The sequence below is a fragment of the Pelecanus crispus genome, chromosome Z (genome assembly GCF_030463565.1).
Source record: "Pelecanus crispus isolate bPelCri1 chromosome Z, bPelCri1.pri, whole genome shotgun sequence".
Lineage (NCBI taxonomy): Eukaryota > Metazoa > Chordata > Aves > Pelecaniformes > Pelecanidae > Pelecanus > Pelecanus crispus.
Window position 1 is genome coordinate 50,434,079 of NC_134676.1, and position 288,358 is coordinate 50,722,436.

General features: G+C 40.6%; 3 protein-coding genes across 13 annotated transcripts; 1 reads left to right on the top strand and 2 right to left on the bottom strand.

Moving 5' to 3' along the window:
* Positions 1-49,037: 49,037 nt before the first annotated feature.
* On the bottom strand, positions 49,038-156,678 carry LOC104036471 (CDC42 small effector protein 2). 7 transcript variants are annotated; one of them, XM_075726376.1, is made up of 8 exons: positions 138,292-138,331; positions 137,369-137,420; positions 126,303-126,381; positions 122,478-122,549; positions 85,270-85,587; positions 56,687-56,788; positions 51,423-51,540; positions 49,038-50,984 (listed from the first exon to the last, which is right to left on the bottom strand). In XM_075726376.1, the coding sequence occupies exons 5-7, from the start codon at positions 85,321-85,323 to the stop codon at positions 51,442-51,444; spliced, it is 255 nt and encodes an 84-aa protein (XP_075582491.1). In that variant the 5' UTR covers positions 85,324-85,587; positions 122,478-122,549; positions 126,303-126,381; positions 137,369-137,420; positions 138,292-138,331; the 3' UTR covers positions 49,038-50,984; positions 51,423-51,441. The 7 variants fall into 7 exon arrangements, with proteins under 7 accessions (XP_075582491.1, XP_075582492.1, XP_075582494.1 ...); XM_075726377.1 differs by lacking the exon at positions 138,292-138,331 and adding an exon at positions 137,892-137,907; XM_075726379.1 differs by lacking the exons at positions 137,369-137,420; positions 138,292-138,331 and adding an exon at positions 156,643-156,678.
* Positions 156,649-185,197, bottom strand: LYRM7 (LYR motif containing 7). Of its 5 annotated transcripts, none has more exons than XM_075726374.1 (5): positions 185,169-185,197; positions 181,927-181,999; positions 181,190-181,260; positions 173,078-173,220; positions 156,649-156,686 (listed from the first exon to the last, which is right to left on the bottom strand). In XM_075726374.1, the coding sequence occupies exons 1-4, from the start codon at positions 185,184-185,186 to the stop codon at positions 173,113-173,115; spliced, it is 270 nt and encodes an 89-aa protein (XP_075582489.1). In that variant the 5' UTR covers positions 185,187-185,197; the 3' UTR covers positions 156,649-156,686; positions 173,078-173,112. The 5 variants fall into 5 exon arrangements, with proteins under 5 accessions (XP_075582489.1, XP_075582490.1, XP_075582488.1 ...); XM_075726375.1 differs by lacking the exon at positions 156,649-156,686 and adding an exon at positions 163,787-164,150; XM_075726370.1 differs by lacking the exon at positions 156,649-156,686 and adding an exon at positions 178,028-178,109 and having other exon boundaries at positions 173,105-173,220.
* Positions 185,198-189,712: 4,515 nt separating this feature from the next.
* On the top strand, positions 189,713-193,637 carry HINT1 (histidine triad nucleotide binding protein 1). The gene is made up of 3 exons (XM_075726136.1): positions 189,713-189,834; positions 192,550-192,654; positions 193,433-193,637. Exons 1-3 carry the CDS (start codon positions 189,724-189,726, stop codon positions 193,595-193,597), a joined length of 381 nt encoding a protein of 126 aa, XP_075582251.1. The 5' UTR covers positions 189,713-189,723; the 3' UTR covers positions 193,598-193,637.
* Positions 193,638-288,358: the final 94,721 nt, after the last annotated feature.

Below are 288,358 nucleotides of genomic sequence, written 5' to 3' on the forward strand. Positions count from 1 at the left end.
TTACAAGCTTTCAAGCTTGCTGATTCAAACATGATAAAACCCTGCACAGTTCACACCAGCAGTAAATTAGCTCTTTTTTGTTAAATTTCTTCTTATGATTACCCAGCCTACCTCAAATATATTTTAGGTCTATATTAAAAAAGATTGATCTGGTACTGCCAGAGAAATGAACTAGGATTATCAGATCTAAACAGAGTTACATACTTTTAGTTTCAGTAGCTCAAATTTTTATTTAATTAATTTTTTTTTCCCTCATTACCCACTCTTGCAAAACAATGATGAATTGACTTCATTACATCAGGATTAACTAAGGACTTTTCTGTAAAATTGGTGTGGTAATTTTTTGCCACTAGAGAGCAGATTTGCAGTATAAAGTGTAGTGTATTCTCACCAGACATATCAAAGGGCTAGGAATAGCATCCTGTAAATAAAACTTTCAAATACAGTCACCTGGTAATATGCATGTATGACTGTCAGCTTCTCAAATGGACTGTAGACTCCTTCCTGACTATTAGAAATTGCTTCTTTCAGAAACTGTAATGGTTAAAAATTATGTGTGTTTGCGGACTTCAGTGGAACTCTGCAATTCACTTCATGTTGCCCTGAAATTCAGGAAAGAACAAAACACTCATTCATACTGTTTGAAGTACACTACCCTGGTAAATGTTGTATGAACTGATGGAAACTGATCAGCTCAAATTAGTTTATGTCTAATACTTAAATGTTTCACTCCCTTAAATCAACCTTCCTTTACTTGGACATTGCATTAAGCCAAATTTAGTAGCAACCTGGAAGCACCTCTTGGCTATTAAGGTATTGGAAAATATGTATAGTGTGGGGGGGCTTTCATAGTATGTTTTCAAGCTCTTTAACTATCTAAAAGGAACAAAGACTTTGCAAAGCCAGAAGAGGGAAGCTCAGAAACCCTGTTTATTGTCCAAATATACCACAAAACTGTAATATTTGGGGTATAATCCTGAGTCCATTAAAATTAGTAGTTGTGTTAATTCCTTTATAAAATAGGTGTAAGCCCAAATTTTACTGTGGGGCAAATACCCTTACACCTATTGCATCCCTTGAGGACAGTTAATAGATATCAAAAGTGGCATTAGCTTCAAGGTATTTTTCTTGCTTCACTAGCACAGCATGGGGAAAAAAGTGCTGGTGAACAAGGTCACAAATTGACATGGTCAATGTAACAACCAAGTTTCATGGGCCAACAGTGATGTATCCCTTTAATTATTCTATGTGTGCAGTACTGTCCTGGTTTTGGCTGGGGTAGAGTTAATTTTCTTCCTAGTAGCTGCGATAGTGCTGTGTTTTGGATTTAGGATGAAAATAATGCTGATAACACACTGATGTTTTAGTTGTTGCTAAGTAATGCTTATGCTAGTTAAGGACTTTCCAGCTTCCCATGCTCTGCCAGGTGCACAAGAAACTGGGAAGGAGCACAGCCAGAATAGTTGATCCAAACTGACCAAAGGGCTATTCCATACCATATGACGTCATGCTCAGTATATAAACTGGGGGCAGTTGGCCAGGGGGCAGTGATCACTGCTTGGGAACGGGCTGGATATCTGTCGGCAGGTGGTGAGCAATTGCATTGTGCATCACTTGCTTTAAATAATTTTATTATTACTGTTATTATATTGTTATTATTATCATTACTGTTCTACTTTATTTCAATTATTAAACTGTTCTTATCTCAGCCCAGGAGGGTTTCTCACTCTTACTCCTCCGATTCTCTCCCCCATCCCATTGGGGTAGGGGGAGTGAGCAAGCGGCTGCGTGGTACTGAGTTGCTGGCTGGGGTTAAACCATGACAAGTACATATTCTTCACGTGCAGTTTGTTAACTGGGTTAGGAGCACAACTTGTAATATCCTGTGATCACACACTGCAGGATGCTTGAAGAACTTCAATAGTGAAGTTTTCTTGTATTCAAGTTTCTTTATTGTGTTCTGTTAACTCAAACACGCATACTTCTGATAAAAGGCAGTATTAGAGCTCTGAAGATTTGAAGAAAGATCTGTATCACAGGCAGCGAATGTTTTAAATCTCCCATTATTTCAGTTAGCATTACCTTATAGATTCTAAGAAGTACACAGAGGGTCTAGCCCATATTTCAGTTCTGTAGCTGTTTGAGAGGTATGGCTTGAATAGTAAGAGCCACAAAACCATCAAGTTAAATTTTAGTAATCTGTAAGCTGTGTGACAGATCCCCTCTGTAAGGGGAATGAGAGAAACATTCATTTCACTTAACCTTGTTAAACTAAAAAAATGGATGAAGGTATTCTTGTACATTCTCACCCATATGCTTGTTCTGTTCCATGCTCTCACTGTTCTTTCCTTGGGGATATTGACTTGCTAGTGGAGAACAAGATGACTGGGAACAACAGGCATCTCTCTCTACTGCCCAGGAAGATACAACTTGTTGGCTGCTGTACAATAAATAGCAATTATATCAATGCTGTTTAAATATCATAGTTTTACATGATATCCTAATAGCATTTTAAGCAGGGTTGAAGGTTACCATGAGTAACAGAGCAGACTGTTGAGATCCAGTTCTCTTCAGCAGTTCAGAAAGAAGGCAAGAAAAAGATCATTGGGTATGGCTCAGTCTTGTCATATGAGGTGCACTGAGATGGTGTCTCATTTGCTTTCTTCCTAAACCATCAAACAGTATGTCCACTTTGTCATTCCATGTGGTTTGTTTCCCTAGCTGGCCTTTGTAAAACACCTTAGAGGTGTAAATAGACTAGCTGATGTCATTGTCCTTATCTAATGATTTCTCCACCTCTGACTGGGATCTGATTATTCTATAACCAGCACTGGCCTCTCACAACAGTAACCCTTGCTGATGTCAGCTAGGGTTCACTGAGGGGAGAACTGGCCTGCTCAACAGCTCTTGACAGAATTCGTGGAGCAGCTCATGTGGTAGCTGTTCTTATTCCTGTAAGGCAACTGTATCATTATAAACATTAAGGAAGGAGAGAAGCTTCAGCAAAATTTATGCCCATTACGTCTAATTTAACCATATTGGGACTCTCAACTTGATGATACGGTTTAAGTTTTAGCACTGGTTACTTGCCATGCATACAGCCCTTACTGCAAGGATGGCAGAAGGGACAAGTAATTTGCATTAATCTTGTGCCAAAGGTGACCAGGCTGGTCCTAAGTGTAGCTAACTCATCAGAAACCAACTGTTGCCCTGAAATACTTACAACAGTAGAAAGTGTTTGGTGTAAGTCAAAATGTTTTTTTAACAAGTTCATGTATTTTTTTGTGCATTTTATTGTGCACCAATAAAATTTTATTGTGCACCAATAAAATCAGACCTATGATGTTGAGTAGGCAGCATATTACTGGGCTTAATTATAGTTACATTATGTGCAACTACCATTTCTTCCCCACTTTAACATTAATTACAAGAAAGTGGGACAAGAGGGACAGTGTTCTCTGATTAGAGGCTTTATAATTGTAATTCTATCTATGGCCATCAACACAGTGGGAAATTCTGATTTCTCATATTAGAACAGAAAAAAGGAAGCAAAACACAACTTCCTCCTGTCTTAGATTATCCAGCTGAGTTTTCCAATGGTTGCTACTTTGCAGAAGCAAATATGCTAAGCCTTATGATTTACTTCCAGTGACATAATACTGCAGGTTTTTTAGGGCTGCTAAAAGTCAGAATACATCTTCTAGCTTTTGATAGAGTAATGCCAGCCTAGATTAATTGACTGTTTAGATATTCATGTTTACAACTTAAAGGTAGGTTGTTATGCAGAGTGATGGTAAGTACTGAGATGCAGTGGTTCATGGAGGGTGAACCAGTGTGTGCAGTAAGTTTTGAAGCAAACTGGAGTTCTTGCTGCTCTTCCTTCTACTCCATTTGCCATTTCTGTCTGTCCTCCTTAGTGCAGGTTTTGTCCTGAGATGAGCTTAGAATGGAAATGCTGAGCTCAGACACCCACAGGTTTTGGAAAAATAGATCTGTAACTAGTCAGAAGCTTCTGCAGGGAAGTGTGATTTCTTCTTGTAGTGTCAACTCTTGCTATTCCAGAATTATCTTTGGGATTCAGGGAAAAAATAGTAGGGGCTATTTTAAACTTTTGAATGTTAATCAAGAGCTATCATCCACTGACCTACTTCCAGCTGAGAACAGTCTTGAAGGATTTCTGATTCCTTCTAATATCCCTTCTTTTGCTATGTGCAAGAAATTTCTAGGAATATGTCATAGCACTGACTTTGTGCTTCTGCCTTAGGACATATGATTGCACAATGTGAAACAGTATGTTATGAGCCTCCTAGTAACAGCAATTAAAAGTTAGAACCTTGGTTTTCTTCATGGAGTAGTGGTCTTCAAGAGTATCTTCAAACAGTAACTAATATTAAGATAATCAAACCAAGACATCTTGAGGTATTTCTACTGTTAAAATGCCAAACTGCAAAGATACACTGGCAATGCAATATATTAATGTATAATCTGTTGGAATATGTTAACTAGGCAAAATGTGTTGGAGATGTTAAAATTTAATCAGAATAGATAAACTTTAGTTGATATGACTTATGCAGTGTCTTTGGGTTGGTTGAAGGTTGTTATCTGTGTTTATTTCTAAAACCAGGGAGGACTCCAATAGAAACTTAAGTAAGGATCCTGGCCTTTTTTCTGGCCCTCCTCTGAAGGCCTTCAGTTCTCAAGCATAGTGAATATTGGTATGCATATTGATATAGTGCAATACTTTGTTACAGTACTGATGGCATTTTTTTTAGCCTTATGGTGATGTTAGATAGAAGAAGGTCTGTTGTGTATGTGATATTGCTTTTAATTGCTGTGCAGCAATTAACGCATTAGCCTGGAACTCAGGAGACTGAGGTTTGGTTCTCAGCACAGCTGCATACTTGCAAGTGTCTCAATCTCATTTCCCTCTCAGAGAATTGCAGGTAATTTTACTTCTCTGGGGAGACACATTGTATGACTTTGATGCCCTCACATGCTAAAGCAGCAAAGATATTTAACATCGACTACACAATTTAAATATCTGCACAGAAGAGCTAGCATAGGAAAGATCATTATTCTCTGTTTACCTCATAGATGTTTAAGTATGTTGAAATAAGCCTCCTATATTAAGTGTGAGAAGAAACATCTCCACAGATGATACATTTTCGGCAAATTTGCTTAGTATTCATAGCATACAAAAAGAAAATTGTAGTTTTGTTTATCTGACATACTGGTATATATTTACAGTGTTTTTCAAAGATTAACAGCAGGCTTTCTATGCAATATTTCTAAAATATTTCCATTCCAGGACAATTTCAAATAAACTTAAATAAGTAGTGTTATCTGCCATTACCAGCAGTCATATTCCTAGCATACTTTCATCACTTCACCATTTACTTGTTTATGTGAGCTTAAAATGCTATATGTTTTTTGCTGAAAATAGAATCTAGGCCACTGTTTTGTTCTGTATGTTAGACTTATGTCGTGGTTTAACCCCAGCCAGCAACTAAGCACCACACAGTCGCTTGCTCAGCCTCCCCACCCCAGTGGGAGGGGGGAGAGAATTGGAAAAAAAAAAAAGTAAAACCCGTGGGTTGAGATAAAGGCAGTTTAATAGGACAGCAGAGAAAGAGAAAGTAGTAATAATAATAATAATGATAAAAGAATATACAAAGCAAGTGATGCACAATGCAATCACTTACCACCTGCTGACTGATACCCAGCCAGTCCCCAAGCAGTGATCGCAGCCCCCCAGCCAACTCCCTCCAGTTTATATACTGAGCGTGACATCATATGGTATGGAATAGCCCTTTGGTCAGTTTGGATCAACTGTCCTGGCTGTGCCCCCTCCCAGTTTCTTGTGCACCTGGCAGAGCATGGGAAGCTGAAAAGTCCCTGACTAGCATAAGCAGTACTTAGCAACAACTAAAACGTCAGTGTGTTACCAACATTAATCTTACGCTAAATCCAAACCACAGCACTATGCCAGCTACTAGGAAGAAAATTAACTCTATCCTAGCTGAAACCAGGACAACTTAAACAATTGCATAGTATCAAAGTTATTTGGTACTTTGTGTAGAGCTAATGAACTTCTCAGATGTCATGATCTTTTTCCTTTGAAGCTAATGGAAGAGTTATTTTTAAACTAGTAAGATATTTTAAAGGCACTGTGAACTTCCTTTCAAACAATTCTGGTTTAATTTGTCTACATAGCCTCTCTGTTCTTTTTATCACTTGTTAAACACACTATTTACAGTATTTAAAGTTGTATAATGGTGCTTTTGAAGAAATGCATTAGACTTTTAGAAGTGTAGTAAAAGCGTGATTTCATGAAATAAAAAGTCTTCTGCCTACTGGGGTTCACTCATAACTTTAGAAGTTGAAACATTTTTTTTCTTCTTCTTCTACACACCTCTGTTACCTCCACATGTCACAGGGCCAATTCTTGCTTTGTCTTGCCTAAGTTGCTTGTTCCAGAAGAGACCTTGGAGGAGGGTCAAGCCCACACAGATAGCTCTGGAAAAGTCACTATAAACTTGTGGTTAGGCCTCTAAATACAGGTTAAAAAAAATCATGATTCATTTACATAAACCTGGGAAAAATGAGAGAAATCCTTGTTCTCTTAGCATTGAGCTCACTTGAACGAGAGACCTGAAAAGTTTGTTTTTTTTTTTTTTGAGAATCCATGGTTATATGCTTTAGCCCTTTGTTGCATTTAAAATAAGACTTAAACATAATTAGCTCTAAAATCCAGAGCCATCTCCATCTGAATGCTGTGTAAGTGAAAAGGTGACCTCCCTTGGATGCTTTCACAATTAAGCACTTTAAAACTAGAACATACATTCAAGAAATGCACCAGTCCCAATGGCTCAGGTGGTGTGTTGAATTGAACTGGAAAGCTGGCATGGTATACCTGCTCTAAGATTATTTAATGTGTAACATTGGGAGTTTATGGCAAACTGCAGGCTCAGCCCAGCTGAAAGCAGGGGTGGCTTCTAGCTTGATGATAGCAAGGTCCACCCACCCAGAACTTTATAACTGTCAAAAAAAAAAAAAAAAAAAAAAAAAGAAGTCTTCCTAGTCTTATTTACCTCTTGTGCTAAGCATAGACAGCAAATGCATGAAGCCCAGAAGCCCAGCACAGCAACACACCTTGAAGTATACGCTAAGCCAGGATTTACACTGTGGCCAACAGTGGGGAAGAGGATTCTGCCAACTCAAAAGCGGTGAAGCTGTTCTGTGTGGCTGATGCTGCTTGCTACTACTACAACAGGGTGTTGGTGAAAACTGTCATCAAGAAGACAGACATTCAGGACCAGATCCACCTCTGTATTTCCTGGAAGATCATTACCAGGAGAAGCTGAATGCAGAGCATTCTTCTACCTTGTCTGGTGCTGCCACTAAGCAAGTGGAAAAATTGTTTTAGTGCCAAAAGAAAACACAAGAAGGACCATGACTGTTCTCTAATACTGGTTGTGAGAAACCCTGGATTATGGTTCTTGTTTCCAGGCTCTGGTTTTGGTTTGTTGTTTTTTCTTTTGTTTTTAGAAATGTCTGATCCAAAGTCAGGTTTTAGGGTTAGATTGGGTGGGCTATGAAGGACGGAGTGAGCTTGAAGACATGCTAGAGCCTTGATGTGTATCAGAGAAACTAAGAACTGATTAGAGTTTTGGTTGTCATCCTGCTTTTCAGTAGCCTGTCAGCTATTACAGAAAAAACAATAGGATCATCCTTGCGTCCTCTAGCCTATTCCTTTGAGAAACTGTCAAAAGTGGTTTTATTGCACTGTTAACCTGGAGGACCTCCTCCTTTCTTGGGTGCCAAATACACGTGTTTTGTTTGGCAGCCTTCCAACCTATGCTGGTTTTGAAAGGATACTTGCTGAAATTGAATCTTGTCTTACAGCAGCATTTAATTACTTTGTCCCTTTGAGATTAAGATTAAAAACTGTCAGTAAATCTGTTATCTCTCTCAGTTTTCACAGGCAATTTCTACATGGAGCTGACAAAATAGCCCATCAGAATTCTGGTAGAAATCTGTGAGAAATTCATCATTCCTAGTAAGTCTGCAGGGGTAGGGACTAGTAAAACAAACATAACCATCTCACTCTTGAACATCTTGTGTTCAGCTTGTACTGATGAGTCAAAGCTCTTTTCCTACACAGAATGAAGTCAGGATTATTAGCTAAACCGCACATGTCCTTTCCCACCAGGCAATGCATAGTATTGTAAGTACTGTTTAATGCACAATCCACAGCTTAAAATACTGCAAAGAACAAGGCTGTCTGTCTATTCCTTATTTATCCTAGCCAAACCACATGAAATGCTGGGTTAAACGCTACATCAAGTTATTCCCAAATTGTGTCACTGTTATGTTATAGCCCCATCTCAGCAAAGATGACTCAGCATTTTTAATGGTGAAATAATTCCCTAAATTGTAACTTAGCTATAGAAAGTGACATAGATTGCCCAGAAATTACAGTGGGAGGCAGGAGGAAAGAGGAGTGATGCAACTACTCATCTTCCCCAGGTTTCTCCCTGTTTTTTTGTTTGGTTGGTTTTGCCAGTCTCCCAAAATGTTTCTGTTAAGCAAAACACTACTTATTTTAGTTGCCAGTGTGCAAACCTGACTCAGGTGACTTCAGGCTTCATCTTCTCAAAAACTCTGAGGCCAACAGCCAGCTGCTGATCTTGGTGACAAGTCTGTGAACCCAGAAGGTTTCTATCAACCACAATGGAGCCATTCCAGATAGAGCATGTTTTAATACCACAAAGGAGCCATTCCATATAAACCCTGTCTTAATAGATGGGAATCTGGCCTGCTTACTGTTTCTTTTTACTATTTGTGGGAAGTGGAAACAGAAAGTGAGATAAATCTTGTCCGAGCAGAATAGTTCCCTTAGTCACCTGGTACAAATATATAAAGCAGGTAAGTAGCAGGACCCATTTTTTTGCCTCAGTTACAGTACCTCAACGATGTTGACTGATGCAGAAGGAGGACAGGATTCATCACACAATATATTAATGACTTTCTTCTAAAAAGAAGTTTTACTTAAGGACTTCATTGGGTCACATAAAAATGCTTGATCCTTGAATTTATATATTGCTTCCTTTCCCTGCAAAAAAAATCTCGACACACATTTTCACATAGACTTTCAAGGCACTTGGCTGTCTCAAGAACTTGTAGCAACATTAACAATAAGATTGTGTGTCTTCTTTTTAAAAAGTATTTTAAAATATATATTTTTTTAAATATATTTTAAGTATATTTTTAAAAGTATGTTAAACTACATAGTAAACAAAGTTTTATGGCTTGTGTTCATTCAGGCTATCAGATTATATGTCTACAAAGGTCTTTTCTGAATCTGAATCAGTCATCATTACAAAGTTAGCTAATTCTCTGTTTAAGGGCAATGGAGAACTTCTCACTAAATGTACTGATCTGGCAGCACGTTAGTTGTGTAATTTATGCAGACAGTGGTTTAAAAGTGTCCAGGTCTGTTGACTTAACTTGCATAGAACTGGAGCTGTTGCTGGAATATGGTATAAGAAACTGCAGGTGCTCAACTTCAGTGCTTAGTTTTTATGTATATTCTGTGCATACATTACGTTTATACATAGGGTCACAGTATAATTTCACATACAAATGACAGATATGATGTTTTCAGTGTGACTCCAGCATTGAGGTACAAACTGTACAATTATACAGGTGTTTTGTAAAACAAAACAAGAAAACAAAAAAAACCCACAAAACAACAAAAAAACCCCCCATATAATTACTTTGCAATGCTACATAGCAATTAAAAACCTCTACTGGAAGTTGAAGGGCATTATCCTATCCTTTCTTCTACCCATGCATCATTTTCTTGCTACATTTTGGTGATTTTTTCCCCCACTCCTCTGTTATACATGGAATTATTGTATTTGTAATGAATTTTGGTATTTCAGATTGGTTTGCTCCTTTTTAAAATCTTGATATTCACAGGATTATAAGGATTTAATATTTTCCTTGTTACTTCTTCAACTTTCACCAAGAAATAGCACTTAAAGAAACATTCTGTTTTCACACTGCTCTTTGATTTCTCTTGTCTAATTTTCACATAATATAGAAAGCCTAGCTGACCATTATCTGACAACTGCAAATTTTAAAATAAAATCTGTAGAACTTTGATTCAAAACTGTTTCTAGTTTGTAAGAAACATGTGTGTCCTGTGGCTCCCCAAAATCCTAGATGCCAAACTCTTTCCACTGGTGAACTTTGCAGAAGATGTAGTCCAATTCTATAAAAGGCTTTTGTTTTCCTCTTTAATGATAAGCTAAGGAAACAATTTCTGTAGTGATGTCTCATATTCAATCTTTAATGCCAACAAAGAAAGTGTGTGTTGTGTGCCTCCACTCCCCTGTATTTATAGTTCTTGACATTTTTAAGTATACATTTCAGTACAGAACTATGATATGCAGGAAATAATGCATAAACATTTTAGAGTGTCAAGTCTTTGAACCTATCTGTGTAATACAGTGTGAAAGTGCTCCAGCCATTTTGCAAGATTCATATGGAATATTTTCTCCTCTATGTTAATGGTTTGAATAGTGAAAGGGGAGAGTCTGTCTTCCAATCATCTTATAAGGGTTTTTTTCCCCCCAGTAAAATTGTTAATAAGCTATTTACTTCCAATAGAACATAATATTTTTATACCAGGTCACTACTTTCACAGTAGAGTAGTATCAATTTGGGTTGTCCTGCCTGAAATTTTGAAATTGTTATTTCAGAAACTAGTTGCAATACCTGAAAATCATCTCAAGTAATCTCTAAAATTACCAGTTAATTTAAATAATCTTAGCAACAGGATATGTGGATTCCCAGTGCCCTTTGTTAGTCTTCTCAGGATGACTCTACAGAAGATGTGACTAGAGTTACCCTGCAGCTTCTCTTATGCAAAATATTTAATTAACTGAGGAGCTTTGCGTATGCTAGAATGATGAGAATGGAATTAATTTCTTTGTTATATAGCTATGCTTATTAAAAGTTCTGTTTAAAGGAATTTTAGCACTTATTTTGACTGTCACACAAAAATACATGCAGTCTTAAAAGTTGCAATCTTGAACCTGACTAGAAGTAAATTTTTTTTGATGTATCAGACTGCTCCTGACTTGGAATCATACATCACGCCTAATTACTGTTTCTAGAAAGAGGTTTTTTTCTCAAGTAAAAAATTAATTCATGCTACATAAATAAATAAACCTAAATTTTAAAAATGTAAATAGTAACAATAATAATTAGTATTAAGGTGGGAAGAGAAATAATGCAAACCACCCAAAACTAGTGTCCTAGAAGGTCCCAGTACAGGCAGAAATTATAAAGATAAGATCTTACAGCAACTTGTGGTACCTGTTTAGCTATTTAGATGCTTATCTAAACTCAGTTCTAGTAGACTTGCTCATCTCTGACCAATATTAGATTCCATCTCTGCAATGCATCTCTTAGAAGTTCAGGCTGGACGTTAGGAGAAGGTTCTTCACTGAGAGGGTGGTCAGTCACTGGAACAAGCTCCCCAGGGAAGTGGTCATGGCACAAAGCCTGGCAGAGTTCAAGGAGTGTCTGGATGACATTCTTAGTCATATGGTTGAGTTTTAGGTAGTCCTGCGAGGAGCACGGAGTTGGATTATTATAGGTCCCTTCCAACTTGAGATAGTCTATGATTCTATGTTTCGATAAGTAATATTGGTCCAAGGTAAAGATGCTGTGTTTGTCAAGTAACTTGAATAAAAAATAGTCTTTAACCTACTTGTAAACTATGAGTTCTTTTTGATGGCATATGAACTCACTGTTCAGCTCTGAACTTTTTTTCTTTCTGCAATTTTGGGGCAGCAAAATACTTAACTGCACACTTAATTCTAAGCATAAATCCATTTCTGCATCTCTCAGTACCCTGCAAAATCAATGCCTAGTGAAATGAATCTTATGCCACCTTTTGTCATAAAATCTGTCAATCTCCCAAGAAATAGTTGCTTCTGATGTAATCCTGTCTATAGGTAAACTTTATAGGACAAAGCAAAATCATTCTTCAGCTGACTACTGCTAGCTGAGAAGAAAGCATACAAGCTCTTAACTAGCATATTATTTTTTTGCATATGAAATATTTTTCCTTAAGTATGTAAATTGCAGTTGACAGTGGTCAAATTTCAAATGTTTTATAAAGGCTGATTGGCATTTTTTACTTAAAATTACAAGGATTACCAGAGAGACTTTCAAAAGCAAACATTGCAAAAAATCCTTGAATTAGAAAAGCCTTCCAACTTTTGTGATCACTGATCTTTGCTATGACTACGTACTTAGCCTTCTACCAAAAGAAAACACTCCTTTAAACAATAATTGGTTAAGGGAATACCTTGTATGCTCAGTGCTCTGTAGAGACAGAAACTGTAGCTCAGGTATAGATCTCCTGTTACTTTAGAGAAGTTGAGAGTTTATTTTGCTTATATGTACCAGTGAGGTCGAAGTTTTACTGCAGTTTTGTCATTAATTGTTTAAGATGTACAGCCAAAAGTGGTTACCTGTTTTTCAACAGCTACTACTGAGATGCTCTGCTTCCTGTTGATGTTAACTCCCAGGTGTCCTGAAGGGTAGGACTGACTCATAACCCCCATTACGATCAGGGTGGTTTTGTCTTGAAGCCGCATTTTACACTAAATTTGCTGTACTTGGAGTATTGAGGCAATCCCAATCACCATACCATACCCTTCAAAGGGCACTATGCCACACATGAGCTCAGGAGTCCTGCAAGTTTTTGCCCTCAGCGCTTCAGTCTTCACTATTTTGCAGCAGGCTTAAGTGGGCTGACTTTACTCAGACTTACTTAGAGTTTCTTTTTACCTCACTTTATTTTTTCAGCAAGTGTCTCTTGGCTTCCCAAGAATAAATCAGGGCAATTGCTACTGTCTTCTCTAGCTCTTTATCACAGAACATGGAGAAAAAGGGCAATTTTAATTGCTGCTTTCATATCCTGCTTCCTTATTCATAGCATGCAGTGTTTCTCCCTACTAGTCCAGGAACAGGTGTCTGTTAGAATCTGCAAATGTCCTTTCTCAATGAAAACTATGGGAATAGGACCTGTTGAGGTACAATTGTGCATTCCTTACCTTCAGGTATTTAATACAAGCTATATATTTTTTTGCAGTCCTGTACCTGTCTCCTTCACCTTTCCTTTACTTGATGCTAAGCCTCTGCAAATTCATATTGCCCAGTTTGGAAACCACTTTAATACTTTGGATTCAAAAGGTAGATGATTTCTTTAGTGGATTTGCACTGAGCTTAGCACAGAAGAAAGTTAAGGAATAGAAAAGGGAAAGAATAAATATGAAGCCCTTGAACCAAACTCACTTTAAAGTTACTAAATAGTGAAACTAGTAGGTAAGAAATGCCTCTTTCCTGAACCCATTTGTGGCAGGAGAATCCCTGGCTGGAACGCGGGTCTCCTCTGCCTCTGCCCCATGCCATTCTCATTGTTGCTCAGAAAACAACTTTATTGCTCTTAAGAAGTATCAGCCTAAAAGCCTCAAAGAGTGTCTGTGCAGCACTACTGATTTTCTACATACTGCTGCATGTGATGGGGAGTACCAACCTTATGTTGAACCTGATGCATGCCCTACAGGCAGGAAAATTGTATATTTCAGATGAACACACAAGAAAACCCCCACAAAACCCAACCCCCAGCCCCCTCACTTCTCTCTCATGAAATTCAGTTTCTATCAAATACACTCTTCTGCATGTAAAGCACTTTTACTGGTAAAGTATGATCTGGTGATTTACATTGATGTGCCTCACCTTTTAATAAATATAATAAAGTTCCTGACCAATGCCAGCAAATTGGACTGCCATCTATTTTTCAGATAATGAATCAGAAAAAGAAAATATTAAAACATAATGCTGAATTTTTATAGTCCTGGCCAAGTGTTCTTATTTTAGATGTAGTTCTCAGGATCACACAGGGTGGTGTTCTACTACAGGAGAAAATCAGTTACCATTGGATGGGAAAAAATACCTCTTTGCACCTTCCTCAGTGTGATCAGGAGAAAAAAAGATTCTTTACAAGGAGTAATTTCTTACTACAAACTCTCATAAGCAATAGTTTAGAAATTAGGCACTCCCATGAATGATGAAACAGTAGAGGTAGTTGCTTTGTACATACATTTTGAAAGGGGAAAAAATAGGTTTTTCCTAAATAAAAAAAATACACACCTTGTGCCTGTATTGACATTTAAGCAACATGGGTGGCAATCAGACCAGGGATTTTGTTTCTTGCACTGTATGTGGTATACAATGACAAAAATATAGAACATTTCCATTCTTGGCAAAGCACATCCACTTAGTGTGATGGAGCACAGAGCTTCAGATTCCCCTTGAATGAGCTTAGGCCTTACAAACAGAAATTAATTGCCTGCTGCTGGAATATGGATTACTTTCAATAAACACTTCAACACAATTTGAAAGAAATTCTGTTGAACTGTAGTAAGCCTTTGTCTGCAGAGAGTGAGTTTTTGGGAAACAGGGAATATATTTCTCAGACTCTCTCAGCACGGAATTGTGAATCAGGAAAGAAATCCCCAGCTGTCAAAAGGCTGGGCTTTTAAGTCTGTTACATGAATACTCTGTTCAAGTGGCTGCTGTAGCAGACAAATTGGTAGAAATGACATCAAGTGGTCTGTGAACTGTCTGTACCAAAAGATGTAGTAAAGAAAAGGGGAGAAACATTGGAAAAGAGATACAAAAGGCCCATAGTATCCTGCCTGGAGTGGTGAGAAACAGTACTACTGACTTGAAAATATTCCTGAACAACTTGGTTTAAATTTGAGACTGCTTGCTAGGAAAGACCATACCACCCAGGAAAACCAGACTTCCAGCATGTATAAATACATTTTCTTATGATTCATCCACTCCTATTTAAGTAAAGCATATGTTAATTTAACTGAAGCAAATGTACACATCCTCAATTAGTCTGCTCAAACATGAGCTGCAGCTATAGCATGGGTAAACCTCCTAGTCAAGTATCTTTGACATGTCCTCTGTTCTAGGGTAGGGTGTTAGTCCAATTTGTGAATCAGTAAGGGAACTGATGACTGAATAGGATTTCATTTTCAAATAGGTGTTAGATATTTTTAAATACCAAAAAACATTGCAAAATACCTGAACAGTGCTGGAGTTTCATTCCCAAAGGAACCCAAAGTTACCTTCTTTGTAACTGCTTCTGAAACATAAGGGGCTGATGAAATTAACTTTTTTGGGGTGAGAAGAAGGTAAAGGAGGAGAATCTTTTATAGGCATACATCCTTCACATAGGCCCAATACTATAGCCTTGCTGTTCCCACTTAGACTCTTTGCGGGGAGAAAAGCAGCATGTGACCAGCCTAGGTCCTGGGCAGATGAAGAGCAGTCTGGTTTAGTCTCCTTTTGGACTGCCACAGGGCAACAGATACAGGGAACCACTCTAGCCATTAGCATGGTGAGAGAAAAAACACATAGCTTTCAGTTTCCTCATAAACAAAAATCTCGGACATGCTTTCTTTGACTTGTTGATTTGGTCTCAAGAGTAATATATCTGTGCTTACTTTGGCTCTGAGTTGTGTTACACAGTAAGCTATGGACTGTGCTAAATGAATTCTACCATAAAGCAAAGTAAACGCTTGTCATTAAAAAAGCAAAGCAGTTTTTAACATACGCTTGCCTTCTCAGAAGATTTCTCAAGTCTTAAATTGCAGTTCTTTAGAAACATGTTGTTGTCTAACATGACTGTTGTAAAGTTGGAAAGCCAGTTCTAGAGCTAGGTTTTGTCTCAGTCATTAGCTAAGCAATAAAAAAGCCAAGCATACTTCATGGTAGTTATTTCAAGAAATCCATTTCAGAAACAAGAGGCCTAAGACTAATAACTTCAACCACTTGAGAAGTGTAAGAAGCTGTGAGAGATTAGCTGCCTGGAGTGTTTTGCTGCTCCTGTCAGACAAATGAGCTTTTACTAGAAAGTTAACGTCTACTCTCACTGACTACAATAGCTGTGAAGTTTACTTGCATCTTGCTTTGCATTACTGGTACTTGTCTTTGAAGCCCAGAAGGCAGGAGAAGGGTTAGTTAAGCTGTTTCTGCTTCCCTTCCTCATACAGAAGTTTTTGATCAAAGTCTCCTTTTTTGTGTGTGAGAGAGATGGTTGAATTTGTTTTCAAGTCTTTCCCACCTACATGGTCATGCCAGCTTTCTTTTCCCAGGTGCATCTTACCTCATAGTAACATGCATCATCCTCAATTTTCCAGCAGTTAACTGTTCTTGTTGTCTTTGCTCATCCGCAATGACAGTTTTACTGCCAATTACTATTATCTGTTGCTGCATGAATTCTTGCTGTGTTGTACACTGCTTCTATGCATTTTTTACTTCCTAATGGAAGTGCTGTAAAAGTCACCAACAGCTGGACTGAAGCACTAACAACAGACTGCCAGGATGGAAACTGGCAGGTGGCTGTAGGTATGTAAAGCAACTCCAGAATGCATAATGGGCATAAAGTTCCTATTTGAAGGGGTTGGTTTGTTTGTTCACAGGTTTTTTCTTAACTTCTGTCATGAATAGTTAATGTTGGAGAAAATACGTTTGTTTCATCAAGATCACTCACTGTTTATGGTTAAATTTTCTCCAGTCTGTTGGCTTTCAACAGAGCCCTGTCTTACCCTTTCTGTCTAATCTCTGGCAACAGAGGTCCTGAATGAGGCAGAATGTGAGAACAAGCAGCACAATGAGACTGTGATGCTTCCTGAAGATTTGACTAAGCCTTTATGGCACCTAAAAAGCCGTAGTTGTCTCTTTGGTTCAGGTAAGTCCCCTGGCTAGAAAGTTAACTTCTTTCCCAGTAGGTTGCCTGTGCTAAGCTTTTGCATATGGATAGCAGTTGAGTGGATAGTCAATTGACTACATCATTTGCACAGCCATTTCTATTTATATCCAGATTTCAAAAAGCATTTAACAACTACATATCAAATGCACTTGAATTTAAATTTTTCATGTTTAGTAATATGAATGTGCATCAACATGACTCATGTTGTTCATTGTCTTTAGAAAAAGTTCCAGTTGTCAGCCAAATGGAAAAAGTCAACTAGTCAAACTTTTAGAGGTAGCTTTATTCTACTGAAATGCCAGCCTGTAACTAACTTAAAGTCTTTTCTATTTAGGAGCTACTTTCTCCAAGCACATGGTTTGTGTTAGGTTAGGGAGTTCACCCTGGCTGCCAAGTTTAATAAAAGTCAGTGTAATATTCTTTTAACCAGTGGAGTTGAAAACCCCAAATTATAATGTCAGTTGGACAGCCTTATTGGAAAAAAGCCTTACTTGCCACAGGGTTTAGATAAGCATGAGGGAGATGAAAATCAACAGTATCCTTGAATTTATGTCTGAGATGTAAAGTGGGGTGGTTTTTTTCAAATTACTACTGAAAACACCTAAAATTTAAAAGCTTCAGCTGGCTCAGATTTTGAGCCTCAGCCAATTGTACTTTTTAAGTCTTGCTTTATTACTAGTGAGCTTTCACTGCAGCTAGTAGTTGGCTGTTTACCAGTGGGCTCAGTAATGAAAGTTGGCTTGCATTTCCCTACAGAGCTCAGACTTCCTTTCTCAGGTGAATCTCTTTTAAGCTCTTCGTGGGGAAGCTCTGTCACCCTCTCATTGATAATGTCCAGCATTTGAATTTTTTGGTCCAAATCTGTAGTAGTTTCAATATAGCTTACTTTCTAAAGAAAAGAAAAAAAGTAGAAAGAAACTTCTCTACATTACTTAATAGAACTTTTTAAATTCAAAGGTTATTTTAATACTGAAATGCACCTCTCCTTAGCATCCTGTTCAATTCATTACGGTTGAGAAATTCAACATTTACACAGAGAAACATTCTTTGCTAGATTATTTTTGTTAGGTAAACTACCATTATTAGAATATTAGTAATGCATTTAACTCCACCATAATTTGGAAGAGATGAGAAAATTAGTACAAATTTGCCTTGATTTCCCACCCCCACACACACCACCACCACAGGCATTTTGTGGTGTCTTGTAATTTCAAAAAAAAAGTCTGAATTTTTGTGCTCAATTACTGGCCTTATGCCTGCTTGTTCTTACAAATTGAAGACGAGTCTGTATACTTAACCGTATTTTAGAAGCCAAAGAACTAGCACAGTTTTGGTATCTTGGTTTGGTTAGAAAGCTACAGTGCAGCCAATTTAAAATTAATCTAAATTTTCATCCTTGAATGAGGCTAAACATCTCTCCAAATGGAAAGCAAAGCTTCCTTTTCACTGTTGGAGAAGAGAATAGAGTGGGACTACTGCTTGTCTTACAAATTTTAAAAAATCTAGCTTTAGAAAGTCTAAAAACCACACCAGGTACTGTTACTCTAAATCAAGAGATCTGCCCAAAGCAGTAAAATGGGATTGTTACTAAGTGTCATGCTAAACTGGGATTCTAATCTATAAAACCTAGTCTATAACATTTCTTCATGTATAATATCTTCAGCTTTGCCTTTCCTATATTGATTTCATTAAAAGTACTTTGAAATAGTTTCAGAAGGATAAATACTACATGGAAAACAACTTTTAAAAAATAATAGTGAAAAGTATAGAATGACATTAGTTTGCCAGATTGCTTGGCTTGATATTTTTTTCCAAAAGTTGTCTTGTGTATTTCCAATTATACATACAACTTATCTATTTATATGCTGTTTTCCTTAGCATTATCATTATTCACTGTTGGATTAAATCTAAAAAAATACGTATAAAATTTGGGGGAGACAAAAGTGTAAGTTGTAGCTACTCTCAAGGACATAAGTTTGACCTGATATATTTATGTTTGGAGGAAACTACTCTTTTTTTATATATCTGAAAAAGATTTGGTGTGCTAGTTCAAGCCCCTGTATTTTTAGGAATGAAACTAAACTATGTTTTAAGTAAGTGCACTAAAATGTGTCCTTCTTTCTGAATAATTTATAAGAGTAACTAGAGAAAATCCAAGCCATTTATCTTTCCACCTAGTGGTACCTGAAGAGAATTTTGAGAGTGACCTTTTCTTGGAAGTGTATTTGGAGGAGGCCAGAGAGGGAAAGGAACGGTACCGAGGGGTGCCTGTAGATATCAATAGTAAGATGTCTCCCAGTAGCTTTGCCATTAAATGCAAACACAATGCAGGAATCCTTGTGGGAGCAAAACCAGAGGGTTAACCCTCGTAATCCTTTTCTTCCATTCCTCCCAGCACTGTACATTCAATTCAGTATTCCTTGTGCCAGCCAGAACACCTCTCCCTCTCTCCCCTACCCACAGGTGGGCTTTACAGCATGCCCAGAATGCTTTGGACTCAAATTGCTTTGTCTGGGGCTGTGCCTGTCAAATAAATAAAAAAAGGGATGCAGGAGGAGGGATGCCCTTCAGGTATTCTCTTTTTATAATCAGGGCGAGTATGGCTTGACCTTAGCTCAGCTGCGTAGCAGAGTAGTAACGAGACATGGTCTGTAAGGAAGGATGATGCCTAACTGTTTAGACTTGATTTTAATAACAGTTAAGTGGCTGTGAATTTTTTGAGGATATAACTTCTGGAGCTTTGTAGAGCAACATTCTGGCTCCCTACAAGAGAGATACTTGGTAAGTAGTATTACTTTGGCTATGGTAGGCAGTGTTACTTTGGGGATAAGTGCCACGTATTGCTTAAAAGTTATGGAGTTCTATTACAATTCATCTAAAGTGGCTGTAGACTTGATGAGGAAAGAAGGGTGGGTAGTGTCTATTTGTTTCTTCCATGACGGGGGTATTCTCTACATGTCTACAAATGGTTTATATGAATGTCATAGGTACAACATTGTTCACTGCTCTTCAGGTAACTAGTAAGTCATGTTGTTGTTTCTCATCCCTGGATGGATAAAACCCTTATAGCAAGACCATTTAATAGCATGAAATCAATATTATAAAATTATATTATTTGGAATTGTTTCCCATTTTGTCCTCTAAACTCGATGATTTGTACCTTCAGTATCACCCAGCAATGCAAAAAATATGAATGTGGCTGAGACAATTAAGAAACACAGATATGCTCAGGTTTATTCTGCCTTATAGATCCATGTGTAGGAAGAATGATTTTCTCCTTTCCAAATGTCAGAGTGCTTTCTAGAACATGAGGCAACAATAAAATAATGTCCTATTCAGTAGCTTTAAATAGGGTCCAAATAAGACCTGGTTTTCTGATGTATATGGGAGCAGACACCAGGATGCAAGTGCAAACCACACTCTTGCAGATCACCACGCTTCACCCTAACTGCTAATGGTGTGCCACAGTGTTCCTGGGCAGGAAGTAGCTCTGTGGATTACAGTCTGCTAGTGGAAACATTCTGGCACCTGATTGTTTTATATCAAACATCTTAAAAATGACAGAATGTAGACTTTAAGGGTACATGCAGGGCAGAAAAAAATCTATATGGAGTTTTATGCATGGTGTCAATTAAAAACTTAATTAAATGCTAATGTTAGTTAATGTTAGCAAATGTTGTTAGTTAAATGTTGCTACAGAAAATCCAACCAAAGACATGTGAATGTTCCTCAGCCTTTAATTGTAGAATGAGAGCAAATAATGTCTGAGTACGTGCCACAGCATTTGGTCATGAGTTCAATTCTCTGCTTTCCTTAGTCAGTTCCTTTAACAGTAAGATTACTGTTTTAGCTCTTTTCATGCTGCCATTGTGTATACTGTGATTTTTGACAATGGACTGTAAAATTCACCTGTAAGATTGGTACAAGTAAATGTACCTGTAAATATTTAGCAATAATATTTCAGCTTAAGGAACAGCCCTAGATAAGATCACTAGGTTATACCCAGAGCAAACTATGTAGTGTCAGTTCTGAGGATTTTGTGTGTATGTCTGCTCCTTTATCAGAAACTACTATAAACTGAGCTTAGGTGGGTAGGTGCTGACATTGGGTATCACCCTGCAACCAATGTGAATTGAATAGATTGAGCAAACTCAGTTTTCCTGAACAAGATGTCTGAGCTGTAAAACCCACAATCAGGTGGCTTTACCTCCCAAATGATTTGAGCAGAATTATGAAAGACTGAATAAGCAGTGAAAGTTAATGTAACCTCAACACTAGGAATAAATTTGCTTTTGACTAGGTGTGGTAGGTTGACCTTGGCTGGCTGCCAGGTGCTCATCAAGCTGCTCTATTACTTCCCTCCTCAGCAGGACAGTGGGGGAGAAAATAAGATTAAAAAAACCTCCTGGGTCAAGATAAAGACAGTTTAATAAAGAAAAAGCAAAGGCTGCACATGGAAGCAAAGGAAAATAAAAGATTTATTCTCTACTTCCAATCAGCAGGTGATGTCCAGTGAAGTAGAGCCTCAGAACACACAGTAGTTGGTCCAGAAGACAAATGCCTTAATAACGAATGCCCCCCACCCCTTTGTCTTAGCTTTTATTGCTGAACTGTTGTCATATGGTATGGAATATCCCTGTGGTCAGTTTGCGTCAGCTGTCCTGCCTATGCCCCCTCCCAAGTTCTTGCCCACCCCCAGGCTACTGGCCTTTGGAGGCAGGGGGTTGGAGGACAGCCTTGATGCTAAGGAGCACTGTAGCCAAAACACTGGCGTGTTACCAACACCTTTCTAGATACAAGTACAAAGCACAGCACTATCAGGGCTGCTGTGGGGAAAGTTAACGCCATCCCTGGCAGACCCAGTACACCAGCTGTGCATGGTAGAGTAGTGAGACAGTGGTGGGAGTTTGAACTAGTTTTGTTTTAGTTTTCGTCCTCCTAGTTTTGTGAAAGATGAATTATTCCAGGCAGTTGAGACAAATTAGATTCGTAGACAATCCAAAAATTAATCTAAGCCAATAAAATTCATACACCTTTAAAGGAGGGGTAGGGAAGGTGGTATGGGAGCTAATGGAAAGTATTAGCTGAAAATAATGTTTTCTACATGTATTACTTGGAGTAGTATAGTTCTGCAACGGGCTGCAGTGTAGGGAAGAATGAGTAGATCCATACCCTGGAGCCAAACATACTACACTGTAACTGAGCAAGCTCTGTTATTTGTCTGAGAGTAACTGCAAAAGCATACGAAAATTATAGCAGTAAGTAACTGAAGAAATGTTATGTAATCTGATGGTATCTGAACCAAATTGGTATCTAGTTGTATGAACATAATACTGTCCATATGCATGAATACTGAAATAATCCCCAAGGAGTGCAAAGGCAGTCTGCATTCAGCAGAGCAGGAACACAGTGTGCACTGGGATGTAGAGCTGTAGAGGAACCTTCCAGCTGGTGGGAGTGCAGTGTCAAGCCAAAAACGCTGACCTCTTTGGAATAAGAGTAATGTCAGTGATCTGCATGTTTTTCTATAGAAGTGCAAGAGTAGGGGAAAAAAAGAGTATCTGAAAGAGACTGCAAAGCAAGGGGAAACAAAATATTATCTAACATGAAAAACATATGTAGTGCACCTAATTTAATACTTAACATAGCAGCTTACCAACTTGTGTCCAGAGCATAGCTATTTTGTCTCTCATGGAGGCACAAAGGGTTTTTACAGTTTTGCTCACTGGGAGCTGTCAAACTGGCCTTAATAAACTCTGTAAGGTACTCCTTTCCCCACATAGAGTTATATCCTCTAACATGTGACCCTCTACAATCATGTTCAGCCAAAAAAGTTTGGAAAACTCACTGGGCTGAATTCACTAACTACCCTGTTCTCCAACAGAGCAAGCAAATGCATATTGTAAAGATGAACGCTATGCCTTTTTACCCTGCTCTGTTTAGCTCTAGTGAGCAGAACAGGGCCTAGCCTGTTAATTTTTTTTTTCAGATCAGTCAGTCTTTTGATGTGTAATGGTACCTTCTTGTACCAGTAGTGAATTGCTTTAACAGGTATGAAAGCCAGAGCTGCTGATGCGAGTTCTGCTGGCATGAATGTGAATGAATAAGGGGCCTTCAGAGCAAGTGCTTACCCATGGCAGATCAGGAAATAGGGAAGACTCGGTGCTATGGTCATGAAGCAAGGGTTTAGTGTTGTTCCGGGCAACAGCTAATGCTACACCTGTATGAAACCATAACACTAAATTTCCCAAAGAGATAGCAGCACGGAGATGTATCTCTCAGCACCTCCTCTGCTACGTCTGCTCTAAAGCCCTAAACAGCCAGGTATATCCTGGAATACTAAAGTGACCGACACCATCTAAGCTGACATTAGAGATAAGACTGTAATACCCAAGCAGTATGATTATTTGCAGTTCTCTGTACATGTGTAAGGAAAGTTGTACCATCTTCCTACATTTATAAACTTAAAAACAGTGTTCCCTACAAAACTATCACAGACGGATTTTGGTGGTTTATTTCTGGTGAGCAATGTTGCCATTATCCCAGCAGAGGGAAATCTGGAGACATTGTCAAAGCAGATTTAGTTTTACAGAATTAAAACCAGCTTGTTGTCATAAATATACTGGAATTAGTTAGTGAAGGCCTTTCTTTTTAATTATATGGCTGCAGACAACGATTAACTGATGTTATTGGTTAGTATGCATTAGGGGATGTTCGGTTTTAAGCTGTATTCCCAAGAATAAGATCTGGGGCATTAAATACATTAGTGGTGTCACTTGTTTTTCTATAAAAATTAAGTTAGTTTTTGTAAGTTATTTAAACTTTTGAACTCTGGATAGAACCAAGATATATTATTTGGGATTTTTTTTCTTCTTGTTTAGGTATTTTATGTGTGCCAAAATTAATTAACAGATCTTCACAAAAAACCAAAGAAGGTATGAGTTAATATATTAAAAGCATCAGGCTTAACTGAAAGGGATACATGCTGCTTAATGAAAACTTTTCTGGTGCTTAACAGAAAGTTCTGTCCTTTACAGTAACAAGTGGAACAGTGCCAGGAAAATGATGAAAGCATAGACATAGCTATATTGACAAAACTATACATGGTAATGGTAATGTAAAAGCTTTTTTTTTTTTTTTTTTCCATTGCTCATCTCCTGCAGAAACAAGAGAGACCAATGTAATGGTACCTCCATAAGGGGATTCTGCTGACCTACCTGTGTTAGCCAGTGACAGGAACTTCAGATGCCTGAACAATGTTTAAGTGACAGAAGTCTGTAATGTAAAACTAATCAGAGATTCCTGTTTAGTCATGTGAGTGAAGAAAAATAATTACTTGATTATTATTGAATGTATAGGAACTGGAACAGAAATCACCACTACTGAGTGGCTTAAGATAAATTTGGTCTCATGTTCTAAAGGGATGAAAAAGTCTGCTAAAAGCTACCCAGTACCAAGCCAGAATTATTCTAAAGTGATAGGAAGTAAAACATTTGCAGAAGCAAACAACCACAGACTCCTACCCAATTTACTGAGCAAGTCTCCTTGGCTTTCTGCACAAGTCCTTGCCACAGAATTGCACTCCAGAGTTTGAAATTTTATTTTAATACTGCTATTTCTGAAAAGGAAAAATAAATATGTGAGAAACTGAACCGGATACATACCTCTACTTAAAGCCTAAGTGTGCTGACTCACCATCACAAGGAACTTCAACTCCAGTGGTTGATTTCTCTTCCTCCCTCCAGCCTTCACCAGAGGCTATTGTCCCCAGCACTGCAGGAGCAGCCAAAAAGAACATGTATCTGCTCCTTATTCTCCTCAGTTCATAATATAAGCTAAGGTCATCAGCAATTTATACATGTCAGGCTGGAAGCAATGGTAGGACTGTAAAGAATGCGCCATCCTCACTATAGAAACTGTGGGTCCATGGATATCTGACCCCAAAACAAAGCTGCTGCTTTTTATTTGCTTATTTAATAGTTATTTTTAACCTTAGTCAGTCCCTTGGTTTGGTTAACTCGGAGCTTTAGAAGCAGTCTCACAAACTTCACAACTACCACAACTGGGGGACAACATGGCAGGGGGAAAAGGCCAGAGGACAGGGAGGCAGGAGCTGCTTGCATTGGTTTGGCCAGGAAATGTCTGTCACCATAGCCAGCAGCAGGCCGGGGGACAGTCTTGACTGTGGGAGACAGGAGCTGCTTCTGTGACTGCAGCTGAGCCTACTGCACGTATAGTTAAATGATGTCTGTCTAGTCAGCGTGTGAACTCCATCATCTGTCTCAAGGATGAACTAACTCAGCAGTCCGTAGCAATTTGTGTCTCCAGTCAGCTGTTCTGCAGAATACCCTGTTAATCTTCCTAGCCCCATTCACAAGTGCTTTCTTAGATGTTAAACTGTTTCCATTTATATTGAACTCAGAAGACGGGTGTTTTAGAGCACCATCTTTAGGATTTCTGTGTCAGAGTCCCCATCATCAGTACATAAATCTGCACTGAGATAAAAATACAGATGAAAAAAGACCACCGAAACAAATCACATCATTGTATGCTTCAATTTAAAAAATAAGCTACTGCATTTTTAAAAGTGTCTGAATTTCTATCCTGTAATGTTGGGGTGACTTTTAATCATCTTAAGCAATTTGGCTTTACCTGAGACCTTGAGCCCTGGTTAATACAGCAAAACTCTGCCAACCCAGCTTCCTATAACCTGGGCATCTGGGAAATTTGTCTGACATGTAAATGCTGAGGTGCTCTTACACCGAGATGCCCTTTTCCTGGGGCCTGCTATCTGGCCTCCATAGCAGGGCATAGTACATCATGCTTATATAAACTCAAACAACTCTCAGCTTTGCATATACGTTAAGTAGATATGTAAGTATCTATAAATACATAAGTATTGCCCTTTTTAACTGCTGCTCCACACCGTGTAGGTGATGAAGATGCCGAGTATCATGCAACTACTCATGAGAAAATGTCATGTTTCCGCATCACCTGGAAACATCTAACTATTAAATTATCAAAAAATGGGCTACAGGTGAGTCAGGGGACAAAGAGGATTTTACACCTGCCAAGAAAACCATTGCCAGGCTAAGTCAGTATGGTGTCAATTCCTTTTGCTGGTGTCTGAATCCTTTGGGCAGAATAGTGCTTACTCCACAATTGTTGGCAGGAAACAAGCTATCTTGCTGTGTGGCAGTACCACAAAAATTATCCAGAATATGGACTTTAAGATACAGAAGCTAGATTACAACCCTTCCTAACTCACAGTGCTGCCCAGAGCTTTGATTTACCTGTACAAGGAATGAGAGCAGTGTTAGCACTAACGCTTATATGTGGTTCCACAAGATAACACTTTGCTATCCTGGACAAAGCCTTTATCTGATCAGTAATTCAATCCTAGCTGCAAGTGCTAGGTCAGCAGGTTCATTGGAAATTTGTGACTGGTTTGATGATTGAGGAAGACTAGAGTGATGTCTTAGAAGTTTGTATTTGTAAGACAGAAGTATGTTGAGGTCAGTAAGTCAAAGGGCTCAGAGAAGCATCCCCAAATTGGTTCAATTCCGGTGTCAGCAGAGTGCTGTTACTATTTAGTATTTTGAGATTTACTGCCAACAGGAAACGTCTAAAGCAAAGACCCCTGGGGCTTGTGATTGTATAATTCTAAACAGCATAACAATACTTTCTGTAGCTTTTATCACTCTTCTGCCTGGGGCCACCAAACTGTGGTTCTGGGAGGTTTGCTTCATCAGAATGATTTAGGGCAGGGCATTTGAGTTACAGAGATGCTCAGAAGCCACGAAGAGAGTGATTTATATCAAAAGAGAGAACCAAAAGGAAAGGGGTTTGCTTGGGCAGACATCTCATTCTGTCGTTTTCCTCCTGCTGCTGCTACTGTTACCCCATGCAAACCAACAGGTTCCTTCTGCACACTGATTTGCTGCTCCCATAGCTGTCACAGCACGTAATTCATTGTTTCTGGCACATCTTCTCCAGCTGTTCCTTGGCAAGAGCATTCCTCTGGCGCTGCTGGTGGTTTGGTGTTTAGTGGAATGATTGAAACATGTATGCTCTTGGAAAGGCATATGTAATGATGGTCCAGGCAGTCCCTTGGTGGTAGCTTTAGGCAAAAAAAAGGACAGTGTGTGACTAATACCAAGTCCACATTTTGTGCTCTTGCTATACCACAGAACACAATAATGCTTCCAAATTTTTGTCTTTCTGCCTTTAAAGAAAAATATTTTAATTGCTTTTACAAGCTTCCAGGATGTTCTTTTTCAAAACTTTAAAAAACACTTTAAGCCTTTTGCTTTAAATTTCTTTTCCTCATTCTGTGTGGGTTATTAACTTTGGTTGTCTTTAACACCATGAGGCAGATACCATAAATTGTTTGGGGACTAAACACATTCATGCTGAGATGCAAATTCTCCTCTCTGCTGCTAAGCTTCCTGCCTCATGCTAGGCTAAATTCTTTGTCAAGAAGTACAGAGAAGGAAAAAACTCCTGTGATGCATGCAAAGACAAACTGATGCTTTAAGTCAGATGCTTTTTAAATCTGCATTTACACTTGCTTTAAAGCCTTACCCCATTTTCTGTCTGTAGTACTTCTGCGCTTCAGAGCAGTAACCACATAGGAAAATGTTTCCAGTACATGTTCCATGCTGTGACATACCTTATTTCTCAATAACGGAACATGGAAGAAGATGTAAGTCTTGTTACCTGCTGAGCTTGCTCTGTAGCTTTCGGCTGTTTTGGAGTAAACCTGTTTCCTGTCCCCTCCTTAATGTTTCATTAAATCAGCAGTTTCTGCTAATTCTTAGATGTTGTATCATATTTGGTTAGCAAAAGGGAAAACAGATTTATTTCTGTTGAATGAGATTTTCTCTGATAAGTTCCATGTACAGAAAAAAAGGATCTGCTACCTTCGCTGTCAGAAACCTCTGTTCAGGGCTACTAAAAAATTTACCATCAAAAATAATCTCTCAGTTCTTGGAAGACAGTACATTCTGGGTGACGAGAGTGAATGGCTGTTGGTGTAAAATGTATTTAATGTCCCCATTTTTATCTTTCATGCTGAAAATAAATGCTCTATTTTTAATAGTGTTGCTGGGAATGCATAATAAAAAAAAGACATTTTAGGTGGAAAACATTACTGCTCTTTCACCTGTTGTGCATGATTTTAACAAGTATGTTGATATCTTCATCCATCAAGATAAATAACTCCATTATTGCTTGGGTTCTCTGACCGTATCCTTTTTATTATTCTGTTGCCACATAGGAAGCAGACACTGAGACATCTGATTCCTCAGGAATTCTGTCTTCACCAAATGCCACAGGATCATTTCTTGCCAATAATGCAGCAAATATAGTAACTTAATGTATCTCATTATAAACATAGAGCTTGATGATGGTGACAATAGGGATGAGTGTTTATGGGTAAGAATCAGGGGGAAGGCCAACAAGGTAGACATTGTGGTGGGAGTCTATTATAGACTGCCCAACCAGGATGAAGAGGCAGACAAAATATTCTCTAAGCAGCTGGGAAAAGTCTCATGATTGCTAGCCCTTGTCCTCATGGGGGACTTCAACTTTTCAGATGTCTGCTGGAAATACAATGCAGCAGAGAGGAAGCAGTCTAGGAGGTTCCTGGAGTGTGCGGAAGATAAATTCCTGACACAGCAGGTGAGGGAGCCAACTAGGGAAGCCGCCCAGCTGGACCTGTTTTTTATGAACAGAGAAGGACTTGTGGGTGATGTGATGGTTGGAGGCCATCTTGAGCATAGCATTCACAAAATGATAGAGTTTTTGATTCTTGGCAAAGTAAGTAGGGGGTTCAGGAGAACTGCTACCTTGGACTTCTGGAGGGCAGGCTTTGGCCTCTGTCCAAGGCTGGTTGACAAAATCCCTTGGGAGCAGTCCTGAGGGGCAAAGTAGTCCAGGAAGGCTGGACATTCTTCAAGAAGGAAATCTTAAAGGCTCAGGAGCAGGCTGTCCCCACATGCTGAAAGACAAGCTGGCAAGGAAGAAGACTGGCCTGACCGGCTGAACAGAGAGCTTTGGCTGGAACTCAGGAAAATAGGAGTTTATGACCTTTGGAAGAAGGGACAGGCAACTCAGGAGGACTACAAGAATGTCATGAGGCTATGCAGGGAGAAAATTAGAAGGGCCAAAGCCCAACTAGAACTTAATCTGGCTACTGCAGTAAAAGATAATTAAAAATGTTTCTATAAATACATTAAAGACAAAAGGAGGGCTAAGGAGAATCTCCATCCTTTACTGGATGTGATGGAAAACATAGGGACAAAGGATGAGGAAAAGGATGAGGTACTTAGTGCCTTCTTTGCCTCAGTCTTTAATAGTAACACCAGTTGGTCTTGGGGTACCCAGACCCCTGAGCTGGAAGACAGGGATGGGGAGCAGAATGAAGCACCCATAATCTAAGGGGAAATGGTTAGTGACCTGCTACACCACTTAGACACACACAAGTCTATGGGCTGGATGGGATCCACTCAAGGGTACTAAGGGAGCTGTCGAAGTGCTGACCAAGCCACTTTCAATCCTTTATCAGCAGTCCGAGCTAACTGGAGAGGTCCCAGTTAACTGGAGGCTAGCAAATGTGACGCCCATCTACAGGAAGGGCTGGAAGGAGGATCCGGGAAACTACAGCCCTGTCAGTCTGACCTCGGTGCCAGGGAAGGTTATGGAGCAGATCATCTTGAGTGCCATCACACAGCACATACAGGACAACCAGGTGATCAGGCCCAGTCAGTACGGGTTTATGAAAGGCAAGTCCTGCTTCACTAACCTGATCTCCTTCTATGACAAGGTGACCCGCTTAGGGGATGAGGGAAAGGCTGTGGGATGTTGTCTACGTAGACTTTAGTAAAGCCTTTGATGCTGTTTCCCACAGCATTCTCCTCGAGAAACTGGCTGCTCATGGCTTGGACGGGTGTACTCTTCACTGGGTAAAAAACTGGATGGATGGGTGTGCCCAAAGAATTGTGGTGAATGGAATTAAATCCAGTGGTGTTCTCCAGGGCTCAGTACTGGGCATGGTTCGGTTTAATACCTTTATCAGTGATCTGGATGAAGGGATCGAGTGGACCCTCAGTAAGTTTGCAGATGACACCAAGTTGGGCGGGAGTGTTGATCTGTTTGAGGGAAGAAAGGCTCTACAGAGCGATCTGGACAGGCTGGACCGATGGGCTGAGGCCAACTGTATGAAGTTCAACAAGGCCAAGTGTCGGGTCCTGCACTTCAGGCACAACAACCCCATGCAATGCTACAGGCCTGGGGAAGAGTGGCTGGAAAGCTGCCTGGCCAAAAAGGACCTGGGGGTGCTGGTTGACAGCCGGCTGAACATGAGCCAGCAGTGTGCCCAGGTGGCCAAGAAGGCCAACAGCATCCTGGCTTGTATCAGGAATGCTGTGGCCAGCAGGAGCAGGGAGGTGATTGTGCCCATGTACTTGGCGCTGGTGAGGCCGCACCTGGAATACTGTGTCCAGTTTTGGGCCCCTCAATACAAGAAAGACATTGAGGTGCTGGAGCATGTCCAGAGAAAGGCACCAAAGCTGGTGAAGGGTCTGGAGCACAGGTCTTATGAGGAGTGGCTGAGGGAACTGGAGTTGTTTAGCCTGGAGAAGAGGAGGCTGAGGGGAGACCTTATTGCTCTCTACAGCTACCTGAAAGGAGGTTGTAGTGAGGTGGGTGTCGGTCTCTCTTCCCAAGTAAGGAGCAATGGGCCAAGAGGAAACGGCCTCAAGTTGCACCAAGGGAGGTTTAGATTGGATATTAGGAAAAATTTCTTCAAGGAAAGGGTTTTCAAGCATTGGAACAGGCTGCCCAGGGAAATGGTTGAGTCCCTATCCCTGAAGGTATTCAACAGACATGTAGATGTGGCATGTAAGGATATGGTTTAGTGGTGGACTTGGTACTGTTAACAGTTAGACTTGATGATCTCAAAGGTCTTTTCCAACCTAAACAATTCTATGATTCTATGATCTCAAGACTTAGAGCAGCTTTGTTCATGTTGGTAAAATGCAAATTTTTCAATAGTTTCAGAATTATATCTAATAAAATTAGAGAAAGAGGGGGTTTTTAAAGCTAATTTTTTTTTTCTCTTTAATCTTAGAAATTAGAAATTTGAAATAAAACTGGCATATTGAATATGCAGCACTTTGTGAATGACCTAATACAATGCTTTGGAATAAACTGTGATGGCCCTCATGACCTCTTATCCCCTGCTGGTTGCTAAAAATTTCCCTGACAAATTTGAAATGTGTGCATTTCCGCATGTATGGAGAAGTTTGTGTTTCAGCAACTGACTCCATGTACTTTCATCAAGCATTTTTTATATGCATGGAAACTCTCTCTTGCAGACATGGGAGTAATTAAATCTATTGTTTGCAGTATCATTGTTTTGGTAACTGAGAGGTTCAGCATTCGACAGGCTTCCTCCAGCCAGTGATAAACTTGCCAGTCAACAGGACAGCTGACTTAAGGTGCAAAATAAATAAAACCATTAGTAAGTTAATGTTTTTCTGCCTTTCTGTACATATTCTCCATTATTTGAGTAAAATCTACATATGACTGTTTGTTGAGCCTTTCTTCAGCCTTAGGACTTGACTCAGGAAATGCCACAGTTACCCTCTTCTAGTCTCCTTATAGCAGAAACTCCTTACTGGTACTATTTCTGCATGGATGGCCCTATCTGAGCTAGGCAAAAATCACTTCTTTAAGCAAAGGGGTGTCAGAAGGACAGAATTGCTTTTGGTGCCTCTGACCAAGAGGAGGGTGATACACTGGAACTCTTGATATAGTAAGGGGACAGGGAAGAGAAAGATAAAGTAGATTTTGTTTGTTTGCTATGAAGATATCCTAACACCATTGTGTAGCAACATAAGGAAAGAAAACATAAGGAAATTCTGTGTGGAATGAATGCACGAAGCACGTTTTTTACTCCAGGTCTACCAGATATGAACAGATACACTTCTGAAGAAGGCATGCTATTTTAATATGAGAAAGCACCTTGGAATGAAGATTGTCTCATCTATTTCCTACTTTTTAGTAGCTTTCTTCAAAGAAATATTTTTTCATAGGAAAAGTTCTCCAAGAGCTATTTGTAGGCGGAATGGCAGAGAAACCATTGTGGTTTTCCTTTAAACTAGCTTTTTAATTACATCAATGCCATCTACAATGTACTAAGTCCTCTGACTTGCATTTATTTCATTACTGTGAGTTGGCTTGTGGAAAAAAAAGAACTAGATTAATGCCAGTTTAAAGCTTGGACTGGCACACCTCTCACCTAGAGAAAAACCTATAGTGATGTAAAACTTATTTATCCAGCAGTTCTTGTTCAGTGTGGGCATCAGTTATATTCTGTGAAATAATAGAAAGGGAGGATAAAGCCTGTAAATGTGACCTGTTTTAAGGACTGATGAAAGGAATTTATGCACTATTTCTGCAGAAGTATTTCTCAATTTGGTGTGTTGCCTCCTTCACAGGAGATTCTGCCACAACCTGAAGGCACTCAAGCGTTTTTTTGGGGGGAAAAAAGGGTGGGTTTTTGTATTTTTGGTCTGACACCTGAAAGTAATATTTTATCTCTTGCTTTGTTGATTCAGGTTTCCCTGGAGAGCTTACAGTGACTACTCTGACTATGCAGAGCCTATTGACTGAGCCCATTCAGTCTCAGCTGGAGCCTCTAGGCATAATTGTAATACAAAAAATTGTCCAAGGTACTACATGAATGATTTTGTAGATGTCCTAGAGCCCTTATTCTCCCTTGAGAGTAATTTTTAAGTATATTGATTATTTAACATGATTATTAAGCATGACATCGCAGATGTAGTCTGAAGATTGCTGGTAATACACTTCTCTGTCCCATGCATCGTCTATCCTTGAGGGAAAGCATCCACTATGCATGCTTGTAAGTCAGGGTTGCATCCTACTCTTCTGGCAGTGTTTGAAAGTATAGTTGGCTTGAGCAGTTAAGGAGGATTTATACATAAGCAGAGACTTCAGAAGTGTACCAACCCCATTGTTAGCTTGTGACACTAAGCTCCTGTATTTTGGGCTTGCTTTTAAATGGAAAGGAAGAGTGGAAAAACACAGAAAAGGTTAGAATGACCTGACCTTGCTTGTAGTTGTGCTCAGCTAGCCAGATACAACCTCCATTCCTCTCTCAGTCTTTGCCCTTCTCTTCTTCCTCCACAGTCCCCAAAACTGTCAACAAGAAACAGCCTTCAAGTTTCACTTCAAAATAACTGTCCCTTCTCAATCTGCTCTCATTTTAGAGCCAATATTGCAGTGTTCATACTTGCACATGGCAGTGATTTTCTTAATTTGGCAAGACTGATAATGAGCTTTATAGCTATTTGTTAGCACAGGTATTGAAAGTGTTAAGTAGAAAAGTACAACCCACCAAGGAAAGGAAAAAGCAAACCAAACCAACTACACTTCTCTCATTCTTGGGGGGCACGTATTTTTCTGACCCTCTGGCTCCTCTTTCGACACTATTAAAGACTTTTCTGTCAATATATTCTTGCCACTCTGTCCAAAAGCATCACAAAAGATGTGCAACACTTTCAGAAGTGTCTATAATTAGGATCCACTGGTATCCAGTAGCTAACCACTTCAGAGTGTGTGCAGATCACACGCATCTGTTTCTTACTGTATTTACTGCTGTGAATCATGGAAATGAAATGAATGGGTGCTCCAGCATGTTGTCCAAAACTGCAGCAACCAAGTTCCTGTTGCTAGTAATTGTTTGCTTGTATATGCATATTGCATATAGGCAGATTCATTTTAGTCTGATAAAGTGGGTGAATATCTCATGAAAGACAGAAAGCCAAATGGAGGAATATCAAACACAGGCATGTGGTACCTGAATTGTCTCATCAGCTACTGGCTGATGAGTGTACACTTTTCACCAAACTGCTCAATCTTGGCCCATAGTGGCAAAGCTATTTGTGTATGAACAGTTCATTCCTATCGTCATCATCATCTGCAGTGTTTGAGGAAAACACCGTATTCTGCGCAAATGCTTGAAGTTCAAGTGCAAAAGTAGTATCTACAATGATATTTTCTTGTCAGTCTCTGTGCTCTGTTGTGGACTTGAGAGCTCTTAGTACTAAAACTTCAACTTTCTTGCATCTTTCCTCAAGTGTCTAACCACTTCTCGAGCACTGAAGAAAATCTCATAGATTTAGTATGGGTGATCAGGGCACCCATAAATTTCTACCCTTGATATACACCCCTTCCTGAGACCTCGCAGCCCACAGAAGCTCCCCTACAGCAGATGAGACCCAAGAGAAGCTTACCCAAGTGAGGTAATGAGCTATGGAAATAACTCTTAACACCAGAGGTCAGGACATGTTTCACCAGAGATCAAAGTGTACTAGTAGCTAAAATATTTCTCTTCCATAACTCTGCAGAGCAGCTTTTCCAAGTACTTCATTGCTATTGTGAAAAACCTGCATTATACAAGCAAGGGCCATGGGACATCTCTTCTAGAGAATCTAATCATCTTACCCTAGAGGATATAGTTGCTGGTAGCTACGGCATGAATCTGTGTATATAGTGGTAATCACAGTTATGGGGCAGCTTACCAGTAATTGCAGTTCCAGATGTGTTGTCCGTATGCTCATTCATTATTCTTGCCCTGCTTCCCCACCCCACCCCACCCCCCATCAAAGGTTGAGAAAATTGAGTGTTGTCTTTGCACTACCCTTTTGTGGTCATGCACAGAGGAACAGGAAAGAGGGACACACACCACAGGGTGCTGCAACAACACAAGGCTAAAATAGTGCCAAAGAGAGGGAAAGGAAAATCATCATGAGCAGCACATGGAGGAAAAAAGTAAGGGACTATGAGAGCAGGGAGGCAGGGCATGAAGAGGGTAAAGCGGCAGCAGTAGCAGCCTTGCCAGAGCTTTGGCCACAGGGTCGGATATGCAGGGCGGCAGCATCACACAGGGACTTGAAGGGGAGGGAGAGAGGACTGAGAGAGAGGCTCCTTCTGACACTGCTGACCCAAGCTCAGAGCTGACATTCAGACTTCAGCAGAGCTTTAAAAATGCTCCTGTTCTGGTGCCTTCATTCGAGCCTCTTCAGTCACGTTTTGTGCAAAGCAGCTCGAGAGGAAGATTGGACTGGTTTTACCAGTGTAGGAGGAGTGTGGGAGCAAGTAGGAGGTTGGGGGAGAAACCAATTGCTGCACAGATACCTTGAAGTTTGCCTTGCTACAGACTGGCACAAGAAAACAAGTTTTATAGGTAGATTATCTGCATGTGTGACATTTTTCATGCCCTGTATCTGCAGTGTACATTGCTCTGCTTCTTATTTTACAGTGAGCTATCTTTATTTTCTCTTTACTGCAGGGAGCAGAGGCCTCATCTGCGTGATAAATGTGCCTAGCACCTTCTAACGGTCTAAGGCATGCAGACGTGTGTTTAACAGGGAGTGGAAAATTGGGTGGTGCATAGATTGATGGAGCAATTGCACGCAGCGGTGGCACTGCCACTATTTTCAGCGTGCAGAAAATGGCCAAGGCAGCAGAGCTGCGTGAAGCACAGGGCAGCTATTGCCTTTGGAGCTGACCAGAGTATCCTAAATGTAAATGGCTTCATCAAGAAGCACAACAGTGGTTGCCCTGTAAATTGGACAGGCACCTTTTGCATCTGCTCTCAAAATAATTGATGTGTCCGCAGAGCTGGTTTCTCATCCTAGGTGACAATTTGGAGAAGCGTGCCTGTGAGCTTTGCTGTTGTACAAAGTGTACATTGCCAGGGCTCAGGGCTGTGGGGTGGGGAAGTTTCTGGGTGTTGGTAGGGAACTATTACATGTGGTGCTAGAAACCAGCTTGTCCTCATGGAGGAGCACTGCAAGGCAAAGCAAGTGCAGGGGCCCAGAGTGGGAGAGGTACGTTTGCTCTGCCATCCTGAAGCAGAGAGGGACTGGAGCCTTCCCAAGGGAAATGGCAATGCTGGAGCAACGCGAGGCTCTTCGGGCTACTATGGATCTGATGTGCTTCACGTGGTGCCCACTCCTCAAGCTTTGGGCTGTTCATGCCATGCTGGTACTGTGTGTCCTACACTGCTAGGATCAGCTTTGGGGCAAGAAAGTTGGAGAGGGATGTGAGAACAAAGCCCTGTGCACAAGACCTGAGCTAAGGCTGGAAGCTAGTTGTGCTGTCTGACTACTGAATATTGTCTCATGTAACCTCTCTCACAAGCAGCTTAGAGCCAATGAGTGTTTTGAAAACCAATACCAGGCTGGAGCATGACCTGAGAACCAGGCATGCTTATGCATGTATTGTTTTGTCCTGTGTACGCTCTTCTTGAACAGTGTATTTCAAAACCAGTGTATTTCCTATCTAGTTCAGAAGTGCCTTTTCTTCCACCTAGCCAGAATAAAGGTGGTTGCATACAACAGCTCTTTAAATTTATTTATAGGGAAGTAACAGAGATGGAAGTTGTCCAAAACCAACAATGGTTTTCACCAGTGCTTGCCAGGTCAGCTGCTTGCCGGGTCTAAGAGGAGGCAAGAGAAGGAGATCCAGAATTTAGCCAGACTTGTTCATTGGATAGCATCATAGTCTGAGTTATGCATTTTCTTCTCCCTCCCACATATTTTTGTGCTAACTAGTGCTTATTTCTGAGTGCCAAATGCAGCAGAAAACATAGCTTCTTTCTTGGTTATGTATTTGTTAGAACTTGTTACTGTCTTGCTCTGGGGAAAGGAGAAAAAAAGCAGTGTCTCTAGTAACTTCTTTGGTTTGGTCTTCAGAGATTTTTGACAGTGATAAGGGACATGCAGAAGATCTTTTGCATTTCTAAGGTAGTAATTAACTTAGGGGAGTAAAAGGCTTGCTCTCAGTGTGTCTGGTGGGAAATGGGTTGGTAGGTCTGTCTGGTAGGTCATGGGCTCTGGCTGGAACTGGTGCTAAAATGCCCAGGAGGAAGGCTTACAGCTAGAAACAAGGAGACAGAGTGCAACAGGAGGTGGGGTTGCCCGCAGAAAACCATGGGCCCCAGCCAGTTAGGATTTTCAGTTTCAGCTGAAGCAAAAGAGTACAGCAGACAATAATATGGCACATATGGCACCGTGTCAAACAGCAGCTCTGTTTTAACCTTTAGAGGGGACACTGTTTTCTGCTGCCTTTTTTGCCTCTCCTGTGAGCTGAGGCCTCAAAGACCATCATCACAGAGCTAGTCATAGTGAGTTGCTAAAATCTGACTGCTCTGCTGAAAGGTACAACCCAGAGGAAGAGGGACTCACAGTGCAGATGGGAGCACAGGAGGTTCACTCAGCTCAACCGAGCCAACCATTTTAAGCTGATTTGTAGCAGAGAGTTGTTTAATAAATGTTTGGGATCTAGCGGATAAGCAATATTACAGTGGGGTTTTTTTCTTCACATATGTGATTTTTCAGGACTTTGGACCTTTTAAAGACTGACAGCCAAATGCTCAGTGAGAAATGGGGTTGCCCTAAGTTTGACATCTGAGATAACCCTCACTGAAGCTGCAGAGTGTTCTGCAGTGGCAAGAAAGCAAAGTCGAGGCAGGGAAAAAACATACAGAGTTTTATTATTTTTTCTCTAGATTCATGTGTTTCTATTTTTTCTTACTTGGAACAAGAAACCTATACACCATGTCAGTGTGCTTCTGACTATTTTGTGTCACCTTCACCCAGAAACACATGTAGAGGACCAGGGGTAGCAGCACACTGCAGGGACTTACACAGCAACTCACACCACCACTCGCAGTGTGCCAGGAGACCTCCAAACCCTTGTACACTGCTTTGCTAGGTGAAGTCACCAGTATACTCTCAGAGGGAGGTCAGCTGTTAGCCAGTATGAAGGGGGGCAGCAGACATCTTACAGCACCTGTTCTGTGCAGTGTCTTGAAGAATGTGAGGCTTAGCACTCACCAGTCCATCTTTTGTGAAAGAGGGTAACGTCTGCCCACCGCATTTTTCAAAAAAGCTCTCAGGCATAAGGGAGAGATTAATACCAGAGATGTACTGGTCTATTGAGTTTACGTGGCAAGGTTTTGATAGCAGGAGGACTGCAGGGGTGGCTCCTGTGAGAAGATGCCAGAAGCTGCCCTCAAGTCAGACAGAGCCAGCTCCAGCTGGTCCATCTGAGATGGACCTGCTGCTGACCAAAGCTGAGCCTGTCAGCGATGCTGGTGGCACCTCTGTGATAACATATTTAAGAAAGGGTAAAAAACCCCACTGTGCAACAGCAGCTGGCAGAGAGAAGTGAGAACATGTAAGAGAAACCACTCTGCAGACACCAAGGTCAGTGAGGAAGGAGGGGGAGGAGGTGCTGCAGACACCAGAGCAGAGATTTCTCTGCAGCCCCTGGTGAAGACCATGGTGAGGCAGGCTGTGCCCCTGAAGCCCATGGAGGTCCATGGTGGAGCAGATATCCACCTGCAGCCCGGGGAGGACCCCATGCCGGAGCAGGCGGATGTGCCCAAAGGGGCTGTGACCCCCTGGAGAGCCCGTGCTGGAGCAGGGTCCTGGCAGGAGCTGTGGCCCTATGGGGGACCTACACTGGAGCAGTCTGTTCCTGAAGGACTACAGCCTGTGGAAGGGAGCCACATTGGAGAAGTTTGTGGAGGATTGTCTCCCATGGGTGGGAGGCCCCCACGCTGGAGCAGGGGAAGAGAGCGAGGAGGAAGGAGCGGCAGAGACAACACATGATGAACTGACCGCAACCCCCATTCCCCGTCCCTCTGGGGGATGAGGTAGAGAAATCAGGAGTGAAGCTGAGCCTGGCAAGAAGGGAGGGATGGGGGGAAGGTGTTTTTACATTTGTTCTTATTTCTCATTATCCTACTCTGTTTAATTGGTAATAAATTAAATTAATTTCCCAAAGTTGAGTCTGTTTTGCCCATGACAGTAATTGTTGAGTGATCTCCCTGTTCCTTATTTCAACTCATGAGCTTTTCATAGCATCTTCTCCCCCCGTCCTGTTGGGAAGGGGAATGATAGGGCAGCTTGGTGCGCACCTGGCAGCCAGCCAAGGTTAACCCACTTAACTGGCAAACAGACACAAGGGTCAAGTGCAGCAGGCATGGAGCAGGACTAGAAAGCTGGTTTTCAGTGTAATGAATCCTCAGACTACATGGCAGGGCAAAAGGCAAGTTGATGAGGAAATCTCAGTTGCGCAAAGGCTCCTGCTGTGGACTGTGTCTTTCAGTTCATCAGCAGACATCGCTGTGTCATTCAACTTAGTCACTTCCGCACCAAAACCCAGCCCTTTGACCCTTCTGAAGGAGGCTGCTGCAGAGTTCAGAGCCGGTTACTAGGTTTCCATGAGCTAGAAGCAGCTCACATCACTTTGCCTACCATCTTCCTTGCACCCTGGTGCTGACAGTCATCTGCCAGCTGAGGCTTTGCACGCTGCCATGTTTTCATCAGGACAGGACTAGGTGTCTGCCCCAAAAGTGTTCTTTCATTCAGGGACCAGCCATGGGACCACTCCAAAGACTTTTCCCGTTTTCCTCTAGCTAGGCAGGTTTTCCTGACCAAAGAAAGCTAGTGGAGCCTGGAAGTTCAGAAGCTCCTGAATTTTCCTTTTCTCATTCCCAAGAACTGCAGCCAAAGCCTGCTTGTATTTGTGGACTTTTATACTGAGCCCTGTGTTCAGCCTTGGAGCAGCTGGGCAGCCACACTGTGGGTCTGTCTTTTAAAAGAACCACTGATGCTGCAGCACACACCTTTTTGTGCACTTTCACCTCCAGGCAGGCTGGGATTTTTTGTTGCTCCCCATAACCCATGAATGCAAACATCAAACCCACTTGCTGATCAAAGAACCACAAACAATCAAAATCAATATTCACTTTTCATTTAACTACAGGAGCAAAGTGGGAAGACCTGAAGGATTTAGCTCTAATGAGGATATGGTGTTATGGTCACAATAGCATTCCTCCATTATTACCCTGTCTGTAACAAAAATAAATGGTGTGGTTTTGGCACCTCTATTCTCAGAGATAAGGGCTCAAGATGGTATTACATCAGAGTGACAATGTTGTATCAATGGGGCTGAATAAGGGGGCATCTCAGTGCTGTAACCACCTCTCCAACGCTCACAAGCAGGTGCTCTCACAGACAAAAAGATGTTTGTTGAAACCATGCAAGGTTGCACAGTCAGAGACCGCTGCGTCTTGCAAAGAGCTGATATAGCAGGTCAGAGTGTGTGAGCAAAATGCCAGGTGAGCAGTCTTGTGGACAGAGCTCTCAGTTACAGCAGGCATATGACAGCGACAGCTCCCCTTCTGCTCTCCTCCCCACTTTCCTTAGAGGTGTTGCTTACAGGAACCAGAGGAAGAAGAATTATCCCGTCTAGCTGTGCAAGTTCGTTAGTCTTTCCTTTTGTGGTTTGGTGTTTATTTCACCATGTCTCTGCAGCAGCTTGGCAGAGAACAGATCTTGTTCTTATGTCCCATCAAATGAACATGTGTGATAGAAGTGACTAAAAGCTGTATCTGAAGCTGTATTAGAAGTGAAAGGTTCTCTCTCTGTTCACTCAGGCAACCCCAGAGCACTTGCTCTTACTGACATAAATTAGTGAAGTAAAAGTAAGTTGCAGTGACCTCTGATGAGACAAGTTGTCCTATCCTGGCTTAGTTCCTGCAGTCCTTGTTCCAACAAATTATTTCATTAAAACAAATGAGGCCTTTTGACAAGGGTGCTATGACCCTTTTTACTTTTCTCAGAAGATCTATTTTTTCTTACCTTGTGGTAATTGCTTGAAGCAGTAGCGAACTCTCTTGTTACCCTGCTGCTTCTGAAATGGCCTTATCTTTCTGGGTACAGAACACAGGCAAGGGATAGGGCAATTAGTTTATGAAAAAAAAATATTAGCTGATTTGTATAATTGTTAATAAAAAATAAATTAGTTTTTCTTCTTCAAAGTGTCTATTGTACCCTGTGTGCTTGTGCACCTCACTAGAAAGCTCTGAAGTGACATTTCAATAAGTAACCTTTCAATAAGTGTTACTGACTGAAGTGAGGATGAGGCCTGTGATGTCAGTCATTTGATGCAATGCTACAAAAGCAAAATGTGGCACTGCTGTTATCCTTTAGAGGATGTTAGCCCCAGACCAAACATCAAAACACTGCTGATGCTACTTCAAGAGCATTCTAGGAGATGTTGAGGGGCAATTTTCCTACATTTGTTATTTCAAGCTTCACTTAAATTCATTCGCTCCTTCTGCATATTCCTGATAATCCACATAAATGTGGCTATGATGCCATTTATGGTGGGAGGATTAGGCCTGACCTCAGGTGGGAAACAAGCAACGTCAGTAGCACATAAAGGCTTAAGAAATGGTTCTCAGAGGCCCAAAACCTTAAGTAGTACACACTGAAGGAATAAAAATGCAGGTGATGTGGTGTACCAGAAATTTGGGGAAAAGATTGTGCAGAGGAAAAAGCAAGGCAATGAAATCCTGAACCATGCAAATCTGTTCTTAGTTTTGTAAAATCCTTTAAACTCTTAGCAGCCTTCTGATTCTGGATCCTATTGGCCTGATAAAGAAAAGGCCGTTCGCATTTGCAGGTTCATTTATGGTCAGAGGATTGGACTATAGGGATCTCAGTTGGGAAATCATCCAGTGTGCTGTGAAACTGGCTTTGCCTTTGGACAGTGAGCTATCTAAAGCAATTGCCCCTCCAGGGAGGCCAGTGCCCACCATCCAATTATCCAAATACTTATTGCAACTTTTTAACCATCTCATAATGTGAACATCAATATTGCTAATATTCCGGGGGGGGGGCGGGGATTATGGGCACTATGGCATGGTTTGTTGGACACACTGTGGAAATTTCTTATTTATAGAGAAGCTTACATTTAGAAGGCATGTCAGTCCCATGGAGGATTTTTCTTCATGGGTGTGGATAGCTTCCCCATCGAGGAAAGCTATCCAGATGAGCAGCTGCACATATTTGATCACAGTTTTCCAAGCAGTGACAGCACTGATTGCATTGATAAGAACCAGGTCCAGTCGCCCTTCCATTAGCTGACTGGACTTGCATAACCCTGCTAAATGGGGGCAGAGAGGTGGAGGACCTGACTTCTCTTTGTGCAGAGTTAGCTAAGTGCCCTTGCTTAGAAAATCTGATTCGAGAAGGGTTTTCTTAACTCAGTGCAATACTATGCAAATTTGCACTTAGGAAGGTAGCAGTGCTGCCCAGAAATGTGATGCAAATGACTCGTTTAGTTTGGGGTGAGGCCGCGGCTGCCTCAGCTGCTCCTGGAGCAGGGCAGCTGCTGCGGTTACACGTGTTTGAGCGAGTCTGGCTGTGGCAGACCCCGCTAGCCCACACAGAAGCTGAGCTGGGGGCACTGTGCTGGCGGCAGGCTTTACCCACTGGCGGCTGCAACGCCTGCAAGCACTGGCAAAAACAGTTGCCCGTCCCTCGTGCCAGATGGCTTTGGCACTTCGGGCTGGGACAAAACGTATGTCCTATCAGCGCTGTGCTGGCCTCCGCATGGCTGCCGGATGGGTATTTGAAGCGCTGCTGTGCAGGAGGAGGTAGGTGGATGTCTCACACAGTGGCTGAGAAGTGCCTCGTGCCCCAGAAACTGTTAGGCACTCATTCTTAGAGAAGAAATCATTATGACTCATTATAGCACGTACATTGGGGACGGTATGGGCCACTGCATCTATGTAGGTCAGAACAGTTTAATTTTGCTCTAAGTATTTTGGTATGCAAGTGTGTTTGAAGAGGCTGAAAATCCTATTTAAAATTGTTTCAGTAAGCAGTCATCTTGATGTAACTTTGCAGCTCTAGGTTTTACAGAGCTGTTGCATTAGTCACAGTGTTTCCTTCTGTCATGTCGTTCCAGTGCTCTGGTTGTGATTCAGAGAACAAGTGAGGAAGCTCTTAACCAAAGCATGGCACGGCAATTTAATTCCCATCCAAGGACTGGGCTGGGTGCATTTTGGCAGTCTCTGAGGAAAACAGCATCTGTGCAATTGTGGATAGATGTAAACAGATAGAAGTGGGTGGTTCTAGTCAATAAAAAGAAATACTGGGACTTCGACCTGCAGCAGCAGTATCATCCTGATGTTGTCCAGCTCCAGCAAATGGGTTTGGAAGCACACTTCTGAATGTTTTTGAAGAGATGTGGAGCTGCATGGGCATCCATTGCACCATCCAACATACATTCACATTAAAAAGAGTAGCTTGCATTTAATACAGACTCTGAAAATTGTCAAAAAGAATCTTATTTCCCAGCTCTGTTCACCATGCAGCCCTGTTCCCCTGGGCTGCTCCTACCCTGCCTGTTATGATGGATCCTGCTTATGCCAGCTGGAAAACAAATGCGTGCTGCAGCTTACAGAAAGAGTAATTGGCTTGGAACCTACTACCTAAAACAGTGAAAAATGAACAAGCCATGCTGCACTGGGCTTTGGTTTTATGGCTGTCGCCAACAATTCCTTCTTGAAAAGAGCACCATGGGGAATTGGCCTGGCTGCAGTGCTTGGACATCCATCAAAGTTTACCCTCCTCCTCCATTTATCCTCCTTTCTTTTCTCTCACCCACCATTAATATCTGCCCTCTCCACAGTCCTCCGTCCTTCCAAACCCAGAGTGTTGCTCGCTGAAATGTGATTTTTGATTCCTTATTTCCACCTTCTGAAATGTTTTTCTCCTTTATGAACATGAATCAAAACACTGCAACAACGCCCCCACATCCATGCATTATCTTTGCTGCTTAATGCATACACTGTACATATGAGATGATTGTTATTACTCCAGTAGGTGAAATTGTGACAAGTGGAAAAAAATCTGTGGAGGGCCAAAATGTACATTAGCGTTAACCACCTGGAAAGTGTACTCTTCTCCAAGGATTATGATTCTTTGCATGTTTTATTGCTACTGTAAAGATGATGTCCTAAGGAAAACTGTTTCAGAAGAGCCATTTCCCTAGTGTTGCCACATTTCATGAAATCTGAGGACTTAAAAATCAATTCCAAGTAATACTCATCTTCCTCCTAGAGCTGATGTTTTAAGAACTGGCCTTGCATAACAGCCTACCACACACATTTGGTGAGGGATTGTGGTGAGTGATGGCGGGTGGAAAAGATAAACCCCGGCGCCTGTGTGGTGCATGAGGGTTCCTCACACCATTGCTGTATCAACAGGAGTCATTCATCTGAGCTTCCCACCAGGAAAGGCACAAAAGCAAAATATGTTTATGTTGCCTAGCAGATATTGCAAATCAATTATCACCTCCAAAGGCTGATGTAATGGTGAGAGATTTAAAAAACAAACCAAAAGCCAACAGCCCCTTGATGGCACTGAAGGCACAGAATGGGTGAAACAAAGTGCATTCCTGGGAAAAAATTGCCCATGACTCTGACATGCAGAGCACTAGTAGAAGACCAACACTCCCTGAATGCTGACATGAATATATGAAGCTTTCTTACTGCTTAGCGTTTTGAGGAAAAATGACATGTACCCATAGTGGGTGGCTCACTGTTTCATGCTGAAACATCTCCTACCCAAAGTCACTGTTGGACCGACAAAGCTTATCATGATCCTTGCATATACCAACACCTTCTTGAACTGCTGGAAAATCAGAGTAAGCTGATTTCAGTGTTATCTACCAGATCTCCAGCCCTGCTCTGTGTGCATGTCATGGCATACCAGGAGTATCTTCTACTATAAGCCAAGTCCAAAAGTGAAGCATCTACTTCAAAGAACTGATAAACCAAACGTAACACTCTACTCTTGTTTTCTGCTAACAGGCCCTGTTGCTGTCTTGTGTCTAAAACCAGATCATAAAATTTTGGGAAAAAAAAAGATAAATTTGGCTGTAGATAATCCATGCCATAAAGAACTCCCACAAATGCTTAAATAGCTATAACAAATGAATGTGCCTTTTACGTGACAGCCTAATCATTCACAAATGTGGTTACACCATTCTGCATCATATTTAAGTAAGCATCATATTTAAGTCTGCATCATAATTTATTTATGTATTGATTAATAAATAAATTATGTATTTAAGTAGGGGCGATCGGGCAGCGGGGTCCCTGAGGAGATGGCCCGGCTCCTGAGGAGGTGGTGGCCCCTCTCCCAACCACGGGCACCTCTCCCTCCCGAATCTGTTGAATGCGTGCCCTGCCTGCCGCTGGGGCTAGGTCATGGCATGTCCCTGCCGTCCTGCGGGGCCTTGCGGTGGGGCGGGTGTGAGTCCCGAAGGAGCAGCCGGCCTCTGTGCCCTGCACAGAGAGAGCTGCCCCTTCCCTCCCCTCTGCCTTGTCATTCTCCTGCTGCTTGCATCACTAACACCATCCATTTTGTTCAGGCATGCTTTTCCTTAAAGCTGTCTTTTTCTCGTGCTGTGGCTTTATAAGCTCTTTATGTTAACCTCCCCTTCCCCTGTCTCGTCTTTGCCCTTCCTGGTGACACTTTCAGATTGATAGAGCTGGAGATGAACAGTAACTGAAGTTTTCTAAGACATATAAACATTAATTGGTTTAGTGGTGGACTTGGTAGTGTTAGGTTAATGGTTGGACTTGATAATCTTCAAGGTCTTTTCCAACCTAAACGATTCTATGATTCTAAGCAAGCTTCGTATCCAGCAAATTATTGCCAACTCCACCAGCCCCCTGTGTTTTCTGGGCTTAATAGGAAACCTGCTTGAAGTCTGAACTTACTGTTCCTGTTAGCTTGTGTGAAGGCAGAAAGGCATGTCTTGCATAGTGGTGATAGATGGAATTAACACTGAGGGCAGAAATGAATCATACTGCCTGAGGTTGGCTGACTCTCGGTGATGATGTAGTTAACCATTTGGCAATGTGTTCAACATGCTCTGTGCCCCCAAACCAGAATAACCTCGGCAAAGCTGGTGAGCCCAACAAATGGAAATAGAGCTCCCAAAAGGTGGAAGTAACTTTCAGTAGACATATTCACAGTCCCAGCTGCGGCTAAGCTTTGTCACTGGCTGAATGTTCTGTGTTTGGTTTTTTTTTTAATTCAGAAAGCTTGATGTTTTTCCACAGCCAGGTTAAGCTATCAATGTTCCCCATAACAGATTACTTCTGATCCCACGCCACTCACTCCCATGCTTACTGTGAATAAGCATTAAGAAACTAATCCAGGTTAAAACTAACCAATTTGGCCAAAAAACCACCTTTACTATAGGCCAGTACCCAATACAGTCAGCTGAGCAGCCAAATCAGCATCAGTGCTAGCACAGACTGTGAGAGTAAGTAGATGGGACCAGTCCCAGTCAGTTTTACTGGTATGCCTTTGAAGTACTTCTACTCTACTGATCATTGGCACAGCCAGGATATAATTTTCAATAAGCTTTAATGTCACAGTCACTGTATATGGATCTACAGTCAGGACTACATCATTATTATTTGGGATGCTAAATAAAATTAAATACTTGTCAATTTATTTATTGAGTAGTGCACATTTTAAAATAATTTATAGCTGATTTAATAATGTTAAGTGACGAGGTCCACATGTATGAGCACTTAGCTTCATGCCATGAATACAGTGAAAGTAAATGGGTTTTCTTCTTTGGAAATACTGAAAAGCACATACAATTCTTCTCCATTACATAAACTTTTAAAACAGGCTCACCAAAATACTGAAAAGCACATACAATTCTTCTCCATTACATAAACTTTTAAAACAGGCTCACCAAAATACTGTTTAAATATCTGCCAATGTTGCATAGGGTAGGACATGTATCAAGAGTGAGAAGAATGTTTTGCTGTGTTTTGTCTGGTCATGTGTTTTCTTGATTTTCAAGGAATCTAGCCAGAACGATACATTCACAGTGATGATTCAAGAAATATGGCTTGCACTTAGAGAATGTTATTTGCTCAAATTCATGATAACTTCCAGTTATGCTGGCTTATCGTGTCTATGCACAGAGATTGCTGCTAATCACCTAACAGCAAACATTGAAAGAACCATCTAAAATTTACCTATTGCTACTTTGATGCACAGATTTTTGCCAGGAGGAAATGGTTAAATTTTCATTACGTCTCATTCTGGGGAATCTTGCTCACTGCTTGGCAATTCCCTTAACTCAGTATCTCTTAACTTCCCTGTGGCACACGTTGCATGCGCCATCAGTCTCAAGCAGGTGAACTTCAGAAATAAGGTAGTGCTATGCTGATTATCATTTTTACATCTTCTTACCATTAGTAGAATAGTTTTATAGGGAAGTTGTAGCCTGTGGCTGCAACCAGCATGTTTTTATAGACTTAATACAAAAGAAGCCTCAAACTCTCATCCCCAATACTAGGCCTATAACATCTTTCACTCTGGAAGTGTTTTGTGTCCTGTTGTAACTGTTTGTGCTCATGGAATTGCATTATACCACTAAATCTGCACTTTAGTCCAGATTTCATCATTCTATCACATTAACAACTGTTTTTAAGGCATAAGAAAATGTTAAAGAGTAAATAGTGCATAATATAATAATAATAAAGCATGATTGTGCATAGTCTTCTGTGATTAGCTGTGATCACAGAAAAAGGGATATGGAATAAGGAATGGGAATTTTACTGTTGAAATTCAAATAAATGCAATATTCCCAAACTGCAAAATCCAGGATCACAGTGTGAAATCCTCACCAAAAGCTTTTGATCTGTGGGAATGTGTACTACCCAGGCCTCTTCCATTTATCTGTTTTCACAAAAACAAAAACCTAATAAACTTTCTTTGGTAAACCCTATACTGCTTCCTACTAGTTTCAGAAGGGGACATAGTACTTTTAATTTTTTTAAAGGCATATGCATATAAAGAAAGTCCAGTCAATTAGTGAAAACTCTGAGTGGCATGCAGAGATCTTCACAGAAGATGGAGAACAGGAAATAAAATAAAGTGCTGAAGATCTATAGAATCCTTATGAAGCTCAAAAATCACTTTCCATTCTCTCGGAAGGGGTCCTAGTCACATGCATACACACAAAATAGGAATAGCTTTAAAAACTAGACTTTGAAAATCAATATTGTATTTAACTGCCTCTCCCCTGCTCCCCCCCCTCCCCCCCCCCCAAAAAAAAAAAAAAGAGGCAAGGAATACTGAAATCAGAATAGTTGTGTTGTGATGAAACATGTATTGTACTTGGTAAGAATGTGTCATTATCTACACAGGGCAAGATTTCCTACCAACTTAGTTTTCTGGATCTGAAGGGTGGGGGTTTTTTGGTATACCAAATCATGGCGGAGTACAGTGCTACTTGGGACCAAGACTACGTTCAGAGACTTAATTGCTAATGCAGCACCTTCTCACTTAAAAAAGGCACAAAAAGGATGAATTGACTTATACAACTGCTTGAGGCAGCTAAACAAACTAAAGACTATGTCTAAACAGGCTGGCTCCTCCTTTAGGAGGTCAAACCCCTTTATTTTTATAGATGGTTATATTAAAACATCTGCTCTTCAAGACACACCTTTGTAGACAGAACTAAGCTTCTATAACCTCAGCAATTAAAGAAAAGAACCCTCTAGTTGATTGATATCTCATGGCTTTATCTTGATCTTTCTTTTCCTTTACAACTATCTTTTTTCCTCAATTGGCAATTTCAAGAACTTTCCACAAGTTCAAGAGTTCATAATCAGTCTTTAAAACAATTTAGTATGAAGTTTACAGTAGGAAATTAGTGCTTAAGGAATTAACTTTGAGAGTGTCAAATATAAAAATTAATTGAGCCAAATACAGAGTAGACAATATTGTGCCTTGCAGGTATATTTAATGCAGATGTGCACATTATGATTAGTTGTACAATTAAGTCTTCTACTGGTCACCACAGTAATCTGCATCACAATCAAGAAAGTAACACACATACCAGCTGCAGTCAAAAGGAAAGAAATCCTGTATATGAATGTTTCCAATGTTGTTTTTTAAGAAACCTTCCATCGAAGATCCTTGCAGAAGCCCATGGTATACATGCTAAATTAATGCAACAAAACTTCCAATAAAACTATGGCTTAATCCACTTGGCAACAAAAGGGTCAAGTGGCATGAAAAAAACCTCAAGCCTGCAAATTACTTATTGACACTAATAGGTTACTCTTCAGAGAATTTTCACCACAAATTTGTCCATAGGCTGCAACTGTTTTTGTAATGCACATGTAACTTATGAAAAAGAAAAAGGATAGGCCACCAACTGAAAGAAAACATTTATTGAATCAAAGTCAATACTTTCCTTTTAATATCTACAAGCCAACACTGAACTTACTTTATTCAAGAATGAACACAATGTACAAAAAAAGTATGTCTGTTATAAAAATATGTCAATTTTTTTTTCCTGGCTATTGAGCTGAAAACATTTTGACAAGTGCAAGATTGGTTTTGGCAAGCAAATTTAAGCCACTATTACCAATGACAAAGTTCAAATAATTTTGTAATCATAGTATATTTAAGACTCATTGATAAAGTGGCACTGGAAATGTTGACCCTAAAAAAAATATGTATCGCTGCACTGCCATGTGTTTATGCACCCAGACAATTGAACATCTTGATCTTCTGTCGTCACGAATCAGTACCTTTATCAGTGAAGACTATCCAACCTAATTTGAACTATTCAACCAGGTAATTGACACCTACCACTGGAATACAACTTAGGGAAGGCAAACTACCTACATGGCCCTGTATTTTCTGTGTTGTTTGCAAACTGAGAGAGAAGAGTAGGTAGGTTCATACATGTTTAAATCAACCTGACAGCTGTTGCAATGTGAAATCAGGGAAAGGATGGAAAAAGAATAAAGAATCATTTATGACAGCAATCTATATTTATGAACACATGCGTGTCTCTGTATAAAAATGGATCTGACTAGGCTCAGTTATGCCTTATTTGCTTGGATTTTTTTTTCCCCACATAAAAATTTAACTCAACCAGGACTCAAATCATTGACTTCTCTTGAACCATCAACAAGGAGGAAAAAAAGGGAACCATTTACAGAGATAATCTGAAAACAGTGCAATATTAAAATACAATTTCACAACGTGTGAAAGAAACATGCTTTGGAACCTGAGCAAAAGGCGTTTTACTGACTTACTAAAAAGTCACCCTGTATGTTGTTTTCATTGGCATCTGTTCTGCCAGATTAGTATGTTGCTCTTAGCAACTTCCATGGCCCCTAAATATTTAGTACACAGAAACTGCCAACTACTTAGAGAGGTCTACTAAACTTTTCAGCTAATATTGCAGGCAGTCTGACATGCTGCTACTGGAAATGACCATACAGCCTAAAATTAAGAAAAATTGTAAAGAAGCAGCCAAACATGATGCTTTTCTTTTTTAAATAGACTAAAGCGCTTCCACAACACTTAGATACGGTACTACACTGGTTTACAGTCTCAAGGTCAGCTCTTTCAAAATAAATATACTGAACATTTACAACAAATGCCTCATGAATGCAAGCTGTCTCTTTATTATTCAAGACCAATGGATAAAAACTAAAATAAAGACATAACTCTGAAGCAGATAAGTTACAAGTCCTTTTTCAGAAACAGGCATGACTTGGTGCCACAGCAACATTTTTCACCAGTCTGCAATAAGCAATTTTTTTTTATTGTCCTAGCACCAAGCAGGCCACCATACAAAGCAACCTCACAAAGCATGCGGTCATCTACTCTGCTGATTTTGTATGAAATAATCATTTGTGCTTGCAGGTCCCAGACCTTTCAAAAATGGGTATAAACAATATAGACGATTGAAGATGTTAATGGAAACTCACTCATTTCTAAATTACTTGAGTAGAGAAAAGATTTAAAGACTAAAAAGCAACAGAATGTTGTGTATTAGTATTTGTGAGGGATGAGGGAAGCTCAGGTTGGTGCTTTAATTTGCCTTAAAACAAACAAAAAGCTAAAAACAATCCTAAACAGCTCTATGTCCATGATACTGGTAGAGGCCAATGTGTGCATGCCACTGAAAGGCACGGTTGGACCAATCTGATAAATGGCATCATCACAGCAGAACAGCAACTTTTCACTGGAGTAATCACAAAGGGTGAACAATCAGCCATCACTTCTCTCATCATGAGCACAGAAAGCAGTCACCAAGGCAAAAGAAGGGACACAGGAAAGAAGATACAGGAACTCACATAAACCTGGAAGACAGAAAACACATTAAACTGAGTTTTGAACGTTCTGAGTGACCATTTTCCTACTGTAACATTGCTATTCATTAACACCATATATATAATGATGAAAAGGATGGAACTGTTGCAAAAATGGTACCCTAATCATATCACAAAATTCTTCTGAAATTTATTATACAACTAACTTCATTTGCAAAGATTTGCCTACAATATCATCTTAGTTATAAAGCAGGCTTACAGACAGACTGATGTAGTCAGGTCAACTTCTTGTTCATTCTGTAAAAAAAATTAACACGCTCATATGATATTGAATTTTTTACTCAGAAATGCCTTTTAAAATTGGGCATCATAAAGACACAGCTATTTATAGGGAGGTAATTATGAAGTAGTATGATTGTTCTTCCTACTACTATAACAGTGCCTAGGAAAGCAGAGTGCAATACTTACTGGAAAGGTTTCCCCAAGGTTATCCTGCCTTTGTATCTACAAGCTGCATCTGAACATTTGCAGACATGCCACCTCCATAGCCTCCCTTGGACTGCATTTGGTTCTGAATTGAGCTGACCTGGTGACAGAAGGGAAAGGGGGGCAGAGAAAACAACAAAGCCAGTTAGTGAGCTACGGCGTCTTCTTGCTTCCAATTTTATTTCTTGTTTAGGTTTGGTTTTCAAGTACCCCGTTACCATTAAAGCTACATTACTTTTGCATGAGGACATGTGCAGTGTAGGCTTGCTGGAATTTTCACTTCTGCAGGCAGCTCAGCAGGAGAGATGGAAGAACTGGTGCCGAGGCAGAAGTTTTTCCTCTCTCCCAAGGAAAACTGGCTGATTCAGGCTTTCACTGACCTGCTTCATTACTCAAAAAAAAATTAATGAAATCTCTTACTGGTGTCCAACTCCACTCCATCTGACAAGCTATAATTTATCTTGTTATATGGAAAATGTTCCTTGCCAAGTATGATAAACCAGAGGAGTTAACAGCATTACGTTAAAAATATAACAGACAACTTACAAAATATCTGGATAGTATCTGCACTGCATGAGTAACTTCAGGTAATTAAAAAAGGACTTTCTAAACCAAAAACGAGCTTTTGCTTTGTGGAAGGTTTTTTATTTATCTATTTACGTAGCAGCATATACTGCTTTCCTTAATTGCTACTATTCCTTTAAATGGCAGGGTATTTATTGTTTAAATCATACTCAATCTATCAACTTCCCTAGAAATAGCTTACTTGAAGGTATTTTTAGCCTGATGCAAATAAATACATAAAGACACACCCCCCCCTCCAAAGACAGGCACATCCCTCTACAGCTTTCATTGCCTTTATCAACAAAAAGGAATGGAATCAATAGTTCTTTCCTGCTTGTGTTGCATGAGTCAAAATAACCATCTCCAAGTGCCTGCAGGAAGACAACTCCAACCTTAAAGGTTTGGCCTTTTTCTCTCTGCACCCCAGAGCATACATAAGAAGTACACAATGAGCACAAAATAACATACTCATTCAAGGCTACAGCTTCTGAAATTGAACTTGCATCAAAGCCTATGCCTGCAGGGCACGACTTGCAATTATTATTACACTTATGTGCCTTCACAGAGACCTCTAAACATCACTAGAAAGCTGTATTAAAACAGCAATGCAGAAATATTTCCAAGTACCTTACACAATATTTTCCCTGTCTACAAAGACAAAAGAAGTATATTCTTTTCCACAGCAAAGCAAAACACATGCACACACACAAAATGCATCAGCACAACTCTTTCTTACACACTGTTTCTCAAACCAATGTAAAAAAAAGAGCCTAGTTTAGGATCTTTGTCTTCAACAGTATGGCATATTGCAGTGCCACACAAAAGATCTGATTTTTATGTATTTAAGCAGCACAATGTAAAATTATTTTCTATCTAGGCACTTTACTCAAGTAAGTGATACACCTGCAGCAAAGCAATGTTTTTTCAGGGAAAAGTGTTCAGAGCCAATACTCTAGTGGGTCTGACATCAGAGACTACAAACTCAGTACGGAAGTGTGGAAAAGTGCAACCACATTCATGGGGTGGTGTTTATGAACCTTCACATTTCACCAAGCTGGTCATCTTCTTCACCAAGCATCTTCTGTTGCTCGTGGGAACAAAAGGAATTTGAATGTCATCTTTTTTCCCTCAGAAAATAATTAATCTACAGGTAGATGTATTCACAATGACTTGAGGATGGCATTAATTTCATCTGAATGAACCCTGCCTCTAGTAAAAAAAGAGGTAGAAAAACATCTCCAGGCCATATCACCTTCCAGCCTGACCACTTGCCTATATGACTTTAAAATTTTGGAGAACAGCAAATCAAGACAAATTGCAAGGAGGCTAAAGTGTAAATTTTTATGAGTACTTCTTCTAAAGGTTAGAACAATTTCTCTTGTACTTGAGACACACACATAGATGTTTGTGTTAGTGGGTAAGGAAGTATCAGTCTAAAATGCAGAGGCTGTTACACCTAAAGCAAAAAGAATGCAGCAAATTGAACTTGACTGCATTAATAGTTCAGTGGCTATTTTGTATATGAAAATTTATACAGGAGACATACAATGTTAAAAATACTGAGCAAAAAGCAGGTCTAACGATTGTAGTCTTATAAGGTGGTATTCCTTCTGAAGCATCCTCCTTTTGAGGCAGTCTGAGCTACAAGAACAAGCACCATGAAATGAAATTTTTTTCTTCCCCAGAGATGCCATTGCCTTCCTTTGATGATACATGACAGCAAGGTTCTTCCCTCTTATGTCTAATTTAGATAGGGTAAGGATTTAAGGATTTTGGAAGGGGAAGATGACTGCACCAATTAAAGATCATACAATCTGTTGTGCTGCTTATCTCTCTCATTAATTTCCTTCTTTACTTTTCTTTCCCTTTTAGAATTAGGAAATGGCACAGATGGTCCTTGAGAAAGAAAACAAGGGAAAAGTAAGAAAAGGATGGTATACATGAAATGAAAGACTAAACTGAGGAATACGAAGCAGAAGAAGAAAGTGAGAGATTTCACCATGGAATATGAAGATAAAATAAAGTGATGGGAATGAGAAAGAAACAGTGCAGAGAGGCTTCCTGCTGTTTAAGCGTACCTTTGACAAAGGAGCTAGGCACTCTACAGGGAAAGCAAACAAAAAAGCAAAATATTTCAGTAGTCAGAAAACTACTGTACTCAGAATCATAAGGGTATGTAATGAAGAACAATATTGATGAAAAAAGCACAGGACAGATAATGGATGAAGAACCAAATTTATATGGGAAAAGCTAATGAAACTGCAGGAGGTCCTCCTAAGGTATTCAGAAGAGAGAAGGCACAAGGAGGTTCACAAAGGAGTATAATGTCCACAGTATAAAGGAAATTAAGCAACAGAAAAAAATGTGGAGGTTAACACTGTAATCTTGGAATTTACCCTGCAAAGGAGACTGGATGCAGTATTACCACAGTAAGTTACCACAGAAGGGGCAGGAAAATAAGCCGTGTGAAAAAGTAGAGATTTGTGCTTCTGAAGAGAGAGGAAAGACAGGATTATTTTTTGCATACACATCCTTTCTATCTGGGATCAGAAAAATCACTCTGACCACTGACGCAGCATATTATCCAAGTTAAAAAAGTGAGAGAAAGAGATAGCCAGTTATGAGCATTCAAAATGAAAAAGTCTGTGTAGAGAAACAATAATGATTACCTACTATCTAGAGATTAATTGGATATTAGGCAAGGCAAAGGTGAAGGCAAGCAGGGGGAAAGGCTGAGGTGAAAGAGCAAAGCTTCAGGCAATCACCACAAACCTCACATGAGGCAGCTCAGCTGTGAGAATGAGGAAGCTTCTCACAGAAGGGACAACAAACATTTAAAAAGCAAAAAGCCATCCTTTAAAAAAAAAATAAAGAAAACCGCTCACTTTATGTCCTGGTTTCGGCTGGGATAGAGTTAATTTTCTTCCTAACAGCAGGCATAGTGCTGTGTTTTGGATTTAGTAGGAGAAGAATGTTGATAACAGGCTGATGTTTTTAGTTGTTGCTGAGTACTGCTTATGCTAGTCAAGGACTTTTTCAGCTTCCCATGCTCTGCCAGGCGCACAAGAAACTGGGAGGGGGCACAGCCAGAATAGTTGATCCAAACTGACCAAAGGGCTATTCCATACCATATGACGTCATGCTCAGTATATAAACTGGGGGGGGTTGGCCGGGGAGCAGCGATCGCTGCTCGGGAACTGTCTGGGTATCGGTCGGCGGGTGGTGAGCAATTGCATTGTGCATCACTTGCTTCGTGTATCATTATTATTATTATCATTATTATACTGTTACTATTAGCATTACTATTTTACTTTATTTCAATTATTAAACTGTTCTTATCTCAGCCCAGGAGTGTTTCTCACTCTTACTCCTCCAATTCTCTCCCCCATCCCATCGGGGTAGGGGGAGTGAGCGAGCGGCTGCGTGGTGCTTAGTTGCTGGCTGGGGCTAAACCACGACACTTTATTATCACTATTATTTCAATTTATAATGGCTTTATATAGTAATGTAATATATGGCATTAAGTAATTAGCTTTAACTGAATTTTATCAAGTTGAAGCTGTGTTTGTCCATTTAACTTGCTTCCAGATGTCTTAGTACAAATCACTTCCAATCCATTATGCTGTTTCTGGGAAAATGGAGCACACTGTTTGCCATGTCAGATTTTCTAGCTTTGCCCTTCCCCAATACCTACTGAGTTACAAAAGTTTTTGTCTGATCTCAGTAAGCTGTAAACTAGTTCAAACTACAAATGACCTCACTTGCCTACATTAAAACCACCTCTTTCCTTTACAGTTCTGCTCTCTATTCTGATACCTCTGACAGAACTCTTTCTTCTCCTTTGTCAAGAAGTATTTTTCATCATTTTAATCTCAAAACATTTTTTTTTCCTTTAAAGAGGATTATTAAGGTCAAGAAGTGTTTTTCATCATTATCTACATACAACCCTTTTCTAGATTGCATATTACTGACCTTAAAAACAGATTGACATTTCACATATGTACAAAAGCTGTACAAAAGAAATCTATGCTCATAAGCTCATTTTGAGTATCTTATCTTAGCCTCTGTTTTTCACTTGCAGAGAGATAAAAATATTTGTTGCTCCTATCATCTACAGGAAGCCACAAAACCTTGCCTGTGACATCGTTGCTTGCTCTGGAAATAATTCGCACTGCAAACAGGGTTAGAGTATAGAAAAACCTCAACAAGAACACCCAAAAAATATTTGTGTGCACCGTAAACCAAGGCAAGCTGAGAGTTTTACATGAACTCTATTTAAAATAGCTTAAAGCATTTAAGGTAAGAAATCTAGTCAATTGTAAGACACTTTTAAAAGTTTTATCTAAAATACTCTAGTATATTTTCAAATATACCTCTATTTTGGTTCATACATGCTTTCAGAAGAAATTTTTAAAAAGCATTCTACGCATAGCCTGTACAATTTATACAGCATCTACTATGCATTGTCAATAAACATAGGAATCTTGCAAATGATACTCCATAATCTTGAATGCAAGTCTTTAAGACTTGGAATTAAGATGCTAGCAGGTTGTTCTTCAGTTTTATAGAGATTCTTTCTTACAGTTAAAAGACTCATTGCTTCAGCCACAATATACATATACAGTGGTCCTGTATTCTGTCTAAGATGAAATATTCTTATGAAGACATCCGCTCATGCTTACCGAATTCATTCCACTGAATAGGTCTCCTGACCCTACATGAGCTGTGTGAACAAAGTTTGTCGGCTCCCCAATCATGCTTCGGTCAATCCGCCGTCGTCTTTTCTGAAAGGAAGGTAAAGAAACTTGAGAGTCTAACTGAGAGTCATTGAAAAGGCAAAACCAATGTGTGTCATAAATCTAAAAGTTAACTGTCCATAGGATATTTCATACACTGTAAGATATCTTCATAAAGTCAAAAAGCAGAGTCCAAATTCCCAGGTTAACCAAGACATTGTTAATACTGTCCTTTGTTTTTACTTGGCGGATCTATAGCAGATCATTAGGCCAGCATTGATACCATTCCTAACATTTAGGCCAACAAAATGTTTGTAAATAACCTTACTACATTCCACAGTTTATTAAGCAATACTTGCAACATTTCATACAATAACTTCTGCCTATATTTGTATTTAAATCATGCTGTGACAGATCAAATTTGAGGGTTAGTAATTCAAAACAAGAATTTAGGATCAAAGAACATTCATATAGTCTATGAAACTGCTAACTTACAGAATTTCTGATTTGCATGCCATGTGAACTTATGTCACTATTTGTAATTTACTTCATGGTGATGTTGAGAACAATGCCTTGAGTTTGATCAGGGTTAGTCACAGACATATCTTTACTGAACCCCCTATACTCAGATAACTTCCAGTCTGTGTGATTGTAGAGTGAGAGCTGAAGGGGTGCAGTGTGATAGTAAGACAGGATGCCAGATTAGGGACTCCGATTCCTGTGCCATGAGACAGAAGGTAACAGTTGCTTAACCTCTGCCTCCCCTTTCTCAGGGTCACAGCTTCATTTTTTATTAAATTAATAACACACAAATAAAAAATTCGAGGCAGTAAGGACTTCCTCTAATTATTAAAGCTACTTTGGTCGCCTGCCTCCAGCTAAGCACTGCATCTAAAGGAAAAAAACAAGAAAACCCTATCCTCATTTCTTAGGCCAGAGCCAGGGAGTTTACACAGAGCAAACCATGCAGTCTGCAGTCACCATATGCCCATATCCTGTATTTGAAAAAGAAAAAACCAAAACCCCCAAAAATCCCACAATAGCCATGAAGCACAGTATGAATATCTCAATTTAAGGTGTGTCATACAAAATACAATGGAATAGCTAAGAAATGACTTGAGCTCAATTAAAAGCTTCCATCATCTTAAAGTCCACTCAGTCTCATTTCTAAAGCGATCTCTGTTTCTAATCTGCAATGAGATCATAAGACCACCCAGACTCGAGACATGAAGGTACATGCCTCATGAGTGGGCTAGCTACAGATTAAAACTTTATGAATCAGAGCCCACAACTATGAGAATACATCATGGGGTTTAGCCAGCAAGCACAAAATACATTTTATCCTTTCCTGTACCTTTTTCCTATTACTGAAACCAGATTTCAGTAGTTTTCAGTACACCTTACTGCGTCACATCAATAGCTGGGGTGAGGAGAAACACACAGAACACTCCCGTAGAAATAACAAAACAAAATGACCTGATCTATGCCAAAACCATTAGTGAATTCTCTAGTCCCAACAAATTTGACAAGATCAACCAAGTAAAATAATCATAGCTATAAAAACATTTTCATGCAGTTTGAGGGCTTCCACAGAGAAAATGCTTATGGAAATTAACTGAGACGTCTCAATTACAGAATACATTAGTAGAGTTCATACCGCCATAAATAGCCACAACAGAATCAATCTATTACCATGTCCCACCAATGCATTAACATTTCAATCTGGAAGTCAAGCTCACTTACACGTACAGCAAATGATTTCTTAAGTTATGCATGATATCACCTAGTAAAGCATGAGTGACTAACGTGGAGGGAGAGACCCCACACCAGGTTTATGCTTCCACTGGATGAAAACTGCTTATCTGACATGTTTGGGCCAAGGAACATCTCCACCAGGTGTGATGATTATTTTAAATGCACATTTCTGTATTTACACAATATAGTATTGTAATATGCTGTGACTCTGACACAGAAAGACGCTCTAGAGAGCTGTATGAAACACACCTCTCCAATTAAAACACTTAAAATTATTTCAGGTCTGCAGTAGTTGCCCCTCTCCCCCTTTAAAAAAAATAACAGCCAGAGTCAGATTCATTTATATGTCCAGAAATATATATCCATGATTTCTTGGTTTTAGCAGAGTTTTGAAATGCAGGGTTTTGATGAGAGAAAACGTAGACAATCTCAAAGCTTTTGGAATTTTGTGCAGCTCAACTTATTTTCCTCCTTTTTGTTGCTAAAATCACTGGCATGCCAGTAGCAGAATTAACGTGCTGCATCTTCTGAATGACTGTAAATGATTCTCCACTAATCATCAGCTAGTCAACCAGTAACCACTAGTTAAAGTGAATCACCATCAAACTGTGTTTCTTATCTTAAGCGAGTTTCTTATCAGAGGCCATCAGCCAGTTACACCCTGGCATGTGTCCACTGATGTGGTCTCCTTGAAGCAATGGAACAGTATTTAAATGCTCTGCTGTATTAAGAACACAAAGTAGTTCACTCTGAAAGCAAATCAAACATTGGGGTTTTTTTGCTGCAGGAGCAGTCAGTTTACATTTACATTAGTGTTTTCGCTTGGATCATGAGCATGCTTTTGAAGCAACTTTGCCAGTCCCCATTTACCATGCTTCAATTTTAATTTCAGAACCATCTTGGAATGTACAAATTTGACTTCTTTTAGGGGAAGCTGAACTGGAAGACTAGCTGATGCACTCCCATTGCTAACAGACATTGAGGCCAATGGACCAGGTGAGCCAGTCTGAAGCAGGCCACAAAAGAATCATAGAATCATTTAGGTTGGAAAAGACCTTTAAAATCATCCAGTCCAACCATTAACCTAACATTACCAAGTCCACCACTAAACCAATTAAGGGTAGAGCAGCCATTTCATGTTTCCTGGCTTGGTGGCTGGATTATTTATAATGAAAGTAAAAACTAGGAATCATTAAGATTGGAAAGGACCTCTAAGATCATCAGTCCAACCATCAACACAACACCACCATGCCCACTAAACCATGTCCCGAAGTGCCACGTCTACCCATTTTTTGAACGCTTCCACGGATGGTGACTCCACCACCTCTTGGGCAGCCTGTTCCAACGCTTCACTACCCTTTCCGTAAAGAAATTTTTCCTAATATCCAATCTAAACCTCCCCTGGCACAGCTTGAGCACATTTCCTCTTGTCCTATCACCAACTACTTGGGAGAAGAGACCAACACCCACCTCACTACAACCTCCTTTTGGGTAGCTGTAGAGAGCGATAAGATCTCCTCTCAGCCTCCTCTTCTCCAGACTAAACAACCCCAGTTCCCTCAGCCACTCCTCATAAGGCCTGTGCTCCAGACCCTTCACCAGCTTTGTTGCCCTTCTCTGGACACGCTCCAGCACCTCAATGTCTTTCTTGTATTGAGGGGCCCAAAACTGGACACAGTATTTGAGGTGTGGCCTCACCAGTGCTGAGTACATGGGGACAATCACCTCCCTGCTCCTGCTGGCCACAGCATTCCTGATACAAGCCAGGATGCTGTTGGTCTTCTTGGCCACCTGGGCACACTGCTGGCTCATGTTCAGCCGGCTGTCAACCAGCACCCCCAGGTCCTTTTTGGCCAGGCAGCTTTCCAGCCACTCTTCCCCACGCCTGCAGCATTGCATGGGGTTGTTGTGACGCAAGTGCAGGACCCAGCACTTGGCCTTGTTAAACCTCATCCAGTTGGCCTCAGCCCATCGGTCCAGCCTGTCCAGGTCCCTCTGCAGGGCCATCCTGCCCTCCAGCAGATTGACACTCCCACCCAGTTTGGTGTCATCTGCAAACTTACTGAGGGCGCACTCAATCCCCTTATCCAGATCGTTGATAAGGATATTAAACAAGGCTGGCCCCAAAGCAGAGCCCTGGGGAACACCGCTCGTGACCAGCTGCCAACTGGACTTAACTCCATTCACCTCTACTCTCTGGGCTTGGCCACCCAACCAGTTTTTTACCCAGCGAAGAGTACAACATCTAATGCACATCATGGTTCCCCAACACCAACTGTTCTGCTCTATTACATAGCTGCTCCTACTAGGATGTGCCATTTCTGTAGACACAGCCTCAGCCACAACCAAAATGACCACTTAGAATGGGTGAAGGGACATGGGGAGCACTGTGAAAAATCACCTCTTTTCAAGGAATGTAACACAGGAGACAGGAGTAGGGGAGCATGCCTGGAAAGATTACAAAGCTTTTACAGAGGACACCATAAACATTAGCTTTGCCAGGATTTTATCGTGAAGTTGTATTTTCTGAGATCCTGTACCTGTAAGAATGCATACAATACCATTGTTCTATAAACAATAAGAATTAACACACAGATTGATTCATCAGTAAATTTAGTACATTTAATTTGAAAGAAGTTGAGAAGCAGCACAATCATCTCTTACTTAAGAAGAAATTAATTGTACCGTTATGCTCATTTCCCTCTGTATCACTTGTGCCTTTCCATGCTTGTTCCTAGTGCAAGTCACATGCCTGAGCTGACAGAGCCCAGCAAAAATGAATTCCTGCTAGCCTTCACACACGCCCCAAACTCCACTTGGCAACATACCATAAATAATTAGCCTTAGAATATATATATACCACTAACCATTGTGGTAATGAGATCTGACTATAAAGGTGATCTATAAAACAACTGCATGTTTATGATGCTAATGCAAAGGACTTCAACATACATGCACCTGAATATTTGTATCATTTAAAGGTTTGTTTTAAAGGTGTTTGATGGAACACATGTATGTCCCAACTCTGGCAGCCTAACCGCAATGAGACCCTATGTCCTGTTTCTGTGTTTCTTGTGGATGTCTTCTTAGTAGGGGAGAAGTACAAGAAAGCTCACATTATGATTAGCTAACTTGTCTGTTATCTTTCTGGTTAGTCTGAGTCAAGTTACTGAAACATTTGGTATCAATCGGCAAAAAAAGTTTAAAATCTGAATTGAAATATTTGACCTTCCCCCCCCCCCCCCCCGCCTCGCCCCAAAGCACTTCCCCTTTATTAAGGGGGGAAGGGGTGGCAAGCAGCACAACAGAGGGGAAATGAGAGGAAAAGACCTGTAAAAGGTTCTTGGAAGTAGAATATGAACTGTCATCATTTAATGGCTTTATTCAGTTTGTTCCCTTGAAAAAAATCAACAGAATTTGGATTGCAAAGTACACACCAGGTAATCTTTACACCACGAAAAGAATAAATAATCTTTAAACAGAAGAGATGCAGGTTTGTGTGTTAAGTGTTTGAGAGGAATGGAAGCAGTCTGAGGACCCATCTCAGAAGCTTTGCTTTGAACATATAACTAGAGGCAATGAAACTGGATCACATTTCAGTTACCATAGTAATGAAGTAAAGAATTGATGTCTCTCTTATTCTTAATCTTCGAGTGATGCTTTGCACCCACACAGAGTAGCATCTCTTTCAAAGTACAAGATCAGAATTCAGAAACCACCAACAGTTGCATCAGACAGAAATTATTTTAACGCTGCAAGTGTCTTGAAACTTTTGAGTTTTAAACTTCTGTTTGAAAAAATTTATTATACCATGTATTCAACCTGCCTTTCAGCAAAGCCACAAGCATTTTACTGAAACACTCTTTTCATAGTTCAAAAAACTACTTATTGCAAGAAATTCAAAACTGTAATTTGTTTCTTTAAACAAATAATTGCCACTGATGGGTCCAGAGGAGTGTAAAATTTCCTTTTTATTTCCCTCCGTTTTTGGCTTGCAGGGAAGAAATGATCTTTTTTGAATGTCAGATTTTGTCCAGAAGCTGGGCTGTGCTTCTTTAGCTCAAGCCAATTCATAGTGATGGCAACAGTTGTGAATTAGACAAGATATCTGCCTGTATATATACATATAAAAAAGTTTTAGAAATTTTTCTCCTTTGCATGGTTATGCATCCCTCTATGCCCTTCATGACAGGCCCTCTCAAAAAAGAAAAAGACATGCAGAGTAACATCAAGGTCTCAAATATATCAGACAATATTTGAGTGATGTCACTTAGATCCTAGCAGGCTGATAATTGATTTTCTGGAAGCTGCTAAAAGTAGAAGTCGCAAGTCAAGTCAAACAGTATCATACAAAGGTATTCCAAAGTCAAGTATCAACCTACGTATGCTGGGGATCAAAAGCAAAGACATCTCTTCTGTTTAGCTGGCAGAATAGCAACTTCTGCTAAACCTACACCAGATTTTTTTGAGATAGCTGCTAGATACATATATTTCACTCAGGCTTGGATTTGGGATAAGTGACACACAGCACTTCAAATGACCCTGCAACACAACAGCCTATGTGGATTTGACCTGCAGAAGGCTCCATCTCAGCCCGGGTCAGCCCCCAAGTCGAAGCAGTATTCTGGGTGCAGATGAGGAATATGCTTTCTAAGCATAAAGCGATACATGGTGGAAACTGAAAAAATTCAGAGGGTATGATAAGTTATTGACATATTGCGAGAATGTACAGCTTCTGAAAACAATGCTTCTTTATTAAAATTCCCGCATATAGCACTTTTCTCCTCCACCTACCATTTAATTTACCTCCACTTTACACACAAGAAAAGCTGGCAACTCTTTTTCCCACACAGCAATGCTCTTTACCCAGCTGTATGTTGTCCTGGCTTTTTGTATCTTAGGATCTCAGTCAAGTAAGCTGTAAGAAACCAGGCAACAGAATACCTGAGGCCCTCAGTGCAAGCCTACCATAGGGAACAAACAGAGCATGTCTACACTAGCAACAAAGTAGTGACAGGGGCAGACCGGAACTTTCCACCTCACATTAAGAATAACAAATTTTGGTATTTAAGTCACAAGTAGTATATCTTTCTTTTCATCATTCTTCTCTAAAACTGACACAGATACAGTTGCTTTTCTATTGAGGAGAACATTTTATTGTTATTTATTACTATCATCAAGCTACCACAAAGCAAGGATAATACTTTCCTACTGCTAACTTTGTAACATTTACCAAAACATTACAAGTGTCATTTTTCATGACTGTGCTTCCATATATATATATATATATATATATAGTTTTGTCTCATTTTATATGCAGTAAAAATACATTGAGGTGCTGGAGCATGTTCAGAGAAGGGCAACAAGGCTGGTGAAGGGTCTGGAGCACAGGCCTTATGAGGAGCGGCTGAGGGAACTGGGATTGTTTAGTGTAGAGAAGAAGGGGCTGAGGGGAGACCTTATCGCTCTCTACAGCTACCTGAGAGGAGGTTGTAGTGAGGTGGGTGTTGGTCTCTTCTCCCAAGTAGTTAGCGATAGAACAAGAGGAAATGGGCTCAAGCTGTGCCAGGGGAGGTTTAGGTTGGAAATTAGGAAAAATTTCTTTACGGAAAGGGTGGTCAAGCATTGGAACAGGCTGCCCAGAGAGGTGGTGGAGTCACCATCACTGGAGGTGTTCAAAAAACGGGTAGATGTGGCACTCTGGGACATGGTTTAGTCTAGTCTACCCTTGATTGGTTTAGTGTGGACTTGGTAATGTTAGGTTAATGGTTGGACTGGATGATCTTAAAGGTCTTTTCCAACCTAAACGATTCTATGATTGCACATAATATATGTATTACATAACACTACATATTAATATATCATATATTGCATTTCAAGGCATTTTTCTGTCACTTCATACTTACCTGTGTTTCAAAAAATGTAGGGCACAGTAAACTAAATTAGAAAGGAAATAGCATACTGATCTGACCTACCTAGTCTAATCTTGTGCAGCATGTTTCCAACTGGATCCAAATCAACATGAAGTGATCCTATATAAAATGGCAAGTGATGCACCTTCCTTTTTTGACACAGTTCATTTTGTCTGTCATTCTATCTGTAGAAGAGGAACTTTAGTTCAAATTTTTCATTATTCCACAAGACTAGCTCTATTATTTTTCATGACGTTATTTTGGCTTCCCTGTTACTTCAATTCAAAATTTATAAGCTTGTTAAAGACTCACATGCAGAAAATCTAAGAAGTGACATTTATTGAGGGATAATCCCTGTGCTTTATAGTCTCCCTTTCTGAATACAATGGTGAGAAACAGGTATTGTATCTTAACTTCAAAACAGCCTTGATACATAATCAGAGAAAAAGAAAACAAGCCACCATGCTTTGGCACCTTATCTGATACAGAGTAAAGGCATCAACTTCCTGAGATTCGTTTTCCAGTCTTGTATCAGCCTCTTCTCTAATTTCAGACTATTTTTTAAAAAAAATAATTCTTTAAAAGGTGTGCAGATTGTGTAAATCAAGGTATTCATAATATTCTACATTAGAGTGGGCTATCGCAGCAGCATTTGAGGCTTCAGTTGGGCCCCATTCACCTGCCAGGATTGCCTTTGAGTCAGCAATGCTTACTGCTGGCTTGCAGGCTCAGTAACCTAGTTAAGACAAAAAATAGTTTTTCCCTTTTCTTAAGTGATTACTTTCATAAAACAGGCTTATGCCTCTTGGCAAGAAGATAACTAAAGAACATTTAATTCCTCTCTGAAGCTTGGTTCAAGACTTAATAATAAATTTACTTGCTAACTCCCTACTGGGAAACTCTCCCTGGTGAACAGAGAAGTGAACGATCCATCTGGATGCTATAAAGAGTTGCTTTGCAGATTGAGGTTCTGTGGTCAGACAATGACCACCTACAATTATTACCTCCAAAAATTTTGCTCTTTTCAAAGCAGAAAGATGACCATGAATTCATAAACACTAGAAAGTTACACAGCTTTTCAACTTTTCTCCACTACATGAGGGTCAGTTTTTCAGACTGCTATCTTGGTCATTAAAACAGCATCAAATACAGTAAGAAGCAATTCACGCTCTACAACAGCTCTTTGCAAGCTTGACAGGATATAACAGCAGGGTAATTTGAACATAATGAAGTATAATAACTTTTAAGCACATCATCTAATCCTTTGCCACAAAAAGATATACAGTCAATACATCTTTCTGTATGAAAACAATCCGAATCCCAAACTCTCCTAAAATAAAATAAGTCCCAGCAGAGCTACCACAACTGCTGTTCTTACGGTAGACAGGACAAATGTAAACAAGTAATATGCTCCTGGTTCTCCTCTGTACCTGCCTCATGCATTTTTTTTTCACAATTAGGAGCTAGTCTGCTCATACATCCAACACTGTATGGATGCACTATCAAGTCAGTAATAGGTAAGTATGTGATTTGCCTTTTTTTTTTTTTTTAACTAGGAACTCTCAGATTTATATGGAGGCTCACAGCTATTGTGTTTGACCTTCTTTCACAAGTAAGCCTCAAACAGCAACCCTTTTTTGGAGAACTTCTGTCACCATTCATTCTAGTGTTAATTTCAGGCTAACTCAATCCAAAATCAAGCTCGTTTAATCTGCTAATTTACTCTCTGGGATCTTCGCCACCAATCAAGATAGGTGTTTCATAACTTTTCCCTGAGGAGAAAGTGATCTATTAAACTTTCCAGTGATATAACTGTTGAAATAGAGCTGTTTTCTAGCTTTGTATTCAAGAACTAAGGCAAAACTTCAAAAGCAGTGCAGGCCAAAGATAAAACCAAGAGAAATCTAAGGAAAAGATTGTATCGAAAACAAGATAGTCAACCATTTCAAGATGGGGGATTTGGATGGTTACAGGAGAAACTGAAAGAGAAAAAAAACACCCTTCACTTTATTTTCCTCTCTGACCTCTCCTACTTTTTATATCTGCTCTGACAAGAGCACCAGCAGCAAAGAAGTCTCTATACTATGTGCCACCCTGCTGATCCTCCACACGCTAACGCACAGGAAGAGCTAGATACTTGCTCAGAATAGGAAGTATCAGATCACCCTGTAGAAGTGGCTTTCTGTCCTCCCACATACATGCTGTTCTGCTCCTAAAATAGTCTGATGTGCACAGGATGGCTGTGTAGCTCTCAAGACAAGCTGTGGTCTGAGTGATATGTCTGGGTTCCCAATATTGACCCATCAAAATTACCCAGAAAGGTCTTAAAGAGTGTCTTTCATCAAACCCTACATAAAGGGGCTGCAGGGGCAAGGGTGTCCCTTGTATTTGTTTTTGTGCATCGTGTGTGTAAGACACATTTCTCCACACTTTCCTGCCTAATTAGGAACCTAGAGAGTCATGTTAAAAACAACAAAAAGCATGTACATGTATAAAGCTGGAATACGAATACACTCCACCTCCAGCAACTGGATCATTATGTAGCAAACCAGTATGGTGAAACCAATAGCTGGATGTACAGGATCATCATATAGCCAGTATGATATTTTTGAAGAAGAAAAGGCTGCACACCTCCCAAACATTTCCCTGAACATTGCGATAGTCTCAATTCTTTTTCAGCTTATTAAACCCATGAGCTTACACTGCCTATTCCAACATCTATACAATCTGCAAGGAGTATATGAAAGCTGATGAAATTAAAGGGACACCATCCACAGTAATGTTAAAATTCCAGTCAGGCACTAGCATATGTTTAAAGCTTTAACATTTCATTTAATTTTTGAACCATAAAGTGACACTCACTACACTGAAGTGCGGGAGACCACATACTCTCTGAAGAAGCAAGGATGAAGAACTAGACCTTTTAAGTTTCAAACGCCTTTTGTCAAGAGGTCTACCATACAGAAGAAACACAGAGAAGCACAACTAAGACAATATGCAAGGTAAATTAAAATGCTAGCCACTCCCTCCAAAATACAATATTTCAGTGACAGATTTATTTTAAAGCAGTAACATGTGGTTTCTAATGCCAACGTAATGATGTTCTGACCAACGCTGTGATCTTCATCAACTGTGAAACACCAAAGCTGCTACCATTACTAACACATTTTTCTCAGTCCCTTATGAGGGCAGTTTCTCGTAGATTCCCTGAAGAGTCTTGATTGCTTATGGATCTTACAAACTACAGCCAGAACAGAAGCAGAAGGAAACCAGCACAGGTTTTCATGCCAGCAGTTCAGCAACGGAGGTTAAGTGGGAGGCCTTCCGCGCACTCAGCTTGCATCAAGTTTTCCAAAAAATCCAGGGTGCTACCTGACTTCTCTAGCTAAAGTAGAGTTAGGAAATTGAGACAAAGGATTGAAAAGAGGTAAGTTTTTAAATTCTCTAAGCTGTTGTAATTAGAATCTAATAAATTGATTATCAAATGTACACTGGATTTAGCCTTTAAGCAAAATCACTTGGCATTTACTGACTCAAGTGGCAAAAAAAGAATAAGCAAATGCGATAGCTTTCTGAACTCCCAAGCAACGGAACTATCAGTTCTGTTTGTATTTAGAAAAAGACAAAAGTAAAGGGAAAATAAAAGAATCTAAAATGGCAGAGAAGCTGACTTTATCAAATCTTCCAGCCTGATTTTAAGTACAACTTCACAAATTAATCTATTTCGTAAATGAATACCTCAAACTGGATTGCATATTATTATCTCAAACAGCTCCTTTGCTTTTAGCAAATTCAGCACCTTCTTGAATCTTTTGAAGTGTATGCTTTTTGATCTGTTTACACAATATTCCATTCTATTAAGATGGTGTTAGTCATCACATGACAAAACTGGCAATTGTAGCCTATGTTTTCTAAATAAACAGGAAAATTTGCCAGATGAGGTCAAATGACTCTGAAAGACAATAGGTCTTTTAAGAAACTTGTTTAGCTGACATATTAAAGCGACCTTGTTCCTTTCCAGATGCTTAAACCAACTTTAAGTCACATAGTAAATCAGAATCCATTCCTTAGTATAGATAGTAAGTACTGTCCTTTTCAAAATACACATTAGCACAATTTTACACAACATTTACAACTGGTAATTTGACTGTCATATTATACTATGAACTAACTTCTCTTTCCATAAGTTTACTTTCATTACTTTCAGTGATTAACATAATTTAAAAACCAAACCCGTCATCTAACATAATGATACTGGTTTTCTACTATAGCAACCATACTTCTTTAATGTCTTTAGACAGACTATGCAGTCTGATTGTAAAGTAACAGGTAATTCATCAATGATAAGGACAGCAGGGTGTGATGAAAGGAACAAGTCTGTGATACTGACTTGTGGTATCTCAGCAAAAATCAGAACTTAGCATTTAACATAATACTCTTTTCTTACAGTTGCCAAGCTGTGTAACTTCCAATACATTAGCTGTTGCTTGGAACAAGTGCTTATTACCAGCCCACTCAGCTGGAATCAAAGTATATCACTGCACCTTTTGGAGTGAATCCAGAGCTGTGACACACTTAAGGGACAAAAACTCTGCTGCACATGGTACAGAAGGAGAGGTTGAAAGAGTGGGTTTGTTCACCATTAAGAAGAGACATCTGCTTGTGGTCTTAATGGTCTTCCACTACCTAACAGGAATGTACAGAAAACAGATGGACTTGGAGGTGCACAGTGATAATATGAGATGGCACAACTTTTAAGTTGCAACATAGAAAATACTGATTAAATGGAAAAAAAAAAAGTGTTATGTAGGTGGTCAAACACGGGACCAAGAACCCAATGAATCTGAATCCCTGGAGATCCCCACACCACAAGTGGACATGGCCCTGCGAAATCCACTCTAGTTGGTTCTGCTTTGAGTAGGTGCATTGCACTAGATGGCATCCAGAGGTTTCTTGTCACCTAGATTATTTTCCAAGTCTCTAACTTCATCTGGCGATGAACAGGAAGAATATAGAGTGGACTGGAACTGGCTTTGCTGTAACACAGATGCAGTATATTCTCTCCAGTGATCAAAATCATAATGTTAAAAGATACAGATTAAACAAATGATGTAAAGATACACCGCAATACAAACTTTCTGGAAATTTCTAATAGCTTCTTAAAAAAAAAAACCAACCCTCCTAAAGTCCTGATAACAAAACAGCAAACTGCATCATGTTGAGCTCTCCTTCCTTTTACTCACTGACCTTTTCCAGCAAGAATACAGGAAATACTTGAAAGGTCATCTGGCATGACGAAAGCTGTAGTTCTCTAGAGGACGCGTGTCAGGATTACAAGAAGTAGCCCCTTCTGCTCTGCTAAATGAATGTCAGACCACCCCCTCCACCCCCCCCCCCAGCTACAGCATGAACAAAAGCTTCAGGTGTCCTTAAATACACTGCATATTGAAATTCTTTTGTTAAGAAATTGTATTTCATGCTTGCATGTCCTGTAGTAAGACTTCCTAGAGCTAGCTGGCTAATATAAATGGGTTTGTTATGTCCTGTGTATGCAGGTGTCTCCACATATTTGCATCTATATGGAAACATACATGTTGCATAAGATACATTACATACAGGCCTTCTGTATTCCTATGTACTCTCTGTATAATATTCTAAATCAGAATGATATGAAAATACTAAACTCCATTACAGAAAAATACAAGAGCAAAAAATAAACTGAAATATTACCTCCAAACAGGTAATAACTACTGCCAGATACAGGATCTTCAGTCTCACTCACCACACAAAACCAGTAAATTATTAAGTCTAGCACTTTCTCTGGACCAGCTAGTTAAAACATCTACTGCTCTGAAGATAATAGCTCTAAACACATTGTCATATGTGCTCTCAAGCAGCAGTTTGGTACTGCACACTGTGAATCCCCTTCAACTACGACAACAAATCAGGGCACTTGGTATTTTCAGAAAACCTCTGCATTCAACTCATAGTAATTCCCTTAGTGGGAGAAAATGGATCTTCAGGAGTTATGGCACTGATATTTTTTTAGCAGTAGGATTCATGGGTCGAAGCTCTAGTACTTGTGCTGTAGGCAAAACCAAATCCACAATATTTAATAATAATATCCTCAAGAGTCAAACAAACATGGACACAGTGAATTCATCAGCTTTTAAATACCTCTGTGAATGTCATCTTAGAAGCTTGACATTAGTTTGCCCAAATAGCAGCAGCTACTTGTTTGTTTATATACATATGCAACAAAATACCTAAATATTCAACTGGTTTTCTAGTGGTGTACTGTACTACTATTTAGTGAAATTTTATCAAAATGAACTTGCTCTGACTGAAGCTACTTTCTTTTTTTTGTACAAATCCTTTTTTAAGGGAAGTAATCCCATTACAGTTTTGTGTGTGTCAGGTCCATGAGACACACTCATGACTGCTGACCTTTCTGGCAATCATCTTCCCATTGGCATTTCCTTGTTAAGTTATTTGTCATCTGTGTGAACTCATTATCTCTGGGTTCTCCTTGTTGCTCGAAAGATATCCTCACCAGTTACCTCACCAGCCTATGAGTGCTGTCACATGGCCTCGGGTATCCTGTTTTGCAGTGGGGAGAAACATTCATAAACATGGAATCACGAATTTGCTTCAGTGGCCATCTCACTTCTTGCTCCTGTGAGGACTTCTGCAAAGCTCCCAAATTTGACTGTCAGTGCTGGAAATCTGTTCATCTAGTTCATTTAGGTAAGTCACTGGAATAAGTACATCCTAAAATACATTATTATGTAGTCTGTCTTTGCTTGCTCTTGAAACATCAAAGCAAAAAGGAGTTATAACCCACACAAGGGAAGCAGGAACAGCCTCCCATGTTCTTCCCATACTATGAAAAATAGTCACGCATTTGAAAGGTGATCCTACTAGTGGATGTGGAAATGATGGCATTATACACACACACAAAAAAAAGACAATACAACAAGCATCCAAGACAATTAAGCAATGGATGCCCAAGTAGATATTTTAGGGGTGCTTAGATGCTGAGCCCCCACATAGCACAGCTAGAAGCATCTCTGGAAGAGTACTTTACCAGCAGCTCTTTAGAAATGTTCAAATCAACAGCTATGCTCAGACTTCTGAGCTTTCTGCTCAGCTTTTGACATATTCAGAATAGTACTTGACACAGAGCAGCAACACAAAAGCCTGTACCCAAAGTGTGGCAAATACCCCCAAAAGATGGAAGGGAAGTTGTTCGGGAGCTAATTAAGAAGTCCCAACAGAAGCATGGGGGCAAAGGAAGAGCAACATGGCATGCCATTACAAATCCGTAGGCTTGAATCACAGACAATGAAGAAAAAAGGCCACTGTGAGAGAAAACTTCTAGTCAAGCACTGTATTCCTACCTATTTCAGTTCAACAAGGAACATTAAAAGGAAGTCCTTTCAAGGAGTGTTCTGCTTTCCCTGGCAAAAGAAAGGAATCCTTGCTGCCTTGTCCAACCTCCTACCAAAAGGAAAACACCAGTTCCAAGCATGTACAGGCACTTTTGCATAGTCTAGCTGAGGCATGCCACAATTCCACAGATCTTGAGTGTAAACAATCATTAGCTATTTAAATTTCATCCAGTCAGAAAGTGCCCCATATTCCCAATTTATTTGTCAAATTCTACTCTTCTAAATATAGCTTTGTTGAAAAGAAGTATTTAGGAGCAGCAGCAATAGCTCCTTACTGTTCCAGCAGCTGCACTAAGACGACACACAAATTTTGTTGAAGACAAAGTCTCGGGTACATTCAGTATTCAGAATTTACTGCTAGACTCACAACTAGGATCCACAACACATCACACGATCCTTTTTAGACGCAGTGCTGACTTCTTATAATGTTCAGAAAAGTCTTTCTACTTATTAATCCATTTCCATGGCAAGCCTATCCCTCCTTGTCTCGCAGGTCTTCTACACTAAGTTATAGATGATAAATTTATTACTGTGAGAGCAGAATTTCTATTATTGTATCACTGTGTCTCCTACTTACACACTTTTTGACGCCATTCCTTCAGCCTAGTACTGGCAATTCTGAAGTTGGATCCACTGTAGAAATCCAGGAAATGCAGTAGCTTTCTTAGTGTGTCAGATCTACTGGTCTTGTCAGAATAAGCCCATATTCTTAAGACAGGAAGAATAGGAAAGCATGGTTCTTTAACAGTCAGTAAAACAGGGGGAGTTTTGGCATTGCAACACTGAGCACCATGGAGATCTCTCAGACTCCGCCAGGTTCTTGCATTATTGGCACCTTCAGGGCAACTGCCTCCCAGTTCCACAAGTGTAGTCAACTTCTATCAAAAACAAGATATAGCCAACATCAGCTGTTGGCTACAGATTTACAGTCACTGGCAGTTAAAAAATCAGAATGAAGGGGAAAAAAAAGCAATAAACATACAGAAGAAAACCAGGTTTTCTAAAGACCTGCAGGCTGGGAATTTCTAAACTGGATGCATAACAATAAATGTAGGTTATTTATAGTAAATATTTTTCCTTTTACTCTTCAGCAAATGGAACCTATGATACCTAGAAAACCAGGTATGCAACTCCATCTTCCCAACAACCAGAGCTATAAACACAGAATTGAATAGTAATTGTTGGTAGGAAAATATCTATTGTTCCTAAATTAAAGAAAAAAACCCAACAACTAAGCTAAAACACTACTACCACCACTATGTTTCATAGCCCAAGTGTCAGGTACCCTGCACCAATATACAGGTCTTTGGTGGGCTCTGGCAGCTATGCCAATAAAATGAGTTGGTTTTGAACAGCTGGCTGACCAGCATGACAATTGCCAAATTCTGATCATATCAGATTATTTTAACAGTTCCCTATGCCACAGTGTCATCAGGCTACATACCACTCAGAAACATGCTTCCATGATGAAGGCATAGAATTTGCAAGAAGTTCAATTTCTTCTCAGATTTGCTGCATGGTTTCTATGCCTCAACCTTGTTTTGCCATTTCACCAAGTTTCCCTGAAGTTCTGTGAAGATTCATGGGCACAGGCATTACAGTCGCTGCCTACAACTGCTGTCCTGGACAGAAATTGCCACTTACACGCTTCTCAATAGCTTCAAAGTTTTACACTAAGGAGAGCTGCATACTACATCAAAATAATTTAGGACAAGAAGAGATGCATCAACATGAAAGGTCTCACTTTTAACAGGCAGAATCTGATTTGTCTACCATGGAATTTGTAAAACACCAGTTGTCACTTTATAGTTACCCTACACAGAGCTTCTCAGAGCCTCTTTAACCTTTCACTTCAGATGTCTGGAAATAGCGCATTTACAGCCCACCACATACTTCTCAGGAGCCCTCCCTGCCTCTGCTCCTTGCTCTGCTCTATTACAGTAACTTCAACCTCTGGTCCCCTAAAGGTATCAGTCAACTTTGTCATTTGACAGCCAACCTGGCAGGTATTTTACCTAAATGCTGCTGGTTTTAATTACTGGAAAGAAAAACTGATTTACAAGTTACCTCAATAAAAGATCCCACAGGCTGCATGGCTAGAAGACAATACAGTAGCATTAAGAAATCCTGCCACTTTAAGCTTCTGGCTGTTTCCTCACCTTTCTTTGTCCTAAATCATCTGTAGCAGCTATGTTAAAATCCCTCCTGAAGACAGGGAATTGCTACAGCTCTTCAGAAGCTTAAAAAGCTAGCCTTCATAAAAACAATGTATATTTGGTTTAGGCTCCAACTGCTTTTATGCAAAGTCAAACGTTACAGCTTCAGAAGTGACCCTAGTTTTCTCTATAATGTAATTCTAGACAATTTTAAAAATAATTTCTTAAGCATCGAAGAGTTAATTTTGCCATATTATACTGAAAATGCACATACATTTTAAGTACACTTTATGAATCCAATATTCTTTCAAACTCAAGGGCAAACATAAATTTCTCCACCAAGAACAGCACAAAGGGGTTTTGTTTTCCAGCTGCAAAGCTAAAAAAAGTCGGGAAGCAGAATGATGCATGTGTTATTGAGACATTCGACATCCCCTCTTTGGGATCACTCAGGAAAAAATTGAGAAACCCAAACCTTTCTGCCCTTCCCAATTGTTTCCCTGCATGCTTCATTTTCAGACCACTCTTCTGTGTTCTGAGATTGTATAGTTAGAGTTCATTTTTGTTTAAGAAACTAAAACAAGTAAACTTGCATAAAACACAATCTAAAACTTAGTATGGCTGTTCATCTGGGGAACAGTAGCAGCATGAACCATACTACAGTTAGTGCATCCTGCAGCATGTCTTGCCTTACTCATTGCAAACGTGCCTGCTATGTTTGGTCATGAAAAATACATTTTCAGTGATATTCAGCCCTGCAATCCCTGCAGAGACAACATTCTAAGAGCCTAAGTTGAATTCTATTCCTTCTTGGGCATGACCAAATTATTTACTAAATTCCAGTGAGCTGAAGCAAAGGGATTACTTGCAGAAAACTTACTGTACCAGTGTGGGAAAAAGATTCAGCTTGACTCTCTGAACCCAGAGTGAGTTTGTAGACCTGGCAACTGGAAGTTTTACTTATTTTCAAAAGCGGTTCCTTGTAAGAGTCCATCACTTGATGTGTATTTTATTGACCAGCAAACAACTATATGGTAAACGAGGTTTTCGAGTTGTATTTCAGAGCATGCTTCGAAGGGCAAGTATTGCCTGTCCTTTTACATAAAAAATACAAGGACAACAAAACCAAATAAAATCCTCTCATTCCCTTAATGATTTTTCTTTCTTTTCACTGGGTAATAATGTGAGCTGACTAATTCTGGAACACTAAATTACATAAGTTATGTAACTTAAGGTACTGTAGAGTACCCGTATCACTTTTCCTCTTGTATAAAGTAGGGATAGATCAGACTGATGTAAGCTCTTCCGTTCACTCTGACTAAACAGAAATTAGTATTTACAGTGGTGTCAAGTTCACAAGAGAGTGAGCAAGAGACAAAAGATATTGCAGAATGTCATTTTGGTGACATGAAGCATGCTACCAGCAGCATAAAAGGAGACTAATTTTACTGTCTTCAAAGTATGATCAAGATGCCCTCACATTTGTAAAATATTATGGCAGATGTTACAAAGCCATTATTTTGCACGAGTATTGTGCACTTCAGAAACTCCTCTTGTATTATAATCTCTTTAGATATGGAAAAGCTGTTTACAATGAACATAAAGTAAAAACATCCGTTTCAAAATCTAGCTAGAATAAATTTTTGCCTTAACATTTAAGCTGTGCTGCCTTCAAAAAAATCATGCTGCTTATACACACACCCCATAAAAATCTACTACTAAACATCCAAGAGTTTTGTGGTTTTTGTTATTTGGTAGTGCCTTTCCTCAGAGGATCTCAGCACAGTTAGCAGGATCCCAGGCAAGCACTAGGGAAAAATACTCTGGCAGTTGGTTTTTGCTGTAATTCAGCAGATTATTTCATACACGCACCAAAAAAAAAACCAACCCCCCCCCCCCCAAAAAAAAACCCCAAAACAAAACACCGAAATCCAACCCACCATCCAAAACATACTTCACAAGTCAGAGAAAGCAGGAACTAGTTTGTATGCCTTTGCTATGCAGAAAAACAGTAAGTGTTGCAGCCTGCTGAAAACCTCATAATCTACATGTCTTTAACCAGTAAATCAACTAACACACATGTATCTTCACACATCAGTCAGTTTCTTGCCAAATTTTAATCTCTGTGTTTATGTATTAAAATGTGTAAGTTTCCTCTTCATCATCTTCTATGTGCAGGAATATTACTCTCCTTTTATAATGGAAATGTGGCATTTTATTCCTGAATTAAAACGAGCAGCTGAACCTCACTGACCTGAGATATGTGTGTATATTTTATTTCTTTAGGGGTAGGGCCATACAAGGAGTCCTTGATTACATCCTTTCTAGTCTTCCAGCAGTCAGTTTAATCCACACTGCTTTCACTTCAATCACCTCTTCCCCCTCATACTCACTACTGGTAGCAGCCCAGCATTGGTTGCATAGTGTTTTACAGATTTGCACTGTCTTTGTGGTTAGCTTAGAGAAAAGTTAATATCCACATAGCATAATGGTCTTAGAAATCTTTGACAGGTTTTAAAATAGTTTTTAAAAGCAATAATTAAGTAGCCCCAGTTCTCTCTCACATTTAAGTCCTGTTTCTTTATCCTCTGAAGTACACAACATTGCAGTTATTTCTTTCCTCCCCCAAATCTTCCTTTCTTTGCATTACACACTGAAGAGTAATTTAATTTTCAAAGCTTAATTCTGATGTTAAAAAAAGAAATAATACATTTCATATTTTTCTATGGGGAATAAAAGGCCCTGTAGGCTCTTTTGCCTGCTATTCTGTAGATCAGCACGCCTATTCTTGTGTTGGCATTTCTTCCCCTCTTTACAAGTTCAGCAATGCCAAGCTGCTACCACAAACGCAAGCAATCCAGTACGTTACATACACGCACACACACCTATGCATGTCTGTGTCTGCATAACCTAGCAGATTTGTTTGAAATATCTTCCTAACAGGATTTATTGCCCCATTTTAACAGTAATCTACTATTTAACCATCATCCTAAAGCCTAGGAATTAAATGCTTTTTAAGTAACTGGAGTACGGAAAGCTGTATTTAAAGTAATATTTGTTTCAAACAGAGTTAAATAACATGTCTTATTAATTTCACTCAAGTCTTTCAAGAAATTTACCTGAAGTGGATTTGGCTTGGAAGCCCCCTATGTTTAGAGGAACTTGGTGAGTCATAAGACTTATTTCCTTTTATAAATAACAGACTCCCTGACACACAACTTCAGTTCCCAGTTGAACATAGCCAAGTGTGCTTTCTTTATATAATTTAATTTCTGATAGCATCAGTTTTTCAGTTCAAAAAACTGATAAAGCACCCCAAAAGGCAAGTTTTATGCAAATATACATAATGAGGTAAAGATTAATAACTACAATTTATGCAACTGTCTTTTTGAAAACCCTGATGTGACATCACCTCTAAAATTCTATCATTCTGGCATAATTCCCAATTAACATCTATGCATCAATCCTATTGAAGTCTCTTCGTCCATTTTATTCGAATCCAATTCATTTTTCTCTACCCACCACATCATCCCATATGCCCCAAACAATTTTCCTACTCTTTCCTCATTTCAGGTCAGAGGCTCTGAAGCCCCCAATGGACTACCATACAGCTCCCGAAGTAACCTGCCTGACACCTTCCAGCTGTAAAACAAGGATAGCAATGCTGACGTCTCAAATGAGTCAGGTATGAGCTGCAAAGAAAACTGAACTCAAAATCAGTGGCATAACTTGGGAGTTTCAGGGGAGGCAAGATTTTAACCTGTGCTTAAAGCAGTCTGAGGCCAGAATAAGAGACTGCCACAAATTTCCAGACCTGTGCTCAGCTGTCACCACAGTCACTGTCCATCAGAAATGTTTTTGGGTTTTAAGGAAGTAGAAGAATTTAAAAGGTCACAGTTTCTTTTAACAAGTGAAACTACAAAGTTCTGTGCTGCACCACATCCCCCCTGAGAGACAAACGTAAAATGGAGGGAAGGCAGCCTCTGATAAGCGACAGTATTTCCTGCTGTGCACCGTGATGAGATGAGCTCTGCACCTCTGCTCCAGAGGTGGAGAGCTCCAGCTGGCCAATACCACCATGTTAGAGCAGTAGAGCGTGAAGTGCCACACTATGCCAGCAAGAAGTGCTGGCCTGGGCAAGCTTAGAAGACAAATCACGATTTGGTCCCAATTTATTTCTTGATCTCCAGGGATAAGGCAGCTGCATACCAGCTTGAAACTATCTTATGCAGGTCAGAAACACCTAAACCATAATGCAGGCCTGCCAAAGATACGGCAAAATTAAAATATTCTGGTTTGAGAGCATCCCAGTACCAAAAGATACAAACTATGAACTGGGCAGTCCTTTATGATAAACCATCAAGCAGAACACAAAAGATAGTTACGTTCACACTGAAAAAACAGTCATACCACAAGCAAGAGAAAAAAACAATTATGAAGACCCTGTGCCTGCTGAAAACGGCATATTATAAACCCACACTATTTTCTGAGACTGAATGAGCTGAATTTACAATTGCAAGAAGAGAGATAATGTAGCTTAAAACTATTTAAAAAAATTCCATGCAAGCCTCTCCCTTTTGATACCATGTCACTCTCAGAGCATGACATGTCAACAAATCACTCGGTGTCACACATTTATTTGAGGGAGAAAACACAAAGAGAGATGGTATCTTTCCTCAGCTACAGTAGACTACAGCTCTCTTGAGGGTACACCCAAGTAGCTAAAAAACCCTCTAAAATTATTTGAAAAACAAAAGTGAAACTGGTTAAGTTCAGAGGGGCAGTACTTCCCTGAATCTGCATCAGAGTGCAGTTTTTAATCCCCAACCTCCACTCCTCTATTCTCCTCACTCCATGGCAGGATATTAACCCAGAATTACACAAGTCAGCATTTTAGAGTGATCAGCTGAACCATTCTGAAGATGAAAGTGAGAAAATCATTGCAAGTGGTTACATATTAAAGTCTATGGCTTAATGGGTACCTTATAATTTCAGGACCTCTGAGAATACATTAAGAATAGCTATAATATAATTCAACATGAACTTTGATATTGTGCATGTCTCACTCATAAGTAAGAGTCATGACAGGAACTGCAGAGCCAAAGTTTGAGGAACAGTCTGAAAAAGGAAAACTTTCGTCATTGTGAAATGTTCATGTTGGGAATTAAAAATGTAAGTGCAGACAGAGATCTTTAAAATAGCCATTTAAAATTTTGTGAGTTGTATATTGGTCTTAAGAATTATCTCCAACAGAGTATCTCAGATCCATTACAGAAAAGTTACAATAAAACTACAGTAAGCTAGCAGCAGAGGAAGCTTCTACTCTCAATACTCCCTTTCATACCAAAACCAGTTAAAGGTAAAAGGCTGAACACTTAGCTTCAGGGCAATGACAGACTTCTCTATTCACTAACACACAGCACACTTCCAGAGTCAGTGAAAGTGCACATCTCTCAGACTATGTCCAAGTTACCTCTGCCTTTAGGTGTTGGCAAGTAAATGCCCCTAAACGCCCCCTACATGCTTGCTCATCTCCCCTGTTCCGACATGAAAAGCAAAACACGGGAAAATAGCTGAACTGCCAAGCATTAAAATTAAGGCACACCGAAAATATCAGGGCTTTACAGCTTGAACAACAACAACAACAAAAAATTACAAAAATTGCACTGGATTTGTTAATTTCAGAAATGCTTTAGCACAGTCTCTAAGGGTGGCTGCAAAACTATCAACTTTTGCTAGGCAGTATCAACTATTTCTTGTGGCAGCTCCTTTTGTCAGTGACTCATACTGGGTTTTGCTCTTTAAGATGTCATCTCACTGAAAAATTTGGAGATTGAAAAGAACCAAGCAATTCAAGGGCTCTAACACTGCTGTGCAGATCAGCAATGAGTGCAATCTGCTTCTTCCCTATGTTTAAGCATAAAGCCTGAGCTCTGTAGAGCCTGTAGACAATTAAAAGCATATTACATCCTTCTTCAAATATGTTGATAATGGCAAGACACATTCTCATCAACAGAAACCTGGCATAATTCTTGTTTCCACCCCCCCAAAGAGCTATTTTCCATCCCATCAATTAGTATTACATTAAATAAATAGCATCAATACAGCTAACTAAGAGCCCCTAAAAATTTCACAGCCATAATAAAGGATCACAAAATATTCAGTTCATTTTCATTCAGGTGTGTCTACATAATACAAAGTACTGCCTTTTTTGTTTTCTTTGTAAACATTTTAATACTTGAACATCACAACAGTTATTTTAAGATGTGGGGGGGCTAATTTAAAGGTAAAAAAGAAAAGTAAAGCAGCTCTATCAGGCTGAAAGCAGCACAAAGAGATCAAGTTTGAAAAATAAAAGCCAAGCATTTTGCTGCTTATTTAACTCTGTCCCCTTTGATAAGGTGTTCCCTCAGGCTACTTCTATACCAGCACTGAATAGGAAAAAGAAGGAATTTGAAACATCTGAACTGGCAGCTCAATATGTAACAGTATGACAACTCTGAAATCTGAGGGTGCTCTGGAGTTGTCACCTTTCACATCTGAGTCTTTCATAGGCTTACTGAATGTTGGAGGCTGATAAAATTTAATGAGTAAGAGAGCCTGAGTTTTAGTCATCTCAAGCCAGAAGGTGCACTTGCACAGTACTGCTGTACTGAACAGGGAGCCTGGCCCAGTACTTCTTCAGTAGCAAACACCTGATTTACTGTGCATGCCTACTGAGGGCAATTTATTCTGCATTTGTTATGCATATTGAATACTTCATTATCTTCACTGTGCTCAAGTTTTTAAGAGTTGCAGTGGTAGATGTATCCTTAGCTATATCTATGACTCCTTCTCTAGGAAAAAAGCTAGAGTTGACAATATTAATCAACGGTTAATTTCCTTAAGTAACCAGAGTCAAGATCATTTATGTCTTCTGTAGCATTCAGTTCAGTTGGAAAATACAGAAGTATGTGCAAGGCTTTTTCTGCCTGTATTTTATGAAGGGCGTCCCCACTCTAAAATACAGATCCATCAATCCTCTTTCATACACCAAAAAAGACACGAAGGACATTTCACCTTCTAAACCACTTTAAACATTAATGGCATAGCATGCAGCAAAACTGTAATAGCCCTTTGACAAAATGGAAATCATCTGAACAAGAGACAAGTAACAAAACAGAAACTAACTAGAGAAGGAAGTTCAGAGCAAGAAGGAGGAGATCACAGTTTATTCTTTTATAGCAGAACAGTAATTTTTACTGCAACGTCAAAGGAAACTGAAGAGCTCAGCTGTACTGGGCAGTGGCCCAGGCCAGGTGGGAGTGCACCAGATGATGACCAAAGGCTTCTCAGACCAAAAATTAACTTTGCAAGTTAAAAATGGACAGAACACACACAAAAAAAACAGTGGAGGAAAAGAACAGATTCCTGGTGTAGGCGATGAGCTCAGCCTAAGAAAGAAACCATGGACATGTTCTCTGAAAACCTGCAAGATAGAAGGCTCTCTAAACTTCTGTTACCAAGCAATGCATCTGGCAGTAGGGATTTGGCAGAGTTTACTGAAAAATAGCAGTGGATGGGATGATAGCACATAGGAAGCACGGGAAGAAAGACTCATCTTGTCACTGGGAAATGCAAGATCAGCTTACAGAACCTATAAGGGTATCAGTGGGAGGTGTAAGAAACCTGGTGCAATCACAGAAAGTGCTACTCCTCTCAAAATAAAAAAGGGTTTGGGTCAGATCATAACAGATTTAATTCAGGCTATTTAAACAGCCAAGAAAACCTGAACATATCACCTCCTTGGTATCATGAAAACAGATGTGAAAGTGACTAGCTGTCTGAAGTCTTCATTGTGGTAAAATATATTATCAATCCAAATTTGACAGGAGAAGACTGGGAGCCGATACGAGAACAACTCATATTGGCTTCTGTTTGCATTCTACTGTGGTAAAGACCTCAGGCTATCAAGAAGCAAGACCTAAGCCACCATCAGGAACATGCTTCCTTCAACTGTAGCACTATTTAGTTTTGTTTCTTTGCATACTCAATTTCTTCATTTATCACCCTATTTCAGAGAAGCACAGACACCCATGTTCAAACATGCCCCTTCTATGATCATCTTATGAGTACTGCAGTCTTGGAAACACGAAATGAAGTACTTATCAACCAAAGTAACATTAGGAGAGAGAGTAGAACACTGCTTTCCAAGATGCCTGTGTTTTATTTCACAGCAACACAGTGCATCCATTTAGCACCGACAAAAGACAAAAAGCTGTGATGTGATACATTTCAATAAAAGAAGATGGTAATACTTGAATACTGTCTTTTAATTAAGGAACCTCTTAAAGTGCACTAATGCATAACTGCAACATTGTTACTGTTCTGCTCTGGTGTATGCTATTAGGGAAGTGACGGCAGTGAAATTAGGTAAGTAGTGTGTTCTTATTGCCATAAAGTTTGCAATCTTATCTAAAAAGGCATGGTTCAAAACCATGAAAATGCACTGGAAAGCATCAGTATGCAAGTCTGGAAGGCATACAGAGTATTGGCAATAACATAGAAAATGCCTTTGTGTACAGCCCGAGTAATAGTCTTCTATAGAATTGACTGAAAGGACTCAGGGCATGAACGTGTTTTTCATTTTAAGTGTGCTATAGAGATGCTGTACTGAAGATTCCTGATACAATATGCTAGAATTTTGCCAGAAGAAAGCAACAGAGACAGTTCCTACATCCCGGGTTTCAAGAGATGAGGAAAACTCCTTAGCTCAAAGGAAGCTATAAATATCACAGAAACATGCAACTACTAGAAGTTCCAGAGTTTTTTTCTCCAGTGAAGAGGCTTAACATTTATGTCACTATCCATGACATTAAGGGTGGCTCAGATATCAGCACCTGACAAAGATAATGAGAAAAAAATGTTTCAAAGATTGTAAGTTTAAAAAACAAAATGAACTTTTTAAGCATTGATCAGAACAAGTAGCAAATTAAGTAACTTCCTACTTTGAAGGTCTTCATTCTGAAGGGCTGGTGGTTGTTAGTGTTGCTACAAGACCATATTAGTCCTTCCACAGAAGGAACATGCTGAAGATGTAATGGCTCAACATGAAAGTGATGGCTGGGACAGTTAGGCCATGAAGAAGTCAAAATGCAGGAGGTAAAATGAAAGAAGGCACATGAAAGGGATGAAACTGGGCAGATGAGGCATTTCTCCTGAGAAACTGGACTAAACTGACAGACTGAATGGACAATAGGGGACAGACAGGTAGTTTTTACAAAAGTTTGCATGCTTCACCTATCTTTTCATACAACAGGGCAATAAGTACCAGTATTTTGGGGCTAAAAACTAGCATGTTTTTCAGCATGTAAGCCTCCCCAGCATGCAATCACACAACACCTGCAGAAACAGGGAAAAACTGCTTCCTTACCACTTGTCTCATTTATCAGTTTGCTCACGCTGACAGTACATGCTTTGCTACATATCAGAGAGGAAAAACTCTCCTGTACTTACTCAGACGTGTATGTATCTGATTAAATACCCCACTTACTGCAACAGTGCATGGCAGAACAAAGGCTATACAACACAACACAGCAAAACGAGCTGAGAAACTGCAGAGGAAGGACAACTAAGCACCTATTGTCAAGCATGCCAAGGAGGGCCCACAACTCTTTTTTTCTGAGATGCATCCTGAAGAACTTTGGCACTTCATAACAAGCAAGGCTCCTACAACATTTGAAAGGCAGATTTCAGGAACTAGGTCAATGCTCAGCAATGTATTTGTTCTTAAATATATTTGTATCTTAAGCATAAGGATGGTTTTAATTTTCTAAGCAAATGCACACCACCAGATCAGCAGAAACATACAAAAATGGGTTGTTTCCCTTTTCTCCACTTTTGAAGTACATTCTCCACCCTCTCCATGAGTCATGACACACAGATCACTACATGCTATATTAACTTACCATGTATTTCTTGGGCAATAGCTTAACTGTATCATAAAGCTTGAGTCAAGATTTTATAAGGACCGAGCCTCAGGATTCTTGTAAACAAACAGAATATGCCATTTTCTACCCATTTTAAAGGACTGCATGGTATTCAAGCAACAGGAGAGGACTGCAGCTTCCCATGTTGGTTTCTCAGAGTTCATCTCCCACAACTCTACTTGACTGAGAGTGAAAGTTGCATTCATTTGTTAGAAATGTTAATGGTCACACTTTAATATTTGTGTTGCCACCCAAGGATCAGTCTGGCATTCAGGCTTTGTGCAATGACAAGGCCTAATATTAGATTTTTTTTTTAATCCTTTGGCTTCCCTAAAGCCAAATATTATCACCTGAGCATATTAATGTGAGTTTGCTCTGTTCATTCTGGGATTCTCTTGGTCACTGTAATTCCAGCATATCCTTTACTAGTAACTGAGCTCTTTTCCACGCATTTGCAAAATGACTGTCCTTTCCATACATTCATTTAGCTTGATGTGGATGCCACACCGTACAATGATTTTTCTCACAGTGCTAACTATATTCCTGGTTAATTCCACCTTCATGCAGGCAGACTTTCTCCCAACAGGACTGGACTCAGGAACACACTCTAAAGGTAGAGTATATGAAACCCAAGAATATTTCTGTACTTTCTGTCTTCCTTACATATTCTTTGAAATGTTCTTTTATCCAACTGCTTGCTGTGTACTTTTTCACACAACAGCCATTCCAATTTCTATTTTAAAAAAAGTGTTTACGGTATGAGTGCATCCCTTCATTCTCCTAAGGCTTCATCTAAATATTAACAAAACAATTAAGGCTGAAATCCTTAATTAAATTAAGGTGGAGGAGGACTGGATTTCACTCTGGACCGTTTAATAGAATCATTTCATTCCTTCATCATTGTCCAGCCACATCTAAAGGTAGGCCTTAAGCCATACAGAAGTCAGGACATTTACAGATCTCTGCTCAAAAACTACTTATTTCGGAATAATAGTTTAGGTCCTCCTCACCCTTCCCTTCCTTTCCCCTCCTCTTCAATTCAAACAAATAAGGGCTCTTTCCAAAGACTTTGGATAGATCTGATCTCAAGGACAGGAAGGTATCTGTGTGACAACGGTCTGGAACAGACATTTTTTTTGTCCCCACTAAGCCAGGATGTTAGTTAATTGCTTAATTCTCACTGAGCTTAGCCAAACAGCACTAAGTTAAGAAGCCATAAGACAATGAGAAAATGTGAACCATGTAGTTAATTGTAAAAAATAAAGCAGTGCCAATATTCATACTTACAGGCTGAGGCTGTTCTGCAATACAGCAGTTGAAACACAACCAAAACTCACTCATTGTTTACAGTCTGAAGTTGGAACACAGATGAAAAGCAGGACTCAACCTCTGTAATCTGTCTCCAGGTAGCAAGTTCTTTGAATAGGTTTATTTATAATGGTTCCAATGTGAAAATCTTTTCTGTTGAGCTCTTCCCCAAAGACAAGTTAGTCCCAGGACAAACAACTTGAAGGCGAAAAGTTATTTCAGAGTCGTTTCAGAAGGTTGGTCCCAGCACCACAGAAATGTTATGTATGCTTCTTTGGTCCCTAGCGTTATGTGAACCTGAAAACAGAAGTACAATACATGAAAAAGAAAGAATATACAGAATCTCGTGCTCCCAGACAGCCACCCACACCAGTGATGTCTTGGTAATATCTTGAACCACAAACTGAAGAGACACTAGCAAACAAGTCACATGCTTACTTCTACAGTGACTACCAAAACCAGCATATACCAGAAATCCATATGAGGCTTACATTCCAGCTTTGGTTACATGAAGTGATATCAAGAACTGGTGTCCAATCTTTTGGCAGCGATCTCTGTTTGCTCTGTTTCTAACTTTCAAATGTAATTTTAGAAAGTGACAATTGCCCATACACCCCTTTAAACTTCTTAGGGAATTGTGCCAACTGACACTTCATATTTCTCAATAGAAAAGTTGCCCAGTCCATTCACAGCATGATGTTTAAATAGGATTGAACCCCAACCCTGTCTCACAGCTGTCAAGCAGAGGTGCACTTTTCAAATGTTGAGGAAACAAATAAATAGATTTCCATATATGGAAAATTTGCAAAATGGCTGGAGTTGGTCAACTCAAGGTATTTTCCTTCCACTCTCTCTACCTTCCTGCTTCACGTACACCTAGCTTCAAAATAGGACATTACTTCTAGAGTTTGAAACTGTTTCCTTAAACCTCTAATTCCTCATGTGGAACAACTAAGGCTCCAGATTCCAACCATTCCTTTGCTAAAATAATGTTTATTGGTTAATCTCCAACCTGATTTCTTTCAGTTAAGAGTGCAATAAAAATTCCTGTGAGATTTTACCCTGGTTGTTTATCTTGCCATCTATCATAAACTTCTACTTGCAGAGAAAGTGAGATAATGAGCATTCAGAAGTTTTTACATGCCTACTCCTTAATAATTCTATATACGACTGCATCTTCATTTATAGAAATGTGTGCATAACTATGCATCATTATTTGCACACAATTCCTTACAGTATGAAGTGGTTTGGAGACTCCATGGGATACATAAACTACATATGTATTTATATACGTACATACATGTACATTCTGTGGCAGAGCAGTCCCACTTAGCTACTGCCTTCATCAGTTCTCTACATACCAAGCACATAAGCAATGAGGTCCCTCATTTACTACATACATGCCAAGTTACTGTACTGTGCAGCCACTACTAGTCAGGTACCTTCCAGGACTGTTGGCTACAATGCACACATACAGAAATATAGCAGCACCTTTCCCATACTAAGTCCAAAGCCTCTGGGAAGCTTTCCTACTTCTTACCTTTTAAGAGACTAACAAAGGCTCTTCAAGAAATAAATGCATGCTGCAGTAACACCATCTAAACAGCAAAACCCCAGCAAAAGTACTTGTTTCTTGTAGCTTTGAAAAAGCTACTGGTCATATTTAAGGTTATATGCCTGTTTGTGGCATTTCTTGCTTAACAATCAGAATAGGAAGGGGGGAAAAAATGCTTTGTTAGTTTTTCCTATCACTAACACCATATAAAGCAAAGCAATTTTATTAAACAGAACACCTTGAGGGTAAAGAAACCTAAAAAACACCCCCCCCCCAAAATCCTTGTACAGAACCTTTCTTTTGTCAGACACTTCAAAAAAAGGTCTTAGTACAGTGCTAATATGACATATTTTCACTACTTAAAAGATTTTTTCCTACCTCAAAAATGATCATCTAAATCCCATGTATGTGTCAAGAAGCTGCAATAAAACATGGGAATTATCAACCAACCAACAGGGTGAAAGCCAAGAATGAAAACAACTTTAAAAGTCTCTAAAGAAGTTCTCACTTCATAATTGGGTAGCTTCACATCATTTTCTCAATTCTTCTGGTTATTGAAAGTGTGATCAACTTTAAATAGCAAGAGCTGGGCTAACACAGGAAAGCTTGATAAGAAGCTACTGTTCTCTGCAGTCTCAGCATTTGCATGCTACACAATTCTTTTCTAAACTTGATTTAATATGTAACAAAATTGGAACTAAACCATGGTTAACTGCAGTTAAGCACGTAACAATTGACAATTTTAGTCCAGTGACTTTACAGCTTATGTCTCCTTGAAACTTGGTGGTTTTACTTCTGAGGCTCAAAGTTGTTTTGAAACGCAGCAATGCTCCCCCAATGCTAGCTGCTCAGATTACAAGAAATTGGGAAAACAAGTACTCAAAGTCAGAGCATTTTAAAGTCTAATGTATTATAACCTGCCAGAGCTATAAACAGATACATTGCAGGGGTCTTCTCTTGCTGCACAAGTGACCTAATACTCTGATTTGCAGCTCCTGAAATTCTGACACTCATATTATTGCTTCTTCACAATCTCCTTTTGACAAAGTCCAGATTTAACATATCAAATTCTTGTTCTCACAGAGGGTTAACTTCCATCCTGCTGTTACACCCGTGCACAGAAGATGTATATGGAAAGGGCAAGGAAATTCCTCTGTCAATCCATCTCCTTGTTTGCTCACTGATAGCTGGCACGCTCCTCCAGCTCACTGCAGCGTTAAGGGCCATGTTGACCTGAAGCCCTGGGAACAAACCTGAAGGGCTTCTGTATGCTCCTGTGAGCCTGGAAGGCTCCACCTGGTTAGAAAATACTCAAGGGTGCAGAAGACTTTGTCTACCCAGCCGCTCCCACCATGCAGGACTTGTGCCCTCCAGGACAGAGTTCTCTTTGAAACTGACTCCCCACCTTAAATCAAGAGCTGCTGAGTGACAAAGCCACACTAGAGATCGTGAATAATAGTCTCTGAAAACACGTTCATTCTTAAAAATGTATTTTATCTTCTATAGCCTGCATAGTGCCACATTTGCCTTTAATTTCATGCTTCTGCAATCAGTACCAAGCAGTTTTTCAATCCGTTGTCTCTTAATTAAAAAAAAAAAAAAAACAGTGGTGGAAGGACATATCTCTAAGTCTGGAGAAAACTAACGGTAACTGCACCTCTTAAAATGCAAACAAAAGCTTAGCAGTATTTGTTAGAGCACTGGAATTTTAAACACTTCCACTCTGCTAAACAAATGATTTTTACAGCGGCCAAGTTAATATAAAAGATAAGGTATAAATCTGCTGCACCAAAATGGAAAGAAAAAGCAATTAAACAGAAGGCAAAAAGGTGTCTCGGCTCTGTGATGTCAACAGCAATACACCAGACTTCTCTTACACTGCTACTTGCTTGTTTAATGTAAAAGTTGGAACAGGAAAATTCTGCTGTTCTTTTGCAAATTGTTGGTTAGAAGGAAAGAACGAACAAAGAAAGCACCATACTGACTTACAGCTACCAGTCAGATAATTATGTAGTACCAGCCCACTAGCAATCTCATGAGAAAGTGTTCCTGCAAAGCCTGGACTGCACCCCAAACTTAGCTGCAATTAATGAGATCCCAAAACATGTGCAATACTTCACAGCTAGTTCTCTGCTTTATTGTAGGATCAAGCTTTTAATATGGCACTGTTTGCAAGTGTTGCTGCATTTGTCTGTGTAGACTTGCCAAATGAAGAGGACAACAGAGGCTGAAGAACACAGTTGAGACAACAGCTCCATCACTCTTTGTTTTCACTCTTTACACAGTTTATGGTGCTCAGAGTGGCAGCTCATGTGAAAAAGACAAGGCGCTTATTCTGTCTGAACCACAAAGTTAATCAGAGTGATGAATGGTGAAACACCTATTTGCTCCTTCCCACTTCAACTTTCTGAACTCTGAATGCAACTTATGTTAGAGTGTATGATTCACACTGCAAGAACACACAGGACTATCATGCTGAACAACTTTGTCACATTTTAAGGCTTTTATACCTTATGTATGACTTAAAATTTCTATAAATGGGATGAAACTAAAGTAGCACGAAGAAATGTAGACACTGAAAAGGATACATTGTTTAAAATTTAAAGTGAAAACCAGTAAGGTCATTTTCATTACTCTGAAGTTCATTCCACAGCAGCTGATCTCACGCAAACCCCAAAACTACTGCTTATTGTTAAATACCAGTCATAAAGGCAGTAAGTGCAAACACTGCATTAATGGATAGTCTGGGTGGAGCACATTCTCTTACAGTATCAGCAATTTTTCTTATTAAAGCAGTATTAACTTTTCTGAAGGAAATAAACAGAGCAGGAAAGGAGGAAGGGTAAGAAAAGAAATCCATCTCCCCTCCAAGCTCTTCACATTTACTGGCAAAAAGCGGGTTAGAGAACATTTACATTAGCTGATCCAAACAGGAATATGCTGCATGCTGTGGAGGGTCAGTTAGAATAAAGCTACTTATTAATTATATAGGCTAAGAACAGCTCTTGTTTTTAAAAAACATCTATAAAGTTCCTTTTAAGGGTGAACCCTCTATATCCTTTGACTGCATGCTGTTCGCTATGGCTTCAAACAGGAAGTGTGGTAACAACGCTCTTTGACAATCACTTGAAACAAATAAAACCACAGGAAGACAAAGAAAATGACTGCAGGTGTTAACATTCCATAAAAGACACTTTTTTTGTTTTTTCCTTAAAGGCTCTAAACAGCTATCATTTCTTTCAATCCTGCAAGCTCTAAGTAAGAAATGATCATTTCAGAGTTTATTTTTAACACTGCTTTTATATTTTTTGCTTTAAAATTCTATTGTAGCCATATTATTTCCTCTTGCTGCTCAGCAGATATAGTCAAGTGGCAGCAAGAAATGAGGCGGGAAGGGGATTAAGGTGGGTCCAAACCAACAGAGAGGTTGCACTGGTGCACGCTTCCATACACTTAGAACTGTAGCAATTGGCGGATGCTGTCCAGCTCTCAAACGAAGTGAGAAGTGTTCCCTTGCCAGCCTCAGTTTTTGAAATAAACCAATCTGTACAGGAAGCAGTAGAGGTTTTAAACAAACACTACCTACAGGCAAAGTTGCCTGCATGCAAGAATTTTGTGTCAGAAACTTTATCTCACCAGGGCAGCACACTTGCAGAAGCACTCTTCCTCCCTTCCCCCCTAGCAGAGCAGGCACTTCTGGGGACTTCGGCACTGCTTTTAATGCACCAATTACCTGCTGCACTTTCAGATCCTGAGAAACCTGAGCTGCAAGTAACTCTTGCCAAAGGACAACATTCACCATCGACATAGGCTGAATAAGGCTGAAATCACTTTTTCACTTCCTCATAACTTTCCCATATCTATTCTGCCCACCCCCTCACCCTGCCCCCCACAAGTGCTTCAGGGTTTAGTTTCAAGACATTGAAGAAGCTTCTTCAAAGTTTGAGTTAGACTTTTCTTGCATGTTTTCAAACCCTGAATGCATAGGTCCTGACTCTGTAAAAAAGTATTTTATTCATGTCTTTATGATACAGTTTTGAACATTATGACCAAAGCTATTTATAAGATTTTATTACAGGGTTTTATTTTCGGATTATTGGTCATTTGAGGTCAGGGGTTTTTTCTGCCCCTATTTATACTGAAATGGTTTTCTTTAGTGTCTTTCCTTAAGCAGCTTAGGAGTAGGTTGTATTTCAAATCAGGTTCAACATGTATTAATAGACATGAACATATTATGAGAGTGCTTTGCTTCTTAATTAGAAGTTTCAAAGAATATTGGAAATGGTGTGGCTTGCTTAAAGGAGAAAGATGCGGGGTTTTTTTAATTCTTGTTGTTATTAATAGAAGGGAGCCTAACTTTAGGAACAATCTCAGATTTCACTGGAACCAAAACACCTCCAGTTTCTGTCTGTGTTTTCAGCCTGTAAGAAGGCCCCTACAAGTTTCCCCACAGCAAATGTACCCATCAGAGATAATACATGGGAAGGCAGCAAAAGATATGGGAAGGGAACCACAGCAAGTCCGTAAGGAAAAATACTAGACTTTTCATATCAGGTCACTGACAGCATGAGAGGGAGCAGTAAAGCAGGTGAAGGCAGGAAAGCAGGCCATTCGGTCAAGGACACAACAGCTCACGCCGCGTGACAGTAAATCATGATGTTTGCGAGTGCCAGCTGCGAGCTTAAAGCAGAAAGCCTTTAAACATCTTTAAAATCATCTTGATAGTGTGAAGCTCAAACATTTATTTTATCATTGACAAGTGTCCTGCCCTTTTAACTTTTTTTTTTTTACACCCCCCACCTGCAATTGCCCAAGTTTTACTCTCTAGCCATTCTGTTACATTTAATTATTTCAGCTAAGTGGCCCGACCGTTGAAAGGTCCTTATTCCTTTGTGCACAAAACCAACAAATAAAACAAACAGTATTACATGGGTCCCATTAAAATTCCCTGTGTCCAGTTTGAAACATAAAAGCATAGTTTTTCAGGGCCAAACCAAGTTTAACAGGCAATACTGTGTCAGTGACTGAGCACTGCAGGTAACCTTTTCCCCAGCACTGACATTTCAAAGCTTCCTGTGTCTTCAATTAATAATTGCTTTCAATATACATGGGTTCAACATAGCTTTCTGAACCAGCTGATACATAGCTTATACTATTTCCCACACATAAATGCAGACAGGAACTAGTTTGCTCAAAACCACAGCACAGAACATCTAATAGGTCTGCACTATGAAAATGTAGAAAGACTAATAGTAAATAAATTTGGACCATTAGTTTTCTAAGTAACAGGAAGACAAACCAAAGACAAAATAAGTATGTTTTGTCCTACGTAAGACATAGTCTAGGCATAATATATTTTGCCCTACGTACAAAAACAGTCAGTTAAGAACAAGTGAGAAGCCTTTGAGAATCCACTCCTACGGTTTAGGAAATCTGATTTCATACTGCCTGCCTATTCCCATTTAAAAAAAAAAAAAAAAATCATGTTAGTCAAAGTTCTAATTGGGCAGTAACGTTATGTACTTAAGTGGTAAGCCCTATTGAAGGTAACACAAAAGAACACTTTTCTCAGCTGGCCTCTTTGTTAATTCTAACAGGTAATACTTGTCAGAAGGTAAAAATAAACAAGGCAAACTAGTGGTCTATGGCAGGCTCTGAACAGGGTACCATTTCCATAAAGAATGGAAAGAAAAAAACCCCAAAAAACCAAAACCTCCCTGAAGAGCCCCATTATTACTTTTAAAGTAATGATGGGAAATGCTCAACATTGGCATTCAGAGAGTCCATCACGTTAACAACAGTGTAGCATTAAAAGGAATGGAATGTCTATTGGGAAAGAAATACCCATGAGAAACTACGTGACAGACTATACAAGGTATTCAAAAGATCCCTACCTGTTTTTTAGTATGACAATATGCAAAAAGCATTATTCACAGCATTTATAATACTCCTTTTTCACAGAAAACGAATACACCAAAGCATTTTCAAGGAGGGTTTAGGATAGAGGAAAGGGGTATGTGGGAACAAGGAGAGAGAAGACCAGTAAAACTGTCAAGAGTTCAGAGGCAGAGTCTCACCAGTACAGTAAGTGTTTCATGTCAAAAAAAATTAACATGGCACACCCCTATTGCAGATTTTAACTTAGTACTGTAAGACAGACAGCCTTGCAACAGATGTCTGCCACTGTATCTAAAGACATTTTAAAGCACTTTATTATATAAATTATTTATTTATATATTTATTTATGCACTAAGTATATTATTGCTGTCACTTCCTCACCTCCCACTCAAGTACAAAACAATTATGAGACCAATTACAGCAAGCAAAGCAGCATCACCTTTTGTGGGACTGGATAAATTAAGTTTACACAGTCCCCCAGTAACGCTAGCTAGGGTGCACATTTGCCTGTTTGAAAAGCCAGATGAATCACCTCTGTTCAAGCCTTCCTTGGCATGTGGCAATGAGATGTTTCAAACAGGAAGAGTGCATCAGCACAACCAGCATGCTTCTGCTTTAGGTTTCAATTTTGTAGCTTGCAAACAATAAAGCAGCAACAGTTTTCTGTTCAAAGTGTGACAGAACAGTGTATTTTTAATGTGCTAGCATTTAAGGTCCTACCATTTCTTTGTATTTGTTCTCTAGCCCTAAAAGGGCTCTCTATTATTAGCTGCTTTAGATTACTTGAACTCTGTTTGTGCACCTGCACATATGCACATGGGAGACTGCTTAAAGAAACTTAAAAACTAAGAGAAATCACATTTTCAAAGATACTTGGATCACTCTACAATAGAAGTGGAATTTAGGATGTTTGGAGTATGTACTTACAAAAGTTATAGGCAGAGACCTATTAGGTCATGCAGCCCATCTTCTCAGGCATACCAGTTCCCAGGTAGCAGTACAGTCTATTGTACTGTGCAGTCTATTGTACTTTCAGCGCTCCCATTAATTCTCCTGAATGATCACTCTGCAGCTTAATACAGATGACATCTGCTGGCTTCAATTTCTACCACCTTTAGCAGTTGCTCATTTAAACAGTACTCAGACAACAACCACATATATGCAACACTAAACTGGGCTATGACTGGTCTGGAGTGGTGTCAGTTTTTCCTGACTAGACACTTCAAAGCAGTATATTAAAATGTTTAGTTATTTCATAGCAGGTCCATCTTCAGACAGAAAATGGTGCAGGAATACAAGTCATACCACCCAAGTTAGGCAGGAAAAGCAGGATGTTACTGGGCATACGGCAGAGCCAGGAAGCACAGAAGTTTCGGAACCAGTGAGAAGTGGCAAGTGCTGACTGGGCCTATTAAGATTTCACTCTAAAGATAAGCATGGGGAGCCGCACCACTAGGCTGACAAAGCAAGTCTTAAAAAGAATGCTCTAGTCAGAAATATATGTACACGTGAAAATGCTTACCATAGTTACATGTGCTTTCAGACCAGAGCATGTGGGGGAGTGGGGAGGAATCAGATAAATTGCCTGGTGTTTTCCTCTTCTCCCATCAATAGCCAGAGATCTGCTACCACAATACTGTGCAACACACAGCATGAAGTGATACTCAGACAGCACAGGGTCAGGTTTCATCTTTATCAAGCCACATAGAGCAAGACATGGTTCTCTTCCACTCCCTCCAGACATTTCTTAAGTCACTTAAGGGAAAGGAAAATCTAAACATAACTGTAGCAGCAAAGAAGGTGGGTTCATGTATCATAATTTAAATATGCCATAATGCAGAAGAGTGTCCTAATTCTGTAATCCTTAAACAATTGCAAAGAAAACAATGAATTGAAATACAACTACTAAGAAGTATGCACAGAGAGATTCTAGGCTTCCACAGCACAGGTAACCCCTCTTACCCACTTCTACACACAAGAAGCCTACCAAATATCATGACTGCGTGTGCATGCACATGTCCATATGAAGCCGCACACACAACCCACAATTCAGTAACTGCAAACAAAATCTTGAAAGTTCTCGCTGATTTTCATTTTGTGATGGATATTTGCTTATTAATTTCTTGGTTGGAAGTGCAGATCAAGTTTGTTGTTTGGCAAGTCTGTGACAGATACACCCACTCTTGAGTGGACAGTGCTTGGTCCAGGCATCACCTACAAGGAGGTCTGACTGAAGTCAGCCCCACTGTGCAAACCATGAGAACTATGCTAGGCTGTATCTTCACTGGTATGAAGGAATCTAGACCATGTCTTATCAGGAGCTAACAGTACCAGCCTGAGCTGGGACTAGACAAAACTAAAACTGCTACAGCTGCACATATACCAAAGCAGGGTTTGACTACAAGCCAATCACTTTATGCTACAAACATCTGTAGCCCCCCCCAAACCCATTGAACTCTCCTGTACTGCAGCAGGCTGCACAGCAGCGATCTCCCCCTCAAGCAGGAACACCTCTCAAGGTTATGCCTCAAGGTTGAGAGACCCCTTACCCAGCATCCGATATCTATAACAAGGTAAATGATATTTTACATAAGGCCTAAAAGTATCTTAGAATCACAGCGTATTCTAAGCTGGAAGAGACCCATAAGGATCATAAAGTCCAACTCCCTGCTCCTTGCAGGACTACCCAGAACTAAACCATATGACTAAGAGCATCATCCAGATGCTCCGTGAACTCCGACAGGCTTGGTGCCATGACGACTTCCCTGGGGAGCCCGTTCCAGTGACCAACCACCCTCCCAGTGAAGAACCTGTTCCTAATGTCCAATCTGAACTTCCTCTGATGCAACTTCATTCCATTTCCTCATGTCCTACTGGCTGGTCACCAGAGACAGGAGATCAGCACCTCCCCCTCCACTGCCCACCTTGAGGAAGCTGTAGACTGCGATGTGGTCACACCTCTGCCTTCCCTCCTCCAAGCTGAACAAGCCAAGTGACCTCAGCTGCTCCTCTTAAGTCTTGCCCATCTTGGTCACCCTCTTCTGAACACACTCCAACAGTTCGATGTCCTTCTTGTACTGAGGCGCCCAAAACTGCGCAGAGTACTCAAGGAGGGGCTGCACCAGTGCAGTGTAGAGTGGGACGATCATCTCCCTCAACCGGCTAGCTATGCTGTGCTCAATGCACGCCAGGACACAGTTGTCCCTTTTGGCTGCCAGGGTACACTGCTGACTCATATTCAACTTGCCATCAACCCACAGCCCCAGCTCTCTTTCTGCAGGGCTGCTCTCCAGCTTCTCATCCCCCAATTTGTATGTATAAGCAGGATTACCGTGTCCCAGGAGCAGAATCTGGCACTTACTCTTGTTAAATTTCATACGTTGGTGACTACGGAGCTCTCTAGTCTATCCAGATCTCTGTAAGGCCTCTCTACCCTCAAGGCAGTCCATAGCTCCTCCTAATTTAGTATCATCGGCAAACTTACTTAATGTACATTCAACTCCTGCATCCAGATCATTTATAAAAACATTAAAGAGCACTGGCCCTGAAATTGAGTCCTAGGGAACCCCACTGGTGACTGATCACCAGCCTGATGTAACCCCATTTACTATAATCCTTTGAGCCTGACCTGTCAGCCACCTGTTCACCCAACATATTAGGGACTTGTCCAGCTGTATGCTGGGCTGGACATTTTGTCCAGAAGAATACTGCGAGACAGTATCAAAAGCTTTGCTAAAATGCAAAAAAACACATCTGCTGGCTTTCCTTGGTCAACTAGATGGGTGACATTGTCATAAAAGGAAATTAAGTTAGTTAAGCAGGACTTTCCATTGTAAACTCATGCTGGCTATGGCTGGTGACTGCACTGTCTCTCAAGTGTTCTTCAATAACTCCCTGAATAACCTTCTCCATAATTTTACCAGGCACTGAAGTGAGACTGACAGGCCTGTAATTACCAGGGTCTTCCTTCTTACTCTTCTTGAAAATTGGGTTAAATCACTGCTTAATTACCATTCAATTATTGCTTAATTGATTACCATTTAATTTTCAATCATCATGCATCAAATTATCATTTGATCATCATCTAATCATTAATAAAACCCTTTTAGTTAACCCCGTAACAATGACTTCGCTTAATTCACCTGCAACACATGTCTTTTTATACACTAGACAATGTGAACTTTACCAAATAAAGTTTCATTATAAGTTAAAGTTTAAGAAAAAAGGTAGAGATGTGCAATTTTAAAACCAAAAGATACTATGCCATAACATACATAGAAAAATAGCCAAGCATACTTATAGTCAGCTTAAAATAAAAAACACATGGTGCACAAGACAAATCTGCAACACTGAAATGCAATTTCAATGAAGATACCAGAATTACTGACCTAGTTAAGAAACAAAGTGCTGTACAAAAAAGGGAGTTTCAAAATGTTCCAGAAACATTTTAACAAAGTACGTATTCTCAGCAGAACAGTTACTGCTGTTCTGAAATCTGAACGCACAGGAAGCTAAATTGTCTCCTCAGAAATGACCTGCCTATCTTGCCAAGAAACACTGAATTGTGTTCCCTGTGTACCCACAAAAAGTTCAAGCCCATTACTGCTAAAAATGCCTATTTGGAAAATACCCTGCGGGTCATATCTTGGTGGTGGTGAAGTCACCTGAAGTTTTACTGCCACTGTAGAACTACTGTAAATCTCAAATGGTTTGACTTTCCTATGAAATGCCCATGTATACAGCAGCACATGGCTTACCTACACTGATATGTATTCAGTGAGTGGAAAAACCTCCTTGTGTCAAGGCTAAGAGTTATTTTTCCAATGAGTTTTAAAGTAAGTTGTTCATACCTGTAAATGATAAACAGGTTAATTTCAGCTCCCCAAACTGAAAGCTGCTGACAAAACCATAAGCAATTTGCGACACTGGTCTACTAAATAAGAAAGAAGCTTTATGTATCTTGATTCTTAGTCACTGGCTCACTATAAGGAAGTAAATAGGCAATGTGAAAAGTGTATGCTGACACCAAATAACCACAGGACGACACTGTATGAACTCCACCACAAACTTCTAGTTATATTAACTACAGCTATTCAAAATTGTTTTCTCATACAATAGACAGAAAACACCTCATTCACCTGCACCTCATTTACTCTGACTGCAAAAATGCTTCAGCCAGTTGGCTTTGACATACTCAGGCATCTGCCATAAACCCTCTTTCTTAAAAACACTGGGTTTTATCTGCTCTTAAGCATATTTTGCAGCCTTCCTACTCTTTTCCCAATACATTCTAGACTAAGCTCATGTCACGCAATAAAAGTTACATTCACTAGAGGAAGAACTATTACATGACATTTGCAAAGCGGAGTCATGCCAGCTGTTCAATATGACCTAGTTGAAAATTAATCAGAACAGTATTTCTTCCTCCTAAAAGCACAAGCTTAGGAAAAAAGAAGAAAAAAAAGCACACCAAAAGACATTTAGATTCATATGAAAGGAGACTAACTTTCAGGCTCCAATCTCAATCCAACCAGTAGACTGGAAGGAGAAGGTACACAGTGCCACTGACATTTCCTCCCAAAAGTCTAGTGCTGCAGCTTTCAATGCTACCTCCACTACACTGCAAATGGGTTTGCTTTACACACAAGAACAATGCAGCAAGAAAAATAAGCCATTCTAAAGCAAAGAGCACACACAGTTGTAAAGTTGGTCTGTGTTTCTATCCAGGGCAACAAAGAAGATGTAAATAGCATAACCTTTTTTTTTTCCTCAATTTACATTCTCAGTCACTGGTTTAATTGTTACTCTTCTTGCTGGTAGAAAATGTTTTTTGTACACTAATACTCAACTTGCAAAGCTATCTGCTTCTCAATTTAACGCAGTTTCAAAAACAGTACTTTCTATCACGCTACCAGGTGTTCAGAAACAGATGCTGTGAATGCACATCCAACCGCAGTGCTTGTGCTATCTGGAGTCTTAACTGGCTCCAATTTCATTAAACAAAAATTACCAAGCTGTCCAGCTCTTATCAGGCTTGCTTCCTACAGCTGAATGGAGAGATCTATTCTGAATTAGCAAGTAGGTACCAGAACAGCACAAGACCTTCCCAAAAAATCCTAACCCCCGCAAAAAAACCACACCACAATCCTCCCCACCCCCAAATAAGGGCATTTCATTCTTTAGCTCAAAGCCAGACAGCATTTGCTGCTTACTTCCTATTAGCTTTCAGTTACAGGAAAAAAGATGTAGTGTACAAAACCTAACCTCAGACCATGGCCCCTTGCCAAATGTCTCCCCCCTGCCACTCACATGCTCTGTACCTTGCCCCCTGCATGGGCATCTGTGTGGGAAAGGGGATTGATTTGTGCACGGTTGATAGTTGGGCATCAAGAGCTGGCTCTAACTTTGGTTTTTAAGATACAGCCTACAATGCAGCATATTGCTATCTTGCATGAAGGAATCAAAGCTGCATCGCGTCAAAACTGAAATAATTATTTCCAGGTTATTGTAACAACAACAACAACAAAAACACCTGGACTTAAAGGATCTGGTTTTTCACCTTCTTATTCTAGGAACTTCATGCATGAAATGCATTTATGGTTACAGTGCTATTATAAAACATTTACGTATTTGTCAATAACTAGTACATATTACCTCAAGAGAAGCACAGAGCACACAGCCAACTCAGACACTTCTGTATGATACTTTTGTTTCAATTTCACAGAAAGATTCTGTTGCCCCAAGGGGAAAGAGAGGTGCCTATGCTGAACACAGACATTAATTTCTCATTTAGTTGATGCCAGCTAGAAAGCCCCCCCCTTTTTTTTTGACCTATTAAGTCAATATTTTTAATCACGAAGAGCAATTAAGACACCAGTGCATTTTTTTCACCAATGAATGAAAAATCAAAGCTAAGTTACAAAGAATAAACATGAGATCAACTAACCTAGCTTAGTTATCAAATGTGGTCATTTTTTATTTGCATGATCACACTTTCAGGTGATAGGTGGAAGCATAAAACACACCTTTAATTAGAAAAAAAAATTATTATGCCCAAAAGCACAAATAACATTGTTAATATAGTTATATTAACTATACAATTACACTTTTGAAGATAGGTTTGCAAATCAGCACTTCCATACTCTTGACACCCAGCCTCCAGGTCCCCTTCCTACACTAACACAGATTTTTATCAATTTAACCCAAGTTAAATGAGTATATAGCTTAATGGTAAAAGCTATAAGGGAAAAAAAAAGGAAGGTGATTACCAAAAATACATTTCCTAGGTTTTTTTCTAAATTGTAGAACAGTCTCAGTAGGCCACTGGAGGAAGTTCCAGCACAAGTCATTCAGTACTAAACTGTACAGAGCATTAGTTAAAAAACCAGAAGAAAACCCCACACATGAACAGTCACATCTTGGCAAATAAATTAACAGATGAATGATCAGATCTTTGCCATTCAATTTTTCTTAATGATTCTGTGGGAAAAAATCAAAAGGTCTTTAATGTATGTTAAAAAATTGCGTTACCAAAAAACCAAAATCAATTTAGTAACCATTTAAAGACTTGGCAAAAACTCTGAGAAGCAGTATCAAGCAGGTAAAAGAGCTACAACTATTCTCCCTGAACTTAATATACTCCCAGCATTCTAATACAGGCATAACTATTCATCTCTGGCCATGGTGACTTCGTTGATATAATTTGTGGAGTCAGTTTTGTGACAGGATTGTCATAGCAAAACCTGGTAATTATTGAATTACTGTAAAAAATCATGCATACATATAAAGACCTTTGAGTATAATCCATTATCATTAATCATATTGCTAACTATTTAACAGGAATTAGTTTAATTGTTAAAAAAAACCCCACAATTAGGAGGCTCATAGCAGGCACAGGCTTTGCCATGAGCACTCTGACTTTGAAGAAGTCTCCTGACCTCTTCCACTTTACATGTGTGGGAAACTGAGGCAAAATGACAACATTATTTTTACAAACTCAGTAGCCAAGGACATTCTTAACTCAACTTTGCTCTAAGCACATGTATTTCCACCGATTTATGGATTTCAATGTATGTATTCTCACAGAGCTAGGACATTGAAACTGTTTTGCGAGGCTAAAGACCGAGGGCAACCCTTCACCCTGCAAAACTGGCTAAGAAATGTTTATTAGGTTTTAGAATTCTCTGTGTTAATCTTTGACATTTTTATGAGCAGGCACTGGAAAGAACAAGATAAAAACATGGTATCTTTTCTTATAAAGCAACAGGTATGTTTCTCAGCAGAACTTTTTCTTAACTCTGCTCACAGAACCCTGAAGTTGCCATGAATGGTCTCCTTGAAAAAAAACACTGAACATACACTGCTGCTAAATTTAATCTGTGATGAATTTTAAAAAACCTCTACACATATGTCTTGATATCTGCTTTCATTGCATTCTAGCAATATGAAGTCACATATTCAGACTGTTTCATGATGAAATCACAACATACTTTTTAAAGGGAATCTTTTCAGTTATTCAATTTTGCTGCTCAGAACAAACATAACAAGTGGTCTTTTGCAGGTCTGGCAGTAATACATGTTGGTTCTCCGCTAGCATTACCACTTTAAAACAACACTAGTTTAAATTGTTCTTTAGGTGTAAGCTATGTTGTGAATATATTGCAGTGGCTGCACTATCCACAAATACTATTTCTCTACTAGACATGTGAAATTATAGTATCCACATGGGGAGTTAGAGTATGATACCTATCACGTTTTATGTACTTTTAGTAGTTTCATTTCCCTTATGTCAACCTCATCTTCTGTACTTACAAAATCTCTGCAGTATGCTCAGCAGCTCTTTGACAAAACATAATAGTACAACCTTCTTAAAAATCCCTCATGGGTACAGCAAGTCTTTTCTTTAGGTAACATATTAATATTTCACATATGCAGTTCTTACACTTATCAATGTTTATTTGCCTGGTATATGCCAAGCAAATATAATCCCAAAAACATGAAAGAGAAGAATTTGCCTCTTTGCTACAATTAGGCAACAACACAGGACTGTAACTGTGCCAGACAGCACTGTACTTCTTCAAGTTTATTAGTACACAGGTTTGCAAAAATCACTAGGATTTTATATTTTATTTTGAATGGATTTTTGTATGACATAACTGGATTTTAAAATGCCTAATCTTTTTCTCAAGATACAGACTACATACTTAAGGCTTGAATCTACAAATAAGAGGCAAAAGCCTTGCAGATGAGACAAGTTATACAAGAAAAATAAGCTAAAGAAACAAAATACAGTTTGGAAAGAAAGCTGACTTACTAATGCTGACCTACAGAAGTTACCTGGAGAAACAGCAACATCCTGTTTACTGATGCATGTATTTTCTAGTACATCACCATGCCAAAAAACGGTATTTCTTTACATAACTGTTCTTTGCATGATTGTTCTTTGCTAAGCACTATTAGGTTGGAAATAGATTCTTATTTTTAATCAGTCAAAACAGTAAATAAATATATTGTTAAGTCATTGGTTAATTTGTGGCCACTAACATGCTTCTACTGCTTTGTATTTAACCAAATTTTCAGTCTTCTTTTTGGTTTTCTTTGTAAACTAAGGACGAAAAAAACCCTCAAATTTGAAAGTTTGTTGTGTAGACAAATGCCAGCTAAACTGAAGATGGCCTGCTTTAGAATTTCTAGACACAAACAGAAATGGTGATAAATGGACTGGTGGTTCTTCCAGTCTGAAGAGGCCTCTACAATGTTGTTATTCAATATTCTACACAGAGACATTAATGTCATAATTGAAGGAAAAACTAAGATCTATGGTCTGTTTTGTGATCTTTTCTTAAAATAGGCATTCAAATGTCCCCTCTGAAGAAAACAAATTATGAGGAATCCATTAGCACCCTTAGAAAGTTATTCTATTGATTAAGCAAGCTAAGTCTTAAAAGTATGCCTCTTCGTTTCTGTATAATAAATAAAATAATATAAATAATAATAAAAATAATATAAAATAACAAATAAATAAAATATAAAAACTTTATCACCCACCCCACCCCCGTTAACTTTTTTCTCCCTTTCTCAAACATTATTTTTTCAACCTCCTCACTCTTCAAAAGGCAAGACACAGGAAGCAGTACAAGTAAGCATCTGGAAGGTGTGTGTGTGGGGGGAGATCACACATCACTTACCTTCTACTATTATTTTCGTTATGTATGACATTCCAAGTAAAGACATACAATATATTGTTTTCTTTTTAAATAAATTAATCAAGGCTTTGCAGAAGTTTTCCCTACTTCACAGTCTACCTTGACATTTTTGCCATGCATGTATTCTATTTGTTTTTAAAAAAAAATTTAAAAATATTCTGTCAATCTTGTCTACGTATCTAGCTTCTGTCAGATGATCCACCTGGCGCAGCTTAAATCTTAAAGAAATAAAGATATTGGAGTCATGGAGAAATCGGGAATTTAGGAAAAGCGAATCCCAAACTAGTAAACATCTTCCTCCTTATCCCTTCCCTCAAGGTACTTGCACTATTATGCTGCTGTTAAGTCTGAAACTGATACTAGCTAGAATTCTGTGCACCTTTCATCTTTCTGCCAGAATTTCAAACAAACAAAACCAATCGCCCTCAAGGTGCGTCAAGCTATCAGATCCTCAGCCTCTAGTGTTTTTCCTCTTTGTGCTGCCTCTCTTCTGCCTGCAGTACTGCACTGCAAAGCAAGCATGTTGAATCCTGGGGGTAGTGGGGATAGGAACCAAAAGTTAGAAAACAACATAGAAAGAACAAGCCAAGCAACGCTTTTGTCCTGAGTCCACCTCTTCCATACAGTGAAGGTGAAAAACAGCCCTTCAAAGTAATTTGAACTAGGTGCTTCTTGCTACAGAGTCCTTTTACACTTAACGTTCCCAGAAGTTTTCTTGAAAGGCAAGGCTGTGCTTCCTGCTCTTGCCCTGTGTTGTCCAGGTCTCCACACTAGTCCAGCAGAGTCTTCAGACATTGCCCCTACCTACTTCTTGCTTTCTCATCCCTTCCTCAAAATATCTGTACTTCTCTCCTCCATGCACATATATGCTGGGGAAAAAAGATTCAGCAATTACTGCATTTTGTAATGGCCAAAATAGTATCTACTTAGAGCAGATATTAGCAGCATGAAATAAAATCTTATCACTGTAAGATAACACAGCAATGAAGTTACATTCTTTTTCCCATTGTGGGCACTTCAATTCCACTGTCATGTTACCCAACAGTATTTGCTTATCCACACTGAATGAACACTTTCAAGTACAAAGACCTAGCTCTGGAGAATTTTGTTTAGGAGGGAGGAAAGGGAAAGAGAAGAAATGAGATAGTTTACAAGAAAACAGATTTCAAAACAGTATCAGCAATTGTGGTATGGATCAGAGGCATACTGTCTCCAAGCAATCTCTCTTATATTATTTTAGTTTGTTACCTGCTTGCAAACAGGTAAGGAAGGGAAACAAAACACACACACAAAATATTGCCCTCTTCTTTCCAACCTTTGGACCTAAACAAAACCCCTAATCAAAGCCTGAAAAATAAACGGTGTTTTGGCCATGGTATTTCTCACGCCAAAACAATCACTAGACCCACAGCACTTCTGCTGATAAACTTGAAAGGTCCTGAATAACAAATATGAAGTATAATACTTGTGCTTCCTCGCTATGAAAAGAATGCTGCTGTCGCACAGAGTAAGAATCTCTATGAATATAAGCATGAAGACTCAAGTGTTTCTCACATAAATCAAAACCATTTGCCCACTTGAAACAGGGAAATACAAATTCATTTACTCAAGATCAGCTACGGAAGTTTTCCAGGCAGCCAACGCAACACGCAATCTTTTTGTAACTCACATGACAAAGCCATAAGGAAAATTACAGTAGCAACCACTGCAGCTCTTCGTATCAGGAAGGACTGTCAGGTTCCTCCAAGACCTCTTTTGTAAACTATGCTGATGAAGACTGCAGAACAAGCCACAGACAGTGAAGTGAATTACAAGGCTTAGCTCATGATGGATTTAACATCAGATGCTTCCAAGGGTAAGCTTAAAAAAAAAAAAAGCTTCGCCAACACCACCTACTCTGTTCTCCACCGTCTGTTGTCTTATTCTAACTAAGCTTATCTGTCAAAAGAGTAATCAGAGTTATTTCTCTTGGCAAATACTTATTTCCCTAGACCACAAGGTAAACATATATTAGCTATTCAGAAGCATCATCCTGGCTCCAAGTGCTGTTATAGAGAAACATGACAGACCATTAAAATTTCCTAACATACAAATCCACTACCTCTTCTGGCACTACAAGGGTCAGGAAAGCCTATGGGTACTGGTACATGCTTCACTTTAAATGAGACTATGCTCATGTTTTAAACACAGTGGAACTCTGTCCTATGCCAGGATCACAACAATTTAGAGATACAAAGCACTAAGTAGCACAACAGCTTCATTTTCTCTCAAGAACTGCTGTGGCAAACGACCAAGAAACAGGAACTGAACAGACAAGTTTTGGAAAGGTAAAAATAACCCAAACTAGCACCCTCCCTTTTACAAAAGAGGTAAAATGGCAGATTTTTTGATTTTGAGAGAAGATGCACTATTTTCTTTAGTCGTATGGAGACTTTTGTCCCTTCCCCCCGTCACCTTGAACTCCTAAGAAGTTTTGCAGCCACTTTTGAAGGAGAGATTGTAATAGCTTTGAAGTATATACAGTATCTTCATACTGATCTTTACAAACATTGTGGTGACCACTCTTTCTGCACACTACAGAACTGCTGGCAAATTCCATTATCACTGAAAATTTAAGCTATAAAATTCAGTGGAATCCTCTCTGTTCAGAGGGAAAAAAAAGAAAGGTCTTTTCTGCCTTCACATTTCTCTTAGTTCTGTTTGGTTTTGTTTGGGTCTTTTTTTGGTGAATTATTTAATAGCACCATAGTATTTCATTTGTACAGTCCTTTCTAGTGAAAGGTCTGGAGATGAGTCACTAGGGTTTTGCTGGAGGGTACAATCAAGACTGTATGTAGAACTGACTTAAGTAAATCAACTCAAATGAAAATCAAGCAGCAACTACTTTGACTAAACAGTTGTAAGGTGACAATTCAGTTTACCATACAAAGTTTCCCTATTTTGAATGAGGTCCTGTCTCTTCCAATGCCACACAACTGTTCGTTTTTTCTTTTTGGGGTGGGGGGGCGGGGCATGGGATGGGGGACGGGACATTTTCACAAAATCCGCTGACAAAGACATCCTGCGTATATCTGGAAACAAAAAACCAAAACCACACACCCATTCCTTTACCTGGGATAACAATTCTTACTTGGTAGTTAAGATTAAGGTGTAAGAAGTGTGCATTTAGATAAAAGTTACAGTTGCACTTTAACATGTTTTTCCATTATGTTTGCTCTTTCTCAAATAAAGGAAAGGGCTGTTAAAGGGGGTGTCAAGCTATTTCAATTTCTAACTTTGCTTTCACTAGCAGCTTCTGCAAAGAGCACAAGTTACAGTTGTTAAATCTAGCATTTAAGTACAGCCTCAAATCCTACCCCAGTCTAAGAGATTTCCCTCATTTTTCCTACCCCTCACAAAAATACAGAGAATTCTGTAATTTGAGACTCAAGGTGTCTCCAAGTATTTTACAGGTGCCAGACCCTTCCCTTTGAACTTTACAGCAAGTCAACAAATATACCTAGTGAGGGAACATGTTCTTCCTAGCTTTCACCTTCAGTCCTCTTTCATTGTTCAGGCTGAATACAGAACAAGTGAGGGAAGAGGTAAAAGAAAAAAAGGAAAGCCAATAAAGAAGTAACTCCTCCCATCTACAATCAAGCTCCAGTAAATCTTGCTTGAACAGTTTAAGATGCTGCTGCTCTAGCTTTCCACACTGATATTGTGCAGGACATTATTGCCTGTGTAGCAGAGTCAGCAGAAGGGCATGTGCTCCTGACTTGCGGTTGCCCCAGGTCAGCACATTGGCCCGATCAGAGAACATCCAGGAATCACCACATCTGCTGCTCCGTTTGCTCTGGGCTGTGACTCAGAATCAGCTTGTAGCACAGATGTTAGAGACTGCATATAGCAAGTACAAAAGTGGAAGAGAAAACAAACAAACAAAAGATCTGTACCTATCTTGCCAAAAAATGGCTACTGCATTTGCCAAAATACTGGAAAACAGAACTAAAATAACCAAACGTTCCACATCACCATTCTTCATTACAGTCACTAGATGAGCATGATGCAGTAACAGCACCTTCACTGGCAAGATGCACTTGGTTCCTAAGTGGATTTGATTTCCCCTTTTTCTCCTCAAAAAGAAGGGGCGATGGTTCATGTGCAAGGTTCAGCACGAAGGCCAGATATGGCTGCTATCCTTTCATGCAGGATAATCAGTCACTTGCCCAAAGCTCTCTTTGTCTGCCACTCGGCCACAGATCATTTGGTTTAAGGTATTCATTATTCAGTCTCTCCCTCAAACAAACGCCCCTCTCTCTCAGACATGCAGCCAGAACTGTGGCTGGTGAATCACTATCCACAGCTGGGTAATTAATGAAGCGTATTGTATTCACATCAGTAGCGTTATCCCAATTCATTCACAGGATTTCCCATGCAAATAGATCGGATTGCCACATCTTACAAATCCAACAGTTAACGTTAATTTCTCTAGAAGACAAATGTTACAATAAGCATAATCACTTTAGAAGCACCAATGCAAATCTTGCATATAGTCTGTGAATATATATAAAGATATATAAATTTTTTTACAATAAATTAGTTTCTCAGACTACTGCTTCTTTAAGGATTTTGTGCATCTACACTACAAAAATCAGCTCAAAATGAATTCCTTCATGGTCTTTAACTGGTGACAATGAATTGTGCACTGTATCAAACAGCACTGTGAATTCTCCAGGAAATACACTATCAAGTTAAGACTCTAAAAATCACAAAAAAAAACCACCCAAGGATTTTTACCACTTGTTATGAGAACAAACTTACAGTGTAATGTTCAATATGAGAAATTCCTAAAGCCCAAACCAAGACACAGTTACAAGTAACAAAGACACTGGCAAGTCTTAAGTCATTGATTTATCTATGCATTAAAAACCACATAGACACAGTTCAGTATAAGGGTTAAAATTAAAAAAAAAAAAAAAAAAAATCCTTAGGAAGAGTAATAGGCACAAAGGTTCTTCCAAATACTAGGCTCCAGTTTAATTCGCTCCTCTGCCAACGTGGCCATCCTCCGCTGGGAAGCTGCCCTCATTCTTTTCTCCAGGCCCTTGTTGCTAGGGTTGCAGCTGCACGACCCATTCCTGTTGAAGCACATGTCTTTGGAGGGGGGCACAAAGGGTGTCATTATCTGTTCCTCCAAGCAGGCACTGCACCGCCAGAATAGAGCATTTCCCCTTCTCCCCCCACCAGAAAGTAGGCAAGCAACACCTGCCGCTCCATCCTGACCATTTACATACCAAGAGCTGCAGAAGGCATCCCCTGCCCTCCCTAAGCTGCCCACCACCACCACAGGTTGCTCCCCTCCAGGGAAGGGTCTTCAGAAGCTGCTCATTTATGATCCAGTCATCTTTCCTCAGGACTTGATGGGAAGTTCACACTGCAGTTCGACTTAAGAACTAGTGAGATGAGATTTGTTGTTGTTTTGTTTTTATTTTTTTAAACCAGTAAGAACAGTCTCCTAGTATTTCTAATCTTCCATAAAGAGTTGTGTTTAAAAGTCCTGGCCTTGTCTGGGACATACAGATTGAAGACACAAAACACGAAAGGACACAACGACCAAATCGGCACACCATGCTGTGGTCTAAAGTGCTGTTCATTCACACTGAACTACCTTCCCAGGGCTGTTTAAATCCTTATTGGCATTAACAGATGGATTCATTCATTGAACACATGTACACAGTTCTGCCACTTGTGAAGGGGAGACGGATATGGACAGTGTTTCCATTCAGAAAATTTAGTAAAATAAATTAATAAATTTAAAAAAAACAAATTAAAAACAATGAAAAACTAGTTGTTTCTTGGGCTGGTTTTGGTACCATCTTGCTTGTCAATGCCAGTATATTGTCAGGAATTTCCTATAAAGAAGTTGTTTAGCACTTCTAGAGTCAGAGGAAAGAAAAGAGGCAAAAATAATTGGTTTTCACTTTGGACTCCTTTTCCTCAGGGCACAAAATTCATTGCTGAACAGCAGAAAAGGAATAGAGAAGAGAAAGAAATCAACTGTCCACAAGAACCCTGAGTATCAATACATAACAACTCATAAAACATGTTTTTTGAGGCTATGTGTAAGTAGTTTACAGTGGAAACTGAGAAGATTTGTTTCATGCAAAGCAACCCAGAGTGATCATTAGTTTCACATTAACAAGCATATGCTGACAGTACATGGGGTACAAAAGCATTCTCACATAGGATGTCAGGCTATGACACAGCAAGAAGTGGAAAGGAAATCACAGTTTTTCCGGGCCTTAACTAAAGGTCAGACTAGTTTTTCACTTAATGTTATCAGATCCGCAGTCCTGTACCTGAAGGTCTGTCTCTTTAGCAACAGTGGAAACATTTGGGATTTGTGCCAGCTCTGAGGAACCCAAGTCTCCATAGAAGGCAATAGGAATTACAGCATTTGCTGCCCCTAAGATTACCAGAGCATCCCAGCAAGGTTATGTACTTTGACCGCACTCCCAAAGAGTCAGCGTATGACAACTTCCAGATACAGTCTGAAACTAAAAGGCAGCTACCTGTCTCATGATCTGACACCTGTGATCTAACGGCCCACAGAAGTACGGTATTTTAACTCTGTGTTGATACAGGACATATGCAGACCTAGTCTATTTTCTGGTAACCTTTTGAGAAACTGGTTACCTAACGTGTTTCCTCTTGGTACTTCTGCTGAGGTCTTTGAGCCCCACGTGATTATTTCTGAATGGGCACAAAGGAAGGCAGAGATGAACAAGCCTAATTTCTACACAGGAATGTCTTTAAAAGTTCATATTTTAAAAGTCACACATTTACAGTTAACCATCTCAGTTCTGTGTGAAGTGTTTAATAACCTGGGGCAGAAACAGTCAAGAGTTTAAATAAAGAGCTCCTGAAGAATACAACTGATATTATTCAAGGACCATGACTCAAATAATTCTAGTGCAACAGAAGTTAATCGTTCTTCTAATCCAGAATTTGTGATGCTTTAATCTACAATTGTGGGCTTTCTTCCATGTGAGTGTCTCATAAATACTTCAAGTAGGACTACAACAAGATCAAAAAAAGGTACATACACCATGCTTACTTGTGATAGTATGTATTTTAATACTTGATTCCAGCTGCTCTTTTTCCTAGCCTGATCTCGTACCTCTCTCTCCATCTCCTGTTGTATATAGTTCTGTAATAGGAAGGTAGAACAAGTAGTAGGAAGAACTTAAATTTCCATGTTAAAGGTATATATTTGCTAGAGCCCAAGGAAAAAAAACAATAAGGCACCGCATGTATTTCACATTAGGCAGCAAACAAGCCAGAAGTAACCAGAAGAAAAAAAGAGGGGTAAGAGTCAGAGAAGTGGTAGCATAACACACAGTGGTGCTGAAATAACTGCAATTCTTGAACATGCAATGTAGTTAATGCAGATATTTGTCAAAAGATAGCAAATCTGCTTTTTATGTCATTAGTACATCCATTTTTGAGCATCTGAAATTAACTAGTGTGTATATTATATTTTTATATATATAGGTATCTCAAGAATTCCAGTTGCTTTACTGAGATGTGCACAAAGCTATAGCCCTTAACTTGAGACTGAGACTTCAAAACAAATGCTGATTTAACTTGCTTTATAATATACTGATATCCCAGACAGCTGCAAAATTTAGACAGCACTGGTAACACCAGTAGTAACAGTCACTGCATGCTGATCATCAGCTCTCACTCATTCATTCTGTAGTAGTACTTTGATGGGGAAAGAGACAAAGTGGGATTTTTGCAGAAGTTCTGAAAACAGTTGTTTCAAATACTGTCTTCCACTTCTTGATGAATATCCTATTTTACTGTAATACTAAAAATGCAGTATCTCAAAAATTAAGTACTTCCTAAGATGTAGCAATAATAGCAGGACAATGAAATAGTGAAAAACCTTCCAGAAGCTTTTCTGGAAAGTTACTGCTCTTAATTTGTGAAGTGGCTGACATTTCTTCTTTTCCTAACTGCTTGTCATTAATAACTGTATAATTGAACACGTCATCAGAATACAGTCGGTTTCTGCAAAGCAAGCTGTTATGTCTGGATATATGTGAATGTACCTTCCTTCTAGAGGATTCTTCAGCTATCTGAAAACAGCAGTGAAACGCACAAAAAACCACTTCCACACTTGAGTTCAGTTTGAACTACCAAATCAGTAATAGCTGCAGCTTCCAGTAAGTAAATGCTATGTGACTTTGTTAAACTTATATAGAAATGAAAGCATATCAGTTTCTAGAGACTGAAACAAGTACATGCTTCTGTTACAGTTTGTTTTGGGACATATAACAAAGTCAGACTTTTCTGCAACAAAGCTTTACACGTGGGAATTTGATGCCTATTTACAAGGTGTTACTAGGCATGGCAATGCAATGTATTAGGTGAGCAAAGAGCATCCAAGAGCCTCCACTACTACATTAGTAATGCATACCAAGCCCTTTGTCCTTAAATGGCACTACAGTCAGATTTTCAGGGCTAGCAACTTTTCCCAAGGCTTTTAAAACGAAACAGTTAAAGTTTTCTCCCATGCCACCCCACGAAGGACTTCATAATGTAACGTTATCCAGCAACCTTCAAATTCTGGGTCCATCCAACAGCATCACCACACCTATTTTGACATACAAGCAGCTAAAAGGAACAGGAAGAGACAGAAATGTGACAGGAAAGGTTATAGTGTTATACTGGGGGAAGGAGAGGGAGAGCAGAGCAAAAGAAACTATACTCATGAAACAGGCCTGAAGTTTACATACATTATAAAAGAACTGGGTGGGAGATTTGTTTGTTTCTAAACAAATTAAAAAATTGAAAAAAGGGGAAGTAAAAGCACTTGTAATGATACCACAACAGATAACCCACTGCATTAAGAAGCTTTGCTGAAACGTATCTAAATATCCAGAGGCAAAGATAGTGCAGGAGATACTGAGGAGGTAGATGGAGAGCAGAAGAAAGAGGGTACAGAAACAGAGGAACCATTATATTTATGAGAGAGCACTTGTTGATGAAATAATCTTCTAGACTGGCTTATCCAAAGGCAAATAATGAAATTTTGACAGTAAATCATATTTTTCCTCTATGGCAACTCTGTTAACAGTGAGAAATTTCAGCAATCTTCCATGAGTTTGCTTTCCCTACAACAGATAAATCAAGTAATAGCATCTGTGTGCAAACTAGTCTGGGGATCTGCACTTTAAAATCAGCTGGGACTACAGAGATTCATGTCACAGTGTGGCTTTTCATTTACTTGTTAAGTCACAGTCCATTAAAAGGCAGAAAATATTCAATACAGCAGCACCCCAGTCTCTTGTGGCATCTCAAGTTAGAAGTCAGAAGCGTCTCAAAACACAACTGGGAAGTTGGGTAGCTAGATTTTCAGAAGTGCTGAGTACCCAGCAGTTTCCACTCAAAGCCTGCCAGATTTTTGAGAAGCAGGTGCTACTCAACTACAGATTTGGCTTGCTGTTTTACAAATCAAACAATTCCTCTGGCACGCCCACCCCCCAGTAATTAATTACAATGCTTCTCTATGCCTCCACTCCCTCTTCTGCATAAGGAAATAAACATCTTCTCATATATGTGTATAGCAAGTAACTATCACCCATGCATTCCTCTTTAAGAGATGGTATTTCACACTTCCACCTCACCACACTAAAAGCATCCTCCCCAACACCACCAGCACTAACTTGAAAAGAAAAAAAAGGCTGGTTATTACCATCCTCATTTTTTAATTCACTCATATTAAACTAAAAAGCAAACAAAACCCCCAGTGAAGCCACTGCAACTCCCCCAGCACTATTTTCCTGCCTGAGTCAACTGAAAAGCAGCATTCTTCTTCCGCCGGTCAATGGGATTGAAGGAAGTTACAGCTTGAGACAACTATTCCAGTTCTTCAAACTCCTGCAACCAATAGGTCAACATGCTCAGGATGTGCAAATGCAGTTCAGCCTCTGAACACGATTCATCCTTAAGGCTGGCTGCCCCAGCTTGACTGACAGAGTAACTGTTGACTAATACTCGGAACGAAGTCTTACAAACCAGCCTCAGAAGAATGGTCGGTCATGCATAATCCAGCCAGAGGCATGGATCTATTATGCAACAGGAAAAATGGAAATATTGGCCTGCTTACCCTTCCTCCTCAATTTACTCAGAAGCAGGTAACATTCCTGGTAGCATTAATATCTGGGAATCAAGAAAGACTAGAAGGATTAAAGACTGATACACATTTCAATACAGAGAAAGACAGAAAGACAATACGTGCTTCTTCTGAACTGCCTCAGTCAAAAGATGGAATCAGTCTTGAAAAATGCTGCAGCTCCTAGCTCATGCTTAAGGAGGCAGAAGCAGCAAGAAATTACTTCATTCATACTTCATTCAACTACCTGAAAGGAGGTTGTAGTGAGGTGGGTGTTGGTCTCTTCTCCCAAGTAGATAGCGATAGGACAAGAGGAAATGGACTCAAGCTATGCCAGGGGAGGTTTAGATTGGATATTAGGAAAAATTTCTTCAAGGAAAGGGTAGTGAAGCATTGGAACAGGCTGCCCAGAGAAGTGGTGGAGTCACCATCCCTGAAAGAGTTCAAAAAATGGGCAGACATGGCACTTGGGGACATGGTTTAGTGGGCATGGTGGTGTTGGGTTGTTCCAATCTTAATGATTCCTAGTTTTTACTTTCATTATAAATAATCCAGCCACCAAGCCAGGAGGTGTGGGGTTCCTACTCTACCCTTAATTGGTTTAGTGGTGGACTTTACAATGTTAGGTTAATGGTTGGACTGGATGATCTTAAAGGTCTTTCCCAACCTAAACGATTCTATGATTCTATGATTCTATTTTAAAAAGAAAATTATATTGCAGATTGGTGTCTTGTGAGAAGCCTAATATGATGTGAATGAAGCATATTCCAAGAAACTAGATCAGTCTCTCCTGGACACAGGGTAGCATCCAAATTGCTCAACCAAACTGCAACAACTCTGGACATGAGTAAACACGCAGACTGGATGCCTTTGAAACTACAGAAAGGAAGCAAGAAGTCTGTGAAATCTGCATGTCCAAAGCTGACATGTCCACAGCTGAATGTTAATAAGATTTTCAAGACAGCGTTTTGAATCTATGTGCCAAAGTCCTGAATAAGTGCTTACTGGAACACATCCCTCCTTCAAGTGACATAGCTTAAAGTGCTTTTCCTATTAAGGGAGTACCCAGTAAGCTATACAAAATGTTAAAAAGCAAAGCTAGAAAACAATCCATTCTGTGTCCTTCAGTGTGCTGCAGCAACTGTTGGTCCAAAAGACAACATCAGAGTGGAAGAGTATTTTCTGCAGCAAAAAATGAACCTGAAAGTTAAATTGGGCCACTAGCAAAAGTCTGTTCATTAATTCCTCTTTCCCTCCTGATACTAGACCATTGATGTAGGAAAGAGTATTATCCTTTTCCTTCCTTTGAATCAAATGGACAGTTGCGATGGTCAGAAGTTCCACCTGGAATTCAACAACAAGATTTAGGTATGGTAAGGGAAACAGACTTCCTTCACTTGTGTTGACTTTTGCATCCAGGCTGCTGTGAAAATCAGATTCTTAGACTTCATATGAGCTCTTCTCTGCCTCTGACCTAACTTACTAGATTTTAAGTTATCTCAAGTAATTTCATGCTGTAGAATAGTATTCCTTAACTATCTGATACCTATAGCAATCCAATTCAACTATGTAACACATGTATATTGTCTGGTAGCTTTTCTGACAGGCACTACACACAAATCTGATGTACAGAAGACAGACAGTAAGCACTAAACAATTTGTGACAAGGACCATGAACACTGAGCCTGGTCTCTCCCAGGCAACAGGATGCCAGCATTCAAGGATCCCAGCTTAAGTGCATCTACACCAATGCACATACCATGGGCAACAAACAGGAGGAGCTGGAGGCCCTTGTGCAGCAGGATGGCTATGACATAGTCGCCATCACGGAAACGTGGTGGGACAACTCTCATGACTGGAGTGCTGCACTAGAGGGCTATAAGCTCTTCAGAAGGGATAGGTAGGGAAGGAAAGGCGGTGGGGTGGCTCTGTATGTTAGGGAGTGTTTCGACTGCATAGAGCTTGACAGTGGTGATGACAAGGTGGAATGCTTATGGGTAAGGATGAGGGGGAAGGCCGGAAAGGCGGATGTCCTGTTGGGAGTCTGCTATAGACCACCCAACCAGGATGTACAGGTAGATGAGGCATTCTATAAACGGCTGGCAGAAGTCCCACAATCGCTAGCCCTTGTTCTTGTGGGGGACTTCAACTTGCCGGACATCTGCTGGAAATACCACACAGCAGAGAAGCAGCAGTCTTGGAAGTTCCTAGAGTATGTGGGGGATAACTTTCTAATGCAGCTGGTAAGCGAGCCTACCAGGGGAGGTGCCCCGCTTGACCTGCTGTTTACCAACAGAGAAGGGCTTGTGGGAAATGTCGAGGTTGGAGGCTGTCTCGGGCTTAGCGACCACGACATGATAAAGTTCTCAATTTTGGGTGATGCTAAGCGGAGGGGCAGCAAAACTATTACCATGGACTTCCGGAGGGCAGACTTTGGCCTCTTCAGGACCCTGGTTGGGAAAGTCCCTTGGGAGGTGGTCCTGAAGGGCAAAGGGGTCCAGGAAGGCTGGGCCCTCTTCAAGAAGGAAGTCTTAAGGGCGCAGGAGCGGGCTGTCCCCATGTGTCATAAGACCAACCAGTGGGGAAATCGACCGGCCTGGCTGAATAGGGAGCTTTTGCGGGGACTCAGGGAAAAAAGGAGAGTCTACCACCTTTGGAAGAAGGGGCGGGCAACTCAGGAGGTGTACAGGGATCTTGTTAGGTCCTGCAGGGAGGAAATTAGAAAAGCAAAAGCCCAGCTAGAACTCAATCTGGCCAGTGCTGTAAAAGACAATAAAAAATGCTTTTGTAAGTACATCAGCAATAAAAGGAGAGCCAAGGAGGATCTCCATTCTTTGCTGGATGTGGGGGGGAACATTGTCACCGAGGACAAGGAAAAGGCTGAAGTACTTAACGCCTTCTTTGCCTCTGTGTTTAACAGCCAGACTGGTCATCCCCAGGGTACTCAGGCCCCTGAGCTAGAGGATAGGGATGGGGAGCAGAATGGAGCCCTCACACTCCAGGAGGAAGCAGTTAATGACCTGCTACGCCACCTGGACGCTCACAAGTCTATGGGGCCGGATGGGATCCACCCGAGAGTACTGAGGGAGCTGGCAGAAGAGCTCACCAAGCCACTCTCCATCATCTATCAACAGTCCTGGTTAACAGGGGAGGTCCCTGATGACTGGAGGCTTGCCAATGTGACGCCCATCTACAAGAAGGGCCGGAAGGAGGATCTGGGGAACTACAGGCCTGTCAGCCTGACCTCGGTGCCGAGGAAGATTATGGAGAGGTTCATCTTGAGCGAACTCCACAGCCAAGTGCAGGTCAAACAGGGGATCACACCCAGCCAGCATGGGTTCACAAAAGGCAGGTCCTGCTTGACCAACCTGATCTCCTTCTATGACCTGGTGACCCGCCTGGTAGATGATGGAAAGGCTGTGGATGTCATCTACCTGGACTTTAGCAAAGCTTTTGACACCGTCTCGCATAATATCCTCCTCGGGAAGCTGGCAGCTCACGGCTTGGACAGGCATATTCTTTGCTGGGTAAAGAACTGGTTGGGTGGCCGAGCCCGGAGAGTTGTGGTAAATGGTCTTAAGTCCAGTTGGCAGCCGGTCACGAGCGGTGTTCCCCAGGGCTCTGTTTTAGGGCCAGTCTTGTTCAATATCTTTATCAATGATCTGGATGAGGGGATCGAGTGTGCCCTCAGTAAGTTTGCAGGCGACACCAAACTGGGTGGGAGTGTCAATCTGCTCGAGGGTAGGATGGCCCTGCAGAGGGACCTGGACAGGCTGGATCGATGGGCCGTGGCCAACTGTATGAGGTTCAACAAGGCCAAGTGCCGGGTCCTGCACTTGCATCACAACAACCCCATGCAGCGCTACAGGCTTGGGGAGGAGTGGCTGGAAAGCTGCCTGGCCAAAAAGGATCTGGGGGTGTTGGTAGATAGCCGGCTGAACATGAGCCAGCAGTGTGCCCAGGTGGCCAAGAATGCCAACAGCATCCTGGCTTGTATCAGGAATAGTGTGGCCAGCAGGAGCAGGGAGGTGATTGTCCCCCTGTACTCGGCGCTGGTGAGGCCGCACCTCAAATACTGTGTTCAGTTTTGGGCCCCTCAATACAAGAAAGGCATTGAGGTGCTGAAGCATGTTCAGAGATGGGCAACGAAGCTGGTGAAGGGTCTGGAGCACAGGCCTTATGAGGAGCGGCTGAGGGAACTGGGGTTGTTTAGCCTGGAGAAGAGGAGGCTGAGGGGAGACTTTATCGCTCTCTACAACTGCCTGAAAGGAGGTAGTAGTGAGGTGGGTGTTGGTCTCTTCTCCCACGTAGCTAGCGATAGGATGAGAGGAAATGGGCTCAGGCTGCGCCAGGGGAGGTTTAGATTGGAAATTAGGAAAAAATTTCTTTACGGAAAGGGTGGTCAAGCATTGGAACAGGCTGCCCAGAGAGGTGGTGGAGTCACCATCCCTGGAAGTATTCAAAAAACAGGTAGATGTGGCACTTCGGGATATGGTTTAGTCTAGTCTACCCTTGATTGGTTTAGGTGGGCTTGGTAGTGTAGGTTAATGGTTGGACTGGATGATTTTAAAGGTCTTTTCCAACCTAGACGATTCTATGATTCTATGATTCTATGAAATAGTCCCAAGACACTTGTCCTTGGCATTCTCACTGCAGACAGCACTTTGTCCTGAGCATTACGCACCACATGGGCTTGGAGCACTTTCTGTGGAGACATGATTATACATGGTGGGAAAAGCCAGAATTACACTCTAAGGCTTCTTACACTTTGTGCCTTAATTACAAAATGGCAGATTTTTTTCCTGCATAAAATTACATATAAAACCAAAAATATGATTGCCAAGTACGGTGTGTGTAAGAGGGCAGGAAGCACGTACAGGTTTTTCAGGATGCCATATTTCACACGGTACATAAGCTTAGCCAGTTTAAGGACCAGATTACAGCATATGACTGTACTTCCAGAAAGAAGATAAAAAAAAATCTTACAGAACGGAACTTCCCAATCTGTTAGAGATACTTTAAGTACCATTATAAAGTACATTCTATAGCTAGTTAGAAGTCTAAATATAAAGCCTAGAAAATGAAAGATCTCTCAGGGTGTATAGTCAATATTTCAAACTACAGTAATTGAACATCATGTAGGTGTACTTCCTAGCATCATTTCTTTGTGGGCCTCGTGCTTTCCTTTTCTTCCCCATTACACTGCAGGATGGCTTACCCACAAAGGAGGACAAACCTGTTCAAGTGTCAAATTTAAACATTAGCCAATATTCCTGCCACACCTTCCTATCTTACTTTGTTTACTATTCTCTTCATACAGACAAATGTAATGAAAGTTGGCTTCCATGACAACAATTTTCTTATTGACAGTCTTTGATTCCTAGCTTTCTTCTGCTTTATGGCTTCCATTGGCACAAAGCTTCAGTGACTTTGCTCTTCATGTTCCACTTCACTGTGAAAAGTGACAGCAAAAGTTGCACTGTGGACTTCTGCATTAATATCATTCAATTGGATCAGCTGTGTTCTACTTAAAATGCAAACAAAAGGTTTCAGAGAAAAAAACAAAATCATTTTTGAAGACCTATGTAAGATGACCTATGTAAGAAGCTGAATCAGTCACACAATCCAGCTGCACCCAGTGATCTGACACAAGTTTAACAATGAAGGAAGTGGAGGACAGTCAGATACAAACAAGGTGCAAGAGACAGCAGTAATGAAATATGAGTATTTATACAAACAGACATCTGAAATGGAGTAACAGAAGAGCACAGTTTTGCACCAGTGCTACCTCAGAGTTATTCTACAGGATTAATGCAATGGTCAGAACTCAGGAACTCCAAGTAGAAGTTAAGCTAAACTGAAAACCAGAAGTGCTTCATTAAATAAAATGTTAAAATCCGTCATCTTTACATGAACTTTTTTCCTTTGCCCTTTAAGTGAACAGCACATGCGAATTTCAGTAAGTGAACTAAAACTTCTCTTTTTGCCATTGCTCAAACTTCATGAAGCAGTTATTAAATTGGAGTCATACAGAATTGATGAAACTGTGGTGAATGAAGTCTAAACACTTCCTTACACAGGAAACTAAAATCCCTTAAAATCTTACTCAGAAAAGACAGCCCATGAACCAAATTTGAAAACCATATACTTCAAAAGCAAGGTAATAGACAAGACATTTCAGATTTTTAAAGATATGCAGGCTTTTCTGTGGTGGTATGCAAACAGACACAACACATGAATAGCCTGCTAACATTTTAGGCTACAACTTCTGGCTGCAAGAGTGTACTGCAGAAGTGTGGCAGAAGCTTTTAGTCCTAGACATGAATAGAGTAAGGGTTTCCTCGACAAACTTATGTTGTTTACTGGTGTAAAGGCATTTATCTAAAATTCACTACCATTTTGACACTACCTCCACAAGGCAGAAAAGAATTTTTTTTCCACCTTCTCTCCCACCCCAGTATGCTAGACCTTTAGTGAATTAAGTGATAAGTAGCAATATTATAATGGAAAAGTTAAGGAAAACACATTTTTATCTTTTTTTCAGATTGTTCTGGGTTTGCTCTAAGCAGCTGGGAAGCGTATGTTTCAGAGTATCATGAGATCAGGATGAGGAATATACTAACTATGATGAAGAGCCACAAGGCTTAATGCCTTCTCCTTCACGTGACTGGAAGTACATCCACCCACCATGTGGTCAAAGTCAAGTGACAAGAAACATTGGCTATGTGAATGAAGATGCAAGCCCAGCCACACAATTGCAGGGGGACAGGGGAAAGAAAATTTGCAGGGTTTCAGGTAAAGAGGCAGCAGGGAATGGTGATCATACACTGTCCTGCATCACTGTCTTACAAACTGTCAGTTTGAACCTCAAAACACTTAAGATAAATGAAGAAAAACAGACTACAGGTTTCTTTAGGCTGGAATAGGACATATCATAAGATGTTTATGGAGCTTTTACACTCACCATTTTCATAGCTGCCAGCGAGGCAACTCAGGAAGGCTGTACTTCCTGACCTGTGATTGAAGCTTCCTGCAGACACTCCTAGAGCATGTACAGAAAGGGCAGCCAACATGTTGGGAACACCCATTGCACTTCACTTGTTTCTGGCACAAGAAGGAAATATACATATTTTTGTGCTGTGGAGTTCTCTTTGCTCCATGCCTCTCTCTGCTCCAGCAGGGATCACCACTGACTGACAGCAACGCTCCAGGAGAAGTCCCATCTCTTCCCCACTTGGTCTTCCTGTGTCAGCTTTCATCCATGCCCACGCCCTCCTCCTGCTGCTTGCAGTACAGCCCTTATTCTCCTCCAGTAGTAAATATTTCTCCTCTTTTCCTCTCTGTCCTCTTCTTCAAATAAGACATCACCATCTTTTTATCCCCCCCTTATCACCCCTACATCTGCTACCCAACTGCCTGCCTTCTCTTCTCCCCCTTCCACCCACCTCCACAGGGTGGGTTTTTTTGGTTGTGGGGTTTTATGGTGTTGGTATTTTTTTCTTTTTTTAGTTTAGTTTAAAGTTACCCAATTGGGCTACCATTTCCTTCTTCTCTCTCCCTTCTGCTGACAGAGTCTCTAGGGCAGATTCCCCATCCCCACACCCCATTCACAGTCTGCAATGAACTGTTTTTTCACAAGGGTGGGTATATAAACATCTGGGGATGCTCCTGAGGTGTAGCAGCAAGAAGCAGGCCAGAGGAAGAGCTGCAGGGCCAGAAGGGGAGGCTGCAGCTCCTGTTCCCACCTGGAAATGCCACTTACACTTCCAGTTTCACATGCTAATAATAAAACCACCTCCTTGTCACATATTTCTCCAGGGTAGAATTGTGTGCAGACTCTTCCTTCCCCAGGCTCTCTGGCAGAAAGATTTTACAAGTAATAGTGAAATCAGAGCTGAAAAAAAAACAGGTGTGTTCATAGAAAGGAAGTGCACAACATGAAGGATAAGCCAGAACATGTCTGGTATCGTCAGTCATACTGAAAACACTTGTCAAAGGAACATGGAGGAAGGAAGAGAGAAAGAAGGAAACAAAAAACGTAATGTTAGCTATTTACCAGTATTTAAATAAAATTCAGCATACTTTGAGTATTTTTAGGGTATACCACCAAGTTTGACTGCTACTTGAATTACATACATCATGAATGGTTCTCAGAAGCACAAAGAGTAAGGTAAAATAGAAAGGTATTTGTTACATAGTACCTGAGAAATGGAATAGTGTTTTGCAGGCTTTGTTCTCAAAGCAGACAATTGTGCAATGCATTTCACAAGTAACACCTCTTTTAAGGAAGCAGCATGAGTAAGAGATTTTTATGCACGTTTCCTAAGGTACTGTTACCTAGCAGAATCCTTCTCCACAGTTCATTTGGATTTTCAGACAGTAAAATATGAAACACTAAAGGAAAATATTAAAGTAGAATTTACAAGCTTCTAAAATTAAAGTTGCTGTACCAAACTGAGCTCATAAGAAACAAGCAGTAGTTTCAGGGTTTAATTGTTCCATCAGTACTCACATAATCCACAGAAATTAACCCTACATAGATATGCTGCAATCATATCACTTACTGAAGTCGAATAGGAACAGATCTATCCCAGAATTTTGCTGGAGGCAAATTCAGCTGATTAAAAACACTCGCCATTCATCTACATTATTTAACACCACACCAAAGCACATGTATTTGATGGGAATTAGAAAGTAGTAAAGTCAAGCTCAATGGGTTCTTCAAAGCTGATCATGCCAGGATAAGCAACAGCATATAATATTAAATTGCAAGTCAAATTATTAAAGCCATGAAAGGTATCACAAAGAATACCAAAGGAGTTTTGTCATCTTATTGAAGATTAGGTATTGGAGATCTATTTAGAAGCCTTATTTTGAACAAAGGAACAGAAATGTAAAATTGGCATAAAGTCATTAGCAAATCCATCAGGAATATACTTTGGTTAAGAAAATTAAGGAAGGAAATCTGGATAAAATATATGTGGCTGCACATACCATGAATACCTGAGTCTGTTGGGGCAACAAGACAATTTAATCCTGTCAAAAATAATTTGTTAAATTAACTGAGGGTCACAAAGTTGGTCTGAATTAGATATGAATGTTAATCAATCTATTTTTATTATGCAACAAACAATTGCATATCATAATTCTGCTGGACTTCTTATCAGGGGCTCATCGCCAGGGAGGCACTTGAAATGCTGCTTAGAATTCATGAGAAGAGCCGTGAAACCAGATCCAATCTACTTAAGGTTAAAATCCCTATCACACCTTTGATGGTTTTGGAACCACAGTGGACATTCATAGATCTGTCATCTATGTTTACCTCAACATTTAAAGTGAAAAGGAAACTGACAGTATTGCCTACCTGAATTTCACAACTTCAGTTACTCTAGTCCTTTCATAAGCAGCAAGTTATTCACTGAAGAGATCCCCAATTCTAGATAGGGAAAAGAAAACAGCGTAAGTAAATATTACAGTTCCTGAATTATTTATAACAGAGAGCAGTGTAACTTCATGTTATCAGGAAGAAAAGAAAACAGCTACCAAGAGGGAGAGTCAGGAGTTTCTCCAACTCTTCTCCTTTGCAGAACACCAGATGTCAGAATGGCTGAGCTACTGCCATTTGCAAATGAATTCAAGGATTAGAGGTGCCACCTTGTTCACTGCAGTGTTGGAAGAAACCTTCACTGACTTGTGGACTCTCAGGTACTCTTTATTCTTACTCCAATATGCTTACACTGTTTAAAGTACGTATCTATAGAATTTATATGTGTGTATATATATGTATGTATGACATAGTTAAAGGAAGTAAATAAGGAGCATGTGTTCAAAAGCAGTAACTACTTGCTTTTGGGTGCTCCCTTTGCTAGGATCAAACTTTAGCATGTCCTGGTTTCGGCTGGGATAGAGTTAATTTTCTTCCTAACAGCAGGCATAGTGCTGTGTTTTGGATTTAGTAGGAGAAGAATGTTGATAACAGGCTGATGTTTTTAGTTGTTGCTGAGTACTGCTTATGCTAGTCAAGGACTTTTTCAGCTTCCCATGCTCTGCCAGGCGCACAAGAAACTGGGAGGGGGCACAGCCAGAATAGTTGATCCAAACTGACCAAAGGGCTATTCCATACCATATGACGTCATGCTCAGTATATAAACTGGGGGGGGTTGGCCGGGGAGCGGCGATCGCTGCTCGGGAACTGTCTGGGTATCGGTCGGCGGGTGGTGAGCAATTGCATTGTGCATCACTTGCTTCGTGTATCATTATTATTATTATCATTATTATACTGTTACTATTAGCATTACTATTTTACTTTATTTCAATTATTAAACTGTTCTTATCTCAGCCCAGGAGTGTTTCTCACTCTTACTCCTCCAATTCTCTCCCCCATCCCATCGGGGTAGGGGGAGTGAGCGAGCGGCTGCGTGGTGCTTAGTTGCTGGCTGGGGCTAAACCACGACAAGCATTAGCAGGGGCTGGTGGAAAGGCCCTAAACCAGATGTATATTCCAACATTTCTGTGCGCAAGATTAGTTAGTCAGCCTTCAGATCACTGGCAATACCAGGTTATCTTGGCAGTTAAGTCTCATGACACGTGTGAGGTCCAGCAAACAAGTTTGTTATTGAGTTGTTGTGCATGACATCTGCTACCAAGTTCAGCAGTTCTCAGTAAAAGGAAGGATGGATTACAAGTACTGCAGGCAATAACAGAAAGGAAACACACTCATAAGAGCTGGCTCTGAGCGACAAGAAAAATTACCGCTCTAGAATCTGCTGTTGAAGTAGCAGTGGATTATTTACCAACGTTCAACCTGTATTCAAAAGAAAAACCCCAACAAACCAGAACACCCCTGTATTCAGAGAGCATCCACCTGTAATGAGAAACTGTTGTGACAACATTCATATATCAGAAATGGGCTTCGAAACAGCCAGAAGCTGTGAGGAAAGCTGAAAACTCCAAACAATCAAGTTCACACTTCAAATGTGCAGGTAAAATAAGGTAAAAGTAGTAGTAAATTACATTTTATGCATCTCCTATGTTAGGTAGGGCAATGTTTTGTAGATTTCATTTTAAAAAAAAAAACCAACCATACAACAAACCTCTCCTACACTTGAGCTTCCTGGTGTTTTATCTTTCACACTACAAGGCAAGACATTTGCTTGCCAACTTTCACTGGAGGCTTGTTTGTCATATTTTAGCCCTTCCTTGCTCACAAACTAGGGAACTGAGGTTTCTGGGTTTTCTCAGACTGACATAAGCCAGATTTAAAAAGGAAAAATAAGGGGTTTTTTTATCTTTACCCCTGTAGTTTTCAGAAAAGGCTGTCAGAAAATTTATGGACTAGAAACAAAGAGCTGAGGCAGATGAGAGCAGGTAAAATAGACTATAAATGAAGAAAAATGGTAAATCAAGAGAAGAATGCTGGGGAGGAAAAGAGGGAATGGGGAAACTTGTCTGGACAGCGTTACATGTCAGGGACAGAAAGCTTTGATCACCTTTTTTGTTAGGATAGAAATCTGGGTGGTCAAAAAAGAAAGACTTCATAACAGTGGACTACTAAGAGGAACTGTATTAGGAATTGGCTGTAACTGCCTTTGTGAAGATGTTTTGTAATTGCATAGCCTTGACAGTGGCACAAGAAGACTCTGTGGAAAGAATGAGATCTGAGTCTCCTTCCTTTGGCTAAGGAGTCAGACTACAGCTTTTTAGTCTGTTTAGTTACCTCAGAATAATGAAGAGACAAAAGTAAACTTTAATTGACAGAACAATAAGCTCGACAGACTATATACAAGGTGTAGCATTACTGGATGAAGGGCTAGAGAACTATAAGCCCCAAAGATGCGGCATCTAGTCGGAGCAAAGCAGGAGGCTTTCAACATAGCAACAGAGGCACACAGGGAAAACACTTCACTACCATAATGCTTGGGCTCCACATAAACCCTATTCAGAATACCTGTAAGTAGCATTCTGATGATTTTTCTTTCCCCTGCTAAAATAACCATATCACAATAGGCTATTCCTCCAACAAAACAGCTGAGCAACCAGCTTATAACACGACACTGCACTGGTTGCTTGAGAAGTTCAATAAAAAAGCAAATGACATCCTTAAAGCCAGCAAGGCAAACATGCATTTTTAGAGCAGATGTCAGTTTTGTAACTGAATTGTCACTGAAAGTTGGCTTCTAGTTATAGACTCTGTGGACAATATCGGATCTATAGATAGGAGAATCAACTAGTTTAACTGTAGTTAAACATGGACCTCCTCACTCAAATGCAATGCTTGTGAAATCAAAGTAGAGAAAGATTTGTATTAGTAAATTTTTCTGAGAGAAAACTGAGATAATTCTGCATTATGAGATGTTAGCACAGAGTACGCATTAATAGTACACATAACATCCTAAAAAAAAAAGTAGAGACTGCAATTCTGTATAAGCCATTTCAATACGTAACAATATTTATAGAAATGAGGTAATGGTAGATATAAGAATATCTGTATTTATGACTTCTAAGCCAAATGTCTTCCTCCACCCCTCTCCTTCAAGAAAAATAGACTAAGTAGAAAATAAATTAATGACACTTTCCTAAACTGTAGCATTAGAAATCTAGGGACATGCTGTAAGAGCAGCAGGACAGAACAGTGAAAGCCATCCTTGTACAATAACATTTTAAAAAGTCAGTCACAAATGAGATCTGGACTAGTAGTTCTAAGTCATCATGTCACAGCTACTTGAGTCCCAGATGAATGAACCCTGCAGACTAAACTCACACCCTAATGGACAATTTAATTCACAAAACCACTTCAATAAATGATAGACTTCTGGCTTGAAAGACTATTAAATGAACTGGCATAGAGCACCAGTTAGCAGAGTGGAAAGAACAGTTGTTTGCAGGTACTGCCAAGGCACACTACTAATCAAGCTGTAACCACTTTCTATGAAGTCTGGACAGCTTATTGCAGACTTGCCCATGTCACTCATTCATTACGAATGTCAGTTATAAATAGCAATTGTCTAAGCATTAGTATCTGCATAAGAATTTGAAGCTTTATGCTTGTCTGAAGCCTTGTTTTGAGAGCTAACAATTCAGTATACTTCCTGTATTTCTAAATAATAACTAAATCACTGATTTATCCAGTTACAAGGAATCATTAATGTTGCAACATTAGCAAGTGATTTCATCATTATCCTAACATTACCTGCTCAGATGATTTCTTATTTTACTTAGTCCATCACAGGTTAAAATTCATATTAGCCTTTTTGAGTTCAGTGTAAAACCTGTGTATGAAAACAAAGATGACAAAGTACAAATCAGTATGATAAATGACACATAGATTATGTCAGAAAGGTGAAACATATCTATTAGTACAGTGCTTCTACTGAAGAGATACACATTCTTTTAGAGAACCTAAATGCCAAAGAAGTCTGTTTTGATGAGGCAGCTACAAAAGTGTCATAAGCATTAACAGACTTCAGAAAATTAATGGTGTTATTACTAAGTGTATCAAATTCAGAGAGAAAAATCATTAGTGCGGCCCCGTAACATTTTCTAAGTTGTTTTCTAATTACACAGAACAGGTTGAAATTTGATAAAGAACTTGAAGATATTATATATGTAAAGTGTAAGCTTTAAAAATGCATTTGTGTGTTACGGAAAAGTATTTTCTAAGCTAAAGAGGCCATGAGTTTACGATAGATGAAGAGTTAACTAGCCTGAAAACATTCAGTCCTTTCCATTAAAAAAAAATCCAGACACTGAACTGCAGCAGTTTCACCAGTTTATGTGTAAGAAAAATCATAATCTAAACTTTATATTGGGTTTCATTATCTTCATTAGAACACGTGACTTTTTCAACCTTTTGCAAGCTATTAAAAATAGAAATGGAGAAAATATCAAGAATTAGTTTTGCACCTACGTAATTTTCATCTCTCTGTAGACATATGTAGGATACACAAACAGATTTACAATCATCCTTCCATTCCTGTCAATGCCAAAGTCACATACATACAGAAAATTACAGACAGCCAGTAGAGCATATTTTCTGATTTCATTATGAAGCTTATAACTGGTACACCAATTCATTTAATAGAGACATGTAACATTAAAGTTGAGGCACAAAGAATCATGAAAGCTCATTTTAGTTTCTCCCATTCCTATGAGAGGGATGTAAGTCTCAAAATTAGAGTCCTTTAGAGGACAATGTAGAGATGGATTTACATTTTAGTATGTCTAAAAGAGGAAGATACCTCTATTCACCAACTTAGCCTAGAAGAGGACTTTGGACAGTAGCCTACTTGAACTTACCTCTAAATACCTTTTCCCTACCTCAAACATTGTTTGCAAGAGAACCTTAGAAGACAGCAACATCAAGACATGTCAATATTTTATAATGTTTTCATTTATCTCCCTTGACCTCCACAAATCTCCCCAAGAAAAAAAGCAAATAATCCTCTTTGAAACTACTAGGAGTCAGACACATAGAAGGCTGACCTCCAGGTCACGTTTATCTGTGCTGGCATCAAGCTTTCCTATTTCTTCTCTGTTCTAATGAAATTCTCTGGCTCATCAGTGACACAGGTGTGTCTACTTGGACAATGAATGCACAACACTGTATGAACACACTAAGGGGAAGACTGAAAGATACCTGGGTCAGAGGCTGGGAGTGCAGAAATTCAGCTATGTAAGGAGTGAAATCTTGTATTTCATTCTAATTAGACACACTGGATTTTTAGTATGGAGAAACTCAGCATGTATTACAATGTTTGAGAGGCTAAGCTTTTAATAAAGAGAAGGAAAAAGTATCTGTGCGTTAATACTTCTTTCTCAGACTATTTTACAATACCATATCTAAATCTAACAGCGATCTCTTTTTCTGTATGTAAAGGCTTTCCTTTTTCATAAGGGAATGGCTGAAAGAGGCTAATACTGTCAGAAGTTTTGGTGGGAGGAAGGAGCGTTTAATAGTATGCTTTTCAGAACCAGGTACTGTGTTTTCATGCCTGCCAACCTTAGACTTTCAGAACCCGGCATGAGTAACTTAACTGATTTATCAGATACATGATGTAGCTTACTTAAATTCTTGCTTCAAAATCTAGCATGAATAATCCCTCAGCTGTCTGCTTTAAATCACACAGGTGACAAACAACCTGTGTGCTACTACAAATCCTATACTAACAGAAGTAGACAGGTCAAGGTAATCAACAGAACAAAAAAAGCCAACCCAAAACTACAATAGATCATTGTTTGGAATCCTACCGACCTGAAAGTTTTGTCTTTTAAAGAACTAGATAGATATCCTTTTAGCAGACATTAAACATCTTCTTCAACAAGTAAAGAAAGGACCTAGCAAGTCACTAGCTATACAAACAGCTCCACTGCCTACACAGTGGAGTTCAGCCTTCGCAAAAACAGCTTTGAAAAACCGCAACTTGTTTTCCTAAGGCAAAGACTTTCAAAGTCATCACTTCCCACACTTACCCTATCGAAAGGAAGCCTGGCATTTTGAAGAAAAAATACCATAGTAATAATGCTTATTACTATGACAGACTGCATTTAACAAGTGAATAGCATTGTAAAAACAAAATACACCAAGCGGTGTGAACACATACACGGATGGCTCAGACCTACAGCTGACTGTGTAAGCTCAGGACAGCCTGACTGAGTGTGTCATGTCAGGCTAATTGCTCTGCTCTGCCACTGGCACAGGCAGCTCATGAGCCTCCCCCGACTCATGGGAACTCTGATGCAGAGCCAGCATTCCAACTCCATGCCCCTCTTGGCGGTTTTGCTATAGGGTTTATTTATGCAATGAAAGAGTGAAGAAGCCCATTCTCTCAGGCCATCTAACAACAAAAGTCATTATAACTTGGTCTACATTTTGAACCACTATGAATGCCTCTGTAATTCCCAATAGCAGTAGGCCAGTATTTTTAAACTAGGAAGTTGGTGCAACTCATTAAAATTTGACACAATCAATATAGTAATGGAGAAAATAAATCATCCTTCATCCAAGTCCCCCATTTTTTTTTCAGTTTATTTGGACTACAGTAATAAAGAGCCAAGAAATGTCAGGTTTAACTTCTCCTGCCCCACCGCCCCCCTCAAAGCAATAGCCAGTCTTCCTATAAATTCATACAAATTTAAAAGTTTCTGTCATCAGCACTAAGGGTAATCCTTAAGAACCAGTTTCAGCACTCTAAAACAGAACACAGTTCCTCTTAAAAATCTTTTTTTTTTTTAACTTTAAACTAGCATTGAGTACACTTCAGAACTAATTCTGTGTCTAAGGCAACAACTGCACATACAAAAGCATCCAGATAGGCTTACCCAAAACCAAGAACCTTAAACATTCACAATGACTTGGCAGAAATAACCAGGACATGAGCTGTCAATCTTAAGTGTCCTTGGTGTGTAGCACCAGTTGTAAAACATTGACTTTTTAAGCCTATGCGTAAGTTCTTAGAGAGGCAACAAAAAAGTTTTGAAGTTTCTTTGCTAGATTACAAGATTCTTATACGCCATTTCCTGAACAGAAACTAGACTCAACGATTACCCACATATATGATTATATGTGGATTACTTTTAGAATCACAAAAAATATCTGATTAAAAATCAGACTATAATCAGTATTAGTTGCATCATATTACTTTGGTTTTAATTAAGCAAAGAACACATCTACATCAAAGAACAAGCAGTGCTAGTGGCACTGAGCATATGCAATATTAACAGATTCTGTTAATGCAGATTCTGACTTTAGCCTTCCTCCCACATACACACATATTACCATGGTGATTTGCAAAATTTGCTGCCTTGGATCTTGGAACAGTACAGTATTTGAAATGTGTTCAGCATCTTTGAATAGATGCAAACACAAATTAAGTTACATTTAAAGAGACAATAAGCCACAAATAGTTTGATAAAGCTGTCTTTACAGAAGAACACTGACCAAAAAAAAAAAAAAAAATCGTAATATGACCTCAACCAGTAGAAACAAAGCAACAAAGCTTTCACATTATGCTTTCTGTCCCTGAAAGAAAGGGAACTTAGTTTAAGGATTTGAGGAAAAAAAAAATAGCATACATTCAGTAAAAAAAAAAAGCATAATCTAGAATCAACCATTATCTCTGACAATATCTGAGTAGCTATCTGTGGAAGGGTCACTTTCAGAACAATATATTTTCTTTAAAGGAATTCTTAATTTATGTACTATTTCGCTAAAACGCATACTTGTTTGGACTGTAACAGGTCTATGCCTGCTGTGAGTTTCCCACAAGCGGGATCACTCTTGATGCAGTTTCCTTTTGTTTATTATAATTTTCAACTGGAATAAAAAAAAAAAATATCACCTTAAGAAATGAGGATCATCTTACTGTGAATACATACATATCCTGACAACATAGAAGGGTACAGGACTGGGAGCAAGGGCAACGATTCTTGATTCTTTGTGCCCCAACCAAACAACAGGTTAAACAAACAAATCCACCACAACCTGCCATATCTGTATTGTCCTGTGTATACAGTGATAATGTCTCACACTTGTTTATAAGCACCTTGGGATACAACTAACACAGTTATGATTCTAATGAATAAATACAAGGGACAAGACTTCACCATAACTGCTACCTGCAGGTAATGACAAATATTACCCTTGTAAATGCATTATTGCAGAGGTGCAGTTGACCTTCACAGTCACAATTGTAATGTATGTAGGATCTCAATGACAGGTTGACCACTCACTTCATCATAGCCAGGGTTTAACTTGAAACACTTAAAACTGAAAGGCGTCCCTCACCACTCCTGCCAACTTCCTGGGAAAGGCCTGTGGTAAGCAGAAGCACCGCTTAACAATCACGCATGGGTGAAGAAGAGGCACCAGTGCAGGCTCTTCTTTAGAGCCCTCTCAGGAAGCTTGAAATGGTAGACCCTGGGGGACGGTCCATGTGGAAAAACTGCATTAGAATCAATCAGACATTTCACGATAGAGTAGCTGTACTGACATACTGGCCCTTCGAATTCGCCTAAGTCCAACTAACATTTTTCAAGAGCATCACAAGACTTTACCCATTAGAAGACAGCTTAGCAGAAAGCAAGTTACAATTGCATCATACAACAGACCTGGACACACCTAGATTTATCTTTCAGAATAAGTCACTATTTCAGCAGTAAAATAAGACGACTTGATTACACAGCAAACCATGGCTGAGCCAGTGACATGATCAGTGACATGCTCCCACTATGAGCAGATCACTTAAACATTTGTGTAAGATGAATTTTTGATAGAACAAAAGAAAAAAAAAAGAGAAAGAAAATAAAGGAATGCACTAGAGCTACTGACTTAGTCTTCCATTAGCCCCACAAGTTATTCCCCCATATGCTTGAGGACAATTTAAAAAAAAAAAAATCTGATGAGCAAGAAGTGCATGAAATACCAAAACTAAAAGCAATTGTTTGAAGACCACTCCCTGTTCCCTCCTCTCTCCCCTTAAAAATTAGCGGTTACTTAAAACAGGCATTTCTAAACCTTTCAGTCCACGGTAGATTGACTTTTTGGATATGTCATCATCAAAAAAACCCAGGTAAATTCCTGCTTCTGAAATACTTACACATACTTTTGGCTGGAGAAAAAAGTTTCTATCATATCTTGAATTTATACAGTCCAGGTGAACAGGGCTACTCTTAACATCAAACTACTTACCTCAATTTTAATTTTTTTTTTATTATCTCAAGGCAGAACAAACCTTATAAAACTCAGCTTATTAGAAAAAGACTTCAGTACGGAAAGTCAGGGCAAGATACCATTCACTTGAAGTGTAAAGGGGGGAAAAAGATAGTTGAGCTCAAATGAAAAATTGTTCTCGGGAAGCTTTAAAGGGGTAGGTGGAATTCCTTTAGCGACTGGTGTTTGATGAGAATAGCTGCATCACGTGGGGCCAATTAAGAGATGTTATCATTCAGCACAAGAGTGATTGAACATGAGCCATAAAATAAAAGCAACGAATAAATGTAACAAAAAGCTTTCTGCATGTAATATTTCAATACTTACTAGTATGACTGTTTTGATGAGGAAGCCAACTGAAGTTTATGAAAGTCCTATTTTTGCACAAGATTTTAAACAGTCAGTCTCCAAATTCAGTGGGTGAGTACAAGAAAGATGACAAAAGATCCCCTTCCAAAAAGGAAGTGAGGGTAAAGTGTATCAAGCCCTTACAAAGATAAGCCTGTACTTTATGACAGAAAAGGCACTAAGTTTAAGACAGAAATCACCAACTTCATTCAGAAGACAGACACACTTCCCTCCCCCCCCCCCCCCCCCCGAAGACAATCAGGATTTTGACTGGGAAGGCTTTGGTGACAACACACTTTCTATTCTGTGGAAAGAAAGTTCTCCTAAGAAAATATTTCAGAACTCTGCATAATAACTGATAAAGTTCAAGGCATGTAAAGTCAGAAAAAAAAAAAAAGTTGAGTTGTACAGTAATTTATAAAAAAGCACAAGACACCAAAATACCCAGCAAACAATGATGCAGTCTGTAATCAGTTGTTTGGTTAATGCATTGTTTTGCCTTTTTACTGCAATTTATATACTGATAAAACAAACAGCTCTCTGTTTTAAACTAAATGGTTAGACATACTTACAATATTGTATCTCTGCTAAAATCTTGCCTAAAAGTGCAACTGTAAGTACTGTAACTGTTTTGCTGTGAAAAATTGTTGGATTGGAGTGGTCATCACCATGTGTAATCTTCTCCCAGCATTAGGAGCCCTTTACTGTTTAGATGAAAGTTTCTCCTTTACTATGCTAAATATGAATTGTAATTTCTCCTGCAGCACCCCTCCTCCAATGTACAGGCAATGCTTTATACAGTGCAAAAACCTCATCATGGGCCATGACACTTCTGCTGCAATTTATGTATGGCGGGGAGAGGATTCAAACTCTGTCCAGTGAAGGACTGAGGTTTTCTAATAACCACAGTATCAGATCACGTGCTCAGGCAACTGCAATGCTGTAGGCCTTTGACATTACTAGATGTTGGTCTATACCATGATCCTTACTTTCAACATCAGCCAAATAAGCAAGCCATCCATCGAACACAACCCAGAGAGATCCATTTCAGCTGTTTGTTGGATATACGTTAACCATAACTTTGGAGCAAGCTGAACAGCAGTTCCTAGCTCTTCAGTCAGTGCAGCTGTTAGCAACTTGCTTTCCCATGTACCACTCCGATGCACTACTGCACATGCAGAGAGAAGGTATCAGTTCTCCCTCTGACATCTCATGACAAATATTACCAATCTGATTGGGCAGAAAGCTAACTAAATCAGAAGAGGAAGTTAATACAGTATAGTCATGTTTCCAGGAAGAAGCCTGCAAAACCTGCTGATGATCGATCGCACCGACACCTTATGTCTTCCTCCTTACACCTCCACCCTAAACCATTCTGTTAATGTGACATTGACAAAGAAGATGGAAGAGTCCTCTGAAGTAGGTCTGCACTCCTTTAACTGTGCCTTCATTACAGGCAAGAGAGTTCCTCTTCCTCTTGGAGTTGAGCAGAAGTGATCAAGAGAAACTTCTGTTCCTCTTGGGACAACAATTACCGTTGGACTAGTAGTTTCATCTCGCACATCCACTTCCCATCACACAAAAAACATGGAACTAGAAAGAGATTAAAGGGGTCCTCAGGCAGTTACCCAGCTATGGAACAGGCACTGAGAACAGACCTGCTCATACGACACTCACCAGCCTAACCTTCCTACATTCTCCTTGTTAATAGCAGCCAGCTTTCTCACTGCTAAACTTCCCCTTCAGTCTGCTCTTTACGTAAAACCCCTGCTTCAACACATTCAGTGCAGCTGGTTTGATTGCTCTCTTACCCACTTTCATTTGTTTCAGGTTGCTTGTGCCTCGAATTTGTCATTATTTCGTGACATCATCACTAGTCATGCAGTAAAACGAGACACTAATCACGCAAGACAGACTTGCTTCACCAAAATATGCTGAAACCTTTAAGTGACTGTGAACACTCAAAAGCCTCTCTTCAGATTTACTGACTTTTTTAAACAAAAAGGAATCCAACCCACCCATCTCAGGATCAGCATCCTTCAGAGAAGCATTCCTCCTCCCCCTCCCCCCTTTATTTTCCTCCCAGGCTTGGCTACAGGAAGGAACACCATGTCCCTGCTTTTCTAATGCATCTCCATCTCCAACTGGCTATTCAAAAATTTATTCTCAAAAAAAAAAAAAAAAAAAAAGGATTTTGTTGTGCAGTCATCATCATGTACACTTAGCTCCAGTATTTCTAATGCACCAGTAATACAACAAGACAGCTATAATATTAAAAAAAAATCCTTCATGTTAACCCTGCTAAGAATACTTTAAGAATTGATAAAATTGCATTAGAAGACAGGTGTACATGTACCAGCTACATTTGTGGAGTAAACAGCAGCCAATTCACTACAATCCTTCAGCACATATAAGAAAGCATTTCTCTGACTTTTAAGGTACCAAACAGTGACTAACACTTTCACATCACCCTCAGTTCTTTTAAAACCCAGTTATTTGCTTTACAGGCCAATATTAAGATTAGGAGACACAAGACAAATAATATTAAACAGATATGGTAGTTACTAGCAAACACATTTTAATGAATACAACACAGCAAGGTACAACAAGGCTCTACGAAGGGCCACACCAGCTTTCACCCATTTTCTCTATCTGACCACACAGAGAGTTGTACAGTGAGAAAGAGATACCCAGAGGTAACGCGGTGACCAAAGATAACTGGCTCATTCAGACACATGTTTATGTAAGGCGACAGTCTTTAATGCAAGCTAGAACTGTATCTAGTAAAAACACTTGCTGCAGTAATGAATTTGATGATAAATTGCTATTCAGTTCCTGGATTCATGTTGTCAAGCGTAGTCAAGAGCTGCAACCAAGTTGCTGACAGCTCATTTGAATAGTCAAAGTATCACTCAAAAGTAAGTGAAAGTTAGTCTTTTTTTAATTCTATACAAGCACTCAGCAACACTGACCAGAACCCGGTGGGTTTCTCCACACAGAGCTAACACGAATCATGACAGAGTTTGCAAAACAGACTGTCAAGAGATTTTCTTTAGCAATATGATACCTAAGCTTACATATAATTTGCCACTCCACAACAAGCTAAGTTCACCAAATATGAAACAAACAAAAAAAAACCAAAAAAAAAAACCTGGAGACCTGCAAGAGAGGTACTTCCAGGAAGTAAATTTTTTTTTCCCCCACAATACTAAGTAATTTAATTCCACGTTATGCTTCATGCCTAAAGGTCGGTCTATAAATCACATTAAGCAAAGCAAATGTCTCAACACTATTCTTAGTAGTTTGAAAAAAATTCTTGAACTCCAAGAGACTGCCACCTCAGTCATATACCAGAGAACGAAATATGTTTTCCTTGTAATTCATGTCAATAATGTAAAGAAAAAGTGTCTTTCCAATAGTGTATTGTAATTCTACAATGAAATCCTAACTGAAGAGACAAAAAAAAGAAACACCTTCACACCCCACCTTTGAGGGTCAAAAGGTCTGACACAAATATCTAAAGGGTTTGTGCAAGTTCACTCTAAAAGGCTTGCTCAAGTTACCAGGTGTTACACAGACTTCTCCCCAGTGTACAAGGAGTTAGAGCAGCAACTGCTGATTAACATTATTTCACCACCACAAACTATTATTCCTTCTAGGAATGTAAGAGAGTGGTGATTACACTTCTTGTTGGGGAAAAATACGAAATGAGACATTTAACACTTCTTGTTTACTATAATGCCTCCACAGGAAATGATCTGATTTCTCGACACTACTCTAGGGTTAATGTTTTACCACTGCAATGAAAGCGCAGATACCTAGGTAAAAAAAGTCACAGTAAAATATTTAGAAAGCCACTTGAAACACACACTCAATTTCTCTTGTCCCCTTCCTGTTTTTCTAAATCAGCTCAGCTATTTTTTGGACAGCAGAAACTATGATGGGATGTTCAAAACATTTCTAATTGTCTTTTTCCTATCATGACAAGCCACCATGTCCACAAGGCTTCCCACAGCCTACCACACTGCAGGCCACCACAGAACTTCCGACACCCTTGCAAGGTCAGAATTACTAGCGAGCTTCAAAACAATTTGTCTGGTTATATGACAGCATAAGTAAATTGTCAATTATTTTTCAGTGAAACAGCCTTTAAATCAAAGACAACATATGACACAGTGGTAACATTTCTGGACAAGCTACCCCCAACAACAGAGTTCTTCATTCCTCTGATGGTTTATAGACTGTACACTGTAATTTCTGACCTTACAACTTCAGTCTAGTTACACAGAAACTTCACCAGGAAGTTTCTTGAACACAGTGATTCTCTGCTGTTGAAAGGATACCAGCCTTTCCTCAAAGCAGAAAGTGTGTAAAGAGTATTACCCATTAGCAAAATAATTTGAGATATCCAGACAGCTATATCCAGATTCTAGCTTCTCTCCCAAGCTAATGGGAGAAATTAAGAGAGCAGTGATGCAATTATTGACACACAATTAAATTTATGTACATACTAAAATTTATACAGTGAATTATCTCATTGCTGATTTGAGCTGCTACTTACTTCATTAGTGGTTGTAACCATTTGCTTGATCACTTTCTACAATTTTATCTACACTAGTCCCCTTTCACCCTTCAAAGAAAAAAAAAGTATTACAACAGAAGTTTAGTATTACATCTTTCAAAATTGTGTCTATATTTAAACACCATAAAAAACAACTTTCAGAAACAACTCTACCTTCACTGAGCTATTATTAATCAGATCACATAAGCAAATTAATTGACTGAACATTTCTTATGAGTGAGGAAAAAATACCATCTAATCTCAATTACTTCAGTTAAATATAAGGAAACATACTAGTATTACACTTACATGTGTTTCCTATACCTTGACTTAAGCTTAAAAGGTGGCTGTCAGGCCTTGAGGATTAAATCAGACCCATAACTTGAAAAATTCCTAAAAAAGGAGCTTAAGGCACACACCACACCACCACGACCACCCCCCCACCCAGGCTTTGCAGATTTTCTTTACTTTTCTATTTTTTAACCAGTCATCACAGTCCAGGAGGGATATATTTGCAATAGGGGTGGGAAAAGCCTGCTTATGGTTTCATTTAAATTACTTCTGAAGTTTTTGTCTCACAAACGTTAAATAATTACTGCATTCATCCATCCAAGTTCAAAAACAAAAACGGAAGACTTACAGTTTAATGCATACTCAGAGTTAAAAGTCACAGGACATTATCTTCTCCCGGCCTATGAAAGTAAGATTTATGATTGTGGTAAGAGCACAAGGTTACGCACACCGAGTAACTGCCTGAAAGCCGAACGCTTAACCCAGCAGACAAGCGCCACATTTCAAAGCACCGCGTTAAATACGACTTTACCTCTCCGCGGGCGCAAGGAAGCCGCGGCTGTAACACCCCAGCGCCCACCCACCCCACCCCGCCCCGCCGCGGCCTTCTGCCCCTCCCGCCGCTCTGCGGGACTCCCGCCCAGGGCTGTCAGGGACACGGGTGGCCGCAGCACCCCCGGCAGCCCGCCACGCCCGGTGCCCGCCGCAGGCCGAGCCCAGGCCCCGCTGCCCTGCCGCTCCCGCCGCCCGCCCACCTGCTCACGGCAGCACCTGCCCTCCCGCCACACGCTCTGCCGAGGCGAGGGCGGGGGGTGGAAACACGAAGAAACAAACAAAAAAAAAAAACCCTCGTCATCTTTTTAATCGCCCACCAGCAAAAGCTGTTGCTTGCTCCTTTTTGTCCCGGTGTCAGGCGGGATTACCGCTGAGCATCCCTCGCCGCGCCCGCGGCACCGGCCAGCCCTTGCTGCCCGCTCCCCAACGCCCCGCCGCCCCCCGGGCACCGCGCTCGGCCCTCCCTCGCCGCTGCCCGGCCGCGGGGCTGGCGCTGCGGGAAGCACCGGCGGTCTCAGGCGGCGGAGGGGCAGCCCCCACCCCACCCCACCCCACCGCCCTCCGCCGGCGGCAGCCCGAGCCCCTGCGCTCCCCGCCGCCGGGGAAGGGAGCGGCCGCGGCGCAGCCCGGCCCGCCGGCAGGTACCTGCCCCGCGGGCGCGGCGGGGAAAGGGGCGGCGAGAGCCGGCACCCCCGCACCCCTGCCCCCGCCACTCACCGCTGCCCACGGCGGCGCCCGCTCCTTTGTCTGGCCGCCGCGCCCCGGCACCTCCGTCCCCCGCTGCCGGGCGCCCCGCGCCCCCTCCCCGCCGCGCTGGGGGCGGAGGAGGACGCAGAGGAGATCGGCGGAGGAGGCCGCTACCGCCCGGCGGTCACATGCAGCGGGCGGGCGCGGCGCAGGCCCCCTCCCGCGCTCCCGGCCGGCGGGGTCGGAGGCGAGGTAGGGGCGGGGAGGGGGAGGGGGGGGGAAGATGGCGACCTCGGCGTCGCGGGGAGGGAATCCCCAGGCCGGCCCGCTCCGCTCCTCCGCGCTGCCGGCTGGGTTGGGCGCGCCGGGGAGGGGAGGGGACAAAGGAGGCCGGGCGGCGGCGAGGACGGCTGCCGCTGCCCGTCAGCCCCGCCGCGGTACCGCCTGCTCCTCCTCCGCCGCCGCCGCGCATCCAAACCGCCCTCAGGGGCCGGCGCCGCAGCGCCCCCTGCCGCACCGCCCCGACCGCCCGGGCGCGGCGGCTCCCGTGAGGGAGCCGCCGCGCCCGGGCGGTCGGGGCGGTGCCGGCCGTGGAGCCTCCGCGGGCCTTAATGCGCACCCCGCTGGGACACCGGCCCCGGGGTTGAGGCGAGTGTGGTCTCCGGGATCATCCCGGAGCCGGGGGGAAACCGGCGGGGTCCCCTCACCTCCTGAGAGGCTTTCCCTCTGCCTTCGCTCCCTGAGGAGATAGCACAGCCCCGGGGCAGTTAGCGCAAATGGCTGAGCGTTCCTTAGCCGGCTGTCCACGCTGTTTTGTGCTCATGTTTGTGGTTTTTTGGGATGAAAGCAGTGAGAGCGGGGCGCGGATGCTGGTGCAGCTGGGGTTGGACCGCCGGGAAAAGAGAAGGGGCTCTGGCTTCTTGAGGCCCAGCTGCTGACAGCAGCAAACCCACTCTGCGCGTTGGCAGACGTCCTGCGTTCACCCCTGGCAGTCACTTCAGTCCGTGACAGCAATGTGAACCTGACCTTGCTGAGAGGTGATGGAGAGGTGCTCCGCACCTGTAACTACTGATCCAAAACAGGCATGGCATGGCTACGACTCCTTCACTGTATCAAAAGAGGCATGGCACGACTACAACTCCTTTACCGATTCAAAAAAGGCATGGCATGACTACGACTCCTTTACCGATTCAGAAGAGGCATGGCACGACTACGACTCCTTTACTGATTCAAAAAAGGCATGGCATGACTACGACTCCTTTACCGATTCAAAAAAGGCATGGTACGACTACGACTCCTTTACCGATTCAAAAGACACGTGGCACGACTACGACTCCTTTACCGTTTCAAAAAAGGCATGGCACGACTACGACTCCTTTACCGATTCAAAAGACACATGGCACGACCACGACTCCTTTACCGATTCAAAAAAGGCATGGCATGGCTACGACTCCTTCACTGTATCAAAAGAGGCATAGCATGACTACGACTCCTTTACCGATTCCAAAAAGGCATGGCACGACTACAGCTCCTGAAGAGAGCTCTCTCCACTCCATTCCACTGGGCCATATACTGCCTTTTAAACAGAAAAAAAAAGGGGGGGGAAAAAGCTAAAGCTGGCAAGCGTGACTCAAATACGAAACATGATGAACGTGCAAGATCAGGCATTCCTCACTGGGTGGCAAAGTACGGCTGGCGGCTCTACCCAGTGACACCTTGGTGCTGTCGAGCTGCAGTTCTCCACATAGAGATGGGCTGCCACCCTCCTCCTCCATCCCACCTGTGCGCTACTTGTCCTGCTTTTGCACATCATCCACAGTTCAGCGGCAGGGGTTAAAATGGAAAACGTACCAGTGCTAGCAAGTTGCCAGTAAGCTGAATTTGGACGGTATCACAGGGAAAGAGATTAGAGAGACCAACTGTAGAGTGGAAAATTTCCTGGTCTATACCTGAATCTACAAACAGATAAAAATCTGCAAAACCATTATGAAATGGTCTGAAAAGGATATCAGGCATTTAAAAAAAAAATTTCAAAAACTTTTGATCTGTTTTTAGTCTGTATGAATCCATGACATTTACACTTACTAACAATATAGATTTCTTGTCGTTAATAAGACCTGCATCAGCTGACAACACGGTTGGTTTTTACTATTTTTCCAGACTCTTTTTTCTTTTTTTTTTTTTTTTACAATTTTGCACAGTTTTCTACAAGGTCTTTGTGCCCAGTGTGCTCAGCTGTGGTTACGTCTAATTGGCCTCCAGAAGGACACAGTGTGAGGGGTGTCTGCATCAGGGACGCCCAGCCACTGATCTCCCCTTGCACAACAGGCACCCTGAAAACTAGTCCCAGCCCAGTGCCCTGCCAGTGGCGTTTCGGCTGTGCATGTTTAGATGATGAACACCCTTATGTGATGCCTGCAAAGAACGGCTGTGATGGTTGCTTCCATTCTGCTTAAGCTTCTCATTACTGTTAATGGACTTCACTTCACAAGAATCCTGTGATGTAGAGAAAGTATTATTATCCCCACTTTCAAGATGAGAAATTGCAGCATAAAGAGGCAGTATAGCTTGCCTCAGGTCATACATACAGTATGTGGTAAAACCAGAAACTTAATCCAGAGTTTGGGTGCAGATCCAGTCAGTCTAACCACAAGTTCATTTTCTTTCTCAAGCTCTGTTTCTCAGGACTCCACTCCTGAAAAATTATTGGGAGAAGAAGCAAAGCAATATTGAAGAAGACATGCTAACAGAAATTCTGTTGAGCTCCTGCAAAAAACTGTGTGGTTAAATGGAAATACTGCAAGTAGGAATATTTACACACAAAACTTCTGCAGAAACATTATCCTGGTGTGGTAAGTATACAAACCAAGAGGGGGAAGACTATGCAACATGTCACTTCAGTATTGTGTGTTTAAGACATGTAATGTGAGTAAGAACTTCTAGCTTTTATTGGCCAAATTTCTTGCAGGAGCAGGTGAATCACAGGAACGTCGCAGGAATCTTAGGCCAAAGCTGCTAACACATTAACGATTCCCATGAAGGACTGTCCACATTAGGAATACCACTGTATTTATTCTAAAGAGTTGTGGCATTTTCATCAGAGCCTGTGGTAACACATCATTTGAACTGTTCCCCATAGCAATTCCTCTCAAGGAACAAAGATGTGTCAAGTGCATGCATCCACAGTCATCTATGTTAGATGGTCCTGGTACATCTTCAGAGTTTCGGGCATGTCCCTTGCCACGTGTCTCAATAGATACTAGACTAGAGTGCCTAAAAGCACATTGTGTAGCCCGGTAGCATAAACCAGTAAGAAGCCAACCTCTCCAAACCAGGTGCAGCAGCAGAGTGAGGAGATTCATCTACATTGTGAAAGCACGTGCCGAATACTTGTCAGAAGGCAGTCATGTGCCAGGCGGCTTCTGGCAGCAATGGTACGTATTCAGCTGCCATAGTTACTAACAAAGTACTGATCATGTTGTGTGTGACAGCAAACTGCGTACAGAGCCAGCCATGCTTGCAAATAAACTAAATTAACCCTTCAATAGATTGAACTGAGTTGGAGAAATGTGCTCTGACCAACAGTTTGTACTTTGCTTTGTTACTGTTAGTTCCTCAAAAGCGCAGTCACGGTGTCTTTACCACTTCCCAACTATCTCTCTTGTGTCCTGACTAAATACTGACCATTCTGCTGATCTCTTTCCCCAGTGACAGTCTTGCCCATATTACTGACTGCTTTTACTGATTACTTCTTCCATATCCAAAGTTAGGCAAGAACTTTATCTTTCAAAAACTTTTTCCTCTCCTGTTGTCCTCAGGGCCTCATGCTGAAGCATGAAAAAATGGTCAGGCAGAAATAACTCAATAGTTATATGAACCTTTGATGATAAATTACATTCTTCCCACCCTGTGGGCCAGAGTGCTTGCTAGTTAGCATACCAAAGACAACAAACAGAAATCCATCATTGCTGGCTTTGATGGTGTCTGTGAAAAGATTGCTTTTTAAAAGGGAAAAATTATTTTATGATTCCAAAGTTAACAATGTGTTGTTCCCTTTTTTAAATGAACAATAAAATGAACACATTAGCTGTGACTAAATAGCAGTGTGTGGGTATAACACTCATAAACACCATGGGATTCCTCTATTTCCAGTGTACCCATATACAAGTCAGTGAAGGTGTGGATCAGCAATTATAAGTAGTTAGGGCAGCTATTCACTGAACTGTGTTAGCTGACCATACCTGCATTCCTTACCTGTGGCAGCTGTGTACCTTCATGACAGCAGCTTAGGCAAAGGTGTTCTGTTTTGCAGTCGCCACAGGCAAGGAACCAGGAGCACAGGCTGTTAATGTGGCTCAGCTAACAAGAGGCAACGTGTTACGCTCTGCTCATTCACTTGGTTGCAAGGGTCCGTTGATGACTAGCGCTGAAGGTGAGTCCGGTCATAACTACCAGCTTTAAGAGGAGCTCACTCAGCCCAATAAGTTGGGGTGGTGGGGATGGAAAGGAAAGGCTAGCTTCTTACTTGTCTTCTCCTCTGCTAAAAGAGGAAGCTACTGGGGATGTTCACCTTCCAGTGTTTTCTCTAAATGGTTCTTCCCTGTGAACAAGTCGGGGTAAAGGAAAAGCTTGCTGTTTCCAGAAGTGGCAGAAGTTTCACCTGTAAGTCCCAGCAAACTCTCTGAATCTGCAGGCGTTTTGGATACAAGCCCCTCTACGGGGCCTGATAACTGTCCATGTGGAAACTGATGCACCACACCTGCTCCCTTATGGCTTTATAGCTAGCATATGCCTTTTTCTGAGTTAGATCCAGAGACCTGAAACACAAGCTGAGGTGCTCTTTCACCAAGTAGCATGAGGTAGATTTACCACTCACCAAGAAAGTGTGGGGAGAATGCAAAAGAATGTGTGTCCTTTTGACTAAGTCACTTCTCACTCAACATGTAAAGACCTGAACTTGGCAAAGTAGCTCAGAACTTTTCTGCATAATAAGAAGATCTTTGAACACAAGAAGCTCACTAAGTGAAAATCCAAAGGGATTTTCTCTGATAATAGTACTGTTTCTGTCAGAAAGGAACTTTGCTAAATAGCTGCAGTGATCTAGTTGCTTCATCGTGAGCCTGCAATGAAATCTCTGTATGATACCTTCATTCATTGTCCTTTTTTCCAACAGAAATGCCACCCCACAAACAATAGCATTTTTTACACTTGCAAGAACCAGGGCTGGTAATTAAGTTTCTATTTCCTGTAAATTCCCTTAGTTTTTGTTCTGTACGTGTACGTGGCTTTTGAAAGTCGTAATTATTTAACATGCATCTCTTGTTTCCTCTCTCACCCTCTGGCTGTCTGGTGTGTTTAGGTTGCATATTTCTGTTATGTTTGTGCTATGTGTGCACATTGCCTGGTATTAAGCAACTCCCAATTTGTTTGGCTTTTCTACTTGCTATTGTGATACAAATAATAAATATTTCTACACTTTTAAAATCCATTATTATTTCAGAAGCTCTAGGGATTAATTTTGTTTTCCTGTTTATGAAAATACTGTTTTATTGGTTTTACCAGAGATTGGGGGCATTCTATTAGGCACTGTAAAAAGCAGACTTTGCATTTTACAGGCTTTGCAACATGCTACTGTGAAACTGGGTAGAATGGTCTGGAAATGGGAAGAAACCCCCTGGAATCCTCTGTGACATCTAGTTTTTCTCACCATTGCTGTTAATATTCCTAGGTGCCTTGCTAATGGCAGGGAGAGTTTTACAGACTTATCTCATTAGTGCTGCTGGCTAGGTTGAAGTATTTTCCTTGGAAGCTTTTATTCATCTGGAAAAAAGTCTTCTCAAGTCAATAGGAGCTGTGGGTAAGTGACTGACTAGGTCTCTGAACCATTTACAACCATCCTTCCTAGCATCCAGCCAGCACTGCAAAAGCTGACATTGCTCCCTTGTTTTTGTTCAAGTTAATTTTCTTCTTCTTTTTTTTTTTTATTTTTTTAATTGCTACTTCCATTAAAGATTTATACTCACAGGTTTTTGAATGAGACCGTACCAGCCTTGTTCTGAACGGCAAACCAGGTGGACTCACATTCTCACTGCTACTAACCTGCCTGTCCCTGCAGCAAAACCAGCTCGGTTTAACTAAGGAACAGTGACAAGATGGCAACTCTTCAAACGGTAACAATATAAATCCTCATTGCTTTTTCTTACTTTAAGCTGTTCAAACTCATTTTGCTCCCCCTCCCCCCCAAAAAGGAACATGGAAATGAAACCAGCATTCCTAATACTTTCAGAATAATTCTATTTCTGACCATAAAAAAAAATACAGTAGGATACTGTATCTGGTATCAGAGGTATTTCATGCTTCTAAGGTGAATTCTGTCCTCTCCATGAAATGTTCTCTTGGTTCCTAAACACAGGGAAGTACCCCAATCTGATGCTGACCTTAGGACTTGAATGGCTTAGTAGAAGACATGCCACTGTCTTCAGTGAGACCAGTTTTTTACCTTGTATGCTCAGCTTCCTAACACAGTGCTTTTTGTGTCTGGGTCTTTTTTCTTTATACCAGGAGCTTCCATATTCAGTTCCACCTTGTAAATTTTTGTGTATCTTTTCCATTGCTTTTTTTTTCCCCCCTATACTGTACAGCGTTTATTGTAGCTAGTTTAATTTTGTTATTTGATTTTAAGCAAGTGAACAGAATCTTATTCAGCTGATGGATAGGTAGTACTAAGAGCCGGCAAGCAGCAGCATTTGGCTGTGCTGTCAGCTGCTCCATTACGATGCCTTCCTTGTTTATGTAACTGGCAGTAAGTTGCATCATTGCATCAACACATATATTGTTGGTATTTTTTGATCTCTTGCCAACCTGCTAGATTAATTTGGAATTGCTCTCAGTCCTAGGCCACCAAAGATTGATGACATTTGTTTTCAACAGGACATTCATATTCATGAGAAAAAAACAACTGCCCTCAGCATCTGAACAGTGACTGTGTGCCCTGAAGCATATGCTCTTTGAACTTGCAACTGGGATTTCAGACAGTATTGTCATTAGGTATTGGTGTTTATTTCGTATCCATAGTACTGGTCAAAAGAGGTGGGGCTCACAACAGAACTAGATGATGTGCTGGGAAAAACATGCCATCCTTTTCCTATAACAGGAGTACCACTGTTAGCAGAACTGGGATAATTTCAGAAAACACTCAGGTCAAGCCAGAGGCAGGACATATATGGAGTTGCCTCAAAAACGAAACTTAAATGCTATCCATGCCACAGAAAATGCATGTGTGAGGTTACATAGGTTTTTTTATCACCACACCATCAGCCTCGCTGATTCATTCTTGGGGTAGGTGCAGTTTTGCACATCCAGCTGCACCGCCAGACAGTTTGCCACAACAGGGCATGGGTGTCTACTCAGGGTTGGGCCCGAACACCTACCTTTTTATTCCTGAATTGAACAAGCCCACTGATGTAGCAAATAACATTGACAATGGGGTACAAGTCACATGGATGTTGCCCATCGTATCTAGTAGGAGAATGTTTTCCTGAATTGCAAATGGATGATAATATCCATTCTGAATGCTAGTCTCAGATTTGCAAAGGGAAGTGAAATCTCAATCTGTGCCAAAACTACAAAAGAAAAGGACAAAAGTAAGCATATAGTTTGAAATAGGACTAAGATGCACTAACAGTAAGAGAACAGTATGAAGTTCAATGAATGCTGGAACCCATAAATTCTAGTTTCTTAGGGTTTCTATCCTGTGATTGATTCCCTGGTGTCTCGTAAAAAGTCAAATGACCGAAGTTTTTCTTGCAGTGGAGACATTCACAAAGTCTCTACTGTGTGATTTCTCCAGAGTCTAATAAAGAGAAATAGCATTCTGTAGTTTTCCATCTCCTGGGCAGTGTTGCTCTTATCTCTTGGGCTACCTCTTGTCGTGAAACTTGTAGGGATTTACAAAGCTGGGACTTTACCTTTTTATGACAAACACACACACATGCACAGCATGCACAACTTGAACTAAGATAAGAAAAACCTTACTTATGCAGGCACAAAAAAAGAGAAACTCTAGCACAAAACTGAAAAAGAGAGCAAATAGAGTAACAGGAAAATAGCTTTAGAGAAATCTCAGATTTTCACATTTATGTATTTGGGAGAATTGGCCTTGAAAATAGGACTATCCAATTACCCAACTGACGTGATGAAAATCATAGCTGCCATAAACAGCCAGAATACATTTTTTCCAGCTTTATGCCTTTAGCAATGTATGGTGGCAGTAAGTTCTGCCAGCTAATCGCACTGTAAATCCAAATATTCTCTGAAACTCTATTTCCTCTCTGTCTTGAGTGACTGCCTTTTCTTCCCTATGGCACAAAACTGAGAAAGCAGCATTTAATCAACCATTTTCTTTCCTTTTACTAGTCTATATTTAATCTCAATTTATTTCCTTTCCTCACGAAACCATGCGAAACATGGGAAGCTTTCCTCAAATGTAACTGTTGAGCTCTCTGTAGCAACATTGCTGTCTAACATATCAGAGCATTGGGATATCTAACCTGAATTAAATACAATCCTGCTATATCCAAACACAAAAGTAAATATACATATGTTTCTGCAATAAAGGGATTTAATGCCTTGGAAGTCATGCTGCAAAAAAAAGAAATAGTTCACCTGTATGAATTAATTTTGGTAAGTTGCAAGCTAAAAGATTATCAAGTATGTCTTTCAGAGAAGTGTCAAAAGAAGTGGGTGTCAGAGGTATGAGCCCTCAGTAGAAGCAGCTTGCTGCTGTGCCTTGAGGGTTTTACATGGCAGCCAGCAGCAGGAGCAGTGCAATAGGTTTGTACTGGTGTAATGAGGGTGAGATGGCCAAAGCTTCCTTCCCGCTGCAGTGGCATTTGTGTCAGGCCACCGTCTAGTGAGGCAAGACCTTAGATGGTCTTTATTATGATAACCAACACTTTGAATGTCACTGAAAGTAGTTTTAACTAAGGTTTATTGCTCTATGTTGTATTTCATGCATTCCTGGAGCCTCCTTTTCTGTGGGACAGCCATGGTAGCAGAGCAGGAGGCGACTGCAGTGCAGAGAAACATCTTCCCTTGCAGTCGTTCAGAGAAATCTTGGGGCATTCACCGCTTATACCCAAATGTTACCTCCACCACGTTATGGAGCTGTTTAAAGAAAATATTTGAGGTGAAAGTAATAAAACAACCACACTAATTCGTACAAGTAAGTTTCTGTGAAAAATTGCAGGAATGCACACGTGATTTTCTGCTCTAAATAGAAGCATTCAGCTGCTGCTAATTGGCATGCCCATGTCCTGCAATTTTAGTAGAGTTTGGTGGATTCTGAGTAATTGCAAAGAAAAAGCAGACACTGCATGATAAAACTGGGTGGACAAACTTAAAAACAATCTAGGCTTTAAATGGATACTAAATGTAATTCAGGTTCCAAATTAGGAGCCAGATCTTGGAGATGCTCCAGATATTGAACTCCTATTGAAATTTACAGCAACTTCAGCAACATCTTTTATTAAAAAGCAATAGGACTTTTATAGTACCTGAGTAGATTTCAGCTATTCATTCCAGAACAGTTCATTCTGTAAACAAAACACACTAGTGTAGGTACTATTCATGAACAAAGCAAGTATGCTACCAGACAAGATTCAGGAGTTTGACAGGCTATCCCTTGCTAAATAGTATAACTGTTAACTTTCTAACATCCCAAAAATAGTCCAAACAAAATGTTGATGAATTGTTTTCCACTTTGAAAATCCATGACAAAGAGACTGATTACAGTGTGCATAAGTTAAAAAAAAAAAGGTTACAGTGAAAATGTGGAGGATAGCAGCAGGGAACAACTATATGGAATGTCCTGCTCATTTATATATTTAGGAAAACATTCCAAGGATTTCTATGCTGAATACCTCACTGAAATTGTAAAGGGTCTTTTCCTCAAACAACCCACAGCTGAGCTGTACATGGCAATGATACCTAAATAGGACTGTGCCCTGGAGGATATAAGGATGTATAATTTTGAAAAGTCAGTATGTACTTTTGTGCTTTGTGTCCACCACGTGATTGCTTCCCTTTTGGTTTCTGTATTTTTAGCCCTGTTAGTCCAAATACATATTTGGAAACAGGTTAACAACTACTTGTTTCAGTGAGACCATACGCAGCCTACCTGCGTGACAAAACCAGAACCAGCTGAGGTGTCCTGGTTGTTAACACACTGCATTGCCCTATCCAGGGAGCGAGGAATTCAAAACAGGGAGTAACATCAGTGTATCACACAGGCCATTGTTATGGGCTTTGTTTCAGTAGCTTTATTGGGTAGAAGAGGGTCTCTAGGACACCAAAAGCAAGTGACTTGCTTCGCTGTGTGGAGGACTGGGAACATTCTGCTTCACAGCTCCCCCAAATGCTTACAGTTTTGTCACCATCTGGTTATATATAGTAGTTCTATTTTGAGGCCCTGTCCCTAAGGCACTTCAAGCACTGATAGCCAGATCTGGGCTTAAACCAAAATCTTGTTGGAAAATAGCTAGCACAATTTACCCATGCAATCTGAGATCATGTTTAAAAACCATTTAAATGCACTCAAGCACTAAGCTTTTGTTTAAAGGTATTTTTCAACCTACACATTGCCAGTGCTAGGGCAACTTCTGTAATGTTGAGAACAAGTGGGAGCAACAGCAAAGACGTGCTGCTGGCAACCAGTGCTGCTCAAACCTGTTCCACATAGCTGTCAGAGCTTTCCCTGTAATGTTGCACCAGCAGATTCCCACCACTCAGGAATGGTTGGAAATTTTTGACAAAAACCCTTTGGTAGCCTCTAACAAAAGCTTACAGATTGGTATTGTAAGATACTTTATCTATAAGATCTTTCTAGTGGCAAACTATGGCTTTAATATGTAGGCATATGTCAATGGGAGTTTAAAAAAAAAAAGTAGTAACTCATTTGGGTCATAAGACAGATTTGGAGTGGTCTTCCATTTTTTTTTTCTCAACCCATTCTAGATTTGCAAAAAAAAAAAAAAAAAGAGAGATATTTCCTGGGAAGTGAAACTCTTTACCTATCTCCTGTGCCACTTCCTCAAGAATGCAGAGGTACTTATGATGACATAATCTGACAAAAAAAATAAATAATAATGGATGTATCCTAGAGGCCTATTTCTGTTCCCAGTGAAATCAATTTAAAAATTCCCACTGACTTCAATGGAAGCTGGATTAAGCTTAGTTAGTTTTAGAGGAACATTAACAGGAGAATAGATGTCTGCCTTGGGCAAAAAGAGAATGACGGACTTTCAAAGTATCAAATTATAGACATGGGGCTCATGTTCCATTTATTATGCCCAGACAATCTAGTGTGGGAATGGAACAATTAAATATGCTCTGGTCTTCCTTTACAAATTTCCTCCTCCTACTTCTCTCAAATGAGACTTAAAAAGAACACAGACACACACGTGCGCACAGAGAACCCCCAAATCCTCCTCTTAAAGCTACCAAATTCCTCCCTCCCTCCCCAAAACTCCCTCTGTATCAAACAGTTCTTCCACATGTGCAAATTTATAACCCAGGAACAGGCCAGATTCTGTTTCAGAAAGTGCCTCAGCTTTGCTGAGAATTTCATGTTTACCTGCCACCATCAATTACATGCATTTCACCATATATTATTAATTGGGTTATGAGTGTCTTTCCAGTGTCTCAATCTAGGAGTGCACACTTATGCCAGGATAGAGTTGGGTTACAGCCAGGGATATGGGAACACACCATACCTGACTCTTGTTCCTGGCTGTACCTTGCTTGTTATACAGAGCTAACCAGGATTAGCAGGCTGTTAGGGACTTGCAAGGTGCTCCAGCAGATCTTATGTTCAGCATGTTGGTGGATCAGAACATGGGATGTGCCACAAAGCACGCTGACCCCACAGTGAAGACACAGCCTATTTGTCCCATACTAATGTTAGAAAATCTGACAACTGTCAAATTTCAGTTCAAATTTTATAACTATTGATATGTATGTGCCTGCATAAGATACCAATTTCTCTGGCTTTTCTGTCCATTTGGAGTTCACCCATATATGACCACTGCATATACAATTTTTACAAGCACAACAAACTGAATCTACAGAAGCAGGAAATGGCTATGTATTCATTCACTTCCCAAGGTGGTCAATTGCTTTGAAAACAGGGCACAGGAGCAGGCTGAAAAGGTAATGGAAGCTCAGGATATTAAACATGATTACTGTTAGTTTTGTTGTTGTTTACTGTTTGCCTTGGGCCAGCATCCAAAAGCCCCACTATGTCATATTTAAAACAAAAACAAGAAAGTTCTCACATATATAGAAACAGATCCTGCCTTGCGGAGCTCACAGTCAAGATGAAGAACAAGATGGAGCAAGTAAAAATAAGAAGCAATCATGAAGGAGGAGGTGAGGATGGTTAAATGACCAGTTGGGTGGCCTTGGTACCATTTTGACAGTTCTAGGCTACCCACTGAAAGACAAATATTTCTCCCCAGATTTTTATCTAAATGGTCTATTTCAACCCAATTTCACACTGAAAAAAATGCCTTGGCTGGTACTCAGTTCATACAGAACTATAATCCAAAGGAAAAAAAAAAAGAAAATTTGGCCACAGGTGTATTTTCCAGCAGTTTTATTTTTCCAATTGTCTTTTTTTGCTTATAATCATTTTTCCTTTAAAGTACCGAGGATTCAGGAATTTCCAATTAGTTCACACCTGCATTTGTCTTCCAAAACCTCCAAAATCTACGTAGTGTAAATATTGGGTCCTCTGCACTGAGTGTTTTGCTCTGCTGCACTGCTGCTGCATGATGCTACTTGCTCATGTAGAAACCGTGTTTCTGAACTATTTCAGATTTAGGGTAAGCATATCACACAGCAGACTGTAGCAACCCATGGACAAAACTTGGCTGGAGTGTGTTAGGCTTTCTGTCTCCTCTAAGCAGCCCTGACATACTGTGTACCCTATTATAATGCCTAAGTATGGATTTACATATGTAACTTTGTCATCAAAGTTTGAAAGTGACTTCTAATCTGGCTCAGAACTCAAGACCGTTGGCTTCCCAACCTATACTCAGGACATCTTAAAATCCCACCCTGCACATAGGATATTTATTTATTTTCTATTTTACTCATTTGAAAAAGAAAACTGCTGGATCCTCATTTGGCAATACAGAAAACTGCATTCATATATGCTTGTATAAGTTTCAGACAAACCTATTGTGACAGAGATCTCAAAATGTAGAAGTGCCCTAAAAAATCAACTCAGGCCATCTGAATTCACTGATGTGCAACAAAAGATGTAAATTGAACAGCTGGGCATAGAACGTTTCACTTCCACATTATTCAAAAATTAGTCTGTCAGACCCTGGCCATTCCAGGACTGTTTGATTGTTGTACTTGTATTCTCTACAGAGAATTAGTAAATATTTACATCAAATACATGTGCATGTATGCCTGGTTGACAGAGAGAGAGAACCAGTTCCATGAAACTCCAACAACCATAAACTCCTGTGAGGGCATAAAAAATGGAGAAGTGCTTTACAAACTGAGCCACTGGTGCGTACTAGCAATAGCAGATTTGCAAATTACAGTGTATAAATATGAACTAAGCATAAAAATAACTTTTTAAAACTGTCTATAACAGGGCAAGTGGTTCATTAAAAACATCCCCCTTATTTTTCTTTATTCCCTTTTGTATCAGTGGTTCTTCTGTAATTCGTTTTGTATTCTTGAGTCATTGCCAATGGTGCTATCTGGAGAGAAACAGCTGAGGCAACTTTAGAGATTGCTGTCTTTATATGGCCACAAGACGCTAATACTGCAAGGCTGCTAATTCTGCAAGCTGACTTTCTCTCATTTCATGCTTCTATTACCCCAGATAAAATAACTATTGCAGAAAACACTGTGCATAGCTCTATAATTTCTCCTTAGGCTGGAAGCAAGGTGCTGCAGAAATATGTGTTCTTAGCTGCTGCTTCTCCTGCACATCTTTCCCCCGTTGTCTCTTTGCTCTGCTGTCAACAGTAAAGTCGGTTTGCAATCAGAACAGTTATAGACCTCCCGCAGCAATGCAGAAGTGAAAGGAAGAGAGCTATTGACAGGGATGAGTGGAAGTACCTATGGAAGAAGGGGACCCTTCTTCAGTGTCCTCTTCCAGCAAGGAAATAACCTCCTTGGCTTGTGCTTTTGATGGGCTAGACTGAATGAATGTCTGTTCTTAGATGATACAAAGTGTCCCTTTTCAACCACAAAAAGGGAATAAAACACACATTCCCTAACTTGCTTGAAGCAGTAGCTTTGGTGGACAGACAAAATGCACTCCGAGAAATCCCCTGTGATTCAGGCCTACAAATGAACTCAGGAAGACGGTATAGCATTTGCTTATATTTGGATCTCAGGAGACTTCTGTAGGATTTAGCTTCCCTTTTTAACTTTTCCCTGAAAATATCATTGCAATAACTGTAATACATTATTAAGGCCTTAGCCATTCACACACACGTGTCAAACTTCACACAGACAAGTTCTCTCATTCATTTAGCGTGTTTGAAAATGCAAAGCTACTCATATCTGACACTGCCTATCACGGTGTTCTGCGTTGTGCTGGTTGCCCTCACGGAGTGCCTGTTCTGAAGGGAGTGCAGGTAGCCCAGCAGTTAAACCCTGCCTACCTGACTTGGCAGTCAGCCTCCAGAGCTGCAATTTCACCAAACATGTAACCTGTGGATATCTCTGGAATGGCAACCCCCCTCACAAGTAAAAAAACATGGATTTTTCTTCTTTATCCCCTTGTATGGGAACAGTTTGATTGCCTTCAGTGAGACTGTTCACAAAGTTGCATGTAGATTGAAGTCCTGCTGTGCATGGAGAAGAAAATATGAAATGCTGATACTACTCTAAGTTGTTTCACTTCTCTGTCTGACAGAAGAATTCAGATGTAGGGTTTAGTTTTTTATTGTTAAAAGCTTCAGTGTGAGAAGAAAGCTAAGTGTGGAGAGAAGTAGCAATCATTCCATTCACAGTTAAACTGGTGAACATGAGAGGAGGCTAAGGGCATTGCATATGTTTTAAGTCTTAAAATGTCTTGTCACTAGCCAGAAACTTCTATTATGCAAAGAAAAACTTTTCCTGCCTCATGTAATCTGACATAGTTTATTGAAAGTCTAAGTTTAACAAAGCTATTTTTATTTTCAGGAAGTCATGGTTTATATGGTTTAAAACATGAATGCATGGAAGACAGCCCTGGGGAAACTAAGCCCATATCTGGAAATGCAGCAGAGGATCCCTTGTGCCAACTGCCAGTTTAAAAAAGTCTGTTTGCATAAGTCAGAACTGATAGTGTTCATGCTCCCAACTTACTCAACTGTACTCCTCTCAGCAGTAAACATCCTCCTCTATTTTATTAGTGATTTTAGCCTTATTCTCATAATTGACCATTGGTTATAGTTCTCCTTTCCCATATCAGGAATAGTGTGGCCAGCAGGAGCAGGGGGGTGATCATCCCCCTGTACTCGGCGCTGGTGAGGCCACACCTCAAATACCATGTTCAGTTTTGGGCCCCTCAATACAAGAAAGACATTGAGGTGCTGGAGCGTGTTCAGAGAAGGGCAACGAAGCTGGTGAAGGGTCTGGAGCACAGGCCTTATGAGGAGCGGCTGAGGGAACTGGGATCGTTTAGCCTGGAGAAGAGAAGGCTGAGGGGAGACCTTATTGCTCTCTACAACTCCCTGAAAGGAGGTTGTAGTGAGGTGGGTGTTGGTCTCTTCTCCCATGTAGTTAGCAATACAACGAGAGGAAATGGGCTCAAGCTGTGCCAGGGGAGGTTTAGATTGGATATTAGGAAAAATTTCTTCAAGGAAAGGGTAGTCAAGCATTGGAACAGGCTGCCCAGAGAGGTGGTGGAGTCCCCATCCCTGGAAGTGTTCAAAAAACAGGTACACTTGGCACTTTGGGACATGATTTAGTAGGCATGGTGGTGCTGGGTTGATGGTTGGACTGATGACCTTAGAGGTCCTTGCCAATCTTAATGATTCCTAGTTTTTACTTTCATTATAAATAATCCAGCCACCAAGCCAGGAAACATGAAATTGCTACTCTACCCATAATTGGTTTAGTGATGGACTTAGTAATGTTAGGTTAATAGTTGGACTGGATGATCTTAAAGGTCTTTTCTAACCTAAACAGTTCTATGATTCTATGATTCCATGATTCTATGATTCTAATTGGAATTAAGTATCTGTATTATACAAAAAAAGCAGATGTGAAAAATGAGATGCCTCCCAAAGAAAGTGTCACTTAGGTCAAGGTCATGAGACTTAGTCTTCTTGAACTACACTCTCAGCTCTGCCAACTACTTCCCCTAAGACCTTCGATAAACCACTTAACCTCCCTGCATCCATTTATCCAGCTGTAAAATAAGAATGGCAATAGTTTCCAAGATTACTGATTAACATTTTACAAAGTACCTTTGCAACTCGTGAGGACAGAACGTCTCGCAAGAGGCAGGTGTTAACTGCCCAGGCCTCAATGAACTTGGCACAGTACAAGGGATGGACACAGCCCTGGTATGACCTGGGGGATTATGCAGCTGGCTGCTTTGCATGTTGATACTAGTAGAGGCCTACACTTTATTGCAGTCACTTTATTGCAGAACTTGCTTCATAGGTTTGTAGATCTGGAGGTTATTTAAAAGATAATTTTGTTAGCAGATATCATATACTATCCTGGCAGAGAATAGTTCAAAACACCAAAGTAAAAATATAAGAATTTTTCTTTTTTCTTTTTTTTTCAGGGATTTAATCTATTAAAATTGTTTTAGGCTTATTTTTTGGTGCATTTTGAAAATGAACATCATTTTTAGGATATGTGCAATTTGATTCTCGATTTGAAGATTTTCTGGAGTTGAGAAACATAGGGAGGGTTTGGGGAAAGTTTAGGATTAAAGTGGATACTGATGCTAAAAGAGGTTGTTGTCACTCTGCCAATCTCCCCTGTCCCTCTGGCTTCCTTGACTTGCTCTTCTCTTTTCTCCCTTTCCCTCCCCAACCTCTTTCCCGAGAGCTATCCAACTGATGTTTCAGTCCCCATGCTTCTGCTAAAGCACTGTCAGCACTTCCTGACCCTAGCAGACAATGGGTTTCAGTTGTTTATGTGCTGTATTATACCACTGTGCTGTAATACTAGGGGGTAACAGCTGGTTGAATAAAGTATCCTTTATTTTAAATTTCACCAATTTTTAAAGATAAAAACCCAATGTTGTTTTACATCAGGATTGTTTCATAAGAAGGGGTCAGGAAAGGCTGATAGCTCCTTAGAGGTCCAGTGAAAGACAGAAAGCCACCTACCTGAAAGGAACAGACTAACCATGGTACTTGTTTGTTCCTGTTTCTCACTTACGTAGTCCCATACTGAGAAGTTACTAGTCATGGCCTTTATGAGCCCCACTCCTTAGCACGTAGCTTATCTCAAGCACTGAAGAGAAAGCTGAGGGTACAAATGCCATTCCACTACTAAATTAGATATCAAAAATATAGGGGATACAACATTCAGCAGTGCAACAGCTTTGTCCTTCTGTGGATGTGCCTCTAGTTTTTTCTCAAGTGACAACAGCTGGAACATTTCCATCATATAATCTAGGTCTTATTTAGGTAACTTATGGTAGGGAAGGGAGGTAAGTAAGGAAAAGAAAAAGAATCACATATCAGTCACCAGAATCATATATTTCATTTTTATCATCTATTTAAATTTTATTTTATTGGTATTTATGACCTCCAACTTCTGTATACGGAGGCTGCTGTTAGTTCCTTTAATGGGCTTATTTCACTTCTCTACTGACATACTTCCTTTGCATCAAGCACGCCTTCCTGGCAGTATTGATTATGAATCAGTTTACTTCTGACAACTATTCCAAGTACAGCTTTTAGAAGGCCATGAAATCCCTTCTTTCCCAAGGTGTTTCAGGCACAAAGAAAAGCTAATAATATAAAACTTACTGTTTCCTACAAGCTTGGCTATAGTGAACAAAGAGAAACTGCTTCATACCATAACCACGGCAGAGACAGAGTTATTTTTGTCCAATGGTGTTCACTTCACCACAGGGTAAGCAAAGAAATCTTTATGTGATCCATGTCCATAATAACTCTCTGGGACCAGGCAGGCAGAGGTCACAGAACAAGACACCAGCCCCACAAAAATAGATGCTAAGATAATTTTAAGTGAAGGTGTAGGCTGTGAGGGCTACTGGGAGGGGTTAGAACTAATGTTCATTTATTTCCCCTTACTTATTTTCCCTCAATAATGAGGACTTAACTCTGTCTGTAGCTGTACCAGTTTAGCTAAAATTTCCATCAAGACTACTAATACCTTCAGAGGACTTGAAGCCAGCCTGCAAACGTCCCCAGCTGTAGCTGAAAGAAAAAAAGAAGGATTCCATTAAGAAGAGTCACATCCAATTCACTTAGGAAATGCAGAGGCATAAATTGTACCTGTGGCTTCTTAAGACTTTTGCATCCAAAAGAGAGATTCCTCCTGAGAGAGGTCAGGAGTTGTTTTTGCCAGGAGCTCTGTTATCCCCCCGAGAGACAGGAGCAGCACTGAGCTGAACTAAGGGGGGATCCTAAGTGAGGGTATGGTTTCAGTGTCACCCTGAGCCAATCTTAGACCATGCTGCTGTTAAAAGGAACAGTCCTTGTCCTCCCGTGGCATCCAGCTGCTCAAGCTTGCCATAGATTTGCACTGGTTGTAGTGATCCCTCAGCCATGAGACATGTCAGCCCTCTGATGTTACCGAAGGCCAATATTTCTTTCTTGAAGGCATAGTTTTCAACGAGATCAACAAGCTGATCTGACTTGCCAAACAATTCCTAGTTTCAATAGGAAAGAGGTAGCAAGAACATGTACCTTGGAACAAGGCATAATCACCCTTTTCAGTAGCAACTCCATCTCAGAGCAGCTTAAAACCCAACAGCAGTATTATGCTGAAAAAGTGTCTTGAACACATGCTTTGCTCTCCCAGATCCACCTGGTTTTATGTCTTCAGTGTTCCCTTGTGTAACTTCCATTAGCATTACATTCGTCGAAACGTATTTTTGTCAAACGCAGCCTGATAGTGTCAGCATCTGGTTAAGCCAACTTTGAACACAACCATTACACTTACATGAGAAACCTGCATGTAGCAGGAGGAAGCCTTTGGGTCTGTCCTTATGCCCCAGTGAGAGCACGAGCCCTGCACAGCTGAGGTAAGGGCTAGCTTGTGCTGTGGAGCAAGAAGCCCACGGAGACACAGCTCAGACCCTGAGTTGTGCTCCACACTCACAAGTGCAGCTACATAGTGTCAGAGCTTCATGAGCTATTATTTTGTGATCAGCTCCTCCAAGTCTCACCTGATGGCTCAAGACATTCAAGAATTACCAATATGTGAATATGCAAGCACACACACAACATGTACCATAATCTAGGCATTTTCTTGACAACATAACCATAACTTTCAGAGGTTCTTCTAGGACAAGCTAAACGCAAACATGCTGTGCTTTTTCTTTATGTCTCTGTTGTAGAAGTGTACGTCGAACAGCACACCTGACAACTATTAAAGTGATTTAGAAACTTCCAGCATGAAATTTTTCATATAATCATTGCTATTCTGCTGTAGGCTCCACTAAATTCTCCCCAACTTTATTCTGGATAGTGCATGTCTGCCAAATGGTTATTGCTCAGAAAGTATTTTCCATGTGAAATATTTATTTTGTAGCACAGTGAGGATGCATGTAATTCACCAGAGAATTGTAGTACTGCACTGTATCTCACTGAATCAACTTTCACGAGTGATTTCTAACAAAAATTCCTGCTGTGAGAAGCAGAAAAATTAGAACAGTATTGGGTCCCCGCAGATGTATTCTTCAGCTCCCAGATTTGCTATTCCAGTTATAAAGCTCTAAAAATACTACTGCTTCACTGTAAAAAATGCTTGAAAGTAACCTTATCAAGCCTAATATATGACAAGATGATAATACTGCTGTTATCAAGACTTTTTATGTATCAGATGTGTTTGTGAGTGCATATACACACGTGCAAATTACATACATACATACCATTCTCCTCATATAAGGGAGGAGGGTACTAAAACTGCAGATTACAAGAGGAATAAGACAAGGTACAGTTCTTTGTACAAAAATGGGCAAAAATATCAGGGACATGACCTCAAGCACTGAAACCTAATGAGAAGTATGAGCAGGACATTTCTGCCCCAACAGTATTGTTACATCCATCTCAGATAGAATCATAGAATCATAGAATCATTTAGGTTGGAAAAGACCTTTAAGATCATCCAGTCCAACCATTAACCTACACTACCAAGTCCACACTAAACCAATCAAGGGTAAACTAGACTAAACCATGTCCTGAAGTGCCACATCTACCTGTTTTTTGAACACTTCCAGGGATGGTGACTCCACCACCTCTCTGGGCAGCCTGTTCCAATGCTTGACCACCCTTTCCGTAAAGAAATTTTTCTTAATTTCCAACCTAAACCTCCCCTGGCGCAGCTTAAGCTCATTTCCTCTTGTCCTATACACACTGTGAAAAAGGACTTGACCTCCACAACATTCCCCCAGGTCCCAGACCCTTGCCTTTCCTCCAGAACTTTCATCCAGGTCTTCGATCTGCTGACATGTCAGGGGAGGCCAGATAAAGAGGCAAAGTCAGCTGTTTTCTTCTCACCAAACTGGTGGAAAAAAATACGTCATGTCATGCAGACTCCTCTTTGTGGGAAAATTCATTTAAAGATGAGAGATGAGAACTGCCTCTGCTGATACGTCTCCGCATCAGCTGTGCAGGGCAGGCCATGCAGGTGCAGAAGCAGGTCCTGGAGTGCACACTGGAAACAGGGGTTTTAAACATGTAGCCTTACCCCTGTTCCCCTGAGGGCCAAGCTCGTGATTCCTCCAATAAGGAGGAGCTATTTCTTCCTAAGGAAACTCTGTAATGACACCATAATTATTTTCTTTCTCCTAGTCCGCTTTCACAGGTCTGCTTGCGGCCTGCTGTGAGTAGGTGCTGTTCTGCTTCCTCGGCTACTCGTGTTGCATATTCTGTTCCAGATTAAGACGTGTACTCTTGTGTGTTGTGGCTATGTGCATATCTGCTGATCACTCATTTGCACTTCTTCCACGGTCCTACTCCCACTCTACCCCTTTGGCCTGACATTGTGCAGGGTACTCTGGCAAATAACAGAGCAATCTCTGTTATTCTGTACAACCACTATATTAAGTGCACACACATTGCCCAGCTGCTTGTGTGCCGTGGATGCCAATGCACTCCCATCACTGCTAAGTTTTATCGTTGTCCCATTCCTGCAGCTAAATGCAGAAGACAAAAAAGAGACGTAGTCAGTCTGAAATACATGCAGCTCTGGTGTCACCTGGACAGCACAACCTGACTGTGGCTCTCGGGCTAGCAATCCTGCTTCCTCTGCCTTTGGGAGCTATAACCTGCTTATAGTCCTTTCTTGCTGATAGAGTCTATTTTTTACCCTCAGCTGCCGCTAATGCATGGGCCATTAATGTGCTGTGGATACCCAGCCAACATTCATCCCCCAACTTAGCCAGACTTCTGGCAGCTCAGTGGCATCTGACCTCTCCTTCATTCTGGACCAGGCAGCGTGGGCAGGTTTCCTTACACGCCCCGCTGCCCCCATGCTGCCACACAGATGGACCCTCCAGACCCTGACGTGGATACCTCACTACCGCCTCGGCTCCCGACCTTTTCTTCAGACAGTATATGCAAAAGAATCAACAGCTAATTTCAAGAGGGGAGGAAGGGAGGGGAGTTAGTACTATGAAAACAATTTTGTACTTGCAGGGAAAATACTTTGGATATAAGAACTTCAAAGCAGGACAAGAGTGATAAGAAACAGATCTCAATCAGAGATTAATTTCCTGTTTTCTATTCAAAACAGGCCTATGTCACAACCAGTGCAGTATTCCTACCCTCGCACGGCCAGAGAGATTTTGTCCTAAACACTTACCCATCGCTATAAGGAGAATATGACAAAATAACAACACACAAAGTATCTTTTCTGTAAAAGATTTTAAGGCCTGCTCTCTTTCTGCTGTTCTGGTAACCAAACTGCAAGTATAAATTCCCACAATATACAACCATGATTACTGAAACTTCTTTCCTTTGGCTCCCCACTGCCATTTCATCTATAAAGCAGATCTTAAAACTGTTCTCCTTGACTATAAACCTGACCTTGTTGACCCTCTTCATTACATTTAGCTCAAGGCTCGTGTTCTGACCTCCCAGGCAAGTGTGAGCCAGCTCCCCTCCAGGAATTCAGCCTCTGCTGCATCTCACCCTCCATGCTGCTGGGCTGCTACCCTCATGTCATGGTTTTATCTTCCTGCAGCTGCCCTTGGTCTCTTTCTGACCATCTCTGCGTTTTTTCTTCATGAAAATCTCTCCTTAGTTCCCTTTTCTATTTCATACCTCAATCTCAATCTGTGTTTCTGTGAACAAAATATGCATACGTATCCTAAAATAAAACTTTCGTGTTAGGCTGAGCAGCTAGGTCAAGTTTTTGTTGTACCCAGCTCCCTTTCTCCCTTTGTTGCATTATATTTTAAACTGATTTATAATCTCTTCTTTGCATTTTAAGGCCTCCTCCCCCTGGCATTTGCTTCTAATACTGTTAAAAATGATAAATAATTGTAATCGTTATTAATTTCTACAGCAGCTTTTGGGCTTGTAAAGTTTGGTCTCAACCACTACATCTTTTTGGAGACTATGAAGAAGCAGTCAAATATCACTGAGTAATGAATTCAATAGACTACCATTTTTGAGACCTTACACACCGTTTCTTGTTACTTTCTTTGTCCATTTAATAATTATAGCTCTGCCTGCAACACCTGGCCTACCAAACTGAAACTAGGATAAAAATCCTCCTTTGAAGTACCCAATTTAACTAGTTTTGCAACTGTGACATGCATAAAGACTAACAGACACACACTTTCTTTTGCTTAATTTATTGGTATTGACATTCAAAGTACAATACAGTCAACCCCTTTGGCAGTTTGCCTCCAGCACGAAAATTCTGAAAATGAAAAAAGAAGGAGCCACATCCCCTTCCCTAAAATAATTTCTAGCCTGGAGTACTGTTCCTATCAGGAAGGAATAATGAAGAAATCTTCAGGGAAATGACTGTACCTAGTCCTCAGCCTGTACGCTGGTTTCAAAATGCAAACATAATAATCTGCATAGTTATACAGCATTTGCAACTTAAAAACAATACTTGCCAACACCTAATGCAACAGCAGGGACACTGTTTGCAGGTGGCTTGCAAACAGTCCGGCTAAGGCAGTACCTGCTGCTGATAGATTGTGGAATGAGAGGGGGCTGCACGCGCCCAGAGGCTGTTGGATCACACCAACTTCCTTGGCTAAAGGAGAAAAGAAACAAGGCAGTTTCTGCGGTCAGTATCATCACGTAATCCTCTTTTCCTAACTGATCCTCAGGTTGCTGCACTCACCTGGCTTAACCGACAAAGAAAATCCAAGCAAGAACCTCTTACACCACTGCAGGGAATTACAAAACCACTGTGGATTTCCATGGGTCTGGAGGGAGCCATTGAGAAGCATTTTGATCTTTTCAGAAATCCTCTGCAATTTTGCCTTACCCAGCTCTTCATCTTGGGGCGATGCCTGTCTCCCACAAACCCCCGGTCATCTCCCATGCCTTCCCCAGTACCTCTGTCCCTCTGCTCGTGCTCAGGCACCGAGAACTGCCACTGACCGCAGAGGGCTGGTCATTAACCACCCCTGCTTAACAGGGCTAGGGACCAGCCTGCAGCCCCCTTGCCTCTACCATGCTCTAATGACCAAAGTGCTAGATGACATTGGGAGGACCTAGTCCTGCCTGTTAGATTATGGGAGAGGCTATCAAGGCAGTAGCAACATTTGGGATATTGAAACTGTGACTAGTGTGGGGGCTGAGGATGACTGTGCAAGGAGGTTAGGACATGGAAAAGTGCAGCACTGCCAGTTCCTGCACAGCATACTCCTAAATGCCGGTAACAGCAGCCGTGGCCTGAGTGCAGGCACAACTAGCCCTCCCTGCTCCCATGCCAGGCGCTTCTCCAAGCAGTGCCCCAGAGACTGTCCCACTTGCAGGAGCCATCCTCACCTGGCTTCATCCATGGGACAGGAGATCAAGCTCCTTAAGGTCTGCTGGAAATTGGCCAGAATACTGTCTGCCATCTGGAGCTCTGGGAAAGCCATTCTAAAATATGGAATCAGTTTTTTAATTAGAATGCCAAGGATCAATTCTCCATTCACATCTCTAGTATTCCTGTCTTTCCTGCAAGGACACATTATTACATACAATGAATAAGCCTAGAGCACAGACGAAAGCCATAAAACACCTGTGTGTTGGTGTTTGTGTTTGATGTGTTTGTGTTCATCTAAGGTTATCTGAGGATGTTCAGGCATGCAGATGGATGCAAAACTAGACTACTTCATTATGTCAGATGTACTGTTCAAAAAATCAAACACATTGTTCAAATTATTCCTTAAGTCAGGTACTATCTGTTAAAGCATTAATGTACCATATGTAAAGGCATAAAGATGAGCATTACAAACCACGGAAGTTAAAACACTTGACTCAGCGTGTTAACTTGGCTTTTTGAAGCAGCATGTTCAGAGCTGCACAGCTGTGCAAGCATTCGGTAGCGTGAGCCTTTGTTAAGTTTCTCCGACAATTTTGTTGCTCCATACCAAAATGCCATGTGGAAGTGCAGGTTAGAAGGTCTGAAGAAGGCTTTTCTGGTCCTCCCTGCAGCTGGTTCTGTGACTATATCTTTCTGGATCGTTACCATCCTATATATATATATATACACACACACACGACATGCACATATATATAGTTAACTGTACTAGATACACTTCTTAGATAACAGCCACATTGTCAATAGAGATAGAACATGCAAGATATGAGCCACAAGGCTACTTTCTTTGAAAAGAAATCAATCACCATAGTGAAGATCTATACAGATATTCTCCAGGGTAAAAATTTAAAATGGCTCCAGAAATTAAATGAGTGGTTACACATTCTTTCTATTGATTTTTGTATTGCTTTTAGGCTACTACTTACCCAAAGGCACCCAGTGCAAACAAGAGCTTGGCACACTTTGAAGGTTATGCCACATCCTGCTTGGTTTACGCACGGAGGTGAATTCAATGAGATTGCTTCTGTGTGCAAGGCAGGAAATATTTACTTCCAAGTTCCTTATTTTCTTGGCAAACTCATTATAAAACATACTGCCAGTTCTGTGAGCATTTAAGCACTGCATTTAATTGGGCTGTTTATATAAGCAGGAACATGTATTTGCTCAAATGCTGACCGGATCAAATTCTGTGCCATAGCTGGAATTTTCATATAAAGTCATACTTTAGGGAGGTAAGACACTCCTTACTGAAAGTCCTCTCCCATTGCTGCAGCAGAATGGTGTGGGTGAGGGCTACACACCCAGGGGTTTTAAACCTGTATTTCTATACAGCACCTTTCTACTTCCGTGTTCTGAGATTGATGGTTAAAGATAAGGCAACAAGAAGTGCTGGCCCTTCTGGTTTGAATGGACTCAGGATACCCACAATGATTTACATGTTGCATATACAGCTATCTGGCACAGACCAGGCTGCTGCTAGCTCTTCTTGCAGGTCAGCAGGGGCAGACAAAACCACCAACCTCTCAAAATGAATCATCTGAAGTATTTGGTACACGGTTAGCATCAGTCCCTGCATATTGACAAAAAAGGAGCATTATGGTTCTCAGACAGCAAGAGAATGGCAAACATCTTGAGGGAAGACCAAGACACACAGTGGCCTACAGAAAGAAAAGATATAGAAAAAAGACATTTTTCTGTACCTAGGCTGAGACTGCTCTGATTATTGTACCCAAGTCAGAGTTTGCTGTGGGCCAACACTACATCGGTAAGCAGAACCAGAACCTCAGACTTACAAGAAACCCTCTCACAACCCTGGAATAGCTGTTGAATGAGCCTGAAACATGTGGAGTGCTTCCACTGATTCAAGTGGGATTGAGTTTCCTCACATTTAACTTGGTGGAAATATCAGCAGAGTCCCTGCAAATGATTTCTAGCTGATTTTATTCAGGGCTAGAATATTCGGAATCCATCTGCTGGGTAAGGACTAAATAATCCGTGTTAATAGAGTGTTAACAGTTAGTACTTGACAACATCTGTGAAATTGGCTCTGCACAGAGTTCCTGAAGGGCATGAGTAGAAGTCAAATGCGCAATATTCATACATAAACTATTAAGACAAAAAAAGAAGACTAGCAGCTCACACAATTTTCATCTTAAGTCACCTGGCAATAAGACTTCCTGCTGTAGAGACCACGAGCTACAGAGTATTACAGGGGGATGTACTCCCACCGAACCAAGTGCAGCACAATGTCTTTTTTTGTACTCTCTCTGTCCTTGCCTCCTAATTTTCTGGTAAGCAATGTTGGAGGTCTAAGAATCTCCTTCCCTTTCAGCTTCTGCTGCCTTCAGTATGGTTGAGCACATTGCTTCTAAGTTACTTTAACATACATATAATATAGCTGGTACAACTCATTATTTTCCCAGCACCCAGCCGAGTCCTCATTCCTACTCATTCTAATGTTGTCTACTGCATATGCTTTAGTATTGTGGGAGGTGAGACTTCAAACATCCTGACAAAAAGGGTGTCCACTTTCCTGGAGGCAATACTTCGCTAAGCGAAAATACCAAGCAGAGTCTAATTGACATCAGTGAGAGCTGCACTTCATGCTTTTCTTGATATTCAGCCTGTATTTTCCCCACTTCATCTCAGCCCCAGTTATAGGCTGTCAAACCATCCCAGCCTTACCTTACCTTCTGAGGGCATACATTTAAAGGGTAGTCATATTGCAAAAGTATGCTATTTTACACCAGCCAGAACTACAGCTCATTCCTCTTCATTTCCTTATGTATATGGATACTTCCTTGGAGATTACTGTTTAGCAAATTTTAGTTTATTCCTAACTTCACATTGGAATGGGTATTAAGCATTCTTTCTTGATCTGTTTTAATAAATACTATGGTATTTTTTTGCACTTCTGTCTAGTAACACTTAGCAACTTTCAAGCATGACACAGTCCTCTAAGTAATTCATAAAATAACCAAATTCTTAATATTTCTTTTCTTCTTGCTAAAATTTACAGAGTCCATTACTTCCACAGAGGTTGTTTTTCTAGGATTCAATAGGATTTTAGTTTCAAAACTGTGACAGATGTTACAGGCAGTTCAGGTTCAGATGTTTTTGTGCTTGTTTCTTTATAATTTCAGCTTTCCCTGTTTATTTTCTTTCTTTCACATGGAGCAGAGGAAATGGCACTTAAGAGAAATCCCCAAGAGATGACCTGACTTAACTTCTGTGGTTTGAGTTACTGTATATTTGAATAAATTACTTAAGTAACTACTTCATCTGCTAGAAAATTACATTTTAAATAAATGGAACTGTACAAGAACAAGGTGATGAAATCTGCAGCAAGCTTTACTGGATGTCTTGATCATAGAAACAATGTTGTCTACTTTGTTCCCTCATTTTGGGGTGTTTTTTGTACTCCTTTTCTCTTGTGTACTTGGGAGTCTTCTGCCCCAAAACGGAATGCACATGCCAGCATTTGCATGCTTTTTCTCCATTTTAAGTGTTTGTAGTTTCAAACATTCATTGAAAAGTAGTTAAAAAAATAGTGAAAGAAATCCCAATATGCATCTTAAAGCAGAATTTCAAACTACAAATCTGTTGTAGGGGAACAGGAAGTACATCAAACAGCATGTGATTCATTACCTGACGTAGCTGGTGCATCACAACATGTTTTCCATCTGACAAAGACAGATAATGCACCCTTTACCTGTCCCAGGTCTTTTGTCCTTGGAGTCATAAATCTCCTAAATTTTGTCTTTCACACAGTAGCTAAAGCAAAGCAGTACTGAGGAGCATACCTGCCAGAGTTCTGCCTGCCTGAGGCCTTTCTCCATGGCTTCTTCTCTAAATGCATACTAGAGGCATTGCAAAATGAACCTCACAATTTCTCGAGTCTTTTTTTTTCTTTTCAAAACGTATTTTTATTGTTAGTCCAACATTAAGTTGCCACGTTTCATTTTCTTGTACCTAACATAATCTATTTAATTCCATATTTTGATGAAATTGTGAGAAGCTGTGAGCTTACCACCTAATCTGTGCATATCTACAATGTTACCAGAAAGTAGTATGGGTATATTTGAAGTTCTTACATGATCCTCCTCATTGTAACATTTAAGAGTTTTACAGTTCCCTTATAGGGGAAATTATCTTCTTTCACTCTCCATAAGGAATAAAAACACAGACAGAAGTCTTTGCAAGTCATTGCAGCTGAGTATTTATTTATCTAAGTCTCACTGAATGCAACTGAAATAAAGCAAAAACTTAGGCAAAATTATACAGAAAAATGGCTGCAAAACAGATAATTGACCCTAAATCTTTCTGTTCAAAGAAGTAACTTTCTGCACATGCTGCAGTCCTAATTATGACTGCAATGAAGCATAATCAAGTGCAAATTAAATAAATTCTTTGCCTGTATTATTTCTCTGTTCAATCCTCTGTTCCTCTTCAGTCCACACAGTCAGTCTTCCTTTCACCTCCAGTCTGCACAGCAGACTATAATTAAACAATGAAAATCTGACATTTATTTATAGTGGAAAATTGTTTAAAGAACCATTTAGTACATTGACATTTTTGTTTCACTAGTGCAAAAGTTGTCCTTAATACTTCCATTTGCTCTTCTTTCTATGAATTTTAATGCTCTCATCCTCATTCATATGCTCATTCATTTCAGGTTTCATTTATCAGTTTGACAGGAGCCAGCCTCACCTCAGCTACTATTGGACAACACTGCAAGGTCCACTGCAGACCACTTGTCTGCTTTTATTTCCACAAAGCATATTCAGAGGAAATTTACTGAGGAAACCACATGCATAATTAAATACTAGTCACCAAAAAAATCTGGCATGTTCTTAAAAGGAAATTCCTTCAGGGACTATTTCCAGCTAGGTAAGAGCTCCTTCTTTGCCCTTTCTCAGCACTACGTAGTCATGTAGGAGATCTTTTCTCTGCTGATCCAGTATAACATGTTGGCCAAACTGCTACAGAAAATTTACTGTATATGTAGCCTTTGAAACCACATCCAAAAGAATTACAGCTTGAAAGCCATACTCTTTGTGTTGTGACATAGCTAGACACAGCTAACTGAAAAGTGCAGGTTTGTTCCTTCTCCTTAAAAGCACTTGTTTTTCATGGGCAGAATTGTGCCGAGTCTCCAAAAATCCTCCAAGAAACTGACTTCAGTAAGTCTATACCTCTGCAAGTGTCAGGAGGAAATCTGAAGCAGATAGCAGCCCTCCCAAACAGAAAATGTATGAATGGACTGATAAAGATCTACACAGAAACATCAGCACTGGCTCATCTGCAGGTGGACAGCAACGAACCAAGGTTTTTATCTTAAATACACACTTAGAAAGGGAAGGAAGTATTGCAATGACCTTTTCATTTTTTCCTTTACGAACTGACTGGAAAAAGTGCAGAGTATTGTATGGGTCGCTGCCTGCTTGCTTTCACTACCACAGTTCTGCTGCGCGGAGAGTAGAATGACAAAATTCCCATGCTCAGCTACAGAGACGTCTTTCAGCTGGAAAGGGCAGTTTGCGGGCAGCTGAATCAACCTTTGCCCATAACCACTGACCTCAGAGAAGGCTGCTACTACTCCAGCAGCAGGTGAAACAGTAGAACTGTTCCCATTCTTATGGCCTAACGCAGAGAATGCCATCCTCCCTCCCAGCTTCTACAGACCGTAGTTTCACCAGCTGTTTATCTAATCCTGGCTATTCCTGGACTCAAACCACAGCCTTTCGGGTAGATGAGATGCAAAGCTGAAGCACATACTGCGAGAAAAAGGAAAGCATAATTTGAAAAGTAGATACTTTTACTCCTCCGTCTGATGCAAACCAGATCATTGCATGTGCTAACTAAATGGAAATATTTGCTTATAAAAAGACCAATTCTTTAAACTTATTGCCATTTATCAAAGTATAAAGATGTACCCTTCCCCTCTTTTCCTCTCCTCAGATTTATTCTTGCTGGCAGGGAAAAAAAAGTCACAGGAAAGCTAAACTTTTAAAGAACTGAATAAAGCTATCATAAAAGCTTCACTAGGGAAGGCTTTCAACAGAATTAGAGAGATCTGGATATCTGCACCACAGATATACCCCATAGAAGCAACATACACTTTACACTAAAAGATGACTGAATTTCTACTAGAGTTAGCAAAACATCAAACCTTTGTAGCTCTAAAATACCAGCCGTAATACTGAATTCATGTTGCAATTTGTGCTTTGTGTTAAGTAATTAATTTCCCATAAAGATAAAGGTCAAAGATTTGACAGCCCACCAAACTCCAGAGTTTAGGATTAAATTGTTGCAAGTAGTTTGGAAAGAGTTATCTAAGGCAGGGAAGTACTAGGACTCAGCTCTTCCTGTAAGTTGGTCAGCCTTTATTTTTAGTTTTCAATTGTCAATATTTTTTTTTCCCCTTTTGTAAAGGAAGTATAAAGAACTGCCAGTACTTGAAGCTCAATTACTTTATTTACAGGTCCAGTATAATACAAACAGTGCTGATGATGGTATGCAGCATTCAGACTCCTTCAGCTGGCATGACCTCTAAGAAAAAGAATAAATGCCAATGCTAGATTTAGTCACTGAAGTTGCCACAGGTTTTTTGATCCCATATTACCTGAAAAACTGTCCAAGAACTCGGCACCTTGGGGAAGGTACAAGCTACTTTTCCAGATTAAATGTTTAATGCTACTTCCCGATCAACTCTTTCTGGAGTCACTTTGTGGTGTACAACAGCACTCCCTGTAAAAATAGCAATCAAATGCTTCCTTCACCAAAGCGCACAGGAACAGAGAAGGGGATTAATTTGGCCCTGCTAAATTAGAAAAGCCACCTTATTTCACCTAAGAGCATAAAAGACTTCAACACAAATCCCACCCATGCAAACAAAATCAATTCATAGATTAAATCTATTACCTGTGTTTTATGAACATCAGGCTACAGCAAATGTACTAATACCATGCTTGATCCCTATCCTGAGCTACCGCTTGCAGAAAAAAAACCTAAAGAAACCTTGTATTTTGAAACTGTTAAATAAAGAACAAGGAAAGGTGGTTAGAACAAAAACAAAACTTAACATTTAAACAGCAAATATTCCTTGGCTGTATTTAGTGCTTTCATTAAAGCTACAGTGTACACGAAGTCAACACTTCACGGCGAACACCAGGGCAGAAAGCTCTAGCAGACACATCTCTTGTAGATGATGTCAGAAGCTGAAGTGCTTAGAAATTTCTTATGCGTAATCACTGAGGTGACATCTGTTCTGCTAAATTCTGTGTAAGTGGGTGACTACCTCAAGTCAACCTGAAACTCGCCTTTAACATAGCAGGTCCTGCTAAGCAGCACTGCTAGGGCATCTGTACAGGTCACGAAGGCACCTCCAGGCAGCAACACCCAGGGGTTCGACCATAGTGACCTCTCAGCTACAACCGCTGAACTGTAGCAGATCTGAACAAGCAGTGAGCCCTTTTCAATAGGAATTCCTGCCTGCTGATTTTTTTGATACAAGACATTGTTAAACTACAGTTTAAAGAACTATTACTGTTAAGGCTAATCTTTTAAGACTGATGATGCATACTCTGGAAGAAGGGCACATAACACCTGCTCTATAATTCTGCAGTTCCAGTAAACCTGAGTTTAATGTGATTGAATCGTGTTAGTGTGAGCCTATTAAATTATAGTTTCTGATGTAAAGAAGCAACCTTTTCCTCTCCCAAGTCATTAAGCCCTCGTAATGTTTTAAACAGTTTCAGTTAACACTTCAAACTTTGCAGAGGGAATACAACAATACTTCCTGTCCTTTTAACATCATCTATTATTGGTATTAATCAAGGAAAATTAAGATATATATGAACACAAAGCCAACAGTATCAAGAACAGATTCACACCCAGAGTGATATGAAAATGGAAACGGAAGATGGGGAGATGACTGGCCACTGGAACGTGAACCAACAGGTAAGCATGGAATAACAGGAAGAGGAACAGCCACTACCACCAACTAGCAGAGAAGCCTTCAATTACCAGCTGCTCATTAAGCAGGTTTGTGAGAGTCTTTCAAGGTTGGAAACTTAAATTTGCAGAAAGCAAACACCTGCTGGGCCCAGACAGTGACCAACTCTGAGATACTTTTAGGCTCAATTCCTTATTCGGATTCCTATTTATCCTGGTCTGGATACCACCTCCTCCCCTGCCCCCCAAGGGATTCCCATTTAAGATCACATTGAAACAAGAGCAACAAATAGGCCTGCCAGTCTCCTACATTAGTTGTCTTTTGCCTATCAACTTGATTTTTCTCATCTCAGCACTGCAAAATTCAGTTTGTCTTTGCTGCCCAGGAATGCACAAGGACAGCAGGAATATGGAATGTGAATGCATAGACCATAAACATACTGCATAGGGAGTGTAAGGAGAATTGTTCCAAAGGCCATTAAATTCCACCAACTTTTCTTTTTACCGTGTCCTTTATTTTCAGCAGTTTATTTCAGCAGTTGTGTATGTTATTCAGGTGACTCATTCTGTACTTTTATTACGACTATTCAAGATGTAGGTAAGACGAAGCACACAAATGCCTCTCAAATCCCAAGCCTGATGCTGTAAGTTGACATTTCTGCACTATCTATTAATGTGTTAATTCTTATTAAAAATAAAAACCTGAAACACATGACAGCAGAACAATACTGAAGCAACAGTCACATGAAAAGTTTCTCCACTTGCAGTTTCCTCAAACATCATACAAAAGACTGCCATCTACTGTTGGCATCATTTAAGTCTTTTAGTATGTATTTTGCATCATAATAGGCAATACTATTTCACATCACTATCCAAAGAGTGAAGACCTACCAGGCCTCTGTTCTATGAAATCAATCTAAAGGATAAAATCACTAATATGCTACTCCCATAGCATAAAGCAATGGGTCTATGAGAGATGAATTCCCCCCAGTTCCAGCATGCCATGGGATGTGTACCTTAATGGCTGTATAATTTCTCTTTCTTGCCAGAGCCGTTTAATTATTTCTGCTTAAAAATTACCCACTTCGCTTGAGGTAATGTTCTGTTTTGGTCTGTCTTTACAGCTGCAACTACCTTCTATTTTCTCTCCCTTGCGTACCCCTCTCTTACACTCCTTATGGAAAAACAGTCCATGTAGGCAGGCTGTAGAGGGATGGGAAACCAGACACAGAATATGCCTTGTCCTCAGGAAAGTAAACACCACAAAGGCCTAGAACAGCACTTCCCCTGCAGAGACATTTGTTTTGTAGTGGAGCCACTAGACTGCAACAAACAGCAGGAACTGCACTCATTTCATTCTATCTCCCACCATTTACCTGCTGCCTTCCAGCTACAATGCAGGGAGTATCAGTGCAATTGAAAGAGGGTTACTGACAATGTACTCACCCATGGCAGCCAGAGGCAACAGTTTTAAAGAAAGGAGTACTTATCATGCTGGCATGCTCTGTGAGGACAAGAGACTGGATGCAGGCACTAGTTTTCCATTTTACTCAGTCAGTGAAGCCATGTCAGAACCCCCACGGATATGCAATATTGACATTTTGGAGGCTTATTAAAAATAAACAGGATCACTAGGACCTGAAATAGAGGTATTACTGGGCTACCTCACTCCTGTGTGAGGTATTTAGATCCTAGTATGGTGCCTGTTACCGATTTCACACAGAGAAGATTCTATATATCACTGTAGTTGTATCTAATCTATGCAACTGAAGTGGAAGTGAACAGATCATTGCGATGAATTCCACAAGAAGCAAGTAAGTCTTCTTTAAAAAATATGGAAGTGATAAGGGCTTAGTAAATAAACTCACCATAAACTCACTTTAGGCAAATCAGATCACTTGTGACTAAGCAACAAGCTTCTTTTCTTTGGAAAATGCCTCAGTAGATCACTATAATCACAAGATAAAACAAAACCCTTAAACTGATAAACCATATGATCTAGACCAACATCCTTAGGTTAGGTTGTGGCTGGATTCTCTTGTTCTGCTGTCATCTAAGAAATCAAACTCCGCCATTCCTGCTCGTTCAAAGGTGTGGAGGAGAAGGAAAAGACTACACACACTCTCCCATCTGTAAAACCTGCATAATTTATTCAGATGAACCTTAAGAACTCTCATAAACATCACAGTATATTAGTGTACAATTAATGACAACTTCGGAAATCATGCTTTTGATGCTAACCATAAATTTAGTGGTAAGTGCCACAAGATGTTTTTTCATTACTTCAAAGCAGCATATGATTAACAATAAACCTTATAAATAAATATTATCAGGATTAAGAACTGCATTTAATTTGTATTTAGTTTTGAAAAATGCTGGATGGCTAGGAAACAATCTCTGTCTGATGACTGTCATAATTAAAGACATTCCTGGCTGAAGTAACAGATTTCAGCAGTGTATTTTTAAGAGAACTGTGCGTCTTGAGTTTCTGTGGAAGTATTAGTATCCTCCACAGAAGAAGTACATGATGATACCACAGCACACAATAAACCTGGCGACTTGGGTTCAGTCTCTGTTTTCCTGGTAACAATATTTAACTGTTTTTAAAATTTAGCTTTAAAACACGTACCCACTATTGGTTTTCAGAGATCTCATTAGAGGATATTAACCTTCTGGGGAGAGGGACATATTTTCCTCAGGATTCATGCTTTTTTGTTGGTTTATCAAAGTAAGGAGTGTTGTCTTGTAGCAGATCTTTCCTGGGTATGAGCACTGTAATAGAAAAAAAAAAAGTGTAAAATACTATTTAAAATTCTACAGTTGTTTTTACATTTACAAACAAAAAACCAGGTTACTACGAAAGATCAGGTTACTGAAATGAGAATCTGAGCTTCTGGTATGTGTACAAGCAGCATCATGGTACCCACCCAAGACAAAACTGTATTAAGATTTTTACCTTCTGTTGGTCAGAATATTGCCTTCCCCTTTTTCCTTTTAGAAGCACTGAAAATATTTTAATAGCATTAAGAATCCATAAAAAATGATAAAGTGTTGCAGTAACTTTTAGCAACAGAGAGAATGGCAATTTTATCACGCCTGAGTCAGATTATGTTTACTTCAACAAGTAAACATAAGTTCCAAAAAATGAACACTAAATTTGATTTAGCCCTCTCCCCCAACATCCTGGAATCTGATCTGTAATACTCATCTTGTCACACCTGTTTTAAAGGCCAAAAGGAAAAGAAAGCATCAAATGAAAATTACAGCCACTGTATTGTCACTGAAGTGCAGTGTGTTAGGGTTTGTCTAATTACACACCATTTTAACCTCTTTCGGACTCTTAAGTTCTTGCCATCTAGCTCTTCAGAAATCAGCTTGTCCTTTCTTCATGAAAGGAAGGAGCTGTGTCATGTCGGATTTGCTCCAGCAGCAAAAACTAAAGCACAAACACCTGAAATCATAATGCTGAACTTCGACTAGGTCAAACAGCTGCGAAAGGTACAGTACACCTGTAAAACTCTGTATGTGCGTATATGTGTAATGAGCAATATTCTGTCCAAAGTGCACTGATATCCCATATCTTGTAAGAAAGAAGACTGACTTCCTCGAATGTGTGTTCCTTTTGCATCTGTGTACTGATGCATTTAATAAGAATCTAAGAGCTTTAAAGTAAAATTTCAGTTGCATTTCTCTCAGATAAGATACTTGTGAGTAAAGTTACGACAAAACATGTTGATCTACACACCTAGAATAGCTACATGAAACAGACATATCAAAGAAAAACAGAATTGGATATGAAGTACTGAAAAACAAAAGTCCAAACAAATAAAGATTGAAAGAATCTTTAACCTTCCTTTTCAAAGCTAAGTTTTGAACATACACTGCCAACACACCAAATCAAAATCATCAGAACATACTGCATGTGTGGCATATTACTAAAATGTAAGCTCTACTTGTATCAGCTTAATCTGAAATTAAAGTGAAATTAATAGAACAGACATTTGTATACTACTGAGTAACAAAACTCAGACTGAAACAAACAAAAAATCAGAAAAATTGTCTAATATGACTAACAAGCTCCTAATTGAAATTGCCATCTCTTTAGTAAGAAAACCTCAGCTTAATGTCTTTTTTTTTAAGGTTTACCAGTGAATCCCAACATGACTATACACCACTGCATCTCCAACTTTTTAAAGAATAACATTGCCCTGTGTACTGCTTCTATGACAGCACAGAGTAATTTCATTTGATTAGGGAAAATGTTCCCCTTACCAATATTTGTTCTCACTGTCTAAGACAAGTCTTTGGCTTTTTCTTTTCAGTTATTAAATAGTTGTTTTAGAGATGCAGGATTGCAGGGTGGGGGCGGGCAGAGAAGAAAAACACCAGGTGTAGCTAAATTATATATTGTCAGCTATAATACAAAAAGAGTCAAAAGATTCTGACAGTAACTCACTTAGGGAAAGCAGCTGCAGCAATAGGTTTCTGAAACACTTCACCCAGTTTCTTTTTCCCCCACTCTTCTTTCATACAACATAGCAACTGATCACTTTAATCTGTTTTTGGGTAGGGTGGGGGGCAATATCCTGGGATGAAGCAAGTACATAATACTAATTTAAATACAAGCCTAAATCAGTATTTTACAACATTTTCTTTTTTTTCCAATATACCTTCTATTACAGTTTCTACAAAGTTTCCAAAACAAACATGTAGTACCTAAGATAAAGCACTACAAAAAGTAAACTTTTCAACTGAGGTTACTTATTTTTATTTGCCAACAAATAGCAACTCAAGCAGCCACCTTAGGGCTGCACTTCCACTTTTTTTTTTAATAAATCTGTCCCAAGCCTCTCACTCAATACAAGATAATACCATGAAAGCAACAAGGGAGCTAACTGTAATTCTATTGGCACTATAAAAGTTACCACAGACCATAAAGATTACAGATCAAAAAGGTTGATTTTGTTCTGCTAAAACTTCCTTAATCAAAGCTGTACTGGAAGTAAATACCCGTTCAATGTGCTACCTAAGCAGATTCATATACCTATACAGAGATTTCCTACAACAAATTTCCTGCCACTAACTGGCTCCTATGTGCCAAAAAGCAAAGGAAAGTGAGAAGATCCACTTGATATTTTTATCATATACATGCACAACATGTTTGGAGGGGACACAGCTGGGACAACTGACCCCAACTAACCAAAGGGGCATTCCATACCATTTGACATCGTGGTTAGCAATAAAAGCTGGGAGAAGAAGAAGGAAGGGGCAACATTTGGAGTAATGGCATTTAGCTTCCTAAGTAATCATTATGCATGATAAAGCTCTGCTTCCCTGGAGATGGCTCTGAACACCTGCCCACCGATGGGAAGCAGTGAATGAATTTCTTTGCTTTGCTTATGTGCACAGCTTTTGCTTTACCTATTAAACTGTTATCTCAACCTACAAGTTTTCTCACTTTTACCCTTCCAATTCTCTCCCCCATCCCCCTGCGGGACAAGCGGCTGCATGGGGCTTAGTTGTTGGCTGGACTTAAACCACTACACCACCTAGCCATAGATTCAACTAGAAGCTGAAGCCCCACTTCCAACTTTCTTCCTCCTTTTAATCTCAGACAACTTGTCTTAACAAAGAAGAAAGGATGGAAACAGCAGGGTGACACATTCAACAAAATGGAGCAGCAGTGGAAACCACAGCCATTTATAGGTACGATTTCACACAGTGCACTGACCATGCTATTCAGCATAAACTACTATCAAAATACGGTGACAATTATCTCAACTCCTTACAAATTATGAATTTCTGGTTTCAGGAATTTTCTAATGGGAGTTCTAAAAGGGGAGTTCTATGGGTATTTTTGTTGGCATCTGCGCTATTCAACATGTTTGTAAGTAACCTGGAAAAGAATGTTTTTTTAATGGTACTATCCTGAATAATTTCTTTAAGAAAATGGCTTACTGTGAAGAACTGCAGGACAAGCTTAAGACTTGACTGAATAACCAGTAAAATGACAGACAAAATTACACGCAGAGACATGCAATGCACACAGATTTAAAAAAAAACCCCTAACTTCATAAGGAAAGTGATAGGTTCAAAACTGACCACGACCATTCAGATGAGTTTAATGAATACAAGATGATTTTGTAACAATAAATACATACGTACAGAGCTAAAAATTACGAATGGCTAGGAAACCAATTGAGGATGAAAGAGAAAGCATCATTGTGCCATCGTTGTGTGTATAAATGCCTGGTTTGCCCACAACTTGATGACTGTGCTCAGCCCTGATTGACAGTGAGCTTTTAATCATCTTAAGAGAGAGTAGAATTGAAATGGGTGCAGAGCATAGCAACAGAATGATCAGAGGCATTCAGCTGTTGTTTCACAGAGAAGCTCTTCCATAGCGGGGGAAAAATAAAAGGGGAACAACAAGGGGCTGAAAAACTCATGAACAGCTTGGTGAAAATGAATAGAAATTGAAGAGTAGAACCACATTCAAAACTACAGCAAGTGATTCTTCATAAAAAGGAGTAAATTCTTTGTCAAAGGTTCTTGGATGCAAGAAATTTGCATAGGTTGACAGGTACAAGCTCATGAGAGAGAAACTCACTGAGCATAACTAGAACAGAAACCATCCCTGGCTCACGAAGTGCTGCCAGGCATAAACAGCTGGAAGACACGAAAGTTCACTTGCTCTGTTCCTGCTCTTCTCCTGTCATCTGCCTCAGACTACTATGGAAGACTCAACACTGGTCCAGACATCTCTTTGGCCTCGATCATAATGGCTGTTCTAAAGTTAAATGCTTTACCAAATCTAAAACTGAAAATAGTTACAAAGCTTTACAGACACCACTAAACAGAAGCAAAAGGAAACAACATACATAGCTGAAGATTTCTCCTATCCTCTACCACACAGCTGTATGCGGACCCTACTACTTTTCTTGTGTTTGACGATAAGATAAAAGAACTTCTAAATCAGGAACCAAAATTTCAGAATTTCATAGGCTTTGCATCAAGGCCATCATTGCATCACAAATCTTCCACGGCATAATCTGAAACTTAAACTGTCAGAACAAGGTTTTGGAAAAGAACACTCCATCCTCAAAGAAAAAGCTACTATGGACAGTGTACATACTGCATTTGTGAATCCTCCTCAGGCAGCTTCTACCTATTTGGTAGAGCAAGCATGTACAGATACTGTTGCTACTACATTTAGACATACACTGACTGACTAGCCAGTACCTGCATGCTGACTTGCTACCTAGTTGCTGTCACTCCTAATAGTTAAGCTACCAAGTTGAGACTTCTTCTCTCAATGAGGGCATTAAATGCAGTCACTGCCTCTTTTCTATGAGCCTCTGTATTTCAAATATTTGTGTAGAAACTTTGTACCTTTGAAACCTCCACCTGTCCTCAGCAGTGACATTAGTCAACAGGCTTAAATTAAGGGTTTGGGCAGAGAAATGACAGACAGACAGACTTTTGCCTTCTCTATCCCTTTACTTAGTTTTCAAGTTTTATATTTACTTACTGAACTACAACATTTTTAAACATCTTTTTAGCATGCAGCTTTACTCACATATTTTGTCGGAATCTGTGTGAACTGCCTGAATAACAGAAGTTCTGAGAATCACTTCAACATCTGAAGCTATTTTCAGAAGCTAGTAAAAGGAAAACAAACAAACAAACAACACAGAGTAATTAAAATTGTATGTAATTATTCCTGAAGGTATTTTCCATACTAGACAGCTATTCAAATAATAAAGCCAGTCAGTTCTATTATTCAGTTAATTATGCACTACCTGTACATAGCTTTTACTTTGGGGATCCTGGGAATAACTTACAGGTGATATATAAGCTACATAGACATACAGCACAAGAGGGAGAAAACTTCTGCTCAGTAACATACAGCAGTATAAAATCTATATACCTAATTAAAAGTGCAAATAAATAAGGTAGAATGCAACTACCAAAACAAGTAACTAGTTTCTGATGATCAAAGACATTGGTGAATGCCTCAATAACATTTGACTACCCTGAGGGAAAGGGCAATCTGGTCCTCTTAACATTCCTCCTCTTGAAACAGGAGACAAAAATAAGGGCAAAACATGACAAGAATACTGAGGTTTCACAGAAAAGCAGTACAGGAACAAGGCACTACCTAAAGATCAGCAGGGGCATTAATACTTGGCAAAAGGCCTAGAATTACTTCCCTCATTAAGAGGATAAGCAGAAGCACCCTTGCTAGTTTCACTGAGCCATTAAGAGAAGCCTAATATCATTTGCATGATAACTGTGTCAGAAATAAATGAAACTGCACAAGTGAAACACTTCGGGAGACATGCTTACACTATGAAGTAGTGTGTAACAACAGAAGTGGATCTTTGCAAGAGTTAGAGCTCAAGACTTGACACCTACACTGGATTTTTCCTCCCTCCTTTCCTTTTTAAGGGTTTGGACTAGGTATCCGCCAGATCCCCCTACTGAATGCCCATCAGCAGATGGGCTGAACGCTCCTGAAGCACACCTTCTACTTCAGATTCATCTTAAAGGAATTCTGCCATTTGCTCTGACACTGCTTCACAAACCAAGCCAAATCACAGGAAGTGGAGATAACCAAGGTAACTTCAGAAACATGCTCCCAAGCTGAACTAAAATGCTGCAGTAGTTTCAGCTGCCATGTCTCACATTCTAATACCGCAGATGTTAGAATGCCTAACTCCTACCTCCTTAGGTCACTACATAACGAAGTATTTGACATCATATTATAAGACATTGCAGCTTTGTAGTCTGGCAAAGTAACACACATTTGGTTGGTCAATATTCACTTTTGAGCTGCTGTCCAAAGCAGAACACTAACACCCCCATGTTTATGCAAGCAAGTGTCCAAATTCCCGCAAGTCCTGTGTATCATTTGATTCAGTTTCTCTGCATCTGAGTATATTCAGTACACATATATATGTATATATAATGACAGCTTCTATGATGTTCTAGGATTCTGTAGTTGTGATGGAAGTCTAGAATTTCGCCCACTGACATATTTAATCAAGACAGCAGTTAACCCATACTAAAAAGTTATGAATTTGTATTTTCTAGGTTGCCATTCCTACCAAATATAGATTTAAAAATTACAGCAAGTATTTTTCCTGTACATCTGTAACAAAAAGAATATACAATTTAACAGATCAGACACTGGGAACACAAACACAAAAGTGTTACTATAGGGGCCTGGTAACAAGCAGAAATGCAAGAAAGTCCTAGCTAAATACTCAGAATTACTTATGTTACTGTCCAGTGGCTGCTGTGGTAGCACAGGTTTAGAGTTACTTCTGCAAAGGATAGATGGAGACACTTTCTTCCCACTAGTGCCCAATGACAATGTAAATACATTCTGTTAAAAGGCTGAATGACAAGGACTAAATTATTCACTCTGTATGGATGCTAAGAACTAAAAATATCTAAAATGCAGAAGTTTCATTTCAGGCCTCTGTAAGCTTTAGATACATGACTCAGTAAAAAGTGTTAAGAGAACAACTGAGCAAAGGCAACTAACATAGCAAGCTAACAGAATGTTCTACTCCTTTTAATGCACCATGAGGAAAGAAGCAGCAAAAAAACCCAACAGTAATTACTATCTCTATATTACAATAGTCAAGATCATTTTAGCTGTTTTTTGCCTCCCACAAAAGATTCTGCCTCATTTGTGATCAGGAATCAAAATAACTTCTGTCCTGGTTTCGGCTGCGACAGAGTTAATTTTCTTCCTACTAGTTGGCATAGTGCTGTGTTTTGGATTTAGTAGGAGAAGAATGTTGATAACACACTGATGTTTTAGTTGTTGCTAAGTACTGCTTATGCTAGTCAAGGACTTTTCAGCTTCCCATGCTCTGCCAGGTAAACAAGGAAACTGGGAGGGAGCACAGACAGGATAGTTCATCCAAACTGGCAAAAGGGCTATTCCATACCATATGATGTCATGCTCAATATATAAGCTGGGGGAAGTTGGCCGGGGGAGCGATCACTGCTTGGGAACTGTCTGGGTATCGGTCGGCGGGTGGTGAGCAATTGCGTTGTGCATCACTTGCTTCATATATTATTATTATCATTATTATTATAATTATCATTACTATTCTACTTTATTTCAATTATTAAACTGTTCTTATCTCAACCCAGGAGTGTTTCTCACTCTTACTCCTCCAATTCTCTCTCCCATCCCACCGGGGCAGGGGGAGCGAGCAAGCAGCTGCGTGGTGCTTAGTTGCTGGCTGGGGCTAAACCACCACAACTTCTCACGTCTGCCAGTAACTGAGCAGATTATTTGTATCTTTCTGTGCTTGTCTACACAACAAGGACTAGGTAAACTTAACTGACCACAGCTCAGATAGATATTAGGAGCGAAGTACACAAAATATTTACCTGAAAATAGCAACATAAAACATTTTTTCCATAATTTTATCATAAGCTTCAAGATAAGCATACTTAACTACCAAAAGACACTTTCTTCTCATATATTTCTGTATGTGCAAAATTCTGTAACATACTATCAATACCAATGCAGGTATCAATATAAGCAAATATAAGCAAGTATAAACAAAGATCCATGTAAAAGCCTTTTAGAACTCACCTGGCTCTCACACTATCTCAATAAGTACTTCCCCTGGTTTAGGGATCCTTTAAGTAAAAAGCCCCTATATAAGTATTCTCATGCAAAGTGGAAAAAAACAATGAAAACAAGAAGTACCTCATTTATCTTCTCTTCAGATGTCTCATCTTGGTTATTTCTGAATTCTTCATTTATCTTTTGTCTTGCAGCTAAATAAGTAAACAAAAAAACTAAAGTGTGAACAAAAAATTCTATTTTGTCTTTGTCACTGCCTCAAAGCTCAGAATCCTAAGTCCTTTACAGCACCTTCCTGGTGCATTCTGCCTGAAGTATTTTAATGTAAGATTTCCATGGAATTCAGGTGATGTCATATTTTAAGTTGACTGGTATAGGAATAAAGTATGATTGCCTATCTAGCATTCTGAGCTTTAAAAATAACTAACATACAGACGCCACTACTAAAAGTTGGTTTACTAAAAAAGCAGTATTTATCCCCTGAGGAGCAACCGTACAGAAAGACAATCAACTCAAATGCTTAGTACAGTTAAACATGCTTTTGCTGGACTGGAGAGAGGAATAAAAAAAAAGCGGGGGGGGGCGGGGGCAGGAATCCCAGGAAGATCACCAAGATTCCAAAAAGAGATGTTTTCCTTATGAAATATAGCTTGAGTGCTTCAGCCTCACAACCACTTTTTTGTTTCAAATTAAAGGGTCTGGTTATGGACACACAAGTTTTCCCAATGATTACCTATAAAATGTGGAAGGGAATAATTTGAAGGAAGACTTTGTAAAGAATTCTCTTTCTGTGTATTCAGAGAAGAAAGTTCCATGGAAAGATAGGTAAGCGTCCACCACACAAAAAAAGAGCATCTCACCTTCAAGGGCTCTGGTATCATTTTTAAAAACTTCTTGCCGGGTTCTGTGTAATAATTTAAAAAGCTTCAAAACCTGTCAATACAACATCAATAAAATTAGCTTGTTTGCTAGCAGGATTCGTAGTTGAAATGAACAAGTTGCAATTAAGAGTGTTCTGGTTGATCTTCCATGTTCTTTTTCATTTAGTACAGAATTTGGTAGGGAATCAGTATCTAAGATACTTTACATCAATTTCTGATCGAATAACTTGCAGCCAAAGCACATGTGAGGAAATCAAAATCCTAGACAGCTCTAAATGTTTCAAATTAATCTAAGATGCTAGACAGTACGAGCATTACACTCCTAAATAATCATCTGGCATGACAGGATTATAATCCTGAAAAATACACTGATGTAAACATATTTATTGTGCCAATACAATATAAACCCAACAGAATCAGAATAATTCTAAAAGTCAAATCACCTGAAGCAACTATCAAGAGTGCATCACTGGACATTCTCAGATTACGAAACAAAGACAGAAATATAAATGGCTAATGTATTCTCACACTTGCAAGCCAATGGGAGAAAAGTGAATTTCAACAGGATCTCAAGCTGTGTATTAACTAATTCAATAACTATTTCTCATATCTCTGTGTAATACCTGGGCATAATCTTCTGCAGGTGATATGGAAAAAACAACACAAAGCAAAGTCCTTCCCTAAATATAACTGCCAGATCGGCAAATAAAAACTTCAGTAAGACCAAACACTCAAAAATTAGGATTTACAGTGTAGAGACTACACACTTCAGTTTGTACGTAAAGCAAAACCCCTGAGAATCACAGCTCAGAGTCATGTGGTTTTGGTTATTTATTCATACAGACTGTAATGAATTACAGAAATCCTGAAGTCCTTATCAGACTTTTCTGGTGTTTGTCAGAGATTGACAGGAATCTCTGACAAGCACACCAAAAAAAAAAAAAAAAAAAAAAGAAAATCTTGGTAATAAGATACCTCTTGTAAGTTATTTCTAGTAATTCCTAGTGTGTTTTGGCATCTCTAGAAGGCACACTTCCAGGTACTTCATGATAATCTTAAATTGTTTTCTCACAATGAATATTCTAAAAATTTTTTAGAAGGATGCAGAGGAAACACAGCTGTAACTGAGAAATGACAATCTTTATCAGCATGCTCTGTATGTGTGAACTGGAGATGCAAACAAGACTGTCCCCTGAAAGTAAAATGTCAATAAAAACATCCTGGCAAGGCCCTGAAAAAAGTGGTGCCTCTACTTCAAATCTGCCAACGATAGAGAGAGAAATGGCAAGCTTCTCTGAAAGCTATTACTTCCAACAGCTGTCAACACATTTTTTGATTTTCAGGCTAAGTTCTCACCCTCCACATAGCTAGTCACTTGGCTACACCTTGAGTCATCCAGAAGTGTACACACACAAAAAGACAGTTTTTAGGAAGAGGAAAAAGACATAAAACAGTAAGAACAGGCAACTTTCCCGTTCTGTACTGCTTCTTTAACATAATACTACCACAACTTTAGGGCTATTAAGGAACAACTTACAAATATGAAAAAATTCAAATTTCACTTCACCATCGTAGATCAGACCATGTCATAATTTCTACTGTAATTCATGATTTAGCATCCTGTTGAGTATAGCTACTGCATTGCAGATCTTTCTGTAAAGAGGACAAACTAGTGCATCCTCAATTGTGTAAGAGTCTCATGAATGTTAAAGTAAAAAACTTTCGCACTTTTACAAGAATTACTATGCGACTTGACAATCAGTTAAAGCAATCTGAGCAGAGACCTATAAAAGAGAACTTGGACTCTGCTAACTCCTCTTCAACTTCTGTGTCCTTAATAATTAGCAACTGAACATAACCATGTTGCCTTTAATTGCAGCATTCCCTAGATGGCTGAATCTGTGGAAAGTAAACCGACAGAATTAAAAGCCAGCAAATAAATTTCTTGTTCTGTAGATGTATTTTAAGAAATTTGACTAAATTATTTAGACAGGACATCCTGAAATATTTCTGTTTCATAATAGTTTTGCCATCTTTGGAAATAGTAAAGTTAATACTACAAATGGTTTTGAGTCAAAGATATGTATGGTGAAACCTGAAGAAGCGTCTTATGGTTATTCTGAACTCTTTGATGAACAATTTTCTGGCATCTTCCTCTGCTATTTGCCTGTTTCTGCACACACCTCCTGGAAAGTTCTTCACGACACCAACCACAAAGTAGTTACATTAGATTACTTTGAAGCAAGACATATTAATGCACAGACTCCTTTGAGCTCTACAGTCACCTAACGAAACACAGAACTCCCCTAATGCCTCAGTGTATTAGCACCTCTAGTACCAGGCTTCAGAACACTTCTGAAACATGAGCTCAACTTCCCCCAAAACTACTGTATACTGTAAAGGTGAAAGGTCTAAATAATACTTCTGTCTTTGCTTTTCTTCACCTTCCCATCACAATTCATTCTCTTGATGTATTTTAACCTCTACTTAACTATCATCTCTCAATTTGTTTCCTTTCTCCACAATGGCCTTTGCACGCAAAACCCTACTTTGTATCACCTTGTTTTGTGTCCTTCTTGCCCGGAAAGCCTCTGCCCGTTGATGCTATAAAAGCTAGAAACTGCTAGGGAAAAAGTTGCTACCCTCCCGTAACATACAAGGAAAAACTCCCCACAGCACTTAATTAGCGCCTAGTTACTCTTTGCAGCCTAACGTCGCAAATTTGAGGGGGAACACAGCACGCCTCTCCGGCGCTGCATGCACCACCACCAACCCCAAGCACGCTGGGCACCAAGCAGCCCACGAGGGACAAACACCCGCGGGGCGGCAACACCCCGCCGGCGGCCGCCTTCCCCCCGCCGCCTGCGGCACTCGACAGCACGCGTCGCTTCCGCTCGCCCGCAGGCCGCGGGCCAGACGGGAAGGACAGGGCCGGCCCCGCCGCCGCTGCAAGGCGGCGACGGAGGGAGGGGGAGCGCCGGCAGCCTCCGCCGCCGCCTCACACGGGGCCGACCCTCCCCACAGGCTCCGGCCCCAATCCACTCGAGGCCACACCCGAGTACCGGGGAGGCCTCGATCCCCCCCGCCAGCCTCAGGAGGCGCGGCCAGGGCGGGCCCTCACCGAGAGAGGCCAAGCACCCCCTCGGAGGGCCGCGGCGGCCACCACCGCCCCCTCCCCGCCGCGCCCCGGCCGCGCCGCCGCGCATGCGCGCCACACTCACCCGCCCGCGGCTCGCCATGGCGACCGCCATCCTCTTCCGGTCCGACGGAGCGGGGACGCGGCGGAGGCGGAAGTGACACGCGCCGCGCCCTCCCCCCCGCCGCGGTGCTGCCGGGTGCCGCCGCCAATGCTGCCCCGCGAGCAGGGCTCGCCGTCGCCGTCGTTCCGGGCAGCCTTCGGCCCCCCTCCCGCCAGCCCCGGGGGCGCCGTGCGGCCTCCCGTGGGGCGCTCCCCGCCGGCTCCCTGGGTCCGCTCCGGCGCGGCCAGCCTGACCCCCGCCGCCTTCCCTGATGTGGCCAGCGCCAGCCACTCAAACGGTGCCACCCCTCGGTGTGCCGAGGCCTGCCAGGAGACTGGCGCGGACCTCGGGAGGAGCGGCAGGGGGTCCGTAAGGAGCAGGCAGGGCTGCCTGCGCCGCGCTGCCCGCGGGCGTCTCCCTCCGCCCGAGCTGCGGGGCTGCCCGGGGACTGCTGCCCTGCGGCCCGGCGCCGGCCTGGGCCCGCCGGGGTGGGCCGCCATGTGCGTGGGGGGGTGCCCCGTGGATGAGGCTCTCCCACCCGCATCACCTGCAGCCGGGCTGCGTGGGGCATAAACACGTATGTTCAAATAGGTAACTGGCCTACTAAGGTTGGTAGACTTGAATCCAGCCTAACTTTGGGAAAAAATATACACGATTCTTTGGGTGCCCTAAAGAGGAATTACAGGTTTTGAAAAATTACCTTTGATGGCAGATATCAGGGCCCTCAGTGCACTTAGACGCCTTGGTGGCGGGACCAGCCCACAGCCTGGGACCTTGTGTCAGCTCCCCGGGGCCTGCGATGCTGCAGCAGGGCCCGTCTCCAGCCCTGCCGCAGCATAAACGGTGACCCAGCCTGCAGGTGTACAGAGATCGCAACTGAGGCCTCGCAGGATTTGGTGATACATGAGGACACGGAGGCTTCACCCTCTGAATTTCTCTACTTTATTACACATTACCACAAAATAATCACCACTAGCAAGCGTACTACCACAAAAATTGCCACTAGCAAGTGTACCTATGGTTAATATAGCAAATATGTATCTATCTTAGGCTATTACCAATTACTATCAGCAATCAATAATAGCAGCAATCAATTGCATAGTGACAATAAACGTTATAGCAGGAATCAGTAACAGCAACAACCAAGCAGGTATTTACTATTGCAGGTTACTACAAACTTACCATTAGTGAAGCAATTTACCAAGAATGTAACAGCAGATACATCATGACAGAGTATTTGTACAGATATATAATAGCAGTATCAAGAGAATTAGATTTCAGAAGGGGCCAAACCATCCTGGAGTGGAGGACACACCAATCCCAGAGGGGGACCCGACCATCCCAGAGGTGGGAGGACAGACCGAACCAACCCCAGCAGGGGTCCCAGAGGGGGACCGTGAAGTAGCAGAGTCTCACTTCAAAGATGATCCGCTGCACAGAGTCTGGAGTCAGCCAGGCCATTGCCAGTGGGATTCCAAGATCTCACATACAAGTTCTGCAGAGAATTCAGCCTCTTTAGGAAAGGAGAATTACGTGCCGCACAGGATGTTCTCAGAGAGAGAGGTTCCATTTTGGAAAAAAATTAAGTTAGTTTTGTATCATAGAGACATAAGAGGGCATAGGACACCACCACTACGATCAGCCAATGGGTGCTGTTAATTTCTGTTTTCCATCTGGAACGGCCAACAGATGATCATGCTTGCTGTTCTTTCAGATCAATTTTTATTTTGCCAGACCGTTTTCCTGCTCTTGCAGTTAGAACAGCCAATGGCAGTTATCAATTCTTACTTTCTCAAGGGTGTTTTCCCCTTTCCCAGACTATTTTTCACCTTTGCAGACAAAAAGTTGCTGTCACAGTTCCTTGTTTCTGCGCTTATCGATGGTATCTGGGGGTGTATCCAGTTTCTAGATGTCCAGCTGTACTTAAAAGAGGCCAGCTGCACTTTTCAATGATGTTTCTGGTTCCCAGGCTCACAGCTCCCAGGCTGGCAGGCATTTGCTCTGCCAGTGGTTTTCAACAGACATTTGCTTCTGTTCAGTCATTTTCCCTTTCAGCCAGGTCACCTTTTTGGCTGCTCACATCGAGCTCCCCACAGCCCTGCTTTGCCTTGCCCACAGCCTGATTGACCAGCCCAGCCTCAGCCCGGCCATCCCAGGGCTGTGTCTGATACTTTAAAACTCAATTGCCATGCTCTAGAAAACCGAACAAATAAGCTTATACTTCAAGAACACATCATCCAGCATTAGCTAAAGGCAGCATAAGGATTTTAAATGTCATCAGCTTTACTGCTTTGCTAGACCTCTACCTTCAATATATAGTCTGTTTTCATTGTTTAATTGCAATTACATTCAAAGCTAATTGAAGTGTGGGAACACTAAGATATTACTAAATGTTTTTAATATTTCGAATTTCCTAAATGCACTTATTTTTGACTATGTACCTCCTAAAGAAACTTGATCTGGTAGCAGGAGAAATGATCCTTCTTCATAGATCTGTTTCCAGGAATAATTACTGCAGCTGTGAATGAATGAATGAATGAATGAATGAAATCCTTTGAAAAAGCCTTGTTATATTCAAAATAATATAAAATTTACCATTTATATGGTGAGACAAAAATATATGTTGAAGTCAACTATGTGAAAAAGAAAAAGCTTTTGCCTTTTCAGAGACACTTCTTAAATTGTCTTTTTATGTCTTAACATAGAAATACACTTTCTAGACTGGCTCCATGGCAGCCCATGGAACTACTTAAAGTACACTAACATGTACAAATGGATCCTGAATAAGTATACATTAAACTGTTCCTGAGTCTGTCTAGCTAGTAATATCAACTCTTCTATTCTTTCACAAAACGTGTTTAATTCCTGAGAAAATAGGGGAATAAAATTATTCATATCTTTGCTTAATAACCACGGTTAGACAACAATAGAAAGCAAAGAAATTTGCCCCAGAAGCACCAACTTCACTCTTGTTTTAGCCGTCATACTCCAATACTATCTGTAGGACATATACATGTTAAAATAACCATCAAGTGAGGAACAGAATATCATACCAATGTTTAATGTGCTTTGTCAGAGCTTTGTTTAAGGTATCTCAAAATATATAATTTCAGAGTTATTACCAGATGTGTACGACAAATTCTGCTCTTTTTGTAACAAGGTAATCAAATGTGGAACCATTTTAGGTTTAAACCACTTAGCAGTATTTATTCCCTGCCTCCCTCCAGAATTCTCTTTCCTGCGAGATTTTTGTCACGAGGCAAATACATATAAATGTCTATATTAAAATCTTCCTAGACAAAGCTTGAGGGAAATCAGATTCAATCTGTTTTAAGTGTAAAGTTTAGAAAATGAAGCTTTGTTGTTACTCTTTTAGATCCTGGGGGGGTGGGGAGGGTGTCTGCTTTTTCATTTCTCTTATTTCATGTCTGGTGTCGTATATATTAAAAAAAGCATTTACAACTAGATGTAAATTGGGTAAGCTGGGTACTACTGTATTGCCCTCAGTTGAATTATTGCCTGGTCATGGCAATTGGCTGCCCAGAGAGGTGGTGGAGTCACCATCCCTGGAAGTGTTCAAAAAACGGGTAGATGTGGCACTTTGGGACATGGTTTGATCTAGTCTACCCTTGACTGGTTTAGTGTGGACTTGGTAGTGTAGATTAATGGTTGGACTGGATGATCTTAAAGGTCTTTTCCAACCTAAACAATTCTATGATTCTATAGTTAGGAAATGTCTTATGTGTAGAAGGGCTGACACATCAAACTGCCTGTGATTTCCCCTCTGGAAGAGCCATCCCGATGCTAGCAGCACCCGACACCTCAGACTAAACCCTGTGCATTTCATGACTTTGCCCTCCAAGCTTTGAGGGCAGTGCTGATGTTTATAAAAGCCCCCTACCTGGCTCGGCCCAAGCCCTACCTTGGTGGGCCCCTGCGGCCCCAAAAGGCCTTGAGAGGCTGGTGCTGTCTGTCTGCCTTCTGCTCTGTGCCAGGAGCCACACAGCTGTCATCTGGGAAACATCTGCGGAGGCAGCAGGGCCTCCAGAACAGGACTCGCAGCAGTTTGAGCTTCCCCTACAAGCCTGTGTGGAAAAGCCAAGGGCACCCCTGCCGCAAGCAGTCACTTGGCTGCAGGGCGCAGTCCTAAGATGTCACAGATGTTTAGGCTGGATTTGATGCGGCAATAAGCAGTATTTCTGGCAGCAACAGCCTCTCCTGAGACACCCCCCCCCCCCCCCCCCCCCCCATCTCTCCGAGGTCCCAGCACTTCACAGCGTTGGCCCCTCCGAGGAGCCGCTAACAGGCCCCCCCCGCGCCTTCCTGCGCCTTCCTGCGCCGCCATCACTCCGGGACAATAAGGGCGGAGCAGCCGAGTGGGCGGGGACAAGTGAAAAAGACGGGTGAAACTACCAATCGCGAGGTGGGGGCACGGCCGGCCGCGATCTGTCGGCCCAATGAGCGCCGCGGGGGGGGGCGTGGCCGCGGGAGGAAGCGCGGGGCGGCGGGCGACGGGCGGCGCGTGGGGACGGCCGCCATGGCTGACGAGATCAGCAAGGCGCAGGCCGCCCGCCCCGGCGGCGACACCATCTTCGGGAAGATCATCCGCAAGGAGATCCCCGCCAATATCATCTATGAGGACGAGCAGGTGCGGGCGGTGCGCGGCCGCCCCACGCTTGCTTGCAGCCGCCCGGGGTCGGGGGGGTGCCGCTGAGGCGCTCGGGAGCGGGGCGGGCGGGACGGACCGGGCCTCTCCGCAGCCTCCCTAAAGCATCGGGGTGCTTCGCGGCGCGGCGGGTGCCTGGGCGGATGCGGGGCCCCGGCCCCGGCCGCGGCCGCGCTGTGTCACCGGCCTGTGTGCGGAGGAGGCCTCTGGCGCCAGCTGGCACTGGCCGTGTCGCAGCCGTGCGGCATCGCAGGGCCGCGCCGGCTTTGCTGCCAGGGGGGCCGGGGTTCTCGCAGCTTGTGTAGGAGGGTGGTCGTGAAACCTGAGGGTAACCACCCGCAGGCAATCTCCTTGTGGATTGCGGGTGTACGTGCCGAAGCGGCGCACCGTCAGGTAGCTGCTTTTGCACGTCAGAAGTGCCGGCCTTGATGTGCCTCTCGATAGCGTTGTGGAGATCATACAGCTGTGCCTGCCGGGCTGTAGTTACGAACCTCCGAGAGGAATTATTAACGTAAACCCTTACAGAGAATTACAGCTTTTTCTGCTCCTCACAAAACCCAGGAACTAAAGATGCTGTTTGTCTGATTTGTGTGCTTAAAAATTATGCATAGCTTGGATCAGTGTTTTCTTGATAGGTACAGAAATGTCGCAGCTGCCATCTGTTCTCGAGAATATTGGAAATTTTCACTGCTTTTTGAAAATCATGCTTATGTTACTGCTCTGTGTTTATGCGAGGGTCTGCGTCCTTTACCCGGGTCAAAGCTGCATGAGGTTTTTCCTCAGCTGTAATGGCTACAGCAGTGTAACCTGAGCACTGTTCTTGACATTGGCTTTGATGAGTGACCTGAGGGCATAAAACCTACTCTGACTGCCATTAGTGCAGAATATTTTCTGGAAGAGTACCTGCAGTATCTCAGCTGATTTTTGCCTTAAACTGTGCAGAAATATAGAACTGCTTTTAGAGTTTAGTTGACTATAAATTATGATCTTTAATTCATTTTGTTGGTGCTATGAAGGTCTTTTTAGAGGTGGCTGGAATGTTATAAGGAGAAATGTAAAGAAGGCTTTTAATCATTAATTGACATGCAGAGAAAAGGAGATATTAAAAAGTACAAAGTCACTGTGGAATGAAGCCTTATCACTGTTGTTTCAGTTGAATCTAGACTTCCTGAGATGAAGATTGGTTTACCATGCACTCACGGACTTTTCGTGATCGTGCTTTTGTTCAATACTACGTCTGCTCTCTGCCCCATAGATAATAGATAATTATTTGCTACCGGTCTTCAGCTCATTACATTCTTTGACTCAGTTTGGCCATTTGCATTCTGGCTCTATGTGGACCACATAGAATAGAAAAACTGCTTACAAAATGACCAACTCAAAGTAAGATTTATTTAATTAGGTGCAAATTAGTTTTTTTCATCCATTCTTTGCTTACCACCCTTCTCGGTTTGGGACAAACAAGCAGTTCATCAGAGATTTAAAATTGGACATTATCTTCTGAAAGATAGGTTAAAATAGGACAGATTGGAGGTATACAAGATAAGGTGTTGTTAATGTGAGTAAAGTTGGGGCTTTTCACCATTTTTACTCTTGGCAAAGGCCACAGTTCTTCTCAGTAGAATTAAAAAGCAGTATAGTTGCATAGAAAATTCACTGTAACTGGAAGCATCTAGGAACTAAGTTTTTTGAAGAATGTAAGGTATGTGGTTATAAGTATGCACTCTTTGTGGCATAGCTCAACCAATAACTACCAGATGTTTTGCTGTTAAATGTGATGCGTAAGTCAGGGATGCCCTTTGGTTAGCAATGGCAAGGCGCATGCTCAGTGTGGGCATCTGCAGATTGTGGTGGCTGCAGCACCAAGTCCTGTTTTGGCCATTTGCACAAAGAGGCATAGCTTCCTTTTTTCTTTCTTTGCATTCTCTTATATTTCTCTTACCTATTGGAAGCTCCTAATTTGAGATTTATTTGATGTACTTACATGCTGCATGCAGTTTTTGATGGATAGTAAGTTTGGTACTTGCATAAAATTAATTGCAAGTCAACTGCTTACTACAGATAGTTATTCATATTTCAAAAGTGATGCCTTTCCCTCAGTTTGAGAATGTCTGAAGCAGAACCAGCCTTAATACGTTATTTTGAAATAATCTTTTTCTGAAATACTTGCCGCTGTTGATAACAGAAATTTAATATGGCCTCAATCGCATAACTTCAGGTTCTTTGAAATTGCCTTGCTATCTTTGACCAAGGTGACATTCAGGCACAACTGGAAGATGATTAGCAACTGTTTGCCATTTATTTTATTAAATAGGGTGTTAATAAAAAAGCGAAATAAGCATAAGTGTACCTTTTATAGGTATGCATGCTGTCAGCTCTGTTACTTGTTATGCATATGTGGAAATAATAAATCATGAACCTAACTGCATATTAACTTGCTGAGAAGACTATAGCTTTTAAATAGTACTTAACACAGAATGATTTTTTTCATACCAGCAGGTCTTGGTAAGTAGGTGTTTTGTGTTTAGAAATTAGAGGACTTTGATTTTGCTTGAGTGATATACTATTCAATATTCCTGCTTATGTTTGGGGTATCTGATAACCTGCTTAAGTGTCTGTTCAGTGGGGCATATTGATTTACTTAAACTCTTGCCTTTCTCTGAAGCACACTGTTTTAACTGTTTGCTCTTCCTCCAGTGCCTTGCGTTCCACGATATTTCACCCCAAGCTCCAACACATTTTCTAGTGATTCCCAAGAAGCCAATTGTCAGGTTATCTGAAGCAGAAGATTCTGATGAATCTGTAAGTACTCTAGAAGCTTTCTGTATGCCAGACTGTACCTCTAATTACTTCATAATTTACTAGACTTTCCCCTTCTTCCTCTTGACATTTCAAAGAGGCAAAGTAGTTTTCCGATACCATAATCCTTTTTGTCTAGCTTAGAATGGGAATGGAGTTAAGGTTTTCCAGTAAAAGTAGTGATATAAAGCAAAACGTATCTCTGGGTATGTATTTGCAGTGCAAAATGCATTGTTATTTTGGAGTCCAGTCTTGATGTCTGTTTTCGTGGTTTACAGGCAGTAGTACTTACTCTAATATGGGCTTGGGGTTTTTGGCAGGTCATAGATGAAGAAAGGGCAAGTTAGCTAAGAGGTGCTGAATATTCCATTTGTAACTATAAACATCAAGTTAAAAGATTTTGTAAACCTTTACATGATAAGATGAAGTTTCTTTTCCACCAGAATTTTGTACGTTGCCCGAAGAAGTAATGAGGGCTTTAATCGTGAGATAAACTTAGCTTCTGTGACACTTTCGTAATCTGTTACTGCCTAGTTTGAAAAAAATGTATAGCTCTTTTTTTTCCCTATATTATGCATAGTCAGTCTTTATACCTTTTCTCAGAAAGCATCAGTTGCAGGCAGACAACAGTTTGAAGAGCAGTGGCTGAATTTCTTAGAATTAGCTTACTGGCTTATCTGAATGGTTCTCTGCTCTCATTCCTTCTCTTCCTGCCCTTTCCCCTTTTTGTGTGTTTTCTGTTTGTTTTTTTTTTTTTTCTTTTTTTTTTTTTCTTCTCCAGCTTCTTGGGCATTTAATGATTGTTGGCAAGAAGTGTGCTGCTAACCTGGGCCTGACCAATGGATTCCGGATGGTTGTGAATGAAGGGCCTGAGGGTGGGCAGTCTGTCTATCACGTACATCTCCATGTTCTGGGTGGTCGTCAGTTGGGCTGGCCTCCTGGCTAAGATTTTTACACCACAAGAGTTAACTGCATGCATACAGATTACCACCAAATAGATTTAATATGTTGCCCATCAATCTAGCCACTGTTAATGTATTTTTTTTTAATGTGTGTCTACAAAGGGTAATAAATGCTCTGAACAATATTCGCACAATAAAGATTTAGCATGTGGGAATTGTCTGTGTCTGGTGTGCCTTACTGATGGAAACAATTCTGCAAGCTCTCTGGAGCTTAAGTATGTAGTGTGTTTCAGTCTGCTGTTAACAATCTCCTGTAGACAGTGGTTTGCCGAGGCACTTGAAACCTGAAAAGCATGTATTTATTTATTCCATTTCTAAGGATTTAAAAAACAGTAATCAAGAGATAGGTATACTTAAGTATTTTAGTTTGGATTGGAAAAATTCTTTCAAAGTCAATTTGGCTGTATTTCAGTTTGTGTTTTTGGAGCAGTCTTGGGCTGTGTGGATTGGATTCCTCTTGAATGAACTGGAAGATACATGCCAGGCCAGGCCAAATATACTCCAGCCACAAATGGACATTTGGTCTGTGTGTCCAAACTAGAGCTTGACAAAAGGACAAAAACCAAAATGCCGAAATGTATGTAGTATGGGTGTTAGGTTCTCACATTAGCTTTACAGATTGACTCTTACTGATCTGTACTGCTTGCTAATGTAGTATTTCCAGTAAAGGTGGCATCCATGGGGATGGCGATAAAGGTATGAAAAAGAGGCAGAGCTTACACAGAAAGTGTGGTATGAAACTCAGAAGATAGTGAACTGAGAAGAACTCAGGTTTTATGAGGGGATCACACACAGGAGGTGAGCTTGGTCTGAAAATACTTTGTTGTCCTCAGGACATTTGAAAAATGTAGAGAGTAAACTGACCACTTTAAAGGATGTGTCTCCATCTCACCAAGCAACACACAACACTCCAGCATTCAAGAGAGCGAGTTGTTATGTCAAGTTTATTTTTTGTCCAGCTGTACCCAGTAATGGGGACACTAACAAGAGCGTGGCTATGTTCAGACCGTCTGCGTGTTTAGGTTTTGTTTGTATCTGCTGGATGTTCCTTAAGAATTAAACTAGGCAAAAAGGTTGATACCTTCAGGAATGAGGGACATGGATGTGTTTGAAAGAGTCATGGAAGACTTTGAAGGGTCCACACTAGCTCCAGGTTACTGTGGAGGTACAAGAGAGTTCCTTTTTCTTTAAAGCCAGTGACTGTACTTAGACTGTCTGGTTCTGGGACTTCAAGTTAGGCAGAGACCCGAGTAACACTCTGATGACTGTCCAATAGAGAGAGCTAAACTATGCATGTGATATTTGTGTCAGTTTTTTAAAATTCAGTCACTAAGTTTGGCCTAACACCTCCTAAGTATAAAATTTTGCATTCTTTTAGGTATTGAGCTGTCCAGTCTTGTTGAACCAAGCTGACCACATGTACCCATGCAGTTCTTGAAAATTCCATGAGAGTAATTGTTGCAGATTTGGACAAACCATCCTGCCTTAGGCTACAGTTGTCTTATTTTCTCCTTTTTGTTTGTTATTTTCTTGTGTGTTGGAATTCATTTCTGTGGATCAGATTGAATTTCTCTCAAGAGCACCGTGTTAATCTTTTATCTGATTACGGCTGTATTTGCTATGGATTTAAATACAGAGTTCTCTCTTCATTCTGTCTGTTTCTTCTCCAGTTATTGGGGAAAAAACAGCCGTGGCAACAATTTTGTTTAGTTTTTAAGAGACAGGGAATGTCTGTAATAAACTTGGCAGAACGTAATTTTGTTTTATTGTTATTTCCAGTTAAGAATTTCTGTCCTTTTGGCAGACCGTAATAGTGTACTCTAGCTAATTCATAGCTGAGCTTGAAGAAACTGGGGAAAAATCAAAACCTAGGTTAATACTGTTGGGCAGAGCTGTCTGCCAGGGTTGGCCACCAGGTATATGCCATATACCAGTCATGAAGGAGTTTAAAAGGAGATGCGGGCTGTATTTGACTGCAATGTGCTTACACCTGACACTTGGGCTAGTTAGAGGGCTGCCAGGTGGAAAAAAACTTGCATCTAAGCCTAAAATGCAGAGTTTTCTGTGTAATTGTTGAAGGGGAGGTTGTGGTTTAGGAAGAGATCACTGCTTTAGTGACTGGGGTAGGAACATGACTCTTCGGAGATAGGAAACTTGGGGATATATCTGGGAATCCAGCCTCTTTGAGGGGGAAGGTTCAAGAGCACAAATGTTTTGTTTCTGAGAAACAGAAGGATCTTGAGAGAAAAGGCATCTAGAGGTTCCAGAAGAAAGAGACTACCTCTTCTCAACTTGTGGTAAAAGTGAAAAAGAACTGGCAATCCTGCATGCAAAGGGCAAAAAACATTATTATTATCCTGTTGGATGTTCTGTGTTGGAAACCCAGGAGCTTGGTTAACTTGGTATTGCTAAACTTGGTCAAGAGACAGCCTTGCAGGAGGCAATGCCCTGAGGATGTGAAGGGTAAAGGGACAGTAAGTGAGGCTGGAGCTGTAGTTCCTGACCCCTTTGTCAGGAAGGATTTGTACTGTTGGTTTGGCTGAAGGTCAAGTACCAGTCTTTTATAACTGAGGTTTCAGTAGCAGAGAAGACTCATAGGTGAGAATAACTATACTCCAAAATAATCAGGTATTTTTATTTTGTTGCAGTGGTAGCTGTGCTTTTGTCAAATTTTGTCAATGTAAAAATTCTGTTACTGCGAAGAAGATAGCAAATTCTTTAGAAACTTGCTAAAACATCGTATTGATACTGTATGTTGGTTGAAAGATGGAAACTAGATGTGGAAAAGCCCCACCCTACTATCTCATAGTGGGGAGGAGGGAGAGTGTTCTACCTTGCTTGTGGCTTGTATTTTGTTTAAAGTTCTCAGGAGCCTTGGAGTTGTATCCTCTTGCAAAACAGGAACAGTTCTGTCAATTAATTTGTAAAATGTGTATCTGTGCTGCAGGTATTTTTTTTTTTTTCTTCTCCAAGAGTAGCCAGTCTCTAAATGCTGTTTTATATAAGTAAGGATGTATGATCAGTGTTTGAGACCACGGCAGCTAGCATTTACTGAAACAGCTGGTTGGAGTCACTGTGTTTTAGTCTCTTACAAGGTCTTACCCTTGCAGAGTTCACATAATGCTATTTATCCCTACACCTCTGTTTTATTGTTATAGTAAGAGCTAGACTACGGTGTGTGTGGTGTGGGTGGAATAACAATTCTGGAAGCTTCATTTCAGGAAGGAAGTGTCTGTGGGGAAAAGGGAGAAGTGAGGGGAAAAAAGAGGCAGAGTAAAGTGAATATGGTGATTGAATGGGGTGATGCTGCAGTGAAAATCCGTGCCTGTTTATGTTGTGTTAGGGCAGGAAGGGGGATACTTTCATGAAAGGCCCCTTCTGTGTTCTTAATGTGGCACTAGGAACTTGTGTATTCCCAGTGTTGTTCTCTCTGGGTCCTTTGCTCAGTGCACAGGTGCAGAAATCTGGAGGTGAAGGTGAAGACTGGTTGCTCCTCTCTGATTCACTTCCATGCTAGGGGTCTGTCTCTGTCAAATAACCTAGTGCAAGCCAATGGAGGCTCTGCACCTTGATTTGCATGAGACCTCATCCACCTCTCTATAACACTTCTGCACTCTTGCACAGAGGAGGGGTTCCAATAAGCTGTGGTGACAAACCTAACATCAGAGTCCTTGCTGCCTTTCTGTAGTCTGTTGATTGGAATGCATTCAATGGTTAGGTTGCAAATGACACTGCTTCTTATTGATAGTGTTTGTTCTTCTTCCTTTACAGTAATTTCTGCAAAAGGATTTAACTTGATTTAATTTGTAGTCCAAAATCTTTACCCCATAAATTGTGTCTGGATCTCAGCTTAGTGAGAACATTTGGTTTTGTGCTTGATGGAATTAATCAGTTCGTTGCCGCCTTTTTGTAGTTTGAAAAACCTCATTTGGTTCTTAATGTTGTGGCTTTTTTATCATTTAACAGCTCAGCAGTGTCCACAGAACTGCTTCCGCCTTTATTCACAGTAGAGCAAACAAGATGCATTTGCTTTTCGAGCTGTGACATAGAAACATTTGAGTTTTGAATCAAAAGACGTGAAGTAAGTGGGAGGCATGGTACAGTTCACTTTTCGCTCAGAGGCATCTCTCTGGATTGCATCTTGGTCTCCCTGGAGACTCCGGTTATCATTAAGTCATAAGATAGCCTAGGGCCTTCCTCTGTTATTTCTGCGCAAACACAATGGAATTTCAGCTTTGTGGCCAAACAAGATGCATCGTGACTAGTCCAGTGGTTAGGACACTTATTTATATCCAGTGAAGCTTTGCTTAGAGAATTGTGGAAAACACTGTCATCCTGGTCCCAGAGGAGATGCTGAACACCACCATGAGGGTCAGGCTAATGTGACCATTTCGCAAAGGAAGCTGGGAACAACAAGATGGTAGAATTGTATTCCTTTACTCAAGTCCTCTGTCTCATAGTAAGGCATATGAGATATGATGCGCTGACTACTTCAAATGCAAAATACAGGATGCAAGAGTAGACATTTTGTAATAATTAGAATTTTCCTTCAGACAGCTTTTCTTAATTAAAAGAAGAAAAAAAATGTTTTGACTGTTTTTAAGTGTCCTGATCTTGGGGCAGGGGGGAGGTGGGGGGGGGGACGGGATTGGGGGGTGGTTCTCTGTGTGTGTGTGGGTGAATGTGAGTGAAGTATGCTGTAAGCAGGCTTACCATGCTCACCCTCTTTGAAAAAATTTGGGTAAACATGGAGCTTTCTGGAGATAACCGGGTAAAACAAATGGGTTCCCTGCACATTTAAGCATGTGCAGGCCAAGGGGAGTGTTCTGTCTGGGTGTTTTGGATGTGGGTGAGCTACATATCTCTGTCATCTTTAGTATTATTTTCCGAGTTGAATGAGAGGCCATGTGTGTTACAGAAACCATCTGCGTAATTAGAAGAATGTGCTATCTATTGCAGTGAAATAAAAAATTATGTTTATGAAACTGTTTGAGACCTTTACATGGGTACATTTACCTTTGTAAGAGATTTTGGTTTAGATTGTGCTTACTATTAGTAGTAGCACTTCTTCATCCGTATATTAAGAAAGTGATTTCCTGAGTTCATCTCATATATTACTGTGGGTAAAGAGAAAGTGTGTAACAGAACAATGACCCTTGCCTTCAGAAGAATGGACTTCAGCTTCTTGAGTGAGCTTGTAAATGAGATCCCATGGGAGGCAGCTGTGGGCAATGAAGAGGCCCAAGACAACTTTTTGATTGTCAAGAATAGCCTCCTTCAGCCATAGGAACCGCGTATTTTGAAGTTCACAGACTGAGGGGATGTGACAGGAGGTCCACATGGCTAATGGGGAGCTTTGACTCAACTCAGGTGCAGACGACACTTGTACATAGGTGGAAATGGGGATGGGCTACATGAAAAATAAACATTGCTCATATGGAGTAGAAGAGCCAAGCTAAGCTGGAACCGAAATTTGTGATGGATGAAAAGGGCAACAAGAAGGGCTGTTACAGCTGCCTAAGCAGCAAGAGTGGACTAAGGAACAAGCAGACCTACTGAAGAACAGGGTGGTGGGACTAGTGACAAAGGAAGTAGAAAAGGCTCAACAGCTTTTTTTTACTCTTTGTTTACTAGCAAGGTCTGCTGTTGGGTCTCCTAGATCTGTGTGCCTAGAGGCCAAGTTTGGGCCATGGTAAAGGAAGATTGAGTTAGGGACTTCTTAAGCAATCTAGACATTCACAGAAGTTCATGGGACTGAGCGGGATGCATCCATTGCTGCTGAGGGAACTAGTCAGTGTCATTGCAAAGCCTCTCTGTCATATTCGAAAAGGCATGATGACTGGGTGAAGTACATTATGACTGGAAGAAGGCAAGCATCACAACTATCCTGAAGAAATATAAGGTGGGTTTGGGGAACTTCAAGCCAGTCAGCCTAATTGAAGTCCCAGGAAGGTCATGGAGCCAGTCTTCATGGAAGCCATTTCCAGGCACATCAGGAGAAGGTGATTGGGAACAGCAAGTGCAGATTTACCTCAGCAAGTTGTTCCTGAGCAACCTGATTGCCTTATACAATGATGTGATTTGCAGTGTGGGTGTGGGGAGAGCAAAACTTTTGATACAGCCTTTTTGTATCCAAAGTGGAGAAACATGCACTGGAGTGGCAGATCACCAGGTGAGTGGAAAGCTGGCTGGACCGGTGGGCTCAAAGAGTGGGAGTTCAGATGGTGGATGGTTAGGCGTGGCATTCCTCAGGGGTTCATATTAGGGATGCTAACATTTAATGTCTTCATCAGTCACCTAGAAAATGGAATGGAGTACACAGGAGTACACTTAGGGAATTCACAGATGACACCAAATTGGGGAGGGGAATGACTGATAAGCTGGAGGTCAGGGCTGATATTCAGGGGCACTTCAGCAGCTGGGAGAAATGGACTGATGGGGACCTTTTGAAGTTCAACAGAGTCAGGTGCAGAGTCCTACACTTGGAAGGGACCAGCCTCATGCAACAGGTACACTGGGGATTGACTGGCTAGAAAGCTCCCTTGCAAAGCAGGGAATTTGGGAGTTTTGGTGGACAAGTTGAACAAAAATCAGTAGTGTGACCTTTGCAACAATGAAGGCAAAGCCCACCCTTGGCAGCATTAGCAGCAGCTTAAATGGGGGAATTCATTAATGCCCTCAATTCAGCACTTGTGAGATGGCATCTGGAGTGCTGTGTGCAGGTTTGGGCTCACCACTACAAGGAGGATGCAGGCATACTGGAGAGAATCTAGTGCTGGGCCACTGAGATGGAGGCTGGAGCCCATGATACACAAAGAGTCTGAGGAACCAGGTTGTTTTGCCTTGAAGAAGGGATGGCTTGGAGTTTTCTGTTTCTGTTCCATCTGAGTTGGACAGTTTCTGTTTTCAGCTATCTAATGGGTGGTTGTAGAGAAGACAGGCTCCTGGAGGTGCAGAGGGAAAGGGTGAGAAGCAATGGGCTGATGTTGCAGCAGGGAAATTCTGAACAGATATTAGGAAAAAATTCCTCACAGTGAGGAAGGTCAAATGCTGGAGCAGGTTATTTGGAGAGGCTGTGGCATCTTCATCCTTGGAGATGCTCAAAGCTTGACTAGAGAAGGCCCTGAGCAATGTGGAGCTGACTTCAAAGTTGGCTCTTGTCTGAGCAGAAAAGTGGACCAGACAGTCTCCAGAGGTCCCTTCCAACATTGTTCTCTGGTTCCATTAACAGCAGCATAAACATCTTCAAAGAAGATTCAAAATACAGTGATGGAAACAACAAGAAAGCCACAAGCAAAGAGCCAAAATCACAGAATTGAAACAAGGAGCATTTGAGAGAGAAGGGTCAGTTGTATTTGAAATACTGTAATTTTGAAAGTACAAATTTGCATTTATAAGACTTCATGTATTTGTATAGAATTTATGACATATCTTACTCCTTTGGTTTTGAGAGTAGGAGAAATGCCATATTAAGCTGCTCATTGTTAGCTACAATTAATTAAAAATCAGTGGCTGGAAACTATTAATCAGAATGTGGAATGCATTTCTTTCAAACCACAAAGGAAAAGAAATGGAACAAAAGAGAATCAGAGCTGTTATGAACAGACTGAATTTTCTGTCTTGAAAAATACATGATTGTTTCTTGCTTTACAGGATATAAAAGGTAAGAGAAGTGTGGATAATGTCCCCTGCTCCCTTTTCATCCCCTGATGGACCGCAACTGTCTTGAGGTGTCAGTCAGCCACTGTTAATCCCCCTGTGAACTCAGATAAGAATGCAATTTTCAACCTTGTTACCTGGAAATGAGCAGTGTCTCATTTTCTCAGCTGATAGACCTTGATATGTGAAACTATGCTGACACTGATAATGTTAATGGGCTCAGATAATTAGTGATGGTGACTGTGAAAACAAAACCCAAACCTAAAATGGTGCAACTTGTAGTCTACCTAAAATTTTCAATTTTATCAAAGATTTTGAGAATTGCGTGAGCTGGTGCCCATCTCAGATGCTTGCTTGGTTTAAAATGTATGTGTAAAATGTACATGTGGTACTTGATTTAAAAAGTAAAGCAGAATGTAATGTATATGAGTTCTTGTTTGCCTTTTTACAGTAGTGTCTGGACTTTTGACTGCTGCACAGCAATCCCAGCTGACTGCTGTTTGGATTGCAGGAGGGCAGTTCTGTGCTGCCTGCTGGATTGCCCATGTCGAAGGGAACCTCAACATTTCTGCTGCCGAGTCAGGTCAAAATTTCTGGCTGGCAAGAGAAGCAGATCTCCAAAGAAAAGGTTTTGGTCAGATTTACAAGTTTGAGTTTTAAGACATTCTGCCTGGCATTCTTGGTTGGTTTTTTTTTTTTTTTAGCCTCTGGTGTTTTATGTAGATGTCAATATTATGACTTATCAAAATTGTAAATTTTTTAGTGGAAAAAATGATGAGTGAATGGCTACATGTGGTTAAAAGGGTAGATTCCTATGTAGTTTTGTTTCACAAAACTTTTATAATAAACTTTGTAAAATATGCATGATGAAGTGTCAGTACATATACTTAATGTGACTGTTAAAAGATACAAAAGAGATTAATTTGCTGTTGTATTAATGATAAGCTGTATGGGAGTGGTTACAGCCAAAAAAAAAGCTGTTCTTTTAGTACGGGAGTCTGAAACTCCAACCCCCAAACTTCAGGTTGAATCTTAGTCCTCTTGCATCTTCTTGTATCTAGAATATTTAGAAAAGCTAGCCCCTGTTTTGCTTATGTTTAGGAAAAAGTGGAAACAAAGCTGTACACATGAAGTAAATATGCTTGTCAATATTGTAAATTGTGCTGCAAAGATATACAAAGTTGTTTTGGTCAGTTGGTATTGTGATGTAATCAAACAGGAAAAATTATTGTTTCCTCTGTCACCTGGATTTTTCTGTCTTTTGAACTTCTAATTCAGGAGGCTATGTAGTTTACCTGGATTAAGGAATTGAAAAATGACAGTATTTGGTGGGTGCAGATTTTTAAAGCTTTCTTCACTGCCCTGAAGGAACTGACCTGTGGCAGTTCCCTGGCTAACCTAGACACTTGTGGCCAGCCATTAAAATTCTTCCTCTTTCCTTGCCCCAAACAAAATAAGTTATTGCTGGCTAGCACTACATTTTTCTAACTCATTGTGATCAGTCTGAACTTTCTTGCAGTTCCCATTTTGAAAAACACAGGGACAGATTTAAAAACAAAATAACTTTTAATCAGTCTTTCACTAGCAAATTAGCTGTTTATCTTGAGCTGTTAAAACTTATGAACTGCATCTGATGTGTTTCAAGGTAATGTTGTGACAAAATGAGGTAAAAAAATTAATATATTGTAAAAAAATAATACATTGTAAATGGAACAATGCATAACTGAACAAAATAGAAAGACTAGGACAATCACAAATCTAATAATTATGTAGTGTAACGAAAAGGAAGAAGGTGAATTTCAAGACAGATAATGGGACGATGGCAAATTGAGACTGAACGGTAGGAGATTAAACAAATATGGCTTACGGAACTTGATTTCCAGTCCAGGTGCTAGAGTATTACAGTAAGTATAATTTTTATGTATATTTTATTGAAGCATTTTTCAAATGCTCTTAACAAAATTTTGCCTTTGAAACTTACACTGGTTTCAGTGGGAACCACATTCAGCCCTCCCTGAGCACTTGTAAAAGTTTCTTATGTCCTGTCTGGCCACACCAGGGTATATTAAAATGTAAAATTCTTGTGGCAGTGAAAATCATATGGGTACCCAATGAAGGACATCCTGATTCTAGTGTGTGTTGAGTAATTGAAATAATGTGTACTCGGTAAGCGGGTAAAATGAAAAATGCCACACCCAAGTATCCACAATGAAGTATCCTTGTCTCTTTGTTACAAACCAGCATGATGTCTTTTCAGTGTAAGAATCATCCCTTAAAACGGCAGATAAAATTTCTGAGCAGTTTTTCCTACGTGTACTTCCCAGGCCTGGCCACTTGAGGGCAGCGTAAGACTATTATTACATTCAGCCTCTGGCGTTTTAACAGGGTCCTTGAGTGTCTTGGCTTTTCACTTCATTGTAACAAAATGTGAATGCTAATATCAAAAGTTGTAAAAATAAGTTATTCAACTTTTAAATGGCTTCTTCTCTGATGCACAAAATTTCTTGTTTGCAGAACAGCATGCATCAGTTCAGCATGGTTGATAGAGACAGATAATCTGTTTCAGAGTTTTAGCTTTTAATTAGTTTGAAACAATCTTAAGAGCTGCTGTGTGATAGTTCAGAAAAAAATCTTGCTGGTGTCCTTGTGCATCATACATTGATTGTCCTTGAGAATTTGTCGCATACACTCATGTTTATATGAACTTGATGTCTTCTTGGAGGGTCCTTTCCAAGAATTATCAATGTAAGTGCTACCAAAATTATGCTTAGTTTCATGTTTTGGAGGTGGAATGTGTAAAAACATATCTTTGCATCTAATAAATTGTCACTGCAGCCACATAAAGCACAGGTAGTTACATAGCACTTTCCAATAGAAATGCTGCCGTTGCTGTCTCATTATTCAGACAAGTACTGGATTATTGTAGTGTATCATTACATTTCTAGGACTGTATTCAGAACATTCAGAGGGAAAGGGTCATAAAAAATCTCTGAGTAGTAACAAGAAGTAGACTAACAACCTCTTAACTGTAGTTTTCGTCTTAACTGTAATTATATATCAATGTAATCTTTCAGAAAGGCTTTGGATTTATGCACAATATATAAAAAACCCTACTGAATAATGCTGTCAGTCACTTAACATTGATCAAGTTTTTTCAAATCAGTCTTTAGATCAAGGGTTGCATTTCAATCAGGAGGAGTGTTAAAGTATAAAATGAGGGACTGAATGCCACATGTTGTCAAGGGTATTCTGAATCACACTGGCTCTTTTAATCCATCTCCCCCCCAATAAATGGGCTTCTCATATCTGATTCACTAGCTTCTTCCATATATTTTAACTGCTGGAGGTGCCATACATGCCTCAGAACCTTACTGAAGCAGGAACCAATCCTGTGTATTTCATGCGCAAACACTGCAATTAACCGAGGGAAGAAATAATTTGACTTACAGTATCTGCTAAGCAGTGATAATTGTATGCAAAGGTCTTGGGCTACAAGGATTGAACAAGAAAAAGCAAGCTTTAGAAAGCTGCTGTGTGAAAGTAGTTTTGATTTTGAGAGAGAATGAGAAAGTGAAAATGTTGTAGTCTAAAGCAGGATTAGGAATATGAGTCTAGAACCAGATGAGAGTCAGGTTTGACTGGAATTCCTGTTATTTTGCCATATTACTAGGGTTTAGTAACTCTCAAATAAGCAGAGACAATTTTATCCCTTAAGAAGTCCCATTGTCTTGGGGGACTATGGCTTAGAGTGAAAAGGACCATATTCTGGCTCTTTGCTTCTAAAGTTACGCTATGACTAACTTTCTAAGATGTAAATGATAAAAAAAATTGTTTGCTGAACTCTGTGGTGTATGGGCTGGGCCTTCACTTCTGCGAATGGGAAAAATGTCTGCCTGAAAACTGTCAGATCCCATCTGACCCAGGGGGGTTGGAGCTTTATTGTGACTATTAGTGATTATCACTTGCTACCTACCTACCTGTTACTGGACAGTGAATCATAGAATCATAGAGTCGTTTAGGTTGGAAAAGACCTTTAAGATCATCCACTCCAACCATTAACCTAACATTACCAAGTCCATACTAAAACAATTAAGGGTAGACTAGACTAAACCATGTCCCAAAGTGCCACATCTACCTGTTTTTTGAACACTTCCAGGGATGGTGACTCCACCACCTCTCTGGGCAGCCTGTTCCAATGCTTGACTACCCTTTCACTGAAAAAATTTTTCCTAATATCCAACGTACAGCTTAAGCCCATTTCCTCTCGTCCTATCACTAACTACGTGGGAGAAGAGACCAACACCCACCTCACTACACCCTCCTTTCAGGGAGTTGTAGAGAGCGATAAGGTCTCCCCTCAGCCTCCTCTTCTCCAGACTAAACAACCCCAGTTCCCTCAGCCGCTCCTCATAAGGCCTGTGCTCCACACCCTTCACCAGCTTCATTGCCCTTCTCTGGACACGCTCCAGCACCTGAAGTTTTGGAGCTGTCAGTCTGCTCTTCTCAGAAAGCTTCATGTTCACATGGAGATTTGCAAGTATGGGGCAGCTCAAAAGATGTGGTCCTTGAGATATATATTCTTCTAAGCAGAAGGGCCTGTTTGTTTGCCAGAGCATCATGAATATATGTGGTGCTAAATAAATTATTCCAGATCAAGGGGAAAAAATAATGCAGGAGTGCTATCTTTAGGTTACCTGCAGACCTGTGTTTGAGTAGAAAGCACAGTAAAGAAGTGTGTTGTAGTTCTGAAGTTGAAAGTTGTAGCAATAAGTAATGAAAACTACTGAAAGATTTGTATTTCAGGCCACACTGCTTCATCATCTGTAAATATCCCTCTCAGTCTGTAAGAAAAATGCATTCTGTTTTCTTTGTGCTTTTTCCTAGTTGCTGCATATGTGTGCATGTCTGTACATTGCTGTTGTTAAAACAGCAAAAACAACAATATAAGACTTATTCATGGAATCATAAACTGGATGAGACTTCTAACACAATGTGTATCTAATTTCTGGCTTTAGGATGCCAATGATTTGAAAAGGTAAAAATGAAATAGAGGAAAATATATTTTCTGAATCTTAATACCCAATTCAATGTACCTCAGGAATACCTCTTTCAAGATGTAAATTATTGTAAAGAATCTTAATACTCAATTCAAAATACCTCAGGAATACTTCTTTCAAGATGTGCATTGTTTTAAGGGTTTTGTTATTAAAAAAAAAAGAAAAAATGTAGTGAAATTTGATAGGTACAGTTTGGCTCTATAAAATCAGGAATGACTTCTCCTGTGGCTTCCCCTCCCTCACTGTGGGAATCAATTGACTCCTTGCAACTTTCTCAGAGACCTGATTTGCAGAGGTCTTCAGGGATTGCTGTTTGCTTTATACATGTGTTCTGCACTCAACAAAGCTCCTAAGAGTTTGAAAGAAAATGCATTGCTTTAAATACCCTAATTCACTGGACAAGATCTTCCATTCTCTGTAGTGCAGGTGCTTTCAGAATGTCAGAAAGTGGTAGGTGACAAGCAAGGAAGACTTAGGAAATAGGTGAAACTGAAAGGCATTTAATTTTGAGGTGTAACAGCAACTCAGGAAAACTATTTTCCAGTTAGCTTTTGTAATCCTTGTAAACCATTAAAAGTTGCTGCTGGTGAAGCTCACATCTGAGTGTACTTGTATTTCCTACTTGTACATGACTGGTGCAGTAGGAACTAAAGGTGAAATCTTAATTATATTTAGGCCTCAAAGTAAGATCTTACAATTTTAATTTTACCCAACTGCTTCAAAAATAGCCTGTGTCTCTTTACAAAGTAGTGCAGTTAATAAAATAAGAAGAGTTGTAAGGAGATTTTAGTATTTAATTAAAGCAGCTGATATGGGGAAGAAACAGACCAGCTTTTGTTCTCAGAAGCTCTCCTCATGTTTGGTGTAAAAGCTGTAGAAGTGTTTGTGTAAGTGTGTTCTACTACATGATTACTTGCATTAACAACCTAATCCAGATGATAGAAACCCACGCAGAGGAGGTACATTACTGGACCTGTTGCTCACCAACGCAGAGGAACTTACTGGAGGCATCTAGGCTTATGGTAGCCTGAGCTGCAGTGGTCATGCCCTGGTGGAGTTCATGATCTCAAGGCATATGGGCCAGGTGAAAATTATAGTCAAGACCCTAAACCTTAGTGAACTTTCAGTTGTTTAAGGAATTGGTGGCTGGGACACCCTGAGAAACTTCTCTCAGGGATAAAGAAGCAGAAGAGAGCTGGCACCTATTTAAAGACATTTTTCTTAGAGCACAAGAACTCTCAATTCCCATGTGCAAGCCATTGGGCAAGGAAAGCAGGACACCATCATGGCTGAGTAAGGACTTCCTGGTCAAACTCAAACACAAAGGAAATGCATAGGCAGTGGAAGGAGGGACACACATCCTGGGAAGAATACAGGGATGCTGCTGGGAGTGTAGAGATGGGACCAGGAAAGCTAAGGCACAGCTGGAGCTAAATTTGGCAAGGGATGTGAAGAATAATAAGGGCTTCTACAGGTAAGTTGGTCAGAAAAGGAAGACAAAAGAAATTGTAAACTCCACCCCCTCTCCTGATAAATGAGACAGGAGATCTCATGTCAACTGACATGGAGAAGGCTGAGGTATTCAACAAGTTCTTTGCCTGAGTTTTCACTGGCAATTGCTCTTCCCACAGCTCCCGAGTCCCCCTGCATGTCAAGGTAGGGACTAGGGGAATGAAGTCCCACCTACTGTGTGAGAAGATCAGGTTCAAGACCGTCTCAGGAAACTGAACATATACAAGTCCATAGGACCCAATGAGATGCATCCCAGGGTCCTGAGGGAACTGGCAGATGTAGTCGCTAATTCAATGACTCAATGTTCAAATGGAAACAAGTAACAAGTGGTGTCTCTCAGGGGTCCATATTGGGACCAGTACTGTTCAATATCTTTATGAATAACATAGACAGTGGGATTGAGTGCACCCTCAGCAAGTTTGCAGATGACACCAAGCTGAGTGGTACAGTTGATATGCTAGAGGGAAGGGATGCCATCCAGAAGGACCTTGATAGGCTGGAGAAGTGGGCCAACATGAACCTTGTGAAGTTCAAGAAGGCTGGGTGCAAGTTTCTGCACCTGGACTGGGGCAATGACCAGTATCAGTACAGGTTGGGTGGTGAATGGATTGAGAGCAGCCCTGCAGAGAAAGACTTGGGGATATTGGTAGGTGAAAAATTAGATATGAGCTAGCAATGTGTATTTGCATCCCAGAATGTTAATCATATCCTTGGCTGCATCAAAAGAAGCGTGGCCAGCAGGCTGAGGGAGGTGATTGTCACCCTCTACTCTGCTCTCATTGACCCCACCTGCAGTACTGCATCCAGATCTGGGGTCCCCAGTACGCAAAAGGCATGAACCTGTTCAAGTGGATCCAGAGGAGGGCCACAAAAATGATTGGAGGGATGGAACACCTCTCCTATGAGGAAAGGCTGAGAGAGCTGGGGTTGTTCAGCCTGGAGAAGAGAAAGCTCCACGGAGACCTTATTGCAGTCTTTCAATATATAAAGGGGGCAACTTGCCAGAAAAATGGAGAAAGACTTTCTGAAACTGAAAGAGGGTAGATTTAGATTGGATATAAGGAAGACACTTTTTATGATGAGAGTGGTGAGGCACTGGAACAGGTTACCCAAAGAAGAGGATGGCCCATCCCAAGAAGTGTTCAAGGTCAGGTTGGAGAGGTCTTTGAGCAACCTGATCTAGTGAAAGATGTCCCTGCCCAGGACAGGGTGGTGAGACTAGGTGATCTTTTAAGGTTCCTTCTAATGCAACCTGTTCTGTGATTCTGTGTTATTTGCTGGGAGCAACTGCAGTTTCCTACATGTACTTTGCGATTGGCCAACTGTAAAGGTACAGTATTGTGCTTGCTTTTTCTGATTGGAATATGCAAGCTGGTGACTGGGCTTCAGTAGATAAGTGCAGTTTTTTTCACAGGTTAAATTAGATGCTTGCTTGATTTTATCTCATCCATACACCAAAGATCTGCCTTCTATGAGCATTTATGGGAGCGGAGTTTAATCCTTGAAATATCATTATGTGAAAAGTAAACATGACAGATTAGAACATGAGTCAGAATTAGCAAAAATGATGAAAGAGTCATATTCCCACCATTTTGCTCTGTACATCTGGGCCGTGATTGCTTTAGCTGGAACAGCATAAACTCTGAGGTTTTCTCAGCTTTGTAATAGCACTAGCAGGAAGTGAATGTATTTTAAGTAGTCTGTGACTGTGACTAAAGAACATATTTTGTAATAAGCTTTTTAATGAACTGCAAATATAAAATGGTTGTATTTTCTTCTTTAGATTTCTACTTCAGATTGATTAAATGCAAGCTGCAGAACAAAAAAACCTACTGGTTTAGCTTTGACGTTTTTGACAACTATAATAGGGACAACTAGCATTCAGCAACAGCTAAGTTTATTTTTATGTTTTCACAGAGAAGAGACATGGATGAGAGATGGAAAGCAGAAAATTAATTTGGGAACAGTCACTTTTCATTTACCTAGAACCTCTAAATACATTATGAAGGCACTGGACCCCTAGGGAAATACAATGCAGCCTTGAGATGGCTGGCAATCCAGGAGAGAGGAGAGTCATGAGAGGCAGTACCTCTGTATGCTGACCTGAAGGATTGCTCAAACTTCTGGCTTCTCTCCCATGAAAAATTCAGTCAGAAAGCCACAGCTCTATTTCACATCTTTCCGGAATGTGTGAGTTTCCACATTGTTGCTCATTTCTGTCTCATTTTTGAAAAGCACTGACTTGTCTGTGCTACAGTGGTTTCAAGTGTTTGTATCTGAATACTTAAAGATACTGGACTCCCTTTTCTTCCCCCAGTGATGTGGACCTATGCTAGACTGCTGCCACTGTTTGCTGTTCTTTTAGGTATGCTCTGAATCAAGCAGGAGCTTGGACTGTACCAAGCCTTACTCCCTTTCTCTTGTAGGAAATGGGTTTTGGAGTAGCCCAGCTGACTAAAATTATTTTATAGTGGAGGTATTTTTGATGACCTCTCATCACTGACTGAGAAGTTCAGGAACCAGTTTTTTCACTAGGCAGCCTTTGGATAGTCTTTGCATTCAGTTTGTCTTTTAAAACATAAAATACTTTTTCTTATCCTCACTTGAGGTAATTTTGATACTAAGCTATTAGTTGATTCATAAGTTTTGTATTCAGATACAGCACAGTGCCTCTGTGGGAAAACAGGATTCATTCCTCCTTCTTATCCTTTTGCCAGCTTTCATGAGGCTACGTTTGTAGGAGTGTCAAAAAAATGTGCACTTACAGACAAGAAGTGATTTGAGCTTACAAGAATTCTTTGTAAGATATTCAGAACTCAGCTCTGCTAATAAATGAAAATAACCAGCACCCTATTAACACCAGATCCTGGCAGGCAAATGAGCAGAGCATTACTTGAGATCAGAGAGGAGACAGACAATTACCTTAATAAGAGCTTTGTCTTGCTTTTAAGGGGAAGTTAGAGCACTTGCAATAAAGAGGCTGTTAGCAGGGTTAAGAGCGTTTCACATATTACAGCTGTTGCTGCCTTTTCCAGAAAGCAGCAGATAGCTATTGTAAATAGGACTCTTACACACACACGAAAGCTATGGATTATTTTCTATTTGTTTTTATGCTGCTTTTAATATGAGCATTGATGTATCCATATCCACCAAAGTATTAGGTGTTACTATGATTTAATACTAGGTGCTTCACTGCTAATTTCTGTTTATGTAATTGGAATTAGTTTGGGGTATTTCAAAGACGCTGACCAGAATCTGGAGCCTACTGAAAGGTTTTGGTTAGCTATATGTAAAGAAGTATATTAGTGTATGCTTCCTGACACTGTTTCCCAATATACCTGATCCTTAGAGTGAATAGTTGATGAATGCCTTAGTTCTTGACCTGTCTGCCACCACTGGCAATGTAGTGTCAGTGATAAAGTTTGCCAGTATATTTGATATAGGTGAATTATTTTTGGCCATCTGTTCAGGGATGTAGTCACTAAAAAAGTATGGAAATAAAGAGTAAATTCCTCTGGGCTTGAATGTGCTGACTGGAAGGCTAGGGCATCATGAAGGAGTCTGTGTCAGACTGTCAAATGTCCTTGTAAGGCAGTTTGTGGGGGGACCCCATCTAGCAATACTTTGGGTGAGTCAGAGAGGTGGGGTTGGGAGTTGGGAAGGCATGTTGAAAGCAGGCTCTGCTCTGATCTGACAACCTGCAGTTAGAGCAGCTTGGGGGTGGTGCTGTGATTTTTGAGAACAAGGACTGTCTAATTTACGAAAAGTCCTTTTTAGTCCCTGGAGAATAGCAGAGAACCAGAAGGTTGCAAAATGCTCGCAAGTCATTTTAACATCCTTTCCCAGGGTATTTGTTGCTTTCGGGCAGCTCATTCTGCATGATGACTAATAGAGGAGTTTCACTGCATCTTCTTCCGTTTCTAAGGCTGCCCTGTATCTGCCTGTGTTATCGCCACATGTTTTGACAGCAACTTTCTGATAGCAAGTTTCTGCAAATGAAGCCCAGTCGTAGTAAAGAAAGAGACTGTGACTGAGATTCTCCCACTAAGACTAATGGCAACTATGTTTTCTAATCTGGGGAAGAATTTATCCCCTTGTGATGCTGACAGAAATGAAGGAATTCCATAATTTAGGGAAATATTCTTTCTTACGATCTGTATGATAGACCATGACTGGTGCTTTCCTACAGACACAAGTGAAAGTGCTAGGCAAGGGTGATGAATAAAACATTGAAGCTAAGGTTTGCTGTATGATTCTGATATGAAAATTTGTTCATAGTATTTCCTGAAAATTAATTAATATACAGGAAGCACAGCTGATTCCTGATTGCTCATACATAGTGCAATCATCAAGGTGGAAATAAACAAAACAATTAGACAAGCTTCAGTGTTACGGGAATGAGACTAACATTTATTTATCAGTATTTCAGCTATACTCCTACCATCCTGCAACAGAAATTCCCTGTTAAACACACGCTGGTCTCATCCCTCTAACATGGTATTTGACTGGGTTGTGCTATGAGCCTTGAATAATTCCTAGCATAAGGGCCCCATGGACCACGGTGTCTGTTTGTACTGAACCTACTGTAATGAACTGCCTTGTTTTTGTGATCCAGTGCTGTGAGCAATATATATTGGACTTCTCCAAATATTTTTTTGGTATTTTTTCCTTCTGTTGGTTAAGCCATTGAAGCAGTCCATCTGGCTTGAGATGTAAGAAAGAACTGTGTTTATTGTGCAAAACATATTTGATGCCCCAACTATTGTTTTGTTAGCTCTGAACTATTGTCCATTTGTAAGGCTAGTATCAGTATTTCAACACCAGAAATAGAGACAACTTCCACTAACAGAAGGCAATTTCAGCTCCCATGCTAGCTTTCCTCTAAGGAAAATTTTGCATCCTTTCCAGACAAGTGATAACCTTTAACTGAGTTCTGTAATTAGTTTGTGCCTTTACACTGAGTATTTGTACAATGGGAACAAGTGGTTAGGATAGGTAGAATTTAACTGGGTTATATGAGCATCTTGCCAAGGGACTATATGTTTTCATGACTCACCTATCAGAACTGTCAGTTCTTTCTTTCAGTGTGTTATGCATATTATAAATATGAGAGTTTAACTTCATTATATTTTTCATACCTCTATTTTACTTCTGTGAAGACAGCCTTTTTGCTCTCCATTAGGAGACCAAATCCAAAAGTAATTTATTTTTTTGGCCACTGTTGTTATTTTTTGACACCATGTAGTGATCCAACATATGGTGACACTTACTTTAAATTGTTTGAAATCTTCTTAACGTGGGACACCCTAAAATGGCATAAATAATAGAATATCTTACTAAGATTTGAATGTGTGTCCTGTACTTATGCATAAAATGAGTTCTGAATGTGTGTTTAGAATTTTTTTTAAAAAATATTTTTTTTATTTTTGTAAATGGTTCCACTTGTTTTCTGATTTAGGAAAATTTGTTTTTTCATGAAAAGTTACATAATATCCAATAATATTTAACACAATATTTAAATGAGAGTCTTTTAGGCAAGAAAATTATGCAGAAGAAAGTAAGGGATGCTGACTAATTGTGTTGAGGGGTGATTCTTCTTAACATTAACCTGGTTCTACTCAAATTCATGAGATTTTAAGGTGCATCTTTAATATCCAGTGGCTTTTTCACACATGCAGAAATAAATACTCACTCAAAACACAATCACTTTAGGAATCACTTTTTGTATTACTCTTCCACATCTATTCAATGAGCCTACCTCTGCTCTGTGATCCTCCAGTCAAATGTGTGGGGGTGACTTTTTTTTGAGAAACAGCAGTCAGAAATGTGAGGAATTCAGGCAAGGAGTGATGTTCATGGTTACTCCAACATAGTGTTGCAGCACAGAAAATGACATGGTAATATTGGCTTTCTGCAAAAGGAGTGGTACAATAATAGGAATTTCGGTGCTTTGTTTTTGTTACTGGAGGCCAAAAACACTTTCACTCTAGCCTTACTCAGGATACTGTTCATCCCATCAAAGAGACTGAAACTGCAGCTTGTGTTTTAAATGTTCCGTAGACAAATATTCTTTGACACGGAGCTAAAACATTGTCCAGACAAATCTTCTAAGAAAGTTCAAGATAGACATCGGGCATCTTCATGTGATAGTGAATTAGATTAGATTTGGGAAACTCAGTGGGACACACTTCAGAATTCAGTTTGTAATACTACAGTTGTTGGAAGCATTCTATTTGTTGCCTAAGTTTCAATCCTACAATCATATGTTTCTTCAGGTACTTTCCAAGACAGCAGTGTTTATGTTCCGTTAACACACATTTCTTTGTGGATCTGTCATGTCCATAGTCCACTGACCTTTTAGTGTGTAACTTAGTGTCTGGAGTAGCACTGATGAATGCATTAGTCTTTCAAGCAGGAGAATCATGCAGAAGAATGTAAGGAATGTTTGGGGGTTTGTTTGTTTGTTTGTTTGTTTTGTGGGTTTTTTTTTAATTAAAAAACCAAAGGTGTAAGGAGCTAGTGTCTAGGCACGGGGATGTCTGTTCCGACATTGGCTCAGATGTTCTGTGATACTTTGGGAAAATCACAGGACCTTTAGACGTGCAGCTATAGAATTTGTTGGCCAAAACCATGCCAGTCACCTTCTCAGTTGTGCTGGTACAGCTGAGAGTACAAGTCCAGAGCAGTTTAAACCTGTCTGTGTCTGGTCTGTCATGTTTCTTATCTGCCCCTCTTTGTGCTTTCTTGTCCCTCTTCTTGTGCAAGTACCCATATTGGTTCCATTGAATGATGAACTGAGAGGTGACTAGGCTAAAAAATTATACTACTGACACCACTAAAATACATATATTTTTCCTGGGTTTGCCTCCTGCACTGGCTTACTGCAAGGAGCCGGTGCAGAAGAGGAGGCCAAGAGGATGGGTCAGGAGGTGAGTTGCAGGACCATTGCTTCCAGGATTTAAAATGCCTGAGGCTGCCCTGGCACCATACTGCTACCTTTACCTGAGGTGTAGACAACAAATAATACATGTCATACAAGCCTGTGTAATTTCCTATTTCTGTAAAAACTGGAAATAATTGGAGTATGATATGAGCATTAAGACCTACTAAACGACATGTTATTGGTAAAGCAAAGTGCAGATGACAAATTGTAGCCTCTCATTTTTCTTCTGTTCTCTAGTTGTTCATGAACAGATTTTATTGGTTTGAATCCATAATGTTTTCATAATGCCAGATGCACTGTGGTAGCTGGGCTATTCATAAACTGCAGATTCTTCACAGACTCTTTTTTCATTTTGTATAGTCATTGTCACTTTGTCTGTCATTGAATGAGTTATCTTTTTGGTGATGGCAGAAGGGGAGGGGGGAAAATGACATCAAGTTCCCAGTTCCTTGGATTTTTTCTCAAGAAAGTGAAAACTTTGATCTGAAAAGAGCCAGGACAGAGGCACTGTTGTCTGATGGGACAGGGCATGCCGCTGGGTAAACTAGAATTAACCTAATACTCTCCTTTTGTTTTTTATGTGATTTTGAGTAATTTGCACTATCCTTTTTTTAGACCATGCTGAGATTCTTAGCTCTGTTAGCAGGGGCTGTCTCTCTTCATACATTTGTACAGTGTGCAGCACAAGAGGGTGATGGTATCTCTCTGTAAGTACATGTTGCCATAATTAATACCTGTTTGTTTCCTGGGAACTCAGTCACCATCTGACTAGATGACTACTGGTAAAGTAGTGCTAGTGTTCAGGTTAGATTGAAGCTTTAATCCCTTGCAAAATATTTTTATGCAAGAGCTGTCATAGGGAGTGCATCTGGGTAATTCTCTAGCTTATTCAATTGACTTTTTCAGTTAAATTGCTTTGGTTATCTAACTTTGGTTTTTCTCAAACCCCATCTGCTCTTACTTTCCTTATTTAAGTTGAAAGTTCTTTAACTGATCTTTTTCTTTCTGAGATCTGGAAAAACTGCTGAAGTCTGCTTTCTGTTGAGGACAACTGCAGTGAGGTTGCAGCTGGCTGTACCTTGTGGCATCGGTGTGCAGGTCCTGATCCAACTAGGTGTGTACTTCCTCAGTCAAGGGTAGCCATTAGGTGAACTGCACTTAAAATGAAGCACATGCCTTACTGGATTGAAGTTTTGAATGTCAGATTGATTTTACTTCGGAAACCCTTATGCTTAGAAAAGAAAAAGATTATTTTATTTTCCAAAGAAGATCTCTAGGAACTTGTGAATAGATCTGTAATGCTAACACTATGCAGATTTATTTGGTTAGTTCAATCCTTGTGAACGTTTTTTGCTAGCATTTCGGCAGTATGTAAGACTGTGTCCCTTAGACTTTTTTCCTTCTTTGCCTCAGGTAGCAATAATGTAATATACTGTACATCTTGAGGTTATGTCTTGCCTGTCAGAATTTGTTCTGGATCACTAGTTTGCCTGATTATGATGGGGTCAAACCACAAATAAGTGAAAAGTGTCTCAGCTACCAGCTGCAGTAATAAAGTTCAACAGGAAAGAAAGGTGTTAAATCAGGCTTGATTTTTAATACTTTTATAGCTCATTGGGGCTAATCTCTGAATGAAGACAAACCTTTTAAAAACTGTATTACATAAAAGAATAATGCTAATTTCCATTTGGCACATGGAGCAACTTTAGAATTAGCTCTTGTGCTGTCAGCTGTTTGAAATGATCAAGGTGTCTTTCATAGTTGTCCATATCGGTCAACCGGAGAAGGAAATACAGGAACCAAAATTTTTAGGGGCTGGGAAGTAGGGAAATGACATTAAAATATTTGTTAAAGAGCATAATACTGGAGACATACTTGTGCTTGCTATACTTCCTCACTGAAGGTGAAAGTTGCTGGATATGTGTAAAGAAGGCTTAATTCTTCTTTCTGGCTTCTGGACATCCTTATTTCATGGGACAGAGCACAGAGATAATCTGATCTGCACTGATGTCTCCACACCTGTGGAAAAATTTGACCTTCAGAGAAGTGTTTTTGTGTGGACAAGTTTAACAAAGCAAAGGTTGAAGAGTGAGTGATTCTCTGATTTCTGATTGACAACTAATGTCTACCCCCTTGAAGTGACATCCTCATGTTGTCTTTCAAATATGTTAATAAAGGCACAAAAAGAAAGGTCTTTCTTTAGGGTTTTGTTTTCAGGACTGATAATGGACACATCTTACATGCATTTGTAAAGTGAAGGAAATACTGTATTTGTGTTAACATGTAGGTGGAGCAATACACCTTGCGATGAAGCTAATAGTGCTCTCGTGTGCATCAAGCTGCATTTGTGGACAAATGGTCAGCTGCAAGTTTTAATTATAATTTTGCTATTTCTAGTGATATACTACATTGTTACTATTCTTGACATCCAACTATAAAAAATAAGGCTGTAAAAGTCACAGTAATTTGCACAGCTCTGCAAGGTGTCCCTAGTACTGCATAATATCCATTATAATTTATCTGGGAAGATATAAATTCAACCCAATGCTCTGCAGCTTCTTTTGGGACCAGATCAATAGGAGGCAGGGAATATATTAGAGGTTTAGCTCTCCCACAGAGGGAATTGGGCAGGGAAGGAACTGCAGTGGATCCTCCTACTTTCTCTTGAGGCAGTTCTGGCTCACTAATGAATCATGCAATTACTGACTCCTGTGTGTTGACAGAAATGCAAAATGAGGGAGAATAAGATGCATGTTACCTCTTCTCTCTGCCCTCATGGAATAGGCAAGACTTTTTGTGGGCAGAGACAAGTTGTGTTGATTTTATTGGGGATAGATGATCTGGGCTTTGTTTGTCTGGACATGTCTGGCTTGCAGCTTAGGTCAGTGTGCCCTCCTCATCCACACTGCTGATGTGCTGGCATACATACTAACTGGTCTGCAGCCAGCAAGTCACATCAGAGTGCACTTCAAGTAAAAAATGAAGTCTGAGTCTTTTGCCCTGGTCTTAGGCTCCTTATTCAGAAATTTTGGGTAGTAAAACAAGTACATGGGATTATTACAACCCCATCATTACCAGGTTCTGATATTAATTGGCATAATGGCACTTATAAACCCATTTAAGCTGCTGCTCAATGCTATGACATTCAATAGTTCAATGCCCTCAGCTAGCTAATAAGACTTAAGTTCTGCAGGTGTTGCAACAAGTAAGTGAAAATTCCAGATTCTCAGAAAAAAACAATTAACACAGTCTTTCAGGGGACTGAATCTAATCCTGTAGAGAGTCTAGCAGGCATTAAACAGAAAAGAACAGTGACAGAAAAAATTAACTGTTCTGATCTCTGTGTGTTGTGCCTGTTTTTCTGAAAGGATGCTTCACAAGTACAGATTTGTATCTGTACACAGCTTGTTATTCTTATGAAAAGATGTGAATAAAACCAACTTGACCTCAGTGCTCTGAAGCCTCTGACTTAAATATGAAGCAGACTGCGTGTGCCTTGCTTTATTATCAAATAGACAATTTGTGATCTCATTGACAGTTTTCTGCTGCTCACTCCTATAAATATTTTCTTTGAGTATTTCAGCAGCTCTTCAGAGTGTCTTCTATCCAATAATCTTGCGCAACTTTTTTTGCAACTGCATTAATTAACCACTTCTAAACCAGCTGTCTAGGTGTCCTGAATGAATCTAAGAACCCAGTGTGTAAGGTCATCTTTCTTCCATCCTCCTTGAGATTTTTCTTTTCTAGTGCCATTTCTTAGCCAAGAAGACGGTAAAACTTTTCAAGATACATTTGCAGTTTCAAGTATTGGAATAGGCTGTTATTCAGCTGCCGATGTACTCCATTTCTGAAAATGGCCAATGCTTATGAAAAAGTTAAGAGAGGCAGGGAGGAGTATAGTGATATTTCCTCAATATGCTTTTCCAGCAGTCTGAGGCTGAAAGACTTTCTGATCTAGAAGTAGTATGGTTTGGGGCTTTTTTAATCTATTTAAACATTTTATTTTTTTACCAAAGGATTTGTCCAATTTCTTTTTGGATTTTAATACACCTTTGTTATCCACAACATTTTGCAGCAGTGAATTCCTCAGTTTACTGTAAGTCTGTTGGTAGGTGGTAAGATACCTCTAGTAAACAATTAAAAAAACCCTTTTAAAACCTGACATGTTGTAGTTTAATTTGATGCCCTTAGGGTTCTGTATTATGTGGAATATGGAATATTAACTTCTTTATGGTAACTCATGATTTTACTGGCCTCTTTCTTATCTCCACAAGCTTTTTACTTTCTTCTTGTTTATCATTGTTGGCCTTTTTTTTTTTTAAGTTGTTGTTCAAATGTTCCCTTTTGTCTGACCTGCACACAGTATTCATGATATGGACTCATGATGAAATTATACATTGACATAGTGGTTTTCATGCTGTTCTCAACTAGAAATTAGAGAAGTAATATTCTGTTTTATTTTTTTAAGTACTACTAAACAACAAACTGACATTTCCAATACAGAGAGAGAGATAATGTAAGAAAAAAAAAATCACTTAGAAAATAGGAGGAAAGAAGGGATGGGGAGATAAATGCCTTGCTTAATATAAGTGTAATTAAGAAGATCTACAATATCTCTGAATAGACATTAAATTCTGTAAGCCAAAATGTCTTAATTCAAATTTATAGGCTAGATTTGCAAGTGGAATTTAGGCATCATAATACCCAGCTCATAGATGGCTGCTGCCCAGTCTCTTTTATGTTCTGTTTATGTCATATATAGGGAGAATTCATAGCCTAAAAAATTAGGTTTATGGAAATCAATATATTGATTGAATCTGCCGCTTAAATCTGTTGGGAGGAAGTGCCAGGAAAGGAATGAGACTCTAATCCCATTCGGAAAGAATTGTTAAAGGTCTAACCATGTACTAAAGAGAGGTAGTATCTTCTGTTTAGGATTCATGGCTGCAAATCTATGTGTCTGTGACAAGCTGGATGGTCTCTTTTCTTTCAAGGAGAAGAGAGAGAATGTTCTTTCTGTGTAACCATGGATTACCCAGGGTGGTTAAGGAAATAATGAGCAATTTAAAATGTGTATATAGCAGATGTCAGAAATGAAGCAAGATAAAAGCTCTAGATGGGGGATTCACTTAAACAGGGGGTGAGAAAGTAGCTGAATATGGCCTTTGTGAATACCAGTGCTACTGATCTAATAGATTTGAGGTAGACATCTGTATCCTGCTGCCCTTGTAGTTTGAGCCTAAAGATCTAGCAAAAGGACCTCTGGTTCTGTTTGGTACTTCTTGATACTACCAGAATATGAATAATAAAACTTAGTAAGCATGCACTACAAATATCAGCTGTTTTCAAACATTCCTGCTTTTTTCCTCCTCCCTGGAGGAGGGAGGCAATAAACTTTTATCTTTGTATCTTGACTTTGGGAGAGGTTAAGAAACAAATAAAAGTCTGTAAATTAGTGTGGCACCACTTCTGATCAGATAGACTTTTGCTTCAAGAATTGCAAAAGACTGAAGCAACAATTAAGTAAGGCTTTGCAAGCATTCAAATGCAGTACTCAAACTTCTGAACCAGCTTTAGGTGCTGAAGACTATTACATTTGTTTGAGACCAGCTTTTCCTCCCCTAAATGAAAGAGGTTAAATACTCAGTTGAATGATTTTGTAAAATTCCCAGATCTTCTTGTCCCTGGGGACATTACCATGAGTATCTAAACTATATCCCAAAGTTGTTCTTTTGACTTTGGCCTTTATATGCCATGTCCGTTCATTTCACTGCTTGTGATGACTCACAGTTTTTCCATTGATTCATTTGCTTTTAGACCTTCCAACTGTGAATTTATAAAGTTGCAATCTGTAGCTGAAAGACAACCATAACTGGTTAGAAAATGTAAAACATGCCTTAGAGGCACAAAATCCTGGGGTCACTGTAATGCATCATCTTTAGGCAGAAGGTAGGCCAGTTTACATGCAGCCACTGCAGGTTTTAACACATTCCAGTGCTGCAAACTACTGCTGCAGAAGCCAAAAATTGTCAGTGGACCAGGACCTTCTTGCTGCAAATCCTTATTCCTAGAAACTGTTATCATAGAAGGAAAGGATAGTGTACATGCAAGCTGCTAAATTGTGCTTCCCTCCTGCAGGGGTGGTGGTCCAGTCCTGTCTTTGCTATTGAGATTGGCTTTAGGTCAGCTCTGTGTGTTGGAGATTTTTTTCTGTTGTTGCATGGGTGGTGTGGAAACAGAAAAAGCAGTAAGATAAGCTGCTGCTTTTTCTAATTTCATTTTTTTTAGTCTGTGTGGATGCATTTATTTAGTAGGATCCAACACCTGTAATACAGAAAGCAGATACTATAATCCTGTGTTCGATTTTGTTTTGGTAAATGTTAGGTCTTTGGAGTGGAGCCTGTGTTCTCCTGTGTTTTATAAATCCCCATGCACATTCACAGTGATGTAGAAATTCTTATTCTTAATAGAAGAGGAAACTAAAAAAGGACCATGAGAACATCTGTGCACCTGGAAGCACTAAATCTAGTGCAAAGATTCCTGGAAGTTCCCAAGTGCATTAACATTTCTAAAGTCTAGAGTTAATGTTATTTACACAGCATGGGTTTCAGCTGGTATTTTCCAGTGTTCACATTCCAAAATGAATCATCTTTGGATGTTTAAAGATGAATTTTTTTTGTTTTCAAACAGGGATCTAAATATCTCAAACACAATTTTACCGACAGAAATAAATCTATTTATAGATTGCTATGGATCAGTTTAATTTTTGCTGTTTATGTGTTTCTTACTTGTTGCAGCTGCAAAGAAGATGTTGGCCTGCTGCACAGGAACTTGCTTTTTAATGGTCTTAAAACATATTCTAATTGCAAACAAGCAGCTGTATACTTTAAAAGTCTGACATTAGCTAAAGCTTTACTGTGCTTAACAGGTGCATGTTTATCTAGTCCAAGCAAGGCTGCCCTTCCCCTCTCCTTGGCTTTCAAGAAAAGGTGTTTCTACTGGAGCAAACAGTCACAACATCTGCTGCTGGAGCTGGATATAAAGTATGAGAGACCCATGAACTCTGGTCTGCTTTATTTTGGGGTTGATTACACCTTCCTGTAGATTAGAAGTCCTGTAAAGAGCTTTAGGAAATGCTGTGCAATCTGGTCTTCCAAAGACAGCTTTCTCTCCACAAGAAAAAGATTTCTCTTTTGTTTGGGCATGTGGAAGGAGTAAGTTGCCAGCATGCTTGTGCCTTAGACACATGTGGCTGTCTCTGGAATTGACTGTAAATATATGGGGACTAGAACCATTGCAAAATAATAAAGAACAATACTCCTTCAGGTGTACTGAGAGATCTCTATAAAATAGACCAGTTGTCTTTTCCAAAGTATGTAGGTGTGCCACAAAAATATGTATAGTAGGTAAAAAAATACTGTGTTTGAAGGCCCTACATTTTGACACAACTCTGTAGACATAATGTCATATGAGGGAAAACGTTTATTTCAGCTGATCTCATTGACAATGTTTTTTCACAGCCAAAGATGAAATATCTTCTAATACATTTTCAAGTTGCATTTAGTCTTCAAACACTGTCTCTCTTCTGGTCCATATGTACTGAATTTTTAGGCTTACAATTTGCAAAGCAGGAAATTCTCCCTACTGAAAGAATCCTTTATGTAATGGTGAATACAGTGCTACTAGTGTATAATTATATATGCATCCAACAGCTTTGATGGCAAAACTTTCATTGACTTCAATGTTAGTGACCTAAGTCCCTTTGTGATAATTTCAAATGTTTTTATGTTGAGTTGGGAGAGCCTTCATACTGGTTGTTCAGAAGTGATGGATTAAATCAAAACCCAGTTGTTGATTGTGAATGCCAACTGAGATAATAAAATATCTTTAAAAATAACATTAAGCAGCACATTAAATTATTTAAAACTACTATTTTGTATTTGCTCTTCTTGCTTTCAAGTGGCAGTTGAGTTACCTACTACTGTCTGTGAAGCCTAGGATATGGCTGCAAGTTGAGAGGTCCCTGTGGAGCAGTACACGAATCTCAGCTGTTGAAGTGTAAATGTAGAAATAGAATCATAGAATCATAGAATCGCTTAGGTTGGAAAAGACCTTTAAGGTCATCCAGTCCAACCATTAACCTAACATTGCCAAGTCCACCACTAAACAAATTAAGGGTAGAGTAGCCATTCCATGTTTCCTGGCTTGGTGGCTGGATTATTGATAATGAAAGTAAAAACTAGGAATCAATAAGATTGGAAAGGACCTCTAAGGTCATCAGTCCAACCATCAACCCAACACCACCATGCCTACTAAACCATGTCCCAAAGTGCCACATCTACCCATTTTTTGAACACTTCCAGGGATGGTGACTCCACCACCTCTATGGGCAGCCTGTTCCAATGCTTGACTACTCTTTCTGTGAAGAAGTTTTTCCTAATATCCAATCTAAACCTCCCCTGGCACAATTTGATGCCATTTCTTCTCATCCTATCACTAACTACGTGGGAGAAGAGACCAACACTCACCTCACTACAACCTCCTTTCAGGGAGTTGTAGAGAGCGATAAGGTCTCCCCTCAGCCTCCTCTTCTCCAGACTAAACAACCCCAGTTACCCCAGCTGCTCCACATAAGACTTGTTCTCTAGACCCTTCACCAGTTTCATTGCTTTTCTTTGGACATGCTCAGCACCTCTTTCTTGTATTGAGAGGCCCAAAACTGAACACGGTTTTTGAGGTGCAGCCTCACCAGTGCTGAGCACAGGGGGAAAACCACTTCCCTAGACCTGCTGGCCACCCTATTTCTGACACAAGCCAGGATGCTGTTGGCGTTCTTGGCCACCTGGGCACACTGCTGGCTCATGTTCAGCTGGCTGTCAGCCAACACCCCCAGGTCCTTTCCCACCAGGCAGCTTTCCAGCCACTCTTCCCCAAGCCTGTAGCGTTGCATGGGGTTGTTGTGACCCAAGTGCAGGACCCAGCACTCGGCCTTGTTGAACCTCATGCAGTTGGCCTCAGCCCATCGATCCAGCCTGTCCAGATCCCTTCACAGAGCCTTTCTACCCTCAAACAGATCAACAATTCCACCCAACTTGGTGTCATCTGCAAAAGATGTTAAGCACATCATTGACACATGCTTGGATCTCAGGTTTACACTTGTGTCCTCCAGACTCTGCTCTGCCCTTGCTACATGGATGTACGAGACAATGTCAGTAAGTTTCTGAACTGCTGCACTGTATACAGCATGATGTTTGTTTCAGGGTAAACTTAGCAGATTTTTGCTTGCCTTTGAACAGTAGGCTACAAACTGTGTTGTTTTAAGGGCTGATTAGTGAGCAGTGTGATTGGGACAGAGAGGAAAACATGCTAATCAACTTTCAAAGACTTAAGCAATCTCCTCTGTTAGTCAGAAATGTCACCCTGTGAATACCAACTGAAACTGCATTTATTGTCTTTGTATATAACAGCATCCCCCATCCCTTCTACTGGATGAGATGACGTAGATCCTCCTAGAAGCTATGAGAGCAGATCCTCCTAGAAGCTATGCGAGCAGATCCTCCTAGAAGCTATGCTCAAGCACATGGAAGACAGAGGGGTGATTCGAGACAGCCAGCATGGATTCACCAAGGGCAAGTCTTGCCTCACCAACCTAGTGGCTTTCTATGAAGGAGTGACTGCATCAGTGGACAAGCATAAAGCAATGGACGTCATCTATTTGGACTTCTGTAAAGCCTTTGACACAGTCCCCCTCAACATCCTTCTCTCTAAATTGGGGAGATATGGATTTGATGGGTGGACTGTTCTGTAGATAAGGAATTGGTTGGATGGTCGCATCCAGAAGGTAGTGGTCAATGGCTCGATGTCCACATGGAGACTGGTGACAAGTCGAGTACCTCAGAGGTCTGTACTGGGACCGGTGTTGTTTAACATCTTCATCAATGACATAGACAGTGGGATTGAGTGCACCCTCAGCAAGTTTGCAGATGACACCAAGCTGAGTGTTGCGGTTGACACACCAGGAGGATGAGATGTCATCCAAAGGGACCTGGACAAGCTGGAGAGGTGGGCCTGTGTGAACCTCATGAGGTTCAACAAGGCCAAGTGCAAGGTCCTGCACCTGGGTTGGGGCAACCCCCAATATCAATACAGGCTGGGGGATGAAGGGATTGAGAGCAGCCCTGTGGAGAAGGACTTGGGGGTACTGGTAGAAGAAAAGCTGGACATGAGCCGGCCATGTGCGCTTGCAGCCCAGAAAGCCAACCATATCCTGGGCTGCATCAAAAGAAGCGTGGCCAGCAGGTCGAGGGAGGTGATTCTGTCCCTCTACTCCACTCTGCTGTGGTGAGACCTCACCTGCAGTACTGCATCCAGCTCTGGAGCCCTCAGCACAAGAAGGACATGGACCTGTTGGAGTGGGTCCAGAGGAGGGCCACAAAAATGATGCGAGGGCTGGAGCACCTTTCACGAGGACAGGCTGAGGGAGTTGGGGTTGTTCAGCCTGGAGAAGAGAAGGCTCCAGGGAGACCTTATTGTGGCCTTTCAGTACTTAAAGGGGGCCTATAGGAAGGATGAAGACAATCATTTTAGCAAGGCCTGTTGTGACAGGACAAAGAATAATGGATTTAAACTCAAGAAGAATAGATTTAGACTAGACATAAGAAAGAAATTTTTTACAATGAGGGTGGTCAGGCACTGGAACACGTTGCCCAGAGAGGCAGTGGAGGCCCCATCCCTGGCAACATTGAAGGTCAGGTTGGCTGGGGCTCTGAGCAACCTGATCTAGTTAAAGCTGTCCCTGCTCACTGCAGGGGAGTTGGGCTAGATGACCTCTAAAGGTCCCTTCCAACCCAAAGCATTTGATGATTCTATGATTCTATGACGTGTAGACTTGCAAATCTGTGCCTTCCTGTGGCTTGGTTTTCTTGATGTCTGAATTTACAGAGACTGGTAGCGTGGCTAGGACTGTCCAGAAAGAAACCATGGGCTGGATTTTGGAAATGAGGAGACTGAGGCACTTCTTCCCTCACAATTTGTCATGTGAGAGGGACATGTTTCTGTTGGGCAAAATGCTGTCCAGATGAGGCTTTCACTTCCTATCCCCAGGCTGTCCATCACCACCTCTTCTGGGCTGGTAATCTGCAGTACGTTTTCACTAGGGCTTTCTAACTGTGGTATTTAGGCTTTAGGAACTGGAAAGAACTGTGACACTGCAGGGGAGTGAGAGATGAGGGTTTGAGAGAGACTAAGTTGTAAATCTCTGTTTGTGTAAATATGTGAAGGACACCATTCCTGGAGCTGGAGGAACAAATGAGTGCCAGGAAATGAGTGTGCCAGGAAAAAAGATGGTGATTGGCTTCTTCAGGAAGATGAGAAGCCATACCAACATGACTAGAAAAAACTCCAGGAAAAAAAAATCCCATCTCAGATGCCCTCTATTTGGTGTCTTTTACCACTGTGATTATGACATGAAATAATTTCTCCATGCCAATACACACATGAAAACTTGTTCTTTCAAATGCATAGAGAACTGTGGCATGCCTCTATTGAGACAAAGGGAAGGACAATGAAGAGACTGGGCAACCATCCCAACAGGGTGAAGGAGAGAACTTAGGAGTTTCCTAACAGGTTTCTTTAGCTCACTATGTCAGACCAGTTGTAGAGACATTTCTGGTTTGTCCTTAAAGACCATAACTCAATGCAGTCTTGAACAGACAAGTCTATGGGTAGGCCTGCTTTGCCAGCCCTGAATATTTAGGATCTAACGTGATAAAAACAGGAGCTGTGAATGGGCTCAACAACCAAGAAAACCTGTGTGAATGACAGGCTACTGGGACTCTTTGAATTTTTATCAGTGATAAGGTGCTGCTTCTTGTAAACATCTTTCAGCTAATTTTGTATTAAAGAGAAAAATTGTAATAGTGACTGTAAACTAAGATTTGTCTGGTAACTAATGATGTACTTTTGCCTTAATGTTAGGGTTCTTTTATTGCTGTGTTATCTTTGCACATAGAAAACAAATCTTGCTGAAGTTTACTGGAGTTGCCTACAGATGTCTGGCAAACTTTGGCTGTCTTTAGACTAATATTTTAGTGCTACTTTAATGCTGAGATCACTGGATTGATGCAGTATTGGGCAGTGAAACTACAGACAATACAGATACTTCAAGGGGTATTTCTTTGGCTATATCTAGTTATTAATTTTAGTAATTTCTTTAAGGTCTGTCACAAGAGACACAGACCTGGGCTTGCCTTTAGGTGCTTGTTTCTAGAAGGATAAAGGTCAGATGAAAGCATGCCAAGAGATACAAAGGGTAATGATAACTTAAGGCATTTAAAATATATCTGAGAAGGAATACCACGGTGTTATTTTATTACTTTAAATACCCTAAATTTTCTTTTGCACTAAACAAGTCATATTTCATAGATGTAAATTAAATCCATGAAATATAGGTCTCTAAAGTCATCTTCATTATGAAATATGACTTTCTCTTCTTTCTGATCATGATAGTTTTTCTATATATGTTGGAAACAAGGGCATGCATGCTGGTTTTGTAAAGATACCATTTTCTAGAACAAGATTTAGTAGGGTAATCGGGTGGATATCATTGATTGATCATGCAAGCAAATATCAAATCACAGCTACTTTTGATATAGATATGTCATTGTAGGAGAAGTAGCTGTAGGGCAAATTAGCAAACATTAAACAAATTTGTGAAATTCCCAATATCTTTAAAAGCATATGGGAATGAGAAAAAATGTATTTCCTCGTTGGTTTATGTCACAGTCCGAACAGATATCAAGTCCAAAGTGAAATTTCACCCATAGACAGTTAAATATGATTTATTGTATTTGTCACAAAGTCTTTATAGAAGACAGAAGAATTCACACGATTGTGAATTAATTTACCATACAACCTCCTGGTTCATTGGCCTATAATTAAAGTTGGAATATCTCCTTTGTAAATTTAGCCACTTTCCACATTATACTGGAATGTGCTTAAGACAAGAATCACTTCCATGTCGTAATTATGAAAACTTCTGGGAAGAAGGAAATGTGGCACTATGGCTTGGATTTACCCTGTCTAATTTTAGTTATCTCTTCATATGGATGGCAAGATACTTCTAAGCAAACTTTGGTAACTGTGGATCATATTATTTTATGCATCAACATCTCTTTTTTTGCAGTACCACAACAGCCCGGTGCAACTGTGACAACTATAACAGAGAGGACAATGTTAGACTAGTACTTAGTATATTCTTGGCATGCTTAAGTCATGTATTACTTCAGACTTCTGAAAATTATAAATCTTACTGCCTACTTCTTTTCCATCAAGTGCGTCCACCCGTTTGTTTTGGGTTTTACATCTATTAACAAGGAAAAGAGCTAGAATCATGTGATCAGTCAACTCTTTATGGATTAGTAATAAATGTTTGGCCAACACTTGGTGGCCTAATTATTAGTCCTCCTCTAAGAGGAGGACTGATTTGCCTCAAAATATTTTTCTCCAAAACAAAAAATATTCTGAAGATTCCTAAACTAAAATGTCTCTGAAAAGGAGAAGAGATTGGAGTTCATGGCAATTACTCTTACTTGCTTTTTTTTTCTGTAGCCTTGATAATAAAACCTACTAAAAATGGGCCATTGGGCATTACTGGTTGTTTACAAACCCTACGTTCTAAATCAAAATTAGAGTTATATTTGCTGAGATATAAGAAGCAACTTCACAGATTCTCTTGGAAGAAGACCTATAATAACATGTGAAAACTAAATTAACTTATCTAGTGTTTAGGTAGCAGGAAAATAAAAAATTACCTGTACATCTTTCTGAACAGAGCTGATTACCCATTTGTTTACAGGAGATCAGTTAAAAAGCCTATTTTATAATAGGCTTTTAAACTAATGCATTTAAGGATAAATGCATTAAGAAAAGCAAGGGCAAAAGTGTGTGAATGGCTGAAGTTCAAGAATGTGAGAGATGATTTCTGGAAAAAGTGTACAGTCCTTAAGTCTTGGTGTCATTGAGCCTATTTCCCAGGGGAATGAAAAACAGAGCAACTGCTGTACTCTGAAAACCGAAAACCCATCTGATCTTGTATCATGTCCTGTAGAAATCAAACTGGAATGTGGTTCCTTTTTTTTTTTTTTTAATCACAAGAGATGCCACATTATATGCTGTCAGAACATAGCATGAACAACTGATAATGAGGAGTCTACTCTCCATGAGGCAAACATCATTGGTAAATGATGATTTAAACTGATTTGGCAGTGGCGGTATGAAAAAGCTAATGGTTTTGCTATTGAAAATTGTTTCGATTTTTGTTTTCTTTTAAGTAAAGGCCTGGTCCACTGCAGTATACAAGCTTTAAAATCTGTCATTCTTGTCTGTGTATTGACAGTCTTGGGTCAGTAAAATGGCAGTATTTTCTAGTCCACAATGGGGTATCTTGGGAAAGGTACTGCAAAATAGAGACTTGTGTCCTCTGTCATGCTGTAGGAGTGCTCATTGTTGCCAGACATGTATTTTAGAAGAAGAATACAAACTAAAAACAATAGAAATTAAATTGCACAAAATAAACATTTTGAAAAATGGTGAAAAAGCTCTTAATGGAAAGAGAACAAATAAAAGAGATTAATAGAAAGCAGATAAATGTGGTATGTGTGTTGTCTTGGCCAACTTTGAGGCTTTTGTTATGCTGTGGGTCTAATAAGAAACAGAAGACAGCCTTGCAGACAGATTTTGCACTAGATGGCATAAAAATACCAGGTACAATCCAAAATTGGTGTATATTCAGCTCTCCAGCACAGCCAAACATGCTTAGCTGATGTCCCTTTGAAGTAAAGTGGAAAAGTTCCATTGCATCATTGACACTATTGACAACTCTTCTCCCTTGGCTTATAAGTTACCTGGTTAAGCACTTCCTTCCAATGAAAATGTATGTGTAATCCAGTTTTTGAACAGCACTAAATGTTTCCTTTTCTAAACCTTTAGTTATGAACTAAAATTTTTTTTTTTTTTAAATATGCCATAGTTTTACTGGGAACATTAAAAAGGCATGGTTCTTGAACACTATAAAATAATTCAGCCCTTTAAGCTGTATGAAAATATCAGCCATAAAGCATAATTTCGACAAGCACAACTGTTCCACAAAGCAATCATAACATTAAAAGTAAAAATTAAAGTTATTGAGAAGAATACTCATTTCTGAATGGAACAGAAGGAGACAGGTCTATTCTTTCCCCTCAGAAAGTCTCATATTAATGTGGAGAATACATCTTTATGATTACTCCCCATTTGTAATATAAAGATAATTATGAATCACAGTGGTTTCTTTGTCACGCTGTGATAATAGACACACTATATGGTATGTCTCACCTTCGCAGTCCAATTTGTGATGTTTTTGGAATTTAGTACTTACTGATGATTACTGCAGTGACTCAGAAAAAATAAGGGCTAAATTTTACCCATCAGGTTTTCAACTGCAAACACAAAGATCCATCTGTAACTGCATGAGTAAGCTTTTGTCATTTTACCTTCTTAGAAGGTTAAGTTCATCCTGTTTCTTGATGATCATATTTTGTACATTATGACAAAATTTTTAAAAGCAAGAACACAAAAGTGTCATCCTATTCAGTTCCTGCATTCTCAAGGAGAAGAATATTTTTATTTGTAGGAATTGTTTCACCTATTTACATTGTGTAGAAAAAGGAAACCTGTCTTTGTCTTATTATTTTTTTCCTTTGTTTTTGACAGACAATTATTTTCACCAGTTTTGGCACTTTATTATCAAATAAAGAAGCCTTATCAACCCATCCTTCAGCTGTATGCCCAAGAATTTTCTTGCAGTGACAGACATTGTGAGAGTCCCAATTTGTATAGGAATTCCTGGTCAGAACAAACTGTCATGTCCAACTTGCATGTTACAGTCGCTCTAATACTGCCATTTGAAAACCCCACAGGAATATGATTGTCTCTTCTATTTTTTAAATTTCCATAGCTTCTTCTTAAAAAAAGTTGACCAAAACAACCGGAGAGACTTATTTTTTAAATAGCTTTATTTTCAGTGGGGTAATGCTGAAATGGGAAAGATTATGTGCCTTATGTATTTATAAAGCAATGATGTACCAAACCACTATATTGGGTTTCTTTATCTTTTCTCATCAAATTATGTAAAAATTGCATGAAATGGCAAATAGAATCATACTTTCATGTAATCTTGAAATTAAAAAACTAGGAAAGAGGTTTTGCAGCATTGTCTGAAATCTCACATTTTCTATAACTTGATTCTTGAGGCACTCTGTTGACTGGCTCATCAAAGAGATTTTCTTCAATCTATATGCTTCCTTTGCAACTACTTATTCACCATAGAATTTTAATGCAAAATGCAGCTGAAATTCAATATGTAATCATACGGAAAACCAAGGCTACATTGATTTTGTATATTGCAGAATTTGCGAGTCTGTGATTTGAGAGTAAACAAAATATTTGTCAGTCAGGCAACAAACTTTCTTGTCCCAGTTTTCTCATACCAAAGTCTCAACCCAATATTCCCAGCAGCCTCCCCACCCTCTTGTGATGACCACCATCTTGCCAAACTAAGTTAGGACCTATCTGTTTCCATTCTCCTGTCTCACACCCTACCCTTCATTCCCTTGCAAAGCATCCTTGTGCTCACTGACCACATCTATCCTGGTCTGATATCCATTCCTCTAAGTGCGGTCATATTAGGGAGAGCCTGAATCAACCTCTGTACCAAAGATGACAAAAGCCCGCTCCCAATGCCTGCAAGCATGCAGTTAACAGGAGCTGGAAGGCAGTTATAAATACCCCTCCCCCCTGCCCTGAATCTTTCAGGTGAGATATATGACTTTGAAGTTAGGGAGCCTCCTGAGCTGGAGGTGAACTTACAGCGTAACAACTTCCTCACTGTTTCCCATCCAGACTCCTTTTCTATTCCTTTAAATTTTCTACTAAGTGTGCTTTCATACGGGTTATCTTCACACACTTCCCAAGCAGATGTTAAAGGGCATTAGCAGCGTGAACTAGGGAGCTAGAGCTGAGAGTAAGTAGGGGTCTGAGTGTCTGAAATAGCATTGGCTCAAAAGAGGAAGTTCTGACTGCAGATGGTAACGGTGCATTTTTCAAGGCAGTAATATTCCCTCTGTGACTGGAAATTCAGTGACCTCCTGAAAATACCGCTCAAGACTTTCTTCAAAATGACTGTAAAATGCTGGGGTTTTGCAAGATTTATCATGAAAAATGTCTCTTGGGCTCTCTTGGTGGGCACTTGACAGGTGATAGAGCTGCTGCTGGCACTTTTGAACTGATGCTTCTTGAATGTATGCTGGTAACGATACAACAGTGAGCTGTGATCATTATGATACGTAAGAGAGAATAAATTGCCTTTATGGTTTTGCAGTGAAGTAGCTGATCAAGCCAGCATGTGTTGTTTTTGACTGATTGAGAAAGCGGAGATGTCTCAGAGATCTCTCTTCAATGCAAGACCCTGAAAGAATAAAAGGAAATGTAGTTTACTGCTGAAAATAGCTGCAAATCAGCATCTGCTTCCTGTAAACTCAGCATAACTGATTTTTTTTTTTGCTAAAAGGGACTTTAGGAAGTCCAGAAAGTGTCATATTTTTAAGTCAGTATCAAAAAAATTGCAGGCAACTACAGGAAGGAAAGGCTGCAAAGGATAAAGAAAGAACCTTGCCCCTCTGAGAGAGGGCAAAGAAAGTCAGTGGCTGATGTAGCAGAGGTCCCAAACAGCAGAGGGAGGGAGGATGTGCTCCTGTACATGGCAATTGTGAGAGTACTCTTGCAAAAGGGATGCTGGCTTTTTTTGGATGGTGGATGAAGCAACATCAGCATTCAAAAATATCCTGCACAGCAGGGAGCTAAATTTTCAGAAAGAGAGCTCTGCCTTTTGAATTGTTACAAAACTGAAATGGGATCATATTTCTGCAGCATCTTTATGAATTTAAAATTTCTTCTTCCTACTACTGTTACTAGAGTAAAACTTCATGCTGCCCAGAGTTTCCTGGTTTTGATGAATGGGACTCCAACATACTTCCCTATTAACCAGAAGGGGCATATCAGCATTGCTAACTCCAGTGGGACATTTTCTGGTGGTCTGTGGATGACTGATTTGATCACTCTCTCTTCTTTACTTTCTGGCTGCCAAATGCCTGTAGAAGGAGTTAAAAGTACTTAAACACTCGCCTAACACCACCTTCCTACATACAAGGCCTGCAATTGCTTGGATGATGTTTGTGTGCAGAGGTCTTCCAGCTCTGAAAAGGAAGGGAAGCAGTGACCAGGGAATCATCCATTAAGAACTGCTTCTCTTCACTAATGCAAAGAAGATTAAACAAGTGAATGGATTTTTTCCCCTGATAGGCCATGAACTGAATTACTTCAGACAAATTTGGCTAGGAAAATGGACACAGAGAGATTACGGCTTGCTTGCTTATTTATTTATTTATTTATTTATTTAAAAGCGTAGCTTCGATGTTCTTATATAGAGAAAACCAGAATGGAGTATGCTTTCCAGCTCCTATGGTAGATCTTAATTTTGTCCAATACCTGGTGTTAGGGAGGTTTTAAAATCACAGTTACACTCTTTTCCTCTTCCTAGAACTTTAATACTGGAGCTACAGGAAGCATCCTGACTTCAGTCCTTCCCCTTACATGCAACAATCAATATTAGTAAACTGCAGCTGTAATCTCTATGATCTGTATTGAAAACTGTAAAAAGGTTACAGTTACAAAACGCAATTTTACAGAACCTCTAAACAAATAATGACTTAAAAACTCAGATATCATAATGGGAAGCTTGCCTTCTATCCCAGAAGGTCAGAATCTCTGATGCACCTACAAAAAGTTTCATGAATACAATTAGAAAGACTAATTGCTTAAAATATTCACAGACTGTTGTTAGGTAGTTAGACTGTTTTGGTGTTATTATTTATCATCAAACTGAGTGCAATTCAAACAGTTTAAAAGAAATCCAGCAAAGAATGAACACTGGCTTATTCCTTGATGTGCTACCACATGAATGGGCATGCAATTTACAAATAACCCTCCAGATGGCTCTTGGAGCAGGTTAGAGCAATTTGCTGTTGAGAGACTGTGAAGTGCTTCCTGATAATGATGAGATCAACTCAGATCAACTGACTTAAGCAGTGCTGAGGTATTGAAATAGTTGCATGCCAGAGCTTGCAAACTTGCATAGTTTAGTGCTGCAAAAGGCAATGAAGGCAATGAGTTTGGATCAGTACTTAACCAATGCTGTAGATAAGGTGGTGCCATTGGTTTGATCCAATGAAGAAAACAGCCAATTTACCACTGCTGGGTAAATTTTTTACCCCAGTGGAGTTCACAGACATTTGCATGGTCAGAACATCCCCTTATTTTTTGCAAAACTTCTATCAATCTCCACGCAGTTGTGAAACAGCAAGTAAGTTGTTCTTACTTTGGAGTTTGGAGAATTGTACTTTACCTTCTTGATTTTTGCCAACTTTTGGTGGTATTCACTTCCGGGTTTGCCCTGAAATGTTTTGGGGATAGGTGATTTTTCCTTGGGCAGAGTTTGTGTTAATCTTTTAAAGTGTTTTTGAATTGAAAAATATATTACAGGAGCATCAGATAATAATGTAATGATAGTAGCAGGTTGGAGAAGTATTTAGTAGGATAAGAGGTAGCAGCTTTTCCTTTGTTACGCCAGAAGTGCTGCAGTAAGAACTTACTCTGTAGAAAGAATGCTCAAGTAATGAAAGCCCTAACAGAAATGTCTGCCCATGTACGTTCCCACTGGTATAATTCCTCCAACAGCTACTGTGTGCAAATTTTGCACAGCCTGTAATTATCTGTACAGCTGGAGTAGCCTTGTGCTGGTCTGAATCTTGATCTTAGGCAGAATGTTACTTTCAGGTTTATGAATAAGGTGATCATGAACATGTTATTCCTTGACAAGGTATTCTTTCTGTTATGGTATTACATTACACTAACAAAACAAACTGTTGCTATAAGAAGTGTTTTGTTTGGTAAAAAGAAAATATCTTTTAAGGCTTTACAAAGATATTGTAAATCTATATACATTTTAAGCATATGTGTTGTGAGCAAAGAGGTATTTAAAAGATATTTATTTGGGAATGTGAAGGTGTAGACACTTTTTAACTAACTCCTACTGTTTTAATTTTTCTCTAAAACTGACAGATACATGCTGAGGCACTGCTGCATCAAATTTCAAACCAATCTCAGTTTAGGTTTCATCTGACACAGTTGCATCTTAAATGCCTGAACACTGTCACTGAATCTGCTGGGGCTGTAGGCATCGCTCACATGAGTAACTATAGTTGCTCAGTTTTCTGTGCTGGACACTTACTTGCTGAATGTGGATAGCATTAATACCTGCACAAAGGGCAGCTGCTTAGGAAAAAATACAAAGGCATTCTCTCCTCCACAAGCAGCACTCAATGTGCCCTCACTCACTTGATGGGCTGCAGCCACATGGTTATTCTGCTCTTTCTTCCATCCCACTTTGACCTTGATTACAGGCTTCTCGGCAATGTAAAAGTGAATCTGGACAAATCGAGAATGAAGAACAAAACAAAAACAAAAGCTCTCTCAAAAAAAGTATTTGGGACAAAAGGCCAGCTGACAATTCAGAAACTGTACTTCCTGCTTCTGATGCCACTGAGGAAGATGTGAAAGGCAGCTCTCACTTCTGAGTCTATGATCACATCCACCTTGATCCTCCTCATGAACATAGAGGCAGCAGCAGCAGCTGTAACCAAGACCTCTGTATTTAGCTGTGCAGGTAGGAGGCAGAGAATGAGGTTAAGTGCAGCATATATTGTCTAGTTGTGCTGGATAAGACAAAAAATCTAGCTGGCTGAAGTAGGCAAAGAGGTGGTTAGTTCTTACAGAAGTGCATTGAAGCAGTCTGTAATAGTTTTATTTGCCTGTGCCTCAGGGTATTTTGCAGCTCTGCTGCAACTTAGCAAATACAGAAACAGGCTCTTTCAAATTGTTGGCATCCTCTTTTACAAATTCCTGAAGTGTGCCTGCACTTTGTAATGGCTAAGATAATAATTTTTTTGCAACTCCAGTGTCAAGGAGCCCATTTAGGACTTTTGAAAGTTAATATAGCATTGATGATGTTCTGTGTAATAAAATAATAATGCAGGTAAGTTAGCTGGATGGTATGTTATGCCAGAAGCTTCACATGCTACGGCTGTGCAGAAGCAGCAGCATGTGTGTAGGCAGAGTTGGCAGAGAACTACATCAAAACAGACTTTGGTGTGGGCACGTAAATTCCCTATTTTGAGCATATGTTGAAGTATCGTAAAAGTTAAGGGGCAGAGTTCATTAATGTAGCTTATGGAAGGTACATTCATTTGGTGGATAGTAAGGAAGGACTCAGTCTCAAAAATATCCTCTCCTCCAGCCAAAAATGGCAATCTGTGATGTTCTTTGTCATTCATAGACTGGGTGTATTAGGGTGTTAGGAAAAGACACAATTGCTGTGTTCATATGAGCATGTGAATACTTCCTCATATGTCTCTAAATCACATTGAAAAATGAACATTTGCTAGAAAACAGCAGTAGCTATTGCCAGGGCCATCCTTGTAATGAAAAGCTGTCAAGGGTTTCTAACTCACACCATTGCCTGCTGCATGTGTGTGGTCACACTAGGAAGTCCAAATTACCATCAAAATCATTTTCCTGAGTGGGAAAATCAGTATTAAATTCCTGAGGGATTAAACATGATGTAAAGGTTTGCAACTCACACTTGCATTAAGGCCACATTATATTACTTCAATCCCAAAGTGAGTATAACCACAATTGATTTGCTATATTTAAGTGCATAAAGGAGAACAAAAAACCCATGTCTGTCATTAAAGTTTAGTCTTTTTTCCATTTTTGCCCTTCCATATACATTTCATCCCATCTCAAGTCCAGCTAATTTTCAGCATTTTTAGATATAACCAGTTCTATTCTAACTAGAGTGTTTTCTGGCTATATGGTATTACTTAGTATATTTTCTGGTCTAACTATCAGCCAGCTGGCTAACATCCTCTGACATTTCCTAAATAATGTGCTTGAAGCAGCTTTGTGCACATGGAGGCTTTGTTTTTCAGAACCCTTTTAAGATGCCCATATGTACCTGCTGCTGATGCTCTAATGTCTTTACATGTATTTGTATGTGTGTGTGTGGCTCTTGGTACTACCCGGAGTCATAGCAATTTGCACGATTGTTAGAGTTTCAGATAAACTCCTTTGGTTGCACTGCATAAAAGCATGCAGCAAGGAGTTGCTTAGCTACAGGCATGAGATCTCCCTGCCCTCCTCTGACCACCTCCAGAAGAGAGATGGATGAATGACACAGGAGTCAGTTCTGGAAGTGCTGCACTCATAACACAGCATGTTATGGGATACTGGCTTTGATCTCAGTTGCTACGAGTCTGCTGACCACCAGACTGTGTCACTCAGAGGCTGAGGTGTGAGCCCTTCTGCCACTGCTGCGGTGTGTCAGCAGCCTCATGAGCAGGGCATTGCCAGCAGGCAGAGATGCCAACTTCTGCCGCTGATGGAGCTCACCCACCAAACATGCATCCAGCACCCTCACATTGTGCCCTTTACATTCAGCTTGTTCATATGAACCCCCACCCTGCACAAATTTCCCAGTTGAATATCTAAAATGGATAGAGAACACTGCTATCTTGTTTTCTCTTTTTGCTCTGAATAGTGTGTACTATCAGAAACTTTGGGAATATGGGATATGGACATCAACGTTTTCTAGGGATGTTTGTCATACTTTGCCCTGGGCTTCTTCCAGTGATTCTTCTCAGAATCATAGAATGGTTTGTGTTGGAAGGGGGCCTAGAGGTCATCTAGCCCAACCCCCCTGCAGTGAGCAGGGACAGCTTTAACTAGAGCAGGTTGCTCAGAGCCCCAGCCAACCTGACCTTCAATGTTGCCAGGGATGGGGCCTCCACTGCCTCTCTGGGCAACGTGTTCCAGTGCCTGACCACCCTCATTGTAAAAAATTTCTTTCTTATGTCTAGTCTAAATCTATTCTTCTTGAGTTTAAATCCATTATTCCTTGTCCTGTCACAACAGGCCTTGCTAAAATGATTGTCCTCATCCTTCCTATAGGCCCCCTTTAAGTACTGAAAGGCCACAATAAGGTCTCCCTGGAGCCTTCTCTTCTCCAGGCTGAACAACCCTAACTCCCTCAGCCTGTCTTCGTAGGAGAGGTGCTCCAGCCCTCACATCATTTTGGTGGTCCTTTTCTGGACCTGCTCCACCAGGTCCATGTCCTTCTTGTGCTGAGGGCCCCAGAGCTGGACGCAGTACTCCAGGTGAGGTCTCACCACAGCAGTTTAGAGGGGCAGAATCACCTCCCTCGACCTGCTGGCCACGCTTCTTTTGATGCAGCCCAGGATATGGTTGGCTTTCTGGGCTGCAAGCGCACATGGCCGGCTCATGTCCAGCTTTTCTTCTACCAGTACCCCCAAGTCCTTCTCCACAGGGCTGCTCTCAATCCCTTCATCCCCCAGCCTGTATTGATATTGGGGGTTGCCCCAACCCAGGTGCAGGACCTTGCACTTGGCCTTGTTGAACCTCATGAGGTTCACACAGGCCCACCTCTCCAGCTCGTCCAGGTCCCTCTGGATGACATCTCATCCTCCTGGTGTGTCAACCGCACCACTCAGCTTGGTGTCATCTGCAAACTTGCTGAGGGTGCACTCAATCCCACTGTCTATGTCATTGATGAAGACATTAAACAACACTGGTCCCAGCACGGACCCCTGAGGGACTCCACTTGTCACCAGTCTCCATTTGGACATTGAGCTGTTGACCACGACCCTCTAGATGCGACCATCCAACCAATTCCTTATCTACCGAACAGTCCACCCATCAAATCCATATCTCCCCAATTTAGAGAGAAGGATGTTGAGGGGGACTGTGTCGAAGGCTTTACAGAAATCCAAGTAGATGACATCCATTGCTTTTCCTTGTCCACTGATGCAGTCACTCCTTCACAAAAAGCCACTAGGTTGGTGAGGCAAGACTTGCCCTTGGTGAAGCCGTGCTGGCTGTCTTGAATCACTTCTCTGTCTTCCATGTGCTTGAGCATATCTTCTAGGAGGATCTGTTCCATGATCTTCCCAGGCACAGAGGTGAGGCTGACAGGTCAGTAGTTCCCAGGGTCCTCCGTTCTTCCCTTTTTAAGAACGGGCACAACATTCCCCTGCTTCCAGTCAGCAAGGACTTCACCGGACTGCCATGACTTTTCAAATATCATGGAGAGTGGCTTGACAACTACATCAGCCAATTCCCTCAGGACTCTGGGATTCTTACTTACTTGAAGATGCTGAGGCACTGATTACACACTTGCAGTGTGATTGCTTTAGGTCCTAACATCCTTTTGAAGTGAAGTGAAAGAAATAAGGAGTACCTTATGTGCTTGCTGAATAGATATTTTACTATAAGAGGTGAAACAAAGACTTTCTTTCTAGCTCAAATTCTGCTGTCCAGTGAAAAGATCAATTCACTGTATTAACAGCAACATTTTCCAGCTGAAATCTCCCCATATTGTTATAGGAAGCAGACCGAGGAAATGATGCTGGGTCCAGGAGAAGTATTGAGAATACCATTTGAAAAGATCACAGAAACATTGACCAGGATGCTCCAATACTTAATGCTTACCCTTTGTGAAGTGCTCTTCATTTAATGAATGGGATATTATCCTTGTAGAAGTATTGAAATAGCAAAATGCATGGACCTGAGCCTCTAATGCTTTCAGTCATTGTGATTTAAGGGGTTATGTAGACCCTTGAGAGCTCTCAGTCCAGAGGCAATCTCTGTTCCAATTTATATTTCCTTGCATCTGATGTATACTACAGGAAATGGCAACAAAATAATCTGGTGTGTAGCTTACCCAGTCTGTTTTTAAATTTTCTTGCCTTTTAGGCAGGACATGTCATACCTTAAATGCACTAATTTTTAGTTAATACACCTCACAAAATTTCAGTATTCCTTCCAGATTACATCTTAGGTAAGTGATAGATAAGAATATAAATACAACTTGTTTTGGTAAAGAAAGAAAGAAAATTAGTGTTATGATTTAGAAATAAAACTATTATTAATCTGATTTTTTTACATTACAAAAGATGAAAAAATACGAATGGGAATGGTTTCAGAATTCACAAAAAGGGCTAATCTGGCCATATGTCCTGGATAATTCTTCATCTTTGGAACCTGTATGGAAATTTCTGTCATGCAAGTCAATTAGCAGCAGCCTCCAAAGGAATAAAAGAGAACAGAAAAACACCCAACCATGTCCTCCTTCAACACTGCTGTAGACAGCAGTCATGTGCATGTGTCCATCTGATCTGCAAAGTGGATATCTAGGGTAACCGAGTTCTTCAGGACTGCAGATAAAACCTGTGATAGCACTTTGGAATTTGCAGTTGTTATGTCTAAGTCTCGGGAAGCTCCTAGACACTTATGGGGAGGTAGGTTTGTATAAGTCTCTGGTATGGCTCAGATATTACATGAACAGATATTCTGAATTCTGCTTATTATTTGGTGTATGATGAATATGGTATAAGAAGATTTTGTGTGTAATGTAATAGTTGGTGCGAGATAGACTTATGAAAGTAATGAATGTGAGAGGAGTTTAAATCATTCCTTGCTTATGTACAGACAAGAGAAGTGGGAAGAGCTTTGTGTTTGAACTGTAGCCCGAATGTCAGGTGTGGGAGGTAGGTTTCTCAGAACATTCTCCTGGTGTATTAAGTACAGATTTGCAGTTCATACCAAAAAGGAATTATGACTTCATGGTGGGATACAGAAATGTGTTAGAGGTACTGTAGAGGTGGATATTGCCTTTGGTACTTGAGCTGAGTTCGTGTAAAGATCTCTTTTATTGTGAACAGCTGTGCTGTACTGGGATCCTGGTTGTATCTTGAATGCCTTGTTTTTCCAAAATAAGTTTCTTGTATCTGCTCTGTCTCAATAAGCTTTCTCTGGTAAATAATCGTGTGTATGTATGTATTTTCAGGTTCATCTTAACAACAGAAAAGTTTCATCCTTTGCTGTTATCCAAACCAGCTTCAGTGCTGATGTTTCAGATAATCAGAGTCAACTACCAAACCATGCTTCATTTTTTGTTTTATAAAATGTAGATTGTTCCAGAAAAATACTTTAAGTATGATTTCTAAATGTAATGGTTTGTTCTGTAACAAAACACGTTAGAACTGCAGAGGGGTGTCAAAGTCAAGTGTGTTATAAGAAGCCTCCTAACAACTTAGGAACTACCCTGTGAATGTTCACATATTGACTAGTTTTATGCACATGTAAAGTGCTTCTGTATGTAAAGTTAAGCGAGCGAAGAACCCCTTAAAATGTGATGGCACTCAAGAAACTGTACCTACAGCATAACTTGAAATGCATATCACTTATAATTCATGGAAGGTGCCTCAAAAATATGCTCTCATTCAGAAACATAAAAATAGAGGAAAGAATCAAGTAAGATCTGGCTGTCTCCTGCTCGAAAAATCTGCTTCCTTTGAGGTTTTTTGCCTGTCTTATATCTGTGTGGACTGCCTTTTACTCCCAAAGTCTGCATGACATTAGAAACATTTCTGCATCTTACCTAGCAGTGACAAGAAACGGTTTGCTGAGCTTTTTAGTATTTCATCTCAGCTGGAGGACCCAGAGCTCTCCTTTTGTGCTTTCAGAATGATTCAGAGATACAGAAGTACATCCCGCCTCTGCTATGCCATTACTTACCAAATACTTTTCAATTTAGTCCTCCCATATTTTTTAGCCCTGTACTGAATTATGCATAAAGCTAGCAGGAAAGTCTCAAGTAGAATCATATTATTAATAAGTAAAAGCTGACCATAATCTTGGACTTGCAGAAATTTGGAAAAACAATACACCTGAATTCCTGTAAGTCTTGGGACTAATTGTCATCATCATTGCCTGGCTGAATAGGGAGCTTTTGCGGGGACTCAGGGAAAAAAGGAGAGTCTACCGCCTTTGGCAGAAGGGGCGGGCAGCTCAGGAGGAGTACAGGGATCTTGTTAGGTCCTGCAGGGAGGAAATTAGAAAGGCAAAAGCCCAGCTAGAACTCAATCTGGCCAGTGCTGTAAAAGACAATAAAAAATGCTTTTATAAGTACATCAGCAATAAAAGGAGAGCCAAGGAGGATCTCCATTCTTTGCTGGATGTGGGGGGGAACATTGTCACCGAGGACAAGGAAAAGGCTGAAGTACTTAACGCCTTCTTTGCCTCTGTGTTCAACAGCCAGACCAGTCATCCCCAGGGTACTCAGGCCCCTGAGCTAGAGGATAGGGATAGGGACCAGAATGGAGCCCTCATAGTCCAGGAGGAAGCAGTTAATGACCTGCTATGCCACCTGGACGCTCACAAGTCTATGGGGCCGGATGGGATCCACCCAAGAGCACTGAGGGAGCTGGCAGAGGAGCTTGCCAAGCCACTTTCCATCATCTATCAACAGTCCTGGTTAACAGGGGAGGTCCCTGATGACTGGAGGCTTGCCAATGTGACGCCCATCTACAAGAAGGGCCGGAAGGAGGACCCGGGGAACTACAGGCCTGTCAGCCTGACCTCGGTGCCGGGGAAGATTATGGAGAGGTTCATCCTGAGCGAACTCCACAGGCAAGTACAGGTCAACCAGGGGATCAGGCCCAGCCAGCATGGGTTCACAAAAGGCAGGTCCTGCTTGACCAACCTGATCTCCTTCTATGACCTGGTGACCCGCCTGGTAGATGATGGAAAGGCTGTGGATGTCATCTACCTCGACTTTAGCAAAGCTTTTGACACCGTCTCGCATAATATCCTCCTCGGGAAGCTGGCAGCTCACGGCTTAGACAGGCATACTCTTCGCTGGGTAAAGAACTGGTTGGGTGGCCGAGCCCAGAGAGTAGTGATAAATGGTGTTAAGTCCAGTTGGCGGCCGGTCACGAGCGGTGTTCCCCAGGGCTCTGTTTTAGGGCCAGTCTTGTTCAATATCTTTATCAATGATCTGGATGAGAGGATCGAGTGCACCCTCAGTAAGTTTGCAGACGACACCAAATTGGGTGGGAGTGTCAATCTGCTCGAGGGTAGGATGGCCCTGCAGAGGGACCTGGACAGGCTGGATCGATGGGCCGTGGCCAACTGTATGAGGTTCAACAAGGCCAAGTGCCGGGTCCTGCACTTCGGTCACAACAACCCCATGCAACGCTACAGGCTTGGGGAGGAGTGGCTGGAAAGCTGCCTGGCCGAAAAGGACCTGGGGGTGTTAGTAGATAGCCGGCTGAACATGAGCCAGCAGTGTGCCCAGGTGGCCAAGAATGCCAACAGCATCCTGGCTTGTATCAGGAATGCTGTGGCCAGCAGGAGCAGGGAGGTGATTGTCCCCCTGTACTCGGCGCTGGTGAGGCCGCACCTGGAATACTGTGTGCAGTTTTGGGCCCCTCACTACAAGAAAGACATTGAGGTGCTGGAGCGTGTTCAGAGGCGGGCAAGGAAGCTGGTGAAGGGTCTGGAGAACAAGTCTTATGAGGAGCGGCTGAGGGAACTGGGGTTGTTTAGCCTGGAAAAGAGGAGGCTGAGGGGAGACCTTATCGCTCTCTACAACTACCTGAAAGGAGGTTGTAGTGAGGTGGGTGTTGGTCTCTTCTCCCAAGTAGCTAGCGATAGGACAAGAGGAAATGGGCTTAAGCTGCGCCAGGGGAGGTTTAGACTGGAAATTAGGAAAAATTTCTTTACGGAAAGGGTGGTCAGGCATTGGAACAGGCTGCCCAGAGAGGTGGTGGAGTCACCATCCCTGGAGGCGTTTAAAAAACGGGTAGATGTGGCACTTCGGGATATGGTTTAGTCTGGTCTACCCTTGATTAGTCTAGAGTGGGCTTGGTAGTGTAGGTTAATGGTTGGACTGGATGATCTTAAAGGTCTTTTCCAACCTAGATGATTCTATGATTCTATGATTCTATGATCTGTATCCTTGCGTTATTCCTGTAAGGGGATCTTGCTTTTGAAAGGGAAAGGGCCTAGCTTTTAGAGAAAAGCATATGTAAAAAGTACTGCATGGATCAGGCAGCCTTTTGGATCCACTTTCATACATATTGTGAATGATAGAAGTGACTTTGTAATGGTCAAGGAAGCACAAAATCAGGATGCTTTGTGCAGTTTAAAATAATGTATTTATTCACATGTGAAAATAACTTTGAACTGTTCAACTGGATAAAAATATTGTATATTTTCATTTTTGTTTACAATGTCACTTTAAAGCTAGGCTTAGAGAAAAGTGGCGAAGTTCTGGCCTAGCAGAACCTTGGCTGCTTCTGAGCCTCCAGCCTGACACTTTTTTTGTGAGGGATATCAGACTATCAGACTTCTGTGAGGGATTATCTGGTAACGCAGTGTCTATCCTGCCACTTTCTTTCTCCTCAGCTCCCAACCCCTTTTCCTGTCACCTTCTTTGGGAGTGCTGTGAGTCCTATCTTACACAGGTGTAAGAAGCACAGAATAGAAAAGCAGAGTCATTGAGGTTGGAAGGCACCTCTGGAGATGACCTACTACAACCTTCCAGTACAAGGAAAAGGTCAGCTGAGGCAGGTTGCCCAGGCCATGTCCAGTTGAGTTTCGAGTATCTCCAAGGATGGAGACTCCACACCCTCTCTGGGCAACCTATGCCAGTGTGTGATCACCCTTACCATAAAAAAAAGGTTTTTCTTACATTTATGTGGAATTTTCTGTATTCAGATTGTTCTTATTGCTTCTTGTCCTGTCACTGGGGTCTGCTAAGAAGAGTTTGGCTTTATCGTCCTTATACCCTACTGTCAAGTATTTTTATAAATGTACGAGATCCTCCTGAGCTTTCACTTCTCCATGCTAAACAAGACCCACTTCCCTCAGCCTCACCTTCTGTGAAAGATGCTCCAGTCCCCTCAACACTTTTGTGACCCTGCATTGGACTCACTCCAGTATTTCCATGTCTCTCTTGTACTGGGGAGCCCAGAACTGGATCCAGCACTACAGATGTATCTCACCAGTTCTGAGATGAGAGGAGGGATCACTTGCTTGACCTGGTGGCAAAGCCTTTCCTAGTGCAGCCCAGGAAGCTGCTGCCCTTCTTTGCCATAAGGGTGCATTGCTGACTCATGTTCAGCTCGTTCACTAGGACCCTGAGATCCTTCTCTGCAGAGCTGCTTTCCAGCTGGTCAGCCCCCAGTGTATGCTGGTGCCTGCAGTTATTCCTGCTGAGGGGCAGGACTTTGAATTTCCCTTTGCTGAACTTCATGAGGTTTCCATTTTCCCATTTCTCCAGCTTGTAAAGTCCCTCTGAATGGCAGCACACATCTAGTATATTAACTATTCCTCCCAGTTTTGTATCACCTGCAAACTTGCTGAGAGTGCACTCAGTCCCGTCATTAATGATAAGTTTAAACAGTGTTGGTCCCAGTATCAATGCCTGACAACTGGTCTTCAGCTAGACTTTGTGACACTGATCACAGCCCTTTGAGCCTTACACTTCTGCCAGTTTTCAGCCCACCTCACTGTCCACTTATCTGGTCTGAACTTCATCAGTTTGTCTAGGAGGGTGTGGTGGAAGACAGTGTGGAAAGCCCTGCTAAAGTTAAGATAAAACAACTTCTCCTGGCTCTTCTGTCATACACCATAGAATCATAGAATCGTTTAGGTTGGAAAAGACCTTTAAGATCATCCAGTCCAACCATTAACCTACACTACCAAGTCTACTCTAAGCCAGTCAAGGGTAGACTAGACTAAACCATGTCCCGAAGTGCCACATCTACCTGTTTTTTGAACACTTCCAGGGATGGTGACTCCACCACCTCTCTGGGCAGCCTGTTCCAATGCTTGACCACCCTTTCCGTAAAGAAATTTTTCCTAATTTCCAACCTAAACCTCCCCTGGCACAGCTTGAGCCCATTTCCTCTTGTCCTATCACTAACTACATGGGAGAAGAGCCCAACACCCACCTCACTACAACCTCCTTTCAGGGAGTTGTAGAGAGCGATAAGGTCTCCCCTCAGCCTCCTCTTCTCCAGACTAAACAACCCCAGTTCCCTCAGCCGCTCCTCATAAGGCCTGTGCTCCAGACCCTTCACCAGCCTTGTTGCCCTTTTCTGAACCAGGCCACCCATCTCATCATAAAGGGCTATCAGGTTGTTCAGGAATGAATTCCCCTTCATAAATCCATGCTGACTATTCCCGGCAACCTTCTTGTCCTTTATATGTTTGGATTGTTTTGCCCATTACCTTCCCAGCAGTAAAGGTGAGGCTGATCAGCGTGTAGTTCCCCAGATCCTCCTTCTTCCTCTTCTTGTAGATAGGAGTAACATTACCTTCCTTTCAGTCCTTAGGAACACCCTTTGCCCCCCTAATTGCCATAATCTTTCAAATACAATTAAAAGAGTCTCACAATGGCATTGGCCAGTTCTCTCAGCACCCATTGGTGCATCCTATCAGCTCCCATGGACTTGTATATGTTCAGATTGTTGAAATGTTCCCTAGCCTGGTCATCCTCTACAAAGGGTAAGTTTTCTTGCTCTGCACTTTCCCACTGGTCTCCTCATAACCTACAGTCTGCCAAGTAGCCGCAAGGTAGTAAAACAGCTCAGCCACTTTGAGACCAGCCCAAGGAAAAGTGTGGGTACTTGGCTGGCCATTGTATGAGGGCTGTCTGCATATCCCACTATGCAATAGAGAAACGTGTATTTCTTCTCTATAGCTAATGACAATGTGGCTGGCATGGCTCTGTGTGGGTGTGCACCCAATACATAATCAGGAATGCTAGTATTTTGGTTATATCATTGCTTATGTGATTTGGTGGAGATGTTAGTGAATATGACTATCCTTCCTGTCATCATAAACGGTAATGGCTGCACTGGAAAAAAGGATGCCACCTCTTGATCTGGACAATGAGAAGAGTCTGGTCAATACATTGTTTCCAGTGCTAGAGTTTGGGTTCTTTTCAAGTCCTCCAGTATGAGTGAAATGCAACAGTACTGGGTTTATCTCTGCTGCAGAAAATTCATTTTTGGGTTGCTGTTGTTTGTAAGTGGACAAAAGGTACATAGAAAAACAGCAGGGAAAAAAATCTTTGAACTATGCTTAGGAGATTTACATATTAGGAAAAAGTATTTTATGGGACCTCAATTTTGAGCAAAATTGTTCCCAGCAGCATCCCTTTCATATGACTTCTGCATTGTCTGTTTCTTTGGAGCAAATCAGTGTTTTCATCACAGGTGAGAAACCTGGCACAGAGTTGACCACCTGGAGATTACAAGGACTGTGTTGGCAAAAGGGACCACTGACATTCTACCGTGCTCAAATCGGTGGTAAGAAACTTCCATGGCATGCACTCAGAAATATATGCTAAGGACATGAATCCTTCAGGAGAAGGGGGAGGGCTCATAGTTTATAGAAGAAATCTGTTAAAAATATGTGACCATTGACTAAAGTATGGGACACAATGTATTTTAATACTGTACACATGTGAATGAATGAATGAAATGGAAGCCAGGAAAGTGCACAGAAGTTGTATGCTGGAGAGCTGTCAGTTCATGTGCTTCTAAAGGCACTGTGAAAAGCTGACAAAATAAGTGAGTTCTTTGCAGAATAGTCTATATTGGGTTTGCATGGCAAGGTTTTGGTAGCGGGGGGGGCTACAGGGTTGGATTCTGTGACAAGCTGCTAGAATCCCCTATGTCCAATAGAGCCAATGCCACCTGGCTCCAAGACAGACCTGCTGCTGGCCAAGGCCGAGCCCATGAGCAATGGTGGTAGCGCCTCTCTGATAATGTATTTAAGAAGTGGGAAAAAAACCCCTTGCACAATTGCAGCTGGAGAGAGGAGTGCGAATATGTGAGAGAAACCACTCTGCAGACACCAAGGTCAGTGAAGAAGGAGGGGGAGAGGGTGCTCCAGGCACCGGAGCAGAGATTCCCCTGCAGCCCCTGGTGAAGACCATGGTGAGGCAGGCTGTGCCCCTGCAGCCCATGGAGGTCCACGGTGGAGCAGATATCCACCTGCACAGCCCGGGGAGGACCCCACGCCGGAGCAGGTGGATGAGCCTGAAGAAGGCTGTGACCCTGTGGGAAGCCCATGGTGGAGCAGGCTCCTGGCAGGACCTGTGGACCCATGGAGAGAGGAGCCCAGGCTGGAGCAGGTTTGCTGGCAGGACTTGGGACCCCGCGGGGAACCCACACTGGAGCAGTCTGCTCCTGAAGGACTGCACCCTGTGGAAGGGACCCATGCTGGAGCAGTTTGTGAAGAGCTGCAGCCCATGGGAAGGACCCACGTTGGAGGAGTTTGTGGAGAACTGTCTCCCATGGGTGGGACGCCATGCTGGAGCAGGGGAAGAGTGTGAGGAGTCCTCCCCTGAGGAGGAAGGAGCGGCAGAGACAACGTGTGATGAACTGACCACAACACCCATTCCCCTGCATCTCTCCAGGGGAGGAGGTAGAGAAAATCAGGAGCAAAGTTAAGCCTGGGAAGAAGGGAGGGGTGGGGAGAAGGTGTTTTAAGATTTAGTTTTTATTTCTCATTATCCTACTCTGATTTGACTGGCAATAAATTGAACTCATTTCCCCAAGTTGAGTCTGTTTTGCCTGTGATGGTAATTGGTAAATGATCTCTCCCTGTCCTTATCTCAACCCATGAGCCTTTCATTACGTTTTCTCTCCCTTGTCCAGCTGAGGAGGGGAGTGATAGTGTGGCTTTGGTGGGCACTTGGCATCCAGCCAGGAGCAACTCACCACAGTGTCATATACTGCAAAGTGGAGTCTGCTGCTGTGGTAGCACAGACTGAAAGGGCCTGAAGTGCAGTTTGATTATTCAGAGCTGGACACTCTTGATTCATTCAAGAATTCAGCGTGTTTTTCTGTTCAGCCCCCATACCTGGTGTTTTAGAGGTTTCCACCTCTAGTTAGTCTGATGTGGGTTCTCATCCCACTGAGGTTAATGGGATCAGCTGTGTGTATGGTAGAAGACTGAGACTTTGAAATGATAAAGCCAGACCACTGTGGGTGGATGGGCACTCTGAAAATTTGTCACCAAAATTGTATCATGGCTGCTAAGGAATACTAAATGCTATGTGTCTTAAGCTTCTGCAGTAAATTTAGACGTTTAATTTACTCCCAGAAACTACTTAATAGCAGAGTTCTCTTACCTTTCTTCTCTGTGAATGCCTCTTTATATTATGTATTAAACTTTAAAGGAAGTTTTACTGTATCCCTGCTGCTAAAGTCTGTGAAATGCTCAGGTCTGAAATCTTTTACATGGGAGATGACTTGGTCATTAAAACGTTTCCCTTTAAAACCAAGTGCTACCTGACACTTACTAGAATCAGATATTCTGCAGGACATAGACAATTGTTTCCTGTATCAGCATCCTGCTAATTGGAGTAACTGTTTGGGGTGTAAGTGTTCTTGAGGATTTGGACTTTAAATATTTCCCAGCTGAAAGCCTTGTGGTGTTAAGGGAGGAAGCCCTGTGCCCAAGTGGTACTAAGTTTCCGCAGGGTGTTTATGTGAAAACTGTGTGGTATTTTTGCCCAGATCATGACTGGTCCATACCACATGTGCTAAGACAGACAAAATGAAGATAAAGAAATAAATTAATTTTCAGATATTTTTGAGGGTTCACTTTATTCTTCCCTGCATGAGTGTCTTGTCTGCATTAAGAATATTCCTAAGATAGTTTTTCCTATGAAATTTTCTTAGTTGTCTTGTCTCGGGGCATCATGGCTGCTTTTAGAACTCCTTTTTCCTCTAGGATGTGTGCTGGTGGCAGTCAGCAAACAGCATGGGGCAGACCTAGGCCTGTGTTCACAGTGTAAAACTACTTTAAAAATAGTCTGATTGTACACTGTTGGTTTTGAAATGTGTGTCACAGAGCCAGACCCTTTCAGCCCTTAGCAGATACCAGTAAGTGTTTCTAGCCTGTAGCACTTGCAATAGCTGCAGACTGTCTGGACTATGTGGGAATGCACTCCCAGAGCTCTCAGCCTCTGGATTTCCCTCCTGTTTGCTACTAAATATGGTTGTGTTTCTTTGTGCTGTGTCAGAGTTACAGGAACGTACACAAATGTTTGTGGTTTCATTGGGTTTTCTCTTTCCTATAAGTCAAGCTGAAAATTTTAATGCCTCTGAAAATTTACGTAACATAGGTAGAAAATAGACATAGCTTTATATTTGACTGGCCTGGTTTATGCCAGGATCTACCCTTAGTTGTCATTGAGTCAGCCAGTGAACTGTTTTGGCTCCAGCACTGCCATTAACAGAAGAATCAAAACCTTTGTTTACATTGGTAGAAGCTAGTTCATTACTTTGGTTACTAGTACTGAATAGATGCCATGCACTGTGTGAGAATGACTATGAAAATCAGGCAGAATACCTTTTGGTATCTGATGCAAGTTAAGATTATGGGCTACAGTCCTGCATCTACCTGACCAAATGTGAGTCTAGAATGCAGGAGAACTAGTTGAAGTGCTTGGTCAACTGAGCCTGATTTTCTTTCAGCCTCCTTTCAGGCATAAAATTAGGCATTAGATAACGTGCAGTGAGAATGGCCCTAATCTTGTATTTCCTTAGGAATGGGAGGCCATTACTTTATAAACCTCTCTCTTTTTTTTTTAATCACTTGAGTTTTATTTCCATATTCTCATTTTCCCCTTTCTCATACTTATCTTTACAGCTTCCTGATTTTCTTTCACAGACTCTTACTGGCGCTGCTATAATTTAGGCATCTTGCAGTATTCCAACAGATGCTATTTTGGAGATATCCAGACTTATCTACCCAGAGCTGGAGTTTTGCCTGTTGGGATCATAATTTTAAATGTGGTATTTGAATTAAAGAAAGTGTTTGAAGACTTCAGTTGAATTATGAGCCTATTGTCCAAAGCAGCCTGTGTTCTTATTCTAAGGGACAGATCAAAAAGGCAGAGGTTGATTTTGTTCGTTTATCATTTTCTTTGTATGAGGTGGTATGGTACATACAGGCAGGCAGGAAAGATATTTGAGAATACTGAATTATTATAAAGGAAATAACAAGTTCCAGTTTCCTTCATATTTCTTATATTTTGGTTAAATTTCTGTCTCTTGTCAGCTGGTAGATAATTACATTGTCTTAAGATTGTCGACACAGATAATTTGTATATGTATTGCAATAAGCAAGAACAGATTCGTGGATATTTCTGCATGTGCTGAGACTCTTATTAATTCTATTACTTGAAATCATTTGTCCTGAAGGTGTCTCCTTAGCCACTAAAAACTGTATCAAGATAGTCATCCTGTTAAGGGAGTAAGTGTTCAGTAACATACAGCAATGTCAAATGAAGAAGTACAGCTCCTGTATCTTTCTTTTTTTCAGAAATCTTTTTTTATTTTGGGTTCTAAGTGGTTTTGATAGGTCATTAAACAAGGCATGACCTTATCTACCTGAGGTCTGCAAATACAGCTCAGGAAGATGATACAGAACATATAGCATGATAGATAGTGTAGAGGAAGCAGTTTTTTCTACTCAACTTTGTGCCATGTATTAGTTTTATGTTTTTCTCTTAGATCATATGAGAACTAGAACCCAAAAGTCATTGTATGGTCATCTTACCAATTTCTATCACCATTTCTGGTAAAATTTTATAACAATTGTATACTTCTTCCAGTGAATGTACCAGATAACTCTGATAACTTGGATCTTATTTTTAATAATCCTAGAATTGTTTACCTCTGACTATTTTCCTTAAATGAAACTTTTCACATGGTTAATTACTTCTGCTGTTTTGCCAGAACAAAATACAGAATCATAGAATCACAGTGTGGTTGAGGTTGGAAGGGACCTCTGGAGGTCATCTGGTCCAACCCCCCTGCTCCAGCAGGGACACCTAGAGCATGCTGCCCAAGACCATGTCCAGATGGCTTTTGAAGATCTTCGAGGATGGAGATTCTAACACTGGTCTGGGCAACCTGTCCTCATGCTGAGTCACCCTCACAATAAAAATGTGTTTCCTGATGTTCAGTAGGAACCTTCCGTGTTTCCGTTTGTGCCTATTGCCTCTGGCCCTGTTACTGGGCACCGCTGGAAAGAGTCTGGCTTCATCTTTCCGCACCTTCCCTTCAGGCGTGTGTACAATATGATGAGATTCCCCCTAAGTCTTCTCCAACCTGAACAGTCCCAGCTCTCTCAGCCTTTCCTCATAGGAGAGATGCTCCAGTCCCTTCACCACCTTCATGACCGTTTGCTGGACTCTCTCCAGTAGCTCCATCTGTTTGTTGCACTGGGAAGCCCAGAACTGTGCACGGTACTCCAAGTGTGCCCTCACCAATGCTGAATAGAGGGGAAGGATCACCTCCCTTGATCTGCTGGCAGCACTCCTCTTCATGCAGCCCAGGGTACCATTAGCCTTCTTTGCCACAAGGGCACAGTGCTGGCCTGTGTTCCACTTGGTGTCCACCAGGACCCTCAATAATGTAATGTTACAAATAGTGTTATTTCATTTAGGCTCCTATCAGATATACAAGTGCATGGAAATAAATAATTCACATATAAATTTCCTATGGTATCTTAGTCTATGTTTTTTGTAAGTGTATGTAGCAGCCATGTTGACTGGCTGAGGCACTGAACGGTTGACATTCTTTGTACTTGAAGTCACCCAGTCTTCCACTGGAGGCTACTGGCCTTTTGACAGTGAGCTGAGGATTTACCACTGCACCGATGAAAGTGGCTTTCTGGTCAACCACTGAAATCTACAGACTACGTGGTGCTTTCCTATCTACATTGCGTATCCTATAAGAGAAGCAGCAGATTCCTTATGGCAGTTCTACACTAATGTGAAGTAGTAGTGGGAGCATTTTTGGTTTCTGTGACTCTAAAAGGAGAAATTTTGGCTCCTACAGAGGTGCTTTGAAGAAGAGGGCTCTAAAAAGCTTGCAGGTTGTTGCATATTGTATTTCTGATTTCTGGCAGAACAAAATCTTCCTTTCAAAATTTGTAGTTGTAGCTCTGCAGAGCACTGTCATAACAGAAATTAAGATTTTTGCATATTGAAGGTCCATTGCTTCTTCAGGACTGCGTCACGCATCTTCTTAACAACCATAAGTGATAGGGAGTTTTGAAATTTTCTCCTGTTATGCAAGAAATGGGAAATATTTCTTCCACATTTGGTTAACAAAAAATTACAACTGTGTGAAGTTTCTTAGAGCTTTGAAAAGCTGAATCTAGAATATGAGGAGAGTCACACATGTATGATAATCTATTTCTGTTGTCTATGTAAGGATTTTACCTCCAAATCATATTTATAACCAAAAAAAGAGAGGACACTTGAATATTCTTTAAACTTGCATACACTTTTTATATACAGCTCCACAGACCTGAAATTTTAAAATTCCACCAGCTGAATAAAACTGTGTTCTTATGAAGAGTTACAACCCACATGCATGTCTACAGGACATCCCAAGTTTTCTATGTCCAGGACTGCATTCATATATTAAGTCTTTAAAGATATATATATGTACATACATACATAAGTCTATAAAAATATATATATGTGCATACATACATACATATATACACACATGCATATGTATACACTTTGTCATTTATTCTTCTTAAGCTAAACTGCACCTAAGACTTTAAAGACAGCAAGCTATAGAGCTGTAAAGAACAAGTTACGCCTACATCGATGTCCTATTTACCACAGATGAACTACAGAAGGCACAAGAGAATGTTCCTTCTTACACCTCCTGGGAAAGCATCCATTTGCTAAAGCATCTCTAAACAAAGCTCCCAAATTTTTGGACTCTTATTGGAACTCCCTCTGCTTGATACTGCTTCCATTTCTATTTGGGAGCTGGGCTCCTTGTTGCTGTTGGGTTTTTTTTCAGAATAAGCACGCTGAGTGGATCACAGTGCTGCTTGTAAAAGAAGCCTGGCTGAGTACTGACTTTGATCTCAGATGAAGGTTTTCCAAGTGTGGCTCAACAGGTAGCTGACTGTCCCTCCTGCTCACTTTACATTTTAAAAGTGTCTTATCTCCCACAATGATTTCTTTGTCTTTCCTTTTCAACCAAATGTCTTTACTGAATCCACAAGAGAATAAAATCTTGGATGGAGCTGGAAAGTGCGGACACCTTTTCTCGGGAGTAATGTACATTTTCACCTTTGTGAGACACTGCTCCATCCGTTCCAGCACAACATTTCACAACAAAAACATCTGATGCACTACGTGAAGCCTTTTTTTTCTCTGCAGCAGCAAACTCCTTTGTTGGGTATAAAGTTATAAAGCTCTCAAGTGCACATAAAGATCACAAAGTGCAGCACAACACTGTTTTGGTGTAGTGCCTTGTTTCTGAAAGCATATAATATCTTGGATGTAAAACCTTGTTCCTGTTCAGCTGTGTTAGCATGGCACCGTGTCCAAGCTAACAGGTCTTGCAGCTTCAGTAAAAAGCTATGCTGCAGCAGCTATCCTGTATTGGCTTCTGAAGCCAGTGTGGTTTTCACTCACTCTGTCATCTATGCTTCACTCCACAGTGTGATGCAGACGCGACTTACATGATTCTCTTGGTTTTTGGAGGCTTCTAGCTAGAACTGTTCTTCTGCTTATTGAGGAGAAATCAGTAACTTGGCATCATAAAAGTGCAGAAACCCCGAGTTTTTATTTCTGCCTGTCTCTCATGCTATTGGAGTAAGATCATAGTATGTTGCAGTCTTCTTTCATTCTGCCTTTGTGGTGCCTTGAACACTGAAGTACTCCAGAGCACATCAGATTCATATTGGGTTTCCCAGATGAGGTCTTAGACTCAAATGAGGCAAAATTCTGTATATTTGCAAGTTTATTAGAAACCCAGATCCAACTGGTAGCTTTGAGGGACGAAACCTCATGAACTAGTCCCCAAAACCACAGAATCTTCCTGAGTTCATGACAGAACAGTGTTAAATGGGCTGCTAGAATATTGCAATGTGTAGCATCAATGTTTTCTGATATGCAATGAGTAAAATTTTCTAATATTTTTGTTCTAGCACCTTGCCTCCCATCAGGAGATTTAATGGTGTATGCCAAATGCTCAGGAGACTACACCAATTCTGTAAAACATGCATAAGCATCAGTATTCTTGCATGAAGAATGGAAAAGCTCAGGGCAAAGGAGCTCAGTGTTGTGCTCAGGATTGTACTTATGCTTGTGGGGCCAAGGACTAGAACAACTTCTGTACCTGACAGAAAGTCCTCCCATGTTTCTTCCTGCTTCAAGTGGATTATGTTACTTTCTTTTCAGGAGAATCATTGGGAGAAAGTGTATTACCGCAGATATACTTTTAGGGTCCTATTAAAGCCAATGATATTAGGAGATTTGTAAATAAATAAATGTAATTTTTTCTTTGAAGAACTCTGTCTATCCTGTTGCAATCCTGTGGATTGCAAGTGTCTCCAAATTGCAAATGATGTCTGTGCCTTTTACTTTGTAATACCAGTATGTATCAGTTTCCTTGTCTGTGAGAGTTGAAACTTGAAATCAGATCCAAGTTGTTATTTGGGCAAGATTTCCTTAATATGCACTTCCCTTGCTTTGCAAAATTGCTGCTGATAAGCAAGTAGATGTACTGCAGACAGCACTGTAGGATAAGAGTATGAATGTTGTATAATACACCTGTTTTCTTTCTCCCCATTTTGCTTTTTCTTTTCTCCTCCTCCAGCAAGTGTGCTGTCAGGCACTCTTGGAAAGCTGCAAGTCCAGAAATATAAACACTTCTGAAATTCTTCCCAGCCTTAGATTTCTGACACCCTTTTCATGGGGTACTCAAATTAGAAAGGATCCCCAAAGTAATTTCTGTGGGGGATGTTACTGGAGAATGGAGGGCAGGGTCAGACAGAAGATTCCCAGAAACATGAATGCCCCAGTATAAAAAAGCTAAAGTTTTCATACTTTGTGTGACTACTCTAGGTAACATAAACTGCACAAGACACAGAGTATTGTTCTAGTAATCATTCTTCTAGTACATGTTTACTCCCTCTTCACTATCCCCTTTCTGGGCTTTGATGGGCTTTTACATAATGCTTCTCATCTGTTCGATGTTATCAGCTACTAGTAAAAGTCATCTACTTAAATACATGTAATTTAAATTACATGAAAATAAAGGATCTGTAAGGTGTGTTGGGTGTTGGGTTAATGGCCTGCAATGCTTAAGGGGTGCTGAAAGTTTTGCAATTTGCAGCATTAACTTCTACATTCATTCTGTCTGTTAGGTTGCTCCCAAAGGACCAGCTCAGTAGAAAACCACCTTGCCTATATCCATACCCTGAAGGAGACTCCAGACACATGCTATGGCACAATGCACATTAATAAATAAATAGATAATATCTATCCCCTGGGGCCTTGGCAAAGCATGTCCAGTACTTGTTCTGCCCCAAATTGTCTGCTTTTGGCCATCTGTGTGGAGCAGGCTGACTTATGCCACAAATCTACCAGCACCTTGTAGAAAAAGAGCGTGGAGATCTGGGAGCCTACCCTGTCTCTCCCATGGAAGAAGTGCTTCTTTGGGGATCAGCTGAACTCAGCAGCCCCCAGGAAGATGGCCTGGGTCACTGCACTGGAAGTGTAAGGATAAAGCTTGGGGATCGATGGTGTGGCAATTCAGATTGCTCCCCAGAACACCTCGTCAAGAGGCAAAACACATGTAAAAGTGATACACAACTTACATGTGCCAGGAAAAAAATCTACTGTTAGTTTGCAGGACAAAAATTAAATTTATTTTCCCATTTGCAGGGGCTGTGAGCAAAGAAGAGGATACCTTAGAGTCATGCCATCATGTAGAAGTCACAAAGGGCAGAAAAGATTGTCTCGTGCTTTAGTATTGTAATCTACAGTTTGGCCTCTAAACCAAGAATCTGAGGGCCATTTGTCCAGGCAGCTGATTTTCCCGGGTGGCGCACAGCAACCCCAATGGACACAGTGGTGCTTTTAACGTCACGAGTCTGTCCTCAGCTCTCATTTGCCCAGAGCTAAAGTTATGTGGGATCTGGCTTTTGAAACATTTCCATATAGGTCTGGGGTGGTCTTTCCTCAGACATAGGTCTGTGCTGAATACAAAGAGCCATCACCATATGCACTCAGCACATCCTGATCCAAGAGAGAACATTATCCAAATTATTTTCAGCACAAAGGGAACCTTTGGCTCCTTCATACAGACATATTTGTTGTAGCAGTCTCTCTTGACTGCTGTGTGAGCATTTTGGAGATGTCCATGGACAAGGATGGGTGACCCTTGCTTCAGCAACAAATTGGAGTAGGCGAGGATTCAGCTGTCCCTATTCCTGGCATACAGTGGTGATTGTGAAATGGATATAGAGAGAGTCTCCGTGCAAGGGCAGTGCCAAGCCTGTGACTCCCTTCCTCTGCCTGCTTTCATCCAGAAGATACCATGCAAGCCAGTCCCTGGTCCTAAGAAGCCATCTCACATGAGAGTGGCCACCTGGCTGCCCAGTCAGTACTGGGTAGTGGACTTTGGATGATGGAGATGGGCAGACACCAGGTGAGGCTGAGAGGAGAGTGTGTCATAGACACGAACTTTATGCATTTGACCATCAAGTGGATAGGGTAGTCTGAGGTGCAGAGAAGGTAAGACCATGACATTGCATGGACCTATTACTTCTGAATACTGAAAGAAGGATTTTGTGACACTGGGACAACAGGGATGGCTCTGAAATGTGTTTCTGTGTGCTCACAGATGCACTGCCTGCTCCACTTGTGAAACAACTCTGTGTGGGATCTGCGGGACAACATGCCCTCTGGATGTTCTCTCTCAAAGGATGTAGTTTGGTACAAACAATGTAGTTTGGTAAAGTTGGATTGCATCTGCCAAGGATTTTCCAGGTTGTCTATTTGTCCACACTGCCCAAGGACATGAACTGAAGGGTCAGTGTGGTCTATATGGACCTTATTAATTCTCATGGCAACCTGATTGGGGCACTGTTGCCCCAGCATATCTGGTGATCTCCAGTGCCATGACAATGTGAATGAGGATTTGGCCTTGGGAGGACCAAATAACAGCTGAGAGTTCAGTGGCTGCACAGCACAGACACAGCCATACAGATCCCAGTACTAGATAAGGATTATTTGAGCTCTGGCAGCTCCATCTAGCCTTTGGAAAACTACCTTGAGCTCACCGTGTGGTGTAGAAGAGGGAATGAGTGAGTTTGGGTTCATCTCAGCTGTTTCTGCAATGCAGTTTTCTTAGAAGTATTTCTCCTGCTGGTAAAAATGTAGCATGACTGGAAATGGGGTAAGATTCTGGCTCTAAGCGGAGAAGAGTGTATTAAAATTGCATTTTGGAGGTAGACTGTCTTTATAGCCTAAAATACTACTAGTTCATCAGAAAACATCTCACCTCCAGCTGGCAGTGAATGCCCTATTGCTTCAGAAGCACGGTTGCCTTGTTTGCCTCTGTCCCCTCAATGGGTGACTGATGACCCCATCGCCTTGTCTCATGTCACAGTCCCACAAGTCAAAGTGGTACCACCCAGCTCTCAGCTCTTCACAGGGCAGCTGCAGGCAGAGACAGGATGAGGCAACATGCCTGCAATCTTTTTTTTTCTCCCCCTCCAGACTTACAGCTGATTTGGGGTACATTTGTATCTTGGTAACTGGGAAATCTAATTAGATATCCTGGAGTCCTAATTAAGTAGCTTTTATGGTTATAAGAGATTTTGAGTATAATCATCTGTGAAGACTTGGGACCCATGTTCCATTTGCACATGCAGTTTCTATGGCTGTGCTGTAATTCCCTATAGGAATTTACAGTGTTTGCTTGAATGGAAGAAATTACAAATACTCCCTAGCATTCAGTTTTTAAGTCTGTAGAATTAGGGAGACAGCTGACATAAAATACTATACTTGAATAGAAATGCAACAACAGAAGTCACATTCTGTTCGCTTGAACTGTGTCTTTTTTGGTAACTTGTGTATCAATTGATGGAAAGTTAAAATTTTGCAGCTATTTTAACACCTGGTTAACCACCACAGAAACCCATGGTAATGACTGAGTACGTACCATGGCATGGACTATATGCTAATACTGTTCCGATTAAGCAGCATTCACTGCAATTGCCTCTCATTAGATAAATAATTTCTGAGGGAGATACACTAATTAAGTGTTTTTCCTCATTATGTATTTCATGATTAAGAGGAGCTTACTATATTTACAGCAGTGCAACTAAACATATGCAGAACTAACCATGCCAACATTTACAGAACATGGAGAGAAATTGCTTATGCTTCTGTCTTCCTTGTGGCTAATTGTGAAAGGTATGTTTAGTTTACTTAGAGGTGCTTTCACTCCTATAATGAATAAAATGATCCCTAAGTTGGTAAAGTGATTTGAGATCCTCTAGAACATAATTGATTTTGTAACTTTAAAATGCCATTATTATTCAGTTCTCTGAGCTATCTGCTGCTGTCTAGCAACTGATTTGCTTATTTATAATAATAATAATAATAAGCTGTCTGGTTTAGCATTGTATTGCCCTGCAAAGCTCTTTAATGCAAGACTATTGCAATCAGCTGGAACACTTAGGCTTGGAAGAGGTTTTTGTTTTATCTTATGGTAGCTTATTACCTGCCAGCATTATGAGCTTTTTATTCTTTCTTGAACAGAGACCATTTTTTTTTAATTTCTTGTTTGCATTTTCATAGCAGTGCATAAAGTATTATTAGTCCATATGTAGCTCAGAGAACTTTATTAAATGTTAGCTTTTATACACATATTTACTTCTAGCACATCAGGTTCCATATCACATGGATGAGCCTATCAAGATGAAAATGTTTCTATGGTTATCATTTGTGCCTGTGTAAATACCATACCAATTTAAATAACTCTTGTTAGAAGCCAAGAGCAGTAGGAGTGGTAGAAAAGTAATGACTGAAGACAGAGGCTCTTGACCTCACCAGATGACAGGCAGGATCGTGATAGCTCATGTATCTGGGATGCGGAGACAAAGTCCAGTTCCCTTTCATCACAGCAGTTTGTCAGACTCTTGCTGCAGCTTTTTTGCACCCATGCAATTTTTTTATGGATCTCATGCTGTTTTGGCAGCTTAATTCAATTTAAATGCCTTCTTGTTTCTGATTTCTCCTTTTGCATTTCAAAAGCATTTGATTTAAAATGAAATGGTAGTTTTGCACAATTGTGAACAAATTTAATGCCTTTTCTTTCTTACTTGTTCTCCATTCTGTGGTCTCTTCATTTTGCTTGTGCTCCTTTCCTTGAAATCCCTGCACCCTGGGAAACAAGCAGAAGCTCAGAGACCGGAAGGCTTGTTCTGCTTTTGTTCCGCCCTTGAAAACTTAAAGCTATCACTATCCAGCCTGCCTACCTCCTTGTAGCCATTCCTTTCCTCTTAACAGACAAGCAATTCAATTATTCTCTTTTTCTCCTTCACTCCAGCCCCATTCACAGAAGAATCTGGCCAGGTGCTTGTATAACTAACATTTCTGTGTATTCTTGAGGGATATCTGAGCTGTTTCTCAAGCCAGTGAAGCTGAAGCTATGCAAGGTTTATGAGAAGGCACATGTAATTTTGCAAGGATTGTCCTTTTAGAGGTATTCCTTTGTGGTTGCCAAAGTTTTCGTGGATGCTTTTAGCTCTGATCTCTGGGAGGAAACCAGGAGGTCAGAGCAGACACTTTTGAGTCCTGGGCACCTTCTTGAAGGTGCCTCTGAAAGCTTCATTGTCTCTGTACAAACAGGAATACAGGAGATGAAACGTAATCACCCTACAGTTTGGTGTTTCTCAGTCTGACAGTTCTGACTTCCCGGGAGAGGCTATAAACATTGAGAACATTCCTAGTTTAAAGTAAAGAAATCTAATTTCCCTCACCCCCACCCCATACACAGCTACTTTCCCTTCAAGTCCTGGAATTCTCAATCAGTCTTTTAAAACATGCATGCAGGATATGACGTGGGCTTTATCGTGCACAGGTTATCAGGAGATTGAGAGGGATAATGACTCTGACTTGTGCTGTTCAGAGCAGAGGGCACAGTGAGGGTCGAGCACCTCCTGTATGCCCGTGCACCCAGATTTGACATTTCTTCACTGTTATAATTAATCTTTTTTTTTTTCCCCACTCTTTTATGATAGGCAAGTGGTAAAAAGGTTTTATTTCAAATAAGGGGTTTGTCTTATCTGAGCAGAAAAAGACCTGAAGGTCAGATCTGCCTATAGGCAGATAGTAAGTATTAATTTCTATGACTAAACGACATAAAGAGACCCAGGGATTAGTTATATCACAGATCAGCAAATTGACCTAGGGGTAGCTTTGTAAATTTTTTTTCTTTTCATGCATTCTCAATAACTAAAAAAAAAAAAAAAAAAAAAGAGTCTTAATGTGATCTCAACAAGTCTCAAGCTTCTCTTTTTTTCCTCTTGCCTCTCTAAATGGTTTTAAATGGGAAAGGCTGGATTATATCTTAGTATATTCTCTGTGCACATAAGAGAAAAAAGAAACTGCAAAACCAATCAAAATCAGGCAGTGTGTTTAGGGCAGGTAGCGAAGGGATTGTGTGAGCTTACTTGGTATGTCATTGACTTTCTAATGCATCTTGATATTTTCTTGCTAAAAATCCTATTCAGACTTTATGTGGCTATGAGAAATGGCATTCTTAACACTTTCAGATATCCTGATAGATCAGTTTGTAAGAGTAAGTATTGTTTAACCATAAACTAACTAATTAAATATTAGGGCCAGCCAAACTGTGGAAAACACCGTAAGGTAATTTCCCTCCTTGTTTTTGTCTGGATGGCAGGTGTTTAATGTGTAGTCATAAGTTTTTATTTCTCCTCATTTTTGTTGTATTGCCTTTTAATTTGTTTGCCTACACAAGCGAATTAGTATTTAGGTGTTTGTTAGTTATACAGGACAATGAAATGATTCATTTAATTGAGTTTAAAAATCAGATTTGCAAATATTCTCCATTCTCTTCAGTTCTTCACCATTTGGAATTACATTTACACTTCTGAATAAGTGAATTAAGTATAAATACAGCTCATAGGTGTCTTTTTGTGTCAGGGAGAGTGGTCTTATAGGAACCATGCAAAAAAGATATGTGAAAAAGGCCTGAGCATGTCACTTTAGCTGCCAGAGATTTGATAAATGTATCCAGAAATTTCTGTATTCAGATTGACAGCATGCGGCATTATTAAGCCAAAAGCAAAATATCTAATTCTTTAAGTATTGTAAGCTAAAGAACTTCAGTGTATTTTGATTTATGTGGTGACCACAAACTACCCATAAATGTAAATCTTAGGTTGAGATTTGAAATGTGGCTGCAAATTAGGTACTAAGTTAACCAGTGACTTCACTGATGTAGTGATTTATTGTCACCATGTAACTGTGCAATAGCAGTTATGATCACAGTCCGCAGAGGCTGTGTTGGCTATTTCATTGCTTGTGTGGCTCTTCTCATATTCATCAGGAGTTTGTCAGGCCATTTGGACAATAAAGAAAAGTCAGTCGAACCTCAGTCCAAAGGACTTTTAGATGGCAACTCCTCAAAGGGTCTGGTCTTGGGATTTTTCTGGCACTTGGGATTTTTCTGATGTTTACAGTTAAACTACTTCAACCCTCATTTTATTCAGTCATCAGCGTACACATCCCTGATGTCAGAAACCCTTAGTTTTGATCCCCTGTCACCACAAAAGATCAGTATGCCACAGATTTCATCTAATTCCAGCTCTTGTTAGACTTTTCATGTGCCCCATTTTTTTACAAAGTTTCCTATAGGTAATCCATATCCCCTCACTGAGGAATATACCCCTTTTCAGTTATGGTCTGGTACTGCCCAGAGGTTTGAGTCAGGATTGAGGCCACTGGTGGTGAAAGATGCTCAATGGTGTGAGAGCTTCTGCTGAGCTGCTATTCAGGGTGCCAGATATTCTGGGTTTGATTTCTTAGAATTGACTCATTCCACACTGTGTGCTTTTGCAGTGTTGAAAACTGGGGTTATTCTTTTCCTGTGAGGTATTTTGTTCAAATTTTTAGCAGTCACACCCCAGTAACATCCCCACAAATGCACCATATAGGTGGTCATTCTCCATGGGAACTGGGCTCCGTGCTTCTCCAGGCTAGCTGGCAGGGAAAGGTTAAAGAATGAACAGACCTGAGAGTAAAGCTGGGCAAAACAAATGTGGTAATATAACAACTGTGTACTTGAGCTGATTTTTTCAGCTAAGCTGCACACTGAACATCTAAATTTTTGTCATTATTGTCTCAAGTGTAACTTCTTCTTGGCCTCAAATTACAGTGCTTACGGTTCTTGCCATGGCATTTTCAAGCTACGTAAGAGCAAAGCGAAGCCTGGTTTGAAACATTCTTCAAGAATTTCAGAGTGTTTTCTAGGTCAATGGTCTCAGGCAATTTTACAGCTAAGGTCATATATGATCAAATGTATAGGTGAGCTGATACAGAATTGGATGCCGTAAGGTCTATTTTGGCATCTTCTCAACCTTGGGTGAGTTGATTAACCTTTCTTAGACTATTCCTCCAGTTGTATAGTGGAGATAGCAGTATTCTATCTTGTAAGGAAGAGGTTTACAAATGATAAATATTTTGAAAATGCTCTTTTGAGTGCAAAAGTTGAGGATTTCTTTCCTGCTGTATTGTAGTTATTTTTCCCTTTGTTACTCTTCAAACTTTCAGAGATTTTTTTTTTTTCTTTTCGGTGTATCAGAAAGTTTTTATTGACCTGCTTAGTGAAGTGGAAAGGTCTGACTTTGTGTGCTAGTTGCAAGGTGTTGCTTTTACTACCAGCTTCCTCCTCTTACTTTATAATTTTGGTTAGTTCCAATCTGAAGAATTTAGAAATATTATCTCTTTGAATTAATATTTTAATTCTTCATAGCCAGCTAATATGGCTTGATCAGCTGTAGAGGAAATTGTTGCTGTTCTAAATATCTGACACAGATTACCAGCCGATAAGGATTTTTTAATCAGAATATGGTCTGATGTGTTGCTATAATCACTTACATATAGCCACTTTTTAAAAACATAATCAAATAAGATACAGCCTTTCCTCTTCCCAGGCTTACACTTAACACTATAAATTGATAAACCTTAAGTTGGTTTTTTTTCTTCATTTTTGCTTTTTCTTTTCACATTAGTAACACACAGTTCAAGTGATATATGTAAGACAGAAATGCCGTTCCTTGTATTAGCTAACAATAGTGCCAAAAGATTTAATTCTAAACTGGGAACTTTGAAGTTAAGCCCCCTTCATGATTTTGGTTGAATAAAAAGAGTCAAATCTCTGGTTGTATAGTCACTTGTACACTTTATTTCTACTTCTGTCTAAGTCCGGAGATCCCTGTTTTTCCACTTACGACGCTAAGCTAACGTCTTACAAGGACAGCATGTCTGTAACTTTTCACTGTTCAGGAGAGTGTGCATTTTTTAGATTTATGAGGCTCCAGGCAACATCATGGTCCCTTTGTGACAGAAAACACATAGTGGGAAAACACTGGGCTTAAGGAATTTGCACCAAACGAGCAAGGCAGAGTGTGGCTCAGACCGGGCAGCGTACCAATGTCGGGGCAGCTCAGGGGCTTGCTGGAGCTCACATGGGAATGGAGCTGAGCTGGGCAGAACAAAGCTCAGATTTTTCTAAGTGCTAAACCAGAAGCTTAACTGCAAAACTTCAAAGTACCACTGTAAAATTTTGAAACTGCTGAAGCCAAACCCAAATCCTGATGTTGATTAGGCCTTAAACCTAGGCCAGACTACCAGCTAAGATATAATCCAATGGTACACCTGAGGCCCGCTTCCTCTTTTTATATTCCTTAAAATATCTCTGTGGTGGCTCAAATTGTCTAGTGAGGCTAACAAAAACACGACATTGCAGATTCTCAAGGCTTACTGTTATGTCTTCTCATCTGATCTTTAGTCGTCTGTGGTTTCTGCTGGTTGTAATGCAGAAATCTTGATGCTTGCAAGAGAAGTATTACATTTCCTGCAATTAGAACAGCAAATTCAGATTTCATTTTGTTGTAAAGCCAGGCCAAAGATAGAAATGCAGAGAAAGCTCCATGAGCAATTTAAAAGTGAGCTGAGGACAGCTAGGTTGTCAGATGAAATGGTCCAAAGGAATGTGCAGCCAGGTACCTCTGCGATGTGGATGCAGCTGCTGAGAAAAGCTACAACTGAAGCATGATTCATTAGTGAATTTTAATGCTAGGGTTGCCTTCTTGTTCAAAGAGCAAAACATTCTAAATGGAGAACTTAATGATATAGAGAAAGCTGCTACTTAATATTCAGTCATTAGCTCACAGTTTCAATTCAAAGATATCATCACGATGTATTTACTTCTGCCAAGGACCTTTTGATGTTCATTTTTAAGGTGGGGTAAGTGCATCTTTGATAAAAGCGGTACTGAGCAACAACATATATTTTCTTAAAATTTATAAATATTTCAAGTTTATCTTCTGCACATCCTATACAGTTATACAGCATGCTTTTCTGGAGCAAAACAAAATTTGGGGGGAAAAAAAGAAGAAGAAGAAGATTCCTACCATCTTACAGGGGACCTGAACCATTTGTTGTTAAACAGAACTTCAGCGTACACAAGGGTAATGGAAATAGCCCATGAACTGTAAAACCATTCCTCTCCTAAGCTTAAACCCCTCTATTAACAAGTATGCTGTCCTCCTTTAGACTGAGTATACACATTAAGCCCACATTACAGATCTCAAAACTGTTACGTATCAGGGTTGAGATGAAATATGGAGAAGTGGCTGGAGAGCTGCCTCACCGAAAAGGACCTGGGGGTGTTGGCTGACAGCCAGCTGAACATGAGCCAGCAGTGTGCCCAGGTGGCCAAGAACGCCAACAGCATCCTGGCTTGTGTCAGAAATAGGGTGGCCAACAGGACTAGGGAAGTGGTTTTCCCCCTGTACTCGGCACTGGTGAGGCCGCACCTCAAATACTGTGTTCAGTTTTGGGCCCCTCAATACAAAAAAGACATTGAGGTGCTGGAGCGTGTCCAGAGAAGGGCAACAAAGCTGGTGAAGGGTCTGGAGCACAGGTCTTATGAGGAGCGGCTGAGGGAACTGGGGTTGTTTAGTCTGGAGAAGAGGAGGCTGAGGGGAGACCTTATCGCTCTCTACAACTACCCAAAAGGAGGGTGTAGTGAGGTGGGTGTTGGTCTCTCCTCCCAAGTGACAACTGATAGGTCAAGAGGAAATGGCATCAAATTGCGCCAGGGAGATTTAGATTGGATATTAGGAAAAATTTCTTTATGGAAAGGGTGGTCAAGAATTGGAACAGGCTGCCCAGAGAGGTGGTGGAGTCACCATCCCTGGAAGTGTTCAAAAAACAGGTAGACTTGGCACTTTGGGACATGGTTTAGTAGGCATGGTAGTGTTGGGTTGATGGTTGGACTGATGATCTTAGAGGTCCTTTCCAATCTTAATGATTCCTAGTTTTTACTTTCATTATAAATAATCCAGCCACCAAGCCAGGAAACATGAAATGGCTACTCTACCCTTAATTGGCTTAGTGATGGACTTGACAATGTTAGGTTAATGGTTGGACTGGATGATCTTAAAGGTCTTTTCCAACCTAAACGATTCTATGGTTCTGTAAGTGTGCTCTGTGCAACACACAACATTTCTCCATGCTGGCCTCCTGCAGAATCTTCAGCTACTGAAGGCTGGAATATCTTAGATCGTGGATGTCTCCATCACCCAGTAGAAGGTTCTCAATATATCCAGCTAGCTCTTGCTTCCCTTTCTGTGCTTTGTTTAATCGCAACCATTCTGTCTGTGTTTTCAGAATTGTAGGTATGTGGCATGGCAGTGAACTTTCAAGCAGAAAGGTCACTTTGTTGTTTTCTCAAGCAGCTGCAAACTTTTCCTCAACTATTTAGATGAGTGAGGAAACCTTCTTTCTTCTTCTGTGCTGTCAGTGGCACATAATGCGGAGCATGCTTTATGAAATCCCAGGGTGAGTGTTTTGCAGAGGACAGCTGTGAGGAGATTCTGTCATACAAATACTAAAACAAAAACTTTTTCCAGGGTCTGACTCTGAATTCTGTACAGGCCAGAGAAAAATTCTGTTCCCTGTTTTCCTTCCTTCACACACAGTTTTTGGAGTATTTATCTGACAATTACAGCCAAATAACAGTACCATTAGAAGGAATGCTAATGGCAGTAAGTAGAGTAACAATCATATTAACTTTAATAAACATAATAATAAGTGTTGTTACCCAGACAGAAAATGCCAATCATTTTTCTATGCCTTGAGGATACAACAAAACCCATGTAACTTCTAGATGGTCAAAAGACCTATCAAAACACATAATAAGAATGGAGAGGGACTGATGTCTTTAGGATCTAATACCTATAAGGAGTATTTATTCAGCTGGAAACCTTCTGACCTGTTAACAAATGACACTTGGTTGTATTAGGTATGTTAATAATAACCCCGAAAAATTGAAGCTGCCTAGAATGGGTGAGGCTAGCCCCTGTCCTTACTAGTATGTATTCACAGAAGCTGTAATTTAGCCACAGAAACAGAAAAAAAAAAAAAAAAAAAGGTACATGAAGGAATTCAAGAAATGAGGTATAAGAAATTATTCAGAAAGCATCTATGGTTTGTTTGGTTTTACACCAGTTAGAATGAAAAATGTGCTGTGAATTGAATGAGGTAGTACTCAGATGGCAACCCTTACTTCCTCCCACCTTGCAGGTCCACAAAAGCTCTTACGAATTTTTCAGTCTCATTGACCCAGCTCCAGGGACCTATATGTAATTTCTTACTCAGCCTGGATTTCAAGATGGCAAAAGTGAGCACTGAGAATAAATACCTTTGCTAAAAGACATGAAACTATTTTTTACAAGTACAGGGAATATATCATTGTGATCTTTCTTTTTTTAGTATAATTTTCTTAATCCATATTAATCTCTAGATAGAATTTTTTCTATGTTGATTGCAAATCCTTTGGGTTGGTACAGTCTTCCTGAGTCAGTGGCTGTAGCAGGAACCTAGCTATTGCTTCTTAGTTTATCAGTTCTGACCTTATTTAGCTGCTTGAGGGTGAGAGAGCTTAGGGATGGCCAAAATGCAGTATCTGCCCTAAGGCTGCAACTGGAGAATGATGATCTAATTTCTAATGACTCTACTTACGACAGTCAAAATCATTATTCAAAGAACAGCAAACATGGTTCTTTATGCCTTGAAGCCAAAAGGCCAGATTAAAGTGGGAATCCCTAAAGGGAAGTTATGCAATGGGTACTCTAATCTGTTTGGTTTCTTAGCCACAGAAACTGCAGAATGACTGGATTGTGATCCACTTCAGAATTAAGAAAACACAAGAGTGCACAAACAGAAGTAAGGCCATCAATAATTACACGTTGTTCTGTGTTACAGGCTATGTTTTGTTCAGACAATTCCATGTGATTGCTAGTGGCACCAGGTTATCTTACATGAGTTTGTGTGAGCTCACAGTTTCAGTGGGAGGTTTACTCAGAGTCTATCAGACCCATTAAGCAGCTGTTCTATCTTTCCCAATGACTACTTTCATTGTTCCTCCCTAACCAGGGATGAATCACAACCAAAAGTTGCTGTCAGTTAGGTTCTTTTATTTTTCTTTTTTTCACTTTTTTTTTTCTTCCTTTTTCTTTTCTTTTTTTTTTTTAAATTTTCCAAAAATAGCAAGATATAAATAAAATGTTAAGTATCAGATATACTGACTGTTATTAGAAAGCGTATTCAGTTATGGCTGATCTAAACCTGTTCCTCAATGACTCTGACAATAAACTTAGATTATTATAACAAATATCTGCAAAATAAGTATTGATCCATGACCGTCTTATGAAAAATAGTAATAACTATGTTTGTCTGTATAGAGAATTATCAACATTTAATCCAGAAGATCTAGTCCTATAGGCTCTTGCTAACAGTAATCAATAACTCCTTATATCTGCATGTCATGCAGATTAGCAGTGTTGACATTTTCCTGTTGTGTTTGATTTAAGGGGTAGTCAGAGCTGTTCATTTTTGGAATCCACTGGAGGTTACTGTCTATATAGTTTCACAGGAATGTCTATATACCTTAATAATTAATTATTTATTGGCACTACATGAGCACCTGACTGAAACCAAAGCTCAGCTAAATTGTCATTATACAAACAAATACAAATAGAAAAAGTATTGCAATGCATTTGGATTATCCACATAAATGAGATACAAAAAGAGAAACAGTGTTGTGAAGTGTATTGACCAGGATGGCTGGGTTATTGGCAGAATCAGGAATAGAGCTCTGATGTCCTCAGTTCTTGTCAAGGTGGCTTAGTGGATATGCTATAAATGATTTTTTGGATGATTGAGATTTCTATTCATTATTTTCCATCCAGCACGTCCCTGTTAAAGAACAGGTAAAACATTTGTGTTTGGTGGCTCACTGTCATGAAAATTTTGGAAGTCAGTAATGCCTTCGCTACTCCTTGAACTTTATCATGACATGACAGTGGATATGAAGGACACTGCTGCAAATTTTCCTGATACAGGACTACATAATAATCTGTCTCAAGAAGGAGTTATGCATTAAAAATATATATTAAAAAAAAAATCTGTACAAAGGTGGGTTTTGGCAGGGAGGGGAGTGGATTGGGAATTAAATTGTGATGAAAGACTTATTCAGGCATGAACTTTTGAGAAGGATGGTATCTCAAAGTAAGAGGATATGCTTTACATGTTCACATACCAAAAAACCCTGAGAAATTTAAATTATTATAAATCTCGTTACAGACTGATAGCATAGCATGCAATTTTTAAAAACCATATGGGCAAGGGGATAAATATAGATCTCTTAAACATTTACTTAATTAGCTCATATTCCTGTTTTCTTCAGAAATACATATGAAATTTATTTTATTACTTTTTTTTAAAAATTCCTTAATGTAATTGACTGAAGGGCTTAATAAGTAACTAAATACTTGTGAATAAATGAAGTCAAATACAGGCACAGAACTGTAGTCAAGGCAATTTGTGGGGCCACAGGAGATTAGCTGTGTAGCACAGAAGATCATAGTGACAGAAAAGAAGGCTGTAAAGGATTAGAAATGTTCATCTACTCCAGGCAGGTATTTGTCTAATTTGCTCTTAAAAAAGCTTCAATTTTTTTAGTTAGAAATCCTATGTTCTTTTGATATCTATTGCAGTACTTCCCTATCTTTAGCACTAGAAAGTTTTTTCATGAAGTCGAAGTTCAGCCTCTCTTACTGCAGCACAAGCCTCTTTTTTTTTGTTGTAGCCACCATAGACAAGAGTATATATTATTCCTTTCATTCCCATTTGAAGCAGCCTCTTACATATTTAAAGACTGTCATAATTTTCCCTCAAGCCTTTTCCCTCTCCACCCTTCTGCAGCCCTCGCTCATGTAGTCTTTTCATCCTTAGACTAAACAAACCCAATTATTTCAGTCTTTCTTCATAGCTTGTGTTTTGCAGATGCCTCATCATTCCTGTTTCTTTACTCTGGAGTGTCTCCAATTTGATACACGATTTTTTGAACTGTGGTGCCTAAAACTGGGCATTATACTTCAACTACTTCAACTCCAGTCTTCCTAGTGTTGAGTAGAATGGAAAAATTCTTGTGTCTAATAATGTTTTTGCCATTTATATGTTTGTCTAACATTTGACTTTTTTTCTAATAGCATGCCACTGCTCATTCATCTGCAATTTGTAGTCTGCTCTAGTCCCCAGGAACTCTTTTGAAGACCTATTACCTTGTCAGTCCTTAGCCATCTGGTATTTTGTGTTTCTGAAACTGGTTATTCCCCCCCAAAGTACAGAGCTGCACACCCATCTAACTGAATTGCATCATCTTTTTCTCTTTTTCTAGACCCATGTTTTCCCTTCTACCAAGGTCACTGTGAATTCTAATTTTGTCCTCCTTCAGACTTGTAGAGATCCTACCTTAGCATCATCTTAGAAAGCAGCATGCTTTCAAAGACTCATCAGGCTGCTAATGCCTGGTGGAGTGGTGTCTGCTTGGTCTGGGGCAAGAGTTAGGACTGCAGCATTTGGACTTTGATGATTCATTAATAGGTAGGGGAATAATTTTCCAATGTTATGCTGAATGAATCTGTTTGTTAGTTAGTGAGGATATTTTTTTCTTAAATGTGCTGCCTGGAATCTGTGTAGTTTTCACTTTTGGCTATTTCATTTCAAGTTCAAGTATCATGGACTTATAATCTCCAACAGGAAATTTCACAAAAAAGCTTACACCTTGGGATAGGGTAGAAGCTGCCTGGCTGCCTGACAGAGCAGGGCCACATCTGCGGTGAATTATAATAATATACTAACGGCTTAGTACTGCCACTGAAAATTCAGGAGCCTGATCTTGCTCTCCACTGACAAACTCTATGAATATTGAGATTCTTTTGTTTTTTCTAATTGATTGATTTATGGAGTTAACCAGCCTGGAAAAGGTTTCAGATGGCATATTTGATTCCAGTATTACTATTTCAGCATTTGAGATTTATCCGTTAGTTAAGAATTAGTCACCAAAGGAATTTATGAATCATTCTGAATAATGAATAAATTTATGCTCTGATAGCAAACAATTTGTGAAAAGAAACAAAAGGAGAAATTAATCTAAAAAATGTTAATTCACTCAACTCTGGTAGGACTTTTAGCCATCTTTTAAACCTTTATAGACCAGGGAACAGAAACAAGTGTGAGAGCTTAATGTAGTCAGGATTAGACTTTTTAGCTTCTATCTTTTGGTTTGATGATCACTCTGGTTTTGTTTCCACATTAGTTCATGTCTTGAGGGTAGGGGTATGGATGGAGGGCCTTGGAGAGACATGCAAATCTCAAATTACAATACTAACAGCCTTACCAGTGAAGGGGAAAAGGAAAACAGAGACAAGAACCACAGTGATGACAGGTTGAGGCTTAGAGTGCAATACTTGCAATTGCTTTGCAATTTGCCTTGGTGGTGTGATTACACACAATTATAATCCTGTTGTGCTGACTGCTAATTCCAGAGCACTGTGTGTGCACAATGCAGCATAGATTGGGCATCACAGAGTGAATATTAAAAGCAGAACATAAAGCACTAAGCACCTTGTAAGCAAATCAGAAGGGCAGGCTGATAACATTATGAGCTAGGGTTTTTAATTTGGACCACTGTCTTAAAAATTAAATGATGATTCTTTATGTAGATCTACTTTTAGAAAATGCAAAAAATATGTAAGAAGAAAGATTATCCACAACCCAAATACTGTGTGCAAACACAGAAAATCAAATAAAAAGAGTAAGCTTTAGAAGAATGAAAGACAAACTTGAAGAAAAGGACTCAGAAAGCTGAACACTAATATTCCTTATGGTCAGCTGTAGGTCTGATTTCATCATTTTTCTCAAAAGCACAAATTAGCAATAAACAACTCTGCAGTACAAGGGACTGAAAAAGGTCCACAATGAAGTTTGAAAATTAAAATAAAAATCAAAGATGTAGGGTTATGAACAACAGTAGAAAATGGATCCCAAAACACAGTCTGCCAAGCCGCAAGATTTTTCACATAAGAGGACCGGGGTAATAAGCAGTAATTACATTTTACTGGGAGAAAATGCTGCTGAGTTGCTAATACTCTAGCATAGGATTGTTGTGGCAGCAATTTTTTGATTCACCTTATTTTAGAACAGCAATATTAGGAAATTCTGTAAATAATGGTTTACTTGTGTAAAGCTCACTTCTTGCTTTTGCCTTCTTCCCATTGGCTCTGTGAAGAATGGTATTTGGAGGAAAGATGCTCCAGCTTTGGAAGAAAGGAGGTTTTTGACTTTACAGAAGTGGTTCAGTGTTGCTAGTGAACTGATCAGAGCCCTCTATGTATTCTGTGTGCTTATGGTTGCACTTCTACACCTGCTTGTGACTTGGTGGTTGACTGCAATGTGAAAGCGTTATTCTGTTGGTTCAGTTGTATTTCCATTTAAAATATGATGGGTATTGTCAAAGTCCTGTGACTAGGCTAGTCGCCATGGAAAACTTGATTTGATAGCATTTGCTTTTCGTTATTAATGACAATGTCTTTCAGATTACTTCTTCAGTTACAGTTCTCATCACTATGACTCACCAAAAATCCTACTTTGCCAGACTGGAGTGCTAGGCAGTTTGGGCAAAAACATTCCCAGCTCCTTCCTGAAGGCTGAGTCTGTGGCTTTGCTTTTCTTTTGTCTAAATACAGAAAGACCACAGGCCATAGATAATGTAAATCTCTCCATCCCGAAGTCCTGGAGAGATTTACTCCTGTATGAATGTCAGCTACACGGCATGTACTCAGGCAATGTGACACCTCCAACAAATGCTGACTGTATGAGTAGGCTTTATGGGGTTGAACCACACGTGGACTACAGAGACATTTGGGATTCTGGTCACAATGCACAAAAGCCTGACAGCCAGGTGCATTCAGAGGGATTTGGGCTATAGACCTATATAGGCTATAGTCCTGCCTTCTCTTACCCCCAGACAGTTCTGCTTCTGCCTTGACCCTGCTGCATTAAGTGGTGGTCATGAAGGACTGACAGTTCTGTTGGGGGAGTAAATGTGGCCTTTTCTGGTTTAAGCAGTTGTGTCTCTTACTCTGTACTCTTATACATCAGCAGAGATCCACCCTTGGAGCTGCATTCAATAGTTCTGGGTTTTGAAACAGGATTCTAGTGTGTACACAAGACGCCTCAAAGCCACCTTCATATTTGTCAATACTGCAAAGTGAAGAATAGTCAGGCATTTTGAGTGACTCTTTCTCCTACCAGGTAGAGGTTCCCACTGGACTGCAGATGTTTTCAGGCTTCTGACCCAGCCTTGCAATGACAAGCAGATGTGGACAGAAATATTTTTTTTTATTTTCCTTGGAAAATAGAAGCTGTAAAAATCAACACTAAAAATAAGTAAACTCCAATTTAGACAAATCCAGATTTTTCTTTCACTGAGCAAAGTCTCCTGCCATGGTGGATTGTGAAGGCTGGAGTACACCCAAGACTGATTTGAATTACCTACTCTGAACAAACACTGAGTTTCATAAGGTGGTGTTGTCCTAATTGGCGATATACCAGTTTCAAGTTCAACTGCTTCAACCCCAAATTCTTTCTACTTCTTTATTCTTAAAGCTTGTTTTCTGTAACAGGGGAAGACTGAACACTAACTGGTTCTGGGTGGAGTCACTAACACATGAAATTTGGTTCTGCCATCATTAGCCCCAGCAACAACCTGTCCTGGACTGCTAAATTTCTGAGGCACAAAGAAACCCATGCACCTACCCTGCCTTAGTTGTTTAAGTTCTCAGTAAGTCCACCTTTCTCTGCAGTTTCTGGCCAGATTTGCTATGCAAGGGTGTGCTTCCAAGGTATTCACATGAAAGCCAGTGGCTTTCTGAAACTGGTTTTCCAACACAGAGCTTCCCGTATTCCTGAAGCAGCTGTTGCTACCTATGGTGCAGCACCACCTTCTCTTCTTCCTACACCCATCAAAATAATATTTTCAGTACTGTTTCACTTGTTTTTTTTTTTTTTTTTCTAGTTATAAATTCTTATCTTTGCTTGCTTGAATTGCTTTCATTCCATTTCAGTGAAAAAAGGCATATTCTTTGGATCTCATAAGACAATTCAGAAACTTGAACCTCTACCTCCCAGTCCCACCTGACATGCCCTACAGTACTCTCCCACAGCAATAAAAGACTCTGGGCCTCCCCTGCAGCAGTCTGAGATGTTTTTCATGCATTTGAAAATCAGTAGAAGATAATTCAGGATTTTTTGAACAAAATGTCATACCGTCTTTCCCCTTACCCTGGATTTTTGCTGTCACAAAACTGAAAAATAAATCAGTGGCATAGCTTATGTGGGTTTGAGCAATAGCAGGGAAATAGTCAGAGCACTTCACTGCAGCACCAAGCGTGATGAGAACATTGCCTGAAGCTGGGTGCAACTATATTCAGAATCTGGCATGAAAGCAGCAGTCTAAGTCCTGTACTTGTGCTCTCTGTTCTGTACCTTAAAGTGCCTTGACCAAATTCGAGCCTATGATTAGATTTGCTATCTGGGCTTTTTGTATTATCACAGATGAAATGCCAAGCAAGAGCTTTGTTGTCAGTAGCTGTTAGCTATCAGCCCTGAGCCAACAGGAGCTGCTGGAGCTTTTGCTAAGCTTGTAGCTGCTGCAACTTGCTTTTCATACATCTGTATGTCTCACAGCATGCCTGCATCTCCTTAACTATCTAAAAACAAGGCATTGTGAGTAAGAAAGGTGGAGCAGGGTGGTTGAGGGTTGTGAAGATTTCATTGCATCTGCAGCTTGCAGATTGATAGATTTGAGGTTTCATTTTTTATTTTAAAAAATAGTAAGTCAGAAGCATATACCACTGCTTTCCTACCACTGACTTAATCATGATTATTTTATCTTGAACTCATTTCAATAGCTTTTAGAAGACTAACATAATACATTGTGACCAAAAGGAATGAGTTCAACAAACATAATCAATTGAAATCTAATGGAAAAAGGAGTCTAATAAATAGAGGCTGCATTCAGCCTGCCTGTGAAGAAAAGGCTGCTCCCTTGACCCCTATGATCCAAAGTTTTCAGCCCAGAGGCTATGTCTGCCCTCTGTAGTGATGCTCAGCTGCTGCATTGGGCTATTAGTCTTACCTTTTACTGTTTGGATATGTTCTTTATTCTCATCAGGCCTTCACATTTTATTGGATACATTTATATATTCATTGGAAATAGCACAACTATAAAAGAGTTGACAGAAGAGATCTACAAGGTTATATTTAGTTCCTGAGAAACATTCTTGAGACTTTCTCTGAAGTCACTGATCCCCAAATCTCCTCAAGATACATTTCATACTGCTTTCCACCACACAGTCCACACTGGTGTACAATTCTATCTGTGTATGCTTAATAATAGGGGGTTGAGAAGATGTAATTTTGGCTCTCTTCTTTCCTCTCTGAATTACTGCTTTTCTTTTTTTTTTTTTATACATAAGCTCACACAATTTTCCTTCCCCATGCTTTTTCTCTGCATTCTCATTTTATATGAAAACACCTTTTAAAATGCAGCTGTATGTTAGTATCACTTTGACACTAGACTATTTCTTTTTTTAGCATCTTGTTGTTATTACCTGCTTCCTACTGTCTCCATTTTTTCCTAACAGTGCCTCCTAAAATAACAATATCCTTTATTCAGCTATTTGTGCATGATCTGTATGATAGCCAGTTTTCAATTTGTGTAATTACAATATGCCTGACTGGTGCCTTCCTAATCTTCACAGCATTATTTTTCAAGAAAATATTTTTCTATTATGTGTAAAATGTTTGAAGATTTCCTTCTGAGCACATTTCATTTGTAACTGAGTTTTCTGTTTAGTATGATATTATCTCCAGGAGCTGTCTCTATGTTCCCTTTCCTACCATCAAGAACATAGATTGAAGATGTACTTCTTTGTCTCTTACATTATCCCTGAAAACTTAACTATTGAACAAGTGGGGGTTTTTTGTTGAAGCATTTTAAAGTATCTGAAGCATCATAGGTGACAGAGAAGGAAAAGATGGTGTAGGCAATCTCACTCCCTTGGTAATTCAGTGTTCCTCTGCAATACCTTTTAAACCATGTATCTGCAAAAGATGATGCCACCAACATGCTTAAGAAAGAATGGCACGCACCTGATTAGACAGCAGGGTTAAATGTGGTTTTTTGATACATAAAGGTAATTTATTTCTCAAAGTGAAATAAATATAGATTAACCATAATTTTGCAGAAACCATAAATTTGCAGTTTTCAGCTAGCAACTGAGCTTCCATTTCAATTATGTCAGTAAAATCTAAAAGATGGATGTGGGTGGCTAAAAGCAGTATTTAGGATCTGGACTTTTTGGTTTCTTGAGATATACCCTTGCTTTTTCTTGGATCAGTTTCAACTTTTGTTTCTACCAATATCCATTCTCCATAAGACACTTAATGCTTCCTTCTGTGTGGCCAGAAAGCATCCCGAAGACCTGACATACACTTTTCCTTGAGATATTTCTGGCACTTGATTGGCAGTGGCTTTTAAAATTGTTTGACAGTGATGCTGGAAACTCACTGGGCAGTGCTAAATGTCTCTACACTTAACACTGGAGGAGAAGTGTACCATGCCTGCTGGGAGAATATGGCATTAGCTTGATGATGACCTAAGGCAGACTACAGTGTTCACACTGAATTTTGTGCATTTTAGAGATACAGTATGGATCAGAGAACCTGAGTGGTCACTCTTTCTTTTTCCTGCTCTTTGCTACATGAGGCTTATATATTTACTACCCCAAATGATGCCTTAGCCACAGCTTTTCACTTCAAGATCACAGGTTTCTGGTGCCTACCCCCAAATGTCAAGACTCTGCTGTTGGGTTATTTTTCCATAAATTTCGTCTAAACAGAATTAATTTTCTTACTTTCTAGTCATACTGTTCACCCCTCTCTATTTATTTGCATTAATATTTTATCAATCCCGATTTTTACAAAGTTTCAGATCTGTATGGTTATTCAGTTATCAGCAGTATCTGTTATTTCATCACCTCAACTAGGACTATATGGTGTAATCTAAAACCTTGGAACTTATCCCAAGTACCAGGTTTCATCCTTGGGCTCGTTCACAAAAATGAATTGAAATCAAATTTAGTTATGATCCTGATTCCTTTCATTGAATCATAGAATAGCCCAGATTAGAATGGACCTCTAAAGATCATCTGGTCCAGCCTTTCATGGGAAAGGGATCCTTAGGTGAAGCTACACAGCACCCTGTCCAGTTGCATCTTGAAAACCTCCAGTGACGGGAACTCCACCACATGCCTGGGGAGGTTGTTCACTGCAAAAGATTTATTTCTTATGTTGAGATGAAACCTCTCCTGGAGCAGCTTGCACCCATTGCCCCCTTGTCTTCTCCATGTGGCTCCTTGTGAAGAAAGAGCCTCTGTGCTCTTTGTAGATGCCCTTTAACTACTGGAAAACTGTGATGAGGTCCCCCCCCGCCCCGAGTCTCGTCTTCTCCAGGGAGAAGAGATCTAACTCTTTTAGTCTTTCCTCATAGGGCAGATTCTCCAGCCCTCTGGTCATGTTCGAGGCTCTCATTTGGACCTTCTCCAGTCTGTCTGCATCTTTCTTGAATCATGAGGACCAGAACTGGCCACAATACTCCAGCTGCAGCCTAACAAATGCTGAGCAATTTGAGATGATCACGTCTCTATCTCTGCTAGTAATGCCCCTGTAGATGCAGTCCAGGATCCAGCTTGCCTTTGTTACTGCAGTGGCACTCTGTTGACTCATGTTCAGATTGTTGTTGTCCACCAGGACCCCCAGGGACCTAGGGGGTGGCTACTGTGGCTCCCCAGCCACGTAGATCCTAGCCCGTACTGGGCTCTTTGCTTATCCTGACCCAGCTGCAGGACTTTGCATGTGTCTTTGTTAAACCTCATACTAATTCCTGCTAGCCCATTCTTCCAGCTTGTCCAGGTTTCTCTGTAATGGCTCTCCCTTCTGTTGTGTCCACATCACCACCCAGTTTGGTGTCATTAGAAAACTTGGTGAGGGTGCTTTCAATCCTATTATCTAAGTCATTCATGAAGATGTTGAACAGTGTGGGGCCCAGTGTTGATCCCTGGGGGACCCCACTTGTGACAGGCTGACAGCCTGAGAAAAAAACCTGTGTTATTTCTCGACATATACTTTTGAAAAGTCAATTTCGAGCAGTTTTAATTTTTCCCTACCATATTTAAAGTATAGTCAGTAAGCAAAATAAAGTGTAGTTTGTGCCAGGTGCATTTAGCTGGTGGAAAGCAAGAGAGGAAAGGATAGATCTATTCCTAAGATCTCTCAGCAATATGAAGGTAGGAATAGCAAGGAGGACTAAAACTCAGTGTTATTTTCTTTCAGTCATTGATTGGTGATTGGTCTTCCTGTTAGGTAATCTCTCAGAAGGGCTGGAGCTGGGAAATTGTCCAATTGACTGGGTGGTTTTGTTAGATTATGTTTGGACATGGGGTGATATAAGGCATCCTTTATTTGATTTTCTGGGAAAAGAAGGGAGAGGTTGATTCGTGTTTCTGTTCTGAATTATTAAGTCATTTATTTTACTGTAGTGTCAGGAGTTCTCAGCTGAGATCACATCCTGTCTGGCAGGACAAAATAAAAATATATTGTCACAACTGCAGTGCCAATGGTGTTACAGACTAAATAGCATGGTGATGCCAAACAACTTGCCTAAGGATAGAAAACAGGTCAATGGCAGAGGTGTGCGCAGAGCTCCAGCCTCAGTCTTTAGCTACTGGCCCACACTGTCTATTGAAAGTGGCTTATACTAGAAAAGGGGAGCTGCAGTCCCAGGCCTCAAATGTGGAATTTCACTGGAAATAATGGTGGGACCTCCCCCAGTTTGTATCCTTCCCTGGAAAATGATGAGTTTTTGTAATCCCTGCTGCAGCTGTTTCCCACAGGCAGCTTTACTTATATGTGGCAGCATATCCATAAATACTGCAGTTATGTTCAGTAAGTTAAACTTCCTCCTTCCAGAGCTTTACTCCTACAGCTCTGCTCTTACCCAAGGTTTGGAGAACACTTTCCTGTGCTGGCAGCTGTGGCCTTCTGAATACATGACTTCAGACTGCAGTGTACAAGCCTTATAGCTGCACTTTTTCTTCTAAAAGTCATGGCTGTTTGTCTAATAAAGTTTATTTCCTGTGGGAGAAATAGAAACGCCATGCTTCCTAGTAGAGATTTTTAAAAAATTTTATTGTGTTTTTGATAAATAAACAAAGTACACTAAAACTGAGTATAGCAAAGCACAATTTCTGTGCCGGACATTCTTCTGTACAGGCTGATGAAATACATTTCACAGCCATAATCCTCAGTCACCTGGTACACCAATTCCCTGTTGCATTTAAAAATCCTGGCATTACTGTAATAACTGATGAAGCACTTATTTCAGGGATCAAAGCTGAGGTCGTTGCTTCCTTGCTGTGTTTAATTAAGAAGATTACTTACCATTTGTCTACCTCAAATAGTAAGAAGGGGTCTTGTGCACTCTATTTCAGTTGTCTGTGAAGCTGTTGGGCAACAGCCAGTGACCTTTCAGTAATGATGGCCTTTGATCCTGTTAGGAGCACTCCCCTTAGAGCATCGGGCAGATGATGATAATCTTCTCCTCCTGTCAGAGCAGTGAAAAAGCAGTAGGTGCCACATTCTGACACTTTTATGACTCATTTAATCTCTGGGCTGACAGAGCTATACAGACTATAAAGCATTCCCTTTATAGGTCTCCCATTGTAATCAGAGTCTATTTTTAGTCTTTTTTTTCTAAAAGGGAAAAATTAAGATCACGGAAATATAATGTGCTTTTACAATAACTCTCTGTGAAGAGAATGGGGATTTTGTTTGGTTGCTGTGTTATCTTACTTTGAGGGTGGTGAGGCACTGGAACAGGTTGCCCGGAGAAGTTGTGGATGCCCCATCCCTGGAAACATTCAAGGTGAGGTTGGATGGGGCTTTGAGCAACCTGCTCTAGTGGAAGGTGTCCCTGCCCATGGCAGGGGGGTTGGAACTAGATGATCTTTAAGGTCCCTTCCAACCCAAACCATTCTACTATGATTCTGTGATTTTTCAGACCAGCCTGAGGGCACAAACTCAAGTAATGCAAATTCTTGCAAAAATTGTTCGGTTGAAAGAGAAATGGGGAGTCCCTCTGCACTTTTTCCCCACCCACATGTCCACTGTGCCCAGGAGGGGATAGGAGAAGGAGTGAAAGAAGTTGCAAGTCTTTTGAACCATCAGACAGGTGACATCCTCAGAAGTAGCTCAGCACCGTGGCAGTGTGCATGGGAGAGACGGTGGGGAGCAGGGGACCACTCCAAAGGAGCTGCTGCTGCTCTTGCTGTGGAGAGCCCTGAGTAATTCCCAAGCAGAATATTGCATATGTGGTTGTAAGCTGGAAGGCAACATTGCCAGTGTGGCAGTTCACTCAGCAGCATGACTGTCCTGCCAAGTGAAGGGAATAATAAACCAGCCTGGAGAGTCATGGTGTGCAGATCATGTTGCATTATCACTCCTGGATCTCAGTGTCCTTCTGCACCCTGGGCTGTTTGGGGTCTTGTACATGTGATTCACAGTGGTAACTTGACTGCTTTGCTTATGTGAGGTGCTCAGAGTCTGGATGGGATAGCATAAGTTGGGTTCAAATCCCCTGCAGAAAAGCCTCTGTGTTCTCCTTGAAGGGGCCGTGAGTTTCTGCAGGGCAAGTGGCAGAGTCTAGGCTAGGTTTTTTATTCATAGAAACATCGCATTTATGGTCCTGGCTTTGCAGCATGGAGAAACAAAAACAAGTACAGTATGATGAATACAGTGGAAAAGGTGATGTTCTTCAGGGAGCCAAATACATGGGAGACACCTTGTAGTTTCTAGCAAAGGAGTTTGTCAGTTTTTAATTTTTACAACTCTTTCTTGGTAGAATTGCTTGCCAGTCTGATAAAACAATGTCTAACTGATACACGTCCCAGTACATGCCCCCTCTGCAAGCTACCCCCCAAAGAGAAAATACACACTTTTTCTTTAGGCAATGACTCTCATTCTGACTGCCTAGTCCTGATCTGAGTTCTGGGTGAATTCCGTAATGGACAAAATATGAATTACGTTAATGACTGAGCAACTCATCATCAACACAAGGGTGCCTTAGCTACTGCACTTACAGATACAGTGAAGTTGTACAAAGCTCTGAACAAAGCTGGTGTGGGTGGGAGGAGATGGGAAGGGGAGGAGGTGAGCTTGGAAGCCGTGCTGACAGATCACTCATCCAGATTTCCATTCTGAGGCGTGAGTAAGAGGCCTCAATAATTATTCTGGGGGCAAGTTCCCAGAATACCTGATGGTCCTGTGCTGGATTTTGGTGTTTGGATGAAAATACTGACTTGATATGTAATGAAAAAAGCCCCACATTTCCGAAACTACAAGATTCAGTCTTTTGAGTCATGTCCTACAGTATTGCAAACAACAGTGGACAAAATTATGCCTGCTTAGCTGCACAGATATCAATAGGGTTGCAGGATTTGCTGTTTTAGGAGTTTAAAGCTGGCCTAGGTGTCTCACATTCTACTTGAATAGTGTTATGTGTTACATTCCCCAGCTACCCCTCTCATCAATATTTACTGATGAAAAACAGTTAAGTAACAGAAATGTTCTCGCTTATTACTTGTTTATAGTATGCTCATTTTTTATATGAACTAAAATGTTTTTAAAACATACTACATAGTAGATTACAATTTTTTTTTTAATAGAACTTCCTGCATATATTGGTTTCTAGATACAAAAGCCCTCCAAAATTGTGGACCTCTCTTGTTAGTACTTGAATAAAGATTTTTGCTTCTGGACATCTCAGGTGAGCACCAGCAGTATAAATGCTCAGAGAGTCATACAATTCTCTGTTAACTACCTGTCTGAAATGGCTCAGGATTAATTCCATTTTAAAAAAAGCTGGAATAAGTGTTACTTAAAAATTTGCTTCCTGCAGTGAAAATCTGATCTGCTAAAATGTGAAAGACTGTATTTTTTGAGAAAAAGCATTTTCTTTTGAGCAATGTTTAGGCGTTTTCAATATTACTTATGTTGTAATACAAAGGGGGTTTTTTGCATACCATGATCCTGAATATTGAAGGTACAGTAACAGTTTGGAACTAGATTCCAGCTTTTAAGTATAATACCTGGTTTTATTTGGTGCTCCTCTCAGATTGCCCCAGGAAAATGCTGCCCCTCTTTCAGCAGTCCTCCTCCTGATGTCACTTGTGCTGGTGCAAAGGCTCTTAGAGCCCTGCTCATCCTGTTGCAGATAAGATCCTGCTCATCTTGGTAACCAGCAGTAAGCAATAAGTGAACCTCAGCTGGGTTGGCAGACCTTTCCATGGTGCAGAGGGAGGGGATGATCTTGCACTGTCCCCACTTACTTAGTTCTCCTTCATTAGGGGTCTGGAAAACATTCTAGAAACCTGCATCCCTTTCAGCCCTGTAAATGGGAACACTGCAGCAGGCAACTCCTTATTGTATAGATGTGATGCAGAAGCAAGGCCTTGGGAGCATACTTGAGGATTTCACAGAATCATTGAGGTTAGAAGGGACCTCTTGAGATCCTGTTAGTCCAATCTTCTTGCTCAATGCAGGGTTGACTACAGGAGGTTGACCAGGACTATGTCCAGTTGGCTTTTGAATCTCTCCAAGGATGGAGACTCCACAGCCTCTTGAGGCAACCTCTGCCACTGCTCAGTCTCCCTCACATCAAAAAAGTGTTTTCTTGTGTTCAGACTGAATTTCTTTTTTTCAGTTTGTGCCCATTGTCTCTTGTTTTCTCAGTGGGCACCACTGAGAACAGTCTGTCTCCCTCGTCTTCCTTCCCTCCCTCCCATCATATATTTATGCACATTGATAAGATCCCCTGGAGCCTTCTCTTCTCCAGGCTGAACAGCCCCAGCTCTTTCAGCCTGTCCTCATATGAGAGATGCTCTGGCCCTATAACTATCTGAGCGGCCCTGTGCTGGACTTGCTTCAGTATGCCCATCTGCCTCTTGTACTGGGGAGCCCAGAACCAGACACAGCGCTCCAGATGCATCCTCACCAGGGCTGAGTAGAGGGGAAGGGTCACTCCCTTGACCTGCTGGTGACGCTTTTCCTAACGAAATCCGGAAGGCTGTTGGTCTCCTTTGGCCTGAGGGTGCATTAAGTTTGTTGTTTCATACTTGAAAAGCAGCACCAGCCTGAGCACAGGAAGACCTGCCCAGTAGTCAGTCCTCTGACCAGCTGTTGAGAAAGCTGTTCCACAGAGTTGAAAGCATATTCTGCAACATGGGCTGATTTCCAAATGCAGTAGGGCTTATGCTCATTCATCTTTCTGTCAGGATACTCTGCACAGCACAGAAAGCAGCTCAGCAAGCAGAATATAAACCCCAGGTGGCGAAGCCTGAGAAATGAGTTAAATATAACTCTGTGAAATAGCTCTAATGGCCATGGCAAATAGGACTCATATTTTAGCCTGAGAGATGATTATGTTTGGGGTTTTTTCTCCTTTTTAGTGGCTAAAATACATATTTTTCATTTTAAAATGTAAAGACAGAGAACCATACATGTGGAAGCAGATTGCTTTTCTTGGCAACTGATAAACTCAGGATTCTCCTTCTCTGCAACTCAGCCATGCACACACTTACAGATGCATTGTCATTACCTACTTGAGCATTTTTCCATCGCCTATAGTAAATACAAAAGTGTTGTTCTATGAATGCCTCTGTCCTCACACACTTCCCTGCTCCCTGGGATCAGAAGTGTAAGTCTTCTAACAGTGCCAGTTATTTGGGGAAAGAAGGAAATAGCAGAGTAAAACATACTAACCTTTTCTGATCTTAAAACTTTTGGGACCCTTTTAAAAGGCAACAGATCTTTACATTCTGAAGATGACTATTTGGGACTCTTTGCAACAGAATTAATGGAGTCTGGGCCTTCTGCAATTTTCATTTTTTTTAAGTTAACATAATATAATATATATGGTGTTTCCTCACTGCCATGAAAAGATCGCAGCAAGATTTTTGGAGGCTTTTGGAATAAAAGCTGACCTGACGCTTTCATAAAATGAACAAACATTTCATTTTTCTTAGATAACCTGGAGCTGCAGCCACTATAGCTCAAGATATAACTAATGTCATCTCTGTTTCTAGCTGTGGTCTCCACCAGTAATTATGATACATACAGGAATTTAAAAATTTCTCAAATCTTATCTTAACTTAGATTACTGAGTAGCAGGAAGGGTGTAATGGAACCTTTAAGTTGTGCTTTAACATGCATAATATTTAAGAGGAAAAAGGAATAGAACAAAAGAGAAAAAATATTTAAGGGAAAAAAATAACAAGTAGGAGAAAAAATGTAATGACAGTCATAACAGAGGACCTGACAAACAAATTATAAATATATTTTTCTAGTAAGAATATGGTTGTTTAAGAACTTGATTTTTCCTAATGTGGTCCAAACTTTTCCGAGAAACTAAAAGCATGATTCAGTCATCCAGAAATGTGGCTAAATACAGACTCTTTTTTTAAAGGCTTAGTTTGTGTGAAAGCATTATAAAAACAGTTGAGGTTTTCCATGTGAACTGACTGAGTAGTCTTAAAATGTCATCCTTTAACTCAGTTCTCATCCCATATGGACTGACTTATGATGAGGGATGGAACTGTGCTTGGAAGATATGAAGAGCCCACCATGGGAAAAACCTTACAGAGCACCAGGCAGGGAAAGGGTAAGGGAAAGGGTTTTCAAGTCAGCTCTCAGCTTGCTGATAGAAAGAGGCTTCAGTGTATGGGAAATGGTTTGCTATTAATAACAGATAGTTGAAATACAACCTTCAGCAATGTCTGGTCTGATCTTAGTTTCAGAGCTTAAGTGGTGAGAACATCAGTTGCCTATAGGCAAACAATAGCTGGTTTAGACTTTAAAACTGAGAAGAGTTTTCTGCTTAAGTTGCCTCTGCTGAATTAAAGGATCTTGGAAGCCCAGTTCTAAGGTAAAGGGTGATTTCTTATTACCTGTATGTTTACATTTGAGTAGTAACCCCAGACACTCCATGCCTCCATGTCATAGCTGTTCTTCCTTGTCTGTGACCTATATAAACAAGTGCCACATTGCTTCTAATTTTGATTTTCTTCAGCGTCAAGGAAAGATGAACTGATATAAGTGGGAAAAGAGAATTGGTTACAGATCATTATGAATGGACTCATGTGGGAGATCACAGCCTGGCTGTAAAAGGGATGAAGGGTAAATAGTGCCCCTGATGCAAAGAACCATGTTTGCGGAAGAACCATATCACTAAGCATTACCAATTTTGTCTAGTTTGTGTCATGTATTTATATTTTAGTTAGATCAGCCAGAGGACACAATGAGCATCTATGCTTCCTTTATGCCCATTTTATGCTGGCTTTGAGAAAATATATGATGCCTATTGGCATAAAGCATGTTGGTTCAAAATACCTTGAATAAATATAAAATAGCAGAATTAATTACAAGGGTGCAGTATTTTTAATTCTGTATTAACAGCCTGAAAGTTGGATTTACAGTGCTGTGAAACTCTGGTCTGAGAACAGAAGCAGATTGGCATGTGGAGCTGATGGACAGGGGATACATGCTGGGATATTCAGCAGCTTAAACCAAGTGATAACTAGCTGTTCAGAAAAAGGAAATTGTGTGTATGTGATACACAAGCGGGAAAGGTAGCCATAAAGAGAGGCATGTTGATCGTGCTACCTCCCAATGTTAAATAATTGGGGAAATAGTAATAATGGAGATAGCCTTTGCACATTTGCCTCTAGATGCCAGAAAACCTCTGTGGGGTGGGTTGATCCTGGTTGGCAACTGAGCCCACACCCAGTTGCTCACTCTCTCCCCTGCAGTGGGACGGGGGAGAGAATCAGAAAGGCAAAAGTGAGAAAACTCATGGGTGAAGATAAAGATAGTTTACTAAGTGAAGGGGAAAAAAGAAAAAAACCCAATGTGATTCAAAGGCAATCACAGCAGACTGATGCGCAACCAGTCTCTGAGCAACAGCTTCCTTGGAAAAACTGTTGCCCAGCTTTATTGCTGAGCATGACATTACATGGTACAGAATATCTCTTTGGGCAATTTGGGCTAGCTGTCCCAGATGTGTCTTCTTGCAGGCTCTTTTCCATCCCTGACCTACTCACAGTGGGAGCAGAGTGAGAAACAGAGAAGGCCTTGATGCTGTGCAAGCACTGTCCAGCAACAGCCAAAATATTACTGTGTTATCAACTCCGTTTTGGTTACGAATCTAAAGCATACCACAATACAGACTGTTATGACGAAAATTAACTCCAACCCAGCCAGACCCAGTACACTCTGTTAAACAGACTATCAGTTGAAACCAGCACACAGGATGGAGGAAAGGGCTGGTCATGCTGAAACAGCATGGCTGGAAGGAAATTCTGTGCATTGTGACACACACTTGAATGTGCCAAGACACAAAAGCTCTCTAGTAAATTAATTTAAAGCAGCTTTTCCTACACTACTTCACTGAAGGTGGGTTTCATGCTTGTATAACAGTTTGTGGAAGGCAGTCCTTAGCCTTTCTTTGCATTTTTCACTAACATTTGAGTCCACGAAAGGTGTATTTTCGAAAACTCTTTACTAGTGGAAGAATTACTCCACCTGTGAATGCAAAAGTTACTGCTCTTCGTCATGTTGAATGTAGGTTTAAGTACAGTCAGGGACCCACTGTAGCCAGATTAGGTTTTGGTTTTCTTGTAGGTCTCATAAGAAGTTCAGTTACTTGCCCATTCCACATTCACAAACGGTAAGTTCACTTTTGTGTGGGGTCAATGCTTCATCAATGACATGGACTGGGTTTGACAGGTGCTTCAATATCTGCTTGGTGGTGATGTAACATGGTGGAGCAAAAGACCAAAGAGGATTTTTAGGCACTGAGAGAGGGTGAGTTGGACAGGTGGGTGGACACATATATATGTCATTGGATTCCAGGTGTGCACAGCCTTTACTCATGGCAGCTTGGAGAGAAGGGCAAAGTGAATGTAGGGTAGTTTGTACCTGCCTGTATAGTTCTCTCTCCTAACATAAAGCTCAGCATCACTTTCCCCAAGCCAAAGGGCATCCTAGAAATCTTTGACGTGTGAAATTTCCAAAATGTCCATCTCTCTTCTTGGATGCCACTTTTATAACTGGAAATTCATGCCTACATCCATCCGCAGTCCTTGTGAGGCACTGGTACAATTTGGTCACAGGGGCAGCCGGAACCCTTCCTCATCCCATCCTCAGAGGCCCTGAAACCCTCCCCTAGCTGGTAGTTGGGTCAATGCTAGGGAGGGTGTGGGATCCCAGTGGAGGCAATCCAAACCTTGGGGAGCAACAGAAATTTCTCCTGGTGGCCAGAGAGGTGGTGCAGTTTAAGAGCAAGAAGCAGCAGAGAACGTCCAGGAAAAAAACAGATGCTTCCAATACAGAAGCAACCTCTGCCACTCTTAGGTGGCAACAAACTGGGACAATGTTTCTGCCTCAAAGAGTTGACAATACAAGGCCTGAGCTTCTCTTAGGATCTATGGATATGGTGTTTTGGTTTTTTATTTAGGAGGGACGATATGGGCAGAGCAAGAGAAGAGTTTATCAGCTCATGAAACAGAAGGCTGGACAGCTGATCATATGGACGATCAGTATTTGCCATTTTTATAAAATGACTGGTTGATAAGACTTGAAATCTGACAAAAATTGAAACTCAAAACCCACAAAGACAACTTTCCTGAAGTCAGCTGTCCCTCCGTAGTTGCACACCTGCTTTTAGGTGCAGAGAATGATACTACTGCATAGAATTCACCATTTGAAGGATACTTTTACACAGAACTAACATTCATTATTACTTCTCCTTGCACAAGTGTCTGTTTAATATCCTGGTTTATATGTACACATGTTATAG

Coding starts and splice junctions, on each gene's coding strand:
- LOC104036471 (XM_075726379.1), bottom strand. CDS start 85,323: ATGAGTGAGTTTTGGTTGTGTTTCAACTGCTGTATTGCAGAACAGCCT. Junction 56,789..85,269: donor TTGCAGAACAGCCTCAGCCT/GTAAGTATGAAT, acceptor CCTTCCTTTCAG/AAAAGACGACGGCGGATTGA. Junction 51,541..56,686: donor TATTCAGTGGAATGAATTCG/GTAAGCATGAGC, acceptor TTCTGTCACCAG/GTCAGCTCAATTCAGAACCA.
- HINT1 (XM_075726136.1), top strand. CDS start 189,724: ATGGCTGACGAGATCAGCAAGGCGCAGGCCGCCCGCCCCGGCGGCGAC. Junction 189,835..192,549: donor TCATCTATGAGGACGAGCAG/GTGCGGGCGGTG, acceptor CTCTTCCTCCAG/TGCCTTGCGTTCCACGATAT. Junction 192,655..193,432: donor CAGAAGATTCTGATGAATCT/GTAAGTACTCTA, acceptor TTTCTTCTCCAG/CTTCTTGGGCATTTAATGAT.
- LYRM7 (XM_075726370.1), bottom strand. Junction 181,261..181,926: donor TGATACCAGAGCCCTTGAAG/GTGAGATGCTCT, acceptor TTACTTATTTAG/CTGCAAGACAAAAGATAAAT. Junction 178,110..181,189: donor CTGAAGAGAAGATAAATGAG/GTACTTCTTGTT, acceptor TCCTTTTACTAG/CTTCTGAAAATAGCTTCAGA.